Source organism: Myodes glareolus, chromosome 8 (assembly GCF_982192425.1).
Source record: "Myodes glareolus chromosome 8, mMyoGla1.1, whole genome shotgun sequence".
Classification (NCBI taxonomy): domain Eukaryota; kingdom Metazoa; phylum Chordata; class Mammalia; order Rodentia; family Cricetidae; genus Myodes; species Myodes glareolus.
In genome coordinates this window covers 67,406,002-67,694,359 of record NC_142033.1, presented here as the reverse complement: position 1 = coordinate 67,694,359, position 288,358 = coordinate 67,406,002, and the positions used below count along the sequence as shown (strand labels likewise).

The 288,358-nt window shown below is 47.9% G+C and overlaps 3 protein-coding genes, 1 long non-coding RNA gene and 1 pseudogene across 9 annotated transcripts; 2 read left to right on the top strand and 3 right to left on the bottom strand.

Annotated features, from left to right (window-relative positions):
- The first annotated feature begins 6,098 nt into the window (after positions 1-6,098).
- On the top strand, positions 6,099-9,998 carry Drd5 (dopamine receptor D5). The gene has a single exon (XM_048415248.3). The coding sequence runs from the start codon at positions 7,183-7,185 to the stop codon at positions 8,611-8,613; it is 1,431 nt and encodes a 476-aa protein (XP_048271205.3). The 5' UTR covers positions 6,099-7,182; the 3' UTR covers positions 8,614-9,998.
- A 36,822-nt stretch (positions 9,999-46,820) lies between these two features.
- Slc2a9 (solute carrier family 2 member 9) lies at positions 46,821-199,839 on the bottom strand. Of its 5 annotated transcripts, none has more exons than XM_087909066.1 (13): positions 199,730-199,839; positions 185,434-185,525; positions 178,425-178,523; positions 160,132-160,292; positions 149,322-149,446; positions 145,000-145,145; positions 124,230-124,362; positions 106,744-106,931; positions 101,611-101,721; positions 90,434-90,535; positions 88,308-88,383; positions 63,163-63,290; positions 46,821-48,464 (listed from the first exon to the last, which is right to left on the bottom strand). In XM_087909066.1, exons 2-13 carry the CDS (start codon positions 185,488-185,490, stop codon positions 48,219-48,221), a joined length of 1,572 nt encoding a protein of 523 aa, XP_087765192.1. In that variant the 5' UTR covers positions 185,491-185,525; positions 199,730-199,839; the 3' UTR covers positions 46,821-48,218. The 5 variants fall into 5 exon arrangements, with proteins under 5 accessions (XP_087765192.1, XP_087765193.1, XP_087765191.1 ...); XM_087909067.1 differs by lacking the exon at positions 199,730-199,839 and adding an exon at positions 195,741-195,896; XM_087909065.1 differs by lacking the exon at positions 199,730-199,839 and adding an exon at positions 192,894-193,022.
- LOC125387433 (uncharacterized) lies at positions 192,656-218,695 on the top strand. Of its 2 annotated transcripts, none has more exons than XR_015002746.2 (5): positions 192,656-193,344; positions 194,698-195,809; positions 207,917-208,045; positions 208,350-208,611; positions 217,988-218,695. It is a non-coding gene; the product is annotated as an uncharacterized LOC125387433 (long non-coding RNA). The 2 variants fall into 2 exon arrangements; XR_015002745.2 differs by lacking the exon at positions 217,988-218,695 and adding an exon at positions 209,143-211,036.
- LOC148121182 (Nuclear RNase P) lies at positions 204,041-204,231 on the bottom strand (annotated as a pseudogene).
- A 13,706-nt stretch (positions 218,696-232,401) lies between the features above and the next one.
- On the bottom strand, positions 232,402-267,813 carry Wdr1 (WD repeat domain 1). The gene is made up of 15 exons (XM_085691952.2): positions 267,655-267,813; positions 267,219-267,340; positions 257,194-257,284; positions 252,519-252,666; positions 251,313-251,493; positions 245,155-245,232; positions 244,860-244,940; positions 244,314-244,547; positions 241,835-241,927; positions 240,567-240,718; positions 239,108-239,195; positions 236,689-236,799; positions 235,552-235,725; positions 235,158-235,302; positions 232,402-233,507 (listed from the first exon to the last, which is right to left on the bottom strand). The coding sequence occupies exons 1-15, from the start codon at positions 267,668-267,670 to the stop codon at positions 233,401-233,403; spliced, it is 1,821 nt and encodes a 606-aa protein (XP_085548078.1). The 5' UTR covers positions 267,671-267,813; the 3' UTR covers positions 232,402-233,400.
- Between the last annotated feature and the right edge of the window lie 20,545 nt (positions 267,814-288,358).

The window sequence follows — 288,358 nt, the reverse complement described above, 5'->3', positions numbered from 1 at the left end:
GGATGGGGGATTACGCTGAATCTGTGGGTTATTTGGGGATAGTGTAGGCATTTTGATAAATGCTAACTCTTCTACCGCTGATAATATAGTATCTCTCAACTCATTGTGGGTCCTAGCTTCATTTCTGTTCAGTGATAAAACACCTTGACAAAAGAACTGTAAGGGAGGAGGGGTTTATTTGCATTGCAATTCCATTTCAGGGAAGTCAAAGCAGGGACTTGAAACAGCTAGTGACAACCAAGAGCCGAGAGAAATCAATGTGTGCTTGATTTCTTACATTCAGGTTCCTCTCTACACTTGTAGAGTTCAGGGTCTCTGCCCAGGGAATGGTGCCACCCACAGTGTCTGGGCCTTCTCACCTCAATTAATGTAATAGAGACAATCCCTCCCCAACACACCCAAAAATCAACCTGATCCAGACAATCCTTCAGTGAGATTCTCCTTCCAGGGGATTCCTGGTTGTGTTTGTTAATACCATCCATGAAATTGTGTTACCTTCCATTTCATTAAAACTTAGTGGTTTGGTATGGGGCTATCTCACTTGCTCCATTAAGTTTATTCCTTGGTAAAGAATTGCTTTTCTGTGTAGGTAGTTGTTAGGATAGAGGAATATCACTGGATTTTGTCACATCAAATGTTCTCATGTGCACCCATTGGTCCTTCTTTTGTTGAAGACATGTCGTAAGTGGATTTAATTGCCCTGATATGAAGGCCATGATTCAACACTGACATGCCAAGGAGAGTGGGACTCAGCCCTGAACACCCAGTCCCCAGCCTCTCTACTCTCCCAGTTTGAGAGCCTGTTCTGCAGTGTGGGGAGGATCACTCAGCATTGCCTCAAGCCTGGCTCTTTGTCCCCAGTTCAGAAGCCAGAGCGTGGGGGGCATCCAGGAAGTTTCATATGGCTTTCAAGTAAGTTTGGCACATGCACAAGGCAGCATTGTGTAGAAAGGAGCCTAAGTTTAAGAGATAGTCTGTGGTACAATCCCTTCTTTTAAATTACCTGTCTGAAAACTGTGAGCTAGCTACTGACCTCTGGGAGCCTCTGGGGGCTCATCTTTGAATGGGAACAATACATTACTACGCCATGCATAGGTGGCATGGGTAAAAAGTAGGCTACACTTAAGAAGCAGCAAGTGTCTAATCCAGTCAAGTTTTGCTGCAATAATGCTGTGTAACAAACAGCCCTAGGATCTTGACATCTGGAAAATCACCACCTGTTTTCCTGCTAATGATCTACAGCCAGCACAGAGGCTTCACCTTGGACTAGGGGTCGGGTTCTGTTTGCTCCACGTATCTTTCCCTTCTGGGACAGTAGCTTCCTGGAGTTTGTTTTTTCTTGGTGCAGGGGCTTGCAGCAGGGCCATCCTGACCACACATTCACTTAGGGCTGTGGGTGGAATTGTGGGCCAGTAGTTTATCCACACACAGGCCGTAGTACATAGAGGCCAAAGTTGTTTCGCTACTCCACAGTGGTTGACAGCCAAGCCTCTATATCCTTCCCCTCAGTCGCACTCTATTTTGGGTCCTGATTGTGTTTTAGTCACTGCTGAACAGTGTCTTCCGTGGATAAGTGCCTCTTCATCTTCCAAGTCCTCTCCCCCATGACATTTTCCCTGGAACAGTGAACTTCCTTCACACTCCCGTGATTCCTTGGAACCCCATTAGTTAACATTCACTCAATTAATAAAATTTACTCCTTAACTCCAAACATCTTTAGCATTGGTCGCTTCCTATTTTCTCAGCCTTGACTCTGGCCACACAGGCCTCCCCAAATGTTACACTGGTCCCCTCTTCTTTCAGCCCACTTATTTTGTGTCCTGGACCCTGCCCTTGTTCTCATCCCTAACTGAAGTGTTCTACCCTCTGTTTCTGGAATGGAGAGGAACTTACAATTGTCCCTAAACCAATGCTCAGTCATTCCCAAGTTCCTGGCAGGCATCTTTTCCCTCTGGAAGTATATCAGCCCAACACTGCTGTAACTGAGTCCCTGAATGCTTAGGTGCTCTGCAAATGTCCTTAGTGAAAAGTTTTTGCACCCTGATAAACCTCTCTGGCGACGCAATAATCTAAATCAGACTAAATCAAACCAAATTATAAAAAGTCCAGGTTTAATGGATACTTATGCTCCTGCATGGCTTTCCAGCCCCCCCAGAGAGGAGTCACAGAAGGAAGACCTGAAAACCACGTGTTTGTTCTCTGGGATGCTGTTTAAATACCCTGTGGGAGTGGTCTTGAGCATCTCTGGGGAGGGGTCATCATTTGGTGGGCTTTCTCAGGGGTGGAGGCTGAACTGAGGCAACTCCCTGGGGAGGGGGCTTGGGATGAAACTTCCACCTGAACATTCCAGACTTTAGATATATGGAAGCCAGGGGCTGGGGTGAGGCTTCCACCCAAACACTTAGTGCAATACTGCAGGAGCCAGCTCAGGAGAAGATCGTTTCCCACAGCCCCTCAGTTCCTGAGAGTGGGGCTTTGGGTGAATAAACAGTGGGGTTCTTCAGTCATTTAACTGTTTGGAACCAGACCTGATGAGGCTGGCTTCTGACCCTGGGAGAGAGGTCTCTGGCCTTCTCTTCTTCTTCTTCTTCTTCTTCTTCTTCTTCTTCTTCTTCTTCTTCTTCTTCTTCTTCTTCTTCTTCTTCTTCTTCTTCTTCTTCTTCTTCTTTTTCTTCTTCTTCTTCTTCTTCTTCTTCTGGTGAAACATGGAGGCAGCCCACCTCCCTTGTAAAGTCAGAGTCTCAAGCCACCTAGTATAGCCTCAAACTCACAATAAAGGCAAAAATGACCTTGAACTTCTGTGGTAAAACACCGTGATCAAGGCAAGTTATAGAAGAAGAGGTTTGTTTGGGTTTAGGGTGCCAAAGGGATAAGATAGTCATGGCAGAAAGTGGCAGCCATGGTGACAGGAACTGGATGTTACGTCTTGATCTCCAAACACAAAGTAGAGAGAGCCAACTGGAAACAGCACCAGTTTTTAAGCTCTCAAAGCCCAACTCCAGTGACATATTTCCTCCAGCAAGGCCACACTTCCCTAACTCTCCCCCAAACAGCACTGGCAACTGGGGACCATTTCAAACACACGAGCTTATGGGGAACTTTCTCATTCAAACCCCCACAACTTCTGGTCCTCCTACCTTTACTCCTGCATGCTGAAATCGCAGGCGAGTGTCACCTTATCCACTGCAGTGGTGCCAGGATTAAGCCAGGGCCTCGTGCATGCTAGGCAAGCGCTGTGACAAACAACCGCCTCTCAATTAAACCAGCTTTGTGCCTGGAAGATGCCCGCAGAGGCGCATACCATGCCTCCCTGGCTGTGTCCTCTGACCCTGAGAATGAAGTCTCTACCACAGAGGGAAAGCTGATGTGATGCCTTCTGGATTCCAGGGTACAACATGAGAGTTACAGAAACTGTTCCCACACGCCTGCCTCTGAGCGTTTGCACATACTCTTCCTTGTTAGGCATGTTCTAGTGTCCAAATGCCAATGAATTCCACCTGCCCTCTCACTGAGCCTCCCTCCTCTCAGCCCTGCCCACCCCGCCAGTCCAACAGGCAGTCAGTCAACCTTTTCTTCATGTCCCTGAGCATTCTTTGTTCCTCGCATGGCTGAGCTTTTGGATGGCAGGTGGCATCTGAACATCTAAAGATGCCTTTTAGCCAAAAGCGATTTATTGACTTTTGGAACTGTGAAGATGAGGGTTGTGAGTAGATTGTAAGATATTCTCACACTCTTTTCCCTTTGTCTCTCCCTTCCCTCTCTCCTCTCGTCTCTCTGTCTCTTTATCACCCTGTGAATTTGTGTCTGTCTCTGTGTCTGTCTTAGTCTCTCTCCCTGCTCTGCCTCCATCTCTGCCTCATCTTGTTTTCTGTCTAAGCCTTATTCTCTCTGTCTGCAAACAGGGAAGAAGCCCATGCAGAGAGGCAAGTCTCACCCGAGACCCCAGCCTAACTTCTTAGCAGAAAGACATTCATTTAGCTCTTTTCTGCAGTGTTTGTATGATAGGCCAGGCAAACAATCCTTATGGTCTGCATATGGGGCCATTTCTATACCTCCCTCTATCACTGAGACCAGAAAATTCTGCGTGGTGAATGGTGCTTTCAAGGTCACGACACCCAGCCCCCAGCTGAGGTGATTATCGCTAGAATGGACTGGAACGTCGGAGCTGTCTGTCCCTGGCTGATGGTTAGTGCTTGCTGTGTTATCAGAAGTTCAGTTGTGCTGGAATCCAGAGGATCTTCATGCAGCCTTTCTCTATGGCTCCCACTTCTCCTGATGGTAGATAGGAACCCCTAGGGAACTGAGTCAATGTCAAAACTTAAGTGTAGCTGCGTACCTTCTCCAGACCTTGCCACATGCTGTTGTCCAGAGCCCAGCACACAGTCTCCAAATGGTGTGCTGTTGCTGCTGTTAAGAAGCACACGGTGTCTGTCCAAGGACAGCTGAAGCTGACTCTAAGAGAGGGGTGATGGAGGTTGCCCTGAATGTTGCAGAGATGGTCACGTACAACCCAAAACAATGATTGGGCTAAAAGGAGGGTTGAAGATCTAAACACCAGTCATCTGGTACTTAGAACATGGTTCAGTGTCTTCACCATGGCAACAGGGCTCACCTCCTTCTTCATCTCACACCTTCTCTTTCTCTTGGCAACTGTGCTACAGTAGCCCTACATACCCTTGCATTTTTTCTTCAGGCCAGGTCATTCTGCCTCAGGGCCTTTGCATCAGCTTGTCCTCTCTTCCAGATTGATTTACTTTGCTAAATCCCTCTCATTTTTCTGATTGTCAAGACATTTCTTGGATCATTCATTTTGAAGCAACTTGTCCCTCCAGTCTAGATGCTCTCTCTTTTGCTTCTTGAATAACACTTAACAGGAAATAAAACAGCCTTATTTTGAAATTAAACTATTATGAATATCATTTTTGGTGCTGGGGATTGAACCTTGGAGCCTCACATATGCAAACAAAAGGTTCTACACTGCGATACACCCTCAGCCCCAAACTGCTTAGTAATTTGTCTCTTCTTAGAATCCAAGGTCCAGATGTGAAGGGTGTGCCTGTGATTCTCCCTGTGTCCCCAGGGCCTAAGCAGGATCTATAGGTCATAGTTCTGCCTCTGACATGGATATTAGCTTTATGCTCATTGGGAAACAACCCATTGTTGATGTGGTGATCTCCTGCCTTGTTACACAAACCTCTTCCTTTTTTTGACACGCATGTGCTGAGCCCCTCCCATCAGTCACTGCTTCATGGTTGTTGGATGGATGGATGGACACAACTGCAGAGTTCCAAAGCATCTGAGAACAAAATAAACGTGTGTATTGAACAGATAGCAGGCTGCAAGCCTGAAAGCTCAGAGGTACTTGTTCATTCGCATGGAATTCATCCACCTGCCTCTCCGCCCATGCACCTATATTAGGGCCTCACATCTAGTAGTTGTTCAATGACTGGCGGGACTTCGAGCCTATTCCTAACAATCCCAGTTCTTTTTAGCATCATGAGAGGTTCCCCTCCAAGATGTCTGGGTCAGGGTACAGGTTAGTTCAGGTTTGGGAATTCCCACCTGACCCATCTGTGCCTTTCTTTGAAGTGGTACCGTTGCCTTCTCAAACCCAGGGCAAATGTGGAGGAAACTCAGGAGAAGCAGTAGGGGCCATGGGCAGAGGGGAGCAAGGGCAAACTGATGAGCTGTCATGTATGCCTGGCCAGAGGCCATGGGAAACTTCTCAGCCAGGAGGATCCGTGCTATTTTGCTAACCAATCACAAAGCAGAAAAGAACTCTGCTTGTGGTTGAGTGGAGGATGGGCAAGGGACCAGGTCAGAGCCTGGAGACTGGGATGGTGACACCATAAGGAATTCAGAGACAAGGCCCCCGGTGGTGCAGAGTAGAGGCGGGACTGTCCAATTTGTGCTCTGGCACTGGGAGAGGTGATCTGTCCATCTCTCCCAGGAGAAAATCAGGAGCAAGAAGGTTAAGGAGCAAAAGAGGCTCAGTAGCGAGGGCTTCTGAGGAGCTGGTCAAAGCGCAGGCGCATCTGGGTGGAGAGCGAGCAGCTGGGCTTCCTTCCCTGGCAACTGAGTTCAACATCACCAGAGAGACAGGAACATCATGAGGGACACAGTATCTGAGAGCCGCGCTAAGGCTGGGGAACACTGCTGTCTCTTCTCGCTCACCCCGCTGCTTCCCTTTCCCTCTCCAGTTGTGGCTTTTTCAGCGTTAGTTTCTGTGAAGCACTGAGTCACCTGCCACCCTCCTTCCCCGGTAAATCGAGCACATCCAAAATTAGGAAGGGAGGGTAGACTCTAAGATGAGGGTTGGTGGGGAAGTACTTTTGTCGAGACTTGGGTCTCAGATGGCTGTGAGATTCAGGCGCCAGTATCTCCTGAGAACCTTCTCTGTGACTCTCCCAACTTCTTCCGCACCCGGGGAGTAGACCTCATTGTCTCTCCTTCTGGGAGAAGAAAGCAAGGATCAGCAAAGTTAAGTAGAGAATTCAGGGTCCTATAACCCAGAATATGGTTCAGGACGCGACTGCGACATCTAAGGCAGCCCTGCTATCCCCACCTCTCTTCCACTTGTCTTTACAAACGTGGCCAGTGCTGGAGCCCCAGAGGTGGCCGGGAAGAGACTTCTGGTGTTGGGGAAATGAAGGTATTTCCCAAACTCACAAGGGTGTGACACTGGGGCCTCTCTCGGACCTGTGTGTGGCCTCTGGATTCGGAAAACGACGCAACGACGCGGAGAGTCAAGGCGCCAGGGCACAGGTGGGAGGGCGCGCGAGCGGCAGACGCGCGACTGATAAGGGCGGGCGCGCGGGACCTGGCAGCCACCACAGAGAGCGTCCGGTGCCCGCGGCTCGGGCCCCCGCCCCCTTTGGCGGCCGCTCTAAGCTTCTCCGACTGAGAACCAGAAGCAGCCCCAGCGGCCCCTGACTCTCTACCGCCGCAGGATCACAGCCCAAGGCGACCCGCGGGCACCGGTCGCTTCCTGCTCCATCGCGGGAACCAGAGGCGCGCGAGGCGGTGACCACTCCGGGATCCAGTACAGAGCAGGGTGAGAGACCCTCGGGTCCGGGAACGGTCAGTTGCAGGGCCCTGAGCACCCTCTGGGGTGCCAGATGGGGCTTCTAGGGGGGCGCAGGGTCGAAGTTGGGTTGACTTGCCAGTGCTACCCAGAACGACATGCTGCCGCCTGGGCGCAATGGCACCGCGCATCGGGCGCGATTGGGTCTGCTGCTGCGGCAGCTGGCGCAGGCGGGCGCCCCAGGGGACTCAGCGGCCCCGCTGGGACCCGCGCAGGTGGTTACCGCCGGCCTCCTGACTCTCCTCATAGTCTGGACCTTGCTTGGCAATGTGCTAGTGTGTGCAGCCATTGTACGCAGCCGCCACCTGCGTGCCAAGATGACCAACATCTTCATCGTTTCCTTAGCCGTCTCGGATCTCTTCGTGGCATTGCTGGTCATGCCCTGGAAGGCCGTGGCTGAGGTGGCTGGGTACTGGCCCTTTGGGGCTTTCTGCGATGTCTGGGTGGCCTTTGACATCATGTGTTCCACTGCCTCCATCCTGAATCTGTGTATCATCAGTGTAGATCGCTACTGGGCTATCTCTAGGCCCTTCCGCTACGAGCGCAAGATGACCCAGTGCGTAGCCCTGGTCATGGTAGGCCTGGTTTGGGCATTGTCCATTCTCATTTCCTTCATTCCGGTCCAACTCAATTGGCACAGAGACAAGGCAGGCTCCCAGGGCCGAGAGGGCCTACTGTCCAATGGGACGCCCTGGGAGGAAGGCTGGGAGCGAGAAGGCAGGGCGGAGAACTGTGACTCCAGCCTGAACCGAACTTACGCCATCTCCTCCTCGCTCATCAGCTTCTACATCCCGGTAGCCATCATGATCGTGACCTACACGCGCATCTACCGCATTGCACAGGTGCAGATCCGCCGGATCTCCTCCCTGGAGAGGGCAGCTGAGCATGCTCAGAGCTGTCGGAGTCGTGGGGCCTGCGAACCTGACCCCAGCCTGCGAGCATCCATCAAGAAGGAGACCAAGGTTTTCAAGACACTGTCAGTGATCATGGGGGTCTTTGTGTGTTGTTGGTTACCTTTCTTTATCCTGAACTGCATGGTTCCTTTCTGCAGCAGTGGGGATGCCCAGGACCCAAGGACTGGATTCCCTTGCGTCAGTGAGACCACCTTTGACATATTCGTCTGGTTTGGTTGGGCCAACTCCTCTCTCAACCCCATCATCTATGCCTTCAACGCTGACTTCCGGAAGGTGTTCTCCCAGTTGCTGGGGTGCAACCACTTCTGCTTCCGGACCCCCGTGCAGACTGTGAACATCAGTAATGAACTCATCTCCTACAATCAAGACACTGTCTTCCATAAGGATGTCGCTGCTGCCTATGTCCACATGATCCCCAATGCGGTGTCCTCTGGAGACAGGGAGGTGGGCGAGGAAGAGGAGGGGCCTTTCGATCACATGTCCCAAATCTCTCCAACCACCCCAGACGGTGAACCGGCTGCCCAATCTGTTTGGGAGCTTAACTGTGAGGAAGAAGAGGTTTCCTTAGGCAAAATCTCCCCTCTCACCCCCAACTGTTCCCATAAAACTGCTTAGAAACACCCTCATGGGAATATACAACTGCAGGCATTCACACACACACACACATGCACACACACACTCACGCACGCGCACACACACACTCTCCCAGTGTGCATATGCTTTCTGTAGTCTAGCTGCATAGAAACCAAACGATTCTCAGCTGAGAAAATTAGCCAAGGCTGTTGTAATAACCTCAGATATTCTGAGTTTATTCAGAAAAGTATTCCCATTAGGGAAGAGAGAAAGAACCCTGGTCCTTTAATAGCATACATCAGATTAACCTTCCTGACATAGGCTTGTTCTGTGATTTGTGCCTGGGTTGCTTTTTAAATCACAGCTCTTTGAGGGCAGTAGTTGGGGTGCACTGTGACTTACCAGAGACTTAGGTTTGTAGCCCGGTGCTCTGTTTAGCTTAGGTTGGGGCCCTTTCCTGGGCCTGGGATGTCTTCCTGATTTGTTCTGGTTTTCAATGAGGTCACAGGTCATGTGCTTGCGGGTGGGGGCAGTCCCCTTTGTGTTGTGGGTTGGTTCAGTATTGCTCCTGGTGAAAACCCCAGTGAGTGTTGCTCCTGGCAATGCCTCAGCGTGCTCTTAAAAGACAGCTGGGTTTTGGAGCACACTTTCGTATTCTGAGCAGCGTGGTTTAGGGAACACACTGGACAGGGGGCCTTGAGGAACTACTGATTTCTCAGCTTTCTTTCAATCAGTCAGTCACACTTCCAGGGCACACTGAAAGCTAGCTTCACCTCCACAGTGTTAGAGTCAGACTTCCCAAGCCTGACACTCCATTAGTTTTGTCTCTTGGACCCTTCTAGGATCACAGGAGGCAACAGTCCTAGTTGCTAGACAAAGGCTCTCTGTTCATTGAAAGGCCTCCTAGAATAACAGCCCTGTCACCTCCACCTCTTGTCTGGAGTGCTTCAGGGACACATGGCCTCTGCAAACCACATTTTCTAGGGACTTTTAGATGCAATATGTTTCAATATGTTTCAACACCAAAATCCTGCTTGGAAGCAGATGATTTTGTTTGCAGCCAGGAGCGAATGAAATGGACTTCAACCCACATGCAAAAGCCAGGGGTGACAAATGACCAGACGCATGCATAGGGTGAGGGACTCACAAAGGAGCCCACCTGTCTGTCTTTCCTTCTCTGTGCTGAACACAGTGAAGGGTACTTTATTCTGGAGTGATTTCATTTGCACAAATGTAAAACTATAACAAAAGCAAATGAACTGTGCATACACTCCCCTGCTTCAAAGATGGCTTCTCAAGGACAGTTCAATCAATCTTGGTTTCCTTACGGATCATTGTGTTATGAGTTGTCTGAACAGCCGTATCTTGTTTCATGTAAAACGTGCAGTGCCTGCCACATTGTGCTTAATAAACGCTTGTTGAATGGATCATTTTCTGAGCAGTGAGACTGAGAGCAAGCTTCACTCAGTGCACTGAGTCCTATGATTTTTGTCAAACTGATACTGGAATCTGGGGACTGTGTTCAGCTTTTGACTTCTTGCAAACCCATAGCTAAGCAGCTCATTGGGGCACAGGCAGGGACTGGGAAGCATGCACTGTATAAGGATTCTGGAGGTGGCTGCATGATCCTGAGTGAGCCCATGGCCCTCTGGTACTCAGTTTCTGGATGCACTTGTAAACGGGAGGACTTGATGACTAACATTTTGAGGTTTTTTCTTTTCTCATACATTGCATCCCAACCACAGCTTCCACACTCCCTCCACCCCACACTCCCAGCCTACCCCACCTCTCCTTTCCCTCAGATCCAGTTCAGTTTTCCTTCAGAAAAGAGCAGGCCAACCAAATTTAGCATAGCAAGTTCCAACAGGACTAGACACAAGCTCTCATATCAAGCCTGGACAAGACAACCCAGTATGACAAAAAGGGTCCCAAGAGCGAGTGAAAGCGTCAGAGACAGCCCCAATTCCCACTGTTAGGAGTCCCACAGGAACACCAAGCTACACAACCATAACGTATATGCGGAGGACCTAGGGCAGACCATTGCAGGGCCTGTGATTGTCCCTTCAGCCTCTGTGAGTCCTGCTTAGTTGATTCTGTGGACCATGTTTGTGGTGTCCTGGACCTCTCTGGTTCCTACAATCCTTCCTCCCCTCTCCTCTAGGCCTCCTTGAGCTCTGTCAAATGGCCAGAACACTAACTTTCCAATTATGTTTCATGATGCAGATGTTCAAAGGTTGAGTCTGACAAACAGAGCACACTGGGGTTTGATACTCATTTTCCCTGTTGGGCTCTGGAGAGATTTTTCTGAGCGCTCTAAATCCCAAGTGTGTGAATATCCTTTCCCAGTGTCTTTGACCCTGAGGATCCTTGCTGACTTAGATTCCTTTCTCTCTCTCTCTCTCTCTCTCTCTCTCTCTCTCTCTCTCTCTCTCTCTCCAGTTCTCCATCATAGGAGCAGAGTTTGAGAAACTTGAACATTTAGAAGCTAAAAGGCAGTTATTTCGGCCTATAGATCAGGTTGTGGTAAGCCAACACAGGGAGGGCAGGCAAATGTCTCAGTTTAGAGGGGTCCATGTTATGGGAAGCACATCTTTTGAGGACCGTGAAGCCCACCTCTCTAAGACAGCATTCCTCCTGTGTACTATTTCCATATTACATGTGTACAGACCTGTCTTACACACTGGGAACACAGTCATCTGTCAGATTCTCTGTTGTCTTGGAGCCTAATATTAGTGGGCTCAGGGAAGTTCATAGTCCACTGCCTTGGACCATTCCACCCAAGACCTTCATCAGACAGTGGTAATGGCTGCCACACACAAGGAAAAGAAAAAGCTGTGGTTACATTTGGGATTATCAAGGGAGGTATCTCTGAAGGGGAAGAACTGACTGGGCAGAGGGAAGGGCAGGTGTCAGAGTCTGGGAAAGGATTGTGCTCTGCCAGGCTAGAGGAGAGAAAGGAGGCTAGTGTAGTTTAGAGACCATGGATGAGAGGGCGTGTGCCAGTGTCTGCAGTAACTGCAGCCATCGTGACTACAGCAGAGTCCCATGGTTGCATGAACTTTGTGACTTTCATATTCCAAAGAGAGTAGTTAGGCCATTTTGTAGATGCAGATGTGCAGGCACTAGTAGGTGAAGCAGCCTGTCTGTGCTCACATAGCTTAAGAATACAAATCCAGGCAGCCTGACCAAGGGGTCTTTAATCCTGTGTGTGTGTGTGTGTGTGTGTGTGTGTGTGTGTGTGTGTGTGTGAGTGTGTGAGTGTGTGGTGTGTTTATGTACATGTGTGTTCAGGGGTAATCATCTCTGTGTTTGGGGGTGAGAAGCTGATACTGTTGGGATGTCTTCTTCAATTGCTTCTGCTAATTTTCAGCGGGAACGGTTTCTCACTGAAAACAAGGAGCTGATTTGACTGGGTGGGTTGACCAGTGAAACCCCGGAATACTCCTGTTGCAGATACTCATTGATTTTATGTGGGCATTGGGAAGCTAAACTCATTCCCGCAGAGCAAGCACTTTACCCACAGAGCCATCTTTCTGGTCCCAGGGTCTTCACTGTCCTTCATGGGAAGAAGGGCTTCTGGGAAGCTGAGAATATTCAGATCTCAGCTCCCTGGGTCATTTACTCATATCAACAGACCATCCAGTGGGCAGATCAGCCCTGTGGACCTGCTCTAAGCTGAAAAGAGAGACCATAAGAGCAGTGGATGAGCAGCCTTTGGGCTAAGACTAAGGCTTCCCATGGTTGACTTTCCTAGACTCTCATTTGGCTTTCTCAATAGACCTTAAATATTACAATTTCTCCATTTTACAGATGAGGACACTGAGGCACCAAAACCTTCAGTGACTTATTCAAGGTCATATGACAAGTAAGTGGTGGATCCAGAGTTTATATCTGGTTTTCAGTTGGAGGTCTCCTTCCTCTCACTGGCAGCATTAGGGTACAAAGAGTCATTTTCCCCCAAAGCTCTCCTTTTCAGCTTCTTAGGGAGACCCAAGGAAAGGGGCACTCTTTCACACAGATAATCCTGTGGCCTGGTCTAGGGGTAAATCCCTCTCCATGTTGGTTCTCTGAGCTCTTCAAAGGGTCCTGTGTTGTTTGTGGAATAGTCCTTCTGTACACTGTGTGATTACATGTCACTATGATTGGCTTAATAAACAAGCTGACTGGCCAATAATTGAACAGGATAAAGTTAGGTGGGAAAGTCAAACTGAGAATGAGAGGATGAGGAAGGGCAGAGTCAGAGGAGTTACCAGGAAGATGGAGAAAGAGTCAGACACAAAATGGGATAGAGGTAAAAGTCACAAGCCTCAGGGCAGTACAAAGATTAATAGAAATGGGTTAAGTTGCAAGAGCTAGTCAGTAATAAGCCTGAGCTATTGATGAGAATTTACAATTTATATTAAGTCTCTGAGTTGGTTATTTGGGAAGTGACTGACGGTTATTTGGGAGCAGGAGATCAGAATAGTAAAACTGTGCCTACAGACCTGTAACAGTGTGTTGATAGAGGTTTCTGTCCCACCAGGTCCTGTAGTTGTTCAATCCCAAAGAAATACACAGAGGCCTACATTAATCATAAACTGGTTGGCCTATTAGCTCAGGATTCTTATTAACTAATTCTTATATCTTAACCCATAATTCTTGCTTGTGTTAGCCATGTGGCTTGGTACTTTTCATTAGTGAGGCCTTCTCATCTGCATCCTCTATGTCTGGGTGACAATTGCAGACTGAGCTTTCCTCTTCCCAGAATTCTCCTGTTTTCATCACACACCTCTACTTCCTGCCTGTCTATTGGCCAATCAGCCTTTTATTAAAAATAATACAAGTGACAGGATAAAAGATCATTGTCCCACAGTCCCCCTTTTAAAAAAAATCCCAAGAACTCTGAATCTAATATCCTTTGTTTAGCTTTTCTCCTGACCATTATCTATAACAACTTGTTACCAACAGTCTAAACAAGAAAAACATCCACAATCCATTTTTTGGGAATGTGGGCATAGTTTTCCAGGCTACTTCCTGCTGATTTGGGGTGCTGATAATCTTATGGGGACCTAAACAAAATTTTGAATTATAGTTAAGTCCTGAAGGGAATATTCTATGAGGCTTGATTATCTCAGCCAGCAGTCTTGAAACTGTTCTGGATGCAGAACTCAGAGGAAACTCCAACAGAAGTCCTCTGAAATGTTGGATCATCTTGTCCATCTGCTCCTATTGGAGATTCTTCAGGGGGTCTTCCTTGATCAAACCTGATTTTTCTTAGCTCAGAACGAATCCACAGCCTCTCATTTCCTATGACAAAAGCAAAACCTCTTCTCCAAAGTAACATACATTTTTACTTAAATTTTGAATCAAGACATTTTAAAAATATATATGTTGGATTAATCCAGCATCATTTATAACCAAATATCTTTTAGCAGCTTTTGCTAAATGGGATTGATTTGGTAAACAGTGTTTATGCTGGGCATGGAAGATGAGGTGTGTGCTGTGCTGCAAGCAATTACCAGTTTAGGTATACCAGTTGTCCTCTCCCTTGGGTGCCACTTAGAACCATCAGAGGTTAAAATATTGATGTCTGAAATCTGCTCCAGAGTAGTTGAATGCTGATTTCTAAGGATCAAGGTCTAAACTTTGAGATTTCAGGTTTTTCAGTGTTATTTGTTGTTGGAGGCCACTTGTTTGTTCCTGGCTATTCAGCCCTAAAATAATCATACAGAAACTATATTTATTAAATCACTTCTTGGCCCACTAGCTCTAGCTTCTTATTGGCTAACTCTTACATCTTAATTTAACCCATTTTCTGTTAATCTGTGTATTGCCATGTGACTGTGGCTTGCTGGCAAAGTTTCAGCATATCTGTCTCTGGTGGTAGCTCCATGACTTCTCTCTGACTCTACCTTATTTCCCCTAGCATTCAGTTTAGTTTTTCCTGCCTACCCTATTCTGCCCTGCACAGACCTAAGACAGTTTCTTTATTAACCAATGGTATTCATAGCATAAAGAGGGGAATCCCACATCACCTCCTCTTTTTTGTTTAAATAAAATGGAAGGTTTTAGCTTTAATATAGTAAAATTACATAAAACAAAACAGATATCAAGTAAGAATTATAGTTACAATATTTATATCTACTTTATCTTTTATCATAACTAAGGAAAACTATAACTATCTATTCTTCAATTCCATTGAAGATTACAGAAGAATATAATATTACCTAAGTAAACAGGAAGTACATTGTAAGATACTTCCAAAACTCTAGAAATGATGGAGACATCTTGCTTCCTGGACAGTCACCCAAAGTTCTTCTGTACCGTTGGGGCATCCATATTCATCCTACAGGCCCATAGTGTCTGGCAGACTTTTTCACAAAGCAGGAACCCCAAAGGACTGTCTCACCCTTTGGCAAATTCAGCAGTTAGTTTTCTGTGGGTCCTGCATGTCAGTTCATGCAGCATAACATCAAGCAAATGCCAGGCAAAAGCAGTTTCTTGCCCAAATGACTAACAAACTCCATGAGGAGCCTCTTTGATGCCCCTCATCCTCTTGAAGTAATTAGTGCTGCCAGGAGCAAATGTGTCTCATGTCATGAAAAGTCCTAAGTCCTTAAAACATTTTAAATGCCATATTCTGAAAATCTCTGAAAGATTTGAAGAATACCTATCTAACTGAAATATATCTCTCTATATATAGAGAACCTAACTAAATACAAGCTTGACTATTATAGATGATTATCTATTAACCTATATTTCTTAATTATACATTGCATTTTTAAATAAGCTGCACAAACATAATACCTTAATCAAGAGCAGAAATAGATATACACAGTATAACAAAATTACTTTAAATTTATATCAATAGGTCAAGATCCATATCAATGCAAAGTATCCATCTCTATAACATATCCCCTTTTAAATGTAAACAAACATTTTTAAACAATATTTGGGAGTTTGAGCATAGTTCTCTCCAAACTGTTTCCTGCTTTCTGTTGGGAAAGTATTTGGGGGATGTTCACAGTGATCTTTCAGGGAATCTTGGTCTATCAAGCCACATTTGTCTAGAAGGATTCCATAGGTTCTCATCCTCTGTGGAAACGAAAGAAGAACTTCTTTTCAACATATCCTTAGACCCAAATTTTAAAGTCCAGATACCTTTATGTTGGTTTATCTTAGCAACCCCCAGAATCAAATATCTCTCGGCAGTCAAAAAATTCAAAGAAAACACAATGATATACATAATCTAGATTCTCTGTGGATACTCCATCTTGATAGGGCTAATTTTTCTTTACTCCTTTTAATCTATGACTGTTTGTGCTCTGTCTCTTTAAAGACTTTTATTTTTTAAAAAACCATTTACTTCTTTTTATAACTCTCTATACTCTTTTTCTTCTCTCTCCCAAGCCTATGTATATTTTTAAATATACTGTGCCTCATTTAGAGGTCTTTTAAGTCTGAAACTGTCCTATTGTGCACCTGTAATCCTTTTCTGACTAGGACTGCTTCTTAAAATGCTAAGCCATGGCATAACTAGTACTAAGACTGCTTTGCTTTTTGGCTCTGCCCAGTCCAACATGACAGGGCAGAGGTCTGTTTAGCATGAGCCATGCTCACAGCCCCATTTTCAGGCACCCAACAGGTCTATGTTGCCATCAAGCAATTTGAGGCACTCTGCTCACAAACCCCACTTAGATGTTCCATAGCCAGACCTCATCAGAGTTCATACTGGCAGCATGGCCCAGGAAGTTGCCATTTCAAAACTACATGGATTTTTTTTCTGCTACCACTGAATCAGGAGGACCCCTGCTAAAGGAGCTGCAGTATGCTGCCAACAAGTAAAGCCCATCTGGAAAAAAATGTGGCTAAACTTTGTTTTATACTGTCTAGAGTGCCTTTCCAAGCTCTCTCAGGTTTTATGTGGATTTAGCTAGCACATGTTGGAGCACCAATTTGTTAATAGAGACTGCTTGTTTGTTCCCAGATACTCAGTCCCAAAATAATCACACAGAAACTGTATTAATTAAATCACTGCTTGGTCCATTAGCTCTAGCTTCTTATTGGCTAGCTCTTACATCTTAATTTAACCAATTTCTATTAATCTGTGTATTGCCACATAGCTGTGGCTTACTGAAAAAGTGTTGGCATGACTGTCTCTGGCGGCGGCTCCATGGCTTCTTTCTGACTCTGCCTTCTTCCCCCCAGCAATCAGTTTAGTTTTTCCCACCTACCCTATTCTGCACTGCACAGGCCTAAGACAGTTTCTTTATTAACCAATGGTATCTACAGCATACAGAGGGAAATCCTACATCAATTTACTGTGTAGTCACAATTGAGAAACAGCACAGGGTTGCACTTTCATCGGGTGTGATTCAGATTGGTGTGCCTTGGTCTTACCTTGTAGGGTCCTGCTGCAATGTTACATGGTCTCTGATAGTTTATGACGGTGTCTGTGAACTCTTAGGTCTTTTATTAACTTGAGTTATTCCTAGACATAAGATAATTAGAGGGCAAGGGAAATAGCTCAGTCAATAGAGTACTTGCTGTGACAGCATGAGGCATTTTAATCTAGTGCCTGATTCAAAGCTGGAAGGGGTAGGGGGGCTTCTGTAATCTCAGCTCTCAGCTGTGTGTGTGCTGTGCATGCATGCTTCCGTGTGTGTGTGTTCATGCATTTGGATATCAGAGGATAAATTCAGGGATTCAGCTACCATCTCCTTTAAGACAGATTCCCACTGGCCTGGAGTTCACCCATTAGGCAAGGCTGGTCAGGGAGCCCCAGAGGGCCTTCTCTTCTCTGCCTTCCAGTGCTAGGATTACAAGCATGTGCCACCATGCCCACCTATCTTACACGAATTCAGGGATCAAACTCAGGCCCTCATACTTATGAGACAAGCACTTCACGGACTGGGACATCAATGTCACATGTCATTCGTCTTTGAAGTTGTTTGCTTCTGAGTGGACTGACTGAGCTTGTGTATTTAGATTCACGGGCTCATATATAGAGTGACCTCACCCTGGTTGTTGTGTGGTAGGTATTTCTGCCTGGAAGATTCAAGAACCATGTTGCCTGCTTCCTTCATGCTGGGATGAGGAACAGCCAGAGGGACTGAAACATTTTTTTAAGGTGATTAAATTGAATCTGGGTCTTTGGGCTCCCATTTTGCTTCTTCTGTGGTACAGTGAGCCGTAGTTTAGATTGAGTGCTGTCAGCTGGTGGGCAGTACAGCTAGGCAGGGACTTTAGCAAGCTGATTAATTCTCAATTGGAAGCAGCATGGAGGATGATAATTTACAAATGACAAACGGCTAGCTCTGAGGGGGGCAAAATAGCATCTCAAAGACTTGTTTTTGTTTGTATTTCATGAAAGACACCAGGTCTTTCTGCGCTAAGTGCCAGGAAGCTAGTTTCAAAGAAGAGCTTGGGGGAAGAAGTGGATTCTAAGATGACAATCTCAAAAGTATAATAAATACAAAAGAAAAGAAAAAAAAAGAAAGAATTGAAACCAACCACAAGGCACCAGCTCTTTGCTGCTATGAGGTCCTTGTGCAGGCTGAGTGGCTCTCCAAGGGTGAAGCTGTGTGATGCTGGTACAGTGGGGATGTCACTGACATGCCATGAAGTACAGAACAAAGATCAGGGTGTGTGTGTGGGGGGTGGTGGTGGTAAAGGACTTGGAGTCAAGTCTAATTTTAGTGACTCTAAGTGAACAATTCAACATCCCAGTGTGGTCTGTTCTCCAGTCATAATAACTATACTGCTTTCATCCCTTTTAGTTTGTACACCCTATCAGGTGCCACACTGGGGCTGACACAATCATTCAGGGAGCCTCCACAATAGCCCTTTAAGAGATCTTTTTACAGGAGTACGGATGAGGCTATCTTTGAGTATGATACAACCTTTCTTGGCTCTTGGTGAGATTAACCCAAGGGGCTTGGGTCCGAGAAACTTGAAAGCCACTGGTAGCTTTTGGGTTCTTGTTTTACCTATTTGAAAAATGAAATTCTTGGACCACAGAGGGTGGCTTTTGGAAAATATCATAGGGAACATGGGAGGGTCCTGGGATGGGATACCACCAAGAGTCACTGCCTTGGAATTAATAAAGCTTTGCTGGATGGAGGAAGGGGTTGGGAGATGAGCTGCCAGACCAGTTTGTATTCCTGGTGTAAAGGTGCCTCGAAGTGCCTGCTACACCCCCAGTATGGCTTCCATCAAAGGGAACTCCTTCCCTGGATGAGGAGAAACCAGAAATTCATTCTGGCATCCCTGACCTCTGACCAGAGCATTACCAAAACATTTCGGTCTAAACACTTCTGGAACCTCTGGCCTCCTGACACGACGAGGTTCAAGGACAGTTCTGGCTTTCAGCTAAGAGGAAAAATTATTCACTTTGGAGTCTTTTACCCTAAAATTCCTCAGCCAGTTTCCATCTCCCTGTTTTCATCACTCTCGTCCCTTTTATACCTTAATCCAAGGGTCCGAGGCTCTGAAAGGCCAACCTTCGTATTCAAGATCATACTGCTGAAATGTGACAACGTAGGGTTCAACTCAAGTTCTCCTGGCTTGACACTATGCCTCATGGGTAAGAATGTAATGGAGGGATGGGGAGATGGATGGATCAACAGAATAAACAAGAGAGATCGACTTGTGGTAAGGCAGCTACTGAGTGGCTGAGCTACAGTTCAACCCCAGGCTCCTCTTAGTTCTAAACACAATAATACACCATCTTTCTGGATTAATCAAACTCTTAGCTATGACATAAGTCATTCATGAAACTATGAGGAACCTTAGGTGTGTTTGACCTGGGCCTGTTACTAGTGTTCTAGGGGTAGTTCATCTTCATTGCCACTGTGACTGAGTTTGTGAGGGTCGTTTCCAGAGAGCATTGTCCAAGGAAGAATTGCCTGAGTGTGGGTGGCAGGTCCTATCGGTTTAGGGGCCCAAGTGGAATATAAGGTAAAATGAGAAAGCTGTCAGAACACCAGAAGTCCCCCCTCTTTCTGCTTCCTGACTTGTGATGAGGTGGACCGAAGTGTTCCACCAACATGGACAGAAATCATGAGCCCAAATCAAACTTAACTCCTTTAGACTGTTCCTATGAAGTATTTTATCTAAGATATGGGAAAAGTAGCAAATACAGGTAGGATCCCACTGCCCACTCATGACAAGTACACCAGGGTCTGTGTATGCCCCCCAGGCTCACAGCACGGTCTTCTTTCCACACCCCGAAGCCCAAGCAAAAGCCCACATTTCTTATGGAATATTTTGATCCTGCTAGCTCCAGCAGCAGTGAGAACAGTTTTCACCCAACATTAGACCTGCTGGCAACATATAGATGAACTGAATAAGTGGTTCAGGATCTATAGAAACATTCCAGAATATCTGAAATCTATGCATGATTTTCTCACTGTTCAGCTAAAATGATGAATTCAACTTGCTATGTTTTAATATGATTAGTAATGAGTATTATTGATAATAAGGCATAAAACTTACAGTCATAAAATTTGGACAATTACTAGAACTCTAGAACTCCATTCTTTCCAACTACAGTACCAAAAGATATTGATGAGTTCCAGACAAGCCAGGGCTATAGAGTGAGATCTTGCTTCAAAAAGGAAAAGAAAGATATTGATGAAATTTGATATGGATGGGGAAATTGACTTCCACTTTCCGATCTTCATTATGAAGTTTGGAGAGATAAGATTGTTTCATTAAAAATAGATTCAGTAAGTTTTTTTTTTAAAAAAGTAGAAAATAACATAGAAAATGGCTTTAACTGGATCAAAGAGAAAAAGATCAATGCATTTAATTAGCTCAGTGCATTTTACTCCAAAAAAAAAAAAAGTTGCCCGGGAAAATTTATCAGTGTTGATTACTTACTTAAATGTTTATTTCCAGAGCTGAATTTTCTTCATGCCCCACAGGTCTGTTCCCTTGCCTCCCCTTCTGTTTGCTTGCTACCTTCCTTCAAGGTTGGTAGATCACTCTAGCTACAAATGAAAGGTCTTGGATGCAGTTCAAGAGGGACACTAAGTTAGGGGTAAAGAGTTATTTACACCATGGACAGACTGGACAGACAGACACAGTGTTATGGGGACTCTGTGTGACAGAGTGAGGCGAGTAGGTGCCCATAAGCTGTAACTTTTTGTTTTGCTTTGTCTTTTGCGGCCTGGGTTAGCCTCAGACTCACTGCGTAGTGAGGGGTGACGTTTGTTTTCATGTCTCTATTCCTGTGATAAAACATCAGGGCCAAAAGCATCTTGCGTAGAAGAGGGTTTCTTTTAGCTTAGACTTCCAGGTCACAGTCAGTTACTGAGGAAAGTTGGGTCAGGAACTCAAGTAGGGCAGGAGCCTGGAGGTTAGGAACTGATGCAGAGGCTGTAGAGGGGTGCTGCTTACTGACTTGTCCCTCAAGGCTTGTTCAGTCTGCTTTTCTTACACAATTTAGGGCCACCTGCCTAGAGTTAACACCACCCACAGAGGTCTGGGCCCACCCACATCAATCATCAAACAAGAAAATAACCAAAGGCTTGCCCACAGGCCAATCTGAGGGGAGAATTTCTCAGTTGAGAGAGAGTCCCTCTTCCCAAATGACTCTGGCTTGTGTGAAGTTGACAAAACTAGCCAGCATGTTTGACTTCTTATCAGACTGATACACAAATACATCACCATTCCACTATAATTTCCTTGCTCATTTGTCCTCAAGATGTCATGTTAATATTACAAAATAAACAGCATAACTTTAAAAGTCCCATAGTCTTTAAATTTTTCAATTTTAAAATTCTTTAAAAATTCAGTCTCTTTAAAAATAATCCAAATTCTTTCTCAAAGCTTAAGGTTTCTCTAAAATATCCAAAGTCTCCCAATTGTGGATGCCTGGAAAATCAAAATAATAAGTTGATTGCTCTGTTATTTCAAGAGGGAAGAACACAGCTGCAATCAGATCAAAGCAAAACCAAAGCCCAACTCTGTAAAGGCTCAATGCCAAACTTTGGGGACTCACAATCTACTGAATTCCAAGGGTCCCATTTCTCCAGCTCTGCCCACCAGCAGCACATCTGACTTCTCCTAGATCCAGACCAGTTCCACCCCACAGACAAGGCAGGTGTCCCATAGTACTGGCATCTCCAAAATGCTGGGGCCTCCATTACCACTTTTACCAATGTCCTCTCCCGGCATCTCTTCAGTGACTCTTATTGCCAAGCCTCAACTCCTGTCCATAACTCCTTCAATCCTGGGGCTTTGACTACAATTGAGGTCGCACCTTCACAAGTGGCTTCTCCCAGTGCTAAGCCTCAGTTTCTATCCTGACCTCTTTATGCCTTTAAAACTCTTTATACCATTTCCATCTTGAAGACTCTGATACATTCCCGCCTGGAGCTACAAGAACTAAGTGTAACTTTGGCTCCTCCTGGACTACAGGTCCTGTGTGTTGATCCTGAGGAAACACTTACCGGGAGGTTTTGTCTCGATGATGCTACCGTCTTCTTAAAATCATAGCTAATTTTCAGTCCCCGCTGACCAGTATTGGTTATCTCAGAAAAGTACAGGTTTCACTTTTAATTTCAAAATATTACATAAATGGTTCTGATATAGTCTTTGCTTCCTTCTGAAACATCACAAGCCATCGTCCATAATCTGTATTGCTCTCATTCTTATTTTCTGAACTATTCTTTTGTTTTCTTTTTATTTTATGTGCATTGGTGTTTTGCCTGCTTGTATGTCTGTGGGAGGGTGTAGGATCTCCTGGAGCTGGAGTTACAGACAGTTGTGAGTAGCTATGTGGGTTCTGGGAATTGAATCTGGGTCCTCTGGAAAAGCAGTCAGTGATCTTAACTACTGAACCATCTCTCCAGCCTCCTTCTGAGCTATTCTTAAGGCAGTTTCTCTATTCTACAGTCATAATACGCAACTCTTAGGAAATCACTGGGTTCTCCTGTGTCATCTCTGCAGCTCCTTGTACTTTTTATTGAAATGGCTCAGTAGTTGAGAACACTTGTTGCTTTTGCAGAGAACTGGGGTTTGGTTCCCTGGTACACATGGTAGCTCACAACCTTCTGTAACTCTAGTTCTAGGGGATTAAACATCCTCTTCTCAGTTGTGATTACATCTTTCCAAATGGTCCTGCATTCAAGTAGGCACACACATATATACACATAACACACACAACAGACACACACACACACACACACACACACACACACACCTTTAAAAACTACATGGAATAAATTGTTGGCAGAAGTTTCTGTCCTGCCAGGTCCTGCAGTCAGTCAGTCCCAAAGAAACACACAGAGGTCCACATTAATTACAAACTTGTTGGCCTACTAGCTCAGGCTTCTTATTAACTAATTCCAACATCTTAACCCATAATTCTTGTCTGTGTTAGCCATGTGGCTTGGTACCTTTTATCAGTAAAGCATTCTCATATTGATTCTTCTGTGTCTGGGTAACGAATACAAACTGAACTTTCCTCTTCCCAGAATTCTCCTGTTCTGGTTGCCCCACCTCTACTTCCTGCCTGGTCACCCTACCTATAATGAATGAATGAATGAATGAATGGCTGAATAGTGACTACCGATTCCATTGGAGGGGAGAAGATGGGATTGAGGTTTGTCTCTGTCTCTTGTCTAGTGAAGAGATTTTGTTCAGGATGCATCTGCAGTATCCAGACACCCTGTACCTAAAAGACATTGTCATGGAGGGGAGCGAGAGCTCTCTTTGGGAATCACAGTAAACACTGGCCATGGGATATCATTTCTCCAAATTTCCCGAGGAGTAACTGGAGGTTCCTGTGCTCTTAAGTCATCTGCCACCCTGGACATTATGCTAAATATTGAAATCATGCTGATTGCCTAAGCCAGCTGACTCCTTCCCAATCTGTATAGCATCCCAGCATCTCCTACAGCCAGGACCTGCTACACAAAGATAGCTGTCTTTATGGGTTATTTATAACCAAGTCATAGTGGGAATCATTATGTAAAGACTGTTGTTTCTAACCTCCCCCACAGTGTCAATCTATCAATTTTATTTACTGGTGCTGGCTGCGGTGATTAGATGTAATGAATGAGATAGGGCTGGTTTACGAATGAAGATTATCAAGGCCAAGGTGGTTTGCTATTCTTATCCTTAAAGAGAAAGATCCCCAGATATCTGTGCTCCCAGACATTATTATGAGTCCTTTTGCTTTTTATAAATGTAAGTAAGAAGGATGGTTGGCCAGTGGGAGGAAGACAACATGAATCAGGGGAGACACTGTGCACTCAGCCCACGAATCCCATTATCTTGCTTCAATTACTTCATGCTGCTTAACAAATTGCTTTGTGCTGGGGAATCTGCATACAGCAGAAGTTATTTCTTGCTTTGCTAACAATTCCAAGATGGAGGTGCTGCAGATTCAGTGTTGGGCGAGGGCTTTCCTTCTGTGTTAAGACCGTCTTGCTGTGCCCTCCTCCACATGGCAGAAGGGACAGCCTGTTCTCTTACATATCCTTTTATAAGGTCACTATTGTGATTTCAACATGAAATATTGCCTCCCCTACCAAAAATAAAAACCACTGAAGGTGGATTCCTCAGATGGTGGCACTATTGAGAGGTGACAGGGCATGAAGGTGCTGACATCCTTGTGTGTCTGCAAGGATTAGGAAGATGTGGGGCCTGATTGAAGGGACTGGATCACTGAAGACAGGTGTCCCGCGCTACTGTCTCGCCAGCAAGAACGACGCAGGGCACGTAGGATCCTTCTGCAGAACAGCTTTTTAATGCATCTTGAGAGCGAGAGCATAAGCCAACATGGCGGAGACCCAGAGCGAGGCGAACCCAGCCCTTATATAGGAAACAGTCCCCGCCTCGGACGTGTCACTCTCAGATTGGTCAGCTACCCATCATCCCAGATGACGCCTCGGGAGAGGCAGGGACTACAGCGTTGGAAATTTACCAACACATGCGCGTTATCCTGTTCACCGGGCGGGGGAACCGGATGTCAGCGCCATCTTGCAATGGCGGATGTGGTTGCGGTCCTCTACAGACAGGTACATCTTTGAATGGTATATCTTGTTCTGAGGCCCTTCGTATCTAGCTCTTTCTGCTTCCTGGCTGCTATGGCTCTCCCATCATGATGTAGGTGTCACAGGGCCGGACATAATGAAGGATGCCAGCAGATGCGGAAAGTTCTCAGGCTGTGAGTGGGAACCAATCTTCCCTTTAAGTTGTTTTCCGTGGTGCTTCACCACAGTGAATGAAACAAAACAAACTAAAACCGACTAACGTGATCACTAATAATCATTCACGAGGTCATCACTCACATGCCCGAGTCTGCTTCCACAGCCTCCCCCATGGACTGCTATCATTTTGGCAATTAAGTTTCAATATATAAGAAATCATAACATTTGAAGAAAATCATAACATTTAGTGTGTGTGTGTGTGTGTGTGTGTGTGTGTGTGTGTGTGTGTGTGTGATTATGTGCATGCCTGTTGGAGGTCAGAGGGCAAGTTCTAGGAGATAGTTCTCCCCCTCCACCATGTAGGTCCCAATGACTGAACTCAGGTCATTAGGCTGGGCAGCAAGTGCCTTTACCTCTGAGCCACCTTGACAACCCTCAACACATGACCTTTAAAGAATACAGACATGCCAGCTATGGTAGCTTCTATTCCTTGCTATGAATATTGGCACATTCACAGTCTCACTTCGGTTCTGTGCTGATCCTAGGATCCCCGCCTTGGCAATTCTGGGAAGTCTGCAGGTAACTTCCTATCTGGAAAGAGATCTTATTGGCACATCTGGAGTGGGGAGTTACCATGAAACAAATTCCTGACACACACAGGATTGGCTCTGGACAGGCAGGGGCAACAAGAAAACCAGCACCAAGTGTTGTGAAGATGGGGATCTGCGGAGGGCGTGATGATGCTGTTGTAGGAAGAAGCTTAGGAGGCAGTGTTGAAGTGTTAAGGAGCGCCCAGCTTAAGGTGAGTTGTCTGGGAAGCATACTGTTTAAAGCTCTCTCTTGGAGCGCCCAGCTTAAGGTGAGTTGTCTGGGAAGCATACTGTTTAAAGCACTCTCTTGGAGCGCCAAGCTTAAGGTGAGTTGTCTGGGAAGCATACTGTTTAAAGCTCTCTCTTGCTTGCTACAACACGAACAAGATGAACTAGAAAAGAACGGGCTTCTCTGTGATGAGCTGGCTATGAAAAGCAGTAAGCAGTCCAAGAAGATGGGGTCCAGGGCAGTGGGTGGAATGGCTTCTCGTCCTTATTCAGGACAAGGAAGAACATTTGACTTAGAAACCTTAGCTAGGACTCAGTCCGGCGACTGCTGTCATGCTGTTTGTTAAGCCACAAAGTGGACAGCTACTCAATCCTTCAAGTGGGCAGATTGGATTAGGAAGAAAGGAATTCAGATGTGAGTCTTCCATAGAGGCCTGGTTGTGGTGCTGGTGCTGGAAGAGAACGACCCACACATCTAAGGAGACTGGTGCAGACATTTGCTCTCAGGACAAAATGGCAGAGCATTTATTGAGTTTCCCTCACGTTGTTTGTTTTGGGGAGAAAGGCAGGGTCTTGTTCTATAGCCTAAGCTGGTGTGGAACTTGTAAGCCCTTTGGCCTAGTCTCCCTTGCTTACAGGCATAGAGCACCATGCTTGGTTATGACCTGTCGAGTTTTTCTGAGAGTGTTGTACAGTGATCCACCACCTAAATGTGTTTATGTAAACAAGAGGTCAGATGCATAATGACTGTCCCATAAGATGGACTCACCAACTGACATCGCAGCCACTGCTCACAATCTTGGATGTCACACAAAGATGAATCTCACATCTCAGAATATCTCCCTGTTGCTAAGCTGTGCATGGGGTGCTCCGGTTGTGACACACTCGTGGGGAATACAGACACCGGAAGTTCCTTTGGGGAGGATATCTTTCCAGTGCTCCTGCCTGACCTGGCGGTCATTTTTGTGCTTTGAAAAACCTCTCCACTGGGAAATCTGCCTGTGTACAGTGTGATGGTCAAGGTGCCCCATGGTCTGCATGGCAGCTTCTGTGGTTTGGTAAGCGATGGCTTAGACAAACGACATGTGAGACCCCCCCAGACTTCCATCTGCTAGTGTAATCCGTGACTGCCTGTGAGGGATGGGTAGTGTGAAGGTTTCCCATCACAGGATGGATAGTGTGAAGGTTTCCCATCACAGGATGGATAGTGTGAAGGTTTCCCATCACAGGATGGATAGTGTGAAGGTTTCCCATCACAGGATGGATAGTGTGAAGGTTTCCCATCACAGAATGGATAGTGTGAAGGTTTCCCATCACAGGATGGATAGTGTGAAGGTTTCCCATCACAGGATGGATAGTGTGAAGGTTTCCCATCACAGGATGGATAGTGTGAAGGTTTCCCATCACAGGATGGATAGTGTGAAGGTTTCCCAAACTCAGTTGACCCTGGGATTCCTCCGATCCAGGACTTCTGAGGTCTGAGATCACAGAGCACACTCTCCGGGCATGGCTATCTGTTAGCCTTTTCTCACAATGGAAGGCAGGCTGCTGCCTGTTTCTCCAGTCTCAAATCCCACTCTACTTCTTAACCCGGACACAGCCTCTAGTCCCTCCAGGAGCATGCACTCTGTGTACCATGCTGGTTTCTGCTGGGGGCTCCTTAGCAGCAGCTCATCCCATTGTGGGCAATCCTTTCATGCCTAGCTTCCTACAGGGCCACCTGTCTCCTTCCGAAAGCCTTCTCTGAGTCTTCTGTTCGAAATGGGCATCTGCCCATGCCAGCATTTGCCCCCCTCCTGTGTTCTAAACATATGGCCCTAGCTGTTTCTCATGGGTCTTCATTGCCGGGGGTGCTTGTTGGGGTTCCTCTATATTCTCAGTGCTGGCTTTCTGGCTATAGACTGAGTGCTTCTGATCCTGACAACTGAGCAAATGTTTGGGGTGGGGGGCAGGAAGGAGGCAGAAGCAGGGCTGACTGGTAGGGTTTCTGATGGAGCGATATTTATTGGGGTAGTAGTGGTTGGCCTACTTTAGAGTCTTGTCCAATTTACAGGTCACCTCTCTTACGTGCTCACTCTTCCTGAGAGCATGTGCCTACGGCTTGGCATTTAAAACAGAAAATGGAATTCTTCCCCTGGTGAGTTGACAGCCTCGCTCACATGGGGTTGAACCAGCTGAGTCCAGCCTCTGAGGAAGGTCTACTCTCCCCGCCTCTGAGGAAGGTCTACTCTCCCCGCCTCTGAGGAAGGTCTACTCTCCCTGCCTCTGAGGAAGGTCTACTCTCCCCGCCTCTGAGGAAGGTCTACTCTCCCTGCCTCTGAGGAAGGTCTACTCTCCCCGCCTCTGAGTCACACTTCTAGGGCGAGTAGTGTGGATTCTCAAAGGGAATCTCTCCCTCTACCTTTTGTGTCTGTGTAGTATATGAATGTTCATGTTTTGTGTACATGCGTGTGTGTGTGTGTGTGTGTGTGTGTGTGTGTGTACCTGTATATGTGTGCAACTGCTGTGGAAGCCAGATGTTGATGTTCAGCATCACCCTCTATTGTTCCCCAACTTTATGTTTTGAGGAAAGGTCTCCCACTAAACTCAGTGCTTACTGACTAGATTCACTGGCTAATGAACTCAGGGGATCCTCCTGTCTCTGCCTCCTCTCCTTTGCCCCAGTGCTAGGGTTAGAGATGTAAGCAGTCACGCCAGCTTGTTACCTCAGTTCCGGGGATCCAGACTCAGGCCTGCATACTTGTATAGCAGGCTCTTTACTGAGTCACTTCCCCAGCCTTCCCGTCTCTCCCTCTCTCCCTCTCTCTCTCTGTCATCGGGCATATGTGTAGATGTCATTATGCATACCTTTGGAGCTCAAAGGAAAATCTCAGGTTCTGTTCCTCGGGCACTGTCCACGTTTCTGTTTTTATCTGGAGAGAGGGTCTCACAGTGGCCTGGAGCTCAGCAATAGGTCAGGCTGGTCCAGTAAGTCCCAGCGGACCTCCTGTCTCTGCCTCCCGAAGGCTGGGTTTACAAGTGTACACTGCCACAATCAGCTGTTTTAAAACATGGGTCCTGCATACTGTACATCCTGTACCATGTTCTCCGGTTCTCTTTTATGACCCATTCAAGCACCTTGCTCAGAACTGTGTCAGTGTGTAAAAGACGTAATAAAAAAAAAATCTGTGAACACCCACTGAGAACAACATCATTAAAAACAAAAATGCATCTCCACAAGAAATCTTGAAACCAACCAACCAACAAACAAACAAGGGCCCTGGGCACAGAACTCAGGTCCTCGTGCTTGCTGGGGTCTTTACTGACTGGGAGAGCCATCCCCACCTGTCTTCCTCTTGGTGGCTCCTGGTGGTCAGAGCTGCCCTGTGTAGCACCAGGCAGGCCATTTGCGCAGAGGACAGGCAGCACAGCGTTCCTGCGTGGAGCAGCCCTGGGGGCATCAGCTATTTTGTGTACCAGATTCCAGACTTGCACCATAGTCCTGAAAGTGGAAAGCATCCATGCCAGACTACCCAGCCTTGCTTGGAAGGTTGGTGATGAAACCGAACAATGAGGCCAGTGCTAAACTTGAGAATCCTGAGGAGCAAAGACCACACCCACGACTGTCCGATTAAAGCAGACTGGACTTTGGGGGTGCACTTGGGACTACTGTCTTGCTCTGAGCTGGGATTTAAGAGAGCAGCCCCTGCTGGCCTCTTGAGGTTGTTTTCACAGGAGAGATGAAGTGCCATAGGGGCAAGAGAGTCGGCTGTTACACATTGTTAGAGAAATACAGTCAAGGGGAAGGAAGAGTATATATCATGACAATGGAGCCGCAGGCTTAGTGTAGGTTGAAAACATGTTTTGCCATTTACATCAGATCTAAGAAACAGGAACTTACTCTTAATCACAAATAGACCTTAACTTGCAAGGACTTGACATAGGTCAAACAGGAACTTATTCTTAACTGTCGTATGCAATCACAACCCTTAACCTACAAAGTATACTGTTCCTTTTTGATATATTGTTTCTGTGTTGGTCTCATATTGGTGGGGCAGGGTGTCTCGAGTGGAGACTGATTTTTCACTTGCCTTCTTGGGAAATCCTATTTATTACTTATTTTTTAATTTTTTTATTTAATTAATTTATTTTACATCCCAACTACATCCTCCCCTCCCTTTGCTCCCAGGGGAGCAGTGACACTGGAACCCTGGCCAGGAACACACCTGCTCAGCAAGCTGAAGGATACGGTTTGCTGTGGGTTTCCAGATGCCTTCCCACTACATGGAGAGCCAGTACTGACTCCTGGGATTCTGGGCTCCAGCCCCTTGAGCCCCAGTCTACCCTGCCTCTGTATTCACCTGAAAGAAAGCGGTAGGGCTCTCACAGGCATCGGCAAAGCATGGCATATCAAGTTGCCATAAGACAAAACATTCCCCCTGTACCCTCTTATTCAGGCTGAGCAAGGCAATCTAGCATGAGGAATAGGTTGCCAAGAGCCAGTCAAAGTGTCAGAGACATCCTCTGCTCCCACTGCCAGGAGTCCCACAAACACACCAAGCTACTCAACTGTCACATATATACAGAGGGCCTTGGTCGGTCCCATGCGGACTCCCTGGTTGTTGATTCAGACTCTGTGAGTTCCTATGAGCCAGGCTAGCATTTTCTGTGGGTTTTCCTCTGATGTCCCTGACCCCCCTGGCTTCTTCCTCCCTCTCCTCAGCAGGACTGCCCGAGCAGGAGTCTCTGGATCTCTGAATCTGCCTCCATCAGTCACTGGATGAAGGCTGTCCGATGATAACTGGGATAGTCACCAGTTCAATCACAGGACATGGCCAGTTCAGGCTACGCATCCTCTGCTGCCAGGAGTCTTAGCTGGGGCCATCCTTGTAGACTCATGGGGGTTCCCTTGCATCAGGGAACTCCAGAGAGCCCCCCTATTCAGTCATCTCTCTCAGCACTCTCCCCCTCCACCCACCCCAGCGTGATCACTCTAGTGCCCATGCCCATTCACCCCCAGTCCAACCAGGAGATCTCCTCTATTTCTCATTCCCAAGGAGATCCATGTGTTCCCCCCACCTTGGGCCTTCCTTGTTTCCTAGCCTCTCTGGGTCGTACAGTTATCCTTTACTTTACAGCTAATATCCACTTATGGGTGAGTTCATATCATGTTTGTGTTTCTGGGTCTGGGTTATCTCACTCAGGATGATTTTTTTCTAGCTCCATCCATTTGCCTTCAAATTTCTTGATGCCATTTTTTTAGCATCTGAGTAATACCCCATTGTGTAAATGTACAGCATTTTCTTTATCCATTCTTCAGGTAAGGGTATCTAGGTTGTTTCTTGGTTCTGGCTATTATGAATAATGCTGCTATGAACATAGTTGAGCAAGTGTTTTTGTATGATTGTGTATCTTTTGGGTATATGCCCAAGAACAGAATCACTAGGTCTTGAGCTAGATTGATTCCCAATTTTCTGAGAAACCACCATATTGTTTTCCAAAGTGGCTGTACAAGTTTGTACCCTATTTTGATGAAGTCAAGTGTGGCAAACATTTATCAGAGTAGGCCTTAGAGCCTGTAGGGCCAAAGCTAGATTCATCACCTAGGAAGTCAGGGTGGGTCGCAGGCTTCAGACTCAGCCTTTAAGCTCTACAAACAGTCACATGTTCTTGCTTTCAAGTTTCCTGATGATAGGGAGAGTCAGGGTGAATGGGTCAGAAGCTGCTCCCGCTACCCAGCTGTTCCTGCTGCCCGACTGTTCCATCTGCTGAGGCTTCCCAAGGGAGCACTGACACTAGGACCCTGGCCAGGAGCACACCTGCTCAGCAAGCTGAAGGATACGGTTTGCTGTGGGTTTCCAGATGCCTTCCCCCTTCAAGGAGAGCCAGTACTGACTGCTGGGATTCTGGGCTCCAGCCCCTTGAGTATACTGAAGCAAACAGAAGGAGGCGAAGTAGCCCAGTTAGAGGAAGAGTAGAGAAAAGCAGAAAGACCCCAGCTCATCCTCCATCCTGGCTGTGTAGCAGTGACCTGCCCACATCCCCTCTCCATCCTCTCTTCGAATAAATTCTTCAAAGCTTGCCCTTGAAAACGGGTCTGCCACTGAACTATTGCTGTCTGAGCTTTCTTCATTGATTGAACAGCAAGACAATGCCTCATGAGCTTGAGAGAGAAGTCACTCCTGGCACTTGGGAAAGAACACGATAGACTGTGTATGCTGCTATCACTGTTAATAATTTCCACTTGTCCTGAGCTGTGCAATCATGATCTGTCCACCCTAACCAGTCGTTATTTATGCTGCAGGTTCATAAGCAGCCTTCCTGTCTAGACTTGTGGATAAAGAGAGAGATCATTTTTCATTTTTCCGGTTCTCCATACCACAGGAGGTACCTGAAACCTATGGATAACCCTTTGATACAGCTATTTTTGTGTGTTTGTACATGTTTGTGAGTGTATGTGTTTGTGTGTGTGTGCGTACGCGCACATGTTCACACGTGTGTGTGGGGTCATTTGTCAATAGTGGGTATCTTCCTTAATTTCCTGCTAACTTATTTTTTTTTTGAGACGGAGACTCTTATTAATAATGGAGCTTGCAGATTTACTTAGACAGGCTTGCCAACAAGCTCTAGGGATGCTCCTGTCTCTGCCTCCCCAGAACTGGGATGACAAGGTTATGTGCCTCTATGCCTAACTTTTAATGTTGGTTCTGAGGATCAATCTTGGGTACTCTTGCAGCAAGTATTCTACTGTGCAAGTCACTTCCCCAGGCTCCATCCTAGTCTTAGTATTCTCTAACAGCCTGCACTAAATTTGCTTTCTGATGCTATGACAAAATACTAGAGGTGAAGCATATTAGCTGCTTTTCTCTTCGCTGTAACCAAGCGTCTGATAGGCATCAATTTAAGAGAGAAAGTGTTTCTTCTGGGATACAGTTCAAAGGGATTATTTCATCATAGTTGGGGAAACTTTGCAGCAGGCGGGGAAAGTATGGTGCCTGGTTACATTGTGTCCATAGTCAGTCAGTGAATGTGCCTGCTCAGCCTACCTTTCTAGTTTTTTGTATGCAGTCCCCACCTCTAGTCCAGGGAATAGCACACCTGTATTTAGGAGGGTCTCCCACTCCAGTGAACTTAGTCTATATAATCCCTTTAGGTATGCCCAGAGGCTTGTGTTCTTCACAGATCACATCAAGTTGATAGGGTGAGCTACCACACTGGGTAAGTTATGACAGACAGGATTTATTTAGATACTTCTATTTCTGAAAGCTGATTGGGTGATTCCCTCAACTGAACTTCCAATGAGGATCTCCTGGTTGTGTTATATCTATAATTGGATTCCAGCCAAAGTTGACTAGCATGGTTTTCAATATCTTTAAATCAGTTCTTGTTACTATCCCCAATTTCCCTAGTATTACAAACAATCTTAATCACAAGCCAGTTTAACCATTACACACTTCTTTATCTGTGATGATGTGGGATTCCCCTCTGTATGCTGTGACTATGTTTTATTACCATTGGTTAATAAAGAAGCTGTTTCACCCTATGGCTTAGCAGAGTAAAGTCAGGCAGGAAATCTGATCATATATATATATATATATATATATATATATATATATATATATATAGAGAGAGAGAGAGAGAGAGAGAGAGAGAAAGCAGAGTCAGAGAGATGCCATGTAGTTGCCAAAGGAAAACACACCGGAAAACCTCACCAGTAGGCCACAGCCTTGTGGCGGTATATAGATTAATTGAAACGGGTTAATTTAAGATATAAGAGCTAGCCAGGAATATGCCTAAACTATTGGCTAAGCAGTGTTGTAATTAATATAGTTTCTGCGAGACTATTCAGGTCTGGGTGACAGGGAATTAAAGAGCAGACTCTGTTTACAGCTTACCACACACAAGAAATAGTGGTAATCCTGGATGCTTTAATGGGTAACGAAACATGTCCTTGCTTTCTACTGTGAGAAGTATAATTTAGTTGTATTAAATTCCATGCAGAAGTGAGAGTTATGAAAATGTCTGCATTCCGCTGCATCCTCTTACTCAAGGCATTGCACGTGTGTGGGTGCTGAGCAGACACCCGCGTCCTTCTTTTCCTTCCTGTGTCAAACCTCTCTAAAGCACCTGCTCCCAGCCTGAGAAACACGTTCTTGTAGACATTCTTTTTGCTATCCAGACTACACAGGGAAGGCAACATTCGGCAAAGGCTGAGGTTTTGTGCTGTCAGGAAGTGCCGTGTGCTATAAATTCAAGAGGCTCTGAGGAGCCGTTAGGTATTTGGATTCCAGACACACTCCCGTCCTCTGTCCTTGCCACCCACACGTCCTGCTGGGAAAACTCTCTCTTTTTCCCCCTTTTGCCTTCTTTTTTTTTTTTCCAGGATCTAGTTCTTGGCTGAGAAGTGGTGCAGTCCCCAACTGCTGTGATTTAATGGGAGGAAATTTGCTTGACTCATGTATGAATTTGCTAGGGGAAGTGAATCTGATCAAGAAAATTACACTCACATCTTCGTGTAGATTACAGCAAATGCCAAAGAAAGGTGCTGGGTTGCTGTCACTCAGCATGACCTCTGTTCTCTGGGGTTCACAACTGGCTAATGAGAAGAAGCCTGATTGCAAAGCCCTGCCCTTCCCAAGTCTCATTACTTACTCAATTAAGGCACAGCATGGTGATCAGGTTCTGCCTGTCTAGACCCTGGCCCAGCCGTGGATGAAAGATGTGAGGCACTCATGGTTCCAGAAGGGTTTAAGAAGTGGTCTTGACTGCCGTGATTTTCCAGTCTAGACCATTGATTAGCTTCATCTCCCACCTTTACCCTCCGAGCCATTGTGTTTGGCCACAGCAATAATCTGCCCATCTCTGAATAGGTCGTTCCTTTTTCATCTCCACAGAGTCAGTTTGGAAATCTGCTCTTGCAGCTGTCTGATGGCATCCTGGTCCTCATCTGAGATGCAGCTCACTTTCCCTGCAGAGAAGTGATTTTTTTTCTAATCATCCAGCCGCACTTTCCCCCTCCCCATGGCTCCCATCACAGCCTCTTCACACCTAGATCAATGTTCATCTCTTTAGCAAGGGTGTAATAAGCACTTACCGGGTTGCAGGGCTGTGGAGTCCTGAGATGACCCTGATGTGATGATCTCAGAGTCTAGCCGAGGAGGAATTCGAGGAGAATAAGCCACGGAAACCCTAAAGCATCAAGAAAAGCATCAACAAGGGAACACCCAGGCACCTGAAACAGCCAACTGAAAGAAGGTAGCAAAGATCGGGAAAGCTCCTGAGACAGGGGTGCCTTGGCACGCTCGTGGAGGATTGATGGATGCCACCAATGTGCCGAGAAGGAAGACAGTCTCCACAGAGAGAATGCTAGACAATTGGTCCCCATCAGTGTTTTGATCTTCTTCACCTGCCTCCCCATCTCTTCCCAGATCTCCCCACTTCCCTTCACACCCAACTTGGTGTATTTTCCCTTCTCATCAATACCAATTTATTTATGTGTGCTGCCCAGATATTCGTGGATATGTGATCTTCCACTGGACTGTGGCTAACTTACTTATAAGGGGCTAGAGTTTTAGAGAAAATTGAGCCCTTCTCATGTAGCAGAATTGCCCATAGTGCATTGGCTGGGGATGGGACCTCATGTCCAACTCTCCTGTCCATGCTAGGATATGGTCTGACTTGGGATTGTGCAGGTCTTGTGCATGCTGTTACATATGTGAGTTCACATGTGCAGCAGCCTGGCTGTGCCCAGAAAGCAGCATCTCCTAATAGTTACCCACTGCTTCTACTTTTTACACTCTTCCATTCCTCCTTCTTCAGTGATCTATAAACCCTTGGATGAGACATGTGAGGTCTATGTTGCAATTAGGGCTGAGCATTCTGCAGTCTACTGTCTGGACCAGTTGTGAGTTTTTCTGTTGATTACCATCTACTGCAAACAGAAACTCTTCAATTGATGGTTAACAGCTGTGTTAACCTATGGGTATAATAATAAGTCATTAGGAGATGGTTTAATACTATGTCCCTTTAGCAGAACAATAGTAATAGGTTCTCTCTTAGAGTATATGATCTGTCTAGCCATAGGTTCTTGGCCTAATAATGGTGCCAGTATGGATTTCAGCTTGTAGAGTGGGCATTAAATCCAATTGATTGATTACTCACATGACATTTGTGCCACTACTGCACCAGTCTAGACTTGCTTTTCAACCGCCCTCCTTACCCTGGAGACTGATCAACCATGTCTGAGTGTCCCCCATCATCTTCTCTCTCCAATGGGTTCATTTTATCCAGTTTTACATTCCCATCACCTAGCAAACCCACATAAAGAGAGGGTCCAATTGTCTCAACTGTTCCAGCTGAGCCAAGATCCAAGGGACCATCCACTAGATTCCAGCTGTGTATACAGGCTCAAGAGGAATAACAGAGCTGCCCAGCTGATTTATGGTACCCCAAGATATGATAAGCCACTGTTGTCTAAGCCACTAGCTTTAAAGATCTGTTTTTATTATATTTAATCATATGTATGTCGTATGGGGGGGTACATCTGAAGGCACTGCCAATATGGGGCCAGAAGAGGGCATAGGATCCCTGGATCTGGGGCTGCAGGTGGTTGTGAGACACTTGACATGGGTGCTGGGAACCACCCTTGGGTCCTCTTAAAGCGTGGTTCATACTCTTAACTGCTGAGCTATGTCTCTAGTCTCTGATTAAGCCATTAACTTTTGTTTAATTTGCTAAGCAGAATGAGTAGCTAATAGGGCCTATTATTTCTGGTTGGGTGTTTCTTCTAGTTCTGTGAGTTCTTTTGCCAAGCAAGAAAAACAGAAATTGGTGGTGGTTCTTGCGTCCGGGCAGGCTTTCAGTAGGAAGATGAAATCTTGGAGCGTACACAACAAGCTCAATAATATTTTCTTCACAGGCTACTTCCAGCATCCCAAGCAACCCCATGAAAGCCTTTTCAGAGCAAGAAGGAGAAAGGAACCCAGGCAGGCAGCAGGGCCAGGTCAGCACCACAGACAGCTCCAGCACGCTGACAGGGCACCAGACGCTGAGAATCCTCAAGTACCCGCAGGCAGCGGTGCCCCAGGGAAGTAACTAGCAGTGTGTCAAAAGAATTGGATTTGCCTCATGGATTCTCATTTGCCGTGGGTGCTCTCCTGTCACAACTTGTATGGATTGAGTTTCAGTCGCAAAAGAAACTGGAAATAAGAAGTGATGGAAGTCAAGATAGAATATTGAGAATTAGTGGCAAATGCAGAGGTGGGGTGCCCAGGGCTGTGATAGCAGCTTGGACATGTGAGGTCTGGGGAACGGTCCTCAAAGCCCCCGGAAGGCATGGCTCTAGCTTTGTATCTAAGACGCTGGTCAATATTACTGCAACTGCATTCACAGGCTTACATTTGCTCCCCCAATAAGGTAAGAGTTTCTGGTGCTTCCCACGCCATGGGGACTAAATAAAGTTGCTCTGTCTGAAGCCAACACCTCCTACATCATGGAGACCAAAGGTGCTCTATCTGAATCCATCATTGCTGGGATTCCTAGCAGTGGAAACATTCTTCAAAGTGTCTGCGAGGAGAAGTAGCTAAGATGTGCCATCTAAGCAAAGACCAATCTGGGTTGAGGCCGTGGGGAATCATGTCAAAGACTTCCCAGATCTCAAAAAGCCTCTTGGGCTCCACTTATCCACTATGGGGACAAAGGTCTAGAACATCTGCCCTATATTTCTACCACTGCTGTAACAAATGACCGCAAACACAGTGAGTTAGCAGAGAGGAGAATGACAGCCACTGGGATTAGTGGTGGGAGAGGGAGGAAGAGGTGGGTGAAATGATTCAAGGCTTCAGTAATGTAGAATAAACAGGTCCTGAGGGTGCTGTTCACAATGGTAGCTTAACAGACAGCGGTGTATTGCAAACCTGAAGTATAAGAAGTGGTAGATCATACGTGTGCACATCATGTCTAAAGTGACAAGATCATGCTAACCACGTCCGGCAAGGGCTGTGCTAATTGGCTTGGCTGCCCTCATCTCACATGATAAACTTAGCTCAAAACATCAAGCCATACAAAAATGGGAAATAAGAAATTGCTGGATTTTTGTCTTATTTATGTTTTTTTTTTCCTCTGACAATGCAAATGCTTTTCCGAACCAAAAGATAAAAGTTGAAAATTTAAAAGGAGTGCTCCACCCTCCCCTCCTGGGCTGAAACCACCCGAATTTGTTGTCTTACAGTCTGGGAACTGGAAGTTCTGCAGGTAAAGATGCTGGCTGGGCTGCACTCTTCTCAGGGTGTCCAGCCCTTGCCCTTTCCAGTCTTTTTTTTTTTTTTTAGTAAATTTTATTAAATTATAAAAGTTTCCATTTCCGCCCCCCCTCCCAACACCCTCCCACTCCCCTCACTCCCCCCCTCCTTCCCCTCCGTCCCCCAGGGCAGTCAGGGTTTCCTACCCTGTGGGAAGCTCCAGCTCCCTCCCCCTCCCTCCAGGTCCAGGAAGGCGAGCGTCCAAACAGACTGGATCCCCAAAATCCAGCATATGCAGAGGGAACAGGTCCCAGTGTCATAGTCAATGGCTTTTCAGAAAGACCCCGGGCCAGCCACAGTCAGAGAATCCGGCCAAATTCCGAGAATCTGGCTAGATCACGTCCTCGTTCAGTCCCAGTCCGACTGGCCCTGGTAAATTCTCATCAGATCCGTTCCCTTGTATCAGTGGGTGATAGCATCCCTCGCAGTACTGATTTCGTCTTTCATGTTCCTCCTCCTTCCGCTCCCCCTCCGGACCTCGGGGGGCTCAATCCGTTGCTCCAATGTGAGCCTCCGACTGCATAGCCGTCCTTCGCCAGACGAAGGATCTATGGTGATAAGCAAAATATACATCAGTATGATCATGGGCCACGGCCGATTCAGGCACCCTCTCCTCTGTCCAGAGAGCAATCTGGGGGATTTCTCCTTGGACCTGGGATCCCATATATAATCAAGTCTCCTGTAAACCCTAAAATGGCTCCCTTAGTTGAAATATATTGTTCCCTGATCCCATATTCATCCTACCTCCCTTCCCCCCCCCATCCCCGGCCACCAAGCTTTCCCCGTTCCTCCCCTACTCCCTTCTCTCTAGCCCTCTCCCCCTCCATCGACCCTCCCACCCCCCCCATGCACCCGAGGTTACCTGGGACTCTTGTCTATTTCCTACCTCCTGGCGGATAGCTAAATAATCTTCATCAGGTTCATCTTCTTATTTAGCTTCTCTAGGATCACGAATAATAGGCTCAAAGACCTTTAATTATGGTTAGAATCCACTTATGAGTGAATACATACCGTGTTCCTCTTTTTGGGTCTGGCTTACCTCACTCAGTAAAGCGTTTTCTATTTCCATCCATTTGCATGCAAAATTCAAGATGTCATTGTTTTTTACCGCCGAGTAAAACTCTAATGTATATATGTTCCACACCTTTTTTAACCATTCTTCTATTGAGGGGCACCTAGGTTGTTTCCATGATCTGGCTATTACAAATAGTGCAGCTATGAACATAGTTGAACAAATGCTTTTGTAGTATGTTAGGGAATCTTTAGGGTATATTCCCAAGAGTGGTATTGCTGGGTCCTGAGGGAGGTTGACTCCCAGTTTCCTGAGAAACCTCCACACTGATTTCCACAGTGGCTGCACGAGTTTGCATTCCCACCAACAATGGATGAGTGTTCCCCTCACCCCACATCCTCTCCAGCATAGGCTATCATTGGTGTTTTTGACTTTAGCTATTCTGACAGGTGTAAGATGGTATCTCAAAGTGGTTTTGATTTGCATTTCCCTGATCGCTAGGGAGGTTGAGCATGACCTTAAGTGTCTTCTGGCCATTCGAAGTTCATCTGTTGTGAATTCTCTGTTAAGTTCAGTACCCCATTTTTTAATTGGGTTAATTAGAGATTTAGTGCCTAGTTTCTTGAGTTCTTTGTATATTTTGGAGATCAGACCTTTGTCTGATGAGGGGTTGGTGAAGATCTTCTCCCAGTCAGAAGGCAGCCTTTTTGTCCTACTGACAGTGTCCTTTGCTTTACAGAAGCTTCCCAGTTTCAGTAGATCCCATTTATTCATTGTTTCTCTTATTGTCTGTGCTGCTGGGGTCCTACTTAGGAAGAGGCCTCCTGTGCCTAAATCTTGTAGACTACTTCCCACTTTCTCTTCTATCAGGTTCAAAGTGGACAGATTAATGTTGATGTCTTTAATCCATTTGGACTTGATTTTTGTGCAAGGTGATAGATATGGATCTACTTTCATTTTTTTACAGGTTGACATCCAGTTATGCCAGCACCATTTGTTAAAGATGCTTTCCTTCTTCCATTGTATACCTTTAGCTCCCTTGTCGAAAATTAGGTGTTCATAAGTTTGTGGGTTAATATCTGGGTCTTCTATTCGATTCCATAAGTCGACTTCTCTGTTCTTATGCCAATACCAAGCTGTTTTCAATACTGTAGCTCTATAATAGAGTTTGAAGTCAGGGATGGTAATGCCTCCAGAAGTTCTTTTATTGTATAAGATTGTTTTGGCTATCCTGGGTTTTTTGTTTTGCCATATAAACTTGATTATTGTTCTCTCAAGGTCTGTGAAGAAGTTTGATGGGATTTTGATGGGGATTGCATTGAATCTATAGATTGCTTTTGGTAGAATTGCCATTTTTACTATGTTGATTCTCCCAATCCAAGAGCAGGGGAGGTCTTTCCATTTTCTGGTATCCTCCTCAATTTCTTTCTTCAAAGACTTAAAGTTTTTGTCAAATAGGTCTTTCACTTCCTTGGTTAGAGTAACCCCAAGATATTTTATGCTATTTGTGGCTATCATGAAGGGTGATGCTTCTCTGATTTCCCTCTCTGCTTCTTTATCCTTTGTGTATAGGAGGGCCACTGATTTTTTGGAGTTGATCTTGTATCCTGCCACGTTACTAAAGGTGTTTATCAGCTGTAGGAGTTCTTTGGTAGAGTTTTTGGGGTCGCTTATGTACACTATCATATCGTCAGCAAATAACGAAAGTTTAACTTCATCCTTTCCAATTCGAATCCCCTTGATCCCCTTATGTTGTCTTATTGCTATTGCTAGAACTTCAAGCACTATATTGAAGAGGTATGGAGAGAGTGGACAGCCTTGTCGTGTTCCTGATTTTAGTGGAAAGGCTTTGAGTTTCTCTCCATTCAGTTTGATGTTAGCTGTCGGCTTGCTGTATATTGCTTTTATTATATTTAGGTATGATCCTTGTATCCCCAGTCTCTCCAACACCTTTATCATAAATGGGTGTTGAATTTTGTCAAATGCTTTTTCAGCATCTAGTGAGATGATCATATGGTTTTTTTCTTTCAGTTTATTTATATGATGGATTACATTGATAGATTTGCGTATGTTGAACCAGCCCTGCATCTCTGGAATGAAGCCGACTTGATCATAATGGATAATTTTTCTAATGTGCTCTTGGATTCGGTTTGCCAGTATTTTATTGAGAATTTTCGCGTCAATGTTCATGAGTGAGATTGGCCTGTAATTCTCTTTCTTGGTTGTGTCTTTGTGTGGTTTTGGTATTAGGGTAACTGTAGCTTCATAAAAGGAGTTAGGCAGTGACTCTTCTGTTTCTATATTGTGGAATACATTAAGGAGTATAGGTATTAGCTCTTCCTGAAAGTTCTGGTAGAATTCTGCATTGAAACCATCTGGTCCTGGGCTTTTTTTGGTAGGAAGATTTTTGATAACAGCTTCTAGTTCTTCACGACTAACAGGTCTATTTAGATTGTTCACCTGGTCTTGGTTCAACTTTGGTATATGGTACTTATCTTAAAAAATGTCCATTTCTTTTACATTTTCCAACTTTGTGGCATATAAACTTTCGTAGTAAGATCTAATGATTCTCTGAATTTCCTCTGTGTCTGTGGTTATGTCCCCCTTTTCATTTCTGATCCTATTAATTTGCAAGTTCTCTCTCTGCCGTTTGATTAGTTTGGATAGGGGTTTGTCAATCTTGTTAATTTTCTCCAAGAACCAGCTTTTTGATTCATTGATTCTTTGAATTGTTTTCTGTGTTTCTATTTTGTTGATTTCAGCCCTCAGTTTGATTATTTCCAGTCTTCTAGACCTCCTGGGTAAATCAGCTTCTTTTTTTTCTAGAGCTTTCAAGTGTGTTGTTAAGTCTCCAATGTGTGCTTTCTCTGTTTTCTTTAGGTGGGCACTTAGTGCTATGAACTTTCCTCTTAGCACTGCTTTCATAGTGTCCCATAGGTTTGAATACGTTGTGTCTTTGTTTTCATTATATTCAAGGAAGACTTTAATTTCTTTCTTTATTTCTTCCTTGACCCAGGGGTGATTTAGTAGTTGACTGTTCAACTTCCATGAGTTTGTTGGCTTCCTGGGGGTACCATTGTTGTTGAATTCTAATTTTAATCCATGGTGATCTGACAAGACACAGGTGGTCACTAATGTTTTTTTGTATCTGTGGAAGTTTGCTTTGTTACCAAGTATGTGGTCAATTTTCGAGAAGGTTCCATGAGCTGCAGAGAAGAAGGTATACTCTTTCCTATTTGGGTGGAGTGTTCTATAGATGTCTGTTAAGTCCATTTGATTCAGTACCTCCAGTAAATCTCTTATTTCTCTGTTAGGTTTCTGTCTGTTTGACCTGTCCATTGGTGAGAGAGGAGTGTTGAAGTCTCCTACTATTAGTGTGTGTGGTTTGATGACTGCCTTGAGTTCTAGAAGAGTTTCTTTTACATATGTGGGTGCCTTTATATTAGGGGCATAGATATTCAAGATTGAGACTTCTTCCTGATGAATTGTTCCTGTTATGAGTATGAAATGTCCATCTCCATCTCTTCTGATTGATTTTAGTTTGAAGTCGATTTTGTTAGATATTAGAATGGCCACACCCGCTTGTTTCTTAGGTCCATTTGCTTGGAAAACCTTTTCCCAACCCTTTACTCTGAGTAGGTGTCTGTCTTTGTGGTTGAGGTGTGTTTCTTGTAGACAGCAGAATGTTGGATCCTGTTTTCGTATCCAATCTCTAAGTCTGTGCCTCTTTATAGGTGAGTTGAGACCATTGATATTAAGTGATATTAATGACCAGTGATCGATGAATCCGGTCATTTTTTTGGGTAGTAGCGTGTATGTGTTTTCCTTCTTTGAGTTGTGCTTGTGAAGGGTCGCTAGATGTCTGAGTTAATGTAGGCAGTGTTGGGAATGTTGGATTCCTTGGGTTGTGATTTTCCTTCTAGTATTCTCTGTAAGGCTGGATTAGTAGCTACGTATTGTTTAAATTTGTTTTTATCCTGGAATATTTTGTTTTCTCCGTTGATAGTGAACAATAGCTTGGCTGGGTAAAGTAGTCTGGGTTTGCATCCATTGTCTCTTAGTTTCTGCAGTACCTCTATCCAGGACCTTCTGGCTTTCATGGTTTCCATCGAGAAGTCTGGTGTAAGTCTGATAGGTTTACCTTTATAAGTTACTTGACCTTTTTCCTTTGCAGCTCTCAATATCCTTTCTTTAGTCTGAATGCTTTGTGTTTTGATTATTATATGACGAGGGGATGTTTTTTTCTGATCCAGTCTATTCGGTGTTCTATATGCTTCTTGAACCTTCATAGGAATATCGTTCTTTAGGATGGGAAAGTTTTCTTCTATAATTTTGTTGAGTATATTTTCTGGACCTTTGAAATGCAATTCTTCTCCTTCTTCTACTCCTATTATTCTTAGATTTGGTTTTTTTATTGTGTCCCACAGTTCCTGAATGTTTTGTGATGAGAATTTGTTGGATTTGCTGTTTTCTTTGGACAGAGTGTTTAATTTCTCTATGGTGTCCTCAGAGTCTGAGATTCTCTCTTCTATCTCTTGTATTCTATTGGTTAAGCTTGTTTCTGAAGTCTCTGTTCGTTTACCCAGATTTTCCATAGCCAGCCGGCCCTCGGTTTGTGATTTCTTCATTGACTCCATTTCAGTTTTCAAATCTTGGACTGTTTCTATTACCTGTTTGATTGTTTTTTCTTGGTTTCCCAGAATTTCATTTACGGATTTACTCATTTCTTCAAACTTTTTGGTATATTTCTCTTCCAATTCTTTACTCATTTCCTCAATTTTTTTGTTATACTTATCTTCCATTTCTTTACGGCAGATTTTCACCTCCTGTTTAAGTTCCTCTATTATTTTCATAAAGAAGCGCTTAGAGTCGATTTCTTCTATTTCTTCTGGAGTAGGGTGTTCAATTCTTCTAGTTTCGAGCTCCCTGGATTCTGGCGATGTCATGTTGCCTTTCAGGTTGTTGGAGGAATTCTTGCATTGGCGCCTGCCCATCTCCCCCACTCTGGATGAAACTCCTCAGCACTCTCTGGGTAGGACTTCACAGCACTCTCTGGATAGAGCTCCTCAGCCCTCTCTGGGAAGAACTCCTCAGCAGGGCAACAGGGCTAGCTGGTCTTCCCAGGACCCAGGAGACAAAGGGCCCGCAGCAGTGGGGGGAGGGGAGGGGTCCCTTGGAACACGGAAGACCCTGCCGCAGAAGCTGAGGGGGGAAGGGCTGTCCTCCCTTCCCGGAGAGGCAGGCAGGCTGCCCAGGCTAGCACCCACTCACCTCTCTGGGAAGAACTGCTCAGCAGGGCAACAGGGCTAGCTGGTCTTCCCAGGACTCAGGAGACAAAGGGTCCGCAGCAGTGGGGGGAGGGGAGGGGTCCCTTGGAACACCGAAGACCCTGCCGCAGAAGCTGAGGGGGGCAGGGCTGTGCTCCCTTCCCGGAGAGGCAGGCAGGCTGCCCAGGCTAGCACCCACTCACTTCTCTGGGAAGAACTCCCCTTTCCAGTCTTGAAAGGCTACCTGCAGTCCCTACCTCAGGACCCTTCCTCTGCCTTCAAGGCCAGCAGGAGGACTCCGTTCCACTTGGTACTGCAGCTCCCTCATCTTTGTGGGGACATAGCCATTTCAGCCCGTGCTTTCACCGCAGACACCCAATCCAGCTGCCAGAAGCAGAGTCCAGCCAATTGCTGTATCTTTCTCTACCTGTTTGCTGGGCAATTGAATCATGTTCTGGAATTGGCCAGTGAATAACTGGCTAGGTGCTATTTTTCTTTTTCCCTTTTCCTTTTCTTCTTCTTCTTTTTTTTTTTGTTCCTATAAGATGGTTAGTGAATCTAAGTGCGCATGAGTGTGCAGGTGTGTACCCGTGTGTGCCGGTGTGTGTTTGTACACGTGAGTAGGATCTAGGGTCTGGAGGAGACTATTAGGTGCCTTGTCACTCTTCATCGATTTCTTTGACACGGGAGCTGTGCTGTTAGCCTGTAAGCCCCAGCAATTCTCCTGTCCTTTCCCCTCAAAACCCTGGGGTTTTTGTGACCAAGACAACGGTCACAGCCACACTTTTGCATGGGCTCTGGAATCTGAGCTCAGGTTTTCACAGCTTAGAGCTGACACTCTGGGGCCTTTGTCCTACTTGACCAGTTTCTAATCCTGTTATCACACACACACACACACACACAGACACACACACACACACGCACACACACAGACACACAGACACACACAGACACACAGACACACACACACAGACACACACATACACAGACACACACACACACGCGCGCACACACACACAGACACACACACAGACACACACATACACACACACAGACACACACACACACGCATACACACAGACACACACACGCATACACACAGACACAGACACACACACACGCATACACACAGACACATACACACACGCATACACACAGACACACACACATACACACAGACACACACACACATACACACACACACGCATACATACAGACACACACACACACGCATACACACAGACACACACATACACACAGACACACACACACACATACACACAGACAGACACACACACACACACACACACACACACACGCACGTTTATCCTGTGTGCTTTAAATAGTATAACTGAACTGACTCTTATTCAAATTGTATGTGTGCTTTTATTGGAGAGCAGGCAGTTGGCCTGGCTAAATTCAGATCAAACGTTCTTACCCATACTTTGTGGGTGGTGACTCCTACCTTCGTCTCTGTGCTGTTATGTAGGTCCACCCCATGTGTGTGCCTTGGCAACTGGATGCACCTGTGCTGGGGTCTACATGTATGTCAATTCTCAAAGCTCCTCTGATCAGCTGAATGCTGGTGCAGAATCTCGTCCACAGATTTAGGGTGTCTTCAGCTCTCTCTTTACTCCCCCTACCCACTTTGCAGTCTTCTCTCTTGGTTAGGACTGCAAGGTTTCCCCCTCCCCCACTATTGTGTTATATTTTACATGGGCTAGTATCTGAAAGAAAGCAGAAATAGGAAAATGGGGAAGGGAGGGACTTGGGGGCAGAGAGAGAGGCAGAGAATGGTTGAGTAATAGGCATTCCCCTGTACCATTTGGAACTTATAACTTCTCGTCAGAAAGAAGGGTTTTTTGTTAAGTGCCTCTGTGGTTCCTACTGCCACCTCCAGGCAGGGCCCCTGGTTTCCTCCCATCACTCCAAATGGAGGAACAGTTTCTTCCAGGGCTTCTCTTGGGTATCCATCCTGTGGTTCTGGATATTGCTGTCTTGGAGTGTGAACTGGCGATGTGGGAGAAGATGCAGGAACTCATGACTATGTGACCTGTTCCTCCAGTCTGAGCCCCACCTTCCAACTGCTTTCTGATTTGCCTGCTTTCTTATCTTCAGTCTGCCCGAGTTTACACTGTGATTCTGTCCAGGCTTTTAATTAAAATTAGCCAGAGAGAAATGGCCTTGTGTGTACATATTAGCACCAGAAATTGAAAGGATTACCTTATTTCAGGGACTCCGAGGGGAGGAAATACCAACTTCCATGGTTTGGAGACTGGGGAGGAAGTGAAATGGGCCTAATGGACATACAGGGGTGAGGTCACCCCTAGCCTGGGATGGGAATCAGAAAGTGAGGATGATAGCTGAGCTTCTCTTGGGGACATGTAAGGATGCAGGGTGCAAATGACTATAGACACCCAGCAAAACTTGGGCCTGCAGGCCCTCAGGGAACACCCGACTCTGACTCCTGGATCCCCATTCATTGTCTTCCAGCATCTAAGAAACAGCTTCCTATGCTGAAGAGTTCTCTGCAGTGGGCACCAGAGTGGGAACAAAGGTCTTCAGGATTGAGATGATGCATTTGATTTAATATCAAGCGGGAAAAAATAGGAGCTAAGAGGAACACGATTGCAATCATGTTTTATATATTCTGTGTTTGTAGTGAATTAATAGCAGGCAGGAAATGGACGTAGCTGTGTAAAAAGTAAAATATGAAGCAGTGAGACGATCAGTTCTACTAGGAAATGTATTTTTCAAAAAATGTCTTTAGTGTAGCCTCATTACAGTTTCAAATATAAGAACATGCAAAAATAATCACTGTCCTCTGGCCTCACAGTCACACTGGTCCTGGCTCTGCTCTGTCCCTTGTCTGGGAAGGCATTCCTTTCTCAGCTTCCACCCAACTCCTCCTGCTACATGTCCCAACACCACAGTTCACCCAGTACTGATGGCACCGCACCTCACCAATAGTGCTGTGAGTCTCCATCTTCTCTGTCAGACACGAGTGCATTACTAATCAATCCCAGAACAATCAGCACTACTAATCAATCCCAGAACAATCAGTGTTCTTTCCCATCATATTTAGGTTTAGTCTTAGAGTCATTCTCAGTGTTCAGAGCTCAACTTGTAGTCTCTGCCCCCTAGTTGCTGGAAAGTTCTTCCTCATATTTGTAAACCCTGGTCTCTGGCCTCCATCTTTGGAGGCCCCGTCCCTGTGTCTGCCAAGTCTTGACCCCTCCCCGGAGGAGGATCAAGACGAGCCTGCTAAAATCTTGACCATGCCCTCAGTCTATTTAAACTGCTTCCCTAGAAAGTTTCCTCCTGGTCTCTTTCCTCTCCCCGGAATGGTGGTCACGTTCGCATCCTCCTGGTTCCCCCTCAGGGTCACCCGAGAGCGCAAGAATCCCATTAAACCTGGATATTTTTAAAATTTGGCTTGTTGTGATTTGGCTTGATTGGCACTTTTGCATCAGCAGAGAGCTCGCATTAGGAAAAATTCCTAACAATCTTATTTATTGATTGTCTGTGTGTTCTCCTGTAACAGTCTAAACTAAAGACAGCCTCAGACCTGGAAACCTTGAGCGCTGGGGACAAAGCCTGTCTCGGTAGGTTCAGCAAGATGGTGGACTGGTAAGAGGTGTTCCAAAGCCTCAGATCCACAGGACAGAGGTAGATTAGCAACAGGCATTTGTTAGTGTCGACCTAGAATCTTCTCATGGGTGTCAGAAAGCCTCCATGCAGGACCAAGCCCAGGAGTCTGGAGGCTGGAGGCCAAGGGCAGGTCAGGGTTGCTTAGCAACAGCATAGGTGGGACAAGTCCAGGTCTGCCATTCCCTCTACAAGGAGTGTCCATCAGATGAAAAGACCTTCCTTTGAGTAGGCAACCTGATCCCCTTCCCCCAACTTAATTTCAAAACTACAGGTTCAGTCATGAAGAGGGCAACCTTTGGTCCGTGTAGAATGCTGAGTGTACCAAACCTAGGGAACGCTTCCAGGGAGTTTGGAAGGGGTAGCTGTGAAGACACAGCTGTGAGATCTGATGGTCCCCAGCTTCTTGCTAACACCCCAGGATGAGAGTCTCACATGGCTTCAATCGGCTGAAACCTAAGTTTCGGGAAAGCCTTGGGTTCCTATAGTGAGATCACATATTTTGTCATTTGGATTTGGTCATGGCTGTCCAGCGTGGAGGATGGACCTGGCGCAGGCTGGCTGTTATCCTTCTCCTCTGGTGGCTGAGCCTTGTTCCTCTTGGCGAAGGCCTGGCTGATTTCTGCATGAGTCCTGTTCTTGGTCTCCGGGAGGACCAAATAGAAGTAGACAGCTCCCATGATACACACTGCAGCAAAGACAAGGAAGCAGTAGGAGTCCAGGCTTCTCTGTGGGGGAGGTAGAGACAGAAACAGCCAATGAGCAGTCAGCAAGTTAGCCAGCTGGCTGGAAAGCCAGGCTGCACGATTCTCCTCTGCCCCAGCATTCATATGCCAGCAGTTCTGGATAGAATCCCACAGTGGCGGCTGCTGCTGCCCCAAAAGGCATTGGAGCCACATGACACTTGAGTCAGTCTCAAAGGAAGTGGGGATAAGTCAGTTCCCCACCATGGTCAAGATGAGAGGAAAAAAAGAAAACAGTCTTTATTGCTCTGTATTTTTTTTCTTCAGAATAGGCATTTAAAAACTGACCATTGAGAAGGGACAATGTAATCTTTGATTAATATTATCATTGGCTCATTTTACCACTATCTCCCTCTCCCATGGCACACTCTTGTGTGTGAGAACTGTAAACCCCTAGTTTGTAAGGAAAATATGAATCATGGCATCAAGGATACATGTATTTTTTTCCTGGTATGCAGACGATCTACCCTCACTAATTGGTACAGCCTTGCACCAAAACAGAAAGACCAGGAGAGAGATGCTGGGTGTAGTCACTGTTCCTTGTGTCCTGCTTAGACCTCAGTGAGATGCTGGGCTTCCCAGGGACTCTCCAGCCTCTGCGGCTCCTGACATGGTGTTTGGCTCTCAGTAAAGCGTTTGTTCAATAAAAGACTTCCTGGCCTAGAGAGATGATTCCTGAGCAAGCACCAGGAGCCTAGTTTGAATCCTTAGCACCCATATAAAAACCCAGATGTAGTTGTACACTACAGTTGCCTGTGACCCTAGAACTGAGAGTGCTGACTAGGACAGAGGATTCCTGGGACTTGCTGGCTGCTGGAAGTAGAAGCAGGAGGACTCTAAGTTCATTGTCATCCCTGACGTCACGGGTAGTTCAAACCAATCTTTGGATATGTGAGAGCCTGCACCCTTAACTCTTAAAGGCTTCCTGGTTCCGGTTGCTAGGCCTGACTACTTCATACTACACACACCATTGATCAAAGACAAGATGGCGGTGGTGTTAGTGGCATTTCTCAAGAAGCAATATCAGAGTTTTCATCAACCCCATTCAATCTCTGACCAAAAACGGTGGTTTTGGCGCTCACAGTGCTTAAATGTCTGGGTACTCAGATATTCCAGAGTCTCCAGTGACACACGTTTCGACTCACGGCGTCTCTGTGGTTGCAAAACAAGGACAATAGTGGGTTTGTACGGTTGCTATAAAGAATGATGAAAGCGTCCATCTCAAAGCGCTGCGGGCTGTGAAGGGTGCCTCGCTCTGAGAAGGGTGCTTTCTGTTTGTCCACAGAGTCTGTGAGCCGTGAAGGGGATCAGGGAGACTCAGGGTTTCTGCTGCCAGAGATGCTGTGCCAACACAGAAGATGAGCCATTCAAAGCAGAATTTCAAACCTCCGACTGTTAAGTTCCTTTATTTGAAAAGTGGTGATGTTTGCCCTCACGTTGGCTTGTGATGGAAAGGAATGGGGTTCACAGTCCGAACCTCGGCCTGCTTGCTGACTCTGTCTCATAGATGGTAGAGTCTCGCGGCTCCTGCTGCTCTGGGGCCCCCATCTCTCTGGAGACTCAAGCCAATCCAGACACCTGCAGCCGGGAGGGCTCCTCTAGCTATCTCCACTCACATCTGCTCCATCAGGGAAGTCATGCTGACCCTACCTCGAGAGACAGCCTGTGTCTGACACCTGTCACCACTTTGAAGGCTACTGTGTTATGCTCTGCCTGAGTCACTAGATCATTGCGTAGCTTCTCTGAGTTCCCCACATCTCTCCTACTGCCCTGGATTATTCTTAGGAGAGAAGCCGGTACGACTCAGTTAAGCAAAGCCACTGTTCTGTTAAAAATCCACATGCATGTCCAAAGTCGCTCTAAGTGAAGCCAGACTCCTTCCCGTGGCTGATCTCTAGTCCCCTTACTTCTCCGAGGTCATTTCCTTTCTTTCTCTCTCTGCTCCAGCTTTACCTCCCTGATGGTGGTTCCTAATACCATGCCCCAATGTCTTCCTGGAACAGCTGTCAAAGACCCCCACACATCCTGCTTTCTCGCCTTCACTGCCTCTGCCTACAGGTCCTTCCTTACAGAGATCTCCTCTAACTGCTGTATTGAGAGGGCGCCTCCCAGCCCTGATTCACTATTCTCTAATTGTGCATCATCATACGGCAGAGAGCATAGACCTGCCTGTTAATTAGTTCTCTCCCCACCGAGGGTAAGCTATGTGAGGGTGGGCATTGCTGGTTTGCTTGCATCCCCAGAATGCAGGGAGCTGTGGATAGACAGAGGACCAACAGTGGATGTTTACTGGGTGCAAGGGTGTCCTGAGGCTCTCTACCGAACCCAGGGCGCTCCTGGAGTTGTCTGGGAAGTCTTTTCCGCCCTCTGAACTGCTATGTGCTTACTTCATTTCCCAAAGGGTATCATGAAGTCACTTGGATTAGTCTATTTCATAGACTTCAATGAACCCACAGTGCCCATGACATCTGGGGAAAGGACACTTGTCCCTTCCTTGTGGTTCTCAGGGACAAAAGTGTAGGGAAAGTAGGGTGAGAGACTCCATCTCTTGGGTACTGAGTATACAGTGGTTCCCTGATACAGTTCCCCAAACCAATGTGCTGGGACTGAACCCTCAGTGTGGTGAGGCCTTTATGGGGTGATCAAATGATGAGGGTGGGATTCAAAACTTCATGTTGGGATGCAGGGAACTAGGCAGACTGCTCATATCCGTCTACCTTCTTCCACAGGAGAGGACATTGGGGGGTACCATCTTGGAAGCAGAGAACAGCCTCCTAGAGATAACCCTGCCTATGGCATTTCATGATTGCAGCATATAACAAGGATAGCCCCGCTCCCTGAGGGTACCGGCCTAGAGAAGGCACAGAGCTAAGGTGGACATGCTTGCTCACCAGCTCTCCTACTTGGTTCTGATGTTGGAAGTCACATCATCAATCACTAGTCCTGAAGAAGAAGGGTGTTACAAGACCAGGTTCGCAGGGGAGAGGGGAAGGCAAGGAAGGAGCTAATGCGAATGAGGATTTACCTTTCCTAGTTACAGAATCAGATCTTTGGGGCCATTCATGGGCCTGTTTAGTTACACTTTACAGAAGACAAAAATCAAGCTGGAGTTAGGTTGTCAGTGGAGCTGCTAGGGTCAGAGCCTGGTCCTTGGCAGTTCTAACTACCTAGGCTCAGGCACCCACCCTCAAGCTACAACCCAGAGACAAGTGATGGTTAGATCCAGAGGGCAGAGGCGTGTCTCAGCGGCCATATAGGGAAAAGGGACAAAAATCATGTCCAGTGAGCCACAGCCAATCTTTGAAGTCTTGGCATGAGGTTTATGTTTAGATGGGGGACAAGAGGTGTGTGTAACTAAGCAGTCCTGGTTAAAGCAGAGCCCCACCTACCACTGATCCATCATTGCCTTGGCTTCAGTTTCTCCTGCAAGTTGGTCTAGTAGGTTGCTAGAACTCAGTGAAATCTCCTTCCCTGGAACCAGAACCTCCTCCAGCTGGCACCCTGGCTTCGATCTTTGCTTCCCCGAACCATGCAGTACATCACTACGGTGGTGCCAATGGGTGGGGCATACGTATCTCTCGTATCTCTCTTTAGACTGTCTTCACTCCTGCCAGGACAGTTCATGTTGTTTGCCAAGTTCATGCTGCCAGAAGGGGGCAGGACCGGGATGAAACTCACATTTTTCTCCAAAGCTGCCTTGCCCCTTGCTGTACTCTGGCTGGAACTGAGGACAAGACCAAGACCTGACAAAGTCGATGCTAACATTAGCAACTGCTCTCTAATTGTCTCCTATTCTGGGATGACTGACTAACTCTGTTCATCTCAACCCTGTGGTGTGATCCTACAGGTGAGGCGCCTAAGGGCAGATTCTGGGCTGAGCACCAGTTAAGAAGCAGGCTCATGGAATCTATGTGTGGAATGGAACTTCACTTGGGGTGGATACTTGGCCTATGATCACCCCTCTTCCCATCCCTGTCTCAGCTCCCAGGGACGCTGCTAACCACAGTCACAGTGCTTCTGAAAACACATCCTTTATGCCATTAGATGGCTATTAATGTGGTCCATATTTTTGTTTCAGAGAGGAAAATTTCTTTTCACAATACAGTAGAATGTTGAATTATGCTAAAAATATAAGGCAATTTTGGCAAAATACTACTTTTTGGAAAAGGTTCTTGAGATTAAAGAAAAAAGTCTCAGCTTTTCCCCCCCATTTTTCGTCTGCTCTGAATCAGAACCATGAGGGGGTAACTGATTCCCAGAGCGAAGAATAGAGAAAGCACATTTTGGGGGTTTGGACTCTGGCTCCCACAGAGTGGACCTATGGGATACTATGTAGTGGGGTGGTTGGGTAGGTTCAGAGGAGGGGCAGGGCATCACCTAAATCACTGGGCCACAAAAGCCCAGTGTGCTCTGGAGGTGGTGAAATTATGACCTGAAGAAATTCTGGGTTAGATTTAGAAGTAGCTATTCAACTAATTTATCAGAAGCAGAAAAGGTGCTCTGAGTTGGAACAACTCGTTTTTGCCACAATAGTCTATACATTTGCAAAGAAGAGGTCAGAAAAATGTGTCCATACTTAGGAGGTGCCTATCCATCCTTCATGCTGGGTTCAATCCTGCCTCCCATGACAGCAAAAACACCTATCAAAGCATATTCTTCTCTGGGTGTAGAAGTGTCTCTCAGCTGAGCTCCCTGCATCCTGGGAACACATGTCACTCTTTGGAGTCTCAAGAACTCATCCTAGCATCTGATGTAGACTGTTCCTTCTAGAAGATTCTGATGTTTTCTGTGGCTGGCCACTGGAACGCTGAAGGTGTTGGTATTCTCCCCACATCTCCCTGTCCCTTTCTCCTTCCCTTTCCTTCTCCCTCCCCTCTGTCTCTCTTCCTAGGATATCAGAACAGACAACAGCTTTTCAGTAGTCATAGTGACACCAAGCTTTGCGGCAGTCCCCATGCAGACACCATGCAGGGTGTCTCTTAAGAACCCTGTTGCAAAATACAGGCACCCCTGTTGTTCCAAAGACAAGACAATGACAATCATCAGGAGATGCTGAGATTACTCTGCCCCCCCCCACTTCAATGCTGAGTGGTGTGACTGAAATTCAAGATCATCAATTTGGGCCCAAATTCTGCCCAATTAATCCAGTTTTTTGTTTGTTTGTTTGTTTTGCCTACACCCTGCCTGACAAATAAGATCAAGAACAGCAACAACCAACAAATACAGTGTTGACAGTGTTGTGGGCTCTGCCTTAGGCTGGGAGCCCAAGGTACAGGCAGGGCTTGAGGCAAGAAGATTGTTTGAGACACTATGGGGGTGGCATGGTCACTGGTAACTGCCCCTGGTTGGTTGGGACTGACCAATGTTTTAAGCTTTGGGCTGCCTGAGAGAGTTTTGAACAAACATCCTAGGGCACATTGGTCACCATAGAAAGGACAGATGTTGTACAGTGAATTTATTTTCCCAAAGACACACTGAGGTCCTAGGCCCTGATCCCTGTGAATGTGGCATCACCAGAGAACAGTCTTTTCAGCTGTTATGCAGGTACTATGAGGTCAAGCTAGACGTGTTTCCAATCTGCTCTGTGGTTTCCAAACAAGAAAACATACACACACACAGATACACATACATATATGCATACATATAAACACATACAATACACAAACACATACACAGATACACAGACACACACATATACAGACGCAAACACACAAGGACACACATACATATTGTATAATATACTCACAGAGACGTATACACAGACACATACTCAGACATACACACACAGACACAAACACAGACACATACACAGACACACAGAGACACACATACATATACACACACATACACACAAATACCCACACAGGCAGACAAAGACACATACGCAGATACACACACACACACCACACACACACATACTCACAGGAATAAAAACAGACACAAATACGTATGCACAAAAAGACACACACAGACACATACACATGCAGACATATACATACACATAATACTCATATATACAGACACACACATCACATAGGCACACACACATGGACACAAATACATACACACAGAGACACACAGATATGTATACACATGCAGACACATACAGACACGTGTACACAGATACACACAGACACACATACACAGAATACACACATATAGACATACAGACAGACACATGTACACAGGTACACACACAGACACACATAGACAGAATACACACATACAGACATACAGACAGACATGTATACACAGATATACACACAGACACACATACAGACACACACATATATACACATGCATACATACACACATACGTACACACACAGAGATATATACACACAGAGACATACATGCCCACAGACACATACACACACTTACACATATTTACTCACAGATACACATACACAGATACACACACACACACACACACACACATATATATACACAGACACAGATGCATGCATGTGCATGAGTGCGCATGCGTATGTGCACGTGCACACACAGACACACACACAGCACTTGGAGCAACCATGGGGGTCAGAGTTAAAGTTGGGCTGCTAAAAGCAAAGGACCATTCCACCAATATGGAACAGGCTCTGTCTGCATAGCCTTTCGATGGAGCCACATCAGGCCTAGCAGCCAGGCTCAGGCCTGTCATCTTGGCTTTTTGGGAGCCAGGAAGAAGATTTAGAATGAGTTCAAGGCCAATTTTGTCATAGATAGTGAGAGACCCTATTTCAAACAAAGATGGTGCCCGAAGCAGAAGAGAGTTGGTCTATCTCTGGCCTCTGCACATATGGACACTTGGTGCTCCTGCACACGTGCACGCAGACACACACACACACACACACACACACACACACACATACACACATGCATACACACACATGCAGAGCACACAATGCAATGCACTTATGTGCACATGCACCTGCACATATACAGACCCCAATTTTGTATTTGGAAGGAAGGAAGTCATTAGTGCGGGTCACTTCTGTTCATCAGATATTCATAGTTTCTGCAGCAAAGCTGAATCATTTATAATTTGAATTCTCTAAGAACTTCACAGGAACAAAGGAAGAGGAGGAGGAACAGAAGCAGGAGGAAGAAATAAATGTCAATCAGTGCCTGTTCCCTCTGGTCTAGTGTCTTCAGAGCCCACTCACACCCTTGGGTGGTAGCTGAGTAAGGAACCCTGCAGGGCTGTGTTAGGCTTCTTGAGACAACCTCCATAAAACATTGGCTGTGGGCTCCTGCAGCGGGACAACCAAAGAAATGCCTGTATGCTTAAGGCAGTGTCCCTGGTATGTGGGGCTCTCGGGCTTCGATCTCTATCAGCAGCGATGCTCAGGTTGAGGGTGATTTCCATGTGGCTTCTTTAGCTTTCCTTTTCACCCTCTCCTACGCCACTCCAACCTCAAGCACATAGGACTCAATGTGCTACGTGGAAGTGAGAGAGCCGCCTCAGGGGCTAGACTTTGCCTTCCACTGTGACGAAGACAATTGTTTGCTGTTTGCTGCTGTGTATATGGGTATAGCAGCTTGTCTGGCCCATGAGCATCCAGGGATCCCCTCGACTGTGTCTCCCCTCTATGGCTGCAGTGTTGGGATTACTGAAGATGCACTATGGTGTTCAGCTTTACCTGGGTGCTGGGGATTGGGGTCTCGATTTAGGTTCTCCTGCTGTGTGGTAAATTTGTTACCCACTGAGCAATCTCCTCAGCCCGCAATACACCCCACTTCTTGATGCACTACCCTTCTGGTCCATGCTGAGACCCCTTCTTGTCTGTGTTTATTTGTTTCTCTCATTTTTAGTCTTGATCACTGTTCTCATTTCTTTTGTTCTACAATGTTCTCCTAATGCTGGGCAAAATTATGTGTATGTCTTTGATAAATAGCCCCAAATCTTCTTATTATCTGACTATATACACGCCATCTTTATGTATTATCTATGAAACATCTGGCTCTATCTCTTTGTCCATCCTCTCATAGTTATGTTTGTATCTATACCACCCATGGGTCTTTCGTTTCATTTTCTTGTTTGTTTATTTGTGTGTGTGCTTTTAATAAAATCTTGTGTAGTCCAGGCTGGTCTTGAACTCTCTTTGTAGCCTGAGCTGGTTCCTGTGTCTCCATTGCTTACTTGCAGAAGTTATAACTTTCCAAGTTTGGCACAACCTATGTGACCTGTGAAATACCTTTACTGTGTGTAGGAAGGGAGTGGGGCCTTGATCATTTTGACACCTCTGTGCTGTAGAGCCAATGTCACAACCATGCCTGTCCTGTGGGGAACAAGCTGATCACGAGGTAGCACGTCTGTTAATTGGGGTTACCGAGAAAGGACTGAGAAGCAGCTGAATTTGAAGGCCAGGCTTCTGCAGGGAGGGAGCTGGGGTCAGAAGCGGCCAGTTGGAGCCACTGTCTTACAGATAAGGCCTTTATTGCTTTGATGATGCCTCATTTCTATTATGCAAATCTTCCCACTGTACCAGCACTTGGAAGAAAAGGCGGCTGAGGGTCAATGGCTGACTGCTTTCACAGAAGCGAGAGGAGACCCAGGGGTCTTGGGGCAAAGTGTCCGTTGCCAGCCTGGCTATCTCTCAGCTAGGGGAGAGCACCTCCACGCAGGTGCTGCCTCAGGACCCTCACCTTGTCCTTGAAGGCACTTCACTTCCCACTCTACTTTCCCCAGGCCTTACTGCAGGGTCCCTGGTAAACCACAGACTACCAGCCGCCAGGTCTCCCTGCTCACAGTCTCTCATTGCAATCCTGTCTCCAAGTATCTAAAAGGATCTCTTCCAGAAACACCCACATGCTTTCCTACGTGTTCCCACTGATTGCCATCCTTCACGGGTTACCAGATGTCGTGGGAGCTCAGCATTGGTGGCGTGCTCAGATCATTTGCACTGTTTTGACACATGCTGGGAATCCCACCTCCTCCACATCGCATCAGAACCTGTGGTGGGCGTTTCTCCAGCAGCCACCAGACACCCTAAACTCCTAGACGAATCTCATGGCCTTCAGGATTGAATCCCATTGGTCTATTGGAGAAAGTGAGGATTCCTCAGTAGGATACTGAAGGCCCAGCAGAATCTATCCACAGTGCACTGAGAACAGGAAGTGGTGGTGTGAAGATGTGTATGCAGTGACTATTGTTGGGTGCTGAGTTAGAGAGTGTGTCTCCCACAGCTAGCATGTCCATTCTTATCATCTCCTGGGTGACAACTGGCCAGGTCCACCCAGAACTGGACTCAGATGACTTCTCCCTAGGGAATGTGTGCTTCTCTCCGGGGAGGAGAGTTTCCAATTATGTAGTCAGTCCCTGCTCCTAAAACCCATCTCACTTCCATGAACACCTGTATAATGGCCTTCAAAGATTTAGGCCTAGGTTGTAAATGCTGCCCTTGTTAAAAAACATCAAGGGGTGGGATTTTGAGCACGTGTTGAAGTTCTGGTTTTGAATGGGAGGTCCTGGACCACCTGGGTGGGCTCTGTATGTTACTGTCCTCACATGGGAGAGGTGGAGATACACAACACACACCATGAGCGCCATAGGACATCAACCACTGGGGAAGAGGGAAGAGGGGGGCTGAGCTTACCTAGAACATCCTGCTCTGAGAAGACTCCCCTGAGGACAGCATTGACATCATCATAAAGGCGGAGCCCTCCGAACCCCATAAAAGGCTTCAACACTGTTTTATACTTCTGTTTTGGAGATGAGGTTTCCCCTCAAAAGGCCAATGTGTTGAGGGTTTTATCCCCAGGACAGCAGCATTCCAAGACTTTTTGGGGAGTAGCTGGATCCCCAGGGCTCAGCTGTAAGTGTTTCTGTCCTCAGGTGGAGCCATCATTTGAATGTGCTGTTGCAGGTCGCGGAAGTGTGGAAGACGGGGTCTAGTTAGAGGGCGTGTATCACTGGGAGTGTGCCTTAGACAAATATATCTCGTCCTCAGCTCTTTCCTGTCTCTTCTATTCTCCCCAGGTACAGCTACGTGAACGACTTTACCTCACCCCACGTCCTCAGAGCCATGATTTTCTGCTAGTGACAACAGAGCAAGCTGGTGATGGGCGGGAATGGTGAACTGTGAGCCAGAGAGACCACCACTTCCCCTCAGGCATTTTTCACTGTGACAAAAAGTCTGACCAGCACAACTGGGGACCAAATTTCAGTGTGAGCTTCGGAGGACATGCTTCCTATTAAAACACAGCATCAAGTGTGGTGTGCTTACAGCAGCCCCAGGAAACACATACCCACGGTCCTTGGGGTCTGGCTCCTCTTGCCACCTTGAGCCCTCAGAGCCCATGCCGTCTCACTCCCTGAGATCGTCTGACCGCCTGCACCCACTTCTACCCATGGCCGGGCTCAAGCTGTGGCCTGTCAAGTGTAAGGATGCTTTCTAAATTTAGTTTTTGTTTTACGTTATTATTATCTCTGTGTTTGTGTGTGCTCATCTATGCATGTGTGCATCAGGAATCCACAGGATGATGTATGTCCTCTTTGGTCACTCTGCCCATTATATTCTGAAACACGGTCTCTCATTCAACCTGGAATTTACTGATTTGGCTAGACTGGCCAGCCAGTAAGCCCCAGGAGCTCTCCATTCCCACTTCCCCAGCACTGGGACTATGGGCCTGTGCCTCTGCCCCCAGTTTTTGTGCATGAGTGCTGGGGACTTGAACTTAGACCCTCTTTCTTCCGCAGCAACCACTTGGTCCACTGAGTCTTATCCCCTGTCTGAGGATGCTTTTCCAGCTCTGAACGGTGGATCCTCACGAGAGCTCAGTGAGTTGATTCTGCTATTGCCTGCGACACACATGAGGTCTGAAGACTGTGAGGAACCTGCCCGGGGTCACATTGCGTGAGAGCAGCAGAGCTGATGTGTAAGCCCAGGCTCTCTGCCTGCAAGGTCTGAGCACTCAGCCAGTTTCCCTGCTCAGTAAACTACCCCACACAGACTGGTGCCACCGTGCCCTGGAGCATGCAGAAGATCTAGCTTGGGACAGATTCTTGCAAATTGTTCCCTAACCTTTGCACATGTCTGAGGTACATATATGTGTGGGCACATGTACACGCATGTGCACACACACTGGCATGATTGCATACACACACACACACACACACACACACACACTAAGTAAATAAATAAGTAAAACAAAACACTGGCTTGACCTTCTAAATTCGCACCTTAGGAGCCCACAGCTATCTGGCATGTGTCCCTGGTAGGAGCCCATCACATGCAGGGTTGATATAGGTCTGTCCTGTAGCTACAGAGCATGCTCAAATGTCAGGGATGGCTGCCACAAGCTATCCTACTAGCCAGAACAAGGCGCTCCAAGGATTTTCTAAGAATCTACCCAAGAATCATTTTGAGCCCCTGACATCATTCTCACCCTGTGCACGGGTGTCACCCCAAGATTTAGGGCCGTGAACTGTAGTGGTTGTGAATGAACATTCTGGAGCATGTAGGTTAGGTCTCAGCTCTAGCACTTGCTAGCTGGGCAGCCCTGGGGAAGTGACTTGACATCTCTGTGTATCAACTGCTATCTGTAAAAGGAAGCCAGCAGGGCCATGGGACTCACAGACCTGTGATTACATGAATCACGCTATGCGTCATGCTGGGGAGAGCCAGCTGTATAGCAATGTCTCATCCAGTTACCAGATTTCTTAGCTTGTTTTGTGTTTGTTTCAATGACTGCTCTAACGAGTTGCCATGAACTGGGTGACAGGAAGCTCTCTCTGGTCCTCAGGCCTCAGGAGGGGGCTACTAATTCTTGCAGAAAACAGCCCATCCTGACAGATCCATGGGAGCAGCAAGAACTTCCACTCCACCATCTGGCTGCCTAGTGACCTGGTACGTAGCTAATGCCTTGTGTGGTCATTGCTCTCACCATGACCTCCTCTTTGACAAGGAAGCCAATGGAATGGGCTGGGATAATTACACGGAAGGAAACTGAATATGAAACTTGAGCCCCGGACACACAGGACACTGTCAAACGAGGCGCAGCGCTGTGAAACCACTGGAGGGACGCGCAGATGAGAAACGATTTGCAAATCTGAGTGATGAGAAATCCAGATTCAGCTGGAGACCGCTCCAATGCATGCAAAAGTGTGTGAGCACACACACACACACACACACACACACACACACACACACACACACATACACACTCAACACAGAGTCCCTAGTTTTTTGGATAAATTATTCAACCTGAAGCAGACTTTTAGAATAGGGTCACCTGCCAGATAACAGTGGCCCCCTTTCTCTCCTTGTCTCACAAGTGAGGATTAAGAACTTGTGTTCAGGTTCTGTCTCTGACATGCTGAGCAGGGGTGACATTGGGAGTCTCTCAGAAGGGCTGCTGGAGACTGTACCTCCTGGAACTGACAGCGTTGAACGTTGAGATTTGCTGACATCTATGTTGAGCATAGATGTTTGCATGAATGTAACCTGTGGACGCGTCTCCCTCCTAGCCTAGCAGAATGGCATTAGGTCTGCAGTGTCTATAAGAGCTACTTTGCTCATTAGTGGTTTGTAAACAGAAAGCAAAGAAAACCAGCCTACAAATCACAATCCCAGAGAACCTAGACAACAATGAGGACTCTAAGAGAGAAATACATAGATCTAATCTACATGGGAAGTAGAAAAAGACAAGATCTCCTGAGTAAATTGGGAGCATGGGGACCTTGGGAGAGGATTGAAGGGGAGGGGAGTGGCAGGGAGGGGAGCAGAGAAAAATGTAGAGCTCAATAAAAATCAGTAAAAAAATAGAAAAAAAAAGAGATCTACTTTGCTCACCCCCGGATGTGTAGAAGACAGGTCTGCTTCACGGGCCCAGAGAGTGTACCCTGAGCCTGGGACGGCTCAGCTTTGAAGGAATGGGAGAGAGTCAGTCGGCAACCTGAAGTTCATTTCCTCCGTGTAATGGATATTTTACTGACCGCAGGCTCTGCCTGCTAGATTTTAACCAAATAGGAAAATCACACCGAAGGTATAGGGTCAATTGAAAAACTAGCTTGTGGCGCCCTGGCCGCAGCTGGAAAGGGGGCCCCAAGGAAGCGAGTGCTAAGCACAGGTCTCTCTGTCCTCCGTGGCCCCCGGAGGGACCAGTAGCACTGAGATGGAAAGTCACTGTTTAAATGCAGTCGAAGGTGACCTGGAGACTGGATGGAGCACCTGTTTTCCAGCTGCTGGGTTAAGGAGGCGGCAGCGCATGATAGACCAGAGCAAAGACAAGCGGGTCAGGGAGCTGGACTTGGTGGGCACTGGAGCCTGGGATAACCACCTCTTCCCTGGCCTCAGTGGACTTGTCTGTAGCTGAAGGCCATGGGATTTGACCTGGACACGGAAGCCACACATGGAGGCTGTGAAGAGAGGAACTGGTTTGCAGCTGTGAGAGAAGAAGCTGCCCCACAGGTCTACAGCTGTGCTGTGTCTGGGCGTGGTGAGAGAGGGACAGGGCCTTCTTGCTCCCCTGGCTGGTGCTAGGGTCACTGGGACGTGCTGGGCTGGCACTAAGCAGTGTTTGGAATAGTGCATCAGGGAGGATGATGGGATTGAAATGCCCTTTGGGGAGAGATGATAGGGGTGTGGTTGGAGGTATGTGATGTCGTCTCGCCCTCTCCAGGTTGATGCACCTGTGTCAAGGGCATCAGGGAGCCCTGGGTGTTGGAGTAGGGAAGTTTCACCTTCCAAGTGAATGCTGCTGGGCTCTGTCTCTGTGCACAACCTTTGCAAAGTCCTTGTCTTTTATGCTCTGACCTATGGATAACTTCGTGAGCTCACTCTCTACTCAGCCACCTCTTGCCTCACCCTGCTGCAGCTGTCTTGGCCCCTATATTGCTTCCCACCCAGGCCAAGTATGAACCAGCCTATTTGCACTGCTGTTAGGCTAGTCCGGACTTTGTACTTCCCAGACTCCCCTGCTCCTTACCTTTCTCATGTCTCTACTCCAGTACCACTGCCTTTGAGATGTCTTTGAGGAGCACCATACCCCCAACAGCCCACCTGCCACAGAAGCACGGCTCCAGCAGCCCATAAGCTTCAGAACCCCATCTCTAACAGTCCACAGGCTGGGGCTCACTTATTCTTATTTCCCCAAACACTGCAAACCCTAGTGAGTTTGCTCCTTCTTCTGAAACGTGTTGGCATTTTCCTACCAATCACTCACTGTCTTCTTTGGGATGCTCGGAGTGTATGTAGGACACACAGTCCAACATTTCTGTGAGGTTTGTCTGACACAGTGGTGAGCACACGGCAAGAGTGGCCTATAAGTCATAGGGTCAAGCAATAAGGAGGCAGCCCATAGCATATGGGACCAGTTCCTAGAAGGGATAGGAGGGAGGAGGGACAGAGAGGGAAAAGGGACAGAAGGGGAAAAGGGGTGAGAGGGAAAGACAGGAGGAAGGAGGGGGTGGGAGAGGAAGGTGGGATAGGGAGGAAAGAGGGACAAGAGGAAGGATATGAGGGAAGGACAGGAGGAAGAGAAGAGGATCTTCATCAAAGTACATATCCTTCCTTCCTCGGGACCATAGTATGAGTTGAGACAAAGAGAGAGGCAGGAGAGAGAGGGGTGGGGAGGGAGATGAAGAGAGAGACACCCATCAGAAAGCAACCAGACAAATTTCACCATGTCTCAGAGTCCCCAGGCAGTGTGAAGGCTGGAGGCCCCTTGTCAGGCATACCTGTATGAAGGGGAAAAGGAGCCCCACAGCGAAGTTGGAGAGCCAGTTGACTGTGCCTGCAACAGTGAAGGCCGCTGGCCGCTCTGACTGCTGGAAGAACTCGCCGGTCAGGATGAATGGGATCCCACCTGTGAGGGCACAGAACAAACCCTTAAGCAGACCTCACCCACCACATGGCCTCTATCGCTAGGTGCCGGACTGCCATGAAGTAAGGGTGCTGTCTCGGCAAGAGCAGCTGTATCTGCGGGAGGGAGGGTTGGAGCCTTAGCAGCCCTCGGCCCCAGAGACACAAACAGTTCCCTGACCCAGTTCATGGAAGACTGGGGCTCAGGCTGAGATCCAGCACAAACCCCATGCTGCATGGACATGTGTGATGCTTAAGGCAACAGACATCGATGAGATACCGATGCAGCTCCATCTAGAGTGGGATCGTCTTCCTATTCTTTCTAGGGCTAAGATACATTTAATGCACATGGTCTACTTGCTCTTGGCTTAACCTCACCACCCTGCATGTGCTTACAGCATTTGCATTAGCCTGACCTTAGACTCAGACTCAAACTAGAACACTTGCGGTTTAATTATGAAGCGCCACCCAAAAGGCTCATAGTTGGTTTGGCCCTAGCCGGTGGGTGTAATCATGAGATGTGACTGGTTCATGAGGGCTCCAACTTCATCAGTAGATTAATCCCTTGGTGGTGTTAGTTAGAGGAAGGGGAGGCATTCTCTGGAAATGGCTACATGCCATTGCTGGCCACCCCTCTCTCTCCCCTTCCTGTTTGTTATGGAGTGAGCCTCTCTGCATAATCAGTCATGACTGATGTCTCCATGGTGTCCTGCCTTTGCTAGAGGCATGTCCTAGAAAGATAGACATTATTGCTGGTCACCTTCTCTCTCTCTCTGCTTCCCATCTGTCACAGAGTGAGCAGCTCCGCCCATCAATCCTTCTTAGTCCTATACCTCATATCAGGCCCAGAAAACCCGCTGTGACCTGTAGACCCAAACCTCTGAAACTGTGATCCCACATCATCTTTTGAATGGATTCTTCCAGTAATTCACCAGAATGATGAAAAATACTAACATAACCCCTGATCCTTTGAGTCAACTGCCACAGGGCCACACCTAGAGGCCAGCACAGCCAGGCGGGTGAACACACAAGCCCACTTTGAAGAGTTATTGCAATGCAGGGTCAGTTGGAGACTGAGTGTGGAGCCAGACAGGGACATCAGCAGGAAGTAAGTAGCTGAGAACTCTGGTGAATGTGTGGGGTGGGGTGTTGTGGAATTCTTCTTTAACTTTTTAAAGTGTGTTCTATTGGTTTATGCTGAATTTATTTAACTATGTAAAGGTGTGTTGCATTTGTTTATGATGCATTTGCTTAACTATGTAAAGATGTGTTGCATTTGTTTAACCATGTAAAGATGTGTTGCATTTGTTTAACCAGGTAAAGACGTGTTGCATTTGTTTAACCATGTAAAGATGTGTTGCATTTGTTTATGCTGCATTTGTTTAACTATGTAAAGATGTGTTGCATTTGTTTAACTGTGTAAAGGTGTGTTGCATTTGTTTATGCTGTATTTGTTATCTATATAAAAATGCATTGCTATTTCATGCTGCCTGCCTAAGGCACCTGATTGGTCTAATGGTGAACAGCAAATAACTAAGCAGGAGAGGGATAGGTGGAGCTGGTGGGCAGAGAGAATAGGAGGAAAGATCTAGATATGAGAGAGAGAGAGAGAGAGAGAGAGAGAGAGAGAGAGAGAGAGAAGAAAAGAGAGAAGAGAATGAGGGAGAAAAAGAGGGAGACACCCAGGGCCAGCCAGTTAGGCAGCTGCCAGTCAGCCAAACCTGGAGTCAGACATACACAATGAAAGAAAGGTAAAAGCCATGAAGCAAAATGTAGATGAAAAAAAGCAGGTTAAAATAAGCTATAAGCTAGTGAGACAAGCATGAGATAAGGCAGAGCATTCATAACTAATAATCAGCTTCCATGTCGTGATTTGGGAGCTGGTTGGTGGCACAAAAGAAATCCTGCTACAGGGGTGGGAAACACTGGCAAGTGCTTCATGGCTCCCCGTGTCACCACGGAAGAGGAGAAATACTATCTTGGATTTGCATAGATCAATCATGCAGAGAAACAGCTTTCCACTTCCCACCGCCAATCAGCATGTTTTCGTTCTCACAGAGTTCATCATTCCAAAGTGATGCTCAGGCTGGAGCAATGCCCTTCAGAACTTCCTATCAGAGAAGGAAGCTGTTGACGTCTTGAGAAAAGGATCATGGGAGTTCAAACTGGCCCCACTCGTTCTCATTAAAGATGGGGTCTACTATGTTTTAATGGTGAGCTGTCAGGTAAGAAGCACAAAAGTCTATCAGAAAGAGCTCCCATCATATCTGGGGTGGAGTTCATCCTCCAGTAAACATGGGGGACAAAGGTTTTCATGGGTACTTACTTCTCAGGTGAACGCAAAAGAGAGGAAGTCTTGTAACAGACAACACTGAGCATTGGGTGGGGTGGGGTAGGGAACTCAACCTGGGAGGTACTGCAGTTAAAACTTAGCCTTGGTAGAGGGCCAGTTGAGACTGTCACATCCCATACTTAGGGCTTGGTCTTTAAGGCTGCAGAATGGATGGGTTTTGTTATTCACTCAATGAACAGAAATGACAGAGCCCCCACTAGAGGGCGCTTCTAGAGCTGGGTGCCCACAGCCTGGCTCTGAAGGGGCAGCACCTTCAGCCCTGAAAGCTTCTGTTATCTGGTTTCAGCCCAGGTCGCTGGAACAGATTCAGCATTAGCTGCATCTGCTACACTCCCCACCATCTTAGGATGTCTGTCCCACCTCCACTTGTCTGTGGCAGCCTTGCTGAAGCCTTGATTGGTTTTTCACAGGGCAGAAGGATGGGATCCCTTGTCCTGGAAGAAGGTTGGCCTAAGTCCTCACTGTAGGATGCATTTTCCCTGGACCTTCCCAGAACTTGGTAGGACCATGTTGGCTCTTCAACATACCTTCCATTCTGGCCAGGTGCCCACTGCTGCTGTCTCTGGGAATCTCCCCAAGGATGTTTCTGGTTTGAGTCCTTTCTGAGGAAGAACATCCTGGCTTTTCCAGGTCCCACTCTGCCCAAGACTGAAGCCCACACAGACTTGTTCTGTCCTGAGTTCCTGTTGACAGTTGGTTCATGTGCTGTGACACCCAGGGTGACCTACTGTCCCTGTTATACAGCAGAGTATCAGGGACCTTCTCAGGGTCAATCAAGTGGGCCTGATCACCCTGGTGGGATCTCAGCTTAATCAACTCCTAAATGATTAGAGAGGAAAGCAATCCAGCTCCGACTGATCCCAAGATGCCAAATTAGTCTACTTCAGGAAACACAGAGCAGACAGATGGAGGAGGGATGGATCAGGCAATTCATTTGGTGAGGGGCATGTCTGGGACCTGGGTGGGGCAGAGACTAACTGGCTGGAGACCAGCTGGCTGAAGAATGGACTTTTCCTCGGATTCTATAGCAGGCTGCTGTTGCTCGATGGCTCTAGGGTCTGCATGACGGGCCTGTCGTAAGAGTCAAACCTCTGCCTGTCTTTGCTAAGGGCAGGATGTATGGGAAGCTCTCCAGAGGCTGCCTGATGGTAAGGAGGCGGCATTTTGGTGGTCACCTGATGGCAGAAACACCAAGTGATCTGTCTTCCACTCAGATATTTTGTGTGTGTAAGGGGGTGGGTGAGTATTATACAAGCATGTTCAGAGGCAGGTGTGGTGGGTATCTGTCTCAGACAAGACACTGATGAGGGCATAGAGACATCATCTTGGGTCCTACAGAGCAGAGAGGAGACTGGAACCCGAGTGCAGAGGACTTTCCCTGGGTTCTTCTGAGTCAAAGTGAATATCTTACCTGAAATACTATCTACGATGTACTGACAGTCGCAGCAAGCTGCCTATGTAGTTACAGTAATTCATTTTCCTGTCCCCAAGACCCTGTCTAAGTAGACAGTATCATCTCAGATCACAGGAGAGGACACGGAGGCACAGAAGAGTGAGCCTCCAAAGGTGGTTCTAGGCGCCTGTGGCAGAGCTAGCATTGGGGGCTCCTTCTCAGTGCCAGGCTGAGGCTGAGCGAGGATGCTCAGAAGGGAGCCGAGTGCTGGACAGTGGGGCGGGATGTGGGCAGAGGAAGGCAAAGGTCAATAAAGATCACAGCAGGCTCTGCGCTCCTCCCCCACCCCGCTCTCCTCTAACTCCTCCCACAGGCCAGACAGCTTGTCTTCCTCCTCCAGGCATCTCCCCGCAGCTTTTCCAGCCTGTGCTGTAGGTGTCAGGCTGGGACAGGGTTGGAGATGTCAGAGAGTGCACTGCAGCGGGGCCACATTGACAGCCTGGGTTAGCTGAGACCAGGCACCTGCCCTTTGCTAGGTCAGCTCTCCAGACCCGGAGACTGAGCCCTATGGGTGAGAAGCAGAAAGTTTCCCTGAGCTCTAAACTGGCAGCTGCAGGGTTGGACCCATTCCAGGCCAGACCCAGGAAGATGTTTTTTTCCTGCCGGTTTTCTTTTTGCTGTGCTGGTGTTGGAACCCAGAGACTTGTGCATACTGGGAAGCACTTGACCTCTGAGGGACTCACAGCCCTTCTCTTCCTGGTTCTTGAAAGGTGGTGCTAGGATCCTCAGGGAGGCCCCTTCGGCCTCTAGCTCTCTTCTCCTCAGAAATCCCCTCTCTCGATTTTCTTCTCCCAGACCAACAGCCTGCAAACCACCCCCATCCTAACTTCTTTGTCCATCATTCCTGGCTCTGGCGTTGGTGGCATCATCTTCTGTGCACCCACAGTGCTTTGTACACCTGCTGGCTCCACCCATCTAGCAGGTGGGGAAGACCTTCTGCCTGGGAGTTGGCCATTTACTTATCTGTAGGTCTGGGCTGCCTGCAGATCTTCTATGGTGATTTGAATGAAAATGGCTCTCATAGGTTCATGGTGAGTGGTACTCTTTGGAGGTGTAGTATAGCCTTGTTGGAATAGGTGTGGTGTTGCTGTGTGAAGGGGGTCACCGGAGGTGGACTTTGAGGTTTGAGATGCTCAAGCCAGGCTCAGTGTCTCACTCTTCCTTTCTGCTGCCTGAAGAATGCTCAACCGTCTTCAGTACCATGTCTGCTCTCACCATGCTTCCCATCATGACAATAATGAACTAACCCTCTGAGCTGTAAGTCAGCCCCAAAGAAATATTAAATGTTGTCCTTGGAAGAGTTGCTGTGGTCATGGCATCGCTTCACAGCAAGAGGACGGCTAACTAAGCTACCTTCCTGTGAACTCCATCTGCTCCTCAGGAACTCTGTTAGGATGCACAGGAACCCCTGATGAGCTCACTTAGGATGTACAGCCCCGCTCTTACCATCACTCTGTCATTCTTCATTTCATTACCTGGTGTTCTCACCCCCCATTTCTTAAAAGTTAGGTCTATAGTCAGGCTATTTAGCTGCACTGTGACTAGCTGCTCCACAGGACTGGGCTGGATGTCTGACCCTCGTGTGCAGACAGATGCCATAAAATACAGATGTGCAGGAGAAGTAGAATCCTCTTGAAAGAAGGGGCCAGGTGGCTTCATGGCTTCCCGAGCTTTGGTTCCCCCTGCTCAGAGCAGTGACAGTTTAAGAACTGAGAAGGGAGGAGATGTAGTGAGTTGGAGGAAGGCAAACACGGTGTGCCCACGAGAGTGATCACACTGGAGACTGTCACCACTTGTCCCAAGGCAGCTGCCATAGCACGGGGGGCAGACAGACAGAACGGGCTTCCTGAGTTTCCACATGACACACATGTCTTTGCTACCTGTGTCTTTCTCCCAATTCCTCACTGTTCCCAGGACCCATTTCACCTGTGTGCTGAGGAAAGGGTAAGAAGAGGCTGCAGCCACATGGGTGGTTGAATGGGGCAGGGTGGGAACTGAAGTGGGTGGCTCAGAACCCTAAGTTCTTCCCCACTTCATGTGGCCTCTATGGGAAGATTGCCTTTAATCTTTAAGGGTCAGGTTATGATGCCTAAAATCTCCCTAAGGTATGGTGACAAACAGCTGTAATCTCACAACATGAAAGAAAGGTAGAGGCAGGAGAATCAAGAATTTAAGGTTATTCTTGGATACCATAATGAACTTGAGGCTAGCCTGGGCTACATGAGACCTTGTCTCAAAAAATTATAAATATAAATGTGTGTGTGTGTGTGTGTGTTTGTTCATATGTGCATGAATGTGTACGTTTGTATGTGTGCCTGTATAAATGTGTGTGCATGCATGTGTGTGTGTGCATATGTGTATATGTAAAAGAGGAAGTAAGCACAGTCTTCTGATTCCGACCACTTTGCTCCCAGTGTAGGGACTGGTAACAGCTCCTTTGCTTACCTCTGAGCTGCCTGAATTGAGCGAGCCTTCCCTCAGACGAACAGAAAACAATGGTCAGAATATGAATGCAGTGGGCCGCTTTTGCCTTATTTTAGCAGCTGATTTTTTGACACATTAGAGAAATGAATCATTATCATGTAATTGCTTCTCATTTGCAAAGGTGCAAATTAAAACAAGGCCAGTGTTGACGCCCGAGGCCTCCAAGAGTCTGCTCATTAAAGCCGTGAAAGCAGCTGTGGAGCGGAGGGGAGGCCTCCTCCTGACCTGTTTCTACCACCTCCTCAGCTTGTGAGGTACTAACAAGCTGAGGCAGATAAAGGGCAATGCCTCACTTCCTGTCTCAAGGAACTCGAGTTTCTTGTGAAAGAGACAACACAAATAAAGGATGTAGTACCGTGCCAGAATGTACTAACTGGGCAATGAAGATGCTGGAGATGAAAATGGGGAGGGTGCTGATGATGACAGCAGGAAAAACGGTAACAAGGATGGTATTGGAGATGTTGGGGCGTTGTAGAATATTAGTAAGGTGTGTTCCATTTGTTTATGTGGTAGAACATTTGTTTAAAGATGCAAAGGCGTGTTGCGTTCTTTTAGGTCACATTTGTTTAACTCTGTGAGGCTGTTACTTTACCTACCTAAAACACCTGGTGGTCTAATAAAATCTAAATGGCCAATAGCAAAGCAGGAGAAAAGATAGGTAGGGCTGGCAGGCACAGTGAATAAATAGAAGGAGAAAAGGAGAGATAGGGGACAGCCCCCCTAAAAGAAAAAGAGAAAAAAAAACAACCATTAACATTGGGAATTAGATTATTGTGTCTCTCCCCATTTGTACATTGAAAGCCTAATGGTATCAATGCAATGGCATTAAGAGGTGAGAATCTGGGAGGTGATTGAACCATGAAGGCAAAATCCTCATGAATAAGATTAATAACTTCAAAACTGAGACCCCAGAAACAGTACCTTCTCTTTATGCCATGTGATTACAGAGCAAGAAGACGCTATCTATGACTATGTAGTTGATCTTCATCAGACACCAAGTCTGCCAGTGCCTGATTTTGGACTTCCGACCCCTGGAACTGTGAGATGCTTGCTCTTTAAGTTGCCCCAAATATAGTGTTTTGTTAGGGAGGCCAAAGCAGAAGAAGAGGCCTTGCTGCTGACCACGGCAGCGAGGATAATAGTGACGGTGACGATGATGGTAATGATAGTGGTTGTTATAGTGATGGTGATGATGATGGTGGTTATAGTGCTGGTGATGATGGTGGTGGTTATAGTGATGGTGGTGATGGTGATGATGATGGTGGTTAGAGTGATGGTGGTGATGATGGTGGTTATAGTGCTGGTGATGATGATGGTGGTTACAGTGATGGTGATGATGGTGGTTATAGTGATGGTGATGATGATGGTGGTTATAGTGATGGTGATGATGATGGTGTTTACAGTGATGGTGATGATGATGGTGGTTATAGTGATGGTGGTGATGGTGATGATGATGGTGGTTATAGTGATGGTGGTGATGGTGATGATGATGGTGGTTAGAGTGATGGTGGTGATGGTGGTTATAGTCTGGTGATGATGGTGGTGGTTATAGTGCTGGTGATGATAGTGGTGGTTATAGTGATGGTGGTGATGGTGATGATGATGGTGGTTAGAGTGATGGTGGTGATGATGGTGGTTATAGTGCTGGTGATGATAGTGGTGGTTATAGTGATGGTGGTGATGGTGATGATGATGGTGGTTAGAGTGATGGTGGTGATGATGGTGGTTACAGTGATGGTGGTGATGATGATGGTTACAGTGATGGTGATGATGATGGTGGTTAGAGTGATGGTGGTGATGATGGTGGTTACAGTGATGGTGGTGATGATGATGGTTACAGTGATGGTGATGATGATGGTGGTTATAGTGATGGTGATGATGGTGGTTATAGTGATGGTGATGGAGATGGTTATAGCGATGGTGGTGATGGTGATGATGGTGGTTATAGTGATGGTGATGATGATGGTGGTTATAGTGATGGTGGTGATGATGGTGGTTATAGCATTGGTGATGATGGTGATGATGATGGTGGCTACAGTGATGGTGGTGATGATGGTGGTTAGAGTGATGGTGGTGATGGTGCTTACAAAAGTGCTAATGATCATCACCATTATGACACTGGTGGTAATGTTATGTTGAAGTTGATGATCATCACCATGGTTATGGTGATAGTGATGATGGTAATGGTGGTAGAAGTCATGGTGAGAGTGGTGATTGTGGTAATAGTGAACATGGTGATGATGGTGATAATTGTCTAGTTTTTGTGCTCCTCTAAGATGTTAGTTTTTCCTGTTGAGCACCGAGAATAGCATTTTGCAGCCACCTCAATACTAGATGTTGATACATCCAGCAGCAAATTACTCAAGATTTCTTTGGCTATTTAGGATCTGTTGTGCTTCCGTATGAATTGTCCAGTTGTTTTTGTATTTATGGGCAGAATTCCAGTAGAATTTTGATGAGGACTGCACTGAGTCTGCAGATTGACCTTCAGGAACTGACCTCTCAAAAGATATGAATTCTTCTACATGTGAGCATCTTCTGTTGTCTCCTTCAGTGTCTCACAGAGCTGACCGCTTTCATTGGACAGGTCCTTCAGCTCTTAGGCCAGGTTTATTCCTAGAGTTTTTGAGGTTATTGCTAATAAGATTGCTTTCCTGATTCCTTTCCCTGTATGTTCATAATTGGTACATAGATAAGCCTCTGATTTTTTTGTATTGACTTCTATTACTTTTTGAAAAAGTGTTCATCAGAATCAAGAGTGTTCCCATAAAGTCTTTTACTCAAAATACCATTTTTCATCCTTTTATTTTCCATTTCTTTGTATCCTTGGCAACGATGGTTCTTAAAGATAGAAATTAGTTGAAACTTGCTTTTTAATCTTTCTATCCATCCATTCATCCATCTAACCAACGAGTCTATACTTTTTAACTGAGGACTTAGACTGTTAACATTTAAATTTTTTTAGTTGAAAAACACATGCTAATTTCTCCCTTGTTAATTTTAGAAATGTTCTAGTATACTGAGTCAATGATCTTTGGTACTATTCTATTTTTCATTTTTTAAATTCATTCCTCCAGTGAAATTTGTTCTTTCCTTAGCTCTTAGGATTATATAACACTTTCTTTCTCTTCTGCATGTAGTACGGCTTTGAGTACCTTCTGAAGTTGGCTTAGTGATCATAAATTGCCAAAGTTAGTGCAAATCAAGGAAGTCTTTTTTTTGTACTTTGGATTTAAGGTAAATTTTACTGGGTATATAGTCTTGATAGGTAGTGTACTTGTCAGGACTTGAAACACATCAGTCTGTGTTCTTCAGCCAAAGGGTCTGCGCTCAGCAGTCTGCAGTCATCCTAACAGGTCTGACTTCTCTCTTACAGTTCTCCATATTGCCTCCCGTTTCTATATATTAATTTCTTTCCTTCAGTTTGAACATGTTCTGCTATAACATCTTTGAGTTCATTATACTTTTTATCTGTATTTTGGTTTCTTCTTCTATATGGCAGATTCATAGGTTTGGTGTCTTAAATATTATTTCTTCTTTCTTTCTTTCTTTCTTTCTTTCTTTCTTTCTATCTTTCTTTCCTCTTCTTTTTTTCCTTTCTTTTCTTTTCTTTTGTTTGGGGGAGGGTTTTTTTGTGTAATGTTGGAACCTGTTCTGGAACTCGCCCTGTAGACCAGGCTGACCTCAAACTCACAGGGATCCACTTGCCTCTGCCTCCCAAGTTCTGGGATTAAAGGTGTGCACCACCACTTCACGGCAAGATTTGATATCTTAATTGTGTCCCATGGTTCCTTAATTCGTGATTGTTCTCTTCATTGCTATCTCAGTGTCCCAGCTCCTCACCTTTTCTTCAACCCGTTTAAGTTGCCCTGTGCCTGGTTTAGTCTCCCAGGGGTGTTTTCCACTGTGTCTGTGATTTACCGAGCATTTCAGTACCAAGAACAAGTCTTCTTGTTGTTAGAATAGGCCAGAGGTCTTTACGCAAGGAACTTTCTTACTTTTTGTTACCAGACAAACTCCTAAATGCAACCCTGTGTGTCTCTATAGGCAGAGGGACATCTGGGGCACAGAGACAATGGCCATGAAAGGCCAGAGGCAGAGATCACAGAGATGAAACAGACACAGAGAAAGAATAAAGGGAAAGGAGGGGAAGAAGTGCAGGGGGAGAATAGAGAGGGAAGAGAGGGGGGAGGAGGGAGAGAAGAAGGGAAAGAGAGAAAGAAGAGAAGGGAAAGGAAGAGGAAGAAGAGGGAAAGAAACACACACAGACACACAGACACACACACACACACACACACACACACACAGAGAGAGAGAGAGAGAGAGAGAGAGAGAACCTCTAGAGGAGGATATCCTCCTCAACCTTGATCTTGGGCCTTGGGCCTCTGGCTTTAAAACTTTGGGAATACATTTCTATTATTTGAACCCACCAATCTGTAGTAGCTTGTTACAGCAGCCACAGTAAATGAATGCGTTCTGGCCATCTGTCGCGTGTCAGTGGAGATAGAAAAGACGGACAAATTTTTTTGTTGGATTTTCAGGGTTAGCCCAAATCACAGTTTGGAGAAAGACAGTTGTTGTGGGACCTATGGGGAGTTCTGGAAGCTGAGAGTTGTCACTGACTCTGAGGACTAAGAACAGTTCTGGGAACTTCCAAAATGTCTGTTAAACTTTGAGAGCTGACAGGACCTGGTGGTGCATCTCTGAGATCTCAGCACTAGGGAGTCAGAGGCAAGAGGCTCATGAGTTTGAGGTCAGCAAGACCCTCTGTCAGGGTTCTCTAGAGGAACAGAACTTTTAGAATGAATCTATGAATCTCAATCTTTCTCTTTCTCTCCCCCTTCCTTCCTCCACCCCCTCTATCCATCTATCCATCCATCCATCCATCCATCCATCCATCCATCCATCCACCCACCCATCTATGTATGAAGAGGCTTTATTAAAATGGTTTACAGGTGGTCCAGCTAGTTCAACAATGGCTGTCTATCAATGGATAGAATTCAGCAGTTGTTCAGTCCACAAGACTGGGCTGTCTCAGCTGGTTTTCAGTAAGTACATGCCTGCATCCGAAAGAAGTGGACTCTAAGCTTTAGAGTCTAAATCTAACGAAGGAATGGACTTGCCAGTAGGAAGAAAGCAGGTAAAGTAAACTTCCTTCTTCCTTGTCCTTTATACATGGACGGCCGCCAGGAGAAGGCGTGACCTGGATTAAAGGTAGATCTTCCCACTACAAAAGATCTGGATTAGAAGTGAATCTTCCAAATTCAAATGATTTAATTAAGAAAAATAATCTTGGAGGGAGAGACTGGGAGGAGGTGAGGGAGGGCAAACTGCAGTCAGGAAGGAACATAAGAGAGAAGAATAAAAAAGAAGAAAATTCTGTACAGGTGTAACCAGTCACTTTGTTAATTAGCTAATTCCAGATGTAGTGAAATTGACAACCAAGAATAACCATCACACTATTTCAAACAAGCAAGACAAACAAACAAAAAACAAACAAAAAATCCCCACCCACAGGCCAGCCTGGGTCCTCAAGATCCTGCTGGCAGGAAGACATTCATGGGCCCACCCAGCACCCAAGGGTCCCATTATGATGAACAAGTATGTGGTAGAGAAATGGAACAGAAAGAGAAGCGGAATGACTCATGGGCTTGCAAAGTGGCAGAATAGAAGAAGTGAAGGCAGCGAGGAGTAGGCTGATGGGTGAGGCCTGCCGGTCCCCTGGCACCATGGTGATGCCCAGGCCATGGGAGCTGCCAAGGACCACAGCCTGGGTCTGTGTGACCCTCATGGCCCATGTTACCACCAAAGGTCACAAGGATGTCCAGTGTCTGGGCTACCACTGGTGATTGTGTAGGTGTCCCAAAGCCATGCTGCCACCGAGCCACGCTGATCTGGGTGGTTTGGGCTGCCACCCAGGGCCAAGGTATCCTCCAGGCCTGAGCTGCTGCCGAGGGCCTTGTCTGGGTCTCTGACCCTACAGCCATGTCTGGGTCTCTGACCCTACAGCAGTCAGGGTCTAAGTCGATATCTGTGGCTCCTGTTGTGACTAAGGGCCCAGGGACCACACAGTTCTGAGTGGCATGCACTGCTGTCTGGTGCCATGATGATGTTCAGGCAAGGGCTGCAGCTGGGGACCATGTCTGGGTCCAGCTAGGGTCTGTTTTATATCCATGGCTCCTGTTGCTATGAGGGCCATGTGGATTCCTGGGGCCTGGGTTGCCACCTGGGGCCATATTGGTGTCTGAGGGCCACCGGGGCCATGGTAATATCTGGTTTGGGCTGCTGCAAAGGACCATGTCTGGGTCTATGGTCTTGTAGCTGAAATCTGTGTTGAACCATGTAACCACCATGGCCCATGTAGATGCTCAGGGTCATGTCAGTCGCCTGAGTCCAGGCTGTTGACTGAGGGCCATGCTGCAGCCAGGACCATGCAGATCTGAGTGGCTTGCCTGTGCTGCTGCCCGATGCTATTGTGATGCTGGGGCCTGAACTGCAGCTGGGGACCATGTCTGGGTCTGTGGCCCTGCTCTGTATTGGTGTCCAAGGTTCCTATTACCATTGAAGGCCATGCAAATATTAAGGGTGATGCTAGTGTCCAAAAGTCATGTTGCCACTGAGTCTGTCAACATTTGAGTGGTCTGCACTGCTCTCTGGGACAATGGTGACATCCAGATCTGTATGCTTGCCAAGGATCATGTCTGGGTCCGTGGTCCTACTGTAGCTGGGTCTGTGTTAAAATCCGAGGCCCGTATTGCCATCAAAAATTACATGGAAGCCCAGGGTCATGGCCTCAACCTATGGCTCTGTTGGTGTCTGAGAGACCATGCTGCTACTAGAACCATTTTTATCTGAATGGCCTGTGCTTCCAGCAAGAACCAGGATGTCGCCCATAGCAAAGCTGCTTCCGAGGGCCATGTCTGTGGTCCTGCTGCAGCTTTGGTCTGTGTTGATATCTGTGACCTGTGTCACCTCAGGGGTCATAGGAACCATGCGAGATGAAATCAGAGGGCTATGCTGAGCCAGCCCTGCTCTAGGCTGGTCCTGAGATAGCTGGCCCTGCCCCTCGCTGGACACTGCAGCAAAAGGTCTGGTCTCGACCCTTATGGGACAGTTGTATCCCCTGTCGGGATACAGCTCGGGAGAGACGGCACCACCTCTCACCATGGGCAGGGAAAACTAAAGATGGCATGAGTGTAGGAGAGCCAGCTTCACCCTTCACCTGATGGGGGCAGCCCCAGTGGCCTGGACTAACTAGCTCAGTTACCGCCAGGTCCACAGACAGGCCTGAGATTGACCCACTCTAACATCTACCCCAACCAGGACCTGCTGGAGCTCCTAGGAAAGGACTGAGATGTGTATCTCCAGCACTCAGGGTAGCTGCCGGATATCTGAGAGGAGTGTTGGTAAGGATCCAGTGATGATGGTGGACCGGAAACCGGAGGCCTTGAACCCGACCAATGACTCACTGCAAAGGACAGTTGCAAGGAAAGCTGATTGGACAAAAGGGTCTACCATATGACATACCAAGGCTTCCAACACCACCAGGACGAATGAAGAGGTATTAAAGAGGAGGAAAAGATGGAGCCAAGAATTTTGTTTTGGTTTGTTTTTTTTAATCTTTTGGGAAGATGCTTCAGGGGTGAGGGGAGGGTGTGGAGGGACAGGGAGATGAGTGAAAATAGGGTGCATGATGTGAAATTCCTAAAAATTTAGTAAAAGAAATTATGCAAAATAACCAAAAAAAAAAAAACAAACCCCCATCAATCAATCCATCAATCACTCCAGCTTAGCCACTGGAACTTAGAGCGTTTTTTTTTTTTTTTGAAAGGAAACTGCTTGTGATTTCTTCTAAAGACAAGCCTTTCTGAAGAGAGCTTGGCAGAAAATCATAAGGCACACAGCCGTGTGTTCCTACTCAAGTAGCAGACAGAAAGCTCCCTAATTAACTCTACCCATGGCTGTGGGGAAAGATAAGAAGGAAAAAGGAGCAGTGAGAGACTCAAGGGAGAAAGGGTATGGGATGGGGAGGGGGCGATCGGGCTCAGAGTCGGGCACATTCTGGCTGTGCCCCGTCTTCATTGCATGCGGTGTGGACTAAGCAAGGCTCCCTAGAGCTCACATACTCATCAGAAGTAGGAACGAAAGTCCCCTTTGCAGAGGTGCTGTGGGCCTAGGGATGCACATGGCAATGCTCCTGGTGGAGCAGGAGCTCAACTGTAGGAAGTTAATGGGAACTTTGAAAGCTCCCTGCCCTTCCTAGACAAGTAGTGGAGCATGCGCTGTACCCTCACTGAGCAGCCTGCTCCATGCCTCTGTCACACTGGATGGTGGAGTCTCTTATTCCCAAGGGCTACCTGTTCTGTGCCTATAGTTGCCTGAGTTGACAAAGTGCTTTCCTGCCATCACAGGGGTCAGATTAGTTTCCTGTGCTGCTGTAACAAATGAAGACAAATGTGGTCTCTTAATAAAACAGGAAGTTATCGTCCCAGACCTGGATGCTGGGAGCCTGGGATTGGGCAGTGCCTTGTTCACGCCAAAGGCTCTGGGGGAGAATCTGCTCTGTGCATCTTGGAGCACTCCTTCTTGGTGACTCCTGGTCTTTTTTGTTCCTCCGATGAGGCTAATCACATCCCAAGAGCCTTAACTACCTGTTTGCAAAGGTCTTATTTCTAGGCAACATTGCATTCCAAGGGCCCAAGGAGACATGAGTCTTGGCAGATGTTATTCGATCTACCAGAAGAGAGGAACACGTTGTGGTTGAACTATGAAGTGTCTCCTACCTACGGAACTCATGTGTTGAATAGTTGGTCCCCAAATGGCAGCGCTCTCTCTGTCTCTGTCTCTCTGTCTCTCTCTCTGTCTGTGTGTGTGTGTGTGTGTGTAACTTAATGTAGGACCTCACTGGAGGATGTAGGTCTCACTGAGTGTGCCTTGAAGGTTATATACTTCGTCTCAGTGTCCCCCCCCCCCCCCCCCGCCGCCCCGCCGCCACTTCCTGTTTGACCTGAGGTGAACAGCCTCTTTCTGATCAGTCCTACGACTCTGACCTTCTAGCCTACCAGTGTCCTGGCATTGAGGAAACGAAGAACTGGAAACCCTGAGTTAAACTTAATCTTTCCTCCTTGACGTCACTCATGTTGAGCGTTTGGTCAGAGCCACTTAGCATCTGATTAGACAGAGCATGAGCCTGGCAGTATGCTAACTTGAGCAACTTGTGGGTGTCATCATCTGTGGGGATCCCAAGGCCCCAGACCTCCTGTGCTAACAGGGAACAAGAAGTCATGTCTCTATGGTTGTCTGAGATGTTGGAAGGAGGCAGTTTTAACAGTGTGACCGGCACTGGCAGATCTGGGGACAGGGTCCGGGGGCTTCCAGATTCAGGGGAGTAGCTTTGGCTGGGCTCGTTGCTTAGCAACAGTGTGGAGATACTGTTCTTAGGCCATTGGGGCCTGAGGGTAGTAGTAGTGTTCAGCCCTAAAGAGGGAACTCAAGGGTGGCCATTTAACTAGAAGCACTTCATCTGGTCACACCCCTTCTTCTCACAGAGAGGGAAACTGAGACCCAAAGAAAGTCGAGGCTTTGCCTAAGTCCCTGTAGAGTCTGGTCCAGTTGCAGCAAACTTGTAAGAGTTCAGAGACCATTGTTCTTGAGCCCACAGCCACGGGCCAGTAGGGACAGCAACTCTATGTCTTGGCTAGGGATTAGGGCTCAGGAGTAATCAGTGAAGGTTGCAGGGTCAGCTCGAGGTCAACTAACCCAAAGTCAAGGAAGGAAAATGCATTTTGGAAGAAAATGCATTAGTGAAAGACCAGGTGTAGCATGTGAGTGTTTCTTGGGATTGGAGCCTCTGAGGGTCAAGCTCTTGTTTTCCAAACTGAGGAATCAAATAAAAAAAATGTGTGGGCAATGCAAATCCTGTTTCTTGTTACATGTTTATCTCTGATAGACCACATAGTGCTGCAGAGAAAGGAACAATGAATTCTTATCATGTAGGAACCGCATCCTGCCATCCATGCCTTCTCTCTCCCAGGTAACCTTTGACTACAGCAGCGAAATGAAGCAGAAAGGGAAATGCAGAATTCCCTCTTCAGACAGAGGAGCAACCTCACACAGATGTGTAAAATCCCTGAGACCTCTTCATTCTATGCCACAGGGTTCTGAAGACAAGGAAATACTGAAAGCAAGTATGCTACATTCTGGAAGGCGTTCATCTATGCCTTCTGCCTTCCGATGGTGTGGTCTTGACTCGTGATGAAGGTTCTTGTCAACCCAAGACTTTGCTTTACTCACCACTCAGGGATAGAGGGCTTCATCCTGGGGATCACAGTTATGTGCCAGGGGACAAGACATTTATGGCTACAGCATTGCCCTGTGTTCTCCCCACAGTTTTCTGTCTGCCTGAGCCATCACAGACAAGTTCTGTAACCTCCAGCCCTGATCAGGGAGAATATGATCTTGAATTATCTCACAAGACTGACTGAAGAGTAAGTATGCTATTTACCTAAAGAATCTGGCGAAATTCCATTACACAAAATATTTATTGACTCTTACTTCTTACATTATCATGTTCTGGTGTGGAATGTCCTTCTGTCTATGTGTTGCTATTATTGGTTAATAAAGAAGCTGCTTTCAGCCAATGGTTTAACATAATATATATCTGGAAGAGATATATATATATAGAGAGAGAGAGTAGGGGGAGTTGGGGAGAAGTCATGTAGCCCTACTAGAGACAGACATGCCAGAACCTTGCCACAGCCACATGGTGATACACAGATTAATGGAGATGGGTTAGTTTAGGATATAAGAGCTAGCCAATAAGAAGACAGAACTAATAGGCCAAGGAGTGATATAAGTAATGCAGTTTCTGTTTATTTCATGGTCTGGGCAGCCAGGAATGAACAAACAGCCTCCACCAACAATGTTCATTATGACCATATCTAGCTGCTGAGTTGGGATGTATTTTTCTCGTATAGAATGGTCATGTTTTAAAGTTTTCTTCTATGGATATGGGCTGAATCATGTCCTCAAATGCTGTGTTGATGTCTACCTCTGGTACCTGTGACAGTGGCCCTGTTTAGAAGGAGGGTCTATGTCATGCTGAGCCCATGGTGAAGTCAAGTGTAGCTGGCACCTGCTCATTGGTGTCCTTGTGAGGATAAGGATTAGGAGGCACCATGGAGACCTGTCACAGTTAAGGAGTACTGAGGATAATGGCGACCCACATGGGGCATGGCAGGCCAGTGGGGTCTTCTTTCTGACAGCCTTGTGGGGAGTGTGCCCCTGACTGCACCTCTACACCTAGGTCTATGACTTCTATTTCAGCCACCCAGTTTGTGGCAAACTGTTCTGACAGCCATGGCAGTGGATACAACCACTTTGCACAAGGAGACAATAAGAGTTCTGAACAGAAATAGAACCATGAGGAAACTTGATGGTGTTTTAAAACTAGAAAGCATGGAGGGATGTTGAAGTTATGTGCTATGGTTTATGTGTTGAGTGACCTTTAAAGAGTCCAAGTCTTAAAGTCTTCATTTCTTTTGCTTTTTTGTTTTGTTTTGGTTATTTTTTTTTAAGACAGGGTTTCTCTGGGTAGTTTTGGTGCTTGCCCTAGAACTTACTCTGTAGACCAGGCTGGCCTTGAACTCACAGAGATCTACCTACCTCTGCCTCTCAAGTGCTGGGATTAAAGGCATGTACCACCACCTCCCAGCTAAAGTCTTCATTCTTAATAGCACATGGGAATGGTAGAAGCCTCAAGGTGGTATTGCATGGCAGGTTCTCTGACCGTGGAGGCTTGGCCCTTGGCAGGTGATACAATTAGCTTTGCTCTGCCAAGTGCTCTTTTTGTGACACACTGCCTCATTCCAGGACCTATGCACCCAACCCATCACAGACCTGTGGTGGTTCGAATGCAAATGGACCCCATAGCCTTAAAGGGAGTGGCATGATTGGAGGTGTGGCCTTGTTGGAGGAAATGTGTCCCTGGGGGTGGGCTTTGTGGTTTTAGAAGCTCAAGTCTCTCTCTCTCTCTCTCTCTCTCTCTCTCTCTCTCTCTCTCTTTCTTTCTCTCTCTCTCTCTCTCTCTTTTCCTGTTGTCTGCTGAACCAAATGTAGAATTCTCAACTCCTTCTCCAGCACTGTGTCTGCTTGCATGCTGCCACGCTTCCCGCCATGATGATAATTAACTAAACCCCTGAACTGTAAGCCAGCCCCAATCAAATGTTTTCCTTTATAAGCGTTGTTGTGGTCATGATGTCTCTACACAGCAAGGAAACCCTAGCTAAGACAGACCAGAACCTCCCAAACTATGAGTCAAAATAACCTCTTTCTGTTTTTAAGTTGGTTGTCTTAAGCAATGTGTTGAGTAATGACTAACATGGGTGGCAAATCTAGACCTACCAAGGAAGAGAGTCTCAGCAAGGCATTGTCTAGCCATGGTGGCTGTGGGCTTGTCTGTGGGGTACCTCTTGAGTACACTAAGGTGGGCAAACATGCCCACAGTGGGGCAGTGCCACTCCCTAGACAGATTCCCTGTATACTGCATATGTGTAGAGAGGTGCTGACTAACAAACATGAATGCTCTCATTTCTCTCTGCTCCTGACTGTAGCTGTGACTACCTGCTTCAAGCTCCTGCCTTAGCTTCCCTGAAGTCATAGATTTTAACCTGGAATGGTAAGCTAGATAAACCTTTCTCATTCAAAGTCACTATTGCCAGGAGATTTTACCACCGCAATAGAAACAAGACTAAAACATCAATTTCACTCTGAGCTAGGTTCCTTTTCTCAACCTCCTGCCCTGAGCCCTTGCTCTGTCATCTCATTCCCTAATCTGGGTCCCTATGCACTGAGAATATGGGTCTTGTACTCCAGTTGGTCGCTAGGATCTTGGAGAAACTCATTGACAGGTCTGTGACATCAGGGCACTCAGGGCTTGAAGGGAGACAGCTCCTGCAAGGCAGCCACTCTGCGTCGCTACACAGCCTCCCTCCAGGCTACAGTCCTACCATGTGTTTTCCCACATGTTGGGTGGTCTTGAGGATGGGACTGCTTCCCACTGTAGCTGGTCCTGGGGCCTCTGTCTCTTGCTAAGTCTTCTTGCCCTCAGATCTGAGGAGACCATTCACACAATAGTCCTGTAAGTCTTCCTTGCCTGGGGACATCTTCTACCAGGCCCTGGGGCAGCGACAACTTTACATTGAATCTTAGTATTCACAGGATGTAGAAGGCTGTGGCACAGGGACCTCCCTCCAAGTCCCTGTGTGGTCATGGGCTTGAGGCTGAATTTCCATTTCTCGAAGGGGGCTTCTATTAATAACACATGCTGGCGACTGCAGAGGTTAAGCCTCACCTTGGTAGAAATTCATTGACATGTCCTTAGCAATGGCAGCTAATTTTGTATTATGTGGGTTTATCTTTCAAGAATCATGACCGCATATTGGTTTGGTGTCAGGATGTGGCTTAGTTTATGATTCTGGTTGCATGAGTGTATATGTACCTGCTTTTCTATCCAATAATTTATGCTTAGTCTCAAAGACTAGAATTTAATTTCCCTGTCACTCTGCTTTAGACATTATTTTCTCAGGGGACTGAGTCTCCCGATTTGAATTTCATCTAAGCTGCTTAGTTCAGTTGTGAGGAGCCCAAAACCATGCATGGGAGTCTGCCCATCTGTCTCTCTTTCCCTCTCTCTTTCTCCTTCTCTCTGCCCCTCACTTGTGTGCTCCCTCTCTCCCTCCCTCCCTCCCTCCCTCCCTCCCTCCCTCCCTCCCTCCCTCCCTCCCTCCCTCAGTCTCTCATTTGTTCCTACACCTGCTCATTTTCCATCATGCAGGGTTATCTGGAGCCATGCACACACTAGCCACTCTACAAGGAGACTCATATTTATTGGCTCTTAACCTAGTGGTGCTGGAATCTATTGGCAGGGCCAGAGTTCTTGTTCTGCTCTTTAACCCAAAACGAGATGCTTGAGGCCATGTAGCTGCTGGTTGAATTTTAACCCAGAGTGGTTGACGTCATCAACACAGCCTCCCATCTATCTACTGCTTCATGGCATAGGTCAGAGCCTAGACCTGACCCATTGCGAGATCCTGGAGCCAGCCTCACAGACACACAGAACTGGGGATAATGTATGAACAACGTTCAGATGAGTCTAGAATACTAGTCACGAAGCACCCATTAGTCATGACCTCACCCTTCTCTGGAAACCCCTTGAAAAGTGGTTAATGCCCGGTTTGACTCCACAAGGGCTCCCCAGGTCGGGAATAGCACCTTCCTCTTCCTTCTCTGTCCATACTATGAGGGCACAGCTAGTACTCTTTCTCCTGTTTCAGTTACCTCTGTCTCCATCTCCTTATTCTAGATGCTCCTATGGGATCTACGAGAGCTCGTCTGAGACGTTAGGACCTCTGTGGAACTCTGGCCTATGTAACCGGAGGGCTCCTGTTTCTGTCCTTCACCCAGGCCTCAGGTCATGTTTTCCTGCAGGAAAGGCTCCACGGGGCCAGGGCATTATGACAAGTAGAGGGGACCCCTTTTCACACCAGATGTGTGCTAAGTAGGTACCTGGTACATTCTATTGGGCCCACTTCATCATCTGGAGCTCTCATTGCCATCCTAATTCCTACCCTCAAAGACCATCCTGCATCTGGGTACCTCTCTCCTCCCCGCTAAGCCCACATTCCCTTGCAGGTGTCAGGCCCTCATGACAGCCTTCAGACTGGAAATGAAGTGTCGAGATCTTCTGTCCTTCAAAGCAAGACTTTCAACTGCCTCGTTTATGGGATTCTCTGAGCAGCCTTTGGGCTGTGCACACATAAAATATGTAGCAGGAAACTGCTGCCCTTGTGTTCTTTTGTTCTGTCTAATTTCAATTCCCTGTCAGGTCTCCTTAAATTGATTGCCCAGGACAGCTGTCTGGGGAAAACTATGGTGTTCCCTCCTCCTGGGAGGGTAATTCCAGATGGTCCCTGGCTTGCTGTCATTTCCTTATGGGGAGGCCACATTTGAGGGGGATTCTCAGCCATTTGTCCCTCAACATCCTCATTACTCTCTGTCCTAGAGAGCTCCTCCTGGGATGGACTTTGCCCTGAAGGCTTCGCTATGTGGCAAAGCTCTCGCAGACTGGACCTCCCTGAGATAGGTAATCTCCCTGAGGCCTTGGGCTGGGCACTGTCACTGTGAGTGACATTGGTCCTAGAGGCAGCCCATCTAGTGGCTGAGATCATCCCTTGCTGCAGAGGCATGGCTGCTGAGTGAACACAGGGTGTGGGGATGAAGGGTTAGGACTGAAAGCTTATCTGTACTTGGAGGGTGCAGGTGACTCCCCTGGAGGGGAGCCTGGGCACCAATGTGGAGCTGAGTGTTTCACACCCTGAGATGTGAAAGCTCTCCCATCAACACCAAGTGCTATGACTTGGGGGATCTGAATTTAAGAGCCCAAGGCCCGTCCCTGACTTCTGAGTGGAGATGATGCCCGAAGCAGGAACCGATGGAAGCTATGAAGATCAGCATTCTGCAGAGTCACCTCCAGCTGAGAGGGTCTGTCAGAGGGACAGGGTGACAGAACTGGGTCCTGTGGAGGTGTATGCAGGGTAGATTTGCGAAGATGGAGGTTAACCTTAACCTGGGAAGAAGGAAGTGGAAGCCCCCTCCTCATATCCAGAATCCTCTGTGTGGGCCTCTTTTCCTCTGAGTATTTAAAATATATTTTTTGGTACATTTATGGATGCATGTGTGGGTGCATATGTGGAGGTCAGAGGGCAACTTGTGGGGGTTGGTTCTCTCCTTCTACCATGCGGGTCCCAGGGACCTAACTCACATCCTTAGGCTTGGTGGTAAACGCCTTTAGCCACTGAGCCATCCAAGAAGTTATTAACCTTGTAGGCCATCTTAGGGTGGACCTAATTCTACTCTAGTTACAGCAAACAGCCAAGGCTCATCAGCTACGTATGTATCATGGGTCTTAGGACAAGATGGTGACGGTCCAAACCCGTCCTTTCTCAGCTCTGTGAGACAGGCATCAATCTGAACTGCTTTCCTTTCAGTCTGTAAACTGAGGATAAGACTAGTTTGGAAGGAAAGAACTTGGCGGCTCACCTCTAACCCATTTTCTATTCCTGGGATAGGAAGAGTGAAGCCAAAAGGAAACAGAAGACCTGGTCATTTCTCTCAACAGGCCAATCCCAGCTCAGGATGGCACTGATGAGCAGGAAGGCAAGAGAGCATCCTGTAGGTTCAGTGCTGATAGTGGGAGGCCCCCTGGGCTAGTATCAGTAGGTAGCCCAGGGGGCCCACAGGTGAGATCAGGGGCCGCTCTTGGTCATCAGTAGTAGGAGACATGGAGGTCTTTGTGCTCACAGATAAACACTAGGGAAACCAGAAATGTTAAACACGAGGGTTGTCTCTTCAGAGGGAGAGATGTTTCTGCCTAGAAGGCTGGGAAGGGAGGTGATTAATGACTTGCTGACCTCAGTGCTGCCTGTATGGCCAGGCCTCATGGGCTCCCACAGATTTTAATGTTTATTTCGGTCAATCTATAGCTATCTTCTCTCTGTCTCCAGACCCTTACCATGAAGCTCGTTTACAATAAGCCTGCTGTCTCAGTTATCTATATAATCTATAGAGCCTAGCTTTATGGATGATGTCATTTGTGCTTTACAAGAGCTTTGATGCAACCATAGGATTGTGTTAATCATCACCAAGAAACGTTTTTCCAAATTGTGCTGTGCCCAAATATGCCTGAAATTAACCACCCGGTGTCAGACTCTTGAAGTTTGGATGAACACTGGTTACTGAGTCCTGCTGAATGGGGCTTCCTTCTTGCCTCATATGTGTTGACACTCTGCTGGGCGTGGGTGCTTGCAGAGACCCCCACAACCAATGTGAAATGAAGTGACGTCCTGTGTAAGTGACTGGACAACAGCTGCCCGTCTCTCCTGGAGGCCTCGTGTGCTACGTGTGGACCCAGGAGCACCGTCAGATGGCAGAGAAAGGCTGTGCAGCTGTCTTGGCATACTAATTACATTCCCACGGTATTTTTGTGAGAGTCTAAGCGTTTAGACCCAGGGCCTCGCACACAGCATGCTCTCTGTAGATGCTGCTGTCCATGCCTCAAATCTGCAGGTTGCTGCAGCTTGGACTGGTGTTTCTCCTCCTGGCAGTACACTGCCCTGCCAGGTAGGTACCTGTCTTACTTAGGGTTTCTATTGCTGTGATAAAACACCATGATCAAAAGCAACTTGGGGAGGACAGTATTAATTTCACCTTACAGATCTAAGACCACCTTCTATCAAGTCAGGACAGGAACCTGGAGGCAGGAGCTGATGCAGAGACCATGGAGGAGCGCTGCTTACTGGCTTGCTCCTTATGGTTTGCTCAGCCTGCTTCCTTATAGCACCCAAGACCAGCAGCCCACGGGAGGCCATTCCCACGGTGGGATGGGTTCTCCCACATCAATTATCAATCAAGAAAATACACCACGGCTTATCCACAGGTCAATGTGGTGGAGGGTATTTTCTCAATTGAGATCCCCTCTTCCAAAATGACTGTAGCTTGTGTCAAGAGGACACGAATCTAGCCTGCACAATGCCTCCCTTGTCCTTCAGCCATTCTGAATACTCCACCTTCATGGTGGGGGTATATGTGCATGTGTTGGTGTGCCCGGTGTTGCCCTGACCATTTCACGGCCCCTCTGCCATATTATCACAGTTCTCTGATACTTGGGTTGGGGACAAATGCTTTCCATCCAACAGTCACAAAGAGGCACCAATGGTGGTTGACAATAAGCAACACTAGATGAGACAGAAGTTTAATTCCATTTGTTTTGCTAGAAATCTAACAGGCACCATGGCTGATTTGTGAGATCCTGGGATCACCTTGCACACCAGGAAATATATGACTAACTGAGCTATGGCCCCACCATTTAGTCTTTCCATCAACATAGAGAAAAAGCAAAGCAAGGCTATGAACATCCTCTCGGGGAGAGAGTGTGCAACCGTGTTGGATGGTGCCCTGCCACTCAGCACCAATCTGAGGGAGGCTCTAGCTGGACATGGTCACAAGGCCAGGAATATGGCAAGGCTTTCAAGAATACTCCATCCTCCAGAAGGGAAACTGAGGCACAACAAGACGAACAAACTTTCCCAGTTCATGCGCGGCTAGGGAGTGGTAGAACTGGGTTCACTGGGGTTCTGCTCATCCTGGCTACAGTCAGCAGACACTGTACAATGTGGTGGGTAGGGGCTGGGTCTGCAGCTGGGGAGTTCTGCTACCAAGTGACAGTGACCTTCCTTAGACTGCCAGGAACCCCGTGGGAGTTTACTCTCAAGCTCTTCCAGTGCAGCTGATCAGGACTGACTCATGCATCCTAGGCACCATCATCAGTGAACTTCCCCAGTACCCAGCACCTTCTCCGAGATACAGATGTTCCTTGATTATCTTTGATTCCTCACAAGTCCTAAGCCTGGCACACAGCACCCCAGGTTCATCACTATTGGGCTCTTGGCCATAAACGTCGGCAGGTGTGTTGGTTAGTATGTATCTGCCTTTTGCGGGCAGAATGAAGGCAGCCTACTGCACTTTAGTAAGGTCTAAAGCTGCGGCACACCCTCCCCCCCTCCCCATACCATTAGGCTTTGCTTTTCCTGGGCCCTAAGTTCCCCACCAGTAAAGGAGATATCTGAGCCCCACGCAAACCCCCAGGCCAGGCACAGCACAAGAGGGTGTCCTACCTGGGCCGCTGCAGAATGAGGCGATGACGGCCAAGATGCACACGATGCTTAGGTAAGGGACCCACGGGGCTTTGTCCTGCAGGAAAAGGTTAATGTGAACCGGCTAGAACCCGCTAGATGTCCAGGGATCTGCATTCTTCCTGGCTCCATCTGTGTGATGGACCATTTCATATCCCTATGCCTCAGTTTTGCTGCAAATGGCAACCATCAGCCATTCTGTCCTCTGAGTTCCCAGACGTGGGATGCAAGGAGATGAAGCCTGCAGAATCCTGCAGGCCCCAGTATGCAGGAAATGGTAAGTATACAAGTAACAGCGATCGAAAGCACCGGGGGAAATGTTCGGGTATGGCCACATAGAAATTCTCCCTGTTATCATCCTTACTGTGTAAAGCACTGGATTTACACTCCTGCCTTCCTATGAGTGTGCAGAGCTAACTCACTCATGGAACATCCAGAGGACCTGTCGCTCACCTACAGGCAGGTGTTGAGGGAGCTCTGAGGCCCTGTTGGGTAGGAACTAGATTAGGGGGATGCCTGAGGCAGAAGAAAGATAGACACCAGAGCAGCTTCCTCTCCCTCACTCAGAACCTCAGAGGGCCAAGGACACTGCATAGCCACCCAGTCCAGGACGACTGTACATCTGGAAATGGGGGAATACTAGCTCTCACAGCACACTGTCCCCCAAGGAGGAGCCAGCTCAGCACCACCTCTGAGGGACAGACTTCCGACGTCACCACACTACTCTTGCCTCATTCTGGGACTGTTTGGAATGTTAGGATATCTAACTGATGACCACCATGCCCAACTTTCAATGTTAAAATTTATTCCTAAAAATAATAGCAAGACCTATCAGCTCAGTCAGTGCTTGATGAATGCACGTTGCTCTGAGCAGGGGAGGGAGCAGAAGGGACAGATGTGGGGCTGGTAATCGAGACCCTGGGGTCCAATCCCACCTCTGCCGTCATCCTGTTGCAAAACTCTGGTCACTTGTTTTTATGATTTGGACTTTCCCTACATAAAAGGAAGCAGTCTGGGGCTGGAGAGATGGCTCAATGGTTAAGTGTACTTGCTGTTCTTGCAGAGGACCCAGGTTCAGTTCCCAGCACCTACCTAGTGACTCACAATCATATTTAACTCCAGTTTTAGGGGATCAGAGACCCTCTCTGGCCACAGTGGGCACCATTTACACATGTGACACACAGACATACATGCAGGGGAAAACACCCATATGTATAAAAGAAAATAGTAAGTTTTTTAAAAGAGACACCCTGAATTTTGATTAGATAGTGGATATCATTGTTCCTCCACATTAAATGCCCATGTACGCTCCTGGATGCCCACTCCACCGCCCATGCACACTCCTGGATGCCCACCCCATGTCCCATGCACACTCCTGGATCGCTCACTCCACTGCCCATGCACACTTCTGGATGCCCACCCCACCGCCCGTGCACACTCCTGGATCGCTCACTCCACCGCCCATGCACACTCCTGGATGCCCACCCCATGGCCTATGCACGCTCCTGGATGCCCACTCCACCGCCCATGCACGCTCCTGGATGCCCACTCCACCGCCCATGCACGCTCCTGGGTGCCCACTCCACAGGCTGTCCATCACTCCTCACCGCATCCCAGGCTAAGAGGACAACTTACCCTTGTAGAGCTAAGGCCCAAGAGGAGCCAGCAGAGTGGTAAATGGAAAAGCCTGGATTCTAGGTCAAGGAAGTCAGGTGACAGGGAGGTCACTGAGAAGTCACCTGGCAGGCAGTGCCCAGCTCCCCTGGTGGGAGGTGATTACTGGAGGGATACCTTAGGGGCATCTAGCATAATTCCCCTCACTCCAAAGATAGGTACATTGAGACTCAGGGAAGGGAGACTTCCTGCTCACTATAGCACAGCTCATCTGCGGGATTGACAGGGCCAGAAGTTGGGTTTCTTGTCTCCAGGTTCCAGGATCCATCAGTGCACCCATGTACTGAAAAGGAAGCTCCTTGGGAGAGACACCTTACAGGAGGTATTGGGATCTATTGAGAGAATGAGCCCACAAGCCAAAGGCTCCAAAGTGATGAAGCCAGACCCCAATCCCTGATGATTCCCTCCAAAGAGTGACAGGCACAAAGTCTCACCTGCAGGGTGAGGGCCACAGTGAGGATCCCAAAGAAGAGGGCCATCAACCCAAAGCCGCCAATGAGGAGAGGTCTCCGTCCTAGGCGCTCGATGACCAGGCCCTGGTGTGTGAGAGAGAAAGAAGTAGGGGACACAGTTATTTCATGTTGAGCCCAATAACAAGGAACCATGGCGGTGGAAGGCCATGGAAGGTTGAGGAAGGCTATGGAAGGCTATGGAAGGCTATGGAAGGCTGTGGAAAACCATGAAAGGCCTTGAAAGACCTTGAAAGGCTGGTTTCACACAGAGGGTGTGATCCAGGAGGACCACCTTATACTGGTGCAGCTTTGGAAATGTCCTTGGCCTTCTCCCTCTGGCACTTCTGTCTGTCACCAAGGTGGGTAAAGACAATGACCCTATTATATAATGACCAGAGGCCCCTGCCAGAGTCAGACAGACTTGGACTGATATCCTGGCTCTACCACTTTGCAGCTGTGTGGACTTTCACTTGTGACTTCAGGTCCTAAAGTCTGTGACAGGACCAGAAATACCATTAGCTCACCCACCCCACTCCAAGGCATCTAAGAGGCTGAATGGGTTAAATAAGGTACTGCCTGCTGTTTACATTGGGTGACTTCCCTTCCCCACTCTCACTGTTCATAAGGAAAGAACAGCAAGGGTCAGAGAGATGAAATAACCTGGAAGAGGTCACGCAGCAGAAAGTGAGAAGGTCGGGAACTGGACCCAAGGTGTTGTCAAGACTCACCACGGTTGAGCTAGTCACGGGCCAGCTCGGGCAAAGGCTTAAAGGTGGACAGATTCCAATTGAGGGCGTCACCTCCTCTCCCTCTCTCATGATCTTTTTTTCTAGTATTCCCTGTTCCCTACCCCCGACACACACACACACACACACACACACACACCCCACCATGTGAGAAAAGTCTGTAGTATTTGTTTTCTGAATCTGACTTATTTTGTTTGAAATACATATCTAAAGTTCCAACGACTTTCCTGCAAATGTCATGATTTCCATTTTCTTTATGTCTGAACAATACTCCATTGTGTACACGTTCCACATTTTCTTTCTCCATTCATCGGTTAGAAATGTCCCATTTCCTGGCTACTGTGCGAGGAGCATGGGGTAAGCCGGTATCTATGGTAGACAAGCTTAGAGTCCTCGGAGAAAGGGGATTTTAAGTGGGCGTGAGAGAGAAAGGGGGTAGCAGAAGTACTCTGGCAAGGAAGCAAAAGGGGGTTCAGAGAGGGTGGGAATCAACAGGAACAAGTAACATGAAAAAGTGCCACAATAAAAACCAATCAATCAATCAATCAATCAAAACTATCTGCTTTGGGTGAGCGAAGTGGTGACAATGTGGGGGATCATGAAGACAGAGCATGTGGCCTCCTGCCTGGCAGCTTCAGGTGATAAGAAGAGAGACAAGGCCCAGAAACCTTGGGATCTTTGCTGTGGAGTTTCGCAGCAGGGAGTCTGTGTCCTGATTCCCAGGAATCAGGTGACTGGAAACTGTCTGGGAGGTGGGCCTTCTCCCCAGATGAATAGGGGCTGCAGTATAGGCATATCGCTTGACCAAGTCACCCGTGCATGACATTGCCAGGACAGGAGAGTCCTTTAGCGCACAGTCGTGGACGGGAGGCCAGTGAGAACACCCTGACTGGTTGGAAGGGTTTTTTCCTGCAGACCCAGGCCTTCCACTCTTCACCTCCTGGGAACCTGACCCAAGAGAATAGGGCAACACAGCTGTCCAGAGGTGAAGGGGCTTGAAGATGGGCTGACCTGGGCTCAAGTCTGCCTCTCAGCCTTCCTTGCATGAAAGACGGATGACTAAGTGACTGCACTTCTCTGAGCCTGAGTCTCCCCACCTGGGAAGTGTGCATGGTAGATCTCTGCAGGGTAGCTGTGAGGGGAGAGGAAAAGTATGCTGGAGCAGCAGGGCCTGCCCAACACAGCGAAAACTGCAGCATGACTGTTGCTCTGAGAAAGGCCTGGGTGGCTGCTCTCACTCCTGCCTCTAAGTGGCCCTGTGGCCTTGAACATGGAGCCCTTTCGGGACTTCCTTTTGTGCAGCCATGAAATTAGTCTAGGAGATCTCATTTCTGAGATCCCCGTTCTAGGCACTTCACTGAGCACATTTCAAGTACTAATCATTTAACCCCCACAAATACTCCCATGAAATGGGCCTTGTTTGTCTCCTTACACAGGTGATAAAACTAACAAACAAACAAACAAAAAAAAACGAGTCACGAGACTTTGGGACTTGTCCAAGGCACACAGCTGATAAGGGCTGAAGCAAGGATGCCTGCAGAATCTTTTCTGGTTCTGAAAGTATTAAGTTTCCCAAAGTTGAAACAGGCAGAGCCCCCAGTTTGCCACAATGCACTGCCCCATCTTCATGTCTGATCACTGAACACACAGAGCACTGTCCTCCTTCCTTCTGGCCCTCCCCAGAAACCCTCACATCACTCCGTTTCTCCAGAATCCAGAAGCACCCCTGGCTGCCGTGGGGCCCTTTCTGCTGATGGAGTGAGCAAGGTAGACATGCAGTGTGCTTGGGAGGGCAGTGAAGACGGAGAGGAGGTGAACTCACTCTGTGGGAGATGTGGAGGGTGTGTGGTCAGGGACGGTCATGGAAGAAGAAAGAGCAGAACTTTGTGGGGAAAGAGGGTGGAGAGAAGCCATAAGGAGAGGGAATGAATGAATGAATGAATAAATAAATAAATAAATAAATAAATACATACATACATACATACATAAGGAGAGGGAAAGGCAGAGGGAGGGAGACAGACGGAGTTGGGAGGAAGGGGAAAGAGAGAGTTCCAAGGCCTTCAAAAGCTGAACCCCCATCAAAGAGGAGGCATTAATAGGGTCATGGTCCTGAGCATCAGGAATAGGGAGCTGGGTCCCAGTGACAAGGGCAAGTCAGAGGCCCAGAACAGTCCCGATGCACCCCAGGCCATAGAGTGAGCTAGCAGAAAGGACACAGAAGTGGGTGCGTGCGCCTCCACTTCAGCTCGCTCCTGAAAACTTGTATGCTTCCTTCTCACCAGGACTTTGTCTGTAAGACCACCTATGGCCTAAGCTGTGAAGAAAATGCCAGAGCACCTGGGTAGTAAATATCTGGGAATAACATATTTTCCATTAGTTTTGGGTAGGTTTGAAAATCCTCAGCATATAATTTTCAATAAAATCAATAAAGATAAGACTAGAAAATAGAGTTACTGTATAAACAGCAATTCTGCCTGTTGAGCCCCAGGTCTGTGTGTGTGCACATGTGCGTGCGTGCGTGCGTGTGTGTGTGTGTGTGTGTGTGTGTGTGTGCAGGCTTGCCTTTTGAGGCCAGCAAACCACCCTGGGTCATTCCTTAGGTGTTGCCCACCTTTTTTTTGTGTATGTGTGAGACAGGCTCCCTGCTCTGCTGGGGGCTCACTGGTTATTTTAGGCTGGCTACCCATGAATCCCCAGAGATCGATGCCCTGGCCTCCCAGCACTGGGATTCTAAGCTTGAACCTAGCTCCTTTTTATCTGGGTTCTGAGGAATGAACTTGGGTCGGACCTGCACAGAAATCTCTTTACCAAGTGGTTTATTTCTTCGGCTCCCTGGCATTTCCTGTGTCCTATTGTGGGTCATTTCCAGCACCCAGCCTAGCAAAGTTCTATAACCATCTGAAATGTCGCTACATTCTAATGTACGGAAGCCACTCCTGTGACTAGTCCTGAGAGGTTCAAGGCTAATAAAAGCCCAGAGCTGGAGGAAAGGGGACTTTGTCTCCTCAGTATCTCAGAGGAGCTGAGCTAGAGTCCCTGGTGACACTGAAACCAGTAGAGGTTGCCAGGAACAAGCTTTGGAATCACATAGGGGACCAGGTCACAGTGAGATCTACGTATTCCATTGCTATACTGATTCTGACAAGTGTAACAGCTGTGCTGAGGTCAGCGTGTCACAGACACCAGCGTGTCACACTGAGTCTCAGTGGGCTGGACCTCCTTAGGCTGTGAACCCAGGATTAAGATGTGTTGCACTCAGATGTGACAATAGGTTACAATGCATGCAGATGAACGTGTGCTGTTTATTGATATTCATGTTTTCCAACATCACAAAGTGCAGGGCCCTGGGCTAGAGCGTGAGGGAAGCTTCCTCAAGTGAGCCAACCACAGTGTCAACATTTGAAAGTGTGCCCTCAAATGCAAGCTAGCTGAGGAGCGATATATCACCCTATGACATCAATGCTCAGGGCCTTCTTTGGGGAGGAGACATGCTTTTCCCCAGTTCATAGCAGAAGCAGGAAGTCGGGCCAGCCTGAAGCTGGGACATGGGAAGGTGTAGGAAGCTGGGACATGGGAAGGACATGTCCTTGCATGGGAAGGTGTAGGAAGGCCCTGAGGAGCTTTCAGAGAGACTGGAGAGAGGGAACAGACCTCCCACCACCAGTCCTGCCAAGCCAGGTCACCAGGGTGATCCCCCCTCCAAGCCCGACAGAAGCTCAGCCTGTCTGAGGGAATTGGAGTGGCTGGAGGTTCCTACTCCAGACTAAAGCTGCCAGGGAAGACACTAACTCAAGATGAACAGCTGCTCTCCAAGGTTACTGATGTCAGCTAGGAACCAACTACCAGGCTTCTGGCGCTCTGAGAAGACCCTCTGGGGACCCTGAGCTGTAAGGTCCCCTCTGCAGTCACTGTCTCTCCCACAGTGTGCTGGGACTTCTGAGCAGACAGCAGGGGCAACATGTTTCTGCCTAGGATTTTAAAAATCAACTCTGTTGAGTTACAGTTTTGTTCAATGACATGTCCTCATTTAATTCTGCAGCCTAATAGAATCTCGACAAATTTACATTACCTATTGCCTATTACCATACCTGCAATATAGAAAATGCCCACTGCCACCAAAGGTCTCCCTGTGTCCCTTCTCTCAGCCCCAGGCAGCCCCTGATCCACTTTCTAGCACCGGGTTTAGAGTCACCAGTTTTAGAATTTCACACAGATCTTTGTAAATTTTTTGAGACCTGTCCTGTTTGTGATACGCATGAATAGTTCTTTTTCACGGTTGAACAACAGCCCACTGGGTGGATAGACCACAACCGGTTTCTCCATACACCTGTCGATGGACACGGTTGCTTCTGGATTTGGTCTCTCATACACAAAGCTGTTATGAACACCAGTATATGAGTCTCTATGTAGACATGCGTTTTATTTCTCTTGGGTAAGTACTTGCAAGTGGATAGTGAGTGGATGGGTAGCTGTCAAAAACATTCTCTGAAGGGGCAATGACTTTAAACTTCTACCAGCAGTGTGAGAGTTCCCGTTGTTCCATTTCCTTGGCAACCCTTGAAACTGTCAGGATTTAAATTTTGTCTGTCCTTGAGGCGAATGACAGGATCTTAAAGTGCATTGTAACTTCCCTGAGAACTTTTTTCAGTGCTTTTTGACCTTTGAGAATCTTCCTTGGTAAAGATCTGTTCAAATACTTTCCGAGTACAGTTTTTCATGAATTCTCAGGGTTCTTTACATATTCAGGCGCAAGCTCCCTGTCAGATGTTTATATGGCCTTCCAGTCTGTGGGTCACCTTTTCATTTGCTCAGCCACATCTTTTCAATAGTCACAGTTTTCAATTCTCATGAAATCCAACTTATTAGCGGTGCATCTAATCTAAGAAATTTCTTCTTTTCCCCGTTCTGTAAAAATTTCTGCTATATGCCCTTTCTGGTGTATTAAATTGCTTTTCTTTGATTTTTAGATGCATACTGCAATTCAAGATGATTTTTTGTACACATTGTGATAAGAGTTCCTGGTGGACGCATACATGGTGCGGGTGAGGGCCAATGCTCCAGTAGCCTGTTCCACAATCTGGTCCTTCAAGCTCCCCACCCCCTGCCAGTAACCTTTCACCCCTGATCTACACGCAAGCCCCCAAACTCACTGGTTCCCCAGGATGAATTTTGGTGTAGTTGTTTGTTGTTGGGGCCTTATAAGGATGGGGTAGATATTGTTTACATCTCCCCAGAGAAAGAATTCTTCCCATGTAGGGAGCCGCCAGGATGTCGCCTTGGCGAGATAGTGCCCGCAGTCCTACAGCCTGGAGGTATACAAATCCTTTGATGCTGCCGTCCAGGCCAGTGTGCTTGGAGCCTTGTTTTGCATTTCAGAGATGTGGTTCCCTGACCTGTCCTGTGGCCTTGGACCCTAGCAGAATGGCATCAACCAATCGGCATTCGAGCCTTTCACCCTAGAAAAGCAGCTGCCTCTGGGCTCTGCTTCCTCTCTGGCTAATCTTTCTCTTGTCCCTGCGCTCTCTCATCTTTCTCTCTCTAAGCTTTCTCTAGTCCCTGCACTCTCTCTTCCCTTCCCCCAATTTTCCTCAACCGAGTGCTCCAAATAAAGACATGATAGGGAAGAAATCTCATTTCGTGGAAGGAATCTCATTTCGTGGCCGTTCATTCCTGCTGGTCAGGAAGCGCGCCGCATTCCCATATTTGTCAAATGCCACTTTGATCCTGACTGTTTGTGTATTTCTGTCCCCACCCAGCCATGCCCGACTGTCTGGTCTACAAAGCCTTGACTCTGGAAGTCTGGGAACAGGGAACAAGACAGTGCCGGCTGAGCTCCCACAGGGAAGTCCAGGCAGATGGAAGTTTGCTTGGAGATTTCTGTTTAAATGACAGACGAGTGAGAGACCTATTTATGTGTCTACAGCAGGAATGTGAGGGACAAGGCATGGGCCCTTCACTGATGTGACTCCCGGGGAGGGGGTTGGATGGGGTGGGGTGAGGCGTGATCTCTAAGAGGAATAAGCTAAAACAGGCTCGAGACATTTCAAACAAAATGTAAAAGCATTTTGGCCCCAACCGGGATATTAACCCCATGGTATTTCCAGGCAGCTTCTGGGGCACTAGGTGCAACATTCCTCAAGCATGTCAGTCAGGCAAGAGTCAGAAGTCTGGGAGTCAGAATTGGGAAGACTCAGTCCAGGACGGGCAGAGTGCAGAGTGGCTTCTAAGACCAAAATCTTGCCTTCATGCGGGGATGAACTCTCACAGGGCAAGGTGGATGCTGAAATAGTCAGATCTGCAGGAGCTAAGCACCTTGTCCAGTTCTAACTCTCAGAACTGCCCAGCTCAGAGGCGGGGGGCTAAGCAGCTGCTCAGGAAGTGGGGCGGGGCCAAGGCAGAAGGCTGGTTCTGTTTTACCTGATGGGGCGTCTTCTCTGCTGAGTTTTTCTACACTTTGTCCTGTGATCTAGGTCTCTGTCTCAAACAAGCAACAGTGGTTGCAACAGTTTCCAGGACAACAATAATAGTGTGTTACAGACAGAAGGGCTCAGACAGCAGGGCTGTTCCTCGTCTGTCTCAACCACAATTGCAAGATCAAGGTCTTGACAGAGCCTTACTCCCAGTAAGGGTGTAGGAGAGGGTCTTCCTGAGCCCCACCCCTACCTTCTGAGGATCTGTCCCAGCTCCACCCCTGCCTTCTGAGGGTCTGCCCCCAGCCACACCCCTGCCTTCTGAGGGTATTCACCAGCCTCACCCCTGCCATATGAGGGTCTTCCTGAGCCCCACCCCTATCTTCTTAGGGTCTGCCCCAGCTCCACCCCTGCCTTCTGAGGGTCTGCCCCCAGCCACACCCCTGCCTTCTGAGATCTGTCATGGCCTTCTCCTGCATTCTATGTCCTTGTTTTTTAGCATTGAGACTCCAATATTTATGTGGTGGTCTCCCTGTATGTGTCTGTGTCCAAAATATCTTCTTTTTGTAAAGACATAATGAATTTGTGGGCTCAATCCACTCCAGTATAACCCAGTCCTAGCTTAACTAGCAATACCTACAATAACCTGTCTTCAGATGAGGTCACATTGGGAGGGACTGGAGATTTTGGCACCTGAGAAGGAGTCATGTCCCAAGTGACAGGCTACTGAGTCTCCATTGAGACTAGTGTGGTACCCAGCAACACCTGTTAAGATGACCAGTTAACACCACTACTCCCTAAGAAGAAAGTGGGGGTCAGTAAAACTGGACAACTGGCCTCAAAGTTACCCAGGTTGTAACCAGTAACAGGGCCGGGAGACCACTGAGACCAAATAATCCCTTCCCGCACCCTGTTACCCTCGCCTTTACACTCTGCGTACATTAGATCTAGAATCTCACACCATGACCACAGAGAACACAGACCGTGACGTGAAAATGACAGGACCCCTGGGAAGTTTGGAAATCCTTACAGATTTTTATTTAGTTCAACACAGCATAGTCCCAAACCGTGCTGCCATGAACAAGACCAGATTGCTGTGGATTGTGAGCCCGACTTTTAAAAGCAGAGTCCCTGCCTAATAGGAGAGGAGTTCAGCCAATCACATTCTGTCCATGGGGCGTGTTGCCCTAAGGCAAAAATTTACCTATAAACCTGGCAGGTGCACTTCCCTGCCCTCTCTCGCTTGGCTTCTGCGTTCCAGACAGATCGTTGGGATTCTGGTGTAAGTTTTCCTTCTGTTTATTAAAGCTGTATCTTTTGTATTAAGCTAGTCTGGCTGATCTTTAATTACCAATCGACCTCGCCTCTTCATTTGGCGCCTGAACGTGCGGGTCCGTTCCCCCCACCTCCTTCTACACCTGCCTCTTACCAGAGGCCGAGCTGCTCCCCATGACTCTGGATCCACGCAGCCCCAGCTCCCCAGTCCTCTGCCCACACTATAGTGGCCGGGGATCCTTGAGGGTGGATGACACTCCCTGGAAGCTCAGTCTTCTGAACAACATAGTTGAAGCGCAGAGAACCAGCCTGGAAAAGCCAGCTGTTCTGCAAGATGGCAAATTTTTACAGCTACCAAGCTGCTGAGTGATGGCCGCTGCCAAAACTAACCATAGATCAAAAGAACAAGAGTGTCTTTCCGGCTCGGTGTTATTATACCTCAGAGCCATTTTAGTAGACTGTCAAAAATCTCAGTAAAGGGAGTGGAAAAAATAAGCCAGGTGCCCTTCTATTGATAGGAAATTACCCTGAAGGGTCAGATGAAGTTGTCTGAGTGGCCCTGAAAAGCAGGTCACACACACTTTGGGAAGAGCAGAGGGCTTGCTGAATGTTGAGTTTGGGGGAGGAGAAGGAGTTGCCATAGGCTTTGATTTCTGTTTCCATGACAACCCTTTCTTGCAGGGTTAAAGTAGCGTGTTGTTATTTTAACATGCAGCTTACACCAACTCAAAGGCAACAGATTATGGTTTGGATATCCAGGGGTCCAGAGCAGGTCTCAGTGGACAAAACCCACAGTGGAGACCCTGGGGAGGAAAAGACTGGCTTTTCCAGTTCCCAGAAGCTTCCCGGGGTTCTGCACCCCCACTCCAGGCAACAGCGGTGCCCCTTATGCCTCACATCCTGACCTCTGACCTTTTGTCACTTCAAAGGTCCATTGCCTGCCCAGATAAGCCCAGGGAACTGCCACAACTCAACTCCTCACTTCCACCTGTGATATTCCCTCTGACACCATCTCACGGCCTGCGGATCTTTGGGACCCATTAATTTTGCCTGCCACAGATGGCAAGGGTTAAAAGTTGATTTTATAAGTGTGCAAATCCATTCAGAGGTGTATGGTAGTTTCCCTAAGCACAGCCCGCTGGTAAGTAGATGTTCCCGATGGGATGTAGAGTTGTCTAGTTCTGAAGCTTAAACACGAACACACACACACACACACACACACACACACACACACACACATACACACACACACACAGACGGACGGTGTCCCTGCTATGCTCTTCTCTGCCAGGACACAAGGACATGTATCACAGCCTCACTTAAGCTGACAGGGTGTGACTTAACCTGCCCACATAGAATGGAGGCTGAGCATGCACCATCCTCCAGCCCTGTCAGTCACTTAACGTCATCTGTTTACTCCCCAGCCCATGTCGGTGAGGCAGGATCGTGTCCTTATAGAAATGGAGAAGCTGAACCACAGGGATGTCACACAACTTGCTTAGAGAGTCACCTGTCTCAGGAGAAGCAGAGCTGGCATGGGAACTCAGACCATCTGTGTTCTGAGTAGAGATGCCAAAATCCCCACCCCGCAGGTAGAGGCTAAGAAAGGAAATGGAACACAGGCTTTGGAGGGTTGATACAGCCTTCATCACCAAAGCAAATTCTCATATATACTGGTTCCATGTTGCACCCCATTAAAGCTGTCAAACCAATAGTAGGAGGGTCAGTCTGTGCCAGCCACTGTTAGCAAAGCAGCACCCAGTGGGATGCAGACAGGGCCACTGCCTCCTAGGAACAGAGGAAGCTGCACACAGTGTAAAGGCGAGCGGGCATTTTCCCAGGCCATCCAAACAGCCTTCATTCTTTTAATGAAGGGCATCTCTTCATTCTTTTAAGTTTTCCTGGGTTTTTACAAATGTACCTCCTTAAGTTGGTGTTGGTTTCTGATAACAACCCTCTCTCCCCTAAAAAGAACCCAAACTCCAAGCCCTGCTTCCTCTGCCATTTCCGCCCCAGGCTGACTGAGTTCTGTTGATCAAAGTCAGAATTAGTAGTGAGATTGGAGCAGCCTACAGCTAGAGATGGTTTTGGTGACGTCCACAGGTGGTAGAGCACTGAGACGTTTTCCCCTTTAACAAAAAGCAGATCGGATCCTTCTTAAGAAGTAGCTTGTTAGAATGCTCTGGGAAGGCAAAGAGAAAAACTGAGTCTACCGGAAAGTGGGCAGTGGGATGGGGAAGCAGCCTGTTTGTGCTGACATCACCCTTGTCACGGAGATCAGTAGGGGAGACTGAAGACCTGAGCATCTCCTTTGAGGTCAGAACCCACACTCTGCCACGTCAGAGATGTTGGTGCATCCCACTTTCATTTCTGAAGCCCCCTAGGGGCACTGTGTGCCTACAAAATGAAGCACCGACCACACTCCTATGAGAACACAAATGTGAGCACTTCCTCCAGAGAGAAGCAGCTATGGCTCAGAGAAGCTGAGCACACTGCCCAGCATCACACAGCCAGAGTTAGGATTTGGTGTTTTCCTTGGAGACACAAGGAAAGGAGATATATTGAGAAAGAGCCTATCTGGGTGAAGACTCATGGAGTCTGAACTGCTCGCCAATCTAGACAGAGTCCTGTGACGGCCCACCCTCATGAGACAAACCCTGATAGTTTTCCTGGGTGTCTGTGTGTCATTGAGCCCCTGAGGCATTCCCAGGAGCCCTCAGTGACTTACAGAGAAGATGGCAGCGAGGGTCTCAGTTCCGCCAGTGCTCAGTGTGATGTATGGGATCTTGTCCTGAGAGATCCCAGCTTCCCCAAAGATGCTACTGGTATAAAACCAGATCTGTAATACAGAAAAGAAAAGACATGTCATCCAGAGACCTCAGCCTCGTCCCTAAGTTAGAATAAGGTGTGAAGATCTCTCTACACAGTGCCATTGAGTCCAGACTCACAGCTGAGCTGTGCCATGTGGCCATGTGGCTTCCCCTCTTCTTCACTAAAAGACTTCCGTGCTTCTGGGAGTGATGTCTGCCCACCCGAGACATTACTTCCTAGACTGCCTTGCAGTTAGGGGGGTAGCAGCAGACATATTGATTAGGCTGGCAGGAGGCTTCTTATTCGACTTACATTTCTTTACATGGACCAGTGCGTGTGTGTCGGGGGGAGGGGAGGTCAGAAGAAAAGTTGTAGGAGTCTCTTTCCACCATGTGGATTCCAGGGATTGAACCCACACTTGGTATGTATTTTCCTGTAGAAACTTTCTTCAGCTCTGCGTCATCTCAACTCAGAATCTCTCACCTGCTCCTCTAGCTTTCACGACCCCTCTCTTTTCTAGTTTCCTTTCTCTGTGCAGTAGCACGGTCGTGGACATTCTCAGCAGGTTGGAAGTCAGTGGTAAGAGTCACCGTGTATGGTATTCTGTGTTCACTGTAATGTGGCCATGGAGAGGGCTAAGCGATCTTTGAAGGTATTTAGACATCGCTAGACAGGAGCTGCCCTTCACCCCTGCCCTGACCCCAGCCTGGAGCCTGTGAAGTCTGCAGGTCTAAACTGCCCTATTCTGCCGGATCCATGAAGCACGCTGCCCCTACACATCATTCCAAGGAAGGGGAAGTAACTGCCTTCGCTTTGACCTCTGTGTGAACTGAAGGTGATAGGATTTGACAGTTTCAGGCCCTTGTGACATGAGGGAGGAAGTACTTAGAACACTCAGAGTCACAGAGCCATGGAGCCAGGGCTGCCCCCATCTCACAAAGCCAGCATGAGCAGCTGCACCCACCTCCCCTTTTGCAGGTTGACCCAAGTTCCCTCCTGCCCTGGTTCTAACATGCTGAAGCATCCAGCAAAGGCCTTCATATAACAAACAGCACCTTCCAGATGGTTCTGTCTCCTCGAGGAGATACGCAGACACCTCTGTAGTCGGTCTGCCTAGGGGGCATCTGTGAGGCCATTCTTCTTGGTGATGCATCTCTGAGGACTCCCAACAGGGGCAGGGCTGAAGTCTTTCTGAGTCTTCATGTCAATGTTCAGATGCCTCCCTCTTAGCTCCCGGTGAGTGTTTTGATGAGGCAGTATGCTAGGCAATCATTGTAGCCCATCATGGCTGAGAGAGGGCTGAGGAGAACACAAGTGCCACACCCCACAATGACACTGGAGTGGAGAGGGACCCGCTGGGAACCCACTCTCGAGGCTGTAAGCACAGTGGCCATGGGCTAAGAGATGCTGACTGAACTTTGCCAACATATGCCGATGGCTGCCTCCTCTTTGCCCAGGGTATGAGTGACCTTTCCGGTGGTGATCAAGCAGCTGACTAGAAGTAACTTAGGCAGGTTGTTTTTTATTTGTTTTGGCTCTTTGTTTGTCTATCGGGCTGGGATTCATGGAGGTGAGACTCCTCACAGTTTCGCAGACCAAAAAGTAGCAAATGGGAACCTGGGCGGTGACCCGAGACCTGTCCCACAAGGACATACTTCTTCACACCATTTCCATCTTCTAAGCTGTCCATAGTATCCCCGAACAGCCACCCCCTGGGGACCAAGTATGCTAACACATGACCTTGTGGAGGACAGACAGTTCACATTCAAAATACCGCACCCAGAGCAAGACAATGGACATGCTTGCTGGACATGGTAATCCGCACCATGCTCTGGGAATCTCACTTTACATGGCAAAGCTAACTCTAAACATGACCAGGCCCTTGAGGCGGCAGATTTCTTGGGTTGCCTGAGAGAGCTGCAGATGCCATCGCTCCTTACAGAGCAGAAATAGGGAGCCAGAGCTGCTCAGAGATGTAGGGGTGGGAGAGGAGGGAGAAAGAGTCAAACATACTCCATTGCTGCTGGCTCTGAAGGTGGAGGGAGGAGGCCACAAGCCAAGCAAAGGGGGCAGCTCTGTGAAGGCTGAGAAAACGGAGGAGTGGATCGTCTCCTGGTGCGTCCGGGAGGAGGGTGGCCTGATTTGATTTGAGGACCTCTGACCTCCGGAGCTGTCTGGTGACAAGTGGTTTGAAGCCTCTGGTTAGCGCCGTGATTCATTTTGTCCAACAGTGACAGGAAATGGATGCACTGGAAGGACGTAGTCAATCTATATTATGCTTTTCCAGGAATGTGTTCTTTCCGCAGATCATGATCTATGGCTCTATTATGAGACCTAGCATGAAAAATTTGCTCATTTACTAAACATCTTCCAGGTACTTGCCTAGGCTTCACCCCTGCTGGGCAGAACCTTACTTGCTTCTTCTCTGTGTGTCCTGCTCAGGTCCCTAACCAGTTAAAAACATGGGTGCTTTTCCCTGCCTCTATTCTTGTTCTATCAACAGCTTTGCCATGTAACACCAGGTTAGGCCTCAGGCCAGGATGTACATAGACTAAGGGTTCCTTGGTACTAAACCAGCTAAAGCAGGCAGTGTTGGAAAATGGCCATGCACAGAACAAACACAAGAAGGAATTGTTACCAGGTTGAAGCCCTGACCTATAAAACGCCTTTGGTGAGTGTCCTGAATCAACTCAGATATTAGATAGTCTGCCACAGTTGTGGTGTGTGTGTGTGTGTGTGTGTGTGTGTGTGTGTGTGTGTAGTGTAGATCTGAGGTCAACCTCAGGCATCATTCCAGGTATTTCCATCATGATCTTCGAGGCAGGGTCTCTCTGTAGCTTGGGCTTCCTGATTGCTAGGTGACTGGTCAATGAGTCCCAGGATCCACTTCTCTGTCTCCCAGGGCTGGGATTACAGACATGCGCCATCATGTTGGCCTTTTTAATGTAGGCCCTGGAGATGGACACCAGGTCCTCATGCACACAGTAAGCACTTTACCCATGGGGCCATCTCCCTATCTCTTAGCTCCTTCGTAGAGAATTCCTTCCTATTGAGAGGAGGAGGGGAGGGGAAAGTCAAGGGAGAGGAGGAACAAAAGCATCAAGGCCCTTGAGCTCCTCTTGCTCTTATTTTAAAAATAGCCGATCGTAGAGGCAGATACCAAGTTATGATGTGAATGGCTGCTCAGGGTACTCTGCAGATTGACAGTAAATTCCCAACCCTTCTACCTCGGCCTCCAGAGTTTCCAGATCCTTGGACCCCACCAGACCAGCTCCCCTTTGTGGGAACTTTTAGTCACTTCCACTGAAAACTCCGAGTCTTGACTCAAGCCTGTCTGATTGGTAACTGAAAGGGGACAGATGGCCGGTCTGCCCAACAGGGCAAAGGAATTTAGGGGTAGCTAAAGGTTGCTAACGCAGTGTCCGCACATTCTAGAGAACACGGAAGCCGACAGGGACGCTGGCATCCATGGCCAGAGCAATCCATAAGGTCTGTTTAATAGAGTGGTTTTCAGCCAGGGCAGCTTGACCTCTGGGTCTACAGCTGGACAAGGACCAAGGCTGACACTAAACATTCTGCAGCCTCTGTGCAGTGGGGCTTGAAGCCACCCTGGCAGGATTCATCCATCACAGGATATGCAGATAGGAAATTAGGTCCTGGTGGAGGAGAAGGGTCTGCCCAGCCACGTCATGGTTCTCCATCTAACAGTCTCGTTAAGCAAGAACTCTGCATGTCCTTAAGACTCCAAGTATGAGCCTTAGGAAACAGAGCATCCTTCCTCTCCCCCTCGGAACAAGGAGGGTCTGATATACCCGACCTTGAACTTGTCCAAGGGAGGAAAACGGCAGGATGTGCAGTGGCCACCTGGGCATAGGCTGAACTCTGCACTCCCTGCTCCATATTGTTCTTCTCACTTAACCAGACCAAAGCAAAGGCAGGAATGACTAAGGAGCTGAGTGATCTCATTGTACAGCAGAGTTTCCAAAAATAGAATCTGGAGATGGAGATGCTGAAATCACGCAGAACTTGTGGCGGCTCTCTTCCTAGGCAGTCGTTTCTCCTTTGTTGGTCAGGAGCCTTGCCGCCACTCCCTCTCCCACCTGAGGACCACCTGTCACTCCCTCTCCCACCCGAGGACCACCTTCCACTCCCTCTCCCACCCGAGGACCACCTGCCACTCCCTCTCCCACCCGAGGACCACCTGCCACTCCCTCTCCCACCCGAGGACCACCTGCCACTCCCTCTCCCACCTGAGGACCACTCCGCACAATAGCAGGGGTGCCAGACTCCCACTGAGTAGGTATAAGGCTGAGCTCCTGTGCTCCATCATCTGGGCTCTTTGGGGATCCTCCCCACAGCTTCTCTCTCTCTCTCTCTCTCTCTCTCTCTCTCTCTCTCTCTCTCTCTCTCAAATGCTCTCAGTGCTGTGTGCCTGGAAGCCTGTCTGCATCCCTTAGTGGATGGAGAACGGGCCATATCCCAAGGTGAGGCATCTCCCTCAGTTCCCTAGAAGCAGCCACACTGAGTTTCCTTCCTTCTTGGATTTGGGAATTTTATCTTCTGGAACACTGAAGAGAGCTAGAGGCCTGGAGCCTCCAGGGAGGCCTCCGCTCTGGCTCCAGTAAGATGAAGCCAGCACCGCCAAGACTGCTTCTGTTTAAATCATTTTGGTCCTCTGCCCCTTTGTCTTCCTGTGTCTGTTTATTGAGAGCCATGATACTTTATTTCCTGGGGCACACAGTAGGACAGCAGGTGACAGTGCAAGGGACAACTGTGCTGGCTGTTTGGTAAGTCTGCTCCAGTCTGTCCCATTCTACAGAGATGGGAAGTGAGGACCAGCAAGTTCCACAGACGTAAGCCTCAGGAGAGGCTTATAGAGCTGGGTCTTGAAGTCAGACACGCGGGTCTCACATTTGGAGCTACCCACATTCTGGACTCCCTTGGTTTCTCTGTTGATAGGTGTGTGTGTGTGTGTGTGTGTGTGTGTGTGTGTGTGTGTGTACACGTGTGTACGCACATGTGTTGGGGTGGGGTGGGGAAGTACACTCACTGCATTGAGTCCACACAGCTGGTAGCTGGCCATGGTGATAACGACAGTGATGACCTGCCAGCGGACAAAAGGTGCCCTCAGCAGCTCCAGCACGGACACCAGGCGGACGTTCCTCTGCACACGGCTCTCGGCCAGTACCTCCTCCAGCTCTCGGGAGACATCTGCTTTGCCCAGAAACGTTTGGAAGGCTGTGAGGAAGAACCGACAGAGATTGGAATGTTGACCCTCTAGGATGCTGACCTTGATTGGGCCCCGCTACCTGGACATACGCTTGTCAGGGGCCTTTGATCTGCTAGAGGCTGTACAAAAACTGTGAAAATGGGGAGATAGGGGCCTAGAGGCATAACCAACTTTCCTGAGGCCACCAAGTGGGCTGAGAGAGAACCTGGGTCTATCAATCACCTCCCTCCCTACACACACACACACACACACACACACACACACACAGAGAGAGAGAGAGAGAGAGAGAGAGAGAGAGAGAGAGAGAGAGAGAGGCAGAGCATGCCCAGTATTCAAATCCATCTTCCAGGATAGTCATCCCATTTATCTTTTATTTACAGTCCTGACCCTCATGCTGGGGGAAAATTGCATAGTATCAGGCATATCAAACCTTGCTCAGAGCTCCCCCACCAGAACTGCTGTTCCAGTGAAATTCATTAGGCACCTCCTGTTTGCCTGGCCCATTCTCACTGGGTATCTGAGGGAGGTCAACGGCCACCTGGCCACAAGTTGGCCAACCCCAAAGATGCCTCTATGGATGGAAGAGGACTGAACCTAATGACGTCACTGAAGCCCCTTCCACATGACCCTCTGGAATGTGGATGTCCTGAGTGTAATAAGTCTCAAACGGGAGAGCAATGATCCACACGCTCTCTTAATGTATTTCCAAGTCAAGCATTGCAAATTTCTAGCCACTGGAGGAACTGTATTTTAACCCTTGTACAAGCAGACCCCCCGAGAGGGTAACAGCCAGATCACACAGCGTGCTTTCAGAGTAGAAGCTTGAATATTCATTGTCCTCGGTCTTCCCCCTATGGGGAGAGGCGGCAGCGGTGGTGGCTCCTGTGGACAGTCCATTCCAGACACAGCAGGCAGTGTCCTTAATGACATGATTCCTACACCCCAGGCGTGAGAAATTGCTCTTTTTAAGTAGAAAAGTAAAGTGGCTAAGCCGACTCCAGATTTTCCAGGCAAAGAGCCCAGAAGGGCTTCAGTGGTACTGCAAGCTGCTTCCAAGTGTCTCTCTGGAAGACGCGATTTAATGCTTTTTCCAGCACCAATTAACGGTACAGGTGAGAAGTGGCTGGGTTTGCACTGCACGCCAAGCTATTGTAGTTTGAAATTGTCTTTCAAGTTCAAGATGTAACATCCATGACATAAAACAGGCCTAGAGTTTGTGACCATGAAAATATTTCTCTCACCTTATCGGTATGTGTATTTCCATTACAAAATATGGGAAACTTTATGGCTCCTCCCCTTTCACCTTGAAGAATTCAGCCAAATTCAATGCACAGAGTTCGTCATAATTTCCCTCTGCAGCCTTTTCCTTGCTGACATCTCCAGGGTCTGACTCTTCTGTCAGCACCAGGAGGCGCTTGATAGAGAACAGCTGCCAGGGTGATGTCTGTTAGCATGGCTTAGATGGTAAATCTAGACCCTTCCCTACAACAGGGACCTCCACTTTGGTACCAAGGACATCTTGGGCTGAGTAACTGCAGTGGGGGCATTGGTGCATGGTAGGATGTCTGACATTGTCCCTGAATTCTAACTCTAGCTGTGACCATCTAAAAGGCCTCGGGATATTGCCATGTACCTCTTGGGGTGAGACAAAGAGCAAGAAGCTCCTTGTTCCTCCCAAAGGAACACACAGACACACACAGAGATACATAGACACGCGCGCACACGCGCACGTACATACACACACACACACACACACACACACACATATCCCACCCTCTAGCACACCACTTCCTCCCTTCCAGTGCAGAACAGATTATCCAGACCCTGACCACTAGGATCACGCTTTTGCTTGCTAATTTCCAGGTATTTGAGCTGTATGTTTCCTGCTTTCTATGATTGCTCTATGGAGCAGTTATTGGGGCTTTGGCTTGTTTAGGTTTGGGGCTCTTGCTATAGCCTAAGACCCTCTCCAATAAGAAATGTTTTTATGAGAATGTCCACCTGGAGCTAAGCTGTATGGGGGAGGGGACTGAAGGGTGCTCCAGGCAGCTAGAGGAGGGGAACCTTCAGCAGCTGAAGAACATCCTGGAACTTGAGCAATGCGGACATCCACAGGCACCTGTGCCCATTCCTCTCTGTTTTCTGACATTTCAGTGCCTGTCCACCTTCTTGTCCATTGAGCTTCAGATCAGTTGTCATCTCCTCCAGAGCAGAGCAAGCACAGGAGTGTGGGCCTGGGGTCTGGGACCTGAGGCTGGAGTGAGGCTCCAAGGATAGCCTCTGCCTACAGTCAGGATGGGGGTGCGACGGTTAGGCTTCACTGCCCATTTTATTGGGCTTAGACCCATCTAGGAGACAAATGTGTGCGCATGTCTGTGGGGAAGTCTCTAGATTGACTTAACATAAGGCAAGAAGACTCATTTAGCTGTTGGTGGCATCAACAGTGGGCTGGAGTCTTGGACTAAATAAAAAGAACTTCAGCTCTCGTCTGTCTGCTTCCCGACTGTGGATATGGTGGGACAGCAGCCGCCTCAGGCTTCTGTGCCATGGCTAGGACAGCTCCTGTCCTACCTTCCCCAGCAGGATGGACTATATCCACAAACCATGAGCCCAAATAAACCCATCCTTCCTCAAGTGCTTCACGTCAGGTATTTCATCACTAATACAGTGGGAGAGACTGATATTTCTGGGGCCAGAAGCTGTCAGCCCTCGGGACTGAGTTCACAGTAAGAAAACCCAGCTCTCCAGTCCCATGATGCCTGGGAGCCAAGATGGCCTGGACTTCACATCCTGCCCTGCGTCTCTTGTGTGACCCAGGACTAATTAACCACTTTCTGTCTGCTATGCTTGATTCCATGAAATGGAAATGATAAAGCCCACTTGTCAGTCTGTTTGGGTGATGTGGGGTTAGATAGAAAAGGAGAGGTGATGTGGGATTCCCCTCTGTATGCTGTGAATATCATTGGTTAATAAAGGAACTGTCTTGGCCTGTGATAAGGCAAAAGAGTAGAGCTAGTCGGGGAAAACTAAACTGAATGCTCGGAGAAAGAAGGCAGAGTTAAAGGCCATGTAGCTGCCAGCGGGAACAGACATGCTGGAACCTTGCTGGTAAGCCACAGTCATGTGGCAATACATAGATTAATAGAAATGGGTTAAATTATGATATAAGAGTTAGCTAATAAGAAGCTAGAGCTAATGGGTCAAGCAGTGGTTTAATTAGAACAGTTTCTGTGTGGTTACTTTGGGGCTGAGCAGCCAGAAACAAACAAGTGGCTCCCTCCAACAGTAGCCCCCATGACAGCTCAAGGGGACCCAGAGTGAGTGAGCAAGCTTGCATGTCTTACTCAGGGCCTCTGAGAGACATGCTGCTGGTGTGAGCACCCTGCTAGCCTGAGGAACCCTCTGTATGTTGGGCTGTGTAGGGACTCAGCAGCCCTATGGCTGCTCATTAGCAGCAGCAGGAGCTCAGTTTGTTGGAGACCACCGTGGCCCTTGGCTAGACTCTGAATCCTGTGCCAGGAAGTCAGAAAGCAGCTTCCTGTCTTCAGCCTCTTTGAACAGATTCACAGGTTCTCCCTTCCCTAGGGTCACATGCTTGCAGTCTGGAAGAAAGGGCTCTGAAGGCTGTGGGGTGGGCGGCAACTGCACCCTGGGAGATTAGAGAGGGAAGAGCTCTGCTTTTCCAGCCGCTATGGTTAGTCAACTTTCAGGGTCCCTGGCTTGATCTCTCATTCTAGTAAGTTCTAAGCATTACCTGTCCCTTGGAAATTGAAAATGGGGCCTCTTCATGAGAAAAATCTCTGAGCAAATTAACAGAAACTGTGGCCTCATTTGGTCCATGCTTGGAGCATTTCCTGAGAGACTGATCTGTTCCTCATGTTGTGCCATGTGCAGGTAGGTGGAGGGTGGGAAGCTGCGGAGCCCGAGAGGTAGAATCCCTATTGTGTAATCATTAGGTGTGTCCCCTACAGTGGTTTGAATGTGAATGACCCTCATAGGCTCATCTTTGAATGCCTCTTGGACCCTTTGGGAAGGATTAGGAGGTGTGGCTTTGTTGGAGGAGGTGTATCCCTGGGAATACTGGGAGGTGAAATCACTTGCGGGTTTACAAAAGATTCATTCCCAGTTCGCCCTCTGCCTCCTACTTAAAGACTAAGATGTGAGCTCTCAGCTGTTTTACCACCATGCCTTTGCTCGGTGGACGCTAACTCTACTAAACCATTAGCCCAATTAAAAGTTTTCTTTTATAAGCCTCGCTCATGGTGTTTCATCACAGCAATAAAAAATTATCAAATAACTTCCCACTGCATGATCATGTCATACTTTCACAGGTGGACTTTGAGTTATTTCTGTACTAGAAAAGGCTGCCTGTGTCCTTGGACCAAAGGCTGCGTGAACTCAGTTGGTGGATCATGGTTGCATGCATACGCTGCTTCTATGACCCTCCATGGTGGGGACGCCAGGTCTATGGATCAGCCCCCACCCTTGGGACCGTATGTCACTTAATTACCTCCTTGCATGTCCATCTCCAGGTCAGTCACTCTGTAGACTCAGGGCCCTGAGGTGAATTGGGGATATAGTTCAGTCTGTGGTACCCTCTGGAGTTCTTTTCTGTTGCTGTCATGAATTTCTGAGCCCCTGCATCCTGCAAGGCCAAGTGTGGGTCAGACTTTCAGCCCTGAGCTCTTCCAGATCAATGAAGTGGTGTCTGGAGCTATGTGTGCCTCACAGACTCAACAGAACTGAAATCGATCACAGCCTAACTCTGCACTTCAGACATCCCCCATGACACAGCTCCACACATTTAAAACACAGAGAGCTGGGGCCATGGAGGCTGCCCCTTAGTCATGGGGCCTGGACAAATCATCCCTGCCTTAAGCCTTCCTCAGGCTTGGTGTCTGCAAAGCCTGCTTGTGTCTATGTCCTGACTGTGCAAACATGTGATATACATAAGCCAGGGCTGTGATGGTTCATCTCCACTGTCACCTTGACTAGATTTAGAATCACCTAGGAGACGCACTTCTGGATGTGTCCTTGAGGGTGTTTCCCAAGAGGTTTAACCGAGGAGGGAAGATTATATCATTCTACGGCTTAGGACCTCAGAGTGAAGGAAAGGGAGGAAAGAAGAAAGTGAAGTGAGGGTTGACATTCATGTCTCTCTGCTTCCTGGTCCCCAGAGATGGGAGAAGCAGCTGCATGCTCCTGCCATGTGCCTTTCCCGCCATGATGGACTGTAGCCTCTGACCATGGCCCAGAGTAAATGCTTCACCCCTGACACTGCTGTCGGACAAGTAAGGAGTACAGAAGCCTCCTCATGACCACATTCAAACCCTGGCTTTACCACTTCCTTCAAGTTTCTAGGCCTCAGCTTTCCCACCAGGAAACTGGACATAATAGTATTGACGTGGTTGCTAGTACTGAATGCCAGCACACACATCATTAGAATGCTACCTGGCTCCTACTGAGGTACAGGCACTATAAATACACAATAGGGGCTGGAGATGTAACTCAGTGATAGAGCCCTTGCCTAGCATGTGTAAGACCCTAGTTTTGGCTGTCAGTAATATATATATAGTATATATATTAACTATATAACAATAATATAGTATTATATATGTATATTATATATAGTATATATAGTAATATATAGTATATATAACAATACATCAGGTGCTGGCTGCATTCTCCCTCCCTTGACTAGTCTACCTTTCATTCCTTTTCTTTGTCTAGACAGTGGGTACCAAATGTTGTAACCTTCTGTCATGGCTTAAGTTGTATACCTGTTATCATATGGTACCTGTGAATATGAGCTCTGAAAACAGTCACCTGGTGTGTGTGGTGGTGGGGGTCACCCTGGGGTGGCCTGGTTCATCTGATTCCTGTCTTTATAGGCTGAAGAGATTGGAGAACAGATGCTGAGTCTCAGTGAAAATGTAAGCATGGAGGGGGCTGGGGGATGCGGCTGCCAGCCAAGGCACACCGTGGGTGTGGGAACACTGGGAGTACAGGAAGACTAAGTGTATTGGAGCATTGAGGAAGCAGGAGCACTGAGGATGCTAGGGTACTGAGGTTGCTAGGGTACTGAGGATGCAGGAATACTGAGGATGCAGGAGGACTGGGGATGCAGGAGAATTGAGGATGCAGGAGGATTGAGGATGTAGGAGCACTGACGATGCAGGAGGACCGGGGATACAGGAGGACCGAGGATGCAGGAGGACCGAGGATGCAGGAGGACCGAGGATGCAGGAGGACCGGGGATGCAGGAGGACTGGGGATGCAGGAGGACTGGGAATGCAGGAGGACTGAGGATGTAGGAGGACCAAGGATACAGGAGGACCGAGGATGCAGGAGGACTGGGGATGCAGGAGGACCGGGGATGCAGGAGGACTGGGGATGCAGGAGGACTGAGGATGCAGGAGGACCGAGGATGCAGGAGGACCGAGGATGCAGGAGGACCAAGGATGCAGGAGGATCGAGGATGCAGGAGGACCGGGGATGCAGGAGGACCGGGGATGCAGGAGGACTGGGGATGCAGGAGGACTGGGAATGCAGGAGGACCGAGGATGTAGGAGGACCAAGGATACAGGAGGACCGAGGATGCAGGAGGACTGGGGATGCAGGAGGACTGGGGATGCAGGAGGACCGGGGATGCAGGAGGACTGGGGATGCAGGAGGACTGAGGATGCAGGAGGACCGAGGATGCAGGAGGACCGAGGATGCAGGAGGACTGAGGATGCAGGAGGACTGGGGATGCAGGAGGACCGAGGATGCAGGAGGACCGAGGATGCAGGAGGACCGGGGATGCAGGAGGACCGAGGATGCAGGAGGACCGAGGATGCAGGAGGACTGAGGATGCAGGAGGACCGAGGATGCAGGAGGACCGAGGATGCAGGAGGACCGGGGATGCAGGAGGACTGAGGATGCAGGAGGACTGGGGATGCAGGAGGACTGGGGGGGGCTAGGGTACTGAGGTTATGAGATACTAAGGGTGCTGGGGAACTACGGATTCTGTCCACCAGCTAACAGAAGAATATGGTTCTGCTGGTCCCTTGACTTCCTACTTCTGGTTCTCAGAACAACTGGACAGAGTTAGCTGATGTACAGGTAGTTGCTCTGAGCTGACAGCTTGTGACACTCTGCTGTGGTGGCATCCTTACTTTCTCTCTTTGAATGCTCCCAACCTCTTGCCGCGTAAAGCCCAGAGAGGTCTGGAGGCTTCTTTCCCCTGACAAAGGAATGTCACATGGAGCATGCCCAATGGCTTTTTGTGTAGAGAGATGCTCTGAGCTCTTGCTCTTGCACAGTGCAAGGCTAAAGAGTTCTAAAATAGGAGCTTTGTCAAGACTGGTATTTAAGAGCGGGACATCACGGGGTATCCAGTGCTGGCTCAAGGTCTCTTCATTGTCACAGTTGTGAAGGGGTGTAGGAGGAGATGTCGAGGCTCTTTGGAGCTTTATATAGTGTTACCGGGACTGGGCCTAGAAGCTTGTGATCTGTATGAGGTTGTGGGAGACCCTGCAGTGTGAAGCCAGCAGGGCAATCACAATTTTCCTTTGTGATCAGCACATAGTGATACATTGCTTTGGTATAGTTTACTAGTCAGTGACTGGGATAATAATTAGGAAATTGGAGGATAATAATTCTGCCTTTTGATTGAACTAATAATCTAATAAATATAGAGGCATTTTATAAAGAACCTGCCAAAGATTCAAGGAATGGTAGTGTGTGCTTGTAACCTGAACCCTGGTGAGGAGCAGGCAGGGGCACCAGGAGCTGGGGGTCATCGTGGCCACTCTGGTGGTCTGAATGACATGGTCCCCCCTAGGCTCCTGCATTTGAGTACTCAGTCCCCAGTCAAGGCTGCTGATTGGAGAGGCTTAGGGGTGTGGCCTTGCCGGAGAAAGTGTGTTACTGGGAGTAGGCTCTGAGAGCCTAAGGTCTTTTTCTGCTCACAGTTTTTCTGTTTGGGGCCTGTGGTTCAAGACGTGAGCCCTAGGCTTCTGCACCTGCCGCTTCCTGCCGTGCCTCCCTGACATGGTGGACTTTCATCCCTCTGGAACTGTAAACCCCAATAAACCCGTTCTTCCACGAGCTGCTTTGGTCATGGTGTTTGTCACAACAACTTACACGGTTATAGAGTGTGTTTGAGGCCAGCCTGGGGCAAAAGAGACTGAGTCCAAGAAAAAATTCCTCAAAGAAATTGAAGATTTAAAAACCAACCGTGACAGCACAAACCAAGATGTGGCACAGCTGGGACACTGCCTGCGCTCCAGTGACAAGGCATTGCAAGCTTCAAGGGCATTGGCTGAGAATGCCTGGCAGAAAATGTAAAATTAACAAATAATGAATACTAATTAGCAATAATACCTCAAGGTAAGGGGGACATTTCTGCAGGAGTGTAAACGTAGCACTTAAAAACAAATCATGCAATGAAAAGAGATCTTTGGAAATGTTTCTGTCTGGCAGTCAAAATAGTGTCTTCAGACCAGCAAGGAGAATCCTCGTAGCTGTGCGCCTAAAGCAACAGCAGGGCTGGGAGATGGCTCAGTGAGGAAAGAGCTTGCCAAAAAAGCAGGAGGATCTGAGTTCAGAACCCAGAATCCAGGCAAAGTCAGACATGGCAGTATGCGTCTGTGAGCCCAACACTCCTGAGGCAAGACGGGAGGTGGAGATAGGATCCTCAGATGACCCTGGCAAACACAGTGGCAAACAATAGAGACCCTGTCAAGGACTGGTGTATGGCCACCTGTTCCGCGTGTGTGTGTGTATGTGTGTGTGTGTGTGTGTGTGTGTGTATGAAAGGGGAGAGAGAAAAAGAGAGATAAAAACCCCAGAATCTTGTAAAAGGTTTTCTTTTCTTTTCCTTTCATTTCCTTTCTTTCTTTCTTTCCTTCTTTCCTTCTTTCTTCTTCTGCCCCCCTTTTTTGGGTTTTTTTGAGACAGGGTTTCTCTGAATAGCTTTGGAACCTGTAGACCAGGCTGACGTTGAACTCACAGAGATCTGCCTGCCTCTGCCTCCTGAGTGCTGGTATTAAAAGCATGCGCCACCACCAGCCAGTAAGTTTTTCTTTTCATCCCTACTATAAAATACTCCAAATGAGTTCTGTGAGCTTTGCAAGATTGCAGTTGTCTATATAAAAAGTGAACTTCTTTTATTATCTCACCAGGATGACTGATTGATACTGGGGAAGATGGAAATTTCAGGCCATGTAGGGTTTTACTGTGAGTTTTACTACCAACTGATTTGACTTCTGCTTGATCACTTTAGAAAAGAAACAACAGTGTTCTCTCTCTCTCTCTCTCTCTCTCTCTCTCTCTCTCTCACACACACACACACACACACACACACACACACACACAGAGTATATTCTGCAACTTCTTGTTTTTATTTAGTTCTCCTGTGACCGACCCCTGAGGTGACAAGGTCAGGGTTGTCATTCTGCAGGTGAGAAGAGAGACGGGACTTGGCCTGAAAGTACAGGTCTGCATGAGGAGGGTGCAGATGTGAAGGCTGTTAGGCCAGCAGCACAGCACATGCCATAAGGGACCTGCCTGGGACAGACAGGTTGGTCTCACTGGACTTCTAAGCAGCCTCTGCAGGAATAGCTCCCAGGATGTCCACACAGGGAGGCTGACTGCTTATCTGAGGACAACTAACCCCATACACATCCACACTGTACTGTACACGGGATGGATGGGCTCCTGGCCATGGAGAACATGTGGTGTGTTGAAGACTAGGAATTGTCTGCCCACATCTGTGCTCACGGCTGGGGGTCAATTGCAGTGGGCCATTAGAAAAATGAGCCAGGGACAGAAGAGACCAGGAGAATCCCTGGGACTAGGTGCTTCCGAAGTCTCCTTCTGAGCATCAGAAATGGTCCCTGGGAGCTGACTTAGTTGACATGAGCTGCTGGAAGGAATAGCCCGCCTGGGGCTTAGACAGTCTCACAGTCTGGAAGCTGGGAGTCTGAACAGAAGGAACCATTGAGTTAGTTCTCTGGGCTGATGTATGGCCACCTGTTCCATGAGTGTGTGTGTGTGTGTGTGTGTGTGTGTGTGTGTGTGTGTGTGTGTGTGCATGTGATAGACAAACAGACAGAGATAGAAACAGAGAGAGACAGAGACAGAGATGGACAGAGAGAGAGAGAGACAGACAGACAGACAGACACACACACACACACACACACACACTTAGAGAATGAATACTCTTGTCTCTCTTCTAAAGACACTAATTGTATCCTTGGGGCCCCACCTTCATGATCCCATTTAACCTAATCACCTCCCAAGGGCCTTCTGAATGTCACTATGCTGGTGCTTAGGGCCTCAATATATGAATTTATGGGCATGCAAGCCTCTGTCTCTAACAAGAACTTGGAGCCAGACCTTGGAATGCTATCTTACCCTTTGTTCTCCTCTCTTCTCCTCCTCACTTTCGCAATGCTGTTTTGCATCCTGAGTCCTGGGCCAGAAGGCACTCTTGGCTTTTGCTCATGCAGCCCCTGCTGTCGGTTTCATCAGTGTGAGTTCTGTGATCTAAATTTAGCATGAACTGTTCTGTACCCAGAAACATGAAGCAGGATGTCTGGGATTGCGACTTTTCCACCGGGAGCCCGTGAGCAAGATTGTTTCCTTCTGCCTCTGTTTCTGGATAAGGGAGGCCTGAGGTACAGGAAACACTGTACAGGGAGGTGTCAAGGTGCACACTGTAGCTAAGTGTCAGCCACCATGGGGGCTCTGTCCTCACCCATCTCTGTCACTGGAAGCTGTTGGATACACTATGAATCTTGGAACATTCTTGGCAGAAGCTAGGTATAGGTAGGGCACTTGCTGACCTCGGTAAGATCAGAACAAGGTAAGATCAGCTGGAACTCTGCTGTGAGGCCTAGCATAGGAACTTCCTGACTCACGTGACTAAGAATGGATTGTCTTTGGGGACTTTTGAGTGTTCCACCCCCACAAGTTCACAGGGGCATGGAGACTCCCTCAGAGGTACTGTGGCCCCAAGGAAGACAGATGGGCAAAGGGGTCTCTGTGTGCTAGCTCTGTGGATGATGGGAGCAGGTGATGTGACCGTTTCTGAGGAGAAGAGAGGACAGAACAGACACCTTCCGTTTTAACTCATTGACTCCAGGGAAGAAGTGGTCCTAGTCACCTGTGGCTGACAGCTCATCTCAGAAAGACAGCCTGTGGAGAATGGCCCCCATAACTCCACCCTTGTCACTGAAGAGTAGCCCATTCTCGGCCTCTCCCAGATACTTCCCACACCCTTTCTTCAGTTTGAAAGTGAGCAGTCTCCCACAGTTCTCACCTCTGCACATTCCTGCCTGTGGTCTAGTCATGAGCGCTAAAGAGTTTTAAAAAGGAGAACATGTTCATTTCTTGTTTGGAACGAAGTCTCCTGGGTGGCCCAGTCAGTCAGTTTCTGGGCTGGAATTACTAAGAGATTCAGATCTAGTGCCACAGACAGACTCGCCGTGACCAAAGCAGAGCTGGAACCCTGTGGAACCAGGAGTCTGGCATTAGCTGTAGCTACCACGTACCACGTGCCACGAACCTCACAGACCTTTGACCTCTTGCAACAGCCTTGGAAAGTAGGTGCTGCTATGTGCAGTAGCCTTCAGGGACTTGGGGAGTCCCCAGACAACCTCAGGAAAATCAGCTCTCTGATCACCTTTTCTTCACATCTCAAAAGAACATGAGACAATTCCAATCCCATAGAACAAGAGAAAATTCCCATAGAACATGAGAAAACCCCGTAGAATAGAAAGGCTGAGAGGAGACTTGGTTCCACTTAGTTTCACGCTGGTGTGTGGTGGGAATGGGACACAGAGACCTACCAACTAAGGGAAACATGAGGCGGGGTCGCTGCTGCTGCCAGCAGGAAGCTAGAGAGAGACAGTGCTGGGGGGGGCGCCACATGAGCCACACAGCCCACTGCCAGCTCTGTGCTCACCACTGTTTAACATTAGGAGAACAAGGAACTGAGGAATCCAGACCCACAGGGGCGTGGGAATTTCTCCCCTTGCACTGCCGTGAGTCTGTGTGGGTGACGTGAGCTCAGGTCAAGTGATGACAGTGGAAAGAGGTGGTCAGAGACAAGATGACTCACTTCTGCACTATCATGTCCCCTGTACACGCATTTAGGGACACTCTACACAGAGGGAAAGCCCTCTTCCTCTGGGACTGTGGGGGATCTGACTACTGCTTTCCCTGTGAGGAAGTTCCCCCTGCCCTGATGGCCCCTGACGACATTCATATCATAGGTGTAACTTTAAGTGCACAAAGTATCATGATGGCCGCATGCCCCTGCAGGATGGGAGAGAGAGCTGGGCTCTACCGTACCTCTAGCTCTGTCCCTGTGTGACCTGGGCAGTCATGTGACAGCTGGCTATATGGCCGTCTTCAGGAATGAACGCAACAGAGGCAGAACTAGCACACTCCTGGAGGGCCACTCTGAGCTGGGGCGCATGCGAGGATTGCCCCCCATGAATGACAGCAAGGGGAGTCTTGAGCAGGAGCACTGGTTTAAATCAGTTAAATGCACACAATTCCTCCCTGGTCTGCAGGTGCTTGATCCAGCCACATGTGTTCACAGGCTTGGTACCGACCTAACTGCACACATTCCACGGCTGTCTTCACCTGGCTCATGCCAATCGTCTCCCTGCCCACTCAGCTGCCACCTCCTTCAGGAAGCTCTCCCTGCTTTTCCTTGGGGCCCAGGGCTGCTCTCCTGTGGCTCTTGGCACGGGATGACACTATTCTGATCTGCGAGGGCAGCAGGTTCCTGACGGCCTCTCTTTGCGACTACAGGCTCAAGACACAGCTGCCTAGCTTTGCTCCTGCTCTTATCCTCGGGGTTCTGTGGCCTGGGACTTTGACGAGAGAGTCAACAGAGAAACCAATTTCTTCTTTTTCTCTAGCTGCCCAGGAAGCTCCAAGGTACTTGGTGACTCTTCCTGGAAAAATGACATGTCCTGTGGCCCAGCCATTGTCAAAGCCAGGTTGGAAGTTCTTCATGCGAGTTACATAATTAACCCAGTGGGCTCAGTGCCACAGATGGGGCACGCAGGTGAGTCTCCTCGACTGTTCCTAAGTGCCTGTTGTCACAGCCTCATCCTGACATCTTGAAAGCCAGTCTCCTTCAGCCAAGTCCTTCTCATGTGACATCCCTCTGGTTCTCCCTCTGCCTCCAGCTCTACTTTCTAGAAGGATCCTTGTGATCATGCTGTCCCCTCTTAGGCTGACACTCTTTCCAATCTGAAGCAAGCTGATTGGCAGCCTCAGTTCCATTGATGGCCTTCATCCCTTTGTCTTGTGCCACCTTTAATCTTGACTGTTAGCAGAATGGGGTTGAGACCACCCAGGGGACCAACACAGCTCACTCTGGGTGTGTCTCTGAGGATTAAATCAGGAGGGCTCCAAGACAATGAACAGTTTAATCCATTGATGGAATTAAACTGTGACAAGGTGGAATTAAAATTGAGACAGGGTGGAAGTGTGGAAGGTGGGGCCTGGCTGGGAGAAGTGGGCCACCAGCAGGTGTGCCTTTGGGAGTTGTCTCTTGTCCTGACCCCTCCCTCCCTGGGAAGGCTCAGCTCTGGCTCCTGGTCATCACAGTGTGAATTGCTTTGCTATGATGGACAGCAGCCTCTGAAACTGGCTTTCTCCTTCCTTAGGTTGTTTGTATAGGGTATTTAGTCTCAGGGGTGCAAAAACTGATGAATGAGCCATGCCTTTACCGCAGACTCAGGGTCTGGGAAGTAGAAAGTAGAGAGCCCTTTTCAGGGGAGGTGGTGGAGATCACTTTTCTGCCATCCACGCTAGCACTGTGAGGACTTCACAACAGTGGGGGCCATTTGTAGAGCTGGAAGACTCGCTGAGAGTTCATATTTCCCTTGTTTATATGGCAGAATTCAAGGCTCGGAGAGGCTTGGGTGCTGAGCCGCAGGAGGTAGGTCAGTCAGGGTCCTGTGCCATTTCACCTGCTTAGAGGGACCAGGCCATGGAGGAGATGGAGACACCGTGTGTCCGTGGGGTGATGAGAGCAGACACTGTCCCAGCACTGGCCACCTGATGACCACACCCGGCTTTGGAAGACAGATATGCTCACTACTGTACCACCAACACTGCACAAACACACCAAGCTTTAGTGTTTCAACCTCTTTGCTCCTCCTCACATGCCCTAAGTGAGTTGAGAATCCAAGCTTTGCTCGGACCATTGAAACCCTTTGTTCGAAAGCAGAGTCCAGCTCCTCTGGGATGGTTAGGGCTGAGGCCCAGATAGTCAGACCTGCACGGACCCTCCATGCCGAGGTAAAAATAGATGAAGGCACAGAATAGGTACAGCTGTTGGTCTCAATGCTCTGCCTTAAAGAATGCAGCATGATGTGTGCATGCCTGTCCTTCTGCCGTTCCATCTCCCTGACTGTCCTTCCATGAATGAAGCATGCAGGCAGTTCCCAGCAACCTTGGGGCTTTCCCTTAGCTCACGCATGCTGGAGGTTTGTCATCCAACTTTCAGGGTATTTTCTTCATGCACCAATTTATCTCCATTTTCTTATTATACTTCCCATGGCTGCTTATATACACCCACAAGCTATCAAACTCTGGAGCTACCACATGGTTCTTGCAGCTGATCTCAGTCACCAGGTCAGTCTCATTCTCGGTCTATAGGGCAGAGTGTGGCAGTAGTCGGGCGCCACCACTCATTGCCCTCTTCCTCTGGAGCAGACCCTGGCATTGCAGCGACAGAGGGCTGAAGAATTACATTCCCAGGCTCTGCTGCAGGGAGGATAGGCTGTGAGATCATGTTCTGTCCAAGGGGACGTGAGCAGAAGAGACACGGTCACAGGGAATTCTGAATCCTTGTTTCTCACTTGTTCTCTCCTGGCTGGAATGCAGGGTGATGGCAGCCTCTTTAGAAGATGATCCCCAGAGGCCCTCCCTGGTCCTGATCTATGGGACATCTATCTGCCCGTCACATTTCCCATGATGACATTTCACTTATACTCAGTTAAAAAAATATCCTCTCTCTTGGGATGGGGTTAGGCTCTTGTGTTGTGGAATATTATTTTAATGATATCAGGATGTGGAATGTTTGGTTATGTTGCATTTGTTTAATTATGTAAAGATGGGTTGCATTGGTTTCACCTTGCCTGCCTGAGGTACCTGATTGATTGGTCTAATAAAAAGCCAAATGGCCAATAGCTAGCTAGCCAGGAGAGGGATGGGTGGGGCTGGTGGGCACAGAGAGTAAGAAGGAGAAGCAATCTAGGCAAAAGAGAGGAGAAGAGAAAGAGAGAGAAAGAGAGGGACACACTCAGGGCCAGAAGCCAGCCAGCTGCCAGCCAGCCAACATGGAGACGGCAGGAAAGTAAGAAATACTAAAAGAGAGTTTAAAATCCCAAGACAAAATGTAGATAAAGAGAAATAGATTAAAATAAGAGCTAAGATAAGGCCAAACATTCACAGCTAATAATAAGTTTCCATGTCATGATTTGGGTTGGTGGCCTAAAAAAAAAAAAATCCTGTTTCACTCTTGTCTCCAGTTTAAGGCTCAGACAGTGACTCTTAAATAACTAAGACCAAGAACTAGGACTTGATCCTTGGCCACTGTGAACTAAAAATGGTTGAGTGGAAATGTCTGAAAGGGCCTGCGGGACCTATTACATCCATGACCTTTCTATGTGTCTTTTACCCTCTGAGTGTGTATAGAGCCTCCTCCCACTGACTACGAACTCGGTCATGTGATTTCAGATTAGGATATTGAAAACATGCATGCATCTCCCACTTCCTGTCTCAGAGACTGGTGATCTCCATGAACATATTCCTGAGCTGGTTTGCTGGAGGCTGAGCCATGTGGAGAAGAGCTGCGGCTACCCTTGGTCAAATTGCTGGCCACTGGATAGGTAAGTGTACCTCAGTTTACTCTAGGAAGGATTTCAAGGCCAAATCCTATCCTGATTAACAGAACCACACAGCTGCTCTCCGGACTCATAAGCAATAACAAATGCTGCTATCTTGAGTTTTGAGGCATTTGTTATGCAGTATCAATGGAATATGAAGTATTAATGGAATAGCTGACTGTTACAAGACCCTGTCCCACAGTATTTTCAACAGACTGGGCAAGTGTATTTCTTGCCCAGTACCAAGCAATGAGCCAGGAAATGCAGTGTGCATCTGGTTCAAGTTCAGTGCTACCGTTGGCTTCTCTGTGTCATTGGCCACATGACCTGATGTTCAGCTTCTGTCTTTGCCTTTGCCGTAAGCAGGACTAGAAGTATGATTGGTTTTCTATGGTTATGAGGATCTAATGAGCTAATCCAAGTGAGTGTCAGTCCAGATGGGCCACTCATGGATGATGTCTCTCCATCTTTTTCTATTAAGACAGCCTCTCACTCTGTAGCCTAGACTGGCCTTGAACTCATGGGGATCCTCCAGCCTTAGCCTTCAGAATATTGGGATTGCATGCATGCTCCATCACACCTGGATTTTAGTTTTCTTTGGAGAACTGGAGATGGAACACAAGGCCTCACATAGGCTTGGCGAGTAGCACACTGCCTAGGCTCAATACCCTCAGACATGTCTGTCCATCCTAACAGACCACCCAGGTCACTCCAGGAGGGCAGGGATGCCATCTTATGCTCCTGTCTTTCCCACTGCCTGACAGAACACCCAGCATGTCAAAAGTTGGCTGAACATCTGGTGTGAAATTGGTACTGTTATTAATGGAAATTAATAGAAATGTAGATCTCAGTATTCTATTTCAACCCAAGGCCGGGATCTCAGTAGCTTTGTTCTTTTGGCCACGTGGAGGTATAGTATTTATCAAGTTTTATGACTTAAAATGTATATACTAAACACACACACATGCATACAGACACACGCATGCACACACACATGTGCTGGGCTGTGAAATCAGACTGCAGAGCCTCATTCCTTGAATTTCACATTGCCCATTCTGACTATATAGAACTGATGCCTTCCTCAAGGTCCCTGTCTTAGCTGGGCAGGCTGAGAGGAGTTTGTTTCCAGGAGAGGACTCGATTTCTTACATCAAGCCCAGTTGCTTTCTGGAATCAAATCTCTTAGCCTCTCTTCAGTCACTGTCTTCACATTCCAGAGCCTCTGCTATCTGTCCAGTGTCTGCAGGCGGGGAGCAAAGAGAGCGGCTGTCCCACAACACCCAACCTGGTGCTTGCAAAGATGGCTGCTGCTTTCCCTGTCTGGCTTCCTGGTTCTCAGCACAGCATCCTGCTGAGGTCCAGGCATAGGCAGGCACTGTGTGATGGAAGCAAAGGACCCACCTCTCATGGCTCCTGCCTCGTCATCCTTTTCAAGGAGGAGGTAGCGTGGGCTCTCAGGGAGAAATGGCAGGCTTGCCAGCTGGACCAAGGCAGGAACAACGATCACTCCAAACAGGTATGGCCAGGTGCTCTCCTGCGGGGAGAAGACTCTGCTGATGGAGGAGGACTTTGGTTGATTTATTGGGGACATCGGACTAAGCAGCTTGGACACCACAGGAGGCCTCTCTGCTCAGCTTGTCCACACTGCTAAGGGGAGGAACAGAGCAGATGAGACAATGGCTCTATGCACACAGCATCTTCCACACCAAGTTGATGTGGAACCCTCAGCATCTCCATGAGATGATGACCTAGCACATCTCTGAAAAGAAAGTAGATCCTGGCAGCCAAGCCACCCAAGGAGTACCAGAGATGGCTGCTTCCCTCACTTGGACCACCACAGCCAACCTGGGGTCTACTTGAATCCCCTCCACTCCTTCAGCATGGCTCCTCCCAGGTTGCCATGGGCATGGAGACAGACTTGCTTGAGTGTGAACACTGGACCAAGACCCCTGTGCAGTGCCCACCATTTTCCTATTCTCAATGAAGATAGGGGAAGGAAGGATGGCATGGTCTCCCAGGCCATCCCTGGGGACAAGGAGCCCTTATGTGTGAAGGATCTTCACTTTCCAGGCAGTAGGGAAGAACAAATGTCCACCTCCAACACGTGCCATCAATTTACTGGGTGCAGTGACTCCCATCCAGTGCAATTTAAATGCAGAGTGGAGCATAAATTCTTGTGCCCATCAAGGTACCATTCTTCACTGTCTGTCACCCAGTTTTACAAATATGCTCCCACTATGTGTCCTGCATAGGAGCAAGCCACATAGGCAGTGTTGATGGGGAGGATGAAGGCTTTGGCTCTAAGGTGAGCCCTTAGCATGTTTTATTGCCTAAGACAGGAAAAGGAAATCGTCCAGGAAAGGATGAGACACGCTGGAACTAGAAAAGACTTCACACGATGGGCAGAGGTCTGCTGGCTTATTCAGAGCCCTTGGGTGTCTGTGACTGCTTGTCCTCAGGCAATTGCCACCTGTGACAGCTCTCAGGAGGGAGAATGTCCCTGTCAGCTTTTCTGAGGCCCTCTGTGGAGCTCTGATGGCAGAGAGCCCACGAGAGTTCCAGACATTACCAAGGTGGTGCGGCGGGGACCTCTGAAGTACAGGGCAAGCTGGAGGGGGCCTATTGGGGCTCTCAGCCAGTGCTGGCTCAGTCATCATCTCCAAAGTGACTCCAGTCCTCCTCCCCTTGCTGAAGCTAGCAACTACTGCTATTCAGAGGCCAGCATGGTCCTTGCATGTCCCTTTGAAGGACAGGCAGTGCAAAGCTGGGCTTTTCAGCTTGGGGAGGCTTGTGACTAGAGGAGCATGCAGCGAGAGAAATCAGGCGGTCCGCGGAAGGTCAGAGAGAAAAGCATGGGTGGGAGTGCCGAGGGTCACGGACGGGCTCTGTTCACGCACCATGGAAGAGTCTGAATATAGATGGGCTCTAGTGGTACCATTGTGACTATTCTAAAAACTACAGGGGTTTTAGTATAAGCTGGCATATATTTCAATGAACAATTTTTTTATTAATAATTTCCACCTCCTCCCATTTCCCTCCCCCTCCTCCCACTTCCCCTCCCCCTCCCTCTCCAGTTCAAAGAGCAGTCAGGGTTCCCTGCCCTGTGGGAAGTCCAAGGTCCTCCCCACTCCCTCCAGGTCTAGGAAGGTGAGCATTCAAACAGACTAGGCTCCCACAAAGCCGGTACATGCAGTAGAATCAAAACCCAGTGCCATTATCGTTGGCTTCTCAGTCAGCCCTCCTTGTCAGCCACGTTCAGAGAGCCCAGTTTGATCACATGCTCCATCAGTCCCAGTCCAGCTGGCCTTGGTGAGCTCCCACCATCTCAGTGGGTGGGCACACCCCTCGCGTCCTGACTTTCTTGCTCATGTTCTCCCACAATGAACAGGGTCTGTCCTTTCTGCCTGTACATTCTGTGCCCAGAGGTGCCACCCACCGAGGATCAGAAATATGTATCTGTGTTGAACATTCATAGGCAGACCTTCTTCTCTGTCATCACTCCCTAAGCAATATGGTGCACCAACTATTTACATGACATTTGCATGATGTTAGGCATTATAATGAGTCTCAAGATGGTTTGAGGTATATGGGAGGACATGCGTAGGTTATAAGCAAATATCACACCAGGAGCATTCAGATAAGGAGCAGTAACAGCTACCATAATCGAGGAAGGCCTTTCAGCCCGGTGCAGGTCACCCACTGAGTGGTAAGAGTCCCTGCTCCTGAGCAGGCAACTGGGGAATCTGTTTATACTCCGGTCATTATGGCCATGGACAAGCATCCTAAGATGTCCTGGGAGGAGCTTCAAGGCCACAAGCCAGAGGCTTGCAGCTCAAGCCAGATGAGCTGGATTTGACCTTCTGTCTTTCTGGTGCACTGTCTGTCCATGGTGCTCCTTGGCATTATACCCAAATGAGTCAAGAACCCAGCATGTCCCCCTGCAGTGGGACCCAATAGCTGCTTTCTACTGAGAAACAAGTAAGAGCAGGGCGAGGGGAAGATGGATTTCTCTTATACACTGACCAGTTTCAGGGCCCTTTTTCCTATTCCTGGAGGGTAGCCTCAGCTTCAGGCTGTTTTCAGAAGTATTTTTCAAAACATATAATTCAAGGTAACCATGTGACAGCAAATACTGCATTCTCTCTTCTGCATCCTAGATTCGAGCCATGGATCTGGGTGGGAGGAAATGTGGGCAAAGACTGGGAAACTAGAAAGAGTCCCACAAAAAGGGAAAAATAGGTTTCACGGGAGGGCAGTGAGTGGGGAATAATAGATGACTTATGAGAGGGGAAGGAAGTACAGGGGACAGAGGGTGTGGGGGCGGCAGGAACATGCGGCATAAGAGTGTGGAAAGGGGAATCACACAAAACAAGGTATGCACGAAATACCCTAAGGACACCTGCTTCTCTATACACTAATTAATCAGACAACCATACGTGACTCCCCTGGGGAGGCCCAAAAGATACCGCAGGAATCGCCTCTGAGGAGTCTTTGTGCGGCCAGTTGAGATCTGCGATAATGGGAAGGGACACAGGGCTCCATCTCAGTGGCTTTGGGTCAGGGTCCTGGTACCCACTGTTCTCATGAGGACTGGTGTGGGTCATCCTGTTGGCCAGGACGATGCCTAACTCCCTGTTGGGGAAAGTTTGTGGGTCTTCTAGCTGTGTTCTGCTCTTTCAACTGCAAGCCCTTGGCTTCAAAGCTAGACTTCTAGGCTATTTCTCCCAGACTCTCGAAGATTTTGACCCTTGCTACAAAGCCCTTCTGGACTGGACTACTACGAAACAGCAGACATTTCTAAGTAGAGTAGGCACTGTGGATCTTACAGAGTCAAGTTCTTAATTTAAGCATGCAGAGATCCCAGAGGAATGAAGCAGGGGAGCTGAATGTGGCCAGGCCACATCGGCCACTAGCCGGAGCAGCTTTGATTGCTTATGGGGGTAACATGTAGAGACCCTGACCACTTCCAAGGCTCCTTGGAGATGCAACAGGATGTTCTTCATATTTCTTCATACTCTTAGTCTGATTAAAGAAGGCTGATGGTTATGGGAGTGGGCTGTGTTCTCTATGTAGCTCCATGAAAAGCAGTATTGTCCTGTTTTCCAATGTTCTTTTTTCCAGTGGACTGCAATTCTTGAGAGCCATCCCTAGTCTTTTATCTCGAAGCATCTGCCAGTGCTTGAAGCCTGGTAGATGTTCAGCAGGTGCTGGAAGACTGTTGGGTGAGGTAAGTGGTCACAAAGACCATCGATGCTGTCGCTAGAGATGACACACACCCCCAGCCATTCTTGAAGTATTTCTTTTGAAATTTAAGCCTTTCCTTAAAGGGCCGACACTCTCCAGTAACATATTTCCCTGTGCAGCATTCCTATGGTTTCAGGTTTGTAGGAGAGAAATATGAGCCCTGAAAGGCCAGGGAATGCATGTGACATCCCTCGAGAAGCTGGGGGACTCGCTGGGTGATTGGTTAACTCTTCCGACCCCAACTTAGGTTCTTCCCTTGTTAAGCAGAGTGGCAGCTCTCTTAGGCCTACCTAGGGAATCTGAGTATTGGTTCTATTCGGCTAAATCAGTGCCCTGAGCAGAATTCAGCAGCGAGCACTCAGACTCAGCTCCAATGCTCACCACAACACGGTGGGGTAGAGAAGGGGAGAGACGGGTGCAAGTATCAGCCATTCTGTGAGGCTGACAGTGTGTGCAAAGCGGGGCCACCTTGACCAAGTGGCTGTGTTGCACACAGGGGTGACCTCAGAGTGTACAGGAACTGAGATTCAGAAGGCAAATGGCTCCATTAGCAAACGACCACAGAGCTCCAGTGACCTTATGACTCCCTCCTTTAGCCACTTCTCAAGGAAGGGCCCTGGTGCGGAATAGCAGTCTTTCGTCACCTCCGAATCGGTCCCCAAGAGTCCATTCCAGCTTCTAAAATATCACATCTGCATTTCTTACAATCAGACGTTATATTCTAAATATTTTCAATGTGTATCCACGATCTGATTCTCTTTCTGCACTGAGAGGGATTCTTGTACAAGTTATATTATCATCCCCTTTCCCTCTGTTACAAGTAACGACAAGACAGACAATCCAAGGACACAACACTTACAGTGCCCCCTGTGGGGCCCCCATACTCCTATACAAACAATGCTCCTTCCATTTCTGGTTCCTACCACCACTTCCTGTTTGCAGAATGATTTTCCTGTCTTCTGCCTTGTTTGGTTCTCAGGTGATCTCACAGCAAAGATCAGCCTCCATTATTGTCTTCTTATAGATAAGGAACCTGAGGCTTCTGGGAAGTCCGACAGCAAAAGTTACCCATAAACCAACTTTATTCTGCTCCTATTTGAAAGAGAGTCAAAATCCCACACTGGTTTTGAAGGCCACTAACCCTATGAATTGTCCCTGGCCAGTCTATTAGATGGGACATTGTTGAGTTTGTACAAATTTACTGTCTTTGGCACCCCTGCTAGGGCTCCTGATTCTCAGCTGAAGAAACCAAGGTAACAAGAATTCCTTTTTACTCCACTGACAATTGTACTCCTTATAAATAGCTGTGTGTGGAGCGGGGGCGTGGTACTGAACCTGGGCAGGAGGTCATCAGCTCTGTGCCCTTAACCTCTGTTGTCCACAGGGTCAAAATGTCATAATGTAGTGGTACCTTGCTAAGGCACTCCCAATTTCCCTGACTATATATTTATACAATTCTCTTCTCTTCTGCTTCCTAAAGAGTTAACTACCTGCTATTCTCAGAACCACGCTCCTTGGAGTTGAAACCCACGATTAAAATCCTTTGTCAGCCTTCTGCTTTCCACTTGAATCACCCTGACTTCTGAGTCTCATTGTTCCCTTTGTCTGCCATGTGCCTCTTCATCCCTCACGGATCAGCAGCCTCTAAACAGAACTCGGGGTGGAAGGCTTGCGAATGCAGTGGGTCGCACAGGGACAGGGATGCGTATAGACATGCTGTATGGATGGGATCTCGCCTTAGGAACTTCGGATGTCATCTGGGGATACAGGAGCCCAAGGTCAGAGGAAGGACATCAACTGTGAAATTAGATCCACGTTCGCATTCTGATTTTTCTGCTCCTAGCTATGGGACTTTGAGCTTGCTCCTTGTTGGATCTGTTTGTTCAGCTAGAAAATGAGTAGAGCCAACAATTCTCCCTCTGTAGGTTATTGTGAGGGTGAGAGAATTTCCTAGCACAGGCCTGATACAAGGCTAACAGCCATTAAATGTTGGTCCTCTCCTCACACCCTTGCTGGGGTCCTCAATCAACCTATACAACCACACTAACTTAAGAGCTGGTATAAGGTCACATCTGCTGTCTCCAAAGCCCAGGGACTGTGACCTCTGAGTTGGGTGTATGGAACACGTGTCAGGTCTGGGTATGAGCCTAGGACACACCACCCATAGGGGCCTTGCCCTCCTCAATTCTCTTTCTCTCCCCACCCAGTGTTTCCGTCTAGCTATTTGGAGCCCTGACCTCTGAACCCTTTGCTGCAGGGTGACACCCCAATCTAAGAATACTGAAAATCTCCTCTGTGTGTTCCCACACTTCAGCCAGCCCTCACTAACCTAGCAATACTGAAATGAGCACCTGCCTCAGTTTCCCTGCTAAACTAAATGGCTTATCCACTACTATGATTTTACCACCTACCCATCTGATAAGCCTTTAACTCCCTGAGGCGTGTGCCCTGCCCAACCAGCTCACTGTGGATATCCCTAGGGACAGAGCCTGGAGACCCATCACCCCAGGATTCAATCACGCTACTGGTGGTCTGCTTCGTGCACCCCTAGTTTTTACTCCCCTCCATCATGATCTCCTCAAAACATCTGGTAAATAGGCATGGCACCCCCGCCCCCACCCCACACCCCAGTGACATGTTACATCCTCAATGCCTATGTGTACACTTTACTCTCAGGACACTCTCTTCAGAGAGACAGTTTGATTTTCAGTGACGATCCCTCAACTCAGTCACACTGTCATTCCTTTGTCAACAGACATGCTCAGAAAGGACAGGAGGGTCTGCCTTGTGCCTCTAGCATTTATCATGGAATCTCTGCCATTGGCTTTCCAGCTCCCCATATGCTCTTGGTCCACAGAGCTGCAACACACACACACACACACACACACACACACACGCACACACACACACACACACAGAGGCGTACACACTAAACCAATGAATAAATGAGAGTCCTGGAACCACAGGCTTGTGGTCTTTATCTTCTAGGACCAACTTTCTGCGATGCTCTGAGAGTCTGTCTTCTGGGGATTCAGGTCAGCATTGATGGTGCCTGCCCAGGAAGCTGACAAAAGCGGCAAGCTCTGGTTGTCACATTTTCCTCACTCTAAGTCCATGGCCTTAGCAGTAGTCAAAGCCCAGAGAGGGATAGCTCGATCACACGCTTCTACTTGACAAGCTGGTGTAGCCACCACAGGCCAGGTGAAAGAGACAATAGCTAGCCTACAGTACAGGCGATCAGGAGGCTTCGGGAGAACGCACGTGCAAAGCTCAGCCTGGCAGCTGGCTCTCAGCCACACTCAGTCAAAGACTGTCATTGCCACCACTACACACCTCAGCAGCCCCTTGTGCAGACAGGACGCACGTGTAGCTACTCCTTGAGAAACCTGCTTAAAGCCTCCTCTTCTCAGGGACAGAAGTATTCTTACTTCCACTGCTGTAAAGTCAGTCCTACCTAGAAGGACTTTGCCTGCACACCCCTGTCCTCTCACGTTGACCAGACTGTCCCCAGGGTGGCAGTTATGACCCCAGTCATTGAGTGAGTTATTGGGGCATGATGGCTGATGAGGACCAAAGACATGGCTGAACAAGAAGAGGCCTCTTTCTGTCTCTTCCCCTCATCAGGGCACAGCAGTCACCTTGGCTGGGCCAGTGGCCACTCTACAGGCTCAAATGCTCCCGTGAGCATAGGCAGCAGGGACTAGATTGGTCTTGCTTGTTGCTGACACGGCCAGACTTGCCCACAAAGCCTGATCAATAAAAATAGGTAGCGTCTGGATCCTGACTTAGTCTCTCAACGATCACCAGACTGGGCCAGTGCTAGCCATTCACAGCCTCTGGAGCACTCTCTGGAGATGCAGATTCAAGAGGCCTGAGGTGCAGCTTGGACCAGGATGCTATGAGAGGACCACAAGGTGCTGTGACCTACAGCAACCTCCTGCTGCAAACCACTGCTGGGGAGGTAGAAAGAACACCACCAGGGGCATTCAAGTGCAGTTGGGAGCCACGGAAGCCTCAGTTCCTCATTTAAGGGTAGATGCTTCAAGCTTTCCTGAGGGTGTTTTCTAATCTAGCACTTCCTAATTTGACTATTTTAAAATCCATTTGTTTGAGGTTTCCAGGGTATCACTGGATATCGCATAGTAGAGGCTTACAGGAAAAGAGGAAGCTTCCCAACAAACAAGGCAGATAGTCTATGCTTGTTTATCTTTGATTCCTAAACGTGGTGATATTGGCATTGACAAGCATAGAGACCGTAGAGGTAAGAAGTTGCCCTGGTGACAACTGTGGAATGAGATTTTTAGCCCAGTGTTAAAGAGGGCAAAACAAAGTGGGGGTAGAGGACTTGCACATCTGTGGGGGTACCCAGAAGGATGCAAGGCTCTCATCCCAGAGATTCCTAATGGCGCAACACCAGACAATGGCTACCCAGACAAGGCAAGGCCCTGCACTGCGAGTGGAGACTGGGAGAAGACCCCAAGCCCCACGTCTTCTACGCCGCCAGTTGTCGTGCCTCACAGAAGTGCCATTTGCTCCATCAGTGGACACGTGGCGATCACAGCTATGGTTACAGGCCTGGCAGCAAAGCGTGAGGCTGACAACAGGAACATAAAGCCCAGAGCTCCTGTCACCTGTGGTGGGCCTAGGCCCCAAGATAGGCATCTTAGGCTCTGATAAGAGAAATTGATCTTTGGAGAAAAAAAAAAAGTAGAAAAGGCAAGTGCTTGCTTATGTAACCACTTATGGATGCAGTAACCATAGAAATTCTGTGCACATTCTCATGCCATGTGTGTGGGGCCCAACCTGCCCCAGGATATGCTTAGTTCCTTTTTAAATATGAAGGAAAGCACAGATATTTGGAAAAGGCCTCTAGCACAGAGGAGAGAGGCAAAGGAAAGATAAAGAACTCGGTAGCAAAGAGAGGCACAGAGCGGGGGAACTCCACTCCAGTGTGAGGAAGCGAGCGTGAGATGCCGTGGAAAGGCGAGGGCACAGAGGAAAAGGCCTCAGCAATGAAGACCGAGAGCATCACGGTACAGAGAGTGCGTGAAGAGGGGTGGGTGCGGGCAGAGGACACATAGGACATGGCAGCAGAAAAGAAACCCACGTGAGGTTACTGGAGCAGGCAGCCTAAGGGTAGCAGGTGGAGATAGGACAGCAGAACTTACTAAAATAGACTTTGTTCAAAATGCCTGTTCTGGGTAGTTCTGTGTCAACTTGACACAAGACAGAGCCATCTGAGAGGACGGAACCTCAACTGAGAAATTGTCCCCATAAGATTGGGCCGTAGGGAAGCCTGCATTTTCTTAATGAGTGGTTAATGTGCGTGGCCCCAGCCCACTATGAGTAGTACCAGCCCTGAACTGGGTGCTATAATGAAGCAGGCTGAGCAAGCCAGGGTGAGCAAGCCAGTAAGCAGCACCCCCATCATGGCTCCTGCTTCTGTGCTTGCCTCCAGGTTCCTGCTTCCAGGTTTCTGCTTGACTCCCCTGGATGACGGCCTGTGATCAGACATGTAAGCGGAAATTAACCCTTTCCTCCTCAGGGCGTCTATATTCTTGCTGTTTATCAAGCAATAGAAACCCCAAGACAGTCAAAATGCAGTTGGAAAGGGGCAAGATGGCAAGGCATCTCCAGGATAACCCTCCCACGGAAGCACCCCAGTCGATCTGAGCACTCTGTGGATAAAGAAAGCGTTGCTGGAAGGCCTGTGGGCTCAACCCTACACCTCTATTCCTTTCAGAGGGGCCAGGGAAACTGCTCCTTTCTGTGGTTTGAGTTGGGTCTTCCTTACAGATGGTGTAGATGTAGAGGAGGGAGCAAGGAGGATTCCCCAGGGGGTGCCTGAGTGGTGTGAGACTGTGGGAAGGTGGGGCTAGTCTAGGGAGGGAGAGGATTGGGGTGGTGCTAGAGGTGAGAACAGATCAGAACTGAACCTTGGACCCACACGTCAGGGGCTTCTGAATGCAGCAGGAAATATGGTCTTCATTTAGGAGACACAGCCATCTGCTTGGCATGATGGCTGTCATCTGTAGACCCCAAAGCTGAACATAACACACACGATATCTCTCATGGTGACAGTGACTCCATGGAGCTAGGTCATTCCCGTTTTACAGACACAGACTCTGAGCCTCAGAGAGCTGAAGTCAGTTGTCTAGCTTGTCCAGGTCACAGCACTTCCTGACATCCAAGTCAGCTCACTTCCCATAGGGCTATTGCCCGTGGGAGCAGCTGGACTGTCCATCCTATTGCCTGGCATCGTGTCCTAGGCAAGATTATTGCAGCATTCTCAGTTTTCAAACTTGTTAGACTCTCTTCCGATTTCTTTGTTCTTGCATGGGCTTTTTGTTCCCTCTTCTTCGACCTGTGTTTCCCTTTCCTCCCACTTGGGTGATTGTCCCTCACACTACAGTGCAGATGCCACTGTCTCTAGAAAGATTTCCATTGCATGTGTTCCCCACAGCTCTCCCACCCCTGGGTTTCCTTAAAGCCATATAGGGCACACTTGTCCTTCAGGCCGCTCCTCTGTGCTCTGACACTTGCTTTTCTGCGCAAGTATCCTGCCTGTAAAAGTTTTCCCCGACTCCTCCCTTTGGGGGTCCAGTGTACTAAGAAGCCTAGAAAATTAGAAGTGTGTAAGAATATGGGAGGCGAGGTGTATGGATGCCAGGCACCTGCTATGGTCCCCGGGGACCATAGCAGCTGTGGGAGCTGCTTAGACAGCAAGCTCAGGGGCCCTGGTTCAGCTGGGAAAGAGCAGCACTTGGAAGACAGTATTTGCAAGAGAAAGCAATGCAGTGGGCAGTTTAGCCAGGGAGTGGAGGCACAGTCCTCAGGGGCCTGTGACTCACCTCCAGAATCGCCTCCCTTCCTACTCCCGCTCACTGCACGTCCTCAAAGGGCAACCGTACTAATCATTTCCCCGTGGCCCTTCAGAGAGAAGATAGCTAGGCTCAGACGAGCCTCAAAGGCCTTCTTTACAATTCCATTTGACACGACTTCAAAAACTGTTAAATTTATCTCTGCTTCCTTTGCTCCTTTGCTTGCAGCTAGAGCTGGTATGGCTGGACTGGCTCTGGAGGTTTAGTGCCCCCACTGGAGGGATGAAACACCAGATCAGAAGTTCAAGCGGCCAGGAGCCTTAGAGCTAAATCAAAATTGAGACTATTTTTGATGTACAGAGACCTGGAAGTCTGGAGAGGTGGTTCACCCTAGCCAGACACCATGAGCACTCGATGGCCAGCAGGAGTATCGTCTATGCTCCTCCCAGCCCATAACTAAGCATGGGGTGAATGCCTTAGTTTCTGCTTCCTTACTTTGAAGGTACAACATGACCAAGGCAACTTATGAAAGAAAGTATTTAATTGGGAACTCGCTTACTGTTTCAGAGATGAGTCCATGACCGTCATGGCGGGGAGCATGGCAGAAGGCCTGCAGACACGGCACTACCGCAGAAGCTGAGGGATTACATGTTTAGATAACAATTCTGTGGCAGGGAGAAAGAGCTAACTGGGAATGTCACGGGCTTTTGAAATCTCAAAGCTCGCCCCCAGTGACGCACCTCCAATAAAAGCATATCTCCTAATCTTTCCCAAACAGTTCCACTAACTGGGGACCAAGTGTTCAAATATATGAGCCCATGGAGACCATTCTCATTCAGCCACTACTGTGGGGTCCTATTAGATTCTTAGAAGCACTAGAAGATTTATGGGAGAAAGGGTACCCTCCCTCCTCCCTGACGGGGGTGGGGGGTGGGTAGACTCTACATTTGGATCTATGACATCACAAAGAGGAGACTTTGATCTTGTGTTCTGGGAAGTCACAACAGGTGAACAACCAATTGACGAGAATGTGAAATAGAGAGAGGTGGAGGAAGGAGTCTTGTGTGGAAAAAGCTAACTCCTGTGCCTGGCAGGACAGAGGCACCTTAAGGAGGGCCTTGCCCTCAGCCCTTGAAGGACGAAGCAATTAAAGGAAATGAAAGGAAGCGGGAGAAGCGTGGAGACACATTCTGGGAGGGGCTCAGGAATGACCCGGGGATGAAGGTTGGGGGTGTTTCAACTCTATGGCCCCTGGCTTAGCTGTTCTGGGGGAAGGAGGGTGGCTGAAATGGGAAAGGGAGATGGGAGATGGGTCAGCAAGCCTTTTCCTCCTGGGAAATCCAAACCTTGTCATGAGGGAAACCATGCAGCTGCCATCTTGTATGGAAAGCCCATATGTCTAAAGAGGACTGGATGTCTTTTGGTAATGGTGTTTAGACTTTGGTGTAATGTTAGGAATACAAAGGTGGGTCAGGGGGTGCTTGACTTATAAGCATGATCTCCTAGGCCTGCTGCAGTGTGGTGGAGGTGGGTGGATTCTTGGGACTTGTGGGCCTCATTCTGGCATGCTTGGTGAGTCCTGGGCCAATGAGAGACACTGCCTCAAAATAAAAAGGTGGAAATTGCCTAAGGAATGACAACTAAATTCTCCTTTGTCCACAACCACATGAACATACACATGTATGGACCCAAGATATACACAGATGTGTACACATATGTACAAACACATACACACACACACAGAAAAAAGAAAGGAAGGAAGGAAGGAGAGGAGAAGGGAGGGAGAGAGGGAGGGAAGGAAGGAAAGAAGGAAGGAAGACAGAAGATGGAGACACAGAGACTGGAAATACAAAGATGTTCATCTTGTGTCTGCTCTCAAACAACCCGGTATTTTCTTGGGCTATAGAAGCCAGCAAGGCGGTACCCACATGAGAATCCTCCTTCAATGATGAAAGGTGTAACTTTCAAGTCAGGGTGACTGGCGACACTTTTCCCAGGTGCAAATGCTTGAAGTATATTCTCCCAGATGAATATTCTCTTGAAGTCTGTTGGGTGCTAAGTCAGGAAGTTCATTGTAAACAAGAACTTTCATACTCCTGGAGTGGGGTGCACTTGAGATAAACAGAGACCAAGAGGGACTGACCCCCAAGGGCTTTGCCCTCTGGGGTGCCCTTCCTGATCTCCCCACAGGGGACAGAGGTCCTACTGCACAGATGTGGGCTTAAAGCCGGGAAGCTCGGGCCACGGCCTCAGTGCCAAAGGCACTGGAGTCAAGCCTCTCCAAAACTGAGCTTTCATTCTGGACAGAAATTAAAGTCTCATTCTTAGTGTTGAGCATGAGTTGAGTGGTGGCTAACACCAACTTCATACCAGCTGCATGTCTGCACCAACTTCATTCCAGCTTCATGTCTGCAGCAACTTTATATCAGCTGCATGTCTGCACCAACTTTATACCAGCTGCATGTCTGCACCAACTTTATACCAGCTGCATGCCTGCACCAACTTTATACCAGCTGTATGTCTGCACCAACTTTATACCAGCTGTATGTCTGCACCAACTTTATACCAGCTGTATGTCTGCACCAACTTTATACCAGTTGCATGTCTACACTAACTTCATTCCAGCTTCATGTCTGCAGCAACTTTATACCAGCTGCATGTCTGCACCAACTTCATACCAGCTGCATGTCTGCACCAACTTCATACCAGCTGCATGTCTGCACCAACTTCATACCAGCTGCATGCCTGCACCAACTTTATACCAGTTGCATGTCTGCACCAAGTTTATACCAACTGCATGTCTGCTCTAAGAGCCTGCTGTGCATTCCATAGCATGTGGAACAACCATGGGAGAGACACCACTATTAAACCTATTGTATAGCTAGGAAACACTGATCGATGCTCACCAGCTTATCCAAATCCCCTCAGCAAGTGAATGACTGTATACAGCCTGGGGCTGGCCGGCATGAGATACTTGGCTGTCATGTGGTGACTGCCTGGGGCCTTTCCCCAGAAGGTCACTCTTTCTGTGGCAGTGGCAGGCATTGTCTCTGCTTTCTAATGTCATAGGTAATTGTTTTGATTCAAGGTCTTTTATAAATACTTTCCATGTTGAGACTGCATTTATTGCACTAGAAGGAGTTATACTTCTTAAGCAAACACAGAGTGTTTGTTTTTGTGGCCATCACAAAATGACTACAGAATCAACCTTCATGTTTCCCCCAAGGAAAGCACTCATATATGAGTTGTTATCACCAAAGCAGAACACAATGAATAGCAATGAGAACATCGGAGCTACGTGGGATTGAAGACTTTGAGTAGTTTGACTTAACTGCAATCAAAATGACAAATTATTTGGGAAAGTGTCTCTTGAGAACATGGCAAATTAAAAGTTCTAGAAATAACACTGTCAAATCTATCTTCCAAAATGTCACAGAGGGAAGACAGAGAAAGGGATGTGTCAAGAGTTGGATCTTTCTTTCAAAAAAAATTGTCAGCAATTTGGGAAAAAATTAAGATAATCATTGGGACTGGAGAATTTCCGATCTGGCAGAGGACCTGGGCTCTGTTCCCAGAGCCCGCACAGTAACTCACAACCACCTGTAACTCCAGTTCTAGGGGATCTGATGCCCTCTGCTGGCCTCTGCAGGCACCACACCCAGTGGTGCACACAAACATGCATGCAAGTCCTCATTCATTCTCAGAAATTAAAGATAAACAAACCTTTAAATAGAAAGGGAGAAACATGAGAGTTGTTTCTAGTAAAACTCTCCACCGACTCCCACAGTGCCAAGTGGCAGTGGCAGCATCTTGAGACCACAACCAGTCATGGACATCACTGGGGAGGAAGGGGAGACCATGGCCCCGAGGATGCCATCAACAGCCATCAGTTTGAACTATCTAGGTAAGCAAGTGACAAACACTACTGGGAAGTGAAAAAAGAGCCCCAGATCAGCATACACCAACCTGCCAATCACCAATTGGAAAACAACAATGCAGAAAAGAAATTCCATTAGCAACAAAACAGAATAACATGGGAGTCAATATACAGTCACAGCGTCTGTTTTCTTGGTAAAGAATGCAGCAGCAGGGCTGGGGATCAGTGAGTGGCCTAGCTTGTCTAAGGCTCAAAAACCTGCATTCAGGGAAGTAGAAAATACAAGATCTCCCGAGTAAAATGGGAGCATGGGGACCTGGGAGAGGGCTGAGGGGGAGGGGAGAGGCGGGGAGCTACAGCTATAAATAATAATGGCAAAAATAAAAAGAAATGAAACACAGCACTCCTGTTACTATAACTAAGTAATATTAAGAAGCACCAAAATGAGTAGGGAAACATGCTCCTCATAGAAAAACAGGAACCAACCTCAGCCTTCCCAAATCAGTGTATCGGTTTAATGTAATTTGGAGCGAACATTCGATAGCGGTTTTATTTGAGATTAGAATGGCCCTGTGGTTCTCCGGGGATAATGAGCAAAGGAAAGATTTCAGCTTTGGCAGTAGAGGCAGAGGGAACTGTGCTGGACACAAAGTCACACACAATTTAAACCTTTCAGGGTGGGCCAGAGAATGTGGAGGCCCCGGGGACAAGATGGGCACATGCTAACTTGACATGTGTCTAAGGGCACCGCAAACATGAGTGGGGAAGGGGTGTTTGACCTAAGAGGTCCCTTAGAGAAACTGAAATAAAGGTGGGGAGGAAAAGGCCATGTGGGTGGGTTTTATACCATATTCTGAGAGTCAAGTATTCTAACAGGCACAGCGAGGGAGATGGTTGGGTAGATAAAGAGCTTGCCCTGCCAACATGAAGGGCACAGCTCTGTGCTGGAACAGCTTGGATATAAAGTGCGGGGTTGGCATCCCTGCCTGGAAGAAGAAGCCAGCTCTGAGCTTCCACTTGCCCGGCCTGATGCCTCAGCCACAGCGGCTGACCAAGTGTGTCCACACCTCCCGTCCCATATTCTTGCCCATGGTCTCCATCCAACTTCCTTCTTTTTATCTTTGTTAGAGAAATACTTCATTAATATGCCTTTTAGCATGTCCCTTGGAAGCAAAAACCATCACAGATACGTCCCACCATCCCTGTTTTTACAAGTCTGGTGAAATTTATGGCATCAGTGGGACCAGGATCACTCTCTGTCTTCTGCCATCCCAGTCCAAAAGTGACTCTCACCACTTCCTCCCTCCTTTGTGTTTCAAAGAACCCACCCGAGTTTCTAAAAGCTTAGATGTCTCCACCTTTGAAGGTAAATGAGAAACAGGATTAAAATTTAAAAAAAAAAATGAAATCCGCACACCTGGAAAAATGCCTGTGCTTTCCACTCACAGAACCCCAGAGGAGATGAAGAAAAAACTTTCGTCTGATGTTCTTTCCCTCATCAAAAGCCCAATTGCCACCTTCACAGAGTGTGTGCATGAAAAAATACAACAAATAAACCCAAACCCAAGATGCTTACTGAGCTACACAGTCTCCTAGCCCAGTGGTTCTCAACCTGTGGGTCATGACCCCCTTGGGGTCGCATATCAGATATTTGCGCTACAATTAATAACAGTAGCAAAACCACAGTTATGAGGTAGCACTGAAATAATTCTATGGTTGGGGAGTCACCACAACGTGATGAACAGTGTTAAAGGGTCGTTGCATTAGGAAGCAATGTTGAGAACCACTGTTCCAGCTAGAGTCAGCAAAGACTAGAAAATCCAATTTGATGGGGAGGTATTGGGATTTGGAGGTGAAGTGTCCCCCTGAGAGAGAGACTCATGCGTCGAAGGCTTGGTCCCCAGTTAGTGTTCCCAGGGGACATTTTGGAAAAGTGACCCACGAGGGCTCTTACCTTACCAGTGAATTAACATGTATGTGGTTGAATTCAGTGGGGCAATGCCTTTGAGGAATAGATCTTGTTACCCTCTGTCTGTCTGTCTATCTGTCTGTCTGTCTGTCTGTCTGTGTCTCTCTCTGCTGGCCTCTCTCTCTCTCCCTCTTTATCTCTCTCTCTCTCTCTCTCTCTCTCTCTCTCTCTCTCTTGCCCTCCCTTCCCACCCCCCTCCCTCACTGCACCGAGGGAAGCAGCTTCCTCTACAATGCTACAATGCGCGCTGTCATACCTTAACACAAGCAAGCCCTCAGTGATGCCACTAGCTGACCATGGACTAAATTTCTGAAATTTAAATCTGAGTTTCACGAACCAGAATAGATGTTTGCTCCTTTAAGATGTTTTTCCTCAGCTCTTTTATCGCAGCAATAAAAAAAAAAAAATTAACACGGGGAAAGACAGCTTGCAGGGATCAGGGCCTTCTACGCCGGCCAGGTGAGGCGGTGGGCACAGTTGGTGGCCCAGCACGCCAGAGTCCAGCTGTTGTGCCCTGCTATTCCAGGGACAGCACTAATGGCCTGGGAACAGAGGCGCTGCCTCTGTTCTCAGGTCAGCTCTGCTTCCTTCCAGGTAGTCTGCAACCTGGGCCATTCATTGTCACCTTGGTCCCTAAAAAGCTCTTGTTCCTCCACTCTGACTCCTGACTTGGGATCTTGTACTAGCACTACTCTACCTGGCTAACAGACCAGCCACCCAGAGATTTCACTGACTCCTCCTAAGCTGCCACAGGCCATCACCCACTGATTCCTCCAATCCCATCTGCTCCTGCTTAACTGGGGCAATTCCTCTGGTCTTGGCTGAGATGCTGGTGAAACTGGACATCCTCGTGTAAGAGCTCTAGGTGATCTGATGCCCTCTTCTGACCTCCAAGGGCACCTGTGTGCACCTGGTACAGGCAGATAATCTCAGGACCACATACACACATACATACACACACACACACACACACACACACACGTACATAATAAAATTAACAAGTAAATGAAATCTTTAAAACCAGCCAATGGGTACCTGAAGCTCCACTAATCAGCAGGGAAATGCAAATCAAAACCACAGTGAAGTATCCCCTCCCACCCTTACAATGGCCATTATCATAATGACAAGAGACAGAAAGTGACCAAGACCTGAGCAAAGGGACCCTGCCCAGTTGAGGTCTTTCTGCCTCTAAACAAATGCTAGGGTCTTTTCTAAACTGTTCTCTCTGCTTAGCCAGCTCCTCTTCACTTAGTCTCCGCCCCCAGCCTTGGCCAATACAAACCCTAATTATCCTTAACACATTCATTTCATTATCACTTCTGTAGGAAAATCACTCTTCCCCCAGCAAGGCTAGCGTCCTGCTTCTTCCATCATCTGCCAAGCACTGCTAATTGCCTCCCTGTGGCTTCCATGAGTGCAGTGTCTAGTCTGGCTCCCCATTTTTGCAGTAGCAGCAGCCAGCTATAGCATCTGACACACAGCCGATGGGGCTTCCTACAGACTTGCTGAGGGGGGTGGATAAACTTGACACCTCTGGACTCTAGTAACCATGGGCAAGATGCCTTCCCCAGGGCAGAGGAAACATGGAAGCAAACAGAAACCACAGAACGGGAGAGACCGGGGCACAAGGCGCTCTGAGGACAGATTAGTCGGCAACGTGCTCCCAGACGAAATGGTATTTAGGTGGGACATGGGGATGTGGGACTTTGAGCCAGGCCTGCTACCAAGAATGCTGGGGAAGGGGAGAACTGCTAGCGGTCACGCAGCTTTTGCCGTCTATAAAGCCTCATTAAGGTCAATGTATCTGGAGTACTGATTGCTGGACTCCAGCATCCAGCTCAGTGTTTTAACCATTTGTTAACTGACCGAGTGAATGAATGGAGACGGAGCTGTCAGGAGGGCCTGTGCTAAGAGAAAGGCTTCAGTATTGACATCCAAAAGGTTTGATGATCGACAAGGAAGTTAAAGTCCAGTAAAGCAAGCACTTACTGTTTTAATCCCTGGAGAACAAGTATGCTATTTATTAGCTTTAATATACACTTTAAATATACAGCCTTTATGCTGTAAGGGCTCGGGCTGTAGTAGTTATATTGTTTTTATTGTCACTGATAAATGTTCACTTTGGGAACTTAAAAATATTCTTTAAACGGAAAGCAAATGAACCTTTTAATGTGAGACCTCACCCCGGCAGACAGACTGTTTCCACACATTCACACTAATTATGGAAATTGTCAGGCACCAGACGACCGGAAGTAACAGAGCAGGCGCTGTTCCTGGTTTTGTAAAAGAGGAAAACGAGAGTGTGCCTGCAGCCATTCCAGACGAGGCACACAGAGAGGTGAGGGGCAGGCGGCTCTAAGACGATCTGGACCAGCAGAGATGTAAGGAGCCCTGCACGGTGACACAAAGTCATAGCTAAGGGCAGGTCGGATGCCTCCCCCCAGTGAGAGAACTTGGGTGCAAACCTGAGAGCCTAGTTCAACCCGTCACAGAAAGTTGTCTTTTGATCTCCACATATCAGACCTATGGAACCTCTACTGAGTAAGATAGGAGCTGAATCCAGAGCTAGTGAGGTCAGGCAGTGTACAGAAGCCCGTGCAGAATCGACCCCTTTTTCCTAAGCTGGAAGATCCCAGAGAAGCCAGTGCTGGGTTCGTGGCTGGGTGAGACGCGCCGACCAGACAGATGTGAAAGCCCTTGAGTCCTGCATTGTCCTTCTCTCAGTTCCAGGTTCTAAGCTGTAGGCAGGATCTAAGCAGGAGGCGATGGTAAGGCTTTGAATGTCTCACTAAAGTATCCTTGCCCGTGAGCGCTCTCCTGGTGTGCTTGCTCGTTAAGCTGTCTTGTTGCGGTACCCTGCTGCCGGAGTCCTGGTGCTAAGAGCTGTGGGCATTGAGCACTGGTAAGTACTCAGAGAAGTCCTTGGCTTGCGTTAGTCGTGAGTTGAGGCATCCTGTCCTCCTCCTTCCTGCACTCATCCCAGAGGAGGCCAGGAGAGGCCTCTGTATGTATACCCAGGAAGCGTCTGGGCCACCTTCCTACCCATCACAGGCAGTAGGTACCATGGACTCAGTTTCCTTCCAGGTCGTGACCAATGCACTGATCCCTAACCGCAGACACTGCTGGCTCTGGCCACATGTGCCAGCAGCCACAGCCTCCTCCTATTGGACTTCCAAAGCCTGCCTCATCCTGCCCACTCCAATTTGTTCCCTTTCCCTTATCTCCTCATAGCCCCTTCTGCCATGGATCTGGCTACACCACCGTCCTGCTGCAGTGCCCCTGGAGCATCCTGCTGGGCTCAATGTGCAGCCCCTCACCTTCCTCCTCATGCATCTTCCTTGTCCACATGGTTCATTCCTACTCTCTTGGTGCTAGACTCTCTCAGTTACCACCAGAGACACTGCTTTCATCTGAAGGCCTCTTCCGTTGTCTCATCCTGTCTCTGTGGCTTCTCCTCTCCTAGACCCCATCACCACTCCCCAACCCTCACTCACCCTTGGGGATGCTCTTGGGCTCACCCTACTCTGTACCACCCTAGATGAACATAATTCTTTGCCAAGGCCACTCAGTAAGTACGTGGTTGAGCTGGGATTCTAATCCACTCCTTCCTGTTCCTCATACAGCAAGGCAATTTGGAACAATTATTTATTGGAACAATAATTGAACAATTATTTAGGAAAAAAAGATAAACTCAAGATGGTGGTAGAGTTAGTAAACCTCTTGGAAAGACACCCAAAAATGTGTAAAATGAAAAAAAGCAAGCTACAGAACCATATGTATGTCAACCACAACTACAACTAACCAAATATTCAGGTAAGAAGAATATAGTTCTCTCATATTTTATTTATTATGTAAACAGTATTCTGCCTGCATGTATGCCTGCAGGCCAGAAGAGGGCACCAGATCTAATCATAGACAGTTGCGAGCCACCATGTGGTTGTCTGGGAATTGAACTCAGGACCTCTGGAAGAGCAGTCAGTGCTCTTAACCTCTGAGCTATCCCTCCAGCCCCCAAGCATAGAGAGCAAAGCCTGTATAAATGCAGATTTAGCTGTTGTCATTGGTTGGTGAGCTGTGGACTCGAACATTCTGTAAGGTTTGAGTCTTTATGTAATTTTTATGCTCTAAGAATGTGTCCATGAAGTGTAACACACGAGCCCTCAGGAATCGCCTCCTCAGAGAGGAGTCTTCTGAGGGCTCCCTGTGTCCTGGTCACAGTGCGATGAAAGCAGCTGTGGCCGTCCCGAAAGCCACACTTACCTTTCCCAGGAGCTCAGGTATGCCCAGCAGCTGCCCAACAAACACGCCGATGCAGATGAAGATGGCGGTCACCTGGCCCAGTGAGCCTCGGATCTCCTTGGGTGAGATCTCATTGAGGTACATGGGGAGCGCGCTGAGTGCAATGCCTGCGGGGGAAACACCGCAGTGAGAGAGGCCCTGGCTCACGTGTGGTCACGGGGTGAGCACTTACAGCTGCTGATGTGTCCCCTGCCCATGACACCAAGACCACGGGAGAGCACAGGTCAGTTCACAGTGCTGATAACCGCCATGGGAGAAGACGCAGTATGAGCCACGGTCATGAGCGTGTGTGATACTTTGAATGAGAAATGTCCTCCATAGGCTCCAGCATTTGCACATTTATTCCCCAGTAGGTGGGTGGTGCTCTTTTGGAAGGTTTAGGTGGTGTAGCCTTGCTGGAGGAAGTGCATCACTGGGGGGCAGGCATTGAGATTGCAAAGCCTTGTCTACTTCCAGTGTTCTCTATCCTCTCTCTCTCTCTCTCTCTCAGCTTCCTGTCTCTGCTGCCACACTGGCGGCTGTGCCTCTCCACCAGGATAGACTCTTTCCCCCCCCCTGAAACCATAAGTTGTAATACATTTCGTTTACAAGTCACCTTTGGTCATGGTATTTTTGTCACAGCAACAGAAAAGGAACTAATACAGTGTAGTGTTAACTTCTCTAGCTCACCAGCGCTGTAGGGTGAGAGCAGACAGGAGGGATGGGTAAGCGCGCGTCCACTCTGTATTACAGACACATCTGCACTTTGTATTATGAATGGGAACCGCAGATACTCAGCATGCACACACTGCGATTTGCTTGTAGCTGACCTTTTCCTTAGAGACCAGGAGATGCAGTGGCCTTGTGAACATGTGACCTCCACTGAAGAGATAGCAGTAATGAGAGGAGAGGGTAGAGGCCATAGGAGGGACACCCGGACACTCTGAATCTTGAAGATGAGGCTAATCTCTACCTAGCGGGGCAAGGCTGAACTGTGAATGGTAACTGCCTTCATTCTGATTCTTTGTAAAAAATACGATAGCTGGAGACAGTCCAGAGAAGGGAGATTGTGTGACGTGATGACCTCATGATTTAGGATAAGCCTGTGTTAGAGTCTCTGATGTATCCGGGCTTGCCTGGTACCATCTGTCCAGGCTGACTGGGGCTCAGTAAGTATCCTAAGCAGCCTTGTTCAGTGTCTGACCCTCTCCCCTGCCATCTATTCCCCCTCAATGTGTGAACCTCAGGGCTCAGAGAGCGCTCTAGCCCATTGTGTCCTCAAAGACTGGCCTTGGTTCTTCTGTTTGTTTTGAACCTTCCATTCTCAGAGATCCTAAGTCGATTCCCACCTATGCTTCCTGTTTCAGTTCAACATCACCTACGGTAGGAGATGGATTTGTATCTTCCAAATCATGGTCGGTCTCTAGCCTCTATTACTCATGGCTGACATTATCTAGCGATAGGGTCTTTACCAATATCATTATACCTAGATGAGGTGATAATGGATAATATGTTGTTAAAAACATTAATTATTTCTGAAACTTTCCATATTGTTAGCAACAGGAACCATGGAGGTTCTACTTGTAGCTGTCATGGCTTGTGTTCCGGGAACTCCCACTGTGGCTAATGGGAAATTGTACCACAGGGAATGTGGGCAGCTCTGGGAAGGTCATGCTTGGGCCGTGTCCAGTTCAATCTTCCACCAATGCAAAATTCCTGCTTTAAATTCTGTGGTCTATGTGAATTTGTCTCCAGTGCTGTATTGAATCATAATTATTTCTATATAAAATAGTAGTATGTTGTTTCTCTAAATCTCCTAGGGAAAAAAATCAAAGAAGTCCTACATTTCTAACCTGATTCAAATGCTCCCCGAGAAACTAGGCAGACAGTCTTGCTAATAGATCATTCTAGAATGTTCAGGACTATCGATGGCTTTAAATTCTTTGCTTTGTTTTGAAGTAGAGTCTCAGATAGACCAGGCTGGCCTTGAACTCATTGGGCAGTGGAGCCTGTCAAAAATGACCTCAAACTTCTGCTCTTTCTGCTTCCTTCTCCCAGGTGGGTTGTACCACTCCATGTGGTTTTACACGGTGCTGGGTTGTGTTTCATGAACACTAGACAAGCACTCCACCCACTGAGTTGTGTCCCCAGCCCTGGCTTTAAATTCTTTATTATAAGCACACAGCCGCTCTAATCCAGGTCTCATAGTTTCCCTCTCCTCCCTTACCTTAAACGTCCTCGTTCTGCTCCCTGTGCTCTAAGGGTTTGGGAGAAGAGATGGCATGACATCCCCGGGGCTTGGCACAGCTCCAGGAGGCTGTGTTCCAGAAGCCAGGGTGTGTTTTAAAAGTTCCCCTATTCTTCCTTGTCTTTTGCTTCTTTTCTGAACAGTTCACAGGAAAAGGGGCCTAAAAGGCATTTGTGTTGAGTCTGTGGCTGTGGAGATTCGGAGAGCCACAAGTGCAGCAGGCTTCTGCGAGGCGGGCAGAGCCGAGGAGAAAGCGGCTGATAAAATATTAAAGCCCCCAGAGAGAGGCGAGCAGGGGCCTCATTGGTGAGGCTGTCAAGCAACCTTCTTCTATTTTGCTTCTAATCCTGGATCTGCCCCTTACAAGCTTAGCATCAAGCATGCTGCAGCAGCGCTCAGGACGAGAATATCCCCCTCCATGCCTGTGGCAGAGGCAGGCAGGCTTGGCTTCTGCTGGACTGAGCACTTTACACAATGGATAATTCTGGCATCGTCCAACCAGGGCAGGCTTGCTATTTGGTCCCTCTAGGGAGCAGCAGGGGGAGACTCAGCCAGTTAGGAAGGCTACCGTGCTTGTCCCCACTGCAGGCACATCCCCAGCTGGACCTCTGTCTGCTCTTAGCATGGGCCTTGCTTTGGCCAGCGTGACTGTGGCTAATGTGCTGCACAGTATTTGCACGTGAAGGCTTCCTCCTCCGGCTGTGCTCTGGAACCCGTGGAATTCCGTGAGAAGAAACCCCACTCTGTTGGGTGAGACCCCTCTACTCATGGATTCTATCTCAAGTGAGAAAGAGAACCCAAACTGAGCCGACAAGTTTGAGAGTACACAACGCAGGTCGATGGGCTGGCTTGTCGGGTAAAGGTGATTACCGCCAACCAAGCCTTCTGACCTGAGTTCGATTCCTGGAAGCTACATGATGGAGAGTGAGAATCTAATCCTGCAAGCCACTCTCTGGCTCCCACATATACACACTGGCAAAAATCAATAAAAGTAATTTTAAAATATTGAGAATATCAAACACTTGGAGCTGACTGGTCACACTGAGGCTTAGAAACTTTGCTCAGAGATCTGCAGGTTTAGGGGAAAACCGGTTTGTTTTGACAACAGCTTGAATCTGTAAACCTCACTCCCTGGGCAGAATCTGGCCATTCTTCTCTGCCTGCCCTACCACACAGTCTTGCCCAAGTCACATAGGCTGTCCCTGGTTCTCCTGAGCCCACTCCTGGATCCACCTTGTATTTCATACCCAAGTGCCCAAGAGGTGGCCTTGACTCAGAAAGCAGTCTGTGCCCTCCCCTCTCAGTCCTTTCTGGCTTCCTCTCATACTCGGCACTAACACTGGGTCCTAGCTGTGGGCTGCGCGGTCTGGTTCCGGCTACCTTTCATCCTCAGTTCCCACAGTCTCCTCCTCTCCAGGCTCCAGCCTTCTTGCCCCCCCCCTCATCCTCAGAAATGTGGATCACCTTCCTCATCAGGTCCACAGCACTCCCGTCTCTGCTGAGAGCCCGGTTCCTCAGATTTTCACTCAGTTCTCAGTCTCGGTTCATTATGGTCTCTGCTCACCTTTACCGGTCCTTCTAACTGGCTTTCCTAAAAAAACAAAAACCTCCTTGCTAGCCTGCCTTCTGCCCTGCCTTGTTTGCTTCCTAGGACTTGGGCATAATTAGATGCCTTCTACGCCAATGGCAGCATTCTCCCCAGCACACAACACATGGGGCATAGCCAGTGGTCTAACACTTGTTGAATGAACAGGAGACTGAATGGTCAGAAGCTCAGAAGCCTTGGGCGAGCCGCAGCTTCCCACCTAGACTATGGACTTTATAAAGAAGGCAGCAGACACACTGTAAAACATCCGGGGCTTTGGCAGTGACTCAGCTCTACCTAGCCTGGTTTTGTTCAGCTGGATGCTATAACACTGTGTAGAGGGGACATTTAGGTACTAAGTAGGGTTCCAGAATCTTGGTCTCTTCCAAGTCGGTCAGAGCTCCAAGCACCTCTCCCTATTCCAGACAAGCCCTGGGAGTGCCTTCCTCCCCAGCTGGCCTGAAGTCTCACCTCCATCCACGCCCATGACGAAACGTCCTACAATGAGCATTTCAAAGGCTCCTGACTGGAGTGAGCAGGCCATTAACAATGATGCCAAGATTGCAAATCCATTATTGGCCAGCAGCGTGTACTTCCTGGAAGGAAAAGTGGTTTGATGAGGACAATGCATCATGAGGCATGTGTAGGTGGTGTCTTGTCCATCCCCCCAAACAGAGACGCCCGTCCCATCAGCAGGGTAATCGCGTGAGATTTGGGTGGTGAAATAAGCATGAACTTGGGAATTAGGGTCGTGGATCACCCCCACTCTTGGCTGTCTGACCTCGAGCCTGGCATCCACTCCCTGTTTCTCTGTTCACGATGGGGTAGACAGGGGGCACTGTCAAGTAGAAAGCTATGGATTCCTTGTGGAAGGATTTCTTTGCGCCAATTCTGAGTTTCATTTGGCCTTTATCAAGATAAGGTGTAAGTCACAATGCAGGAGCCGGGCTAAGCGGAAAGGCAGAAGCCACTCAGTATTCCGGTGGAAAGATGTTAGCATGGGGCGTTGGAGAACCGTGTTAGAAGAGTGATTTATGTAAAGATTCTCTGAAAAGGGGGGCGCCCCTCTGGGGTGCTAGTGCCTTAGAGGCTCAGGAGGGGATCCCTGAAGAGCTGACTCAGAGTGGTACAGCTCACTGGTCCTACCTCTCTGATGGGCACTTAGTTTGCCTCTCGGGATTGGACAAAAGCTGGAAGCTAGAATCAGTGGCCAAGGAAAGTCAGGCAAACAGATACAGGCTGGAAGCGTGGTGTCCAGACAACAGCTGAACAGTTCTGCATGGCCTCCTACAGTTCTAGCTGATGGACCCTCTGTTTCTCTTCTCTCTCTTCCCTCCTCCCTCTCTTCCTCTCTCCCTTTCTCCCAACCTCCTTTCCTTCCTCCCTCCTTTCCTCTCTCTCAATAAAACAATCATATCTCTTAATACTCTATAGGCACCTTAGATCTAATGAACTACAGATATAAAGCTGGGTTGGGACCATCAAAGAGCCAGACAAATTCCCCTGACAATAATTACTCTTACTGCTATGTGTCGGGATAGCTGTCTGTTTCAAGAATGTGTCCCTAAGCCCTCACAGTGGAGATTCCTGCTTTCCTTGGGGGCGGGGAGCTGGATTCTGCAATGGCTCTGTCTTTGAGGAGTGAGGAGGCTGTGTTTTCTTTTCCTCGCCTGCAGAACCAACGCAGCAGCTCCCATGTGTTCAAGTCTTGATGCGTGACAGGCTCTAAGACGAGCACCAGATATGACAGAGGCGGGGGCTCTTTCATGCTTATGTCGTACCAAGTTAACCAGGACGCTGACAAGTTAGGAAGGTGAAGAGTTTAGGAAGTACCCTCTCTTCGCACCTCCCCAACAACAACAGCAACATCCACTAGGTAAATTAAGAAGCCTCATATTGTTTTGTAATTTATGAGAAGCAAAGGGTTTTCGAAGGAGAATGAGTATTCCCTTTAACAGTTAGATTTCTTGAGCTGCAGGACAACTGTCTCTGCGACTTCTGCCGCATCTAAGCATTTGAGTGAAGTTTCCTCCGTTTCTGAATCTTCCTGGACAATCTCACAGTCACTGGCTTTTGCATCTGTGGCAGTGGTACCAAGATATTCCCAGCAGCATCCTACAGCAGCAGACGGTTGGAACGGCCCAAGTGTCTACTAACAGTAAACTAAGGTTGTAGTCCGTACATGTGGGCACTGTGCCAGCATCAAATCAGAAGTGGCTTTCTAGCCAGCCTACAAACCACAATCCCAGAAAACTTGGACAACAATACGGACACTAAGAAAGACTTACATAGATCTAATCTACATGGGAAGTAGAAAGTAGAAAGAGGCAAAATCTCTTAAGTAAATTGGGAGCATGGGGACCTTGGGGGAAGGGTTGAAGCGGGGAGAGGAGAAGCAGGGAGGGGAGTAGAGAAAAATGTAGAGCTCAATAAATATCATGGAAAAAAAGGAGTGGCTTCTATACGCTGTGGTAGTAAGAGAGAAAGGCCAAAGTGCAGAGTTTGGTGTAAACCATGTAGCGATCCGTGCGGAAAAAGATGTGTGACTATGTACTTGTTGTATGAGTGCGTGCATGTGCTATGTGCATGTGTGTACTTGTGTGTTTATCTTTGTACGTGTGTCAGTTAGGCAAGAACCTTGGAGAGACACCCAAACTTGTAGTACTGGGTGTCTCCAGAAAGGACTGAGGGAGTGGAGGGCAAACGTTAAAAGGGAACCCTGACCTTTGTGCCCATTGAGTCCTTTAGAAATCAAAGCCACATGGATGTGTTAATTAGCCCAAAATGATGGGATTTAATATTTTAAAATCTAATTTAAACAGACCTTAGTAGGGAAAAAAAGTTATGTTTGTGATATGCCAGGATGGCTAAACATGCTTAGCGGGTGTGTAGTGTACATGGTGTGGATACGCTATATGAAGGGGCAGTTTGTGTCCCAGGACAGAGTTGGACAGTGTGAGGTTCATTTCTCTACTCAGAACAGCAATTAATCTAAAACTTATCCACTGTTTGCTTCTGGAATTTTCCACTTAATATTTCTCAATACAGCTGACTTCAAGTAACTGTAATCAAGGAAAGTAAAATTCCATACAAGAGAGGCTAGTGTGTGTGGACAGGACAGTGTCTGCTGATTGCCTGTTTCTTCTCCATCCTTCCTCCTTTCTCTGCCTTGCTGCAGGATTGGTGTGAAAGGCCTGCCAAGGAAGGGTGGAGAAGGACACTTACAGGGTCCCTATCACACTCTCTGTTCGCATTACTGAGTGTGCATCTCCCCTAGGGACCCAGCTGTGCTCCCAGTAACTGTGCCCTGCAGTGTGTGGCCCTGGCCTTTGGACTCTAGGAAGGCTGCCTCTCCATTTTGACTTTCCATCCCAGGGATGGGAGACACTCAGATGAAAAAGGGGGAAAAAATTCTGGCAAACACAATTCTCTCCTTGTAACTTCCATGTACAATCCCTGTTTTGGCCCTTCGGACCTCACAGGCCCAACCCTATTGGTAGAGTCTCATCAGCGAGAGTTGTCAAGGGTGATGGAGGGAGAGGAACGCTGAGGCTAGACACGGTGCTCTCTGATCTGGCCAAGACAGTGTGTGCTCATCCCGTGGACAGAGAAATAAGAAGCCTGATTAGAAATTAAACCCAGCTCACTCACAGGTATCTCTCCATGGCATCAGCACCGTTAAGGTGGGTGTTCTATCTGGAGGATGTGAGAGAGAAAGCTGTGGAATAGGTCTTCCGTGAGTGGTTCTCAAGCCTGGCTGCTCCTCGGGCTCACCAATAGCGCTTACACCTGATGTGTGGTGAGCGGTGTGTGCTCAGGAATGTGTGGTTAGCCAGTGACATCGTAGGCGACGTAGAGAGCCCTGAGTGTGAACTAAGTGTCTCTGCGCCTCCTGCTGGTGACCCTTTCAACCACCCTTTCAAAACCGGCATGATGTGCGGCTATCATAATGGTGCTACCTAACAAACCCGAGCTTCACTATGCAGCCTTAAACACTGTATATTTACTGTATACGTCACCTTGTGAGTTATATAATAGGGTGTGGTGTTTTATTTGTGTTTATGTCTGTGCACTGCATAAGTGCCTGCTGCCCGCATAGTCCAGAAGAGGGCATCAGATCCTCTGGAGCTGGAGTTATACACAGTTGTGAGCCACCATGCAGGTGCTGGAAGTTGGAGCCAGGTTCTCTGAAAGAGCAAGGAATGGTCCTAACCACGGAGCCCTCCTTCCAGCTTCAAGTTGGACAATCTTGAGAAAACAGACCTGCAAGCACCTTAGTCAAGACCATACTGGAAGATCTAACACCCCAGAGACCATGATACAATCTGCCTGCACGTTTAGCTGTCATAGGCACTCATGCACATTTATTCCCTCTGCAAACATCCATTCATTCAACACAGAACTGAGTGTGGGGCGCTAGTCTAGATTCTGGCTTATAGGACAAACACAGTGACATCTTTATTCTAAAGTCTTCCCAAAAAACAACACAGAACATGTCACATGCCAGCGTGGGCCGATGCTGTCAAAACAGCTGAAGCAGGGAAGGGGGTATCGTTTTGCACAGAGTGGACCAGGAAGTGTGCATGAGAGCGAAGGTGTGATGGAGGGATGGTTAGCTAGCCAGGAACAGCCAGACATCTTTGAGGTCAGTATAATTGGAGACAGTGGTGGACCAGGGAGGCAGCAGCAGAAAGTGGGCAGGTAGAGAGGAGTGACAGATGTGTTCCTGGGGAGTGCGCCTGGGACACCGGGAGGTGTGAGGTTTCCACCCCTGGTGAAGGAGGTAGCCACAGATGACAAAGAAAAGATCAACTTGGCTTCGGAGCAGTTCCTGGCCGGGAGGGGGCAGCGTGGAGTCAGGAGGTCATTGGAGGAGCTACCACAGGAGTGTGAGCAACGCTGGCCAGGCTGACAGCAAGGTAGGCTGTGAGAAGCAGCAAGATCCCAGCATATGTTCAGGACAGACCCGCTGGGCTTCGCTGCTGGGCAGACAGAGGTGAAGAGCAAGGAAAAGGCCAAGATGTCTTCCGAGGTTCTAGCCTAAACCTCTGCACTGTGCCCAGCAGCGTCTTTGGTGCCTTGCAGGAAATGTTAGTCACTTCTGAGTCAGACAGGAAGCGTTTGCAAACAGGGACACACCCCCTCTAGCAACTTCATCATATTAAATCTTCCTTCCCAAAATAGCCCCGGCCTGACAACCTCCCAGAGAGGATAGAAACCTTATTCGCAAATAATTCTCAAAGCTGACTCCCTGGGGCTCCGAGGCAGACTTTAATCATCGCGTTCCCATTTTCACCCGAGGATGAACATAGCAGCACAAACAAGGGGCTTCAGTTTCGAGAGCAGAATCCAAGAGTCCCCTGCAACTCCGCCCATGGTGCCTGATTCACTGCTGAATGCTTCTTCAACAGTGTCTGCTCTTCCCTGTGTGACTCAGAAGATCCCTAGCTCTCGAGTGGAGAGAAGTGAGAGGTGGTGGGAGGTAATGGGCAGCGGGTCCTTGAGAAAGGTTCAGCGTGAGGAGACTTGAACTGGAAAAGGGAAGGTCAGGGAAAACCCGAGAGCCGCCTTCTACAGGCTCAGCCTTTACAGGCTCGGGTTTTGTGGGTGGAAGGCTTCCTATTCTGGTTGACATTTATAAAGCACTTGTCAGTGTGCCTAGCAAATGGGGAAGCTGTGTGTGTGTGTGTGTGTGTGTGTGTGTGTGTGTGTGTGTGTGCGCTGTCTGCCTCCACGGGCCTTCCGGCAACACTAAAGCTGTGATAGGCCAAGATGGTACCTTGCTCCACATCAATCATCCTTTTTTTTTTTTTCCTGGATTGAATTCTACTGTTCTTTGTTTCCTTCTATGTGCTCGGTAGAGCTCAGTGGTTAAAGGTTACCCTAGCAAACATGTGCTTCTGCCGTGCTTAGCATGGCTGAACATGTCGAAGAGCTCATATGAACTCAACCTCCATCACTTTCCACTGTCCATCCTTCCCCAGTCCCCTGGGCTGGGGTTACAGGAGGCAGTATTGACTCCAGGCTATATATGTGGGTTCTGGGGATTCTGAACTCAGGTTCTTGTGCCCACTTGGCAGGTGCTTTACCAACTAAGCCATCTTCCCAGGCCAGCACCTGGCACTTTTAAGAGAGGGATCGCAATGCTGATCTATGCTGACCCTCCATGGGGGATATTGACAGGAGAAGGCAGGGCTGAGAGATGGAGGAAAGAGACAGATCATTTGGGTTCTCGTTTGACATTCTATGCGCTGGCTGGTTCAACATTTGTTATGTGTGCCAACAAATTCCCTTTGGGGCTTAAGTCAACTTGATTTGGGATCCATGACAGGCATTCAAAGACCTTTCTGAGTGGCATGAGACACCATGCAAATCTGGGTAAATTGCGTCACATCCAGCCCTCATAGCTGCTCCCTGAGGTAGGTCTGCTTATCTATACTTCATAGAATTTCACCTTGGAAGGCCAGCTGCCTCTTCCTGAGCCTCTCACTAATCCTTGGCACTTATGGGAACCTCGAGGGCTTGCAGATGAACTTCTTAGTGTACCTCTCTGTCCCAGTGGCAGCCTTGGACTTCAGGAGCTGTGCATTTCTTGTTCACAAACCTGTGTGTCCATATAGTGCCCCATCCATCCTGACAGCACTCGGACATGTGTGCTGCATAGACAGATGTTCTTTTTTAGATTTAATTGTTTGTTTCATGTATCAGTGCTTTATCTGCATGTGCACATTTATGCCAGAAGAGGGCATCAGATGCCACTAGAAATGGTTGTGGGCTACCATGTGGTTGCTAGGATGAACTCAGGATTTCTGGAAGAGCAGCCAGTTGTCTTAACCACTGAGTCATCTCTCCAGCCCTTAGATAGATGTTCTTGCACAGACTGCCTGAGAACCGACCCAGGATTTCAGAGCACATGTGGATTTTCTTGCTTTGGTTCTTATTTTTACCTATTTCCAGAGGTAGGAACTGGAGTCAACGACATGATCGATGAGGACAATTCCAGCATAGTTTAAAACACACACATGCAAATGAGAGCATGCGTGCACACACACACAACAACAACAACAACAACAGCAGCTCTGCTCCACTGATCACTTACAAGTCACATCAGGAAGGGCCCTATTTGTGATAGTGGTGCTCACATCTCACACAGCTGTGGGAGCCATGATGGCTAACTCTGGCCAATTGCTAGGAGAAACACTTTATACCAAACATTGCTTTAATCTATGTGGTAGTTCTCACACATGCCTTTACTTTATTTTCATGCCACTGTGAACCAGGTTGGGTAAGAGAGTTCATGTAATTCATAGACACTACACGAGCCATCAGTGTTGGGACCATTTGGAGTCCTGGCCTCCAGCTGCTCTTCCCTGCTAGAGATCTTTACTTTCCTTCTGATTTGAGTTACTGAAAGCTGTGTCAAAGTTGTTTACCAGCTCTGCTTCACGAACGCGTGTTGCCTTGACCTTGAGGATCAGAGGATAAGGTTTTTACCTGTTGGTCCATCTGACTGTTGGGTATATAACCCTCCATGGTGCTATTGAATAAAGGGCTTCTTACCAGTGACTAGAAGTCCATATCTCTGTCTCTGTCTGTGTCTGTGTGTCTTTGTGTGTTTCAATCTCTAGCCCCTTGCCCGAAGCTCATGAACTGTATGGTAGCGCATAGAGTGCAGACAGGCGCTGTGTGCTGCACACCAGCATCAAAAAGTCCAGAGCTAAAGCTGAGTTGTGGCCATGTCTGGGAAGACCTGATGTTCTGTGTGGTGAGGGAGGAAGGGGTCTGTGGCTACTGCAGAGGAGAGAGATGACTCCAAACAAAGGGCTGGTCCACCAGAATTCTCTCAGATGGAGACTCCTGATGAAGCAGAAACTGTATATCTGGGGCTGCCTAAGCTGATTTGACCCATCTCCAGAGTTGTTCCTGGCTGTTCAGGCTTTTCTGGCTCCACTGCTCTCTAAACATAGAAGTTTTTGTGGCCCAGTCATCGCTCCCGCCGACTCTCTAAGACTGTTGGGTTTACCAGTAGCCAGTCCCCACCCAGCTGCTGGAATCACCACTATCCAGTCCCAACTTGAGCGGAGAACCAAGTCCTACTGAACTTCTCTCCTAATCACTCATCGGAACACCCTTTAAGGCCCACCCAGGCTGCTGCTGCTCTCCCTCAGTCCCTCACCACGATCTGGGCTTCCTCTTCCTCCCTAACAACCCCGGGAGGAATTTCACAGAACTCAGTGCTTGGTCAGATTAGCCCTGCACTTCAGTCCCTCTCTGCAGTGCAGATGAGCCATTGAGTTTCACAGGGCGTCAGGTTCACGACTTGTAAAGCAGGGGAAACAGGAGTGGGTTGCTAAGTAACTGTCCTGTGGTCCATGGAGCACCAGCTCTAGAAGAAAGCTAAGAAGTAACAGCCTTCCCCTTGACTTTGCTCCTTATCCTCCCAACAGCTATCCGAGCCAAACTTCAATTTAGCCTCGATTCCCAGAGTGAGGAAAAGGGGCTGGAGTGGCTGAGGTTTAGTGAGCAGCGCCCTCTCATCTGGTCTCAGCAGCATCACTCCACGACCCCCGCTGGGCTAAGATGAGGACTGCTCAATTGCTTAGAAGTTCAAAGTGTTTCAGATGTTTACAAACGCATTTTACCTTTTGCTTTCTTTCTGCCTCACAGCCGCGAGCTGTTGAAGGTCATAAAGCTACTGCCTGCTGATCATCTCATTCTGTGTGTGAGGGAAACACGGGCTGGGAGATGAGGTGGCACAGTCTTGAGTTCCATAGCCAGTGACTAAGCCATGAAATTTGGCCCCCAATCCCAGAGCACCTTCCTCTATTCCACTGCTTGGGTGTAGAGCCCCCCCATCCAAGGAACAGCCTTGAGGCAGGGGTGCACAGCAAGGTGGGTAGACATCACAGTTCACAGATCCTGGAGCAGGGATGATTGACAGTCTTGGTAGGTAGGAGGGCTGTGGACAGGACTGACATGGGCCAGAGGTTTAGCAACAGCATCTTGGGGACCCTGGCCAGTGGCGCCATCTGGGTGCTACTGCCTATGGCTCACAGACTTCACAGTACTGCTGCCAGCAGAGGCCCTACCCAAGATCCACTAGAACTGGGGAAAGATGGTAGGGTCGGGCCATCATGTGCCATTCCCAGCTTAGCCACATGTGAGCATCCTGACTTCTCTGACCTCCTGTTCCCCATCCGTAGACCCACCAGAGCAGAGCAGGTGGAACAAGAGAGTGTGAGAATGTCTGGAGCATTAGAAGACCTCAAAGACTTTGCTCACTGCCTTCCTAGTACCAAGAGCCCGGACGTTACTGCTCTGGACCTGGCCATGGGGAAAAGGAAACACCAGAACTTCCTCTAGCACCATATACCTTCACGGCACCGTGTGGATGTCACCAACAAGGCCTTCAGAGATTCTTACTGAAACATCAGTGTTCTAACGAGCTCTTTGTTGGGGATACTAGGCAGTGTGGGAAGGAATGGGTGGGACCCTTCTTAGGAGTGTTATTCTAACCCCAGTGTCTGTAAGAATTTCTGGGTCTCGGTGAATCCACTCTCTAGTTTATGTGAATGTTGAGTAGCTACTCTGTATGGATGGCAAGGTGACCACAAACGCACGGCTTCTGTTCACTGAGGGCACTTTTCATGGAATTCTCCCTCTACTCCTTCTCCCCAGCAACTGTAACATTCCTCAGTGGGAGCCACTGTCCTGACCTGTGAATACATTAGGTGACTTGGGCAAGGTCAACCAGCTACCAGTGGGAAACACATGACTCAAGTTCAGACATGAAACTTACAGAGACTGTCCTGTCCCACTCACCTCAGCACACTTCCCCCCCCCCCCAAGAGGCTGTTATCAGAGACAGAGAAGACACTGGGGCATGAGTGTGGAGTCTGATAAACCAAACTGCCTAGAGAAGGATTCGTGACATAAATAAGTTAGGAATGAGGCAAACAGAGCAAAGCGGATCTGATTTTAGAGAGCCTGGGTGGGAACTTAAATGGTGTGTGTTTGTATGTGTGTGTATGTGTATGTGTTGTGTGTGTATGTGTGCCTGGTATATGTGTGTGTATGTATGTGTGTGTGTGTGTATGTGTTGTGTGTGTATGTGTGCCTGGTGTATGTGTGTGTGGTGTGGGAAATCCTTCTGTATATGTGTTGCTTTTATTGATTAATTAGTAAAAGCTGTTTCAGCCAGTGGCTTAGCAGAATCAAGCTAGGTAGGAAAACTGAACTGATTTCTGGGAGAAAGAAGGTGGAGTCAGTGAGACACCATGTAGCCGCTGGGGACAGATGAGCCGGAACCTTGCTAGTAAGCCACAGCCACGTGGTGATACACAGATTAATAGAAAAGGGTTAAAGTAAAATGTAAGAGCTAGCCAATAAGAAAATTAGAGATAATAGGCCAAGCTGTGATTTAATTAATACAGTTTTCTGTGTGTTTATTCTGGGGCTGAGCATTTGGAAACAAACAGGCAAACTCTTACAACATGTGTGTATGTATATGTTGTACACGGGTGCACTATTGTGTGATTGCATGTGGAAGTCAGAATTATTATAGTTCAGGCAGCTTCCATCATTTCTGAGACAGGGTCTCCCATTGGTCAGCTAGAACAGCTGGCCCGCAAGCTTCCAGGAGCCCTCCTGTCTCAGCCTCCTGTCTTGCCATCCCCAGGATGACAAGAATGTGCCCCTGCACCTGACATTTTATGTGGATTCTCAGGCTCTGAACTCAGGTACTAATACTCATGAAGCAAACTGACTGGGCCATCTCCCCAGCTCAAAACCTGGAGTTTTGATACTTAATTTACTGCAGTCTTATTGGTGACAGGAACAACCACCAGTCATACGGTGGAAGACATCCTGAATGTTTTACGAGAATGATCAGTCTGTGCTTCTGAGGAACAAGCCCTAAGTCTCTGCTGGGTTTCTCTAGTTCTCCAGACCATGCCCCTCCCTGCTCTGTGCTGGCCCCTTGGCACCAATGAGGCACCTTGGTTTCTGGCAGCATACTGGAGGGTGGGAAGACAGGGGAGTCAGGGCATTTCTTCCCTGCTCCCCTCACTTGGGCACTGCCCAGTTTCAGCCTCATTTGTCTGTACCACCCAATGGTCCTGGATGCTGGTACTCTCTCTCTTCCCTCTGCCCCTTACGCAGTAAAGCCTCTATAATTAAATTGTGTGGATCCCTGTTGCCTGCTGGGACACTGATAATGATGCAGGTGCCTTATTATTATTATTATTAGGAACCCCCAAAAAGAAACAATGCCCGAACTGACCTCCCAAGAAAGTTTCCGATGCTCTTCACCATTAGCGTCCCCACCAGGCCACCGATCGCGAATATGGACACGGTCACAGACCAGAGCAGGGTCAAGGTATCAGGGTCTATGGGATGTCCACGCCTTCTGTACCAGGTTGCATTGTAAAAGGCCTGGATATACTGGAAACAAAGGAGAGGAGTTATTTTCTTCTGCTCTGCCTGCGATGGAAGCGAATCTAAAGGGTCTTTACAGGGCAGTTTCGTCAAGCTCTGCCCCTCGCAGAACTCCGCACTGGGCCTCACTGGGTTCTTCTAACAAATATAGGGAACGGTCCTTACAGCGTGACTCTTTTGGGGAGTGTGAAGCCAGGGAGTCAAGCAGATCTGAACCTAAACTCTGACGTCACTACGCAGTGGCAACAATGTGGAGGCCCGAAGAGGCCAAAGGTCAGAGAGTTTGGGACTTGTTTCTAGTTCATTCAAGATTATTTTGCTTCCACCTCAAACAAAGGTCCCACCTAGTTGTAAATCAGAGTTCTGCTCTCTCAAGGCTGTTGTCAGCAGGTGTGGCTAGAAGCCAGACCTTGTGCTCCTGGAACAGGGAAGTAGTTGGTTCCTACCTAAAACAAAATCTAAGGATCCAACTAAGTTCCACTCCACCCAGGGAGTGGTTTGCCTACAGTGTTTGGTCTAGGGTGTGAGAACTTGCAGAACATAGTCCATGACCTTCAATTGGTGCGTTCATTTCCTTGTATCATGTAAATGCAGTCTTTTGTCTTACTCCAACCTTTTGGGGTCAGAGGTATTTTAAGCCATTGAAAATTAGCTGTGGGCGAATTTTCAGTACTCACTGAGAAATGCCCTCATGATACTATCCTATATGTTTCTCCATTTTATTATTTTCATTCGTGTCTTTGTTTTGTTTACTATATTTCTAAATCCCCCTAAATCCCCATGCCTCCACTCTGGAGAAAGGTATTTCTGTCAAGGCTGGCCCCCAACACAACAACTTTGAAGTGTGTTAAAAGTGCACACTTCTAACAGATCTTGTAATGATCTGTCCTGTCCCTTTAAGAGACAAGCCCTGCCCACTCTCTCCCCTGTCCACCGAGGCAGGCAAATCTTCCTGCCTGCTTGGACCCATCTTTTCCCTTTCCATCTCTCTCCCAAAGAAGCAGCTTCCGCCTTGCTCCATTCTCCACACTTCTTCCCTCCCACCTTCTGTTTCTCTCTCTCTCCCCTCTCTCTGCTCTTTTTCTTCTCCCCTTCCCTTCCATAACCCACTAAATAAACATCCAGCCTCACCCTGCATGGCGTGCCTCTCCATCTGTCTCTCGCCTGCTGCATGGTTCCCTGCACAGGACCAGCCGCCTTCAGAGACCTGTGGCATGAACTCCTGGCATGCCCATCCATCTGTCTCTCCTAGTGGCCTGCTGCAGCCACTCGGGGAACTGCGCTGTCCCTGCCTGGGACTGGCTGCCCTCGGGACCCGCTGTTTGCTGCCTGCTTCCACATGGCTCACTGCTGCCGCTTGGGGGCCTGAAGTGTCTCTGCCACTGCAGCTGCCGGAGATCTGCAGCATTTTTACTATTACCATTACAGTACCACTGTGCAATAGCGAAGCTATGTTATAGAAAAGACAATAAACAGAAAAGAAAAATGTTCACTTGATTGAGTCAAAAGTCAAATCTCTTTTTCTCTTTATTTTGGGGAAATGAAGAAAAAGGCCTAGTGGGTTGCTTGTGTTGCTGAAGGTGCTTGCCACCAAGCCTGAAAACCGAAGTTTGATCCCTGAAGCTCACATAGTGAAAGGATAGAACTGGGTCTCTCAAATTGTCCCTGCCCTCCACACATGTATCATAGCATACACCCACATACAAATAAATAACACAGTTAAAATTCTTTTTAAACTTGCCAGTGGTTACACATGTCTTTAATCCCCGCACTCAGGGAGGCAGAGGCAGGCAGATCTCTGTGAGTTCGAGGCCAACCTGATCTACAGAGTGAGTGCCAGGACAGACAGACAGGCTACACCCAGAGAAACCCTGTCTTGAAAAAAAAAAATACTTTTAAATGAAGACAAGCCATAGGCTGTGTAAATATATTTGTAATGCATATGGCTGCAAAGGGAAAATGTCCACAATGCATAATGATCTCTAAAATATCCATTAGAAGACAAACACAGGACTAGAGAGATGGCTTAGCGGTTAAGAGCACTTGTTACTCTTTCAGTGGGCCCAGGTTTAATACCCAGCACCCACTACAGTTCCAAGGGATCTGATGCCCTCTTCTGGTCTCATCGAGCACTGCATGCAGTGGTTCACAGACCCATATGCAGACAAAACACACCTGCACATAAAAATATTTTTAAAAATAAAACAAATATAATTAACAATGCTCAGAAGACCTGAAAAGACCCTGAACTATATTCACAAGTCCAAGTAGGCAACCACAGACTCAGTACCATTAGTCAAAGTGACAGGCCAACAAATCACAGTGAGATCTGTTTAGACATCCACCACATCATCACTGCGGCTGCATTTGGGGCACAGGCTGGTGGGTCTAATGTGCAACATACACTGAGGTCACGGTGCTCCCCAGTGCATTCACAGGCACACACTGCTACTAATATGAGCCCACAAAACCTCTGCGCAGCTAGCACATGTCAGCACAGGGAAAGCTAGGGTTGACTCTCTCAGACTGAGCTCCATATTGTGATGCAAACAGCTTTCACCTGCCAGGGGGAAAGGATGACACTGACCTAGGGGTTGGTGTGAGGGGCAAATAAGGAGTGCTGGAACGGAGCGCGTACAAACTCCACTTAGACAGAGATACTTTCATGACCAGCTCAGAGATCTACTTCTAGAAAATTCCATTGCATGACTTTCCTACAGGCCCTAGGATACATGTTCTCAAATGTCCATCGTGGCATTGTTCATAATAACCCCAGAACAAGAATCCCAGATGCTCATGACAGAACAGAGAAACAAATTATAGAACAATCAGAACGGGAAGCACTTCAGCTACAAACGTGAGTGAGCTATGGCTCCTTGCAGAGACAGACGCTGACACCATGATATCCATCCAAGGAAGTGGAGGAAACCACATGATGGTTCCGTGTCTAGGAGTCAGAGAAGCAGAACTGAGTGTGGAGGATGCTGTGAGAAATGACTGCTCCCTCAGGACCTTCAGTTCATCACCCAGTTGGTGGCAACATACATTCTAGACTTAAAAGCAACCTTTAATCCTACCGGTGAACGCATGCATGAGAGACATGTTTGTGTCTTACATATTCTTGTGTGAGTATTTATGTACGTAGTCCCTTTAACACTTAAACACAAACAGAAACAATGGAGAAATGTTCCAGAAGGAGGGAATTTGAAACAACATGGTATGGCCTGGGAGGTAGAGTAAGACACTTCACACCCAAGCATGCAGACCTGTGTTCTGTCCAGAATCCACATTTGAGAAAGAAATCTGTCACAGTGGTACATGTTTGTGATCCTGGCACTGGGAGACAGAGACTGGTGGATCCAGCCTAACTAGCCTGCCAGTCTACTGAATCAGCGTGCCCTGAGCCGAAGAGAGACCTTGTCTCAAAATAAACAAAACCAAATGGACAGCTCCTGAGAAACACCTGAGGAGGTCGTTGACATCTGGCCTCCACACCCACATATGCACACATATATGTACATGCTCACATAGATGATGAACACATGCATGTGTAAACACACCCATGTCTACCCACACAATCGAGACAGCAAGGTGGGGAAAGACTTGGGTGTTCAAAGAAGGAGAGAGTTGGTGGCGGGGAAATGAGATAAAAAAGGGGAAAGATGGGCAGGTGGAGGGGGAAGGGTCATAAGTGATTGAAGGATCCTGATCATAATTGTGGCTTCCTTGCAGTTTACTATGGGTAGAGTGGGTTTTCGAGCAAGGGATGGGCATGGTGTGTTCGCATTTTCTCAGGATCCCTCTGGCTACAGGGTGAAAAGAGGGAGAAGGGAAGTAGAGAAGAAACTCGGTGTCCCATTGAGAGAAGTGTTGGGACCCGTGCAGCCTCCCAAACACCATGGAGTCCTGGACTAAACACTGTGCAGATGTGGGTGGATTTGAGACTAAACCTGGGAGTAGGGTAGTCAGGACTTCTGGGTGATGGGCTGCAGGTTTAGAAAGGGAGGATATTGAAGAATGTGAAAGAGAAACAGAGGACCTCCAGGTTTCACATGTAAAAATTCTGAAGGCTAGGGAAGAAGCATAGGAGAAGACATGTCTTCTCCCTAGGAGGTACCCTTCTTCTTTTCGTTCTCTCTATTCCCCAGATCTACCACCTCTTGGCTAGAACACATTATCATCAAGTAGAGTACACCCTATTGACAACGAAGTTCCCACACCTTAACACACAGGACATCCATTTGCCATCATCCAATTGATTCATCCAACAAGCATGTGCTGAACATCAGGCCCCGAACTGGACATGGAAGTCAACCAAACCTAATCCCAAATCTCAAAGAAATAGCAGCCTAACAGAGTTGACCACACCCTGCATCACTTAAGGATGCTTTTGGCTGCAAGTAACAGGAAACCTCTGCTTGAAACGGTAAATCATGAGGACACTTAACTAAATGGTAGCTCGCAGCAGTGGTGAGCATGGAGAATAAATGGCCCAATGGCTCAGAAACTCAGTCAGAATGCAGGAGCTTCCTGATGCTTCTCTCTGCCTTCCATAGTTTGTCCTCATCCTAAGGCTGCATCCTATCCTAACCATAGGATGCTACTCATAGCAATTCTGTTCATGAGCTTTCCCATTCGGGTGTAGCCAGAGAAAGCAATTCTGGGCCCTGGTTGATGACTCTCTACTGGAAAGAACAGGCTAGAACCTTCTTTCCCATCCTTCAGAAGAAGCCAACACATTGATCTTAGACTTTTGGACTACAGAACTGTGAGACCACGCAGTTCTGTTGTTCAAGTCCATGGTACTGGTAATTGCAGCCTTAGCAAAACCCACATTGTCTCCAAGGATTCACCACCCCATCCTTTAACCAGTCGATACCACCACTGGCTCACCGGGGCTGCCACAGTGCTAACCTTTGGGACCTCACCAAATAAGTGGCCATGAGCATCTTCACTGAAGGAATACATTTCTGTCAGTGGCTAGATACCACATAGACATTAACAGCTTAGTTGTATGAAGTCTCTGCACACACTGTCTTCTTCCTATTTGGGGTCAGGACTCACCTTTCTCACAAGGCCACTTTCTGCTTTGGAGACTAAGAATGTCACACACCTTTTTTCAGTATCCCCTCCCCCCGGCTTCCTCCCCTGCCCCCACCTCTCGCCCAGCTAGGGAATGAAGCATGCAGACAAGACTCAGTCAATCTGATGACTAAGCTTCAAATGCCACACAGATGGAATGTGGCAACTTCCCAAAGCAGCTGTTGGGAGGGCCGAGGTGGATGCCTCAGGACCAGCTCTGAGTGTGGATTTGGGGCATGATCCTGGGTTGGAGAACTCCCCGGCTCAACTCACTATTCTTTCAACAGCTTTTTAGCATGAGTCATGCAAATTTCTTTGTGTAGCTTAAACCATGGAAACCACCAAATGATATACTGTCTCATGTTTTACCTCAGAGGAATCTGGAGGTAGATCCCTTCATGTGCAAATGAGACTTGGAAATGGCAGAGGCTGTGGAAGGTTGTGAGGCGTGTGTAGGTAGCAGGCATTCGTGCTGGAACTGCCGCCTTCGGGGGGGCCCAGGTGAACGACTCCTGTCTATACACTATTAAACAAACTACAGCGGGGCAAAGTGGAACCGCTGAGTCCACTCGTACATTTGTGGGTTTAAAGGATACCAGGGGCTGGAGAGCTGGCCCGTGGGTAAGAGCTCCTGCTGCTCTTCCAGAAGGCCAGTTCAGTTTCAAGCCACCTGTAAGTCTAGTTTCAGATAAGCCAACATCTTCTACTGACCCCGGGACGCACATGTGAGTATATACACATACACATGAATAAAAAATTTTTAAAATAATCAAAAGCTTAAATCAACATCAGTCAAGCCTTCGTATGGGCTAAACTCTTGTCAGATCCTGGAAATACAAGGAAACACCTGAGGAGCACAGGGTGCACAGGAGCAGGGGTGAGTGGTGTAGGAGGTTCTTCTGTTTGTGTGTTGCTTGCATTGGTTGAATAAAGAGACTGCCTTGGCCTTTTGATAGGGCAGTACTTAGATAGGTGGAGTAGACAGAACAGAATGCTGGGAAGAAGGGAAGTATGGCAGACGCCTTGAAGCTCCCGCCTAAGATGGACATAGGTTAGAATCTTTCCCAGTAAGCCATGACCTCATGGTGCTACACAGATTATTAGAAATGGGTTAGATCAATATGTGAGAATTAGCCAATAAGAGGCTAGAAATAATGGGCCAAGCAATACTTTAAATAATACAATTTTGGTGTGGTTATTTCGGGAGTTAAGCGAGATGGGCGGTGGGACACAGCCCGCTCCTCCTGTAACAGGTGAGGGCGGCTGAGTCCCAGGGATGGGAACCTGGAAGGAGATGGGAGAGCAGACAACCACTAACTCCCACGTGCTGCTTTGGGAGCCTGCAGAGATTTCTTGCTTTTGTTTTGGAAAATCACACAGCAGAAGCCTTTATAGAAAACTCTGGAAACTAGAAGACCTGTAGGGGGCAGTCTGTGTCCCCTACAACATGCAACTCACAGGTTCCCTGGAAGCCCTCCAAAGCTCTGCCTGTGGGCACTAGTGTGTCTTCCTGCTGGGAAGCCAGAGAAGGCCCAGAAGTCAGTCTGTGTGGTCGCGAGAGCCAGGTGATGAAATTGCTTCTAATTTATCACACAAATAGTCATCAAATTTGAGGTTCCTAGGCTGTTGTCAGTGTAACCTGCAGTGTGTGACATCACTGTGGGCATGCTTGTGTGTTAAATTGGGCTTCTGTTTTGTGTCAGATTGTCACAAGAAATTAGAATAATAAAAACCATGAGACAGGTGCTCCTCACATGGAACCAAGGACTCCTCTGAGAACAGGACACCTAACGTCACCACCTCCACCCATAGCCCTATGGAGGGGGGCGGCATTTTCAGTTCTCCTTCAGATCAGGTGAGGAAATGGATCCAGAGCCATGAAACACTTGTCCAAGCTTACAGCATTGGTGTGTGCTGTCATTATGAATGAAGCCCAGGCAGTGGCCTGATACAAATATTTTTTTTAAATTGATTTTATTGAGCTATACATTTTCTCTGCTCCCCTCCCTCCCCTTAAACCCTCTCTCAAGGTCCCCATGCTCCCAATTTACTCAGGAGATCTTGTCATTTTCTGCTTCCCATGTACATTAGATCTATGTAAGTCTCTCTTAGGGTCCTCATTGTTGTCTAGGTTCTCTGGGATTGTGAACTGTAGGCTGGCTTTTCTTTGCTTTATGTCTAAAAACCACTTATGAGTGAGCACATATGATATTTGTCTTTCTGGGTCTGGGTTACCTCACTCAATGTGATGTTTTCTAGCTCCATTCATTTGCCTACAAATTTCAAGTTTTTTTCTGCTGTGTAGTACTCCATTGTGTAAATGTACTACATTTTCCTTATCCATTCTTCAATAGAGGGGCATTTAGGTTGTTTCCAGGTTCTAGCTATGACAAACAAAGCCGCTATGAACATAGATGAACATATGTCCTTGTGATACAATTGAACATCCTTTGGGTATATACCCAAAAGTGGTATTACTGGGTCTTGAGGAAGGTTGTTTCCTAATTTTCTGAGAAATCGCCACACTGACATCCAAAGGGGTTGTACCATCTTGCATTCCCACCATCAATGCAGAAGTGTTCCCTTTTCCCACAACCTCTCCAGCATAAGTTGTCATCAGTGTTTTTAATCTTGGCCATTCTTACAGGTTGTTTTGATTTGCATTTCTCTGATGACTAAGGATGTTGAACATTTCCTTAAGTGTCTTTCAGCAATTTTAGATTCCTCTGTTGAGAGTTCTCTGTTTAGGTCTGTACTCCATTTTTTAATTGAATTATTTGTTCTTTTGATGACAAATTTCTTGATTTTGGCGATCAGCCCTCTCTGACACAAATCTTAATCATTACTTTATTCCAACTCTTCTTAAAACATAATTTTTACTTATTTTTGAAATTTTGATTTATTTATACAATGTGTTTTGCTCATATCCATCCACCTCTACCTCCCCACAGCTTCCTCTGGTGCCCCCCACACGGTTACCCTCCCAGTCTCATGCCTTTCTTTTCCAAGTCCTTTTAAAAAATTAAATTTAAGGATTTTTTAAAAAGTGTATGAGTGGTGTTGCTTGCACATATGTCTGTGCACCATGCTTGTGCCCACGCCCACGGAGAAAGAAGACAATGGAGCTCGTGGAACTGGAGTGACAGACGGGTGTCAGCTATCATGTGGGTGCTGAGAATCTAAACTGAGTCCTCTGCGAGGGTAACGTGTGCTCTTAGCTGTTGAGACATCTCTCTAGGCTCTCCGCCTGTTTCTTTTTAAAATGTGCGTGTGGGTGCATGCGTAGGTAAAGGCCAAATTCAACCTTGGGTGTCATTTCTCAGGAGCCAGGCTTAGTTTGAGACAGGGTCTCTCACCAGAACCTAGAATTTGCTGGCTCGCTTCGGATGACCCGTCAGTGAGCACTGGGGATGCTCTTGTCTCCTCCTCCCCAGGGCTGGGATTACAAGCAGGCACCGCTGCACGGGAATTTTCCATAAGAGCTAGAGACCGATCTCAGGCCCTCATACTCTAGCCAGCACTTTACCAACTGAGCCATCTCCTTGGGCCTGATTTCAACTCTTTTCTTTAATTGTTAATTTTTATTTCTATGTGCATTGGTGTTTTGCCCACGTGTGTACCTATGTAAGGAAGATGGATCCGAAGTTACAGACAGTTGTGAACCACCATGTGGGTGCTGGGAATTGAACCCAGGTCTTCTGAAAGAGCAATCAGTGCTCTTAACCACTGAGTTCTCTCTCCAGCCCCCTGATTTTAATTGTTTATGTAGGAAGCATAGAAATGATTTTCCCAGCACCTCTGTTGCACGCTGCCTAGCTTTATGCCAAGAAGATGCACAGAACACTGCTGGCTGGCTGCCAATCAGGAGCGCTTGTGTCCACACTAACTAATCCAAGAAAGCTCACTTCAGCATGAGCAAACAGAACTTGGAAGAACCGCAGAGTCTCCTAGACCTCTCTGGTTGGCATTTGTTATCTTCTGCCTCTCAAAGCCGTGTGACTCTATTCCTTGCATCTGGGTGAGGCTGTAAGAGGACTTTGTCCCCGACAAGTGTGAGCATCTATACTCATGTGCCATTGCACTCACTACTTTTCCCTGTCAGCTGGTCATTCCCCCAGAAAGCACCAGGCGGCTCAAAGGCCACTAAGAGTGGTGGGACCACAGGCTACGGATCAGAATCCCATGATCACCTGCCTTTGATAGTGATGTGAGTTTTAAAAAGATCATCCATGGTGTTGAGCCGCCACCGTGGTGCTAAGCTTGCTACAACAGCTGAGTTTCCAAAGCACAACCCGCCTGTTTCTGAAACCTCACGTGACCACTCATGGCAGTGCGAGGCTTTGTGGGAGCAAGATTTAGGTCGTAGCGTGAGGATGAACAGGAGTGGACATATGGGTCTTTACCTAACACTTCTTTGTAATGTTTAGGGGGAACGTGTCAGCTTCCATTTGAAGAAAACATCTTGCAACCCAAGATGATCTTCAGGCCACTGTGGTAGTGAGATTCTGGACTAGCTCTGCACCACCCTTGTCTTGTATCCAGTGCTTTGCTTTTTCATTGGCCCCACATCCAAGAAGCCTGCTCCTATGTCTTGTCTCGTCTTGACACATCCTAGTCCATACCTTGGGAACCAGATCTCCACTAATAAGCTTCTATCCTTCTATCTTCAGGGCTCTCAAGAGCCAGTGAAGGCAAGTCTACTGTGACACCATGAGCACCAAATGCTGGGACTATAGAATCTAATCCCGTGACCTAGATCAGGGAAGTCAAAAGTGAAGGTAGTCTGGGTTCAAGCTGGACCGCTATGGACACAGGGCACAAAGTACCCGAGGTGCATAAGCTGGACATAATATGGACATAGAGGAGCTGCAATGGCCCAATGGGACTGAATGGAGGCCCAGCTCAGGAGGAAGGCTGTAGGCCAAGGCAGGGGCTGGCTATGACCAGCTTGACCCACACGCTGTAAGTGTGCACTTGGTCCTGCAGCTCACAGAGGGTTTGCGTGTGCATCAGCAGCTGTACTTTGTTGCACGGGTGTTCACTGTAGGTATAACTTAAAGGTTCTACCAGGGTTTAGAGAGGATGAACCCAGGGTGGCGAGAAAGCTTCTGCATTTGGAACTAGATGATGAGCAGACAGAACTTTAGGATGAACCCCATAAGGAGTGTGAACTAGAGTTTAAACCGCAAAGCGATGCCTAAGAGGCAGCCTAGGTGAAGGGAACGGGGCCGAAGGCAGAGCTGACCACCTTGACTCCAAGGCTTGCTTGCACCTTTGAGTCCTTTTGTGACCTTTGCAGTGTCTCTGGGCAGTGTTGTTGGGGCCAAGGACCTTGGCATCTGTTTTGTCCCATTCGCATCTTTGCCACTTGCCTGCTGGTTGACTGAATGAGTTGCTTGACCTCTCTGAAACGTAGGTCCTGCCACTAATGTCATCGACCCCCCCCCCCCCCAGGGATTTACTGTGAGAACTCACAGGAAGGAAATAAAAAGCCTAGTTCCGGGTCTTTGGAGTCCCACAGTAGAATCCAGGCAGAGGAGCAGCTGGTGGTGGAGGAATCAATATCATTATATTTCTGTGTCTGTAAAATAAGGAAGGTCTAGACACATTTGCTTCCTAGGCCCAAGGATCTATAAATAATTCACCATTACCTCCCAGCCTAATATCCCAAGGGCCATGCTTTGGCAATAAACTGACCTCTGCAATTCCCTTCCTCTGAAGGATGGCAGGAAATGCCAGGCAATGGAAGGCAAATTACCTTGCATTAATATCAAAAAAAACCTTGCCCGGTTTATGATATTAATGCTGTTTAGGTTCATGAAGACCTTGGCAGGCATTCATCTGCAGCGACTCTCAGGGGTGCCATAAATACATACAGAAATAGAATACTCTGTGGATGGTCCAGAGGACTCACGTGTTGCCTAAGAGAGCCAGGCGTACCTGAGGGGCTTGTAAAGTCTCAGCAGCAGTAAACGCCGCAAGAAGGAGGAGAAGGATAAGGAAGCCCTTACCAGGGCTCCTGGGTGCATATGCCACACAACCCCAGGGAGGGCACCTTACGTTGCCTGACTCGTGGCTCACAGTAGGTGCTCACTGCATCTCAGTGGCATCCCCTGTAAGCAGAAGTACTGTTTTTAGATTGGTCTGAGTTTCTTGGCCCTAGCAGTGTCTCTCCCTCCACTTCCCCTCCTTCCATCTTCCTGGGTCAGCTGTCCTACCTCTCTAATGGTAGCCACTGCCCCCATCCTACTGAGCAAGGGCTCCCTCAAGCAATGATGACACTGTGCTCTCAACAAAGGCGTTTTCCCTGAGGGAGTCTAATAACAAGAAGAGAAATCAAAGATAAAGGCTTCCCAGCTCTAGGAAGCTGAGACTCCAGGGGTCAGAGTGTGGGGGAAATTCTATCTCCTAAAACACCCAAGAAGGCCCCTTCTGCCTGCCAGCAACCTTGTCAGTTCTTATCGAAACCAAACCACACCCAGTGGAGATTACATTTACCCAATGTAAATAACATAGCAACACCTTAGAGATAAATTGGAAGTGACAGCCCTGATTTAGAGATGTGCAGTGCTGTGTGAAAAACCCCACGGTGGCGACTTCCCAGTGCATGAAGGGATGCGCATTATATAAACAAGACATTGGTGGAGGTGGTGGGGTGAATCACAAGAAACGACCTCAGTGCTAGCATGTCAAAAAGCAGAGCCACATGAAGCCTTCCTGGGGCCTCTGGGAGGAGCCGAGGCTTTGGCTGTTAGGATGGTGGAGCAGGCTGCCTTGGGCGGCTGCTCACTCTCCTTCTTTACTACCATGGGGTTATTATCCTGGCATAGTCTCTAGACAAAGGAGAGACATGGTCTGGCTCGTGGAGGTGATTTACACCAGGGGTTCTGTTGTTAAATCTCTGGCTCTTTTCCGAAGTCTGTTGCTTTTACAACTGCCAAACAAGACCAGGTGAAAGCAAGAGAGAGGATGGAAAGGGGAGCAAAGGGGAGGAGAGTCTTGGGTGCAGAGATGCCCATTCTATCAGCCTGCTGGCTGCTTCTGGCACAGTGCGACCTTGTCTCCCTGAAACAACTGAGCGTCTCTGCCCGCCCTCTCATTTGGCTAGACTGCAGTCCTTCTTGAAGGCTCTTCTGGGGGCTACCATAGGTCATTCTGCCCGGTCCTGCTCTTCTTCATTGTAGTGTAGGACAAGAGGGGCAGGGGTCCTGTTGACATCACCACTCTGCCCAAGCCTGCAAACAGCCCTGGGCCTCACCAATGACGGAAACTCATTCCAGCTACCAGAGAGCTGCATGTGGAGCTCAGACAGCTTACTACAGCTGCAATGTCTCTATTCGGCTCTCCCTGGCCTCTTGAGTGCAGGCATGGGGAGACCACATGAACCAAGGCATCCATCTCTGCAGCTCTGGCCCCCACAAACTCTTTTTAGCGGTACTAACAAACCCAGTGCTCTGCAGAGCTCCGTTCTCCTCAAGGGCAAAGCTTAAACAGTATTTATCTGAGGGCATTTGCCATGTGCCGCATTGGCATCTCTAGCCTGTCTGCAGGACTGCTTGAGAGTCTAGGCCATGTTCAAAGATATGTGATTAGCATGTAAATTAGTCTCAGATTCAGGCCTTCTGCAAGGGCCTCCAAATGCTTCTGGCATACATGGAAATAGGTCGATGGATGATGATAGACAGAGAGACAGATGACGAGAGATGGTTACTGGGAACAAACACGCACACAGGCCTGGGCAATCACTAATAATATGGCAATAAAGCGAAATTCTAGGAAAGAAACATCACAGGAAGACTTCAGTCCAAGCCAATCCATGGTGGCGCACGCCTTTAATCCCAGTGCTTGGGAGGCAGAGGCAAGCAGACCTCTGAGTTCGAGGCCAGCCTGGTCTACAGAGCAAGTTCCAGGACAGCCAAAGTTACACAGAGAAACCCTGTTTTGAAAAAAACAAAACAAACAAACAAACAAAAACAAAAGAGACTTCAGTCTGTGTTGGACACTACATAATTTGACCATGTGTGACCTGTTCAGCCAGCTAGCCTTCTGCCAGAAACTAAGACCTCAGAAGTCCGCTGCCACGTCCACTCTCTCTTAGAACCCTAAGATTAGGCAGGATTTCTAGCCCAATATTTGCTTTGGCAAATAGTTTTATTGGCACACAGTTTTACTTATTCATTTCTATTTTATCTCTGGCTGTTTTCTCACCCTAAAGGCAAAGTTGAAGAATTACAGAAAAAAAGGAGCCACATGGCCTTGCTAAACCAAATATGTAGTCTGGACCTTTACAAATCAATGTTTGTTGACCCTGTAGCAGGTCACCGTAAGAGAGCAGGAAGATGGGTCACTAGATGATTAGACCTGCGTCTGTCTCCTGTGAACATAATACGGACAGCACCTGAATTCTTACACAGGGCAGACTCACACTGTGGAGAGCAATTTGCTTGGGAGAGAGAGGCCCAGGAAACTTGTCTCACAACCACCAAAAATTAACTTGCCAAAAAATAATAAAACAAAAAAAAAATCCTTTAGAACCCTTATGTCTCTCTTTCCATCTGTTGGGAGCATATTGGCAGCAAATGCTCGCTTTGCATTGGGTCTTGTCCTAAATGGTGGCACTGCAGATGCAATGAGATCAGAGAGCCTGCATGTAGTGGCATTTCATTTATGTTTTAATAAATATAGCTTGCCTGAGAATCAGAAAAGAAAACATCCACACTGGCCAGCCTTACAGACCAGGCAGCAGTAACATGCACCTTTAATCCCAGTAGCCACACTAGCTTGCCATAGAAACCAGGCTGTGGTGGTGCACACCCTTAATCCCAGAACTACAGAGGATTATATAACGGGAGGAGACAGCTCTCAGACCTGCATCTTCACGAAGCTTAAATTTTAAAATAGGAAGAGAGACAAGAAGCAAAGACCTACCATCTCTGGTGGTGTCAGATACGACCAGTACTACAAGGGGAAATAATTTGAGGGAAGGACTCGAGAGGCATGGAGAGGTGCCGCTCCACAGGGGCAGGCCAGGGAAAGTGTCGCTGAGGAAGACAGATTTAAAAAGAGGGAGTTGGTAATCGAAGAGAAAGCACCAGCTATCAGCAGAAAGTGCAAAGGTCATGTGGTTCCGGCATGTGTGGTGTCTGAAGGTCAAATGGATGAAAGAGGTGAGGAGAAAGTTTCTTGTGTTGAGAACACTAACTAGGGACTGGATTCCCCAGCTGTGCAGTCACGGAGATTTGTGTGGGTTTCTAAGTGTGATGGACAGGTGGGTGGATTTTGAGGCACCCTAATTTATTGAATATCCCTTTGGTCTCTAAGTGGAGGAGAAACTGTTAGGATCCGGTTGGAAACAGAGAAGTTCATTAGATGGCTCTATGAGCAAGGTAGACTACAGATAGAACTGGAGGAGAAGAAGTTGGCAGCCATCATGGCCGTCAATCCCTACCTCATTAGAGCCTCCCCCGCCTCAGCAGGTTCAATGGCTAAAGACAGTGACAACTTAAAGCAAGCTTGGGTAAGCTCTAATGTTGTGTGTCAGCTTTCCTGGGCCTGTGGGGTTCTTCAAGGTGAGAGCTTCAAGTGACTCTTACATATGTGCTCTGCTCACATCTACTGCCTTGACGTGACCACAGACCCTCTGTGGACACAAGAAGTCACATGGGCGTGCTCTCGCCAAAGGAGCTCTGGGACAGGACAGTCAGAGTCTGGCAATCCCTGAAAGCAGGTTGAATGGGTTCAGTTAGAGAAATGGCATTGAGGGAGAACTTAGGACAATGGTTCCTCCAGGAAGCTAGACATACTGGCTTACACTGACCGCTATCACATGGGGTTAGCTGAGACCCCTGGCAGAATGGTCAGGAAGAGGGAATGTGTGACTGTGAACCCTGGCGAGATCAACCAGAGCCCAAGTGTGGTGGGTGTGCGTGTGTGCATGTGTGTGCGTGCGGTGTGTGTGTGTGTGTGTGTGTGTGTGTGTGTGTGTGTGTTTATATCAGAAATAAAAGAACTTCTTAAGGTCAGGCCTGGGTGACAGTCAGGTCCAGGGTCAGTTACTGTGTGGATTGGTTAAGCAGCAACACACTGCCTCCCTCTTGGTAAGCAGCTGAAGCATGGTTTCCCTCTGGGCCTTGTCACCTGGACCTCAAGTGTCCCATCACTGACACTGGTGACCTGACCTCAGGAGGCAGTGCCACTGTGTTTGAGCCACTGTCCACAGATGCAACTTTTCTCTCTCGGCTCCCCTTGGTGCAATCTCTGCCACCCTCTCCAGACATTTCTGCTTTTGTGTGAGTTGTTCCTCCCTGAACTGCCTTTTCCCTCACAAGGTCCCTGTGCCTTAACCTCCAGCCATGCTCCCATCTGCACAAGACACCCTCCCATGGAGAGTGTACTCTGTTCCCAGCCCCTCTGGTGGCCTCATTTTCCCCGTCCTACCCCTCCCATGGGGCAAGAGATAAGCCAGGGACCACTGAACACTGAGCCTGCTCTCCAATATCTTTCCATCTCCCAGCTAGTTCAGGTGAGGTTTCACCATGCTCCCACTGAAACCACTCCACGGAAGAGCTGGGATTCCCTCTGCAAGACTGCTGGCTCCAGCTCCAGGGAGGTCTGATTGGGAAGAGCCTTCTGAATGACCCTCAGTCCGGCTTCCCTCTTGGGATGCACAACCTGACCGCTGGAGGCCTTCTCAGATAATCCAGTCTCTGCTCCACTTTCTTCTCTATACCTCCTTAACCATACCCCAACAGTGACTCTAGCCTCCTCAAAACTCCCTAAGTAGACTCGATCCTTCCACAGTCCTAAGCTCATGGATTCAGTAAGGCAGCTCTTTGGCCAAGAAATGCTTTGGGTGTCTATTGCTGCCAGTATCAGGGAACCTCCAAGATCTGGCCGTGAGTCCTGTTTACCCTGGCAACTGACCACGCAATGATGCCAAGGTAAATGCCCCACAAAGTGTCATGAGGTATTTTAAAAACTACAGAAACGTCGGGACTTTAGACAGAACAGAAAAATGGGTGATATAAACCAAGAGGCTTCCTGAGAAAAATTTGGGGTGCTTCTCTGTCTAATAACAAAGTCAGAGTTCATATCATGTTTTTACATGTGTCACTCCTGCCAGCGAGCACCTCAAGGGAAGGAAGAGCAAGGACACGATATATGTGAGTCCCAGGCTGTAGAATCCTCAGTCCGCCCCCGCCCCGAGAATGACCACTCTCACTGTCTCTGTGCTCACCCTGTCCCCCAGCTGGCCATGCCAAGTGTCCCTATGCTTTAAGAACCTGACACTGGTGGCTAATGACAGCGCTTCTCAAGGTCATGGCTGGATTCAGACAGACCTGCCTTCTCCTAGCTGACCTTGGGTGAGTTGCTGTCTTATTACCATGGGATGACAGTAACATCAAGGAATCAGTCCCTCCACCACCAAATTCCCATATTGGAGTCTTAACTCCTTGGGTCTCCCCTCATGAACCTGCTGTGGCTCCCTAGAGCCCAGAGACCAAGGTCACGCTCCTGGCCTGCAGATCTGAGTTCTATTTCTTTTCCCTTCTGTCTTTTCTCTTTTAGAATGTTTTCAGTCTTTGGGGTGTCTTCCGTCTCACTGTTTGTTTTCTCAGTACCGGGGATTGACTCTAGGGCCTCACCTGTGTTAGACAAGTGTTCTACCACGGAGCCTCAACCCTAGCCTCCTCGACTTTCCACCCCTCTTCCTATCTCATCTTCTCATTCCCCTTGACGCCTGGCAAGTCACGCCTCCCCTCCACTATTACCAGCATGCCACCTTCTCCTGGCAGCCAGGCCCTGTGTGCTTTTGTTCGCCCATCTCCGCCTCTGGCGTTGGTGGACATGCTTCCAACCATGCTGGACTCAGCTCAAGGGCCACCTCCTCCAGACTGCCTTCCTGCCATCCAGCATGAGACAGGTACTCAGTAGCTATTTGTGGAACGAACTGGCTCATCTGCTCTTCCCTGTGGTGCGCGGGTCAATGATGTCATGCTTTCCCAGGTTCAAGTCTCTCTCAGATCTCTTTTCCACCAAGGCCCCACCCTCTTGTGTGACTGCCCTGGTGAACTTTCCAGACAAAGCAAGAGTCCAAATTCCAAGTTGGTTTTTTTTTTTTTTTCCAGAGACAAAGCCAGCAAGGTCAGATTCTGGTCTTGAAATGGCAAAGTCAAAGATGCAGGCAGCTGCAAGACACCTGGCATCATTTTCCCAGTGGCCTTTAGCAACAGAGCCCATTCTCGTAATAACTTAGCTAGCACCCCAATTGTCAGCATTAACACGATGTTTACAACCCAGATCTGCCCTGACACAGACACAGATGGAGCCTGCAATCTATGGCTCCTGTACCATCTTGGAGACCCACCAGCCTTGGTTCCTCTGCATTTAACACAGGAGGATGTTGGCACTCAAAGATTTCTATCTGTGTCAGGTTGCCCCCAACGCGCCCAGTGCTCCAACCACCCGAAGCTCAGAGCCTTTCCCCAGGTTCCTCTGAATCTGTTGCCTCTCAGCCCCACCCTCCACCTGCAAGCCTGGGCTCAGCATCAGCCTCTCCCCCTTCCCTTGCCTCTTCGATCTTGCCAGGAACCGGCAGCAGAAAACCTGGCCTCTGGAAGACCTTCTGCTACCACCGGCAGCGCTCCCGGAATTGATCTCAGACTCAGTCTCAGACAGGAGCCAGGGATGAGTCATAACAGGTGGCTCTGAGTGTGGTTAAAAATTAAATTTGAAAAGGCAAATCAAAACGTTAAGCTCTGGGCTCCTTAACTCTCTGCATTGATTTTAGAGCCCGCAAGCCCTTTAGACCTGCGCAGCCCTCACTGTGCCCAAGTGCCCTAAGATATCTCAGTGCAGCGACAAGGAACTGACTCCGCCCCCCACCCCCCAACACACCCTCTTCTACTGTCACCCTGTTTTTACAGGTTACCCTTCCCATCAACTAAGCATTCAACCCTTTTCCTGCCTTACAAGTGACCTAACGCTGGGCTTGTGACCTGAAGGTCTCTGTGTGGGCGCAGCGCCCTCTGTCGGGCAGATTGCACGGGCACTCACCGGCGTGGGCGCGTTCACCACGGAGAGGTTGTACCCGTATAGGAAGGATGATCCGAAGGCTCCCACAAGAGCGGCCACGACAAGCGACCAGGACCAGTCCTGGGAATGGAAAAGAAAGAGTCATCTTGGGACGCCCCCTTAGGCAAGGCAGTCTAGAGGGAATTCAGGTGGGAAAAGACCTCAGGTTGGGGAGGAGGGGTGCTGCAGGCAGAGTTTTGGCCCTGAGGTCCCTCCATGCGGTTGTCTTCCTGCAGGGTTGCCTGAGGGCCTCCGCCCCATCACCACTGGATGTGGCCACTGCATGTGGAGCAAAAGCAAAGCTAAGTTCCCTGTAAAAGTTCACAGTCCTTGAGCACTACTGCCAGACCTTGTTCTAAAGAAAGCACTTTAATGTCATCATTCTTCCCCTGAATGCCTAGACTAGTCAGTCCGGTTCCTATCAGTGTCACGGTGTGTGTGTGTGTGTGTGTGTGTGTGTGTGTGTGTGTGTGTGTGTGTGTGTGTGTGTCTCGGCGGGGGGGGGGGGGGGTGCAGAGCTGTCCCTGGTGCTGCCTGGAGCCCGAGTTGGTTCCCACTGCAGGAGAAGGCTCTTCACCAGCATAGCTGACTCTTCACCTGGGTCTGAGACGGGTGATGGCCACACAGATACACAACCATGCACAGTTCTAGACCAAAGCATCAGTCTGCAGCGTGTAGGAGCCAGCCATGACAAGCTAAATATGAACAGACCACCCAAAGGAAGTTCTTTTCTTCCAATCATTATCAGCTGCCAGAGTAGGACTCGGTCATCGATAAGTTTAATAGAGGCCTGAGTCTCAGTAATTTACCCTGAAGTAATCCCGGGTTGCAGGAGGGGCCATAAACTGAGATTACCTGAGCACTACCCAAGGACAAACCATGCCTAATGTTCCAACCGCTGTAGATAGGATCACCTCCCAGCAGCCACTCACCAGGACACCCCTAGACAAATATCAGCCAATCAGGGGTCCTGAATCTCAGAAACCCCTCACCCCCACCTCTACTACGATAAAAACTCAACTCTGACTGAGCTCAGGGCTCTCCGTTTATTCCAATACATTGGACATGCGGAGAGACCAAGTTTGCAAACTTGCATAAAATAAAGGCTCTTTGCTTTTACATACGGGACTCGGCCTCTTTGTTGACTTTTGGGTGACTTCTCGGATTTGGGCAAAACACAGCGCCCTCAGCACACTCAGACCTACAGGTAGAGACGCAGGGCTTATGCGGAGAATGTGGCACCTGCATCCAGGTACACCTGTCCCAGCCGCAACAACAAACACCTGGGGACTGGAGCACTCTGCCACAGACCTGTGGTCTGGTGGAGACCAGGGCACGCATTTCGTAGGTGGGAGGTCCTGCCCCCCCCTCCACGTGCACCAAGGGTGTACCAAGACAACATCCAGTTTAGAAACCGAGATCAGGCAACACATACAGTTTGGAAGGTGACACTGGCCCCTAATGGCAATTCCGAGCTCTATCCTTAGTCTCTCCTTGCTAGGCTCCAGTAATACATAGTAGTGGGCATTTGAGCAGAGGCGGTAGCTCTCTGGGATTCAACTTGTCCATCTATACAATGGGCTTTTAATAAGAGTACTGCTGCCGAGAAGCCAGTGTGCGGCTAGACACAGCCAGTTCTCAAAGAAAAACAAAAACAAAATCTCTTTTACTTCCCCTCTTTACTTTCCTCTGGTCCAGCCTCTGCCAAGACAGGCAAGCTTCAACTCTCCACCCTGTCCACCTGAGCCCACTGCCAAAGCCCCTTGCTCTGGGAAGCCTCCTGAAAGCCAGCTATGTGCCCTGCCTTGTTTCTCGTGTCTATCTCTTTGATTCAACTTTGGATCCTAACCATGCAGCTTTCATGGTGCTGTAAGCTTTGACCAGTTACAAGGCCATGCCTTGACTCGGCTTCCTTATCTTTAAGACAGGGCGATAATAGAATTTACACCATAAGTGGTTTGCATAAGAAGCAGAGAACCTGGCACTGGCATGGTGTCCCTTGTCAGGCTCCAGGGGGTGGGGCTTGTCCTGAGGGCTGAGGCTCTGTTGTTTGTCTCCGGTGATCCCTGAGCCAAGTCCGCTGCTGAGGCGGCACTGAGTAGATGCTGGTGGGGATGGGGGTTGTCACTCCAGGGATGAGCATTGGCAAATAAAATGAGCCTCGAACAGTGCTGTGCAGTAGGAGGGGCTTAATTTCTTTTGGGCTCTGAGCTCAGAGACCATTTCCTCTGAACTGCCCAGTATCAGCTACACTAAGCATTTTTTTCTAGGCCCTGCATCTCCTCCTGGCTCTTATCCCTAATCTTCTTAAGGGTGGACTGCCCCCATCAGGTCTGGAGGGGTCCTGCCAGGCAGAGAAGGATGGCAAATGGAAGCCTTCTCCTGCCTCAGCCCCCCTTCTCGGGTTTGGGTTCTCTGCTTCTCTGTGGCCTATTGGTTCACCGGTCCTGTGTGGCCTGCTGTTGCCCCACCCCCACCCCCGGCCCGCACTTCCCTCTGAACCCAGGAAAAGATGGCCAGCCCTGAGCGAGCCTGAGGTGGCTGTCCACCAGAACCTCACTCTCTGTGCACCGACAGGATGCTGGAGTGGAGGCCCGGGAATCAACAGAAGGAAGCACAGAATTTAAACTCCAGCGTTCCTGCTCCCGGGTGTTATGATACACAGCTGCCAGACAGGGGTTGAGCTCCTTCCTATTGCAGCCTCCCAGGCCTGGACTCCCCACAGCAGGGAAGCCCGTCTGTGTTTACCTTCTTCCTCCTCAGCAGCTGGTGACCCACAGGCAACTCCCCAGGGCAGCCGGTGTCATGTCTCAGGGAAGCTAAGCCGAACTCCCTGATATCCATGGGTTTTTTTTGGTTTTGGGGGGTTTTTGTTTTTTTCTTTTTCTTCCTGGCTGCAGGACCCTAGGCTTGCCAGGGCATCGTACAATGAGGAGGCCGAGTCCACAGGAAGGGGGGGCAGAACAGGAAGTGTGGTTATGTGATCATGCCTGAACAGGAAGCGAGCAACATTGCTCCCTTTTCCCTAAGCAACTGAAGAGTCTATAAAAAATAATAATAATAATAAAAAAATCTGCTCTCCCCCAGGCACGCCCAAGTCGTGGTTTTGGTTTTTGTTGTTGTTGGTTTTTTTTTTTTTTGACATTTTTTCAAATGATTCTCTCTTACAGGGCTAGAGGTGAGGTCAGGATGGGCCAGCTGGCACAAACCTAAAGAGACTTCCTAAGAATTAAGGCCAAAGGCTTAACCTTAGAAGCTGGGTGAGTTCCAATGCTGACTCCTCCACTAATGTGTGACCACAGGCAAGTCTTGACACTTTTCTGAGCTGCCACTCTGCCAGGGCAAAATGGAATACTGATCTTTCTCTAAATGTCCTGCACAGTCATTCTGCGGCTCAAAGCAGACAGGCAGCCCCAGCAGCCTGCAGGAGTGTCTGTGGACCTCTCTGCAGGCCCCAGCAGCCTGCAGGAGTGTCTATGGACCTCTCTGCAGGTCCCAGCAGCCCTGCAGGAGTGTCTGTGGACCTCTCTGCAGGCCCCAACCGGCGCAGTGAAAGCATAAAGAGACAATGGCATCATGCACACCAGGACAACATGAGAGTTAATTCATTCTGTGGCCAGTTTGCCCCAATGGCAGTCAGAGAAGTATCTTCAATGACCCATGGTCAGGACAGGCAGTATATGTGCTCTGAGAGTCTGGGAAGGAACAGAGGCAGGTTTGGTCAATGCAGACTGCCTAGGAGACGAGGGGCGGGGTTCAAGTCCTCACACAAGACTCAGAAGCTAGCCAGCTATGTGTAGTGGAAAGGACGCGTGGAGATAAGGAATGTGAGGAGAACTGTGCTGGGGCCCTAATTGTCACACGTCCCTGAAGGCATTCAGCCCCAGAGGCACATCAAGGAGACAATGATGCCCAGGGTAAGCAGGTGGTCTCTGAGCAAGAAAAACCAGCGTTGGTCCTCAGCCAGGCATTCACAGAGCCCAGGTAGTCACTCAGTATGACATTCCTCAGCCAGGGGACATCTGCTATTAGTTGAAGATGGGATATATTTGTTTATGCTGTGGAACATTTGCCTTAAGGATGCAAAGATGCATTGCATTCTTTTATGTTGCATTTGTTTACCTCTGTGAAGCTGTGTTACTTTGCCTGTCTACAACACTGGATTGGCCTAATAAAGAGTTGAATGGCCAATAGCTAGGCAGGAGAGGCAGGGCTGCTGGGCAGAGAGAATAAAGAGATTGAAGCTGGAGATAAGAGAGGGGAGGGGCGAGAAAAAGGAAGGAAAGGGGGACTCCAGGGACTAACCACCCAGCCACACAACCAGCCAGGGAGTAAAAAGGAAAGAAAGATACAGAAATAAAGGTAAAAAGTCCCAAGGTAAAAATGTAGAAAAGAAACGGGTTAATTAAAGTAAGGAAAGCTGGCTAGAGCCCGGTGGTGGTGCTGGCACTCGCCTTTAATCCTAGCACTTAGGAGGCAGAGGCAGGTGGATCGCTGTGAGTTCAAGGCCAGCCTGGTCTACAAGAGCCAGTTCCAGGACAGGCTCCAAAGCTACAGAGAAACCCTGTCTCAAAAAAAAAAAAAAAAAAAAAAAAAAAGCAACTGGTTAGAAACAAAAGGCTAGGCATTCATAAGTAAGAATAAGCTTCTGTGTATAATTTGTCAGCTGGGTGACAGACCTCAAAGAGTTAAAAAAAAAACAATCACTACAGGTGAGAAGGACAGTAGGAGAATTAGGGGAGAATTAGGGACTGCCACACCCCTACACACTAAGGACTTAACAGTCATGCCCTCATTTCTTCCTTCTCCACCACCAAGTTCTCCTCAGTGTACTGTTTTCTCACAGCAACAACAGATCACATCAGCCATTAAAAGCTTCTGAAACAAGTCGGGCGGTCGTGGCACACACTTTTAATCCCAGGGCTTGGGAGACAGAGGCACTTGGAAGGCAGACAGATCTCTGTGAGTTCGAGGCTAGTCTGGTCTACAAGAGCTAGTTCTAAGGCTACAGAGAAACCTTGTCTTTAACGAAAACAAACAAAACCAAACTAAAAAAGCCAAAAAACTTCTGAAACTTCATCAGATGAACTCTACTTAAAGTCCCCACAGAGGCAGCCAGTTCAAGGGCACCAGGGTCCGTGTGTGTGCAAATACAACCAGATATACTGGTTGTACAACAATGAGGAGCTTTCTACCCCACCCTCATCTTGCTTATCATTGAGAACAGGATGCCTAGAGGTCAAATATTCCTCTTCTGATGGGCTATAGCAAATTGAACCTTAGAGGGTTGCCAGGGTGACCTAGAGATGATCTCTACATTCCATATCTCTGCCTCTCTGTCTCTGTCTCTGTCTCTGTCTCTGTCTCTGTCTCTCTCTCTCTCTCTCTCTCACACACACACACACACACACACACCCATGAGAGTTGGCTGTTATTATGGTAACAACAGAAAAAGGACCATAGGAAGGGGGGGAAAAAGACGGCTCAGATTCCTTGAACTGTTCACCTACTGTGCGGAAACACACGGATATTCCCTGACTTCCTAGTGTCTCCATTTCTCTTCTTTGCCAAGTACAACAGTTTGACCAAGAGAAGTGAATGGGGGAATCCGTGTCGATGCAACGGTCCCAGAGGGGTGGCTCTGGCTAACTGTAAGCTCTTCCATGTAGTTCAGAGAGGGACAAGAAGTGCTAAGCAAGGGGACCTTCCCAGCTGCTAAGTATTGGGTTTGAGCCAATCGGACTTGGTGTTCCCACCATTTTACAGACACTATCAGGCACCCCATGGTGGGGCCGGGTGTGGGGAGAGGTTTGTGCTAGGCTCCCTGGGGCCTCCGGACATCAGGCCAGGAGAAATCCCAGAGGGGAGACCACTCTGTCTCCTGCAGCAGCTCTCTTAGCAGATTCTGGGCTCTTAGTTGCTACAAAGAAGCAAACAACCTGTCTACATTTGTAAGGCAATCTCCCTCAGTATCCTAACTCCAGGAATATAACAGGCCACCGGGTACTTAGAGACTTCAGACGCCAAAGGGCTAAGGCATCCACTCACCCGCTGATGGCAAGTGAGGTACCTTTTCTCTCTAGTGACACCTGTAACTGCTAGATTGCTCATTTCCCCGCGGTGGAAGAGGGTCCTTTCCCTTCCTAAATTTTCTAAAGCAGTCAACCGTGTCTTCTCCAGTGTCCTGATATTTCCTATCTTCCTTCCCCCTTTTTTTGAACCCTTGCCACATCCTCTCTGATATTAAAAAAATCCCGTTGCCTGAAGGTATCATCTTTGGAAACCTTCTGCTGAGGAATTCCCAGAGGCAGAATTACGTTGAGCACAGATGGATTTCAAAGCATGCGTATTGAAATTGTGTGTGTGTGTGTGTGTGTGTGTGTGTGTGTATACACACAGGGTTGAGGCCAAAGACTGATGTCAGATGCCTTCCTCTTACCCTGCACCTTATTTTTGGAGACAGGATCTCTCACCGAATGTGGAGCTCCCCAATTCCTTTAAGCGGGATGACTAGTAGATTCCAGGGACCCACCAGCATCCTGTCCACCCTGTCTCAACACCACAGTTACAGATATGCACCCCACCACCACCACTTCTGGCTTTTTACTTGGGTTCTATGCAGCAAGTGTTTGACCAACTGAGCCATCTCACCAGCTCCTCAATGCATCCTTAAATTTAAGAACATGGACCAAATCGTTGTCATCATCAAGGTCACCGCCTCGACTTTTGGAACGGGGACTCTCACAGCAAGTCTAGAGAGCCACCCATATAACAGGACTCTGGTGAGCGTCTCCCTGCAGAGAGCCCATCCCAGACCTATAAACAGTCCACAGCATCCCTCACAGCTGTCCTCTTGGCCCTGTCTGCTCTCCGCTGTTGCCTCCTCAGCCCCCTCCCCTGGAGGGGCAGCGGGAATGAGCAGGAAGGACTGCCCTGTCCTGGTTGCTGAAATGGCCAGGTAATAGGAAAACAAGATAACAGGACTGATCACCTTCCTCTTCTGCTGGCTTTCTTTGGGTTCTGCCGGGTCCCTCTCGCTGGACATCATGGTTGGTTTTTTGGGCCTTGGGCTTCCTCTTATTCCTAAGAGTAAAACAAAGGATGCCATTTAAAGAACCATCAAAGATGAGTAAGACAGGGGGATCCAGCAACCCATCCAAGACTCCAGCTACTCAGAAACTAAGGCAGGAGGTCACAAGTCCAAGGTCGCACAGTGAGTCAAGGTTGGTCTGGCAACTTAGTGAGAACTTATCTCAAAATAAAAAGTTTTTTTAAAGGGTTGGAGACATAGCTCAGTGGTAGAACACTAGCTTAGCATGCATGAGGTCCTGAGTTCACCCCACAGTACCCTACAAAAGAAGGGGAAGTCACAGGAGGTGTACTGAAGAATGCTCTCAGGCAAGGACAGCGGGATGAGACATTGCACTGTCCTCATTTGACCCCGGATCCCCAGAAGACCCAGTCGCCTCCTGGCACAAACTATTTAGGAAACATGAGACAGACCTGTGTTTCCCATACTAGCCTCATAGCTTAGGGAATGCAGGCTGTTCCCTCACAGAGCCCCATTCGGAAGGTCATGCTCACAAAGGCACACACTGGAAACACAAACAGTCTGTCTCCAGAGGGGAAACTGAAGCCTGTGGAAGTTGAGACAAAGTATCGGTCTCTCCTGTCAAGTTGGGAGCAGTCACCAAAACCATAACCCAAATCACTGAGTGACAGAAATGGGAAGCCTTGCCAGACTTCTAGAGTTTTTTAAATGTTTTAGTGCTTCAGGAAGATGTATATGCATTAGTTTAACTTGTCGCCGTGTTTGTAAAATTTATCCTATGATTTAAAAAAAAAATTGAGCACAAAGGTTTTAGTCCAAGATATTTATTGCAACGTTTTCTATATTAGAAAATGGTAGTTGCCATAGTGACTGTGTGGTGTGTTGCAGCGCCTTGCCCTCACCCCTGCACAGCACAGCACCCAGAAAGACCCTCTGCAAATCAGAGTGGGAGGACTCCCGAAGACAAATCAGAGTGGGAGGACTCCCGAAGACAAATCAGAGTGGGAGGACTCCCGAAGACAAATCAGAGTGGGAGGACTCCCGAAGACAAAGTTCCAGTCTTTCTGTGAGTGCTGGGGCTTTAAGGGTCTTTGAGGGGTCTTCCTCCCCTAATTCAGGGTTGGTCAGTTTGAACAAACACAAGGAGGCTGATGGGCCCAAACTTTGGAGTAAGCATGTCCTAAGCCTGCCTTGAAACCATCAGACCAATCCATACCAATCCACAGGCAGGGAGCCCTGCTGGCCAGAGAAAAAGCCCAAAAGTTCACCAGGCCTTCAGGTTTTTTTTTCTAGTCAGGAGTATGCAGAAGAAGCATCAAGAATATCATTTTAAAAATATGCTTGTGGCTCCTTTTTCTATCTCTCTGTCTACTGGGGATCTGTCTAAGCCTCGTAGCAGGAAAGTTTATGAATGTCATGGTTCACCTATAGTGGAAAGTATGTGTATGTGCATGTTGTGTTGTGAATGTGTTGCATGTGTGTTCGGTGTGTATAATGTCTGTTGTGAATGTGTTATATGTGTGTGTTAGGTGTGTACTATGTCTGGTGTGTGTGTGTACATGTTGTGCTGTGAATGTGTTGCATGTGTGTTAGGTGTGTATTATGTCTGGTGTGTGTGTGTGCATGTGTGTGTGTGTACATGTTGTGCTGTGAATGTGTTGTGTGTATGTTAGGTGTGTATTATGTCTGTTGTAAGTGTGTTGTGTTGTGGATGTGTTGTATGTGTGTTAGGTGAGTATTATGTCTGTTGTGAGTGTGCTGTGTGTGTATGTTCTGTGTTATCTATTGTGTATGCTGTGTGCATTGCTTGTGTGTGTGTGTGTGTATGTGTGTGCACGTGTGTGCACACCAAGGCTAGAGGTCCATGTCAGGTGTCATCCTCAAATGACCAAGATCTCTCACTAAATCCGAAGTTCACAGATTTGACTGGTCTGGCTGGTCAGCAAGCTCCAGGGATCCTCAGGTCTCTGTCTCTTGTATGCTCAGGTTACTGATGTTACTGCAATGCCCAACTTTTTACCTGGCTGCTAGGGATCAGAACTCAGGTCCTTGTGCTTGCACGTCAAACACTCTACTGACTGAGCATCTCCCTAGCCCATAGAACGTCTTATAGTCCTTAAAAATGTTATCTAGGGATGGGGCAATGACTCAGTGGCTAAGAGTACATACTGCTCTTGCAAAGGTCCCAAGTTCAGTTCCTAACATTCACAGGAGGAGCTCACAACTGTCTGTACTACAGCTCTAAGATATCCAACGCCCTCTTCTGGCCTCCCCAGGCATCTGCACTCATAGGCACACTCACAAACACACACACATATACATGACTTAAAATGAAGTAAATCTTGTTTAAAAGCCTGTTATCGAAACATGTATGACAGAAAAAAAAATCCTAGGAGTAAATTTCTATTTGACAAGTGGAGGAAGCCATATAAGTGAATATGTATCATTTGACATTCAACATGGATGTACTGATGATTAACGATTTATATGTTAAACATTGCTCGTGCTTAAACTAAGTCTGTGTCCTCTTATGCAGATCCCAAGGTAGGATTTATGTGTTGAGTACTGATTCAGCAAACACTAAGTCCCAGTATCCTTGCTGTAGGGGATCCAGTCCTGAGCTAGGCAGCTTTCCTTCCGCTCTCCCAGAGCAGGCGTTTCAGGAGAGCACGTAGACTGTTCACAGTTGCATGGGACACGAGCGGCCAGCCAGGCACAGGGTGGGGGCAGTAGAGGTGACAGAGCAGCAAGGATGGGTGGGGACAGTGGAGATGGGGCTGCAGGAATTAGCATGGACAGTAGAGATAGGGCTGAAGGGTGAGCAAGGACAGATATGTTTTCATGCATGAACAGATAGATGGGTCAGAAACATCAAACCTAAGTTGCAGTCATCCGTAGCTGTGATAGCATGGAAATTTCAATCTTTTTGTTCTGTTTTGCCTTGCTTTCCCATAGTTTCCCAATTTTTCTGCACTGAAAAAAATGCTAATCTAATGACACATTTAATTGCTTTAATTTTTAAAAAAAAGTTCTGAAGTTTTGAGTAGCCAAGCCGGGTCACAGTCTTCAGGCTCCTCACAGAATACTACAGCCTGGGCTGGATTTAGGCCCAGGAGCCTGACAGCTGCCTTAGCCAGATGTCAGTGGGACACTGGAGGCCCTGCGCTGATGGTAGACACACTGATGGTGGACGTGGTACCACATTACATCCTTGGGCCTATTTTCCCTTAAACATTTGCAAGCGTCTCTGCAGTTGCCTAGGCTATCTTGGCCTAGATGAAAGAAGGTAAGGCTTTATGTCTCACTCATCCCCCCCCCATCACCTGCTGTCTCCTCCTAGAAACCTGACCTGTGTCTGCCTGGTATCCAGAGCCAAATCCAGTCATCCCAGGAGAGTCAGGACACAGAGACAGCTCTCTCTCTCTCTCTTTCTCTCTCTCTCTGTGTGTCTGTGTGTGTCTGTGTGTCTGTGTGTGTCTGTGTGTGTCTGTGTCTGTGTCCTCTCCCTCCCTCCCCCTCTCTCTTTGTGTGTCTTCTCCCTCCCCTCCCCCTCTATCTATCTATCTATCTATCTATCTATCTATCTATCTATCTATCTATCTATCTATCTATCTATCTATGTGATATGTGTCTATCTGTATCTATGTGCATATCTGTCTGTCTATCTCTTTGTTTACCTGTGTGTATGTAGTGTATGCCAATCTCTCTGTCTGTCTGTCTGTCTGTCTGTCTCTATGTGTGAAGGCCCACTTTATGTATCAACATGGCTAGACTACAGAGCACCTGGTTGGATAGCTGCAGAACAATTCAGATGTTGCTGAAAAGGTGTTTTTCACTTTAATTGGCATCTGCAATCCTCTGACTTCAGTGAAGCAGATGGCCCTCTGTGATGTCGGTGGTCTTCCCAGTCACTTCACTACCCTAGGAGAAAAATGTGTGAGTCCTGAGAAGGAAGGGGATCCACCTCAGGACTACAACACAGGAGTTCTGCCGAGTTTCCAGTCTGGGAACATGACTATATCAATCAGCAAAGTTAAAGTGAACCTGTAGTTTGATGCGTGGATTTGGGGCTTGCCAGTCCCCAAAACTGTGTGGCGCAGTCCCTTAAAGGAGTGTACCAGACAGAGCAGGGGTGGGAGGAGACGAGGCTAACATCCTACTGGTTCTTGTTCTGGGTCTCCCCGGGCTGGACGTGAAGAACAGCCTTTAATATCCCTGCCTAGAAAAGGTTTCCCAGGGAGGAGCAGAAAGAGGCCTGATGAAGGCCCCCTGGAAACAACATGGGGAACAAGGAACAGGGGAGGACGTGGGAAACAGAAAACAAGGCCGCCGAGGACTGGGGGTGGGGGAGATGACAAGTCAAGTTAGTCCTCAAGGGTTGACGGTATCAAGAGAGTGGTGTCCTTAAAGCAAGGGTGTTCTGACTGTTCTGGCAGGGGGAGGGATAGAGAGCTAAAAGAGGAGTCTGTGTGTAGACTGGCTTTAGAGGACACTGGCAGGGAGCCGCAGGTGGAGGTGTGCGCCATCAAAGGATGGAGCAGGGTAAAACCTGGCGAGGATCAAAGATTTGAGCAGATGGATGACTGCTACAAAAGACTTGCATGTTCTGGGATCATCCCTACCCCAAAGCTACCTGCGCTCCTACGCCTGTACACGCTGTCCTGAGCCGCCCACCTCCCGTCCCACTCTGTCTGCATGCCGTCACCCAAAGATGTCAACATAAAGAGTAAAGCAAACAGTCAACCAAAGGGAAGGCAGGGCCTGGTGTGGGAGTAGGTCGTGAATTCGGTCTGGAGAGCAGCCTCGTACCCACCCTTGCCAGGGCATTGCTGGTAGAGAAGAAAGATATTAGGCATCCACCATCGGGGAGTTCACAGTTTCCAGGATGGGCTTAAATTTGGAAACAGATTAGGAAAATGTGAGCTCAGCTGTGACTGGAGTACGCGCTCACTCCTGGAGTCATTGAGAAGTCAAGGTCAGGGTGTGCAGGAAGCCGCGGAGGACAGACGCGGGTGGGAGCAGAGAAGGTACTGAGTCCATGTGACAGGATTAGAACAAGGGACCATGGGCCAGGGAGGGTGGACTGAGACTCAACAAGTCCAAAAGCAGTGAGGCTTCTGTGTGGAGAGGAACCAGTGAAGCATGAGGACAGGATGAGGGATATGCACATTCTAGAAAAGATACTCTTTCTGGTCATGCTCCTGGTCCTCTCTCAGGCACATCTAACCTTTGGTCCGTGGGCTGCATGAACCCTAGGAGAGCCATGAGTGTAGCCAAACACAGAACAGGAAACAAACTGAGGTTTTCTTCGAAATGTTTTTTTGTTGTTTTTGGTTCGATTGCGTCATTCTTGAGCGTTAGTTCTGTAGATGGCAACTGGATGCTGCATTGTCCAAGCCTGGGCACCTGTGTAAGAGGGCTGTGACTGATGAATTGGGCTTCTTTCTCAGTCACAGACAATTGGGATTCTGTCCCATTTCCTGGTCGGCAAAGAACAGCAAGAGAACTGCTAAGTCAGCCAAATCTCCTGCCCACGCCAACTGTTCCAGTAAGGACTCCAGGCTAGAAGCCTCACCATTGGGAACCCACTCGGGAGCCAAGGACGCTCTTCCTCAGCCCCAGTTGGGCCCATCGCCAGCCTGGCTGTGCAAGGCCACATTTGAGAGTCTATGTCAGGCAGGAAGGACATTGAGACCAGGTGCTCCAACTTACAGCTTTATATCTTACAAAGCTGTGTGGCTAGCAGAAAACTTGACTTCTCTCTGCCTCCATTTCAAATAAAAAGGGTGGTAAGGCCAACCTCCTGGGCCTGCTGTGAGGACGAACTGAACTCCTCGTGGGACAGCAAAGGGCCAGGAGCAAGGATGGTAGGGTAATTCTAACCCGAAGCACAAACAACCCCTGTAGACAGATATGGTGTTCCCTGCTAATGCAGGCCTTGTGATACCTTAGAACCAGGTAAGCTGACTCACCAAGTCCACGTAGTATTGAACTAAAGAACTCTACACACCCTCAGAAGGCTTAAATAGGATAAGAAACCAGCAAAGCCCATATGCTGAACACAAGACCTGTTTGGGGATAAACAGGAAAGTGTCAGCTCCCTGCCCTCAGCCTGCAGAGACCTGTCATTCAGGGTGAAGCTTTGCCACTTCCCATGTGAGAATGCTCCTGTACCCAGTGGGAAATGGCCCAGTCCCTTGATCGTCCCTTGAACTACGGCAGCTCATGATCTTCTTCACGGGGCCTCCTTAAAATTCAGCAGCTACAGGGTTAATAGTCAATGGAGCCAAACACTAGGACTCTGCTCTGGCAATGTGATCCACCCCTCCCTAGGCCATCCCGGAGTTAAATATTTAGAAAACCACCACCACCGCTTTTCTGCTGCTAATCAAACCCCACAGCCAACACAGGGTTAGAAAGAAGGCAGCTCTGCTCAAAGAAGCCCTCACTCACAGTTTGTCTCAGAGGCTGGCTCTGAGCCCAGATAGCCGAAGTGAGATCTCCTTCAGAGCCCACATTGGCTTCAAGAGCAAAGGCAAGTAAAGGTGCTCCCAGCATCAGCAGGCCGCAGAGATTAGCCAAAGGGCTCGTGGACTTTTCTCCCTCCTGGCCAGGCAAGCTAAAGGCTACCCTCCCTGGAAGTTCCTATGTCACGGACTGGCATGTGTGGCTCTACCCGAGCTCAGCAGAGGTAAGTGCTGTCTCCAACAAGCTGCTGGCTGGCAGTTCAAACAGAAAATCTCACCGCAGAGGCCAGTGAATAAACCAAGTCCGATGGTCCAAAACCTACACGGTGGAGGGAGGGAGCAAAGAGCCAACTTGTGCAAGTTTTCCTCTGACCTACACACACACACACACACACACACACACAGAGAGAGAGAGAGTAAACAAGACACAATACACACTGAGCCTTGAAATCTCCTACTGGCTAGCAGCTTTTGGCTCTGGCTTTATTCCTGGTGTCCAATATTTCCTTGAATTCAGTTCCTGCCTTTAGCGTGAAGCCAAAGTGAATTCTAAAACCAGGATCTGGAAATGAATGTGGAACAAAGGAGACTTTGAGAAAGGGAGGGAGAGAATAAGATAGGAGGTATGGAGATTCAGAGGAAACAAGGACAACTAAGAGGAGGAGGGAGGAGAGAAGCAGGAGGAAGAGGGAGAAGGGAGGAACATGGGAATAGTTACAGCCATACCAGGACACAATGCTGTCCCTATAGAAAGCTTGCCAGACATCACACTAAGTAATTTATCTGCGTATTCTCCCTTAAATCTTCACCCAAGCCCTGCAAAGCTGGTTCTCAAATTCCTGCTCTGTCAAATCCCTGCCTCAGATGCTCTGGCAGTCCTCATCATTGGCGAAATCCTCCTCAAGCTGCCCCAAGTCAGCAAGGGTAACTCACCTGCGCTCTGAGCCGCCTTGCTCACTCTAGGCTAAAGAACAAATGGACGGTGCCTCATGAATAGGTCAGCACCCAATATGATCAGATGTGAACCTGGGAACTTGTGAAAGAAGCCAGCATTAATGATTAAGCTGCATCCAACTGTTACTGTAAACATCCCGGATGCCCATCATGATAAGCAATCAATGGTTAATGTCCGAAGATCAATGATGGCAAGCTGGGCTGATTGAAAACCTGCGGCAGCGTGCGCTCGGGCGGGAATCCAGGCAGAGAAGTCCAGATGAGGCCATTCCCAGACCAGTCAGTGGCGTTGGCATTCGCTCTATGTGTTTCTTATCCGATCCCCTTAACAGGAGGGTGCCAACATGGGACAATTAAAAAGCCCTGCCTGAATCAAAAGTCTACTGGAATGCCATGGAAGAGCCGCAGCATGCTAACAAATGACACATAGGTGGGTATCAATCCTGGAGCCCAGGTGGGCAGTGATGGGCAGATTCTTTCTGCTCGGCTCCCTGGCTGGTTCCCTGGCTCACATTGAGTGAGCCTTTCTTATATAAACAGTCCAGGCCCATCTAGGTGCCTAGGGATGACACCACCCACAGTGGCCTGGGCCCTCTTGATTCAAGTAACAATCAAGACAAAGTTCACAAACACTCTCCCAGGCTACTATGATGGAGGCAATTCTTCAACTGAGGTTCCTTCTTCCTGAGTGTGTCAAGTGGACAACCACAATTAGCCGTAACACCTACTATATAACCAGGATGTAGCTAGATAATAAACAAGCTTCAAAGAAGAGCAAATCTGTCCCTTCTATCCAGCAATCCACACTGCAGTTAAAGAACAAACCAATGAGAGGGACCTGCAGTTAGTAAGCACCTACTGTATATCAGGCACATTTCATGCGGAGCCTCGTTGAATTAGCATTCAACGAGGGTGATTTCATCTGTAACCTACAGCTGTAGGTGAGAGTTAGACCACATGGCCAAAGTTCCAGACTTGGGGGTTAAAGTTGGGGTGCAAAGCAAGATCATCCACTCTGTCTCCCCCACCGATACTCATTCATGATGCACTGTGGAAAGCTTACCAGCAATCAGACAGACAGAAGCAGATGTGTGACTGGCCAGGGCTGAGACCTCGGTGACTGTGAGGACTAGTTGTGTGTCAACTTGACTCAAGCTACAGTCATCTGAGAGGAAGAAGCCTCAATTGAGAAAATGCCTCCTTAAGTTCGGGCTATAGGCAAGCTTATGGGGCATTTTCTTAATTAGTGACTGAGGGCTCCAGCAAGTCAGACTCCTGCAAACCACTCTGCCTAAAGCCCTCGATGGTTTTCTAGGAATCCAAATGTCCTGAGCTCAACTCAGACAGTCCTTGCACCTCATCAGTGTGACTACAGCCCTCAGAGGACGGCTTCGGCATTCCAGACTGGGGCTCAAATTCTAGAGCTGCTGTTAAGCCACTGGGGGTCTCCAGAAAGTTACCATGGCCACACCTGTCCCCCCACCCTTCATTCTTTCTCACTTTCTCACTAGACCACTATGGTCTCTGCTCCTGTCACTAGACCACTATGGCCTCTGCCCCCAGCCTTCCCGCTGTCCCGAATCACCCACACTTCCCCTGTCCCAGGACACGGCTAATCATTCCTGCCTTTGAGCCAGGAAACCCATCTTGCCCTCAGTAGCTTTAATTTTCTTCTTTTGGTTGATGAGTTTACCTTATTTGTCTGGGGGTTTTAGCTACTGCTTTCTGCACAATTTACCCCCAGGCATAGACGTTCTCTCTCTACCCTCTGTTGACTTCCCAGTGCCCAGAGCAGTGATCAGTATTCCTGACCAGAGGAGTCAGAATGCCAGGCGAGGTGTTCGACTCGGTTGCAGCTGCCAGAGAGTGCCGCTCAACATCACACCTGTCACTGACACGGAGAGAGAGCCCCGTGATGAACTGTATGCTGGGTGAGAATGGGCAGACTCCTCTGGATCAGAGGTACAATCCTGTGGCCTTGGTGGCACTGGAGCCCCCTGTGTTGGTCCAGGGACCTCCTACCCAGCTGGCTTTCCTGTTGCTTGACTCCCACCCTTCCTGCTCCTGGCCAGAGCCTGGGTCTGCAGTCTGTACCAAATCTTAAGTCTCCTGCTACCCATCGTCTGGAGACCCAGAGGGGCCACTGCAGCTCCCCACAGAGAGGGGCCTGGCTGCCAAAGTGGCTGCTGTAGCTGCGGTGTTCTGTGCCTGCCTGTCGTGCTCACGGGCATCCCACAGGACGCGTGACTTCTCCATGGACCAATCTCGATGGAGAGGTGACAGTTTGGGTGGTACAGTCATTGGAAATTACATAAATCAATCTCTTTGGGGGCATGTATATGCGCGGGCATGTGGAAGCCAGAAGTTGGCATTGGCGTTTGTTCCTTAGGCAGCGTCCACCTTGACTCTTGGAGCAGGGACTTTCACTGACCTTATCTGCTTGTCTCTACCTCCCATCCCTGTGATTCCAAGTGCATGCCTCCATGTCTGGCTTTTTTTTTTTTAAAGTGGGTGTTTGGATCAAATGTGGGTCTCTGTGTGTACAAGAAGAGAACATTACCAACCAAGAATCCCCCGGCCCCACAATTCTTTCGGTTGAAGAAAATCAATAAACATAAACATCTCTCTAGACTTCTTCAAAGTTAATCATTTCAAAAGTGGATCTGAACATTCCGAGATCCAGAACCTCTTCCTTGACCCTTGGATTTGGCTGAAGTGGGAACAGCAAAGTTCTGTATACACACCAACCAAAGGTCAAACCGTGACTGTCGCCAGCTAGCTGTGTGGCCTCAGAGCACACTCTTAAACCCTCTGAGTTTGGCTTACCTGAATCACAGCGGGCCAGCTGAGTGCAACCATTTTCAAGGTCTGTTCATACAATTCAGAGGACTCAAGGTAAATATTTATACTTCGAGATTCATTGAGAGTTTTTCTCTGGTTATTGTTCTGCTTGGCTGGAGTTCTCTGGCAAGAATGTAGCAGTCTCTGGGGCCTGAGGTTTGCATCACTATGCAGCTTCCTGGGAGACTTGGCCCACGTGGTGGTGGTGAGCAAAGGCCCATGATATGCATGCGTGGTGGTGAGCAAAGGCCCACGATATGCACGCTGGCCAGCGTGGGTCTTACTGAGACTTGAAGAGGCCAGTTTGAGCCCTTTTGCTGGACACAGCCCTGGAGAGTAAGAGCCTTGGGCTGCTGACGGTGTCTCTGCCCACTGCAGGGATCAAATGACTTAGGTGGGATAGACAGAATCCAGAAGTCCAGAAGTTGGGGATGTTGGAGAGGGTGGTCCTGATCAGGAGATGCGTAAGCTGATTGTGGTGTTGGGAAAGGAGAAAGGATCATCTGAGCCCCCAAAGGATGCTAAAATACACTGGGATGTACTGTGCAGAATGGGCCAAAGATACAGGTGCACCATTCTCTCCAGCAAGACAGAGGACCAGAAAAGAGACATGCTCACTCATGCATTTGTTTGCTGACCATCTGCATGTTCATTTAACAGTCTGTGTTAAGGTCCTACTGTGTATCAGGTTCTACCTTATGTCTAGGAAAGGACAGTCCTGCCCACTCCCATCAGCCCCTATATAAATTGCAGCCAGACACCAACAACCAAATGCTTACATTATCATTTGGATATACTCTCTTAGGGCTGATGTTTGGACACTGTAGTTGTTTAGTTTGTTTAGACACGGCCTCACTGTAAGTCTTCTACTTCTCTGGATCTTGCTATGTAAATCAGCTTAGCCTCGAATTTATAGAGATCCACCTGCCCCTATCTCTCGAGGGCTGGGATTTAGGGCACGCACCGCCATACCCGGTTCACTGTACTGGCTTGTATATGCCATGTCCCTCTTGCTGCTTGGGGAGGTTCTGGAACCTTTAGGTAATGGCCCCACTGGAGGTTTCTAAATTGGAGTGGGGACTGGAAGCTAAGTTTGCCTTTATGAAGGACCCCATGGAACTAAACTGGGAGACTGGGGGAGACAGAAAGTGTTGAAGAAAGTAGAATTAACCCACTTCAGTCTGTAAGGAGATGGTGTGGTCTAGGCCAGGATGAGGCCACTCATAGAAAGCTATCTATAAGGTGGCCCCAGGGATGGTAGGAGATGACCCCTGTTGGGTCTTCACCAACATGCTGCTTGGTGCAGTGCTATTAGGAGCCCTGTCGTTACCTGTTCTGGTGTGAGAGATCCTTCTTTCTATGTGTTGCTTGTATTGGTTAATGAATAAAGAAACTGTCTTGGCCTGATAGGACAGAACTTAGGTAGGTGGGAAAGACAAAACTGAATACTGAAAGGAAGAAAGCAGACTCAGAGAGATGCCATGGACCCCCCCACACACCAGAGGTAGATGTGCTGAGACTTTGCTGGTAGGCCACGACCTCGTGGTGATATGCAGATTAATAGAAATGGGTTAAACTAATATGTAAGAGTTAGCCAATAAGAAGTTAGAGCTAATGGGCCAAGCAGTGTTTTAATTAATACAGTTTCTGTGTAGTTATTTCGAGGCTAAGCTAGCAGGGCAGCTGGGACAAACAAGCGGGCCCTCCTTGTAACACTGTTCTGGGCTGCAAGCGAAGACCACTCACTTCCAGAATTCCCCAGGGAAGAGAGCTTAAGGGGACAGCCTAGTGCAGGGGTCAATGCAGGGCTTCAGCCACAATGGCTAGGCTGTGTGACCAGGACAAGTTAAATAACCAGCCTGTCTGGATTTTGTTGTTGTTGTTGTTGTTGTTGTTATTAAGGGGATCTTGGCTGTCTCACTATAGCCCCAGAATTGTAGCTAAATGAGACACATGGAGAAAGTGGAGACTCAGGAGCTGTTTGCTGACCCTTCATGCCCACGTTCCCCTCTCTCCACCATGGCGTCAGGTACTAAGTCTCCAAGTGCCTCTCTCCCTCCCTCCTTTTGTCTCTGAGACTGTGACAGCTTGCTTGAGTCTGTGATGATAGATCTTGTTCCTGCAGAACCTAGCGTTCCAATGAGTCATGGGTGTATCTATGTTACCCTGTTCCCAACCCTGGAGGCAAGTCTTTGCTCAGACTCCTCCACCTAGTCCCCGGCTACTTCAAGAACATTCTCTCCCTTTGCTGCTTATCTGCCCATACTTAGCCCTCAAAACTTAACCTGAGTTTGAACCTTCCCAAGAAATCTCAAGATTCTGTGTTTGATAAGTAGAGAGAGAGAGAGAGAGTAAGCTTATGACCTTTGACCCCAAGACCACATTCACATTCTTCTACACAGGTACACTCTGCCTTCACCTCCAAGTCCCAGCATCCTCTCCAGCCACTACAAACTGAGAAGCAGCTGGCACAAGGCCATCACTCTTTCTTTCTGCTCCCATGGCAGACGTGTGTGTGTGTGTGTATGTGTGTATTCATATGAGGGGTGTGAGCTCACATGGTGTTTGGAGCACAGTCATCAGGTTCCGGTCCTTACTTTTACACCCTATTTGAGACAGAGACTCTTTGCAGCTGTGAAAGCCAGACTTGCTGGAGACCCTGCCGTCTCTCATCTTCCCTGAGGCACATGGTGAGATTATAGCCCCTGTGGCCTCTCTGTCTGGTTTTTAAATCAGTCTGAGATCATCAAACCGGCACAAAAAGTACTTTTAGCCACTGAACCATCTATCTCTCCAGCCCCCAACAGCATTCTTAAATAAAAGATTTACTTTTTCATTTGTGTGTGTGTGTGTGTGTGTGTGTGTGTGTTTGTGTGTATGAATGCCTGTCATGTCTGTGCAGGTACCCAAGGGGGTCAGAGAAGTGTCTAAGCCCCTAGAGATGGATTACAGGCAGTTGTGAGCTATCTGATGTGGGTTCTAGGATCCAAACTTGGGTCTCCTGGAAGCAACATGTGCTCTAGCCCGCTAAGCCCTCTCTACAGCCCCTGGAAGACATCTTTAATCGATTGTAGGACCCTTTCCCTAAGCCCAGATTGAACCTCTGAATCCTTTGCAACACCTCAGCGTGAGTTCCAGCGTAGACTATGGAACAAGGTGGCACATGCTGGCTCTTGCCACAGACTCAACTCTGCCTTGTGCACATACCGCACAATCTGGGAACCTTTGCCCATGTGCTCTGCCTTCCACACCCTGACTCCAACCACTTACTCCGGGTATTGCCTCCCCTTTTTTGGTTGATTCAACACTGCCAGCGGGAACCATCATTGGCAGAGGAAGCTAGCCCAAGGTATGAGTACCAAACTCTTCTGACCCACTGATGGATGAATTTCAAGTGGCAAGCTTATCTTGTATTGATTTGCATTTTTTTTAGCCATGAGAGAAGCCGTGGTGGTAGGAGAGAAACAGAAGTACTTGAACATGGAATAGATTCCTTCCAGCTCTGTCTTCTAGACCAGTGCTTCTCAACCTGTGCGTTGCTACCTCTTTGGGGATCATATATCGGATAGCTCACATATCAGATATTTACATTATAATTCATTACAGTAGCAAAATTACAGTTATGAAGTAGCAACAAAATAGCTTTGTGGTTGGGGGTCACCACAACATGAGGAACTGCATTAAAAGGTCACAGCATTAGGAAGGTTGAGGAACATTGTTCTGGACCAAGAAAATCCTTAGCCTGGTTTCCTTAATATACATGGCACTCAAAAGAGGTCATGAGGGGCTGATAAGATGGTAAGGCGAGTTAAAGAGCTTGCAGCAAAAGCCCCATGACCTGCGTTTGATCCTCGGAACCCAAATAAAGGTGAAAGGAAAGAACAGACTTCACAGAATTATCCTCTGACTTCCATATACATGCCACACACATATACATATCATCATCATCATAAAAATAAATAATTTTTAAGTACCTCAAAAAATAGATCCTGGGAAAGTTCCTATGGCCAGGTCTTTTCTGTGCATAAGGGGACAACTCGTCCTTGTTGGCAGCCCGACTGCAGCCACTCCCTGCTTTAACCCTCAAGTTCTCTGGCTAGACCCACCCGCTCATTTGCTTACTCAGCAAAGTTTACATCATCCTTGCTCACAGGTGAGCACATCAAGGCTCAGAGAGGTGAGAGTGCTAGTCCAAAGTCACACAGCAAGAGAGGACTCTGCCTGTCACCCTAGCCAATCCCCTACTGGGAATGCCCGGCCGACACAGGTTTCAGAGGTCAGAGTCTTGGTGCCGATGTACTAAGCTGTATCCCTGCCACCAGGCTTTACTCCTTCTGCCTATCACAAAGGTTCCAGGTCTTGGCACCTGCTGACTTGACAGAAACCACACCCGTGTCCTGCCTCCCTTCCCAGTAGCCTGGGCCCTGAGCCAAGCCTTTTGACGGCATCAGCTCAGGAACACTCCCACCTTCCCAGGACGCATGAGGTACTCTGTACTCAGTGTGGGCCAGGCCATGGTGTCCCAGCTCCCGTCTCAGGCCTGAGAAGTTACTGAAACTCTCTGAAGCTCATCTTCTGCATCTGTGCCATCATGGGCATAAGCTTGATTTCCTGAGCTGGCATCCATGTGGCTCCGTGCCTACAGGTCTGGAGCCCATCACAATTGACTCTTTGTATCCAAAGGTTCTGCAGTTGGAGTCAAGCAGCCAAATACCACAAATAGGGAGGAAAACTGTCTGTAGGAGTCATGAGCAGGACTGCACTTCCATGACATTTACTCCTGGTGCACGAGCTGTTCACAGCCACCCAAAGACGCAGGGCAGTGAGAACAAGTGAGATCCAGTGCCAAGGAGTTTTATCTATGGGAAGTGAGCATCCAGTTTGGTCCCTGAGGGCATCCTGGACTCCAAGGGATGGTGGTATTGGTGTTAACCACAGCCACAGTTACTGACATAGACAGCAAAGTTAGACAGGGAGGGAGGGAGGGAGCGTGAGCATTTAGGAGAGCCTGTTCTGGGGTGACCCAGGGCCGGCAGTGCCTACCTGTCCTGCCCTCACCCTGGCTCCAGACATCCCAAGCTCTGAGATTCTCACGCCTCAGCCTTTCTCCTCTTGTTATCTCAGCAATGGGTCCCCTACAAAGGCCTCCTTCATCTGCATGCTTCCCCTGGCCAGTTCGAACCCACGATCTGAATTTTCCCATGCAGTCTCTGGGAGGTCCTGACTGGTTTATTCCAGTCCTGTGCCAGGCTCTTCGCTAGCAGGAACTGAATGGACAGACAGCAATGGCTTCGATGTTCTAGGACAGATAGAATCGGGAACGTACTATGGCTGGCTTACTCTAGGTTACAGATAGAATCGGGAACGTACTATGGCTGGCTTACTCTAGGCTACCCCAGCCTTGGAACCCAGCTTCTCTCAGCTGCATAATGACACCAGCCTACTCTCCAGGGCACTCACTGTTCCTCTCCTCAGGGAGGAGACTGGCCTCTGTCACCCACCTACACAAGAACTGTCTGTTTGGTTTCAGTGACTGGGGTTCTCAGGGAACACAAGCGCAGACAGGATTCAGATATGAGAAATGATTTGCTTATGGTCACACAGCTGGGTGTTAAGACTGAAGTGTACTGGAGCCTCTTAGACACCCACTGACACCGCCCCCTTTTCACCCAAGAAATTTTTTTTTGCAGCCCAGGGTATAGAAAGGTATATAAAATAGACACGTAAAACCTTTACTGATAAAACCCTATTTTTATGTTAGGTGTACATCCAACTGTCCATATATTCCACATAGAAGCAAAGCTGTATACTAATGCAAGGGATGTGCTTGTTTATTTTATACAGAATTTAAATCTTGGCTGAAGGTTGGATCCTGCCGGACACAACGTCTTCCACGTATTTCTGACCTGTGTGGTATTTTGATTTTATCATTGTCAATTCTGAGAATACTACTTCACACAAATACATAGTACAGAATGGCAAAAGTGTGTTTAGGGACATTTAGAAATCGCTTGAAATTCTATCCTAAGCTTGGAGAGATGGCCCAGTGGTCAAGAGCACATAATACTCTCGAAGAAGACCTGAGTTCAGGTCCCAGCACCCACATCAGGCAGCTTACAGCCGCCTGTAACTCCAGTCTATGTAAGTACCTGTGCTGGCATGTATGGGCACACGCATGCGCATAACAAAAAATAAAATCTTAAAAACAGCCCTAGCACAATACAACTTAAACATTCACTAATTTGATACTCACGTGCTGAGGAATGATAGCAAGAAAACATTCAAGGTTTTGTTTTCATAATTAAGTCAACTGTGTTTCTGCCAGAGCAGAAGACTTAGTTCACATAGCTTAAAACACTGAGAGTCACAGCAATATTTTAACTAGCAGACTTCAAGCATGGCATGACATGTTCCGTGGCTGCTGGCTGGTCACAGGCAAAGTACAGCCCAGCATCCCTGTTCCGATCGTGAAATGGGTGTCAGCTTGTCCTAATTTAAAGATGTGAGTGGACCAGGGCCTGAGCCCCGCTCCAAACAGCACTCACCCCGCGGTGCCTTAATTTCTCACGGCAGCAGGATCACCTTCCCAGACACACACTATTCTCTGTGCTGGAGAGTCACAGCACGGCCAGCCCCCGTCTCTCCAGGGCCATCAGTCCTCCATTGTGACTACTGTCTGTCCACTCTCCCGTGTCGGGTCACACTTGGTGGGCTCACTATTCCAGCTCTGATTTCTGGTGTAAACCCTACTGTGTTTTCATCAGAACGAAAACCTGACTCATTGTTCCCAATACGGAAATGCTGGTTTTCCCCTGGCTTGTTTGCCACAGGGGCCAATAAGGAAAAAGACAGAAATGGATGGGAACTACCTATGCCAGCAGCCTGGGGCACACAGACAGCCTGGGGCCTGCCAAAGCCCGAGGACCAGATTGCGGGGCGCCATCCTGTCCAGCAGGAATGAACCCCACCAAAAACGAGAATTCCTTCTCTGGTCACATCTTTATTTGGAGCATTCCCTTGAGGAAAATTGGGGGAAGGGACGATAGAGCAGGGACGAGAGAAAGCTTAGAGAGAGGAAGTAGGGTCCCGAGGCATCTGCTTTTAAACGGTGGAGCGGCTTGAACGCTGTCCTGATTGGTTAATGCCATTCTGCTGGTCTGAGCATGTGCAGGCAAGGGTGCAGGCAGGGGTGCTCAGCCCCACATGGCTACCTCCAAACTGCAGGACCACCTGTGCCTCCAGGTGGCTCCCAACATCTCCCCCTAATTATTGTCTTTAAGAGCAATAAGGCAAAACTATTTTCCAATCTGGTCCCCACCTAGACGCAGCATGCCAAGGATATCTCTGCTCCCACCCATCTCCAAGGAGGGAGAAAGGCAGAATAGAGTCAGTCAGAAAATTGTTAAGAGATAAGAGGTTGCACAGGGTGTTGCTCAAGTCGATGGTGTGAAACAGCTGCTCTTGGCACCGCCCAGAAGGTCATCTCTGCTGCCTCCGCACGAATCTTCCACAGCAGGACACTCAGCATCCACTGGGTCGTCTTCTTTATCTCTCTGGTCGGTCTCGCTGGCATCCAGATGTATGTCAGCATTCCTAGAAAAACATCTCCTCCCAAATTAACATTTAAGAGTATTAAAAACTCTCAGTGTAAAAATTCAGCACAATCAGTACTGGAAGTAGGCTGGTTTTGAACTTAGAGACCTGTAGGTCTCTGCTTCAAAAAGCAAATCTTGTTTGCCTGTACCAGCAAAATTTTGAATTAAAATTAAGTGTATAGAATGCAAGAGAAATCCTTTCTCTGGGGGAAGCTGTCACTGGTAATGTAGTCCCCCTCTATTGTTTAAAAACCAAAGCAGTTGTCATTGGGAATTGAACTCATAACCTTTGGAAGAGCAGGCAATGCCCTTAACCGCTGAGCCATCTCTCCAGCTCCCCTATTTAGATGGAAAAAACCTCTAGGTAGCATTGTTTATTTCACCCGTTGCCAGGGGCAATAGGTAATGATAACCAGGTTGACGCGCCTTTATTATGATAATTAGGACCAGTTCTTTGAGGGAGAATGGACGTCGATCATCTGGCTACTTCCTGCTGACAAAGGGGCGATGTTTGGGGGATAAATGTTTTTATCTGACTGAATTTTTGGCGACAAATGTTTTTATCTGACTGAATTTTTAGCGACCTTGGCTGAGGGCGGCAGCAGCTCCGTCTCTGAGGCGCGGCCCACCGTGGCGCGCTCCGCATGGCCCAAAGGCATGGCTCCGCCCCGGGCTGTGCGCGGGCTCGCCGGTTCACCTCAGGCAATGAACTCGCACCGCCGGCTGTGAGCCTTTTCCAAGCTCCGGCGAGGGGGGGGCATCCGCCCACCCGTGGAGGGGCTTCTCCTGCCCGGTCCGCCCGCGCGCAGAGCCCCGTTCTCTGGGAACTCACCTCCCCGCTCGCCCATGTTGCTATGGAAACACAGTTTTTCCGCAGAGCCGATTCAGCTCCTCTCTGCCTTCTATGGCGCCGCTGCTCACCACGCAGCTTCCGCCTCAGTCAGGCGAGTCCGCTCAGGTGCTGAAAAAGTCCTCCAAAAACCATAGCCCCGCCAGAAGGCCTCTGATGTCACACGGACTTTAGCCCGCCCGCGACCTGGCTATTCGCAGGCCTCCAGCAAACTCCCCGCCAGCAACTGGTTGCGTCTCCCTCCTGAGTAGCTGGGATCACAGGTGTGCACCACCGTGCCTGGCCCACTTCCGTGTTTCTAATCAGGCATTACCGCTCAAAGGCGGGCCGGCTGCCGCCAGCACTCTCAGCACGATCAAGCAGCTTGTCTTTCTCAGTCAAAAATTAAAGTTTTTTGTACGTGAGAGCCAGAGACTGAGCTCTCTTAACAAAATTAGGCGAAAATCACCTCCAAAAGCTCTGTGGCTCTTTAAGAACAGGGAAGGCAGTCTTAGAACACGATCAAACTCGCCTCCCTACGAGACTGTTGCCCCGAGTCTCTTATCAGCGAGTACGCACGGAGGAAGCCGCGGATCTCCCAACCGTAAACCTCGCTTTTTCTCAGCTCCACCTGCACTGAACTTAAGGGATTTTTCTTCCCCGTTGCTTTTTGTACCTTCTTTCAGATACCTTAACTTTGATTTTTTTTTGTATTTTTTTTTTTTCTATTTTAGGCCTATCCTTTGAAATTCCTTTTTACATTTCTTTTCCTCCCCTTTCTGGGGATTTCAACCGACGTCACTCACCGCTCCATGTTCTCAGAGTTCTGAAATTCAAGGCTCTCTGTGCTGGTGTCTGATCTTGGCTTTTTCTCCCGGGCTTTCTCAGGGTCCCCCGGCGTAGTTGTCAGGGTCCCTCAGCGTCCGGGGTTTCGAGCACCAGTTGCGGGGCGCCATCCTGTCCAGCAGGAATGAACCCCACCAAAAACGAGAATTCCTTCTCTGGTCACATCTTTATTTGGAGCATTCCCTTGAGGAAAATTGGGGGAAGGGACGATAGAGCAGGGACGAGAGAAAGCTTAGAGAGAGGAAGTAGGGTCCCGAGGCATCTGCTTTTAAACGGTGGAGCGGCTTGAACGCTGTCCTGATTGGTTAATGCCATTCTGCTGGTCTGAGCATGTGCAGGCAAGGGTGCAGGCAGGGGTGCTCAGCCCCACATGGCTACCTCCAAACTGCAGGACCACCTGTGCCTCCAGGTGGCTCCCAACACCAGATCTCTGGCAGAGATCTGAATAGTTGAAGTGAATACGCTAATGGTGGGTTGTGATCCTTCCTTTCCCCATTTCCATGCGTGTGAGTGTGGTAGGCATGTCTGGGTATGCATTTTTGTATGTGTAGGCACACGTGTGGAGTGTACTTGTGCATGTGAGTGCCTGTGCATGTGGAGGCCACAAGAGGGCGTTGGTTACTCAAGCAGCAGCTACAGGTGGAGTGAACCATTAGACTTGGGTGCTGGGAACTGAACTCCGGGAGTATGGAAGAGCTGCAGGTACTCTCGCCCATGGAGCCATCTCTAGCCCTGAATATAGCTCTTTACCTGTCTATTTCCCACACTGATTCTGTTTCCCTGTCGAACACTGTCTGACCCAGATCCCTGTACATTGCTTACATAATTGCATAATACATAGATTGCAGTCATATGGGCTGTCCTCTCTCTCTCTCTCTCTCTCTCTCTCTCTCTCTCTCTCTCTCTCTCTCTCTCCACAAAGCACTTGGCTTATTTCCTTTACTTTCCCAGCCTGCTCCTGGCTTCCAGCAGTGCAGTGAACACTGCTGGGATCTCACCATCATGTGGGATGGAGGAAGGGTGGATATGGGAGCAGGGAAGTAAATATCTAATTAAGGGAGCCATTTTAGGGTTTGCAAGAAACTTGACTCTAGAGGGGTTCCCAGGTCCAAGGAGAGGTCCCCAGATTGTTCCTTGGGTAGCACAGGAGAGGGTGCCTGAACTGGCCTTGTCCGATAGCTACACTGATGACTATCTTGCATATCACCATAGAACCTTCATCTGGCGATGGATGGAGATAGAGACAGAGACCCACATTGGAGCACTGGACTGAGCTCCCAAGGTCCAAATGAGGAGCAGAAGGAGGGAGAACATGAGCAAGGAAGTCAGGACCACGAGGGGTGTGTCCACCCACTGAGACGGTGGGACTGATCTAATGGGAGCTCACCAAGGCCAGCTGGACTGGGAGTGATGGAGCATGTAATCAAACTGGACACTCTGAATGTGGCTGGCAATGAAGGCTGAATGAGAAACCAAGGACAATGGCACTGGGTTTTGATTCTACTGCATGGACTGACTTTGTGGGAGCCTGGTTTGTTTGGATGCTCACCTTTATAGACCTGGATGGAGAGGGGAGGACCTTGGACTTCCCACGGGGCAGGGAACCCTAACTGCTCTTAGGACTAGAGATGGAGGGAGAGGTGGGGAGGGGGAGGGAAAAGGGAGGCGGGGAAAAGGTGGAAATTTTTAATAAATAAATAAATAAATAAAAATTACTGTTCCATGCACCCTTCTCCTGCCCAAGCCCCAGCTTTGATGAGTGTTACTGGTAACTCACAGTGGCTCCCTTCTCTGAAGAGCTACCAGGCTCCAAATCAAACAGTGACTACCTGATAGAGGGATACTCGTGACAGCCCCCTCATGTTAGAAGAGCCAAGGGATGCTATGGAGGATCCCTTGTTTGGCACCCCAGAAAACCTCTGGATATTGAGTTAAGGAAACACCGAGAAAGGACAGACATTGCAAGAACAATGGAGCCCAGGGTCTTGGTTGATGTTGGTATCCAGGTATCACCAGTTTCCTGCCATGTCCCACAGGCTGTATGGGCGAGGTGGGGCAGTACGGAAGGGACATGAGAGACAGTGATCTGACCCCATATGTCTCGGGGTGTCCTGCAGCCATAAACACCACAGTCATTTCCCTGGGGTGTAAATGCCTTTAGGAAGGGCATACTTGCCATTGCATTAATCTCACCTTGGCCCTTGACCTTCAAAAGAAGAGTTAAGTAGAGTAGGAAAGACAATAAATTCCCTGGACCTCCCAACGGCTTTCCCAATGAGAAAGGCCTCTGCATCCTAGGTGGAGGCAGGAACCAGGCCAGGTCACCCTCTGAGTACTGACCCTTCCAGGAGAAGCAGTCTGTTTTATTCCATCCAGTTTACCATCCTGACCCTACTGTTAAGTTGGGAGCGTAGACCCCAGCCCCTCACATCTATCCTAGCCCCTAGACCTGAGAGTTGCATTGGTCTGGACTCCAAATCCCAGCATGCCACATCCTGACCCCTCCCTGGGAGGTCAGGACCACTCCCACAGGGTATCTAAGTGAACTCCCAAAAGAGGAACACGTGGTCTCTTTTCCTTCCTCCTGGTTGCATTCCTGGCCTCCTAGTTCCCTCTTGGGGCCACCCGAGAGTGCCAAAATCCATTACACTTGGATTTTTTTTTTTAATTTGGCCACAGGAAAGGGGACAAGGGAAGCCAACCATAGGGCTCTACCCTGGTGGAGCCCAGCCTAAGTCAGCCTCACAGGCAAGCTGTTTCAAGTGTGGCCTAAATGGTTATGTGGCACGATATTGCACTACACCTCCTTCGAGGTTATGCCCCATCTGCCAGCAACCTGGACACTGGAAATCACAAGGCCCCCATGTGGGCTTTTCCTCTATGCCATGCAGGTCCAGACTCACCAACATTGCCAAGTGAAACTGTGCCAGCCTTCAAACTTCTCAGCCTTCTGAGGATTGACTGCCCAGAATTGGTATATCCCGTAACCCTATCCGAGACTAGGGTAAAGCTGCAAGTGGGTAAGTCCATTACTTTTATTTTGGACATGGGAGATACCTATTCTGTTCTAACTTCTCACTTGGGCCTTAAGTTCCCCTCACCAATTTCAGTTATGGGGATAGACAGGACCCGTCCCTCCCCACTTAAAACTTTGCCACTGCCCTGCATTCTTGCATGACAATTTTTCTCTCATTCTTTCTTAGTGATACCTGATGCCCATCACCTTGACTGGGTGGAGAAATCCTTAACTGCTTCCCCAAAGCTTTGTTCTGCTTCTTGGAGTCCCTTTTTGACCCCACCCATCTCTGAGATTCTATTTTACAGGTTCACTCCTCCTGCCAGACGTGTGCCCAGGCCAACCTACAAGGGGCTCTCCACATACGTCAGTCTCTACACCAGCTTTGCAGACACCAACTGGACATAGATTGGTAGGATGGATAGAAGCGTTTCCAGCCTCCAGAAAAATAGCAGATGTGATGGCTCTGGTACTCCTGGACCACATCATTCCTTGGTTTAGTGTCCCACTAACCATCCAGACGGACAACGAACTTATCAAACAACTAACCAAGCTCTCCATTAAACTCAGGTTATCTTGGCCCTTCCTTTTCCCCATTGCCCTAACTCGCCTCAGGGCCACCCTACGGGCCTGAGCCCTTTTGAGCTGCTTTATGGCAGGCCCTTTCTCCTTAACTATTACCTCCCAGTTCTACTCCTCCACTGGTAGGGTACCTACCCTACCTCTCCCTTCTGAGGTCCCTTCTCTGTCCACACGCTGACAGTTGTCTCCCTGCCCCCACACCAGTGAACCCTAATGCCCCTAAACCTGCCCCGCTCTTCCCAGGGGACAGAGTACTCCTCAGTTAACTCCTAGGTCTCTTGAACCTCAATGGACAGGACCTCACACATAATCCTCACCACACCCTCGGCTGCCAAGCTCTTGGGACACCCATGCTGGTACCATCTCTCTAGGCTCAAGCGGGCACCTACTCAGAATATTTGGTCTGCCCAGCAGACAGGACCTTCCACCCTCTGGTTTTCCAGGATGCCATAATGAAGGGCCTACCTGCTCAGCATCCTGCCTTACTCATCTTTGGTAATAACAATATTTTCTTCCTAGACACTTGCCTTCTCACCTCCCACAAGGAACAGATGCTTGACATCTCCAGGATGATAGTACATGGGATGCCTTTCCAGCCACACCTCTTGCTGAGCATGGACCCAACAACACCTAGCTCTCCCCTTCCCCGCGTCGCCCTATACCCGCAGGAAGTAGCCAGACTTGAGTCAATGTTCCTTTTTCTCAGAGAGCCTATCACTTCAATTTCATGTCATCCCTATATCCAAAGAGTCTGGAATATTAAGTTGGGAGCATAGACCCCAGCTCCTTGCATCTATCCTAGCCCCCAGGCCTGAAAGTTGTATTGGTCTGGACTCCAAATCCCAGCATGCCAGGTCCTGACCCCTCCCTCGGGGTTCAGGACCACTCCCACAGGGTATTTAAGTGAACTCCCAAAAGAGGAACATGTGGTCTCTTTTTCTTCCTCCTGGTGGTCTCCTTTGCAGCCTCCTGGTTCCCCCTCGGGGGCCACCTGAGAGAGCAGGAATCCCATTATTTTTTAATTTGGCTTGTTTTGATTGGGCTTAATTGGGATTTTGCATTGGCAGAGAGCTCATGTTAGGAAAAATTCCTAACACTTACAAGCAGTATGTATGGCCATAGACACCTCTGGAACTTTAGGTGTCTTGGTAAGAAGCAGCCCTATCTTTAGCTAATGTCCCAAGTAGCATCTCTCCTCAACCTTGGTTGCTAGCTCCTAATTGACCTCTGAATTCTCTCCTTAGCCAATCACAAAGGGAGATCAAAGGTGCTTGCATTTGTGATGGCTAGCATTACATTGGAAGGTTTAATTGCTATGTTTATGATTTATAAGGCATCTGGCATGCAAACCCCGACCTTCTGCAGGCTGTCAGCTCACTTTCCTTTTTCCCAGACGTTGACTGAATCTGTAAATTCTGATGCTCTTACAAGATAATAGGTCATAAGATTAACTGCTATTTCTCCTTTTGTAATCAAGCTTGCTTATTATGCTTTAAAGGTTGATTAGGACAATTGCAAGACATACATATTTTAAAAAGAGTCTTTGTGGTGATTTGAATAAAAATGGTCCCCATAGGCTCTTAGGGAGTGGTACTATTAGGGGCTGTGACCTTTTTGGAATAGGTGCCTTAGTTTGGGTTTTTATTGCAATGAAGAGACACCATGACCATGGCAACCCTTACAAAGAAAACATTTAGTTGGGGTGGCTTACTTATAGTTTCAGAGGTTCAGTTCATTATCATCATGGTCGGGAGCACGGCAGTGTGCAGGCAGGTGTGGTGCTGGAGCCCAGAGTCCTGTATCTTGACTCAGAGGCAACAGGAAGTTGACTGAGTGTCACACTGAATGCAGCTTGACCTCAGAGCCCACCCCCACAGTGACACACTTCCTCCAACAAGGCCACACCTCCTAATAGTGCCACTCCCCCTGGGGGCCATTTTCTTTTAAACCACCACAACAGGTATGGCCTTGTTGGAGGAAGTGTGTCTCTGAGAGTGGGCTTTGAGGTTTTGAATACTCAAGCCAGGCCCAATTTCACTGTCTTTTTCTGCTGCCTGCCAATCCAGATGTAGAACTCTTGGCTTCTTTATCATCATGTCTGCCTATGGGCTGTCATCCTTCCTACTTTAAACCTCTGAACTGTAAGCCAGTCCCAGTTAAATGCTTTCCTTTATAAGAGTTGCCATGGTTATGATGTCTCTTCGCAGGAATAGAAGCCCTAACTAAGACACCCTGCCTACAGATAGGCAGATTACATGTAATATTGTGGGTTTTGCCTTTATAATTCCTGGGCTGATATGACTAGGGGCTGCGTTTTGGGGGTGCTCACAGGTGCAATCCAGGCCCCACGTTGAATGTCAGTACCTTAAAAAAATGCCTCTTTTTATTAAAACTTATTCATGGTTATGATGAATCTCTGAGTGACCCCAGACCTATAACAACATTCACACAGGACAAAACTTGTCCAGCCTAAGTAGGAGACCCATGGGGGCAGACATCACCACTGGGCTGACTCCAGGCAGACTCTTGAGGTTCTGTCCTAAATGTCTCCCCATCTTGATGTGTGATGACCCCTATTAGCACCTGATTCTATTTTCTTCTTAGCCTCAAGAGTCTCAGGAATTCACATCTAAACCCTGTGCTCTCGCTTGGCTGCCCTCCCTGCCTAGCTATTATCCTGTCCATTCATGGCTCAGTGGCTTCCTGGCACATCTGGAAGACAGCCCGTGTGACTTGTATTCTTCATTTACCCTGTCCACACTGTTCCTCTTGTGGACTTGGGAGCCAGCTGCCTGTCTCTGGACCGCTGGAGCTCTTGCTCCAGCTGGGGCCATGAGCCTGTCTTGTCTGTGGCTGTAGCCTCACATCATCACAGTGGCTGGATCGTGGCAAGTGTTCCATAAAAGCCTCCATAGGCAAGGACAACAATGGCCAAGCCATTACCAGGTAGTTTCTTGTGCAATGCTCATATCTGGACAGCACTGGCCACTGCCATTGAATCCAGCACTTGTACCACGTGTTTCCAAAACAGTAACCAAAGCAGGACCTGAGGGCAGAGGGAGGACAGGCCACCAGCAGGGCAAGGAACCCTTGCAATATCCTTTTTTGAAATAGTGCCTGTGAACATTCGGGAAATCACTGGGCACAATGGCACAGTGGTCAGCAGGTCAGAATCACTGTCCTGGCTCTTTGTGTGCCCTGGGGAGGACTTCCAAGGGATGTTTACAAGTGGACCCTGTGTTTATGCTCTGACATTTCTGCCCTGCCTGGCCATCCACCATGAAGGATGTGTCCTCCCTCCTAGTACAAGTCCCTCTGGAGAGCCTCTAGCCACTCTTTCTGCTTCCTCTTCCCACCCCCAACTGTCCGGGAGCTCACATAGAATGAGTGGAGGTTCGCTATGGTTGCCAAAGATGGCTTCAAAGGCTCCAGAGAACCCGACGCCCTTAGAGAATCAGCAGTAGTCCTTGTTGCTGTGTGATCTTTCTTCAGAGTCCCTAAGCTATGTGAGGTCTGAAGAACACAGCCTGCTTTTCTGCCTCAGTGGTAGTGGCACAACCGGGAACACAGAGGGACAGGTGGATCAAATGGTAGAGCCAGGGTTTCATATGGCATTATTTTTTTTCTGATTGAAACAAAATTAAACCTCACTTTAAAGTCTATTTTAATCTTCTAAGAGTTAAACAACAGTATGGATTTGTTTAAGATATTTGTATAGATGGAAATTCACGCAGGAGCCTGGGAATCAGACGTGGCCTGCCTCTCCTTCATGTTTTTGTAGAGAAATAAAGAGATAGGTGAATGGATCTTACAATACAAATGTGGCGTGGCCCAACAGAGTTCATACCTGCCCTCTAGATACTTAGAAGGAAAGAGATCAGGCTCTGAGCTCCCACTGTGTCCTGGGGCACAGGCAAAGGGCTCACCTGGTCTCAGCTCATCATGCAAGGGCACCGCAGAGAATCCAGACCTGATCAAGGACAGTTCAGAAACTGTTCCGAGGCTACACAGTTAGGACTAAGGTGAGGCAGGACTGGAATGTGGGAATGTCTGCTCCCCAAGCCTGGGGTCTGTCCCTTGCATCTTCACTTCCTCTTCCCCACCCCCACCCCACCCCCCGCCCCGAGAAACCATCAGCTGGCTTTGGTTGCTCAGGCCCTGAAACAGGAGAGTTCCTTGTCTAACCACTGAGCTCAGCTTGCCTCTGTCATCACAGGCTGAGGCACAACCCTCTCTCCACCTTCCCTGTAACATGAAGGGGCCTGCTTGTTGGGCTTTCTGTCCTGCCCAGTACCCCACAGCCAGCAATCCCCAAAGAAAATCACACAGAGGTCTCCATAAGATTATAAACTGATTGGCCCATTAGCTCAGGCTTCTTATTACCTCTTATCACTTATATTAACCCATTGTTCTTATCTATACTAGCCAAAAGACTTAGTACCTTTTCTAGCTGGGCAGCTCACTTGTTGCTTCTTCAGTGGTCTGGGCTGGACTGTGGAGGAAGCTTCCTGCTTCCTAGAATAGTCCTGTACTCTTTGCCCCACCTCTACTTCCTGTTTGGTTGACCCACCTATACTTCCTGCCTGGCCAATCAGTGTTTATTTAAAATGTGATTGACAGAATACAGACAATTATCCTGCACCACTTCCCCACTCCCTTTGTGTTTTATTCAGGATCTTACTTTATGGCCATGCTGGCCTTGAGCTCATCATCCTCCTGCCTCAGCTCCCTGAATAGTGATGACTGCAGTCTATGTCACCAGGCCCAGCCCTACGCTCTTGTAATGCTTCTACTGTTTTTATTCTGCCCTCCATCTTCTGCACTGAAAAAAAAACTCCATAAAATGCATGGCTTATCATTGGGGCCTCACATTATACCCCCGGAATATGAGCTGATGTCTCCAACCTGGTTCCTCTGCATTATGGACCAACAGTCTAGGACAGCAGAGGACTGAGTAGGTACTTTGGAGAAACTGAGGCCTCGGAGGGACTTTAAGAAGCGGAGGTCTTAGAACTTAGAGCTGAAGGTATGAAAAAGCAAGTCTGGAAGAATATTCCAGAATGAGAAAGACCTGCTTCATTCAGTGCTGCATCTGTAGGATGGTGGAGACTCTGAACTTGAGACAGCTCATATGGCCATGACCTTGCTCCTCCTGGTGACTTTCAGCCAGTCTGTTTGCCTCTCATCAGAGAAGCTTCTAAAGTGGCACAGAATCCCCTCGTGTTGCTCTGAGCAGGTTGGTGTCTACTTGCAGAACTGCCAGGCCACAGTTCCATGCCATCATGCTGATTCCCATCAGTTTCAGACTATAGAGAGGCAGCTAAATTTTGGCCCTGCAAACTGAATGACATCGGTGCCATCACCAACAACTAATCACTGACACCTTGCTTTGACATCTTTGCTGGGCTAGGATGAAGGACATACGCATCCCTCTGTAGGTGGTAGTGACCAGAACGTCAGGGTTTGTTCACTGCAAGATGACAGAAAATTGTGTTTGCTGTGACCCGTGGTCCCTACACCACCAGGCTGCTGTGAGGACACGTGGGATAAAACACACAAAGCTGTAGAAATGGCATTAGTAGATTGGTTCATATACACGGTGTCTATTGTGAGGTTAGCTGGTCAGCAACATGAATTCTCTCTGCCGCCTCAATTCCTCTTAGGTGGTAAGGGGGCATAGCCAAGGCTCCTGGATTCAAATGTGGACCTTTAGGGATATCAGAGATGTTGTTTTTACTTGCCATCAACTGCTGAATGGTAACAATACTACATTAAATATATATGGGCTTGTGTGTGTTTGTAGGTTTATATGTATGTGCATGTGCTTATATATGTGTATATGTGCATGTGCGTTTATGTGCATGTGTGTGTTTATATGCATGTATGTGAGCTTGTGTGTGTGCGCATACACACATGTTTGTGTATGCATTCATTTTCTTGAGGTTCAGAAAAGGATTCCTCTCGGTGCAGCTCAGCTTTTCCAGTTTTCTGTTCTCAGCTTCATCCTGAAAGCATCCTCTGAGACGTGAGGAAAACATTAGGTTTCCAAAATACAGTAGGATTTAAAAGGAGTGTGCCTGTGAGGTCACATGCCCTCAGAGGATTTGCACACCATCTTGGTTGCTGTAGCATCCTTATTGGCAGATGAAGAGGATAGAATGTTGTTTATTGTGTAATTCATTCCCTCCACACTTTCTGGAACTCTTATAATAAACCTAACTGGGGCTGAATTTCCAGAACTGGTCACTGTATTCTGAAAATCGCACAAGACTGTTACTGCCCAGGAGGATTTTGGTTCCCCAGAGGTTCCCACGTGAGGTCATATGAGTTACTGTTCTTGGTGCTGTGATCAAATGCTTGACAAAGAAACCTAACACTTGGAGGGTACAGTTTATTCTGGTGGGGAAGGCAAGGAAGCAGGAATGGGAGGCAGCTGGTCACATGACATCCGCAGTCAGGAAGCAGAGCAAGATGAATGCTGGTACCAAACTTGCTTGCTTCTTTCATTCAGCTCTGGGGTGGTGCACCGACCCTAGGGGCTGGGTCTTCCCTCGCTAGTCCTTTCTGAAAACACCCTCATAGATACACCCAGAGGTGTCTCCATGGTGATTCTGGATTCCATCAAGTTCAACAGTGAGGATTACCATCGTAGGGCTTGAACTGCCTCCTTTGCCTCTATGCACCAAGTGCCACGAACATTCCTCTCTGTGACAATGAAAACTGTCTCTGTGTTCTGCCAAATGCCCCTGGAAGGAAAAGTCACTCTGGGGTTCTTCTCCCTCCGTGCCTCCACTTCAGCCAGACTGAGTGCTACTCCATTGCGCACAGTGAGAAACGCATGATCTACCACTCGTGGTTTTAAGAACGGTCCTGGAGAGGGTGTTGTGTTTATCACTGGGTTGTAAGAGATCAATTCCCATTCCAATGCATTAGTCGAGGTTTCCCAGAAAAACAGAACTAACCAGATGTTTGTCTACACCTGATAACACACAGAGATGGTGAGATTTGTTTTAAGGGGTTGATCCAAGGAACTGTGGAGAAGTCATAAGTCCAAAATCTCCAGGGCAGATTGAAGTTTAGGAAAGCCACAACCTATGGCCAGAGGCTTTCCTTCTTACTGGAGCAGGTCAGGTGGGGGAGCGGGATTGGTTATGGTTCATCCATGTTGGGAGCTCTGGCTGAAATCACACTGTGACCCAGCCATGTGAGATCCGTGCCAGGCACACTCTGCCCAGCATAAAGAACTTCTGGCAAGGGTTTGCTGTGACTCATGGTTTCAGAGTGCTTACTCCATGGTGGGCGGGTTCCTTGTTTCTGGTCCTATGGTAAGGTAGAGGGAGCATCGTAGCCAAAGGGTGTGAGAAGTCAGACAACAGAGAACCTTGCTGTAGAGGGTCTCTCCTTTTCCTCTCTTATTTCATCTGTGACCCCAGGCCATGGGTCGGTGCCACCAACATATAGGGTCAGGTCTTTCTTCTTCGTTAATTTCTGGAAATATCTTCACAGACACACCCAGAACACTTTGGTAGTGTCCTACACTTCTCTGACCATCACAGGAGGTGGAACCTTTGGGTGTGTGTGTGTAGGGGGGGCTGATGTCTTTCTAGGCGGCTGGATTAGCTTTCCCTGGAGCAGGCGGGGAAGGGGGGGGCCTTGATGTCTTCCTAGGGGGCTGGATTAGCTTTCCCTGGAGCAGGCTGTTAGAAGACAAGCAGCTGCTTGCCCATCCTCTCTTCTGCTCTCTGGTCGCAGGCACATAAGCTTGTCAGTAGGCCCATATTTCTATACGGTGTGGCTGCCAGGCTCTGAAGTCATAGAGGCCCACCGGAGGTGGTCACGTAGACCAGCAGATAGGCTGTCACCGCCCCAACAAAAGGTCAGGATGTTTGTTGCTCCTTTCTTTGTAATTTGGAGGATGCCTTATAGAGATGCTAATTCAAGGCTACGTGACAGCTAGTATACACAGCAGACAGGTAGATGCAGACTTGACAAAACACCATTCACTTGGTTGCCTAGGAGACAGAATGCTGGTGTATTTTCCCCACTCAGTTTATAGGGTGGTATAAAAGTTGTTTGGAGAATAAACGCGGGGAGATCTTCAGGAGGGAGAAGCCTGAGATGCCTTTTCCGTAATAATGGTGTAAGCGGTGTCTGGTTATTCCTTGTGCCTCCGTACCAGTCCAGTTAGGGAAAATAGCTATCTGTGTTAGAGTCACACGGGCTCTAACACTCGTCCCCCCTGTTCTAAAGCAGGGTGGGTTCTTTGCCAGAGAGACAACCACCTGACCTTGAGTTTTTAGTCTTCCAAACTGTGAGCTAAATGGACTTCTTCACACATTATCCAGTTTCTAGAATTTTGTTTTACCACCAGGAAAAGGATTGACAGTCTTTTCATACACACACACACACACACACACACACACACACACACACACACGAGAAGGGGAGGGAAGAGAAAGAGAAAGGAGTGGAGGCATGGGGGCCTTCACTCAGGGGTAAGAGAAGAGTCAGCCTTTGATCTAGGTATATGGCAAATATTGTACAATGTCAATTCTTTTCAAATTAGTGAAAGTTTGAAAGTTTTTAAAGTAGGGGTTTTTTTTGTTTTTGTTTTGTTTTTCTTTCCTTTTTTTCTTTTCTTTCTTTCTTTCTTTTTTTTTCTATTTTTCAAATCAAAATTACGCATGGGAATCATTTCTAAATAATACACACATTCTGAGTATACCCTGTAGAGTGCCCTGCAAGTTCCAAGCTCATGAAAACTTCTGATATTTCCGAAGAAGAATCAACCACTGGGTTCCGGGTCAGCTGCAGATTTTAGCCCAGGCTCACCGGACTGCCTACAGCAGTGGGGTGCTTTTTGCTTGGCTGTGCCTAGGCAGGTTCAGATCCAAATCCAGTGTATTTTTGACATTGTAATTGATTTTGGAAACTGCTTTCAGGGTATGAGATATTAAAATCACTAAACCTATTCTGGGATAGAAACAATTATAAAACGCACACACACGCAGCACAAGAACAAACTGAGTGAGCAGGCATGCAACAGGCAGTTAGGACAGGTTCCTGGAATGCATGCCAGTGGAATACTTTCCCTAGGGTGTGGACAGAACCTCTGGCCTGCTTTTGGACACATGGAAGGTGTGTGAGGGAGGCACCCGTGTGCTTATGCTGCGTAAGGAGGGAGCCATCTTACATCTCAGACTGTAAAGAAGCAAGTTGCTGGGTAGTGAGCCACCTCATGTAGCAGCCACACGTTAGGGAACCGAAGGGTTGCCTGGAGTCCATGGCCAGCAAGAAACTGCCCCCTTCCCCCAGGCTAGTGGCACACGAGAAACTGAAGGGGCTTCTTCCATTCCACACACAGCCAGAAACTGAAGGCCTCAGAGCAGCCACCTACCAGAAATTGAAGACCGATGAGGATTGCAGGAGAACTCTGGATCAAACCGCAGCCCAACCAGCTCAGTTGGGAAGGGGTCACAGCTGAGCTGTGCCCACTCCAGCCCATGGAACATGTGAAAGGATGAGGTCTATGGCCTCAGCTGCTAAACTTGTAACAGCATTCTTCGCCAACTGATAATATTTTACCGTTAATGAAGAGTGCTGGAATAAAACCAGCCCTGTCGACTCCCACTGACTTCCCAACCCACCCCTTCTCTCTCTCTCTTTCTCTCTCTCTCTCTCTCTCTCTCTCTCTCTCTCTCTCTCTCTCTCTCCTGAAAGTATTATCCTTATTTTGTTTTTCTCACTCCCAGGCTTTTCTTAATATTGATGTGCCATATACAGAAAACTCACCAAGTAGAATATGTTTTGCATGAAAAAATTGAAAGAGTGTGTAAAAACCAAACTCTATAAAAGCAACAACAAAAATGGTCGATGGAGTCATTTTTTTCAGATGATGAATAACGTTGCAATCTTAAAGGACACATACAAAATAATGTCTATGTATCTTCTAGAAGAAAAATAATGAGAGGATTTTTCCTATTGTATTTTTGATGTTGCAAAGATGGATCATAAAATACTCTAACACCTGTGAAATAAAGGATGAAGTAGAATAAAGATATAGGAGAAGAATTCTGGGGTGGTTAACTGTTTGCTTCCGAGTTAAAGTGGCTTGAAAAGGGGGTGCTATGTGTCGAGTGTGTTGGAGCATGCTTATAATCCCAGCCTTTGGGGGACAGAGGCAGGAAGATCAATACTAGCTGCCATCTCCAAAATCGTAAATAAATGAACAAATACATGTTAAGTGATAATGAAAGGGGTTTTACAAGAAATTTGTAATAAGAAATTGGGTCATGTCACCTCACAACATGTTTGTGTCCACCTCTGCTCTGCTTGCCAGTTTATTTATTTATAGGTAAAAAGCAAAGCCAGAGCACAAAAGAAAACACTGGTGGCCCTGTCTTCTGGTACCTGTAAACTCCTATAGTCTCGTGTCTATTTAGGGATGATGGGGTGCTTCTTCGTCACTGCCAGTGACAGAGTGAGAGCCACCATTGGATAGAGTTGCAGATTCCAGTGGTTAGGAACCTACTTTGAGAGCTTCTTGGCTAAAAGTCACCCCTCAGGGTACACGTGGGAAGAGCTTGGGACCAAGAGGTCCCAGGAGATGACTGGGAAGATGAGAGAAGGAAGTCGCTCCTACCATCCTTTAGCGCCATTGGGCAGCAAAGCTTTGACTGAGCTAGAGAGAAGGCTGTGAGGAATAGGGGGGATTGGGAAAGGTGGGAACAGGAAGCCAAGCTGTCAGGCCTTCCCCAGTTCCCCTGAGCTGAGATAATGTTCATTATTTAATAGTAAAAGGAGATTTCCCCAGGAAGAATGAGCCCCAGGGGAAGCAAAGATCTCTTCTCGACCTAGACAGGGTGAATCCTGAGCAGCTCCCTGCCATCTTGTCCTCGTAACCTAGGAGGAGAGATCAAAGGTAGGCACCCAGTGCCAGTGCTGGCTGGAGGCGCTGTCCCTTTCGGACTTCTTGGGAGGTTTTTAATCAGACCCAGCCAGTGTCTGTGAGGGCAGAAGGCCAAGAGACAAGGCTGCCTGCTGGCTGATGCGCCTGAGGAGGGCCTGTCGGGAGGCCTGAGGTGCCGCAGCAGGCTCAGCGTCTGTCCAGCCATGGTCACAGCCGCTCTCTGCTGAGCAGTGCAAGCGGGGATCTCAGAAACTGGAAGAGGCACGGGAGGGAAGGCGAGTACAGCATCAAGGCTAATGTAAGAGTCGGTGGCGATGGAGCTGGCTGTGCAGCGGCCTCTGTACACAGCCAGGACTGCACCAAACCCCAAAAGCTGGGCTGTTTCCCCGCTTCCTATCCCCATCCCAGGGTGGATCTCAGGTCTCCCTTTTGGGGTTTCTGTGGCTCCCTCCAACACAGCACATACCCCACTGATGTTGTAGAATTCCTTTCTTAAACCCTCCTCCTCACTTCAGTGAAACCACAAGCCATGTCTGTCCTGCCCTCAGGGTTGAGTGTATCCCCAAAGTCAGGTGAAGCACCCGCCCGATGCACATAGGATGAGCCTTTGACCTTGGAGCAGGAGTTGAGTTCAGCATTTGTAAGTTAAGCAAACACGCTTAACTGTGTTATCTGGACCACTTAAACTCAGATTCCTGAGGATCAGAAGGTGCAATGTCACACTTCCCAGGAGGGATCCTAGAGCAGAGGATGCAATTCCTCCACAATAGATGCACTGCCCACATTGCCAGATCCTCAAGGAAGACACGCATGAGGAGAAATGGGAATGGTTTTGCATCCAACCTGGAAGACTTTCTGGCCATAGAAGCACATGTGCACACGTGTGCATGGACATGTTATACATGATCCCAAGCAGCAAATAAATATGTCTTTTTTTGTCTTTCCAATTGTGTGTGTGTGTTTTGTCTTTTGAGACAAGGTTTCCCTGTGTAGCCCTAGCTGTTCTGGAACTTACTCTGTGGATCAGGCTGGCCTCACCTCACAGAGATCCATCTGCCTCTGCCTCCTGAGTGCTGGGATTAGACATGTGTCACCATCACCTGGCTCCTTTGTGTGTGTGTGTGTGTGTGTGTGTAAGTGGATTTTGTGTTTCACTTTTGCTTGGGATTCACACAGCAATAATTATTTCCTATTCATTCAACAGCTTTCCTAGGATCTGGTTTCCCAGGAGAGCGTGGCTAATTTCTGTTAGAGAAGGCAGTTGCTTTGATGAGGACAGGAGATAGGACACCAAGGCAGTAGCTGAGAAGGTCGTTGCTGGAGGCCAGGGACAGAAGAAGGATCTGGTTTCTTGTTATCTCCGACATGAACACCTTTCCCTGGGAGCTACAGGTCGGTGTGACAGAAACCAAGAAGAGGCACCTGGACACCCCTGGACTGGGCCGAAGGACTGACCAGCTCACTCCTCTCCATGCCTCATGCATTTCTGCCATAATCCTCATAAAAGCTAAACGAGGCTCCATTTCCTAGGAGCTGTTCTCTCTCCCTCTGTAGAATGAATCTCACTCTTCAGATTTTTGAGAACAAAACCCCAAAGCTCCCAGTATAGAGCCATGCTCTCCCAAAGCTGAGACAGACTCAGTGATCTCACAGATATTCAAATATTTTCAGAGTAAATATATGGACTCCTCGGAATTAAAGGTGGCTGAGAATCCAGTTAGTCACTTCATTTTCTCATCTATTACCAAGTTTGATAGCAAATCAGTTAGATATCCAGGTTCTTGGGAGCAACAACCTTGGAGACCCAGACTGAGGTGGTCCTTTGAGCCCAGGCTTTCATTAGAAATTGGTGGAAAGATGGATAGCTTAAGACATAAGGGTTTTGGCCGCAATATTTTTCTACATGTTGACATTACTTGAGAGGGATTAGGAGGTGTGGTCTTATTGGAGTAGGTGTGGCCTTGTTGGAGAAAGTGTGTCCCAGGGGTAGACTTTGGGGTTTCTAAAGCTCAATCCATATCTAGTGGCTCTTTTCCTGCTGCCTACAGAACCGGACGCAGAACTCTCAGTTACTTCTCCAGCACCATGTCCACCTGCCGGTCACCAGGCTTCCCACCATGTTGAAAATGGACTAAACTTCTGAAACTATAATCAAGCTTCAATTAAATGCTTTCTTTTATAGGAGTTGCTGCGGCCATGGTGTCTCTTCACAGCAATAGAACACTGGCTGAGACAGAGGGTGTAGGTTCTGTGATTACAGACGCCAAGAAGGCTGCAGATCCTGGAGACACAGGAAATTTAATGGTACAAAGCAATCTTAGCTTTAAATCCAATAGTCTGGTGCTGAAGGCATGGGCCAGGGAAGAGGTGTGACCAGGATAAATTCTGAAGTCCCAAGGCTGGGGAACCAAGACCTCCCATGTCTGAGATGAATGTCCTAGCTCTGAGAAGAGGAGGGAGCCGAGAGGCAGGGAGGCAGAGATAGAAGAGGAGAGAAGGGGAAGAGAGAAGAGGAGAGAAGAAAGGAGAAGAGAGAGGAGAGGAAGGAAGAGAACTTACCTTTCCTTTGCTCTTAGGTTCTGTTCTCACTGCGGGTGGTGCCATCCCTGGGCTGCTGGTCCTGGGTGCTATAAGAAAGCATGCTGAACAAGTCAGGAGTAAGCCAGTAGACGGTGTTCCTCCATGGCCTCTGCTCCAGTGCCTGCCTCCAGGTCCCTGCCCTGAGCTCCTTTTTTGACTTCCTGGGGGATGCTCTGTAGGCCAAATAAGCCATTTCCTGGCCAAGCTGCTTGTGATCCATGTTTTATTATAGCAACGGAGACCTAATGAGGACAGACACCTTCCTGACAGGGTAAGCTGAGGCTTATTGACACACTTTACCAACTGGAGTATAATAATCTGTTGCTGCTCTCCTCAGTTGCCTGGAGTCCTTTTCTTTCCCCAGATAGACACGGCGGGGGGGGGGGGGGGGAGGGGACTTGTGGCGGAGGAGGGCGGTGAGGAGGTGGGCGAGGAGTCTAGGCTTTGGCAGCTTTTGTGGCTTCTTATAAATAGCAGGGGCATCAGCAGGTGGTGGTGCCCTCTAGTGTTAGAGACCTTGTTCAGGCCTTGGATGTTGGGATGCTTAGCTGTACCAGTGTTAAGCCATCTTGCTTAGGCCCTAAGAATTCCTTAACGTTTCCAGCCCAAGCAAATGCCAAATGAGCAAATGAAATGACAAAGTCCTGCTTCTAATTCTTTTAACCTGTTAGGCTCAGGATACTCTTCTTCCTTACAGCACCCTTGGTTTTTCAGAAATAAAAGGAACCCTTCTTCAATCCAATGAGAGATATAGTTCCGGTTTAATACCTAAGCCAAGGAGAGATGTGGGCATCTGGTGGTCCGAGGCTGGGGTGGGGAGAGGATTCTAAACATCCTGCAGGGACCAGGTCTGAGCCCATCATAAGGAATCGTCGGCCACAATATCAGTAGTGCGGCGACTTGGGGAGCTGCTCTCACGAAGCAGTTCAGAAGGGGCTGAGAGCTGCAAGGCTTGCTGCAAACAGAGACATGTGCTCAAAGCCAAAGCTGAGATTTACACACTGAAGTGGATGAGAATCACGTAGAGAAGGTAGGTCAGTTACTTTCCGATGTCTGTGACAAAACACCCGGCCGAAGCAACTTCAGGGAAGAATGTACTCTGGTTCACAGTTTAAAGAGGCCGGAGAGGAGGCTCAGAGGTTAAGAGCACTTGCTGCTCTTGCAGAGAGTTTGGTTCTCAGCACCCACATGATGGCTCACAATGACCCATACCTCCTGTTCCAGGAGATCCAATGCCCTCTTCTAACTTCTCTGAGCACCAGGCATACACAGCGCAAATACACGTGTGCATGCAAAAACACTTATACACATGAAATAAAATAAATAAATCTTAACACTCTTTTAAAAAAGAAAAGAACACACATTTTATCACAGTGGGTAAGGTATGATGGAGTTCATGGCTACAGGATGTGGGACTGGGAACCACTCAGTGATCAGGGAGCAGAAAAAGGAGGATGCCAGCATCATTTATTTCCTGCCTCTTTATGTATTTATTTGGGGATCTAGTGCCATCTACATTCAGGGCTACTCTTCACCCCCAGTGGGTCTTCTTGAGAAAGCCCTCACAGACACACTCAAGTGTTCCTCATGATCCCTGGCATTACTTAATCTGGTCAAGTTGTCAATCAAAAGTCACAATCACAGGTTTAAGATGTTATATCACAAGAGCATAAAAATTGGCCCTGACTGGGATTCCAGTAAGAACAGGTTACCTAGCATGGGAGATGCATTTGGACCAATTGAACTGGAGCTGAAACAGCAAATAGACAGCTTTGCTCCAGGCCAGAGATGCATGTTTGCAGTCATTTAATGCAAGCAACAAAAACTGGCTTCATCGCAATGACAGTAGACCTGAGCTTTGCAGACTTCAGCTAGAATTAGCATCACTTCCTGGTAAGATGGAGTAGATGCTGCATGAGAAGGGGCAGCAGATCCAGGAACACCCCTGGACTTCACTCAGGCTCCCTCCACTAGCCTGCTCACTCTTTACCCTGCACTGGCTGGTACTTATTCTATGTCCTTCATCTACCACGCTCTCATGTTGACACTGTCCATTCTTGCCAGCACCTTTCCCATGTCCAGCAACAACAGTGAAGTCTGAAGCTTGGGAGTCAGGCCGAGTTAGGGCTTTACCTGCAGCATCTCCAGTAGACCCTGCACAGCCCTGTGAGGTGTGGATCATTCTGGTTCTCATTTTCAGCAATCAAAGCTGACACTACTGCTGTGGACACTGATAAACACCCCTGAGATATGTTCTGCTTTTTTCCATTCTGTATGTCAACACAGAACAGGTTCTGCTGTGCTGGCAAGCATGCTCATGGGCTGGTAAAATCGGGGCTAATTTCTTGCTCACACTTCAGTCTGGAGCCATATTGGTTGGCTATGTATTGGCTTTGTTGGTTCTGTTCAAACACCAGGTCTCTATCCTTGGCCTCCCCACAGCAGGCAGCTCTGGTTAGTGAGATCTAGGGGGACTCAGCCATCGCTCTGGGAAGATATTTTCCTTCTGATACTTACAGCACCCTTCTTTCTCCTCTACCTTCCTTTTCAGAGTATAGATATAGCCTTGGAGGATGAACCCACATAAGATGGTGGCACCGAGGCAGGGGCCAGAACTGTCAGCCTCCATTAGCAGAAGTTCCAGGTTGCTCTGTCCTGCTGTGCACCTGAGAGGGTCTTACCCAGTGGGGATTATCATGGTACTCAGGGTACTCTGTGAGCCAGTTCAGTTTGGCTAGCGGGAGGCTCTACAAAACTCCCTGATCAACCTGTAGAAGCTCTCTTCCTTTGTGACTTTAAGTGCGGCACTAATAACAGCTTCCTGCAAGGTACTTGCAGGTGCTCCGCCACTCTACCTGTCTTTAGCATTCTACCCACTGCCCTTCAAATGGTCCATTTGCTCGGTCATCTCCAGTCTAATCTGGTGTAGGAGGGTCTTCTTTCTCTGTGTTGCTTTCATTGGTCAAATAAAGAAACTGCCTTGGCCTTTTGATAGGACAGCAGCTTAGATAGGTGGAGTAGACAGAACAGAATGCTGAGAGAAAGAAGCAGAGTCAGGCAGATGCCATGACTCTCTTCTCCAAGATGGATGCTGGTTAGACTCATGCCGGTAAGCCACAGCCAAGTGGCAATACACATTATTAGAAATGGGTTAATTAAGATGTGAGAGTTAGCCAAGAAGAGGCTAGATATAATGGGCCAGGCAGTGTTCAAATGAATACAGTTTCTGTGTAATTATTTTGGGTAAAGCTAGCCGGGAGCCAGATGGTGGGAAGCGGTCCGCTGCTCCTCATTACTATAGATTGGTGGCACGACATGGCCAATTAAGTCCACTTAAAAACCTGAGAGAGCTTAATTTTAAATGCAGAAAAAAAGAGAGTTTAACACAGCTTTTTGCTGTTTGCTGGCGGGGTGCTGAAATTTTTCTGATTCAGCAATAGTGGCAGAAAAAAAGCTGCGCCATGTTAAAACACAGCTTCCTGGGCCCTTCCGCCAGTGCAATCTCTGGCTATGGAGCATTTCTGGGCCCAGACGTTTGTTTTCCTTGAATTTTTTGACTGTGAGGGAGCTAAATACAGAGAGACATTTCATTGTGTGGGCTGCAAACCTGATCCAACATGTATGTTCTAAAGGTATCATGACTTCCAAATTTGGGTCTAAGGATATGATGCTTTGGAAAAGAGGGTCTTCTTTTGTTTTCACAGAGGATGAGACCCTGTGGATTGCTTCTATCCCAATATGGTATGATAGACCATGCCCTCCTGAAAGGTTGCTGTGAATACCCTCAAGAAATTACTTCACTCAACTACCGACTGAGATGAACCTGGCACACAGGATATACCATAAAAGATCTGATTAACAGCACCCCTATACAGCAGGAAGAAGTTTGGAGAGAAATAACTACGTCCATATTCCCAGATATTGTTTATAAATGTTCTTTTACATTTAAAGGGGGATATAATATAGATATGAGTAATTTTCATTGGTATGGATTTTAAGGTCAATTTTGTTTTATGTATATGTATTTCTGATATTGATTAAGGTATTGTGATCGTACAGTTCATTTAAAAATGTAGTGAATAATTAAGAAATATAGGTTAATAGATAATCATCTATAATAGTCAAGTTTGTAGTCATGTTAGATTTTCTAGATGTGCATAGATATATTTCAGATAGGCATTCTTCATATCTTTCAAAGACTACATAATATGACATTTAATGTTTTAATAACTTAGGGCTTCTCATGACAATGAGACACATCTTGTCCTGGCAGCGCCAGTCTACTTCCTGAGGAAGATGGACATCGAAGAGGCTCCTTATGGAGTTGGTTAGCCATTTGGGCAAGAAACTACTCTTGCTTGGACTGTTGTATAAACTGAACATGAAGAATCCACAGAAAGAGGACTGCTGAACTTGCCTAAAGGTGAGATGGTCTTTTGGAATTCCTGATACATGAAAGAGTCTGTGAGACATTCTGCAGGATACAGAAGAAAGTGACTGAACTGTCTTTAAAATTTCCTGCTTCATGGAAATGTCTGCTGGATACTATGGACCTGAAGGCCGAAGATGGGTGCCCCAATAGTACAAAAGAACTTTGGGTGACTGTCCAGACAGCAAGATGTCTCTGTCATTTCTAGAGTTTTGGAAGTTGCTTACTTCTTGTTTACTTGTTACTTTACTTACTTAAGTAATATTATATCCTTCTGGAGTCTTTGATGGAGTTGAAGAATAAATAGACACTTATAGTTATAGTTTTCCATCATTATAATAAAAGATAAAATAGATCTAAATATTGCAACTGTAATTCTTTCTTGATAACTGTTCTGTTATATGTAATTTTACTATGTTAAAGTGAAAGCCTTTCTTTTTTGTTTAAACAGGAAAAGGGGAAATGGAGTAGGAGGGCCTTTTGTCTATATGTTACTTTCATTGGTCAAATAAAGAAACTGCCTTGGCCTTTTGATAGGACAGCAGCTTAGAAAGGCAGAGTAGACTGAACAGAATGCTGGGAGAAAGAAAGCAGAGTCAAGCAGACACCATGGCTCTCCTCTCCGAGACGGACATAGGTTAGACTCATCCCGGTAAGCCACAGTCACGTGGTGATATACAGATTATAAGAAATGAGTTAATTAAGATGTGAGAGTTAGCCAAGAAGAGGCTAGATATAATGGGCCAGGCAGTGTTTAAATGAATACAGTTTCCATATAATTATTTTGGGTAAAGCTAGCCGGGAGCCAGGCGGTAGGAAGCAGCCTACCACTCCTCATTACTACACTAATCCTTGGAGCTGGTGTCTGCTGTACAGTCAGAGGCACAAGCTGCTCACTGCTTCCTGAGGCAGCTTGTCCCATCCAAGAAGTGGGTTCTCTCTCCATCTTTTTCCTGTGCCCTTGACTCTGCTTTGAGAGGGCTTACCTGGAGGATTCCGACAGGCAGAGCTGCTTTCAAGTCTCTGTGCTATTCTCTCCAGTTACTCAGCAGACTCTTGCCTGCATCGGCGTCTGTTATTTGGGGAGTAACATCCACACATTAAAGGATGGCTGTGAGAGATAAACTCCAGCCCATCTGTCAGATTTCTACAGGAAACAAGACATCGGAAACAGTGGATCTGAATCTATTATCCATGGTTATGCCACCCAGAGTTGTCTGGTCTGATCAGAAGGGTGCAACTACATGTGGAATACAAGGTACATGCTTGTGCTAAAAAAAAAAAAATAGGTCTCATTCATCTGACACTCCAATGCATCTAGGTGTCTTATGAAGTGTGGCCTCCAGTGGCGGTCATTCTTATTATTAATCTCCAGAACTCCTTGACCTTAGGCCAATATTAGACAAATGATTTTTAAAAAGCAAAATAATAATAAGGAGTCAACAGGTGAAGAAATGCTGAGAACTACTGGAGGGATTCATCTGGAGTGAGGGATGTGTGGCTGGAGAGTCACAATATGGAGCTCAAGCACCCTTGCTACTGGCCAGTATTCCCCTAAATCACATTGGGAAACAAAGAAGAGGAAATTTCTAGAAAGAGATAATCCTGGTGTGGCACTGAGTAGACTCTCAGCATTATTGGAAACAACCTTTGGTGTTTTCACCCAGGGTAATAATTATGTCTTGTTTATGTGTTTATTTATGGTGTTAACAATGAAACCAGGGCAGTCTTACCTGCTAGGTAGGTGCTATCTCATTGAGCTATATCCCCAGCCCTGTTAATGCTAAAGGAATCCTTACTATGACCCTTGCTTAACTGCCTCTTTAGGGGTATGGTTAAGAGCAGCAATAGCTTTGTTTTTCGTAGGAAATTTCCTTTTTGAATAACAAAATTAGTTAAGAATTAAAGGTTAGAAATTAGAATCTTTCTGTAACTAATTGCTCGGGCAAATTTAAAGTTGTTTTTTGTTTTACAGAAATAAATCGTTGGTTTTTAGAATTGATTTCATTCAGTGGTTGTCAAATTTTGTACAGCAAAACTTTTACATATAAAATCATACCTAGAATTCTAACTGGCCAGGGTATTTATTAGGTAAAAATGAACTCCACCAAGCTGAAATATATGTGCAACTTTAGCCATGTGGCTGTTTGAAAACCCACGTTTGAGCTGCAGATCAGACTGCATTAATATGATGGGTCCTCGTGACTTCTTGCCATGTGTGTGGCACGGCCACTGCAGCCTTGTGTCCATCGACACAACTGCATGCTCATCAGTTGTCAACTGTTGTCTGGTCTGAGTTGCAAGGTAATTGAGAAAATCTTTGCTCATGAAGATGACACACAAACTGATAGATTTTTTTAAAATCACCTTGCAATCCAAATATAGTTAACATATATGTCAGAAACAAAATAAACCTCCTTAATATATTCCCTGACTTGCCCAGAAGTCTTGTGTGGGCATTTGCTGTGAATGGGAAGTTGGTTGCTCTCCTCGCCAATTTGGGAACAATCACACTGAGGATGAGCCTACCTCATTGTGGACTGTTCTTCCCAGCCTCCAATTCCAGCTCTTCAGCCCTCTGAAAGTGTGCTCATATGACTAAAGGACACCCATAAAATCAGAGTGGATACTGTGGGTGTGTATGCCATGAACCCACATGGATGCTCCCCTTTCCTCCTCTTGGTAGGTGAGATCAAACAATGCAAACCAGACTTGAGATTACAGGAGCAGAAACCTAAAGCCCTGGGATAGTCACTCAGAGTTGTGTCAACTCTTATTAATGGTGCTACATTCATATTATTAATTAATTAATATCATGGTGACTTGAGAGAATAGGACTCTCTGACAGATGCTTAAATGAATGGACCATTTCCAAATAATGTTTCACACTGGTAAATGGATACAAGAAAAATCCAAGGTGGGTTTCAACTTAACAGAGGACAGAAAGTCCGTGGCTGGGATTTCAGGTTGCTCAAGATAATTCCCGCTTGACTTCTCACTGGTCTGCCTTGGGGTAGTGTCCAAGATGAAGACCTGCAGTTCTTTTCTGCAAAGTGGACCAAGTCCTTCCTCTGTACATGAGACCAGATTGTCACTTCTTGAACAAGAACAATGTATCGCACATTGTAAACAGACATTTCCTAAAATGTAAAACAATACTATTCTTCTAATTTAGGGAAAGGGGGGCATGTTTTTCTGCTAAGTGTGCTCTGATAAGACGTTTTGGGTTTACCAGTTTCTTTCAAATACACTCGTATGTAGTTTTGCTTGGTTTTCAGTAGCATGTCTCATGATCATGGATCTTGGGGTCATTAAGGAGGCTCTACACTTCCATGGAGCTGTCAGCTCTGAGGTCCATACTAGGAGCATTTAGCTCCAACAGGCTTTGGGTGACTTGATGAGGAAATTTGCACAAGACTAACCCCAAGAGATCCTTGGAGAACTACTTTCACGCTTGTTGGGTGACCACCATCACCAGTGTGCCAGTGCAGGGGTCAGCTGGCCCTGCCTCTCGATGGACAGTGCAGCAAGAAAGCTGACCCTGCACTAAAGAGAGATGGCCCCATCCCTCACCAGAGGTGAGGAAAAACTGACCCTGATGGCATGGGCGCCGGGAGCTGGTTCTGTCCCCTTACCTGAAGTCAGTGGCCGGGACTGACCTGGGTCCACAACCGGGCCTTGGGTTGGCCCACCCTAACATCTAGCCCATCTAGGACTGCCTGGAGCTTGTGAAGGTTCTGGTCCTGCAGAACGATATCCGCAGGATCTCCATGACTTGGGGTGGCTGTAGAACATCTGAGGGGAGTTTCAGTGAGGATCCAGTGATGTCAGTGTACCAGAAACCAGAGGCTTTGAACCAGACCAATGACTCACTACGATGAACATTTGCAAGAAAGGCTGATTGAACAAAGGGTATTGTAAATGACACACTGCTGCCAGCACCACCAGGACAAATGAAGGACTTGGAGAGGCAGGAAAGATGGGAGGTTTTCTGTTCTTGTTTTTGTTTGCTCTTTTAAATTTTTCTTTTGGTGCAGGGGTGAGGGAAGAATATGAGAAAACTGGGAGGTGAGCAGAGTTAAGGTGCATGATGTAAAATTCCAAAGAATCAGTAAATTTTTTTTTTAAAAAAACCTACAAATATATAAAAATTCTCCCCAAGTATCAGAGCTGTGCATGTGTGTTGGCCACCTGCTGCTTGGCATGGTCTCACTCAGTGAGATTCTACTGGAGAAAACTGCACTGCTTCCCTCAGTGTGAGAAAGAACTAGGCATCACATCGCCTGAAGCTGGCTGATGGGCCCTGCTGGTGGGCATGCTATTCTGATTCAGTGTAGCCTGGGGTTCTTAGGATCTTTGCCATTTCAGGCAGTCAGAGCTGTACCCCCAATGTAGCTGGCTGGCATAGAGCTGTTATCCTGGCTCTAAGAGGAAGAGGGCAGGTCCCATCCCATTGCTGTGAATGCTCCTTGAACAAGTCAGTGATGGCAACCTGGTGGTCTGGTGTGTGGCCACCACACTGCTGGCTCACAAAACGAACTTCCCACGCCCCTCTCAGAGTGGACTTTCCGTGACACTATGTGCTCTCTTGAAGCTTTCAAATTGATAGATTGTGGAAACGGGTCCTTTTTTGAAAAGCTTACACAGAAACAAAGCCAATGCCACCAGCACACAGCTCACTGGTAGCACTTGAAATTGGGTCACTCGATAGGCATTATGCATTGTGGTTTCTATTCCTCTATTTTGAAAATTGTACTAATTTCATGAAAAAACCCCTCAAATGTGTTTAAAGAAAAAATTGCGAGGTATCATGCTCATGAAATCTTTCTTGGTCTGGTACAGGGCAGTGTCCGGATCATTGGTCAAACTGTTATTCTCCTTCCAGCATCAGCTTAATTATGAATATAGTCAAATACAACCACTTTAACCTGCTTGTCTTTCTTGGGACCAAGTTTGGGGGCTGCAGGGATGTGTCAGTGGCTAAGAGCACTTACTGCACAGAACTCAGGTCCTAGACTCATACAAGCCAGTGTCCCCTGTATGCTTCTGCCTCCAGCACCAACGAGTCAGACAGGCTTGCAGTCTAGCCGAGAACTAGGACCCCAGGTTGCAGGAGAGGGCTTGACTTGAAGCTTCTGGCCTCTGCATGTGTGCTGTAATACATGTGCACTTACATTCACACATAGAAAGCTTGTGTTTAAAAAACCAAACCAAACCCACTTTCCATTGAATTCTCCCATGGCATCTTCTACCCTGAAGCAAATGGTTCCTTTTGTCAAACTTCCCTGCTCGAAGTCCCTCTGACTCCACAAGGATTAAGATCTAGACAGGCCACTACCCCTCAGGGGCTGCCCACTTTCATCTGGCCTCACCCCAACATGTGTCGGGCCTTGTTCTGTAGTGATTTGTGTTTCAGATAATGGCATCCTTTTTACACCTGAATGGAGGAACAACATCAAGAACCCAAAAGGATTGTTTTTACGGGGAGTACATACTTGAACCCAAGAGCAGTGCCTTTTGCTTCAAATTGCTTTGGCTGTAGGGGAAGTTTTCTTAAACACTCAGATCTGGTTCCTGGCTTGAGGATTTAGGCTGATTATAGACAGGAGGGTGAGATAACATCAGGCCCAATGCTCAGCTTACAAATGAAACCTGGGCCCTAAGGGGGGTGGGGCCTGGCCATATGGGGTCTGGAAGAGAGAATGGGAACAGGCAGAGTCCTGGTTTCTCTGGGGCTACCCTTCCATGTGATTGCCATAATGTGGGTTCGTAAGGACCCTGCCATATATGCTGGCTGGTGGGTCTTCCAAAGCACCCCATCCTCCCTCATGTACCACCACACAGAGCCAGTGATCCACAATCAAGAGAAAAGATATTTAATTATTTCTCAGTCTAATCTCTTAAAGCGCTCAAAGTGTTTTCACAAATGCAAGGGGAGGGATTGTTCTCAGCCAACATTTACCAGTGACTCCGACACACGCAAAGAAACTGCCAATCACGGTGCTTTATACTTACTTTAATTTCTGCACTGAAAAAGAAAAAAAAAGGTAAAAACATGACAAGTTACAGTGACATCATCTTGTCCTTAATCTCTGCTCTTGGGGCCAGAGGGGGGGGAAGAGACAGGAAAACATTGAAGCATGGTTATCATGTGACCAGGACACATCAGTCTGGCTAAGGGCTCTACTCGCCTAGACATGGTACTGTCAGCGTGCCAGCTCAGGAACAAGACAGACAACAGTCAAGATACATTAAAAAAAAAAAATAATTTCCATGATTTCCGTTCTTAAAATCAAGCACAAAATCTGATCTGACAATGAGGTCAAGGTTCACATATCCCCGTGGGATCCGGGAATGGCTCCAGGGAGACAGCCATGTAACATGACTTATACCAAGGAGCAGACACCTGTTCTCCACAGAACGCTGACACAGGGGTCTGCAGAGCAGCTCCTCCTCTCCAGTGTAGCTGGATCCTGCATGGGAAAGGGGAGTCGTGGCCTGCTCCCTACCCAACTTCCTGATAAGCTATTAGAGCCACAGGGGCTGGGGTCTGTGCTTTGGAGGCTGCTGCCTCTGGAATGTTCCACGCTCTCATGGTCTGGTGGGCTGTAAGTTTTTAGGTACGCTCCACACGCTGTTTAAGTGCTTGCTTTATTTCTCATGTGCAAACTGTTACTGTCTAAAGCTTTCAGAAGGACGCGTACAGACATGGACACCCTACAGAGAGGAGGGTATTCGCAGGCCCTGCTCACTCCCGGGGCAGGCGGGAAGGGGAGCATTACAGAAATAGTTAAGAGAAGGGTGCTCCGAGGCAGTTAAAATCTAGTCCCTGATTCGGTCCATGGGGTGAGCGGTATCCTCAGTAAGTGATTGTCCACTCCTTCACAGAGGCGTCATGGGAGGTGGTGACCAGTGTGTGCTCATCCAGCCAGGCCAGGCTGCTGACATGGTGCAGCCGGTGAGCATCTGGGAAAAAGAGAGCAATGTGAGGAAATGGGCCCACTCTGCCTCTCCCTATATTTGATTAAGAGAGAAGCCAAGGCTAAAGTCATCAGTGAGAAACAGAAACAGTGGCAGTTTCATTTTCACAAGGACAAGTTTGTGAGGGCAGAGGCAGGACCAGGTGAGCTCAGCCTTGTACCAATTCCAGGCTTCTAAAATGCCAAGTGGCTCCTCTCTAATTCTCAACACTGATATATATCACTAGTCAGGCAAGAGAACAGACACACGTGTGGGTCCTCAGGATCTACATTTACAGGTTCAACCAATCAAGCAGGGAAAACAGCCAGCTCCACACTGGCTCTGAGCTCAATAGACTAATCAGTTACTCTGTCAATACCACAGCATGACAAACGGTTGAAGTGCATTGATGCCATGTCAGTTAATATGCAAATGGTGCTGTGCCATTTCGAACAAAGGACTTGAGGTCTTTGAATTTTTCTACTTGAGGAGGTCCTGTCACTACAGTGGAAAGGACAGGGTGAGGACAACAAGGGTTGAGGACAGGTCTGGTGCCCCTCCAGAAGTCATACCAGAGGCAAACCAGAGTGATGGGACTCCAGCTGCCACCTCACCTCCGTTATTCTTGACTCCAGCCATGAGGTCCTGCACCTTTGGACTCCTTTGGCTCAAACTTCTCACAAAGCCCCAGGGACCTCCCAGTTCCAGGAAAGGGGTTCCCCAACAGGATTTCTAGTCCCTAGGCCTAGGTAACTCCTAGCCTGGATCAGCAGCCTAACTTAGGTGGAGCAGATATGTCTTGGGAGGTCGGGCCATCCTGGGCCAGAGAACTCCCTAAGCTGCGGCACTCTCCATGGTAAAGCCAGCTGTGAGCACCTTGTGCTCAGGAGTCTGTGACCACAGCAGGCAGATGCCAGCACTATTCTTGGACCACTAGTGCTGACATAGTACCTTCCTGATCCATTTATTTGTGGTGAAATTTCTAGATTTCCTTACAAACCAAAATGGCTCCTTGGAACCTGCTTCAGGATTTCTCCTGGTCTGCCTTATATGAACTCTGACACAGCAGACAGCGGGTCTCACACTTGCAGCTGTTGGGGGTGGTCTCAGGACAGCTTTAAGATAGGCTAGGATCTCTGTTCTGGTAAAGACAGAAAGTTGTCTCCCAGGGGACAGTATAAAAATGGAATGTAGCCGTCTCACTCAGGATCACCAGCCATATGTGACTTTGGATCATAGCATGAAACTACCAGCAGAAGCAGTGTGATAAGATAATGGATAACCAGAATAAAGATTTAAAAAAAATCTGTCTCCTTTGAAAATATGGCTACTTGGAAAAGCATGGTTCCCATTACTCTTCTACTGATGCCACCATGGTGGGACTGAGCTAACTTAGTTGTGAGTTAAGGCACAGGAGCAGAGCGGGGAAGAAAGATGTCAAAAGCTTTTCCTCATGTATGTCCTACATATGGCGAGCAAGGATTCCTACTGTAATGAGTGTCTCAGGATCCCTCTGCACAGGCCAGCTGAGTGCCTGAGTGCTGGAGGGAAGGACAAAGTCACATCTCCATCAGGTCACCTTTTAAAGCACAGACTCCATTTGACCCTAGGAAACGTGGTCAGGGAATTGACAGGCTGAGACCCAGGGTAAGTTACCTTGGATCTTCACTTTGGTCTCTGGATCACTCAGTGTCCATACGTATACCATCATGTCCATGCCACCAGAGGCGAAGTGTTCATTGTCTGGTGACCAGGCCAGGCACACAATTTTTGCATGGTGTCCATAAAAAACATTATTCTCCTAGTACAGAAAGAAAACAGAGGCATAGGATCGGAGTGCAGGCCAGAGTGCACGTGTCCTCCCAGCCAGCCCCCACAGTAACAGGGAGAAGTCCTAGTCCCTGATCACTACCAGCAGCCTCCCAAGAGTTCCAGCAGGTACCTGCCATTCAGAGTGGAAGACATAACTGAGCAGGTCAAAACCCAAGAGCATCTGGCTAGGGTGGGTCTTCCCTTAGGTTTCTAGTACAGGGTTCTGCACCATACTCACCGAGTAGCCATCAGCCACACTGAACACTGTGACCACCTTACTGGCATCACACACAGCCAGGAAGGCACCATCATGGGAGTAGGCCACGTCTGTCACTGGCCCCTTGGCTTCTAGGAGCTTGCCTTCATCCTTTAGTGTGGTGCCCAGGATGGAGTATACGCGCACATTGCCATCCTGTAGGCATGGACAGGAAGCGGTCACTCCTTAATACCCACGCTATGTGCCCTCTATCACAGTGGAAGGTCAAGGTTTCACTAAAGAAGTACTCTGCCATGGTTCAGTAGTCACCAGTATGAGCCCAGGGCTCTGGTTGCCAAGAAACAGCTGTTTCCTCCTCATATACTCCCTTATGCATGTCACCTCAACTGGGCAGAAATGACTGGACCCCAGGCCTCCTTACTCTTGTTCTCTGTGTTGGCTGGCTACCAAATAGGCCCCATAAATAGTGTTCATAACTCCCTGAAAGGTCAACCTGGAGAAAACTGCATCAACAGCTTTCCAGTCTCTAGGGGCACCAGTTGTGCCGAGCAAGCTGCTTATATCTGTCTCCAGCAAGCTTTCTACCACCATGTGCCAAGTATACCTTGTGTAATTGCTATTCTTGGTTATTAACTTGAGTACATCTGGAATTAACTATTAACTAAAACCCAAGAGGCTAGGTATATCTGTGAGGTTTTTTTTTTTTTTTTCCTTAATTAAAGCATTTGAAGTGGGAAGACCACTTTTAATCCAGAACTTTTTTTTGGTTTTTCGAGACAGGGTTTCTCTGTGGCTTTGGAGCCTGTCCTGGAACTTGCTCTTGTAGACAAGGCTGGCCTTGAACTCACAGAGATCTGCCTGCCTCTGCCTCCCAAGTGCTGGGATTAAAGGCATGCGCCACCACCGTCCAGCTAATCCAGAACTTTTAAATCAGGAAGATGCACCTTTAATCTGTGCTACACCTGCTGGCCATCTATAGAAAGGACATGGAAGGACACTTGCTCTCTTTGTTCTTCCTCTCGCTGGCAAGTTCATTCTTTCTCTGGCATGAGAGCACACTGCTTTAGGATTTCAGTGTATACTGAAGACCATGGCCTTTTTCAGGCCCCAAATTATTCAGATACCAAGGTCACAGGGTAAAGAAGAAAAGGACCTTACCGAGCCCCCAACAGCCACTGCGTCCCCACCAGGGTGCACGGCCACGACTTCGGGCTCGTAGCCAGGGTTGTCGATACTGAAGCACTTCTTCTGGTCCTTCAGGAGGACAATCTGTAACATGAAAGATGTAGTCAGGTTAGTGGCCCCTTGAGTTACTGCTCATCAGCAGGAAAGGTGAGTTCTGGTTAGTGGCTCTGGGCTCTAAGCCACACCCTGGGCCGGTCTCAACCTTGAAAAAAGCATTTCCTCCCTCACCGTAAGGTTACTTTTAGTTGCAGGCCTGTTACTTTTAGTTCTGTCACTGAAAATGTTCAGTGACAATCATGTGAAGTGCTGATCTCTGAAGGGCAAAGGGCAGAAGTACCAGGAAGGAACTTGGCTCAACCATCAGGGAAAGTGGCCTGACTCTGAGGGTTCCACCTCTAGATCCTAGAACCTAGGTCACAAGAAACAACTAATGCCTGTATAGTGCAGGTTTTTGTTTAGCCTGGAGGACAGTGTGTTGTCCAAAGTAACAGTAACTAAGGTTACTGGACACTCAGCACAGTGCAGCACTTCATGGCACCAGTGGAGATCTGTGGGAACAACTATGCAATCCCAGATGCAACGAAGAGGAGGAGCTGGGCAGCATAGCATAGTTGGGGTGGGGGTGTAGCAGGGGGTCTGCAAATGTACTGCTCTGAGAGAACCCTGAAGACCCTACCCCGCTCTAAGAAAGGTGGAAGACTATACCACACTTAGTCATGCTGGGGCAGGCCATGTTTGCCGAGCAGCAGACACTTCCATGTGTTTGCTGTTAGAACTTTGGAGATATGTGGCAGCCTGATCTTAACTAAGCTGCGTTCTGGTTAGAGGTAAAGGTCAGATATGGACCTTGCCTTGCCTTCCACAACAGCAGATAAAATGCTTACACACATGCACACAGAGAAAAGCCCTTCTTTTGGGAGATGGTGCCCTAATCTGCTATGACTCTGTTGAGGAATCTGTCACTACCTTCTGAATGACAGTTAATCTGAATCCCTGCTTTCACCCACCTTGGCTAATTCTTCTGGTCAGCCTCAAGGACAGGGTCAGCTTAGGGCCACTATGACCTCAGATGAAGTAACTGGGGCCTGGGACAAAGAAGTGCCTGTCTGAGGCCTTCCCACAGACAAGGCCTTAAGTCTCCACGCACTGTTCACCAGGGCCAGGTGCTGATTACAAGGCTGACAGATCTGCCATGGAGGAGCAGCTGCCCAGACTGAGTTACTTGGCAATGCCATCGAATTATCTGGGACACAGAATCCACGCTCTCTTTAGCAATCAGCTTCACAGACCAGGGAGGGGTGGGGAAGATTCTGAATGGCTCTTTCTTCAGCAGAGTCTGTCACTCAAGCCAATAGGAAGCACTAGTCAGCTTCTGGCTCTGACCACAGATGGGATGCCTGGGTTTACAGAGATGACACGTTGTGGAACAGAATTCTGCATAAAGTAGGTCAGGCACAGATGTGAGTCCTGGGCTCTGTTCTAGAGGAAAAGATATGCAGGAACTAAAGAGAGTTAGACCCTATCATGGCCTGGGATCTACCTTCTCATGTGTCAGTGTCACCCAACAGCTAAGTTGAACAAGGAATATGACAACTTTATCTTCACGATCACCCCATGCTTTTGTTAGAAAGAACATAAAAGCTCAGAGACGGTGAGCTTCATTAGGGAAAGGCAGGATCAGCAGAATAATAACAAAATCATATAGCTGAGTGCCTCAGACCTCATGGAAAAATGGCTCAATAATTTAGTCTCATGAGACCAGCTCTGCCCTCTTCCTGTGTCTCAATTTTGGGGGCAGCACTTTGCTAACAGTTAGGTCCTAACTAGCAGCAGAGTGAGTCCATGCGAAGGCAAGCCAAATGAGCCTGTAGTACAAAACCCTGGCTACACGTACTTGTCAACTTGACACAACCTAGAGAAACCCGGAAGATGGAACCTCAGATGAAAAACTGCTTTAATTAGACAGGTCTGTGGGGTATTGTCTTCACACACACAAGGAGGACCCAATTTATTGTGGGCAGTACCATCCCTAGGCAGGCATTCCTGGGATAGGAAGGAGACCAGCAAGCAGCATTCCTTCAGAGCTCCTGCTTTAGTGGTCCTTAATGATGGCCTGACTGGCTGCTCTTCCATAAGTCCTGAGTTCAATTCCTACAACCACATGGTGGCTCACAACCATCTATAATGAGATCTGGCGCCCTCTTCTGGTGTACGGGCATATATGCAGGCAGAATACTATGTCAACCTTTCTTCCCCAAGTTAGTTTTGGTCTGTGTTTTATCACAGTATCAAAAAAGGAAACATGAGTCATGGGTGAAATTTAGAAACTAGACAGTAGTTAGTTATACATCTCATATCCTACTACTTCTGGTTAAAATGTAGCCAACCGTACCTGTCCAATGCATACGACCACGGTATATCCCCCAGGGCCAACAGCTACACACTTTGGTTGAACGTCCAGTTTCACAACACCTTGTCCACTGTTGGGGAGAAGGGAGGGCAATTACTTCCACATGCAGCTGGTTCAGCATGGTTATTAATACATACTGAAAAAATTGCACCTCTTAACTATATGGAGAAAAAAATCCTACTGTAATCTCTCCTGAAGGGCAACTTGCTAAAATTTGAGGTGACAAATAGGGCACGAAAGGTCGTTTTATCATAAAGGGAGACCAGAGTAGGGAAAAGGTGTCAGCAACAAGCGGAGGTTAGAAGTTGGGCAGACTCTTCCTGTCTACCTGTGCTAAATGCAGACATATTATCCCCCACCCACCTGTAGGCCCGAGACTGGATTTTCTAGGTATATACAGAACTGGGTTTTGTGTGTCATAGCTGCTCTTCCCCTCACGGTTAACTAGGATTCTAATATCTTTAATGAAGACCCAGTTCCCTCTTATATTAGACAAATGCTATCAAAACCCACCTAGAATAATTTATAGCCCTATCTTTCTTGAAAACATTAACTAACAAGCTTCCATAGAACTGAGTCAAGCCATGGTTGGCCACCAGAGTGCCCAAGTCTTGACCGTTGCAGCCATGGGTTGCCAACGGGACAACTTTCATGAGCGATATCACAAGGCAATAAAAAGCAGACAGTCGAGATCCCTGGGTTCTCAAGTGTCTTTATTCTCAGATGCTTTTATTCTCAGATGCCAGTGGCCTCTCGTCAGAACAGACTGTACACATTGGCAGGTTTGCTGCCAGTCACGCACATATCTGAAGTGGGACCCTTATAAAGATGCACACCAACCCCATCCTTCTAGTCAGACACATTTCTAGCAAGATGTGAGCCACACAAGGCTATGATGGAGTCTACCAAGAACTGTTTTACAGGGTGGAGTTGGGGGTGGGTGGGAGGTCTTGCTAAACTAAGGTCAGTGGGTCTATTTCTGAGTCAACGACTTGGAACAGCCCATCTCACCACCCCCGTGCCTGTTCTCACCTTTCATTGCTGAGGATGGACACCTCTGATTCAGTATCCACTTTAATCAGGAGGTGGCTCCTTATACCCAGCACCTGGCATGCCATCGATCTGTGAGCTTCCCTTGACCTTTCCAATAGCCTAAGCTTTATTGTCACTATCTCTACTGGCAGGAAGATATAAAGGAAAACAGACAAAAAAATAATGCATGGGCTGCATCTGCTTTGGTGCAGAGTCTACAACTGGCCACACCCATGAGTCTGGTTACTAGGGTCCTGCCACTCAGTATCCTGGGCTTAATACCTGAATGATGGTTCAGAAACAAACAGAAAGGGCAGACGTAAAACCCTTGACCTGGAATGTTACAGGCACCTGTGGCTCCTTCTGGGCCTCTCTAGAGTCATGGCTGGCTTCCTCGGACAGAACGTACCTGTAGTCCCTCAGCGTGAGGTTGGTGTACCGCACAGTGTCGTCCATGCTGCAACTGACCAACTGCCCAGACTCATCCACCGTCATCCTGGACACCTGATTGGTGTGGCCTTTTCCAGAGAAGGAGTCATTCTCTCCTGTCTCTGAATCCCAGTAATGTGGAGTACAATTAAGGAGAAACCAGACCTCAGGATGGCGGTACCTACTGCGCTGGACAGGCATGGCTGCCCTTCACACAGACAGAAGACACCGCAGGAAGAACAGGAGGCATTCTCACCCTCTGCCACTGGGCAAGGGAAAGTATCAGAGCTGATGGTCAAGCAGCTCCTAGGGCCACTCTGTCCTGCAGCTGTAACCAGGGTCATCAGCACCACCTGTGTCCCTTACCCACTGTCTGTGTACTCACACTTGACCGTTTCCTTCAGAGCCCATGTCTGGATTCTCATGTATGTCGAGTCTCCCACAGGATGGTCATGATCACTTGAGCTGAGAGTCTCTTTTGTTGTGTACTTTAACCACACCTCATCTCTCAACACCCCAGGCTCAGTACCCGTATGTCACCCCTGGAAGGTAGGCCTCCACCACCCTCAGGCTGGGAGAGTTTCCTGAGTCTCCTGAAACAAGGTTGGGAAAACCTGAGACAAAGAAGCTTTAGGAGGCAGGCTGTGAGGGTACCGGGGCAGCCTCTTCCAGGAAGCCGGCAGCATGTAGATAAGAGGCCATCATGTGAGCACACAAAACAGGCGACAGGGCACAAACATGGCAGACATGCCACTAACAGGCCACACACCTCCAAAAAAGCTTAAGTTTCTGGGGGTAAGGGGCACAAAGAACCACTTGCTTTTGAGTTTTGGCCCCAGCTCTGCTGCTGACAGGTCATGAAGTATTAGGAAAGACATCTTGCCTCTCTGGGCTTCAGTTTCTTCACGTTTACAACAAAGTGCCTCTGCTGAAGTGTCTGTAAGTCCTGAACCCTAAGACTCAGAGATTTCACTGCCAGTGAAGGAACTGTACACAGCAATCATCGTTATTATAGAAAAAGGAGTTCAAGTGCAGAGAGCTCAGGCACCATATTAGGCTGAGCAGTAAGCAGGGTCCAGGGCTTTCTCCTGCCTAAGGCCTGGAGAGGACAAGGCACCAGGTGCACATAGAGGTACCAGAGGTCAGCATGCTTAGTGAGTACACCTAGGGCTGGTGCCATCTGGCTCGTCCGGCCTCCAGCACCATGGGAACAGAAAAGTTGTCTCTGTGATAGCTCCGCAGTCAAAGGATATTGATATGTCCATCATGGCTCCCGGAATAGATGTAGGACTTGCCACCATTTCTGTGCACTGTCAGACACTGGATGGATTTACTGTGACCCTGAGAAGGAGACAACGGGATGGGGTGAGCTGAGGTAGCATGTCCTACCCTCTGCCAATCATGAGCTGAGCTCTGCTGGAACCCCAGCCATAAATAAGTCCCGAGCTACAATTAGTCCTCCATCTCCCCGTCAGCTGATCTGACAAACCTCCATATGCTGCCTCCCTCAATACCTAAAACCCACACCTGGGCTAAGGACAAGGTCTACACCAAAGCCTAGCACTTAAGACTTAACCCATATCCCTGCTGCCACCCATGAGCACATCGGCTGGGTCTCTTCTCAGGATGTGAGGCAGCCAGAATAGGATTATACACTGGAGGCCCTGGGGCTCCAGGAGTGACCACTTTGGCTCAGGCCCTCTTTGGTACTTATTCTTCCTAGTATTCTTCCCAACTGATGAAGGAGGTGACCTTGTGTACACAGGACTCTCTAGAGAGCACCTCTCACCTTCTCTGTGATTGGCTCAGAGAGCACATCTTGAGCTCTGACCTCACCCTCTCCCTGGGTTCCCACTAGCCTTGTTGGTCTGCTTCATGTTTGGGGCTTCTTCCCTATATCTTGTCTCAGGGATCCTGTGGGTCTTCTTTATTGCTACAATATGGCATTTACCCTCAGCTAATAGTGACAGTCCTTGGTAGAATGCACAGTATGAGCCTCATGGGAGCCCAGGAGACTTCCTGGTCTGCTGCATGAAAACCTAAGCTCAGCAAGATTCTGGGGACCTGTGTGTTTCCTGGTTGCCTCTGGCAATGGCCCGGCTTGAGAGATTTAAGATTTCAGCCTTCATCACAATGTCTAGTCCTCTCTGAGGTTGGGTTATTTAACAAGCTATTCTTAGGTGATTCTCACACACCCTCAGGCATGAGAAACAGGCTAGAGAAAGCACCACATAGGCCAGCTCCAGAGACCCAGATGGAGTTCCTCTGGGCAGCCAGGAGCCCTGTGCTATAAAGCTCCCAGGTAAGGCGGCCTCGTAGCCAGGGCTAAGAACCACATTCCAATCTTAAACTTCTGGTTTCCTGGTACAGTTCGTGTTCTCGGCAGCCTGAGAGCGGCAGTAGCCACCTAGCATGAACTATACTGCTGTACAAAGAGAATGAGATACAGGTTTCTTTGAGAACTTTTATCTGCACGATTTCTCACAATTGAAACTGGAGCTATAGCTCAGAAGTGTCTGTCTTTGGGAAGCTCTGGCTTCATCATACATGACTTCCCACCCGCAGTGGGACCCATGTTCTGTCACACACCCAATCCTGGTCTGGGATCCAACAAGAGAGGGGCTCCCAATTGTCCTCAGGGTGAGTACCAAGTTGCCTTGTTCTGGGAAGTCACTCAGTGGGGCTGGGAGGTCAGAAGATCCCTTTGTGACCCTGCATATTTGGGCCCTTTGAATAGCAGGTTGTACTGGCTAGAGAAGAGCTGGATTGGGTTTTTTTTTTACTGGAACAGTTTAAAATGTAAACTCTGGAAATTATTAGCAACTAGGATGGGGGGGTGGGGAGCAGGGAAAGGAGCCTATGTTCTGGATAGTTTTATGCCAACCTGATACAAACTAAAGTCATCTGAGAAGAGAGAACTTTAAGAAAATGCCTCTATAAGATTGGGCTATAGGCCACCCTATAGGGCATTTTCTTAGTTAGTGATTGATGAAGGAGGGCCCAGCCCATTATGGGTAGTATTATCCCTGGACTATCTAGAAGACAGGGCAAAGGTGATCCTAGCGGGTGCCCCACCTGGCTACAGATCTCCTGAGAGGCCAAAGTGGCAGAGGCAGATGGAGGCAGAAGTGAGACGTTCACTCAGCCAGGAAAGCACAACATGGTCTGCAGCACTTGGCTTGAGCAAGCTCCAGGGAGGGTTTGGAACCTCAAGGTATGTTCTGTTCAGGATGGCCTTTGGCAGTTCGTCCACTTGCTCCTGTCCTCTATTCCTGTGAACCCCAGGGTATCTCTGACCCTTATGCCCATTTTCAAACTACACCACGATCTAGATTCAAGGCCATCCTCCCACTGACTCCTAGCTGAGCCCCCATCTCATTTATTCACTCAGTCTCCATCTCACCCTCCATGCTCTATATCCTGTATTAACACTCAGAACGTTCCTGGTCTGTCTTGAGTTGTGAGGCACAATGCAAGTCCTAACAGAAAGTCAAGTCACTCAGGAAATAGTGACTTTCAGCAGCAGAGAACAGTGCAGACCCTAACTGTGCATTGCTCACAATACTTCCAGGGGGTTACTAATGTCCCAAAGTATCAACCTGACTTCTGCCAAAGGGTTAAGGAAGCCTGACATCTCTGCTTCCATTTGGCTATCCCTGTTTCCCCATTTCACAGCAGACCACAGGAATCTGTTCCCTAGGCACACCAGACCTAGAACAAGGCTCACCTTGATGACCCGAAGGGGCTTGCTGGGGTTGTTTTTGTCCAGGTAGTTGATGTATCCAGACAGGGAGATGCTGAGAAGGTGGTCCTTCTGCCATAGGCAGCCCAGCTGCTGGTCCAGAACATTGGAGCCCATGGGAAATGTGTTGACCACAGAGTTCACATTGACATCCCAAATCTTAGAGGTTTTATCTCCAGATGCAGACAGCAAATGAGTGCTATCGGGACTCCAACTAACCTATTTCAACAAAACAGTGACGTATGTCAAGAGGGTTTCAGAACCACATGTGTCCCAAAAGCAGCAGCCTACAGCCACCGTTTCACGACAGAGAATAGGGAAATGAAGGTGTTAGAATGAACCCGACTCCCAGGGTTCCTGCTCAGCCATTGGCTACTCCAACCCGACTATGACTTAAAGCTGTGCCATGGTTCAACTCTTACTTGCTTACACCAATATTCATCCAGTTTCGAACAATCTACAATGACTTGACTATCAATACAGAACTGGCTAAATTAAAACCAGCAAATCAGGACACATATTTATACTCACAGCATAAATTCCTCCATCATGGGCTTTGGTTCCTCCAAGGGCACACACTTTCTCTCCCGTCTTTCCATCATAAATGAATATCTTCAAGAAACAAACAAGTTATGTAGAAGCTGGTGTAGTGTGCCATTACCCCACCATTTCCCTAGCAACTGTGGCTATATAGTTGGAGCCTTGAGCAGTCTTTGAAATGAGAGACCTATATCTGCTGGACTTTGGTGATCCCTTGGAGGGGGAAACAGGGAGCACTACCATGAACCTGCCTAGGTATAGTCCCCTTCTCTGTGCCAGTTCTTACCTGGCCATCAGCGCTAGCTGTGGCAAATCTGTTCCCATCAGGAGAGAAACGCACACAGTTGACAAAGCGGCTGTGATCCTGTGGGAGAGAGGGCTGTCATACACTCGACAAAGCTTACAAAAGCACTCTACTTAAGCCCCTGCCCCCAAACACAGGTAAGATTCATTAGTCCACAGGAACATTTTAAGCTTAGAGAAACTCCCAGGCAGTCCCTCATGGCATAGCTCAGTGAGAAAGGCTATTCGTCAGTCAGGCCTCCCTCCCTTATCAAGTGCCTCCTGATGCATCCGTCCTCTTTCCTGTGAGGCCCCAGATGGCTTATGTACTAATTGCGGGCTCTGAGATAGCCATCAGAGGCACCTACTGTCAGGCCTAGTTAGCTCTGGGGGTGTTTGCTGAGGAACAAATGACTTTTAAAAGAAATCAAGCAGTGGCTGTGACTTTCAATCAGGATAAAGAGTCTGAGACCAAGGCTTAAGGCAGGTCAAGGTAGTACCTAGTCTTGGAAGGTAGTAATGGCACCAAGGGCCCCTGCTCTAGTTATGGAGACTCCTTACTTATGTTTGTATTTGCCTGCTCTTCTGGTTACTCTCATACTTCATCTGTTTAACTGTAGTTTCTCAGAAGGCACAACTCGCCACAATGCATGGAATCAGTCTTCCCAAGTCAGGGTCTTATTAGCTCTGCCACTGTCACAAGCTGTTACCATTTCATGCACAGGGCCATGGCAAGCTTTAGGACAAACTCTTAACAGCAGAGCATGAGGCTCATAGGAGTTGGGCAACTTAAGCCTCAACAGTTGTGAAAAGCCAGACTCCAGTTTCTTGTCTGCATTGACTTGCCTACACTGGCAGGCCTGGGCAGGTTCTGGCCAAGGGACAGCCCAATGGGTTACAACCTTAACTTCTCAGACTGACTGCCACCCATTCTGACCTCTATCTCTGGGTGCAAAGAAGAACGCTACACAGGAGACCCTGTGTCTCACACCTATTAGTTGCAGAGCTCAAGATTATGGAAGCAAGATCTCAGAGCCAAGCCCCTTCCTGTCCACTGTGGGGTGGTATACAGACCTTCTTTTGGTCAAGGTCAAATAACCCAGAGGAGGTACTGATGTAGCCACAGTTAGACCAGAATATCCAGCTCACTCCCCCTTAATCCAACCCTAGCACAAGGGTTTCACACTGGGTCCTCAAATGCCTGCTCTGCCTATTCCACAGAAAGGAAGCAAAGGAGCCACACTGGTGTCAGCTTACTCTTGGACCCTCTATTTGGACAGGGTATTAGGGCACTCTAGAATTCAGAGACTTAAGTGCTCATTCCAATAGAGACACCTAGAGACCAGAGGATAGACCAGGGGTGTAGACTTGTTACAGTGTAAAAGGAACATGTAATGAAAGGAACATTGGAGACAGACAGCAAGTACTCAACTCCAGCCTCTAACAAACTCCTTGTCACTGCTTCCCTGGGGTCAGACAGACTCCTAGTACTTGACTGGTCAGATGCAGGGTGATCTTAGGAGGCAATACTGGAAACAACACATAGACTCCAGGACTTCCATCAGGGCCTGTGGTCAAGCTCCAAAGTTTTTACCTTTGTGGAACTCTCTTGGAAAATGCACAATCTGGTAGAGGTGAGGTACTGTGCCCTAGAGACCACACAGGTATAAGAGACTAAGAGAAGGCTGAACAAAGCAGACAAGGAATGGGTGATGGAGCCTACATGAGCCCATTTAGAGCCTTAGTCCATCAGTCCTTTCTGCAACTCAAGCAGGAGACATGTCTGCTCCTGAAATAGACCCTGTGCAGGCAGAACAGCCAACAGCAGCCCATTAGCCAAAGAAAACGAGGGCTAAGAATAGTGTTTTCCACAGACAGGGCCCAGCAATGTGGAGGGAGTTTGGAAAGTGTCTCAGTGAGCCCAGGAGTTCACATGGCTGCCTGACCCCTCCACTTATTGAGCCAGACAAAGACTTCTGGTCCCCAGCCCAGTCATCCAGAGGTTATCACATTCAACCTCATAGGTCCAGTCTTCAATCTCCGTGTGTGAAATGTTCCATTCTTTTGGAATTACTCTTGTCCCCTTGTAGCCAACACTTAATGAACATGGGTACAGACTGTATCAGTGAGTTCCCCAAGAGCTCTCTCTCCAACCACACACTCCCACACTATCCCCATCATCTTCTTCACCACCAAAGAAAAAAACCACCATATACACATAAAAACCCAAAACCAACCAACCAAACAAACAAAAAACCACCACCAACAACAAAAAAAAAAGAATAAAAAAAAAAACCAAACCAAATAAATAAAAAACAAGTTTTGAGTAGACATTCAAATCTACTCCACTGATGGGGATTCAGGTGCTCTTGAGCTCCTTAATGGCCTGACTCTGTACTGGACATGCTTATTATCCACGGCGGCTCATTAAAGACCTTCTGCACAAGTCCTCCTGAATTCACACTGGTCTCTCAAATGAAGAATTGTCTGCAGATGATGGGAGAGTCCTGCTCCAAAATCCCAAAGGTCTTCTCTATGATTCATCCATAGGGGCATGCCAAAGGCCTCCAAAGAGCATCCCTAATGTTCTTTGGGATATTTACTGACATCTCAAGTACCACTGGGTCTGCCAGAAGCATTATGTGCAGGAAAGGCAAATCCATAACCAGAATAAGTACCTACTCTACAAAGCATTATCCTTCTCCATTAAGAAGTGGTCCATTGTAGTCTATCTGCCTGGTTGGTTACCCTAGAGAACGGTGCCATATTGGGGTTCAGTGTTTCTCTCTGCAGTTAGAAGATTTGGCATTCATCAGCAGCTGTGGCCAGATCAACCTTGGTAAGTAGAAGTCCGTACTGCCAATCCCATGCAAAATCTCCATCTCTGCTTTTATGGCCACTTTGTTCATGGGTCTACTGGGCAATGAAAGGGATGGCCCACTCGCTCCTTCTAAGGCCAAGATTGGACCCCCGAGGGGAAACTTGCCCATCTCATCCATGGTCTCTCCTTTGTTCCTGTAGGATTACCTCCTAAGGTCACCTACTACAGCCAAAATCCACAGTGGGTATAGACAAGGTAGTACTTTGGTCTATTCCAGGAAAAAGGTTTCTCCACCCTACTTTCAAATAAGGACAAGACCCAAGTTTGTAGCTAGGGCTGGCAGGCATAAATCACTCTGGCTACAGGTAAACCTAGGCTCACTTCAGAATTGCTCAAGTCTATGCCCCACTCTTAACAATGATGTGATGTGATATGATCTCCAAAGTTGGACCAGCAAGTTGGACATGACCTTGGTAGATCAGGTCCTATTTATCTTTCTCCCAGCTACTATTTTCCTTCTGAGGTTAGCACATCACAGGTTGGTCTCATCACGTATCACACAGAAATTCCTAACAATTACTTTCTGAGGCAGCAGCTTGTGGCTTGTCCCAGTGATACACTATGGGCTCCCCTCTCAGTGCTCAGGAGAGCTCTCACAGGGCAACTATCCACTTCAGCCCAAAGACCCTTACAAGTTCTGGGTTTCTTGCCTAAAGACAAACCGCGAGATAGAAAGCAGATGTGAGATGTTTGACTTCAAGGACAGAGTGCCTGTGTACTGTTCACTTGGATAAAGATTCTAGCAAGCACAGGCTATTTGGCCTGCAGACAGAAGAAGTAGAGGTAGTCTGGTTCCTAGCATTCATGGACTAGGAATGAGATATCTGGTGACAAAGGATTGCTATTTGGATTTCAGTTAAAAAAAAAAAGTTAATCTTCTCTAACAAATATAGTAACAAAAACCCAACACCCTCAAATAATTTTAGTTAAATCCTCAGATATTTTAATTTTTAAAGCCTTTCACTAGGAAGAGCTCAATGAACTCCTTAGAACCACTACAGGTCTAGCTTTGGTTATCAGACGCCACATGTGGGCACTCAGCCCATCTTTCACAGAGTGCCCCACCTACCCTAGGTTTTCTATTGTTCCCCATCAGTCAGCACACTACCCTACCCACAGTCAGGAGGAAGACAGTACGAGGGAAGCCACAGCAGGGCAGACATCACCCCTGTCCAGCCCTACAACTACAGCCAAGGTCAGATACACATTCAGTTATTGACTCCAAGTCTCCATCACCTTACCAACGTGCGCTCTCTCCCTTTTGTCAGTTGGTCCTGCAGGAATAGTTTTAGATGGAAACATGAACCTTCCCTGCAACTACGGACGGGGTCTGGACGGGGGTGGGGTGGGGTGGTGTGTGTGTGTGTGTGTGTGTGTGTGTGTGTGTTCTGGTCTGAGAGAGTGCAGAGGTACATTTAAGCTGGAAGGTAGCAGAACCAATTGGTTCTGTGCCAGGTGTCACCTGGGTCTCTGTTCCTTGGTCCACAACCCTTTCTGCATCTTTCAGGCCTGTTCAGGGCCCAGGGTTGTAGGCTCCAAGGACTTCAGTATAAATGGTGGTGTCCACCTAGAGACGGCCAGTTGAGAATGTGAAGAAGAGGACTGTGCATCAGTCAGGCTCCCAGTGAGTTCACACAGAAAACTGAGGAGAGGCATAGGCTCCTTGCCAGCAACAAACCCTGACCCCACATCTCCATTAAATGCTCTTTAGCTGCTGTGTTCTCTTGCACAAGACAATCCACACGTGCAAGAGAAGGAGCACTCTTGCTTCAGGAAAGGGAGCCCCACCCAAACACAGCTCAGACCGAGATCCTAAATAGTGTGGAGGGAGGTCTGGGGAAGGCAGGTAGTATCACTAGAAAACTGCAGGACAGTTTTCAGATGATGCAGAAACCTCATCTTCCCTCCCTCAAGATGAGACCCCAGAGATTGGCTGGCTCAGCATTCCTCAACTCAGAGTCCATGGGGCATCCACCCCGCTTAAGAACACCGACCTTGAATAACATCTTTTAGCAAAGCTCCCAGAATAGCCATACAGTCACTATCTCCCAATGGAAGCCACAGCAGACCAGGATGAGAGCTACAGAAGGTTAAGAAGAACTTGGACACAGACCTCACTTAGCTTCCCCAGGGATGAAGCAGAGCCGACTTCACGACAAAGAAGGGATCCCTAGATAGTCATCCGTACTCTAGCCAAGACCTGTTTATGGAAACGGCCTACTACATGAGTCCTGTCCTTGCCCCTGCCAGGGATTCTGTGCCTGCTATTTATGACTTGTTACTAAAATACTAAAATTAACAGTCCTCCTCAGCAAGCCACTGTAAGGATACTATCTCATTTAATCCCCAATGAAGTATAGACACTGAAATCACTGACACTTCTGAGGGTTAAGTCTGAAGACCTTGGAGAAGCTACAAACTCAACCACCTTCAAGGACAGAAGACATGTCCTTTCTGATTAAACAGTCACTCCATCTCCCATTACCAGAACTAGGACTAGCTTCTTTGTTCATGGTATATGGGAAAGAGTCACTGGGAAAGCCAGGGCAAGTAAGAAAGCTGTAAAGGCTGCCCAGGTCACAGAGCCTTCTCCCCCATCACTTGGCCTCCCTCCAGTGTGTTAGTTAGCCTGAATACTAGCCCCCATCAGTTACCCTCACTCCAGAATGGCAGCCTGAACACTAGAGCAGTGACAGGGCATGAGCACTGCCAGCTACACCTTGGTCAAGGCCCCACAGACCACCATCCTGTGATGGGAAACAGGAGGTGGAGGAGCCTATCACTTGGACAGGTCAGGGACAACTGCAGAGCAGGGTCCCTGAATGCTCCTCTTTTGAAAGGGTGAGCACTTGACTCCTCAATCAAATTCCACTCCAGGTATCTCTGCTCTACATGGAGTTACCCTAGAGGCCAACTCAGATGTCCTGAAGGCAGATTTTTTTTGCTAATTTGGTGGCTTAGCAAGGCTAGCTTAACAGAGCTAAATATACTGGCATTCACTACCCTAGTACTATGTGTACTCACATTATCCTGGGATATGTCCTTCCCTGCTGGAGACTTCATGTCCAGCCTGGAATCTAGGATTATGAGGACCAGGGATGGGAACACCTCCATCTCTGCCTATTTTCCCCACTGAATCTGCTTCCTATACATTACAGCACTTTAGAGCATACACTGTTCCCTTCTTGCATCCACATCTAAACATATTCACCCAGGCTCCATGATACAAACAAACCACAAAACTCACCCAAAACCACCCCAAGAAAAGAAAGCCTACTTACACCAATTGTAAACTTGAACTTGAATGGGGGGCCTTCGAAGAACGCTGCACAGTTATCATCACTTCCTGTTGCTAGTCGGTAGGGCCTGCTCTGCTTGATGTCCACACTGTTGATGACTTTGTTGTGTCCTGTGATCTCCCCCACAGAAGAGCCACTGTCCCATAAGAAGACAGCTCCAAACCTTTCCCCAATCAGGGTCAAGGAGAGAAAGAGGAAAAAGAAAAACAAAATTTAATACAGAGAGGACAAAGGGGAAGCCAATGGGAAAGCTGCTGGAGCACAGGCCTGTGGCGGATATTGCATGCCTACCTCAGGATGCTCTAGGGACTGATAATGCCCTAAGGCCTGATTTGGGGCTTTCAAGCTCATGTCCAAAAGCGTTCCAGAACAGATGGAGCCTATGCAGGAAAGGGGCCAGCTGTCCATGTCTGCATGGCCCTGTGTTAGCACCTTCAACATCAATGTGCTACAGGAAGCAGCACTGGGGAACAGCTTCCTGGCTTCATCACTTTCTAAGTTTCTCTAGGAAGGCCAGGCAATAGGCAAGTTGTTACCTCCTCATGGAAAGGAATTGGCCTGCTCTGTGCTGGCACCTATGGCCACAAAGTGCTGTGGCTACTACTTTCTGTTAATGAGAAAACCTGGACTGCAGCTCTCAGCCTGCTGGTCACTAGTCCCATCCGGGCAGCCATCTCCAACAGGATCTGTTTACCTCTTTGTCATGCACAGAGAACCTCGGGATATGGGCCCATCTACAAGAAAAAACATGCCAAGCCCTTTTTCCTGCAGCTTTGAGTGGTCATGTCTAATGGCTTAGAGGGTGTTCCAATAAAGTAATTTTTGTAAATTAAGTAAAATCTCTTTTACCACCAAGCCCTTTCTTGCAGCCTAAGATACAGGCATAATAACTAGAAACCAGAGTTCTAGGAAGTAATGGGCTTAGGACATCTGAATGAGAAGGTGCTTATGCCTTGATGACATCCCTACTGTGTTATGGAATCTCCCTGATACATGAAAAATTGGCCTTGAGGGGCTAGTGGCTCCAACTAGTCACCACTGGAAAAGAAAGCATGTTGGCATCCTCAGGAGCTGAGTCACACTTGTCCATGCCCATAGAGACCTTACTGCAGCCTTTTCCTACAAAAGGGTAGGCCATAGCACAAGTATGGGGATGGGAGCAGGGAGGGGATGAGGTGAATGACTCACTTCTCCCTTCCTTCCCCGACCACGGCGATCCTCTTACTGTCTTCAGTCCAGGCAATGTCCTTGATCTTCCCAGCAAAAGGCTGGTACTCATACTTTAGAAGATGCTCCTTTTGTGTGGTATCCCAGATCCTTAGCTTCCCAGAGACATCTGCAGGACATGACAGGGTAGAAGGACCACATTTCACCACGAGCCGGGAAAGCATGACCACAGCACCCGCTCCATTTCTTCTGGTCCAGGCTTAGCACAGCCACTCTTAAATCAAGGTGCTGCCTCCACATAGCTGTCATAGTACCCTTATGTTCCACTTGGCCAGCAACCCTTTGGTAGGATCAGAAACAGCCCAGGGATAGCCAAATCTCAGCATACCAGAAAGCGGTTTCCAGTATGATTTGCAGAGCACTTGTATGGGCTCTACAATACTTGGACTGAAACCCTCCATTGCTCAAGTATGATAATGCTACAGGGTCTGCCTCTCCTGGCAGGTACAGGCGCAGCTAAGCAGACCATGATGCATGGTGACCTGTGGCCACTTGCTCACCATAAGCCTTGCTCCTAAAGGCAGATATGCAATCGCAGTCTCTTTAACATTTGCCCCTCCTCCCCACATGTAAGAACTGGGGCTGAGTAAGATGCTTCTGTGAGATGGATGAGGTGGGCGGTACAAAGAATGAACAGACTATGGTGTGAGTTGTTCCCCATGGAATGCTGCCAACAGATTGTAAAGAAAGGAATACTTGGGGTCCCCACCCACCTCTTCCCAAATTAGCATCATGCCTGTGCCACGGAGAGAAAGGGAGTGCTTTACCTAACTCTTTAGGCTTACAAAGCTCACATGGCCTCCAAGAAGGCAGGCAGGGTGTAGCTTTTCCTGAGGATGCCACAGCACTTTAGTGAGCACTGAGTAGAAGTAGAAGCTGAAAACATCTTCCCTTTCTGGGCTTAGCAGAAGTGGGGGAGAGCAAGGGCAGCTCCAGCGGAGGGCAGCAGCTAGCATCCAAGCCTTGTGAGTCAAGTATTCAGGGACTGCATCAAGACCTCACACAGGGCTCCTTTGTAAAAGCATTACCTACAGGGTCATCTCATGAGGTCAAAAAGAAGTCTCATGTGTAAAATCTCAAACTAGTCCTCAGAGTGCAATCAGTTCTTGTTTCAAGTGACCACGAACTAAGGCACTGCATACTACAGACCCCCACAACAAGCAAACATAGGATCAACGTCTAGTGCACTGCTTCTCAACTCCTAATGCCATGACCCTTTACATAGTTCCTCACATTGTGGCGACCCCCAACCATAAAATTATTTTACTGCTATTTCGTACTGTAATTTTTTACTGTTATGAATTATAATGTAAATATCTGTGTTTTCCAATGGTCTTAGGCGACCTCTGTGAAAGGGGTCATTCAATCCCAAAGGGTCGCAACCCAGATGTTGAGAACCACTGGTCTAGAACCAGGACATGCACAAGATGGAAATGCTATTCCTGTATCATGTCTAGCTGGGACACCAATCCCCAGGAACAGAAGACAAGTTATGTTGTGGTGTGTCAGAAAGTCCCTCCCCATTCGCCTGTCGTTAAAAGTCCAGGAAGACAGCAGTATTGAGGCATATTCCAGAAAAAATAGAGACCTGGTTAGTCACCGAACCAACAGGCCAACAAGAAAAGGATGAAGCCAGCAGTAAGAGGAGCTTTGAGTGCATAGGAAAGGTACTGCCCCTCCCTCCAAACATACAGAGGCAATCCATATATACATAAGCACCCTACACACATACATACACACATATGCATATGACTCATGAATAAAAATGTACACAGGCACCACACAGATACATGCATGCACACACACTCATTTGCACACTAACTCAAGTATACATGATCATGAGGCCTCTTCCTATCAGGGCCCACACTGTCCCCCTCCCCCCTTTTAGGCAGGGCAGGACCCAGCTTTTCTAGCCCCTGGTTCATCTACCTGCTGCCACTCCTCATGTAGTTCTCCGCGCTATCCTTTGACTGGCATCTAGTCATTTATGCGCTACCTCTTCCACCAGACCAGCAGCCTCTTCCTCTGGGCTCACTTCACTCTTTTCAGAGGAAGTTGGAACAGGAAAGAGATAGAAAGAGCCTGGAGAGCAAAACCAAGACCTCAACCTATCAGGGTAGACCTCAACATTCATCAAACACGGGATGGGAGCCAACTCCCAGGCTGGGTGCTGGGGACAGAATAATTACCAAAGAGACCAAACAGTTGACAAGCAGCTAGATCATTTTCAGTGATCTGTTGGTCTTTAGAGCACAGGGGGAAAACTGCCCAGTGCAGTGTGACATCAGGAATAGGCTTCTTCCAGGCAAACTCATGTTCACGCTTACACAGGAAGCAGAGCCACAGGAACAGCCATTCCTCTGAGTCTGTGTCGTCTTTCAACCCCACAGAAGTGGTACCGGGAGCACACATCTGCTCATCAAATGCCATGGGGCTTGAAGCGGGAGGAGGAGGACTTGAGGAGAGTGGCCTTCATTCCCCAAGGAGAGCTAGTCTATGTACACCTCCCTCCCTGCCATGTCTTTCCTTTAGGAAACCTGTCCTGGATAATGGGACAAATCAGACACGCTTCTGTATCTTTAAGGCAGTCTGGAAATTACTGTCAAGTATCAAGGGGACAGAGGAGCAGACAAACATCAACATCACCCCAAGAATGAAGAAAACTGAGACTGCCTTAGAAACGACTCCTGTGATTAGAGGGCCTTCTCACAGGCACAGGCTCCAGGGACCCAGACCTCCCACGTAGTTAGTATTTCTAGGCTCCAGGGACCCAGGCCTCTCATGTAGTTAGTATTCCTGGTTCTATCTTCCAATAAATACTGGCCAGCTAGACTAACAACATCTACATATTTCAAAGAAACAGGGGCCCCAGCTGGGATGGAGATGTACACTTCAGGGTACTGGGATCCAACCCTGTGAGCACACCCTTTAGCAGCTAACCTATTCAAGACAGTATAGACTTTCCTAAGCTTCTCCACCCCCTCCCTTATTCAAACACGCTAACACTATTTTTAGTCCAGAGCATTCAGGTGCACAGCAAATATCCCACTGTTACCTTTAACAATCACTTTGCCTTCCTCAAAGAAGTATGCTGAAAATGTGACCTCCACCCATGAGCTCCCTCCATTCTGCCAGCAAACCAGGGAGTTAAAAGAACATCAAAACCATACCAATGTCCCCTTTCATAGACTGTCCTTTGTTGCACCCTCAGCACCCACATCCTATAAAGATTTTGCATTTAATCTGAAGGCTATCAGATTTCTGTCTTGCCCAACAGCCCCAAGAGGATAGTGAGGTCAGGTTTAGGCTCAAAGGCTCTCAGACTGGGATGGCAAAGCAGGAGCTATGCCAAGATAGTGGCTTGCCCTCACTAGCAACCTTCCTCTCTTGATAGATTTCTTAGAGCACTCAGCCCTGTGTTAAACACAATTTTAAAAGGCACTCCAGCCAACAAATCCTGGGGTTTAAATGAAGAGACATTTCTGCTGGCAAGAGGGGCCAGAGACAAAAACCTCTACAAGGTTAGACACACACACACACACACACACACACACAAATCACCAGATCTGAGTTAGTTTTACAGAAGTGGAAGCATCTAAACACAAACCCAGTGCCCTACAATGTGTCAGATTCCTAGGCCAGTCCTTCACTATTACAGCACACCTGCTGTCCTGCCTCTGTCAGCTTCACTGATAGCTGCCATGGTCATCCCTAGCAATCCTTGCGCATCCATCACCTTGCTGGATCCTCAACCCACGGAGAGTTTTATCTGCAGCCCCAGTTAACACAGACGAGAATGTAAATTATCAGACTGAGAATATACAACCAGTAAGGAGTGAGCTGGGGGCCCACCCAGCCTTGCAGTCTGCCATGTCCTAGACACCACCACAAAGGGTGTGAGGGCAGTAGATAAAGATGGCCACAGCACCTGAAGATCCTGGTCCTCCCTGTTCTGACCAAGTGCCTTGGCTCTCACTCCCAGCCATCACTCATTCACACTTCCCTCCCTGTGCTGGAAACAGAGATAAGCAAGCAGGCCATTAATTGTTTGGATATCTCAATGAGGAAAATTAATGAACGAATGATTTGAGTGGATGAATGAATGAGATGCAAGGTGTACTACTCTACCTTCCCCCTTCTGTTTCTCACCTGTAAAGGGTTAAATGCTACTTCTAAGAGTTAGCTCTTACTCTTAGGAGTGGAGGCTCCCACAAATGTAAATAACTGCCTGTCCCATCCACCACAGTTCCCAGTGGTTCAGGCTGGAGGGTATAAAGGCCAGGTCTTACACACAATGCCAGCACTGGTTGCAAGGCTGGCTGGAAAGCAGCAGCTGGTGGATTGACATAAAACAGTCACGACATGCCCAGGCCAAGCTCCAACAAAATAGTGTAGATACCCAGAGGCCTCACAGAAGTGTTTCTGTTGACCTCCAGCTAGGACACTGGAACACTGCAAACTACAAAGTATCCACTGTCAGTCTGCATCGAGCACTCTGGAGGTTTAGTTTCCTCATTATCTTAACTAAAGCTAGTCAATGGTATTCTCCAAGCCCTTAACAAGAACCCACCCCATTCCCAAGTCAAAAGGTGCTATCTGGGCCACACATGTGTCCAAGAATGGCACTCAAAGTTACCTCCAGAAGCAATGTAGAACCCGCTGGGTGCATACTTGGCCACTACCACCTGATGGGCATGTTCCGTGTAGATGTCAGCAATAGCAGGGTTCTGTGGGGAGAAAAGTGGAGGCTGAATGGAAGAAATGTACAGGCAACTACAGCAGCTAGCTTCCAACCTAAGACCAGAGCAAGGACACACAATGTTTACTATTAGAGACCATTATGGACAAAGTCCTAGAAAGTATCTATCTCTCCATCCACTGATGCCCATCTGGCCTCTTGGAGTGAGGGAGTCTGAGGTCAGTTTTTGCTTGCTTGCTTTTTTATACTTCCCAATACACCATAAATATGTACTTGTGGAACACTGACCAAACCAACAGTGATTAAGAAGTTCTATGGTTCTCCTGTCCTCCTGGGTAGGAAGCTGTCAGGTGACAATGAATTCATGTCGTTTACTCCCACACCGTCTCCTGAGTAGTGCCAATCTTATCCAAGCACTCCTGGCTCTGATGTTCAGGAGCAGAGAAGGTATCAGGCTGGGGGCCTTCTGTCAGAAACCTGGACTTGAGAAGAAAAGAGGATTCCCTGCACCTTTCCATAGCACACATCAAAAATCGCTGGACTTGGAGGCAAGAACAGGGTAGAAATTGGGCTAGAAGCTCTCTACTCCCCAGCAATGAGGTTTTGGATGTCCAGTTCATAAAAGCTGATCTCTGTTCATTCATTCCAAACCCCCTCTCACAAGTATGTACATCTAGGCAGCTCCCAGCACAGCCACAGACGCTTCTCAGCCTCTCCACAGTTAAGCTTGCTTTCTGGAAAGAATAAAGATGAAGCTGTCTATCCAGAATCCTGCTGTTGGCTTTCTCCTGACCAGTACTCACTAGGAAAGGAGGCAGGTTCCCAGGCTCAAGGCTGAGATCACAGTGGAGAGGGTAAGGTGGTGCCAAGATTTTTCCTGAAGCCCCTGCCTGTCCTCTTCCAAGACCCTAGAGGTTTGTTTATTCCTAGTCAAGGGATCCCACACAGCCTTCACTCTACAGACTAAGACCATCCACCACCAGCCAGCCAATGCAGCCCCTGGGACTCCTGAACAACCTCACTTCTCTGAGTATGTTGGTCCCTTGCCCAGCAAATGTGCCTGCAACCACCACTCACTCATCTTAAGCGGCATCTCCTCTGCATACACTACAACTTGTCAAGCTTCCTCACAGTTCTTTTGTAGCAATTACTGTAGTATAGCAGTTACCACATCTGTGAGGGGGTTGCATGGAAAGTTGGAAGCCCCACCTCTCCACACAGCATACCTGCAAGTCCTTAATGTGCCTGCCCTTCTCCAACACTTCTGTGACTTGCTTCATGATATCCCATGAGCCATCACAGCACTTAGCAAATAATGTGCTAAATACATGGTGTGAGGTGGGGGAAAAACACTGACAGTCTTTCTCTTTCACCTAAAACTTAACCCATAGAATAAGCATGTGCTAATAATAATAATAAAAAAAAAAGACAGAGAATCCAAAGAGGGCATTGAACCAAGTCAGTATACAAGTGAGTGTTCAACAGCACTCATCTTTTAGGAAACGAAAATCAAAACTACCACACCTACAAGAACCAATGAGACCAAGGACACCAGCTGCTAAAGAGGATGGAGGGAAGGGGCACCAGTCTGTCCACACAGTACTGTTGAAAACGTGGCAACACAGTTGAAAAACAGCTAGGTAATTACTTATGAAGATTAAACACATGGGATGGCAAGATGACTCAGTGGATAAAGCAACCTGAGTTCAGTCCCTGGAACCCACATGAAGGTGGAAGGAGAGAACTGACTTGGAAGTTGCCCTCTGGCCTCCACACATATGCTACACATGCCCACCAATGATAAAAATAAATTGAAAAAGAAAACCCCATGCCCAAAAAAGGCAACCATGGGAAGAGGGCCTCAAACTGGGGACAACCGGATGGCCATCAGCAGGTGAACAAGAAAAGTAGGTATGGTATATCCACCACTCTCAAGACAACACTGTTCAAAACACAAAATGGACCAGGACCAAACTAAACTACTAACACCTGACCAGCTGCACCGCCAAAGCCTCAGCCATGGAGACCCAGAAGAGACCACACTCTTGATTCATGTCACAGGGAGTAAGTTCTAGAATGGTAACCCCCATTAAAATTGCTCAGGAACTGCTATGGATAGCATGCCTGGTAGGAGCCAGGGGGCTTTCTGGAATGCTGGGAGTGTTGCTATGGTTACAGGACTAGTCAGGTCAAGCTGGGCACCTGCATAGCACATCTCACCTAGGCAACCCCCCTCTTGCTCAATTCAGCTCAAGTTTCACATTCTGCCCAGTCCCTTCCTTCACAGCACCTGATACATCCATCCTCACCTACAGCTGACAAAGCCTCTTGAGGGCTACAAACCCTGCACTAGCTGCAGAACTGGGTGACCGACCTCCTAGGCTGCAAGGGTAGGAAACAAGTCAGCAGGAAAAGGCATCCCAAAATGAAGGAAGAGTAGTCAGGCCAAGGGACTAAATTCTGCTCCTAACATTCCTGACCCTAAATGGTCAGGGTGCCTGCAGAGGGCTTGCAAAGCCCCAAAGGGCACCAAATCCCGCCTAAGCTGGATGAATCATTCACTTTCTCTTTTACTCACTCGCTCACTCTCGTTTGTATTCTGACTACAACTGGGTCAAAAGACTCCAAATTACAGATAATGACTTGCATCTGAGTCAGCAGCCTCCTCCCCACCTCCCTAGGCTCACAGCAGGAGCATCTACTCATGCCAGGAAAGTGGGAAGGCTTCCCTGCCCAGGTAACTGTGTGTCCCATTGCAGGAGGCTCGGTCCAGGTCAGAAGACACCCAGAGTGACCATAAATACCCTCACCCCTATTCTGCAAGCACCCATCTTTCTCTTTAGGGGGAGCAGCCTATCTGAGGAACCAATTTCAGGAGCACAGGTGCATGGTTACCACTGTGTGCAGGGCCCCACTGCCCTAGCTGGAGCTGGGGTCACCATTCAGGAGAGCCTCCGCATGGTAGTGCTCCTCAGCCTAGACATCCTTCTTACAATACTGCAAGGGCCAAGAGATCAGGCTCTAGCCATCAAGTCAGAAGCCACAGGAATACTGGGAGAAAGCAAAGTGCCACCTCACCACATGGAGACACCGAGGGGCCTGGTTCTCCACTAGGGTTGCCCAGGGCTGTTCACCAGCCCTGCTGAATACACTCATCTTTACCCAACACATTTTCAACCCAGCTCTGCCAGTGGCTCCTGGTGTTAGCAGCAACCATTTAACCAATACCTTTACCATCCATCGAGCAGGACATCAGTTGGCCCATCCTGTGCCCTGGAACCACAGGCCTTTCTGTATATCTTGCCTGGGGATGCAGCAGCAATTAGTACAGCCCAGAGTGCTCTGCGTCCAGGAGGAAAGGTTGAGGTTAGGATTAGACTAGAGGCTCGCCTAAGTCAACAGGGTAGCCTGCAGAGGACCTGCAGGGAACATGCAAACTAAACCTTTAAGCCAGGTCAGTCAGAATCACAAAAGGGGCCTTCATGTGCTTCTTTAATTGTCAAAGGTCACAAGCACTGGGCACCCACCCACTGTTCACCAGTATGAGGTGGAGGCACACTTCTAGGAAGGTCACTGTGTTCCAAGTACTCCCAGGCTACAGGAGCAGATCCTGTTATAGGCAGGCCTGTGCTAAACACCATGTACAGGGCCCTTCTGCTTTATCAGTGACACATGCCAACCTGTGTTACTGCAGTCACACAGCTCCAAAACAGAACACACACCTTCACATCCAGAACGAAACTTATGCCTGGGCCAAGCTGAGCACCAGACTACACCATGTTGAGAGAATTGGAGGATTCCAACTGGTCCCTTAGAGCCACTCTCACTTGGTACAGTGCCAGCCCTGGGTAGTAACCACAAGCTGTGGTTCACATACTGACCAATCATGCCCCCAATAACTCATGGTGTGTTGGTTAACCTGACTAGTCACCAAACAGCACATCAGACACCTTCCCTGGCTCCAAAGCACAACCCTCAGCTTACCATGGTACAAAGTCCTTTCCCTGATTACACCCCTCATCCAGCCCAAGCTCCACAATCACTGCTTAATCCCCCACTTCCACCTAGAGTGTGCCTCCTTCCCAATCATAAACCCCCCTGTCCCAGTTAAAGATGTAGCAAAATGCACCTTGCCCACCTGGCCTTCCCTGATGTGCTGTGCCACATTACCACACATGTCCACAACACCCACATTATTTGCGATGTGGTAGCTCCCACCAACCGTCTATACTAAGTGGACCACACACTTTAAGCAGGACTTGTGAGTATGATGTATCAACCCAAAGAACCCTGTATTCACTATGACAGGCACTGGATAGACTCTTCTACTGACTCTCCCTTTAAAAAGATGTGAGTTATAATCCAATACCTAACTGAAAAAGTCAAGGCACAATGATACTAGGTGACTTGATGTGACCCAGGCCAGTTATGGTAAGGCCAGGACCTTAAATAACCGTCTTCCTCCATCTGGTCCTATTCTCCTATCACAGCTAGTTATCAACATTAGTATGGTTCCTGAGCTTACCCTGGCTGACACACATGTACATGGCTATCATGCTGGATACAGCTGGGTCCTGAGAGGAGGTAGGGTGGTCACTTACAGGTCTAAGAGTATTTTAGTGTAACCTGAAAGCATCAGTGACCCTTGGACTGTGTCAGGATGCTGCCATCTTGCTTCTGTATTTCCTCCTACCCACCCAGCCCCTGTTGAGTATGAGCCATTGGGAGATGGCTCCATCTAACCAATAGCAAGGCAGGGAGGATGTCAGGGGAGAACCAGCACAACTGGACAACTTTCTACAGATGTTCTGAGTCAACGTGGCTATACCTAAAGACTATTACTCTTCCATCCCAACATTTGTCTTGATCAGTAAGGGGTACAAAGAGATGAAGATTCTTGACAGGGAATGACAGCCCAGAGATGTCCTGGGTTTCTATACTGGGTGGAAACTGAAGGTAGAATTGGCTGTGGAGGTGGTATAGGGCCTTTTCAGGAAAGTAACAAGTCCAGTATCAAAGCTGGGAACTAGAATTTTTCTCGAAAACGCGTCACAAGTAGGGAACACTCTCCACAGAGATGACAGACGCAAAGCAGGTAAAGCTCTTCAGAGAGTCAGGCCTGAAGCAGAACCACTTGTCCACTGGCCTCAAGTACTAGCTGCAGCTTCTTCTTTTTTCATACCAAAGGGGCCTGTCATCTCTCTCCCTGCTCCTCCCAGAAGATACACACCAAACCAAAGCCACCGCGCAGTATACTGGCTTCCTGTCTGGATTTTGTCCATTTACTGTCTGTCTAAACCCTCCTCTGAGGAAACTCTTGCCCACTTTCTGAAAAATCCAAGTGTGTCACTTCTTCAGTAGCCGTCCTTGGGTCTCTTTGGCATGACTGGTTCTTTCCTCATGCTTTACAGCACTCACATTTTTATAACATGGCCAATACAGTGTGTGAGAATGTCATCTACCAGAGTCGTCAAAACCCAACACTCCTGCCATTTTGGAGTAGGTATTTCTGTTACAGGATGCTATCTAGATGACAAGACTTTTGAGCAAGGCATTTATCTCCAGCTTGCTAATGGGCCTTCCAGAATCAAACCATACAGACTCAAACCATAAACACTAGTTTCAACTGCACGGGTAGTTGTCACCTTGACACTGTCAAATATCTTTGAATGCTTCCAGGGGCCTTAAGAACAATGCTGGCCCAGGCAGTGGTGCCACGAGCCTTTAATCCGAGCACTTGAGAGGCAGATACAGCCTGGTCTACAGAGCGAGTTCCAGGACAGCCAGTGCTACACAGAAAATCCTACATCAAAAAATTGAAACGGCAATGCTAGGCTGCTGAAGGGTAGCCTGAGTCACACACATACAGCCTCTGACTGCTGTCTTGAGTCTTCTCCCTCATCTGTTTTGTGGCAGTCACTACTCTATCTTTACCCATCCGGTAACCATAGATCCTACCAGAGCCCAAAGACCCTGACTGCCTTCTGTTGAAGCACCTTGTCTAATCCTCATCCACCAGGTGGTCTTGGGTGAAGGGAACGGAATTCCTGGCTCTGGACACTGTCTAGACCTCACCCACCAGGTGGTACTGGGTCAAGGGACTGGAGTTCCCGGCTGTTGCTTTTTGCTCATTTCTGTCTAAGTGGTCATCAAACACACAACCTGTACAGTTGCACAAAACTCAATTTGCTATGACTCTGTGCTCTATGAGCATGCCCTTTAACCTGTACCCCGTAGGCTGCAGCCATCCTAGAAATGCAGCAGCGACTCATTAGGCATGCACCTGGATAGAGGGACTGTTAGTCTTCAAGTCCTGTTTCTCCCACCCCCACCTGCAAGGGCCCACACAGGGCCCTTTGTGCACAGGCTGGTAACAGATGGTGCCAAATGAAAACTGGTTTGAGTTCAACTTCCTCCAAGCAAGCAGTCCAAAGAGACAAGCCCATGATTAGTCCAACTGCTCTGAGTGTCACTTCCTGAGACCTGATCTTATATAACCAAGTTTCCCAGATATATACCTTAGTTCTGCAGCCCAGGAACCAAATATCTTAAGTTCTCCTCATGTTCTTTCCCCATTTGGGGTGGGTGGAGGGGTGGCACATCTGTCAAGGGATAGAACTATAGTTCTCAAATGCCAGTTTCCAGATGGCCTCCATCTCCACATACTTTAACTCCGAAGAGAATTTCCTCTTCAAGTGTGGCAACAGGACATGGGAAAATAAATAGGAAGCACCTTTCCTATCAATTAATACAAAAGCCAGGTTCATGAAGCTGTTTCAGTCACAGAAAGCTGACAGGCAGCCCCAGCAGGAGGTGAGAAGAATACGCTCATGTAAGTTCAAAAGGTGGGTACCAAAAACTTAGGATACATCAGTGCTGTGCACTCTATCCCTGCACCAGAGAGGCAGAAGCAGGCAGATTTTGAATTTTATGCAGTCTTGGCTATACAGTGAAACCCTCTAACAGGAAAAGTAGCTAGATGTGGTGAACTCAGTGGGATACTGTGTGCCAGGTGTTCCAGTGTAAGGACATGCGGGGAATGACACAGCAAAGTCCCGCTTTCCTGGAGATGCAGACAAAGGAGAACATTCTTAAACACTTAGGAACAGCAACAGAAATAGGAACGGCTTGGTTCACATTAACTGCCAGCAGAAGGCAAGAGAAGGCCAGAGGCAGAAATGCTGTTTAGGATAAAGGCCCTCTAGTGAGGTAATGCATAAACAGAGGAGACAAAAGGGAGCAGGCCTTATGGCCTTATACACATTGGAGAATGACTGACTCTCCAGGCAAAGGCCACACCACCAGTAGGTCCTTAGAGAGGTGTGTCTGAAGGATGTGTGGCATGCGACGAGTCAGGATGCAGGCAAGTGGGTCTGGAGCTGATGGAGGAGGGAAGGTCAGAGAAGAGCACTGGGCAACGCTGCTGAGTGTGAGCCACGAGGAGACACAGACTGGTCAGAGTTGCTCCAGGAGGCATAGTAAGAATAAACCTCAGGGCAGCAAGTATGACACACTTGGATACAGCAGGGAGCAAAACAAGGTGAGTCTGCAGATTCTGCAGGACTCTAATGAATTGTGACATGGTAGCTACAGGGTTCAGAGTAGTCTTGGCTTTTGTACCTTAACACCAGAAGAATAGGGTTGAATCTGGGGGAAGAGGCATCCAAGAACCCCAAATATGTTCAGGGACACATAGGAGTCAGGAATCTACAAGACATTCAGACCTTCCTCAGTATGGTGTTAGCCTTCCATCCCTCCTGAACTTGGATTCCTACCAGACCCTTCTTGCAGCCTGAATGTTCCTGAGAATTCACACCTCATTTTCTCTAGCAGCACTCTGTCCTAATAAAAATCTAATCTCATCTCTGAGGACCAGGAGCCCAACAGCAAATTAATGCATGCCCGATGACATCCAGCTCACAGAGGGATGCAGTGACAGAAAGTAACAGAACCCTATACCATGTTGTCCTGGCATGCCAGGAACTTAACGGGTGTGTGTGTGTGTGTGTGTGTGTGTGTGTGTGTGTGTGGAGATGCGGGACTGACAACAGGACAGAAGTGGCTGCATCTTCAGGAGAGAAAAGTGAAGCCTGGAGGGGAAAACTGGCAGGTTTACACATCACTGGAGGTGAACCCACCCCTTTCAACCTCCCTGTGCGCTGCTCCTCTAACAGTACCAGGCCAGCAGAATCAAGCGATGAGCTGACCTAGCACCCGTGACCACTCTGCACTTCTCACAACTGGAGGTTAACAGAAGGAGTGAAGCAGAGGGAGGTGCAGTTGTCTATTATTATTTGTGTTTTAACATATAAAGCTATATAAAGCTTGCCTGAACATCAATGCAAAGCAGCCACAGTAGTCAGTCATACAGGCCAGGCAGTAGTTGCACACATCACTAATCCCACCAGTCATAGAGGCTACGCAGTGGTGGTGTACACCTTTAATACCAGAACTAGAGAGGAATATAAGATGGAAGAAGACAGCTCTCACTCTCAATCTGATTTGTGGAGGCAGGATTGCCCATTTTTGGTCTGATGTTGAGGTTAAGAGCCAGTGGCTAGCTGCTCTGCTTTTCTGACCTTCAGGTTGAACACAAATATTTGTCTTTGGGTTTTTATTATTCGTGCTACAGAGAAACGGTGGAGGAGGCAAAACCAAATACCCTCCACCCCCGGCTCAGGTCATATGAAAATGCTTTAGACATCTTTGTTAATCCACAGAGCTCCCAGGTGGCCATCTCCATTTTCCCTTTACTTTCTCAAAACCTTCTGACCTCAATACAGTATTCAGTCCACGACAAGGCTTCCCCAGTTCTAAGGAGGCTGGATCAGCTTTCTAGGAATCCATGTAACTAGCAAGGCAGGCTCGCACCCAAACTTCCACCTCACTTGAGGTGCCCAACGATCCTTCGAGGGTCAGAAACTACCACGGGGCTGATGACTGGCTGGCTTAATCAGACCAGGAAAGACACAGTCAGCAGCTACCACAGTCCAGAATGCAGCCTCTCTTTACAAAGAAACTGGGGTCTGCCCGCAGCCAGCTGGGAGGTTCTTGGGAGGATATGGGTGTCTGTGAGCCCCCTCACCTGACCAAAGATGTTCTGCAGGAGCTGAAGGTGACAGTCTTGGTGGAAGAGTCAACTAACACCTCCACCTCTCTACCACCCCTTCACCAAGCATGGTAGCCTGTACCCCTAGCTCCTGGCTGCCACCTCCAGGCTTCACCCCAAAGCATTCCTTAGGGTTGAGGAGGGGAGAGACAAGATTTGATCAGCCATTCTGGAGATGAAAAGGAGGCAGACTGACTCATTTCAACAGAAGAAAAACAGTAATTTGCAAGGGCCTCCCAAAAAACAGGCCTGGGAACAGTGGTCACCTGAAGGAAACCACCCAGCTGAATACACTAGTTCCCGTTTCTTCTCTGAGACTCAAATCCAGAACCGTTGGAGTTCAGACGACTGGGTGTGTTGTCTGGACTCTGGCACACCAGGAAGCCGAGGGTATTAGGATGATTAAGCAGAAGGGCCATTTACCAAGTGCTCCATTTGTGCCAGGCCCAGCCAGCATGAGGACGGCTGACCAGCTCATTCAGTCAGGCCGCCAGGGGAAGTGGAGGATCACCTCATGCTCTCCATTCCCCCAATGCGGAAACTGGGCTCAGAGAGGACCAATCACCAACCACCCATGATCAAGCACCAGCGGACTCAAAGCTCTTGCTCTCCAGAGCCAAACTGACCCAAGCCTCAGTTTCAGAGTCAATGGGGGTTGGGGGTGGACGAAACAGTCCAGCCTAGTAATCTGAGTCTCCAAGGTGTGGCTCCTGGGCAGAAGGGGCGTGGCTCCTCCGCTCTCCAGGCCAACCCGCTGGGAGATGAGGGGGCGGAAGGGCAAGAATTCCCGACGGTGGAGGTAGCTCGCAGGGCAGGGACGGAAACAGGCCCCGCGGGGGCATGGGGTACTCACATCGATGTTCCTCAGGATGACGCACTTGCCATTGGTGTAGAGGAAATTATCGCCCTTGGGGTCTCCACCGAGAATCTTGGAGACGCCCCGTTCCACCTGGGGAAGGCTGGCGAACACCTTCTCTGGGAAGACACAAACGCGGGACGGTGCATGAGGGGTGATCCCGGACTCCGGGGGCCCGGGAAGTCCCAGTCCGTCAGCGCCGGGGGTCCCAGGCCGGTCACCTGTTGCCGCCTGCGGGCGCGGCCGGCGGACTTCCTGGTCGGCGGCGGTGGCGGCCAGGCCCCGGGGTCGCGCAGTCCGGCCCGCCCAGCCCACAGCACCCACTCCGGGGTTCCTGGCCCGCACCCCACGACAGTGCGCGACCCCAGCCGCGCCCGCCTGCCTACACCGACCCCAGAAGCCGGCGGCCGCGCGCCGAGGCCCACGCACTCACTGATCTCGTACGGCATCCTCGCCCACTTGTTACGGCGCCGCGCTCGAATGGGACCTCGCAGTGGCCGAGCCCGGGGACGGCGCGGAAGGCGGCGCCGGGCGTGCCGGGCGCGGAGGGGGCGGTCCGAAGCCCGGCTCCGAGACCCGCTCACTCCTGCCCTGCCTGCGCGCTGCCGCTGCGGACGACCCAACCCGGAAGCGCGGTCCCGGCGCGGCTCGCCCCCAGCTTTGACCATATATAGTCAAGCGCTCGGCTCGGCGGCTGCAGCCCCACGAGCCTGCGCGGACACCGCCCCGCCCCTCGTGCGTCCCCGCCCCGGAAGTGACGCAAAGGCAAGATCCGTGAAAAGGCGGCGCGGGTCGCAGTAGAAGTCGGCGGACGCGGGTAGTCTGCCTGGATTCAACGCTCGCTGGGCGTTTGTTCTCCAGCCTTTCGCCCTCTTGGCGCCCCGGCTCGCAAAAGCCGCAGCGCGGATAGCTTTTAAAATCTCTCTTTTCACTGGGTGTTCTTAAGAGCTTTTCTTCCGAGTGCTCCGTAGACCTGAACTCTCGCTCTCTCTTCCTGCTCTTACTCTTAAAACTTCCTAGCAGCAAAAAAGCCAAGAGCAAAGGATGTAATTGCTAAGACGGCAGGAGTTACTTTCTAAAAACAGGGAAGGCGGTCGGGCATGGCGTGGGAGCGGGGGAGGCATAAGGGTTGGAACTCTGTTGTAGTGGAAGGGGAAAGAAAGCAAAGCCTGGAATTTGCTCTGAGCCTCGCAGTGACTCAAGAGTAAAACGAAGACTTAACACCTACTTGTCTGAAAAGCTCTGAAGCCCAAGTTGAGAAACTGGGAATAAGTGGCCTTTCAAAGGGGAACTCCTAGGAATTTAATTACTTTGCAGTTCAGTTGGACCCTTTTCTCTTCACCTGGATACCCACCTGTTTTCTTTTTGGCCTGACTCTTACTCTTAAGTTGCTATCTAGTGATATGAACTTACAGCCTACAGGAGTTCCAAATTTCTTGAAGAGCGCTTTTTTAGGTGTCCTAGGTCTTGTGTGGGAGCCTCGGGGGTTACTTGAAAATGTATCCCACTTGTCTTAGTACTTGGTGTGTTAGAGCACACGAGACTAACCACTAACATTAAGGTTCTAAGAATGCTATCCTAGCCGTCTGCGGCATCTGTTGTCTTCCAGGATTGTGGGTCTAGGGGTCCTACATGGTTAACTTCTCTCAAAAGTACTGACTTAACTCTGTCACAGCTTTTCTCAATGAGTCTCACCTGCGCCAACTTTGAAACTAATCAATGAGTCTCACCTGCTCCAACCTTGAAACTAACACTTGGTAGGGTCCTAGCCTGCTCTCCCCACCTGCTCTGTGACTTTTGACGGTTGACATTATGTCCCAAGCCTTGAACGAAGATCCACCAAACTGCCCACTAGCAACATGTAGCTACTTGACTACAACTATGACTTAAAACAGTCCCTTTGTTACTCGCTACCCAAATGCAGTGTAGATGAAAAACATTTGGGTGGCTCTGGTCTAAGGCTATGCTAGAGATGTTTTCTCTAAAAGCAAGATGTCTATCCTAGAATTCTGGGACAGAGGATAGTGTAGGCTTGTGAGTTTCTGCTCTATTAGAATTGTTCAAGGGTAACAGCTGATAAAAATAACCTTTCTAGGGCTGGAGAAAGTAGCTCAACAGTTAAGAGCTCCTCTGACGCTCCTTCCAGAGGAGCCAGATTCAGTTCCCAGAACCCACATAGCACCTCACAACTCTTTGTAGCTCCAATTCCAAGGAATCTGGCACCTTCACAGATACAGGCAAAGACACTAATGCACAAAATGTTGTGCTCTCCTAAAACCAGACTGTAGTCTCCACTCAGCATGGTAGAAAACGGCGGGATCACTTCTGTGACTGCTGGGGTAACTTACCAGATCTGGGTGCTTGACAAGCTGGTAACTGTCCTGTGTGCAAAAAGCGTTGGCACTGGCAATGAAAAGAGGGGACCCTACAAAAGTACTTCTGGATCAAGCTCTGAACATCTGACAGAATCCAGACTCTTGGTATATTTTTCAGCTTAAGTTAAATGAAAGCTCCAGAGGATTTAGATACTGGGCGGGGGGGGGGGGCAGCTTTTTCACTACAAAAATCGTGTGCCATGTCAAGTGTTCCAGGCGTTAGTGTAAGGGTCACTCAGCTGTTTCTTGTTGCTGCCTGAAACCAGGTGTAGCCAACTTATTCCTCGCAATGAGATGAATGTCCTGTCTTCCCTCCCTCACTGCAGGCTTCGGCATGTCCTTTCCCTCCGTGATTAGGGAACGATCCAGCTTCATATATTTTTACATTTCTTGCAAATTTGTTTTTGCCTTCATGTCTGAAAGTGTTTGGAATAGCTGGAACTGGAGTTAGACAGTTGGAAGCTGCCATGTGACATGCTGGGAGTTGAACCCCAGGTCCTCTGGAAAGAGCAGCCAGTGCTCTTAATCAGCCCTCTCCTCAGCTTCATACTTCAATGGCAAGAACCTTACCCACTCCCATGCTCAACTTCCCCAATCTGTCCATCAAATCCAGTCTTTGAGAGCACTCGCTTTGAATCCTTGGATCTGTCTTACTAGTGAGTGCTGCCCTGCTCTCTAAGCGGCCTTGCATCACCTGGGCCTATTTTAGCCAACTGATTCTGCTCTACATAGAATCAACCCGTTGCAGCCAGTGTGGGCTTAGTCACCTTACCCCTCTACTCATCTCTTAGCCTCCAAAGTCCAGAGTTGCCTGTCCTGCCTGTCATGCTGCCTAATGGTTCTGCTCTGCCTACACCTAGCTCAGCCTCCTGTAGCCGCTCTTTTTCTAGGCCATTCCAGACTCCTCCACTTAAGGTCAGCCCCCTTTACATGCTACCTGCCGCGGTGTTCAGCTCTGGTTACAGCATTTCTCCCTTCCCCCATTAGCACACTTCCCAGACAATTCAAGTGAAGCGGCTGATTGCTATTGCTGTGAGGAAATGAGCAGCATAAAATGTCTCAAACTTGCATTCAACTCCAAAGCATGCTACTTGAACAAGGGACCAGCAAATATGGAAAGACTTGGAATAGTTTGTCTTGGGTAAGTTAGCTTGTTACTTGAATTGGGGGATGTAGGCACCCCTTAATTGGCCTTGGGTGTTATCTTACAGCCCCCAGCTAGAATGTTGCCTCAAGCTTGTTTCCACTAAGTGGATACACCAGAGTTGTGAGATCCTGTGTGTGGTGGGAACAGGAAACAGATGGTTCTGAATGCCCAAGGCTTATCCAACCACTTCCTGGCTGCCCTTGTATTCTTTGGCCCAGCTCTAGAGGAAAGGGCTTTCCTCACCTATATCCAGCCTGAAACAGGTCTGGTGCCTAGTTCCTACCAGCCTAGACCGGCTGTGTGGACTTGAGTCTCTTAAAGTCTGTCATTGAGTCTTGCTGCCTTCTCACAGCCTACCCTCTGAAGGAATTTCAGTAACGCAGTCTCTATTAAATGAGCTGAAGTAAAGCCTACTCGGGCCATTTCCAATCTCTGGAATAGCTAGAATTGGGTCGCCTCTCTCCAGTGTATCTTCAACTTCTATCTGCTGTGGTGGCTGTCAGTGTGCTCTCGAAGATGCCTGACGGTATTAGAAGTGGCTGTTCATTGCTGGACCCACTGCAAGGCCTTTGGCTTAGCCTATTTTCGAATCTTGTAAATTCTAAAATCTAACCCAGGCTTAAAGATCTCTTAAGTGCATTTAGATGAGACCTAGAAAGATTTTTAAAATCATACGTGGGAAATGAGCTTTCAAGTACTTGTTTCCAGGGCAGGGGAGGGCGCATTGTCTGTGGGGAGAGCTGCTGCTGTTCCAAGCCCTTGTCTGAGGACTGGCTAGAGGAATTCTGGCTTGACTCTATAAACCTACCCAGAAGTTATTAGCCTCTTCATTATAAACTCATTAGAGAAGGGAGAACAAGTAGATCCTTGACTCATTCCTAAGGGATCGTGTTAACTGGATCCCTCCTGAGTGTCTATATTTTGTTTTCAATTGATCACCCCATGGCAAGCTCATAGTGTCGTGTCTGCTGTAGCTTTTGTTTCTGTGACTGCTCCAAGAACCCCGGAAAGTTTAGCTTCGGCTTGCCGTCCAGGCTCACAGCCTATCGCTGAGGGGGATGACCAGGTGAGAACCTGGATGGAGTAGAAACTGGAGGAACACTGCTTTTACTGTCTTGTTCTCTAATTCATGATCATGATTATCATCTTTGACAACCCAGGGCTACCTACCTGCCCGGTGATGGCACTGCCCACAGTGTACAGTGCTCTCCCACGTCCAAAACAGTTCATCACAGATGAAGCTATTAGTGAAACTTCATGGCAACTCTGAGGTTCCCCATCTATTCCCACCAGATAAATTGAGGTTTGTGTCAGATTGGCAATACAAACCGGCACACTGGCTTTCAAGTCTGCCGTGGACCTAGTCACTTTCAGCTTAAGATCTCTACAGTAGTCACTATAAGAACTTTGTCACTGCCAATGTCACATCTACTTATAATTCCGGTGATGGGGCTGATTTGTATTTCCTTACCTATCTCAATTTCCTGAAACTTCCCAAGTAGCTAAACCTGTTAAGTCACCTGTTGATCCTTACGAGGTTTGGCTGATGGCTAACTGCTGCAGTTGGCAAACCTTGTTTTGAAAGACTTGGAGGGACCTAATCACGTGTCCTATGACCATTCAGGGAAATTCTGTGGTATAGCTATATTACTGTCTCCAGTTCTGCAGCCCCCACCCCTCTTCTGAGTGCTGGAGTTCAGGAGCTTCAACCTTCACCTGCCTTTTGCTCTAGCAGGTGAAGTGGTATCCTGAGGCCAGTAATCTTGCCTCAGTTTGCCTACCCAAAGCTATTTCCCAGGACCATGGTTTCTGCTACCTTATTCAGTGCACATTCTAGGAGAACTAGCTCTGGGCACTGATTGTATGCTGTCTGTCTGAGCACACCTAGTCTTTTTTTGTAGACCAGGCTGGTCTCATTCTGAGAACCTGCCTGCTTCTGCCTCCCGAGTTTTGCTGGGATTAAAGGAGTATACCACTACACCCGGTTTAACACTTTTTTTTTTTCTTAAAGCAGGGGCAGCAGGGGTTCAGGTTTTGGTTATCCAAGTTCAGAAGACATAAGTGATGTGCAACTAGGGTTCAAGATTAGTGTTGTCTTCAGAGCTGTTACTTAGTACATAGAGAAGCCCAATACACAGGAACTGGATTTTATAAAGCTCGATTTCAACCATTTAGCCAAGCTTGGTGTTAGTGGCCCTCAAACTAAAGGTTTTTGTACATCTCTTCCTCCCAACTTAGGTTGAAAAGCCAGCCCCCCTTGACTTTAAAGCTACAGAGAAACCCTGTCTCAAAAAACCAAAAAAAAAAAAAGTTTGGTTCTTGAGACTAGTGTGTATTGTATGGTTGTACCCCGGGTGTTAGTACTCAGGCATGTACCGGCCTGCCCTTGAGGTCCTAGCAGGATGTGTCCTCAGCTGCAGCCACTAAGAACACCTGATTGTGCTCAAGATGTTAAAGAATTCAGGCGTCTGTACTGGTCTGCCCCTGGGGTCCTGACAGGGTATGTCCTCAGCTGCAGCCGCTAAGAGCACATTCTGTGCACATTGGTTACATTCTCTTTTAAAAAGGTGGGCCTTAGCCGAGCAGTGGTGGCGCATGCCTTTAATCCCGGTAGAGACAGGCAGATCTGAGTTCGAGGTCAGCCTGGTCTAAGGAGCAAATTCCAGGACAGGTCCCAAAGCTACAGAGAAACCCTGTCTCGAAAAAACAAAAACAAAAAAACAACACAAAACCTGTTCTGCTGCTGCCTGCCTGTCTCTATGCCTTTCTCCTACCACTCCTGTTCCCAGAGTCTCTCCTCTCCCTTCCTCTCTTTTCCATTCACTTCCCCCAATTAAAACCTCTCCACCTGAGCTCTCTTGCATAGTTTCTTTTATGTGCTTTTTCTCCCAAATTACAACACAAGCTATTGGAAGCTTGGCCTAGTGATTACTTTATGTGGGTTACTGTATTGCAGAGTCACAGCAGAACCCATTGCTGTTTTCATAGAGACTGTTTCTACTGAGATCTGTTTGTACAGAACCCAGCCAACCCTGACTTGCATGTCTAATTAGCACTGTGCTTTCATCCTGACTCTGGGAAAACTATGCCAAAGGACATGGCTTGTGTGTGTGTGTGTGTGGGGGGGTGTTCCTTCAAACCTTTTCCTATGGAACTAGCCCAGGCCTCTTCTCGGGATCTGCTGAAGATGTTGGTATAAGTCCTGAAGCTTCCAGAACTTCATTCCAGCTCCTGCCTGATAACCTTCTGACCCTGTCTTCGGTGGTGGCTTCTGAAGTCTTCCTGTTAGCTTTCTCCCTAGTCCACATCTGAATTCACAGCAACCAGAGGCCTGTTCCTTCCAAAACCATATCTGTACGAGTAGTTCGCTTCCATGGAGAAGGGATGCAGATGAACTGGATGCTTGGCAGGCTTCTCTCTTCCTCCTGTTTTCTAAAGAGTAGTGATCTCTGCCCGGGGAAGGCATAAGTATATAGTTACTTTGATCTGAGCTCTGCCTGCTGCTAGCAGGTATACTCTGATCTGCGTCCCTGTGAGTCGAGTATTCTCCACTGAAAGGGAACTGAGTTGTAGGTCAGCATGTGTGAATAAGGAGAAATATTGGTTGATAAGGGGGGGTCGATAAGGGTAACCATAATCCACTCCAAACCAGAGTGGCCTAAAGAACAAATCTGTCATGAAGAGAAACCCAAATAAAGGGAATGCTAGGGTTGGTTTCTCCTGAGATGGAAAGAGAAACTTCTTCAGGCCTCTTTTCCCCCAGGCTCCTGCTATGGGCTCTGCTTAGTGTTCTTGACCCTGGAGTACCATCCTCTTGCACTTGACAGTCTCCCCGCATCAATTTTGTTTTCAGTTTTCTTCTGTATATAGTGCTAGTCCCAGCATGGCGGTTGGATGCTGCTGTCCTCCAAGCATCTTGTCAGTTTTGTTTTCATCAAGAGTACTCTAATCTCGAGGCCATCCAGATTGGGTCTGTTGACAGCCTCTCGTAGGAGGGTTGTGGGGTCAGTTTTGCATAGTTGTATTCTGCTTCTTCCTCCCACCCCACCCCTGCCACTCAGCCTTCCACTTTTAACTCACTTGAACCATGAAATGACATGCAGCTGGGGTAGCTCTCTGGGAGGAGTGACTGAATACTATCTGAGGGTCTAAAGGCAGATGTTCCTGAAGTGGGAGGGGTCAGTTGGTTGGTCCAGGAGGAAGGCTGCAGCAAATCTGCTTTGAATGTGGTTTATCCTTTATAGTACAGAAACTGGCAAGACTCCTGCAACCATAGAGGAGCTCACTACCTCACAGGGAATGTCTCCCTGCATCATTTTTATTTCCTATTTGAAAAGGAAATTGGTCAAGTGTACTACCAGAAAAATGTAAATGAGAACCTGTGCTTCAAATGCAGAGAGGATGTTACCTGTGTCTTAGTTAGGGTTTCCACTTGTGATAAAAAGTCATGGCTAAAAGCAAGCTGGGGAGGAAAGGGGCTTATTTTAGCTCACAGTTTCACATGGCAGTCCTGCATGGAAGGCTGAGCAGGAACTGAAGAAGCCATTGGGGAAGTTCCTTTACATCCTTATGTACCCCGTAGCTTGCTTAGCCTGCTCTCTTGTACAACCCAGGACTACAATCCAGAGGTAGCACCATCTACAGTGAGCTGGGTCCCCCAATATCAACTAAGGAAATGACCACAGGCTCACCCAGAAGCTTATCTGGTAGGGACATTTTTCTCAATTGAAGTTTCCTCTTTCAAAATGATTCTAACTTGCGTGTTAAAGTAAAACTAGCCAGTGCAGCCTGTCACATGATACATCCTATTGCAAAAGGATCACCACTATTCAGTTCTTTAACATGTAATGCACATGGATATAGACTATACAGAAATATTTCTCTACTTAGCTGGAGTCCCCAAGTGGGCTAGCTCCGTTGTTTTCCATCTAACAAATTTTAAAGGATGAAATGTGTAGAAAGACCTAAGCTATGTCTGCTCACAGCTTTCCGGAAGCAGTCGTTCTCTATATTGCCATAATGACTTACTGGGCGCTTGGACAACACTGATAACTGACTGGACTTGGTCGTTTTCTGAGCGGTTCAGCATTCTTAATGTCTTGGGCTGTTATGTTACTTTTGAAGCAGATGAAGGAGCTGTTCCCATGGTTCAGTTCTCACCAGTGTTGATGGATATAAATTTTCGTCTCATATCATACCTGTTGGGGTATCTAGGTTCAGATCCTGTTGCAGAAATCAATGGAGCTTTGTCAAACCAGTTTCATCAAGCTCTAGACATCCCTGCTTTTAATTTTTCATCAGAAGTCATCTGTACAACATAGGAACTGCTGGTTCTCAATAGCAGCTGTCCGTGTAGTTCTTCAGTGATCTCTGAATTTTGAAGCCTCACAACATCCATTTGCAAACCCATTAAGTTCTGAGATCCTCCTTTAAAGTAGGATGCCCACTGTTCAGGAAAACCAGCTGTGCTGTGTTCAAAGCTTCACACCTGTGTGGTCTTGGAGATAAAAAAATTCCAGGTTGCTGTTGAGTTAATCACAGTGCTTTACAGATTTCTTCAGCCAACGTTGTGCCTTCTTGGCTAAAGTTGTCTGAGTTCTAGCAATCTGTCAGAATCCGCATTTCTTTTAAATTGAACTGTTTATACACCTGTAGACTTTTGCTCTGAGGGGTGGGCTAAGATGCCTCTACTATTTGTTTCCATTCTGTGCTGTGTCATGGCCACCAGGTGGTGTCAAATGACCCCCACTGCACCTGTCCCCTCAACTAGCAGCAAGCTAACAAGAAGTCTTAATTTTTTTCATCTTACATGCCAATCCCAGTTCCCTCTCCCTCCCTTCTAATTCCCCACCTCCTTCATCCCACCCCCACGCACTTAGAGGGGATAAGGCCTCTGTGTCCAGGGCGGTCATGCAAAGATGGAGACCACTAAAGTCTAATAAACCAGAAACAAACTGTATTCCAGAATCCAGGAAAAAAATTTTCATGGGGCACAATCTTCATGGGGCACAAAAGCTTATCAGCTGAGACCACAGCCAGAGATGGATTTTGTAAGGCTGTGGCCTAGGCTGGTTTCTGAACCCACGTTTTTATTGTAGGGGCTCTAAACATTAAGTCTGAGCAAAGGAATTTTTACAATCAAGGTAAAACTCAGATCCAGATTGTCTTACTTTACAATCTCCATTAATAGTTTTTCAGTTAAACTAGTGTTTGTACTTCAACTCTTGGTACTTCCAGGTGGTGTTTACTGACGCCCTGTGATCTTGCCTTTGATGCTGTCAGTTTCACATAGCAGGAATGATAATGTGTATCTTTAGAGGTCATATATCTATTTCCTAAAAGTTGATTTGGCTCATATCGTAGGCTAGCTCTCAGTTTTGCAGAGAGATGCTTTGGCCTTGTAAATAGAGTTATGGGTTGTTAAGGGGAATAATCCATTGTTAATCCTTAAGCTGCTGAGAAAGCTGACAGTCTGTTCTCATCGTAGGCTTACAACTTTATATTTCTACATTCCTATTTCTGGAATCTACATTTTTATATTCTTGGACCCTTCAGCCTCCTTTGGAGTCAACCAAAGACTGGTTATACCAAGTTGAAGCAGGACCAAGCCCCTCCCTCCTGACTTGGGCATCAGGCTGGGCAATGTATCCTACTGTAGGTAAATGGGCTCCAAAAAGCCAGTCATGCACCCAGGGTAAGTCCTAGCCCCACTGCCACAAACAGATCAAGTCATATAACAATCTCCCACATTCAGAGGGCCTAGTTAGGTCCCATGCAGGTTCCCCAGATGTCAGTCCAGAGTCTGAGCTCTCACTAGCTCAGCTCACCTGTCTCTGGTTTTCCACATGGTGATCTTGACCTTCCTTGCTCATGATCTCTCCTTCCTCTCATCAACTGAACTCCAGGAGCTCAGCCCAGTGCTGACTATGGGTCATTACATCATCCATCAGTTACGGAATGTAGTTCTAGGATGGGAGTTAAGGTGGTCACTAACCTGATTACAGAGGATGACTAATTTAGGCATCCTCTCAACTATTGCTAAGAGTCTTAGCTGGGGTCACCCTTGGAGATTCCTAGAAGATTCCCTAGTGTCGGGTTTCTCCCTAACTCCATAATGGCTCCCTCTATCACTGTCTTTTATTGCTCTCACTCTGTCCTCCCCCAACTTGGTGATCTCGGTGGACTGATTCCTTATGTCCCCATTCTCATTTCCCTCTTTTACCCCTTTCCCTGTTGATCCAGGAGACCTGACCTATTTCCCCTTCCTGGGGACCTCCTGCTTGCCCATCTTAGAGTTCTCTTTTTTTACCTAGCTTCTCTGGGGCTGTGGATCGTAGCCTGATCTCCAAAATATATAAAGAACTCAAACTAGACTTCAAAATACCAAATAATCGAATTTTAAAAATGGGGTATAGACCTAAACAGAATATCAACAGAAAAAACTCATGGCTGAAAGACACTTAAGGAAATGCTCAACATCCTTAACTGTCAGGGAAATGCAAATCAAAACAACCATCTTAGGATGGCTTAAGATAGCCATTCTGTCTGCTGTAAGATGTTATAAGATCAAAAACACCAATGACAGCTTATGCTGGAGAGGATGCAGAGTAAGGGGAACACTCCTCCACTGCTGGTGGGAGTGCAGACTTGTACAGAGTCACTTTTGGAAGTCAGTATGGTGGTTTCTCAGAAAATTGGGAATTGACTTACCTCAAGACCCAGCAAATAACCCTCCCCAACCCCGCCTTAGTCATATACCAAAAGAAAGTACATTTATACCACAAGGGCATTTGCTCAACTATTTTCATAGCAGCGTTATAATAACCAGAACCTGGGAGCAACCAAATGCCCCCCTCAACTGAAGAATGGGTATAGAAAATGTGGTACACTTACAAACTGGTAATTTTCTGGGGTGCCTTAGCACCCTGAGGTCCTACCTGTGTGAGATAGATGGTACCCATCTCCAAACAAGTGGGTCATTTGGACCTAACACCTAATCAGCTGATCTTTCATGCTCAAACACATGCTAGAAGCATCCTGGGACCGAATGCATGACACTAATGCAGTGTGGATTGGCTTTGTGTGCATGTATGGGAAGACCAGGCATAGGGGCTTCCTCATAGTCGCACATGGCCTTCTCTCCAGCTTTCTCCAGGACTAACATTTCAGGAGCCCCTACCTAGAGAATGGTGTCATGAAGTGGGCTGGGTCTCCTTACAGCAGTTGACGATTCCCAAAGATACCCACAGGCCAACTTGAACTCAATTTCTCAACTGAAGCGTTCTTCAGGTGATTCTGGGTTGTGACAAGTTGACATTGAAAATTAATGACACAGAATGAGGTTTGGAGATCTTCTGTTGTAGGACCCATGGGTCTACCCCTGTTCCTCAGGTTTCATCTTGGACAGTTTCTCGTCAGCCAGCTAAAATGTTTGTTCTTGTGCTCCTGGTGGTTAGCTATAGGATCATTGTTTACTTGTACCTTGGGCATGGTAATTTCCCACCTGCCTAGGGGGGATTTTATTGTGGAGCAGTGGGCTGATCTCCTTTCAAAAGACCTGGTCTCTTGTGTATTTTCTCAGTCTTTCCAGGCCCTTGCCCAGCTAGCGCATGGTACAGTGGCACACGAACTGTACCGAGAGTAACACAGGCATTACAGTTGGAGGCCCATCAGTGAGATCAGGAGTTAAACATTCTGTGACTTCAGATGACTAGGGGGTGGCTTTGGGTGGTTAGCGACTCTTTGTATGTAGAGGTGCATGGCCCGTCTTAGCTGCCTGCCAGTCAGATGTTTTCCCTGTAAAGCTATCTATGCAGGTGCTGTATTTGAGGGAAGGAAGTTTTTAATTGTTGAATCTGGAAGGGAACTGTTCTACTGTTAATGTAGCCTCTTGCCTGTGTTTCTTCACAAGATGAGTACATCCAGCACAACTCAAGGGATGGACCTGAGTGGGGTGGCAAGGGAATGGAAAGACACACAAGGCAGAAAAGCCTGGGGTAACCTCAGTTCTGATGGAGAAGCCACAGAACATGAATGAAAGCTCACGGTATTTGTTTATATAGCTGAGCCAATCTCCACAGGCGTGGTCTCTGTATGGGAGTGGTCTTCAGTCCTAAATATCTAGGAGACAAAGATGGTGTACTTTTTTCTGCACATGCTGTCAGCATCCACACAGACCCAGAGGAAAGCTTTGCATCCCTCACTCCCCCTTGTGTTCAGGGTGGGGTTGCTGCCATTTTGCCATGGGTCTGAAGCTTTGGTCTGTAGCTCAAATTCTAATTGGTCTTTAAAAAAACTCAAGAGTCCAATATCTAAAAAATGATAAACTATATACAAGTATCACTATATGCAAATATATACAGGCAATACAACAATAACACACAAAATGGTAATAGGTTAAACTCAAAAGGCCACCCACCTTGAGGAATGCTACATCTCCTAAATATATCTAATAGTCATTAACAGGACATGCATGGATTTCGATGTCCAAGAATATGGGGGCATTTAATTCAAATTGCCACAAGAAGTTGGACTCGGGATCCATCTCTGTCCATGGGCAGGTCTTCAGGAAGGACGGTTCCACCTACATTGGTGTTGTCTGGAGTTTGAAAACTATCCTACACTAGTCACTATGATAATTTTCTTACTTTAAGACAGCAGGAAAGTTGAATCCTGCCAGCTTTCTTATATACAGGGCAGCATCTGAAGCCATCAGTTCATTGCCAGGATCTTCTGATCCTCCAGCATTATGAGTCGGGAGTCCCACCGAAGGTCGAACTGTTTCTATGTGCATAGAAATGGCTGATGTCATTGCTTCCACTTTGGCTGTGGAGTATCTGGAGCAGGCTGGCTTCATTTGAGAAGTGATAATGGGGACAGCAGCTTGTACTTGAAAGCTAGTGTTTAAGATTCAGTGCTTGATGGTTTAAACTTGTAACATGGATTACCTATAGCAGACTAAGTAACCTTGACTTATGTATTGGGATATAAAATAAAATGCCTAGGCTTATCTAGCCAAGAAAGCTATTTGTGTGAACAGATAGATGACCTCAGAGTGTCCCTCCTACTATACTCTGGGACTGTTTTCCGTAACAATGGGTTGTTAGTTTGTCTCTCTGAAAGTGTCTCCATTTGAATTGATCAGGAATAGGCTTCTACTTGGAGAGGTTGAGAGGAAGTGGTGCATGGCATTTTTGCAGTCTGTGGATGTCAGGATAGATAGGCCATGCGATGGGTATAAACCTGGGCAGGAGTCCTACAGTAGCGAGTACCCAGAGGGCACAACCTAGGTGAGGGTGCCTCAGATAAAGCCTTGGTTCTTTAGATTCTTATATTTTCCTAGTGAACAGCTATGTAGCCTCTGCGTCCTGATTCCACATGGCAGTCCGTCATGGAAGTTTGGGCTGGCACCTGGAGGCAGGAACTGAAGCCGAAACGGTCATAAGTTGTAAGAAACTGAAAATTCTTCATACAGCCTTCTGCAACCCAGAGTTTGTTTAGCCTTCTTTCTTATACAGCCCCGGAACCACTAGCCTGAGGTGGTACCACCCACAGTGAGCTGGGCTCCCCAACATCAATCATGAAACTAACCACAGGCTTGACCTCAGACTAGCCCACAGACTAATCTGGTAGGGACATTTTTCTCAATTGAAGTTCCCTCTTTCAAAATGATTCTGCTTGTGTGTATTTATGAAAAACTAGCCAGCACAGCCTCTCACATGACATTCTATATCCTATCGCAGTAGGATAACCACTGTCCAGCTCTTTGACATGTAATCTATATGGATACGGACAATATGAAAGTAATGTTTCTCTACCTAAGTCTTCACCCCCAGTGGGCAGCCTTATCGTTTTCCATCTAACATTTGGGATGTGTAGAAATGGTTAACCTATGTCTGTTCTGCATGTTTTGGAAACTGCTAGCAGTTTTGAATGAGTTTATTACAGCAAGTAAAAACTGAAGCAGCAGAGAGAATGGCATCCTATTGGGTGCTCAAGGCATCCAGCAGAGATGGCTGGAGTAGCCCTGCTTATAGAGGGCTTATATCCAGCTGAAATCAACTTGGGGCAGCCACTTGAGTTGCCAGTGGAGACTCCCAGACAAAAGCAGTTTGTCCCCTGGAGCAAGGTTTTCAGTAAATTAGCACAAGGTTACCAGTAAAATAGGTGAGGATTTATTTCCATAAAATTTGACCTTGAGGAGCTGGGAGCATTGGTTCAGGGCAGGTTTGAAAGCACTGAACTTAGAACCTTCCAGCAAACACTGCTCGATTTCCAGGGTTTGCAAGGTGGCTGTAATTAAGAATTCCAAATGACTTGAGCTCATTCTTCACACTTAAAAGTATGCTTATGAGATTCCAGGAATAGACTGGGGACGCTGAAGCAGTCAGATGAGTTCAAAATGAAGAGTCGCAGGATCTGGTGTCGTCTTCCATGGATGAGTTTTCTCACTGTAGGCATTTTTGGAAGGTAAGAGAAATGCTAGTGACCTGTTGGAAATGGCTTGCCACCACCTCAGCCCTTTAAGGGCTCATCTTACTACTGCACTACTTCGGTTTAATTCTCATCCCTGTTTAACAGAGCCACATCAGGTGGGGAAGCACATTCTAAAAATATGCTGGGAGTCTGGGAAAGGATAGCTCTCATCCCGAGTCTTTCTAGAATTTTAGAGCATGTGACAGGATGTTCGTCACATCCTCCCTTGGATATGTAACATAAATACATGTAGAAGAAAGCAAGGGCACTGCTTGCATGTGTGAGCCTTAAAAAAAATGCTTGCTTCAACTCCAGTAACAAAATAGCTGAGCTTTATATTCACTAAGAAACTACAGCGGGAGAGAGCAGATTATTAGTAGGCACAGAAATTAGTGACAAAGAACGAATCGGGACAATTTTGGCTAAAGGAAAATACGTTAAAAAATGCAATCGGATAATCTAAGTTTCAGGTCTCGGGAGACTGAGACAAAGACCCTGCAAGCCATGCTAGTTTATGTTCTTGGGGAAAACCCAACAAAAGGGGGGGGGGACCTGACAAAGAATAAGGATGGGACAGTGCAGGAAAGGTGGCCTGTCTTAACTGACACGAGCCGTTTTGAAAGAGGGAATGTGTGGAGACCTGTATGGTCCATCATGGAGCCGGAATCTACCCAATGACTGCTGCAGGCCTCGAATCCTCTGGTTGCTTTTCTCTGCAGTTCTAGGCTCTACCCTGCCCCATCGTTCATCATTGATGCCTCGGCAGTGCTTAAGTGTGCATGGACAGCCCGTTTATGGCGGTTCTCCAGTTGTTCCTATCCTGGGCAGTCCTAGATGCTTGTGTTGTCATACCCAAGGTTTCAGTCTTCCTTTATGCTGTCTATCCAGCATTTTGGGGCCTCCTTCGCCGTATCTCATGCACTTCTCCAAGCAATGCTATCTTCGGATATCTGCCGTCATTCATTTTCATAACACTGCTGAAGTATCTCAAGCACCGTTGCCGTATCCTGTAGTTTACTTCCTTCTGTAGCTGGAGAAGATTCTCAATGTCATCACTGCACAGCCTGTGTTAGTGAGTGTGATGCCTAGAATCCTCCTGAGACACGCCATCTCGAACACATTCAGCCGCTGTTCTGAGGAGCGTCTCATTGTCCAGGTTTCGGGGTTGTAAAGAAGGCAGCTCAAGACAAGTGTCTCACACACTTGTAATTCTGTTGTTGTCGTAATGTCTCTCGCTGACCAAACCTTTCCTAGTGCCTGGAATGCAGCCCTCACTATCCCTAACTGCCTCTTGATGTCTGAAATAGTTTTCTCCTTTGAACTGAGGGTTTTGTCAGATAGACAAAGCTGACTGTTTGAGGTTCTGATTCCTTATTGCAATGTTAAAATCCTTGTGCGCCTTTTTCATGTGTTGTATCTCTGTCTTCTCGATGTTTGTTTTCACACCAAGGTTTTTACTGACTTCCACTCTATTTACCATGGCCTGCAGCTCATTTGGACGTTCAGTAAGTAGTGCTGTATTTTCGGTGAAACGCAAGTGATTGATTCACACACATTCTATCTGCACACCCATCTCCTCATCCTCCAGGGCTGTTGCTATTGTTAATTCCAGGAATATATTAAAGAGTAGTGATGAGAGGATGCATCCCTGCAACACTCCTATGATTGTCTTCAACTGATCACTTACCTTTGCATCAGTCAAAGACTGGAGAGCTATCTTTATAGGTATTATCTAGTATTCTCATCGTTTCCCAAAGTGCTTTCCTACCCCACTGACTTATTTTTCCTAAGGTCAGGTCACAGATACGGAGCCCTTAAGTGGCCTTGGTAGGGTAGGGTGACTCACAGGTGCTGGTCATTCATACACTTGGGCAGTCCTTCAGGAGTCTTATTTGATCCGGGGCAGTCCTTTTGGAGAGGTTGGATCACCAATGTCCTCCCTGTCTTCTTTGGGGTTCATTTGTGCATGTGGGTTTTCTTCAGGAAGTTGACTTATCTAGTGTCCCATGGACTACTTGAACCTGTGTGCCCGCATGTCCCTACAGACTGACTCTGAAAGGTGTACTGAGTATGGGAGGGTTCTGGAGCAAGGCTCTCAGTCCATAGGAAATTCTGACTAGGTTTTCTTGCTTCTCTAGTTTGCAGAGGGGTTGTGGAGCAGCAAGCGCCTTGGGAATGCCGTCTCACTCTGCTCTGGAGACCAAGGGTTAACTGAACTGGTCACCATTCTAGGTGACATACAAGCCTGGGAAGAGTAGGGCCTGAACTGTTTCTTTGCTTATATCCAAAGAGGGCGTGCTGGAGAAGCTAACTGTCCGAGCAGAGGGAGCTGTGCTGGCGTGTCTGCAGTTCCTCCAAAAGATGGCTCATGGGAAGAGGTTGAATAATGGAAACCAAAATATCCATGATTCTGAAAGGAGGGAGTACTTGGTTTCGAGTTTGGCCAGAAGCCAGGGGACTCTACCCAATTGATTAGACTGTAAGCGTATCCTTAACTGAGATTCTACGACTTTTTTGAATTCAAGACTGGCCTGGGTATTTCTTTTTACTTGGGAAATTCTTTTAACCTGTTAAACTGTGGCCAGAATGTGAAGAGTGAAGGCAGTAAACTGCTTGAATGGCTGGCAGCTGAGCGCTCACCTCTCCAAAATTGCAGGCAGGAAACAGTACAACACTCAAAGTGGGAGTTTTAAACTCAAAGACCACAACTTTGAGGGAACGCTACATCTCCTGAATATACCCAGTCGTGTCACTAACTGGGGACAAACCCAAATAGTGTCACTAATGGATGACATGCATATATTCAGATATTCCAGATTTAAAAAGTGATTCTTCAAAGCACCACAAGAATCTGGATCCTGAGTCTCCATGGGCATGTCTTCAGGAAGGACGGTCCCACCTACATCAGTATTGTCTGGAGTTTGAAAACTGTGCTACACTAGTCACTATGATGGCTTTATCTTATTTTAAGACAGCAGGAAAGTTGAATCCTGCCAGCTTTCTTATATACAGGGCAGCATCTGAAGCCATCAGTTCATTGCCAGGATCTTCTGATCCTCCAGCATTATGAGTCGGGAGTCCCACCGAAGGTCGAACTGTTTCTATGTGCATAGAAATGGCTGATGTCATTGCTTCCACTTTGGCTGTGGAGTATCTGGAGCAGGCTGGTTTCGTTTGAGAAGAGGTGAAAATGGGGACAGCAGCTTGTACTTGAAAGCTAGTGTTTAAGATTGAGTAGTGCTTGATGGTTTAAACTCGTAACATGGATTACCTATAGCAGACTAAATAACCTTGACTTATGCATTGGGATATAAGAATAAAATGCCTAGGCTCATTTAGCCAAGAAGCCATTTGTGTGGATAGATGACCTCAATGTCATCTATGCTCTGGGATTTTTTGATACTAACGGGCTGTTGGACAGTTTCAGAGAAACTGAAACTTCCTTTGCACTGGTTAGGGATAGGCTTCTGGTTGGAGAAGCTGAGAGGAAGTGGTGCATTGACCTTTGCAGTCTGTGGATGTCAGGATAGATAGGCCATGTGATGGGCATAAACCTGGGCAGGGATCCTACAGCAGCGAGTACCAGGAGGGCACAACCTAGGTGAGGGTGCCTCAGATAAAGTCTTGGTTCTTTGATTCTTACATTTTCCTCAATGAACAGCTTTGCAGCCTCTGCATCCTGCTGACAAGGGTCTTGAAAGACTTTTCTACAGGATGGAGTTGCGCGATTCACCTGTGGTGGGCAGTTGGTTCTCATATGTTGCTGTCGCTGATCTGAAAGGACGGTTATGGCTAGCACTCATGGGTTGCTCTAGTTAAACCTACTGCTGTGAAGAACAGCACAACCAAAAGAAACTTAAGCAAGGAAGGGTGGGGGGGTTATCTTATACTTCTAGGCCACAGTTCATCACTGATGTCAAGGCAGGAAGCTGGATCAGAAGAAACCACTGGTCATCCACTGTGGGCTAGATCCTCCAGTCAGGACAATCTCCTACAGACGTTCCCACTGGCTGATCTTATCTGGGAAATTCTTCAAAGCTCCATCTTCCTAACTAGTTTGTATGATATTGACAAGAATAATTAGTACATTGGTTTGAATAACCAATACCTTCATTCCCAAGAGCCTGAGCTCTTTAAAAACCTTGGGCCCTTATCAATCTTATGTTTGTTTTTTTTTTTTTTTGTGAATTCCCACTACACTTTAACACTGATAAGAGGCGATACACCCTTAGAAAGTCATGGGTCTTGGATTTCTTGCCCTTTCTGCAACAGGAACAGTTTCTGCTCGTGGCAAGTGTTCAGATGATCGGTCACCACCCACAAAACCATTTAGACATCTGAGTATAAATAAAAGTCATGTGTCCATTGACTCACTTACTCGAGATAACGGGAGGAAGCAACTTCTTTCATCTTTTCTGTGGCTATGATAAAATACTCAGTCAAAAGGAATTTGAAGAGGTCCGAACCTCACAGTTCAGGGGGTATAGTCTGTCACTGCATGGAAGCGACAGAAACAGGAGCTTGCTTGATGCAGTCATATACGTGTGTGTGTGTGTGTGTGTGTGTGTGTGTGTGTGTGTGTGTGCTCAAGCAGAGTAATGGAAGTGGGCTTTCTTAGTGCTTGACCATTTTCAATTTTGAGAAGTCCAGGACCGCAAGCCTAGAGACCTATTTCCTAAAGAACGGTGCTGCTGCCTGCAGCTAAGATTATCTCCCTATAATGTAATAAAGAAAATACCTTAGAAATTGAGGTCTGACTTGAATATAATTTCCCACAGGTGTCCATAGCATCTTCCTGGCAGTTTCCAGACTGTCAAGTTGATATAGTGTCGAAGTCGTTTTTCTACCTACTATATAGAATGCCTATAATTCTATAATGATGGTTCAAAATTGGTGCCTTAGCTGGAGTGCACTGGGCTGTTTGTATTAGGATTCTTTAGATGAGCAGAAACAATGGGATAAAATAGATAAAAATGTCCATTGGCTAGGTCAGCTTGCATCAAAATAGCCAGAGTGGGCGAATCGCACCTAAGAAGCTGAGAATACAATAGTTGCCGGACCCTTGAGACTTGGCACCTCCACCATTTGGAGTATTGCTCAGTGGGGAGTCTGTGGCAGGGAGCCTCAGCAGTCCTTAATCTGGTGTGGAGAACTTGAAAGGTTCTTGTAACCATCTAGTCATTAGCCTCCAATGGAAGCTTGGAAAAGTTGCTTCTGACGTAGCAATTAGATAAATCACCCCAGAAGCAAGAGTGAAGGCAAGGCACCTCTGCCCTATCCTTCCCACTTTCTGTTCTATGAGGTTCAGTGTAGCTGGCTTTGTTAAAGTTTTTGATCATTTGGACGTGAGTTTTCTGCATGGTGATATGGATCTATTTTCAACTATATATTATCCAGTTATGTCAGCACCATTTGTTAAATATGGTTTCTTTTTTCCATTTTATATTTTTTGCTTTGTCAAAAATTAGGTGTTTGAAGGTGTGTGGATTAATATCCTGGTCTTCGACTCAGTTCTAATAGTTCTCCTGTCTGATTAAATGTTAATACCAGGCTGTTCTCAGTACTGTAGCTCTTGAGAGTTTGAAGTCGGATTGTGATGCCTCCAGAAGTTCTTTGATAGTACAGAATTGTTTTTGGCTATCCTGGGTTTTTTTGGTTTTGCATATAAAGTTGAGTACTGCTCTTTCGAGGTTTGAAGAATTTTGCTGGGCATTGTATTGAAATCTGTATATTGCTTTTGGTAAAATTTTTACAATTTTACTAGACTAAGAAAACCATTTGGAGAGTCCGGTTTGATTACATGCTTCTTCAGTCCCAGTCCAGCTGGCTTTGAGCTCCCATTTGATCAGCCTCACCGTCTCCGTGGGTGGAAGCACCCCTCGTGGTCCTGACTTCCCTGCTCATCTTCTTCCTCCTTGTGCTCTTCATCTGGGCCTTGGGAGCTCAGTCCAGTTCTTTAATGTGGGTCTCTGTCTCCATCTACCGCCAGATGAAGGCTCTATGGTGATATGATGCGAGATATTCCGGACTCTCTGAATGTGGCTGACAATGAAGGCGGACTGAGAAGCCAATGATAGTGACACCGGGTTTTGATTCTACTGCATATACTGGATTTTTGGGAGCCTAGTCTGGTTGGATGA

What these genes read in the sequence shown, in the direction of transcription:
- Drd5 (XM_048415248.3), top strand. Translation starts at nt 7,183, where the DNA reads ATGCTGCCGCCTGGGCGCAATGGCACCGCGCATCGGGCGCGATTGGGT.
- Slc2a9 (XM_087909064.1), bottom strand. Translation starts at nt 181,286, where the DNA reads ATGGATATCAGGGAGTTCGGCTTAGCTTCCCTGAGACATGACACCGGC. An exon ending in CGTCATGGGCGTGGATGGAG is followed by an intron (nt 145,146 to 149,321) that starts GTGAGACTTCAG and finishes TTTCCCCCGCAG; the next exon opens with GCATTGCACTCAGCGCGCTC. An exon ending in AGCTGTGTGGACTCAATGCA is followed by an intron (nt 101,722 to 106,743) that starts GTGAGTGTACTT and finishes TCTGTATTACAG; the next exon opens with ATCTGGTTTTATACCAGTAG.
- Wdr1 (XM_085691952.2), bottom strand. An exon ending in GTCGGGGAAGGAAGGGAGAA is followed by an intron (nt 251,494 to 252,518) that starts GTGAGTCATTCA and finishes GATTGGGGAAAG; the next exon opens with GTTTGGAGCTGTCTTCTTAT. An exon ending in ATGATGGACATATCAATATC is followed by an intron (nt 240,719 to 241,834) that starts CTTTGACTGCGG and finishes ACTCCACATTAC; the next exon opens with TGGGATTCAGAGACAGGAGA.